General features: G+C 41.6%; 19 protein-coding genes across 43 annotated transcripts in view; 10 read left to right on the forward strand and 9 right to left on the reverse strand.

Moving 5' to 3' along the window:
- Positions 1-43640: 43640 nt before the first annotated feature.
- Positions 43641-46997, reverse strand: LOC113134893 (uncharacterized). The gene is made up of 10 exons (XM_026314468.1): positions 46951-46997; positions 46670-46834; positions 45950-46214; positions 45798-45862; positions 45548-45686; positions 44844-44947; positions 44565-44745; positions 44235-44318; positions 44054-44149; positions 43641-43971 (listed from the first exon to the last, which is right to left on the reverse strand). The coding sequence occupies exons 1-10, from the start codon at positions 46995-46997 to the stop codon at positions 43648-43650; spliced, it is 1470 nt and encodes a 489-aa protein (XP_026170253.1). The 3' UTR covers positions 43641-43647.
- Positions 46998-48045: 1048 nt separating this feature from the next.
- prdm10 (PR domain containing 10) lies at positions 48046-58839 on the reverse strand. Of its 4 annotated transcripts, none has more exons than XM_026299030.1 (23): positions 58811-58839; positions 57592-57736; positions 56518-56679; positions 56137-56196; positions 55946-56050; positions 55264-55438; positions 54711-54952; positions 54147-54347; positions 53839-53911; positions 53588-53705; positions 53371-53491; positions 52758-53030; positions 52066-52410; positions 51657-51812; positions 51399-51578; positions 51208-51318; positions 50833-51033; positions 50583-50726; positions 50267-50437; positions 49949-50086; positions 49665-49833; positions 49463-49560; positions 48829-49017 (listed from the first exon to the last, which is right to left on the reverse strand). In XM_026299030.1, exons 2-23 carry the CDS (start codon positions 57661-57663, stop codon positions 48829-48831), a joined length of 3504 nt encoding a protein of 1167 aa, XP_026154815.1. In that variant the 5' UTR covers positions 57664-57736; positions 58811-58839. The 4 variants fall into 4 exon arrangements, with proteins under 4 accessions (XP_026154818.1, XP_026154815.1, XP_026154816.1 ...); XM_026299031.1 differs by lacking the exon at positions 58811-58839 and adding an exon at positions 57834-58798; XM_026299032.1 differs by lacking the exon at positions 58811-58839 and adding an exon at positions 58581-58597.
- A 2629-nt stretch (positions 58840-61468) lies between these two features.
- Positions 61469-109293, forward strand: aplp2 (amyloid beta (A4) precursor-like protein 2). 3 transcript variants are annotated; one of them, XM_026316792.2, is made up of 17 exons: positions 61470-61771; positions 84976-85149; positions 86704-86833; positions 91840-91952; positions 93376-93596; positions 93842-94041; positions 94465-94632; positions 95959-96092; positions 96924-96998; positions 97317-97475; positions 98455-98583; positions 100788-100887; positions 101528-101701; positions 104113-104195; positions 105303-105380; positions 106837-106992; positions 107236-109293. In XM_026316792.2, the coding sequence occupies exons 1-17, from the start codon at positions 61700-61702 to the stop codon at positions 107335-107337; spliced, it is 2268 nt and encodes a 755-aa protein (XP_026172577.1). In that variant the 5' UTR covers positions 61470-61699; the 3' UTR covers positions 107338-109293. The 3 variants fall into 3 exon arrangements, with proteins under 3 accessions (XP_026172597.1, XP_026172577.1, XP_026172586.1); XM_026316812.2 differs by lacking the exon at positions 94465-94632 and having other exon boundaries at positions 61469-61771; XM_026316801.2 differs by lacking the exon at positions 105303-105380.
- Positions 109294-110429: 1136 nt separating this feature from the next.
- On the forward strand, positions 110430-121154 carry st14a (ST14 transmembrane serine protease matriptase a). The gene is made up of 19 exons (XM_026316778.1): positions 110430-110827; positions 112832-112991; positions 113586-113716; positions 113861-113931; positions 114657-114823; positions 114980-115015; positions 115538-115772; positions 116321-116454; positions 116559-116662; positions 116789-116895; positions 116978-117114; positions 117189-117293; positions 117418-117525; positions 117604-117720; positions 117969-118091; positions 118233-118413; positions 119147-119418; positions 119885-120021; positions 120412-121154. The coding sequence occupies exons 1-19, from the start codon at positions 110786-110788 to the stop codon at positions 120568-120570; spliced, it is 2526 nt and encodes an 841-aa protein (XP_026172563.1). The 5' UTR covers positions 110430-110785; the 3' UTR covers positions 120571-121154.
- Positions 121155-121586: 432 nt separating this feature from the next.
- Positions 121587-130875, forward strand: dhx34 (DEAH (Asp-Glu-Ala-His) box polypeptide 34). Its single transcript, XM_026299232.1, has 16 exons — positions 121587-122554; positions 122733-123044; positions 123279-123533; positions 123633-123735; positions 123870-124087; positions 124170-124344; positions 124555-124748; positions 124839-124940; positions 125028-125291; positions 125565-125738; positions 125891-125996; positions 128273-128379; positions 128792-129058; positions 129671-129856; positions 130295-130439; positions 130645-130875. Exons 1-16 carry the CDS (start codon positions 121850-121852, stop codon positions 130785-130787), a joined length of 3456 nt encoding a protein of 1151 aa, XP_026155017.1. The 5' UTR covers positions 121587-121849; the 3' UTR covers positions 130788-130875.
- A 3134-nt stretch (positions 130876-134009) lies between these two features.
- spred3 (sprouty related EVH1 domain containing 3) lies at positions 134010-135772 on the reverse strand. The gene is made up of 2 exons (XM_026297378.1): positions 135400-135772; positions 134010-135014 (listed from the first exon to the last, which is right to left on the reverse strand). Exons 1-2 carry the CDS (start codon positions 135577-135579, stop codon positions 134013-134015), a joined length of 1182 nt encoding a protein of 393 aa, XP_026153163.1. The 5' UTR covers positions 135580-135772; the 3' UTR covers positions 134010-134012.
- An 8192-nt stretch (positions 135773-143964) lies between these two features.
- Positions 143965-147744, reverse strand: psmd8 (proteasome 26S subunit, non-ATPase 8). Its single transcript, XM_026331687.1, has 7 exons — positions 147587-147744; positions 146993-147065; positions 146763-146865; positions 146519-146684; positions 146140-146240; positions 145429-145540; positions 143965-144839 (listed from the first exon to the last, which is right to left on the reverse strand). The coding sequence occupies exons 1-7, from the start codon at positions 147689-147691 to the stop codon at positions 144702-144704; spliced, it is 798 nt and encodes a 265-aa protein (XP_026187472.1). The 5' UTR covers positions 147692-147744; the 3' UTR covers positions 143965-144701.
- Positions 147745-150342, forward strand: nup88 (nucleoporin 88). The gene has a single exon (XM_026331674.1). The coding sequence runs from the start codon at positions 147798-147800 to the stop codon at positions 149949-149951; it is 2154 nt and encodes a 717-aa protein (XP_026187459.1). The 5' UTR covers positions 147745-147797; the 3' UTR covers positions 149952-150342.
- Positions 150343-152154: 1812 nt separating this feature from the next.
- LOC113133589 (EH domain-containing protein 2-like) lies at positions 152155-171659 on the reverse strand. 7 transcript variants are annotated; one of them, XM_026312509.1, is made up of 16 exons: positions 171578-171659; positions 169559-169604; positions 169416-169461; positions 166470-168548; positions 166103-166291; positions 164143-164769; positions 163537-163729; positions 163349-163446; positions 163095-163229; positions 162934-162983; positions 162698-162846; positions 162502-162596; positions 162298-162403; positions 158895-162191; positions 158262-158695; positions 156910-157123 (listed from the first exon to the last, which is right to left on the reverse strand). In XM_026312509.1, exons 2-14 carry the CDS (start codon positions 169597-169599, stop codon positions 160465-160467), a joined length of 5535 nt encoding a protein of 1844 aa, XP_026168294.1. In that variant the 5' UTR covers positions 169600-169604; positions 171578-171659; the 3' UTR covers positions 156910-157123; positions 158262-158695; positions 158895-160464. The 7 variants fall into 7 exon arrangements, with proteins under 7 accessions (XP_026168321.1, XP_026168329.1, XP_026168338.1 ...); XM_026312518.1 differs by having other exon boundaries at positions 158262-162191; positions 162298-162400; XM_026312501.1 differs by having other exon boundaries at positions 158262-162191.
- A 3493-nt stretch (positions 171660-175152) lies between these two features.
- On the forward strand, positions 175153-181264 carry napab (N-ethylmaleimide-sensitive factor attachment protein, alpha b). The gene is made up of 11 exons (XM_026299326.2): positions 175153-175368; positions 176247-176326; positions 176436-176552; positions 176973-177019; positions 177114-177191; positions 177311-177366; positions 177513-177597; positions 177692-177796; positions 177880-177948; positions 179959-180009; positions 180195-181264. The coding sequence occupies exons 1-11, from the start codon at positions 175271-175273 to the stop codon at positions 180294-180296; spliced, it is 888 nt and encodes a 295-aa protein (XP_026155111.1). The 5' UTR covers positions 175153-175270; the 3' UTR covers positions 180297-181264.
- Positions 181265-182093: 829 nt separating this feature from the next.
- Positions 182094-183502, forward strand: b3gnt2l (UDP-GlcNAc:betaGal beta-1,3-N-acetylglucosaminyltransferase 2, like). The gene has a single exon (XM_026298617.1). It carries the CDS (start codon positions 182216-182218, stop codon positions 183497-183499), a length of 1284 nt encoding a protein of 427 aa, XP_026154402.1. The 5' UTR covers positions 182094-182215; the 3' UTR covers positions 183500-183502.
- Positions 183503-183880: 378 nt separating this feature from the next.
- On the reverse strand, positions 183881-189223 carry bckdha (branched chain keto acid dehydrogenase E1 subunit alpha). Its single transcript, XM_026299283.2, has 8 exons — positions 188876-189223; positions 187785-187961; positions 187612-187698; positions 187429-187537; positions 186622-186783; positions 186320-186526; positions 186093-186234; positions 183881-184776 (listed from the first exon to the last, which is right to left on the reverse strand). Exons 1-8 carry the CDS (start codon positions 188987-188989, stop codon positions 184425-184427), a joined length of 1350 nt encoding a protein of 449 aa, XP_026155068.1. The 5' UTR covers positions 188990-189223; the 3' UTR covers positions 183881-184424.
- A 442-nt stretch (positions 189224-189665) lies between these two features.
- Positions 189666-193206, forward strand: exosc5 (exosome component 5). The gene is made up of 6 exons (XM_026315416.1): positions 189666-189791; positions 191141-191254; positions 191645-191766; positions 191893-192033; positions 192767-192856; positions 193024-193206. The coding sequence occupies exons 1-6, from the start codon at positions 189695-189697 to the stop codon at positions 193117-193119; spliced, it is 660 nt and encodes a 219-aa protein (XP_026171201.1). The 5' UTR covers positions 189666-189694; the 3' UTR covers positions 193120-193206.
- A 139-nt stretch (positions 193207-193345) lies between these two features.
- Positions 193346-198794, reverse strand: tmem91 (transmembrane protein 91). The gene is made up of 3 exons (XM_026315403.2): positions 197978-198794; positions 196096-196242; positions 193346-195350 (listed from the first exon to the last, which is right to left on the reverse strand). The coding sequence occupies exons 1-3, from the start codon at positions 198410-198412 to the stop codon at positions 195195-195197; spliced, it is 738 nt and encodes a 245-aa protein (XP_026171188.1). The 5' UTR covers positions 198413-198794; the 3' UTR covers positions 193346-195194.
- An 18688-nt stretch (positions 198795-217482) lies between these two features.
- Positions 217483-229576, reverse strand: ppp1r13l (protein phosphatase 1, regulatory subunit 13 like). Its single transcript, XM_026298760.2, has 13 exons — positions 229305-229576; positions 224482-224544; positions 224280-224395; positions 223258-223825; positions 222579-222671; positions 222361-222449; positions 221234-221606; positions 220674-221140; positions 220265-220402; positions 219747-219880; positions 219382-219548; positions 218645-218838; positions 217483-218539 (listed from the first exon to the last, which is right to left on the reverse strand). Exons 2-13 carry the CDS (start codon positions 224516-224518, stop codon positions 218504-218506), a joined length of 2412 nt encoding a protein of 803 aa, XP_026154545.1. The 5' UTR covers positions 224519-224544; positions 229305-229576; the 3' UTR covers positions 217483-218503.
- A 349-nt stretch (positions 229577-229925) lies between these two features.
- opa3 (outer mitochondrial membrane lipid metabolism regulator OPA3) lies at positions 229926-231943 on the forward strand. Its single transcript, XM_026295619.2, has 2 exons — positions 229926-230099; positions 231113-231943. Exons 1-2 carry the CDS (start codon positions 229958-229960, stop codon positions 231439-231441), a joined length of 471 nt encoding a protein of 156 aa, XP_026151404.1. The 5' UTR covers positions 229926-229957; the 3' UTR covers positions 231442-231943.
- Positions 231944-232423: 480 nt separating this feature from the next.
- Positions 232424-245582, forward strand: hnrnpul1 (heterogeneous nuclear ribonucleoprotein U-like 1). Its single transcript, XM_026298676.1, has 16 exons — positions 232424-232497; positions 232964-233220; positions 233959-234219; positions 235179-235392; positions 235558-235631; positions 236452-236591; positions 237734-237833; positions 237927-238039; positions 238267-238533; positions 238844-238966; positions 239058-239186; positions 241578-241746; positions 242532-242795; positions 243310-243458; positions 243560-243811; positions 244650-245582. The coding sequence occupies exons 2-16, from the start codon at positions 232998-233000 to the stop codon at positions 244764-244766; spliced, it is 2595 nt and encodes an 864-aa protein (XP_026154461.1). The 5' UTR covers positions 232424-232497; positions 232964-232997; the 3' UTR covers positions 244767-245582.
- A 2212-nt stretch (positions 245583-247794) lies between these two features.
- On the reverse strand, positions 247795-258609 carry rasgrp4 (RAS guanyl releasing protein 4). Of its 8 annotated transcripts, none has more exons than XM_026298678.2 (17): positions 258101-258609; positions 254165-254337; positions 252920-253031; positions 252657-252719; positions 252427-252558; positions 252185-252323; positions 251338-251511; positions 251086-251202; positions 250371-250646; positions 250196-250266; positions 249809-249950; positions 249584-249693; positions 249303-249453; positions 249184-249220; positions 248764-248895; positions 248457-248664; positions 247795-248241 (listed from the first exon to the last, which is right to left on the reverse strand). In XM_026298678.2, exons 1-17 carry the CDS (start codon positions 258115-258117, stop codon positions 248046-248048), a joined length of 2250 nt encoding a protein of 749 aa, XP_026154463.1. In that variant the 5' UTR covers positions 258118-258609; the 3' UTR covers positions 247795-248045. The 8 variants fall into 8 exon arrangements, with proteins under 8 accessions (XP_026154463.1, XP_026154462.1, XP_026154465.1 ...); XM_026298677.2 differs by having other exon boundaries at positions 252185-252326; XM_026298680.2 differs by having other exon boundaries at positions 248462-248664; positions 252185-252326; positions 258101-258608.
- A 3479-nt stretch (positions 258610-262088) lies between these two features.
- Positions 262089-283013, forward strand: part of ryr1b (ryanodine receptor 1b (skeletal)) — a 65136-nt gene continuing 44211 nt past the window's right edge. For 5 of the 7 annotated variants that reach the window (XM_026317693.2, XM_026317685.2, XM_026317710.2 and 2 more), the window contains exons 1-20: positions 262089-262396; positions 273694-273816; positions 273922-274023; positions 277196-277270; positions 277367-277445; positions 277639-277751; positions 277860-277959; positions 278215-278311; positions 278410-278484; positions 278752-278908; positions 278999-279163; positions 279356-279477; positions 280304-280490; positions 280754-280889; positions 280984-281079; positions 281409-281527; positions 281661-281794; positions 281946-282187; positions 282274-282466; positions 282886-283013. The exon at positions 282886-283013 is cut by the window's right edge and continues 89 nt beyond it. In XM_026317693.2, the coding sequence (XP_026173478.1) occupies positions 262349-262396; positions 273694-273816; positions 273922-274023; positions 277196-277270; positions 277367-277445; positions 277639-277751; positions 277860-277959; positions 278215-278311; positions 278410-278484; positions 278752-278908; positions 278999-279163; positions 279356-279477; positions 280304-280490; positions 280754-280889; positions 280984-281079; positions 281409-281527; positions 281661-281794; positions 281946-282187; positions 282274-282466; positions 282886-283013 (2491 nt within the window). In that variant the 5' untranslated portion in view covers positions 262089-262348. The remainder of the gene's footprint in view (positions 262397-273693; positions 273817-273921; positions 274024-277195; positions 277271-277366; positions 277446-277638; positions 277752-277859; positions 277960-278214; positions 278312-278409; positions 278485-278751; positions 278909-278998; positions 279164-279355; positions 279478-280303; positions 280491-280753; positions 280890-280983; positions 281080-281408; positions 281528-281660; positions 281795-281945; positions 282188-282273; positions 282467-282885) is intronic. The other 2 variants (XM_026317667.2, XM_026317719.2) reach the window with 1 other exon arrangement.

Below are 283013 nucleotides of genomic sequence, written 5' to 3' on the forward strand. Positions count from 1 at the left end.
AGCTCATTCCGAGTGGCGTGAAGTGATGTAGAAAATGAGCTAGATGAAGAGGATTAGGACCGGAGACTGTGAGTGCTTATCATCTCCCGCAGCACTGGAGTGTAGCCATGGAAACAGGAAGTGAGAGGCAAGCTTCCAAGATGGCCACCAGCTTGTGAATGGGTGCATTCCTCAACGGCAGGGTGTCTGCTAGAGGGAGGAGGGGCGAGCAAGTGTGTTTACTCCAAAAAGGGACTATATAAATAGTAAGTGCTGCTGTTTTAAGGACTTCCTGTCACTAGGTATTCCATAAAACAGTAGTTAAATAAGCAATCAGTTTCCCATTGGGCTGCCTTGTCTATATTGAAGTGAGGTCTGCTGTTGGTTCAATCCAGGACCTCAGTGTGTGGACTTTAAAGCCCCAGACTGGTTTCATAGAGCTGTTAAAGGTCACCACAATCTCTTTCACTCACACCCTGTCTGGTCATATAACCTCCACACACAAACTGAGCCTGAACTACACATTCAGTATGTTTTCTTTTCTCTGCCAAATACTTTCAATGCTGACTTTTCTATGAGCTGTCTTGTTTTGTGGTGTGGGCAGTGCATGTGGTGCTCTTCTTTTTACATCATCAGAGTGCAAGAATTCAAGGCAGTATTATCGTCTGAGTGCGGCATGAGTGTAATATTCAAGAAGAGACTAGGTAAATAAAGTATTTGACATTGACTCAGTATCAATTTTTATACATAGTTCCTTAAACCTCTGACTGCAGCACGGGAACAATGGGGTTACAACTGACACTTTAAGCAAAGTCGATGGTTCATTTCAAATCAATTGGCAGAAAAAACATAAAGAAAAGCAGAATTCAAGTGCTCAGTTTCAGATTCAGTATATCCAGTAAAGCTCAAGGTGTAAAAACTGTAGAAACATTCTGAAGTAGATCATGGGAGTAATTATATTTTTGAGGATAAAAAATCAATCATCTTCAACCTCAAAGGGCATTCAGTGTGGAGAAAATACCAACGTTTTTTTATGCCTGCTTCACTCTACAGAAACAGCACAAATCATTATTCCATCACAAAATGAAATGGCCAGAACAAAATCTATTTCCACTGTAAGCATGTGGAACTCCTCAGCTCTTGGGAATGCATCAGAAATTTGTCAAGAAGAGGTCAGATACACGGAGAGGGTAAACAAAAGGAATCTCTGGTAATCTTCCTCGTCTACACACAGACACATACACACACGGATGCCAATACGCAAATACTCAACCATCCACCAGCTGGCATTTTCAAGAAGGACACCATCCATCATGCCAGCTCTATTTTAGACAAGGTCATGAAGCTGTCAGCATGCATTCCTGAGTACAGCTTTTGCACAGCACATTTGTCCATATAGCACATGCCCAAAATTTTCAGGGATTTAAGCAAAGATTCAGAGATTGGAATTTGAATAGCTGCAAAGGACAGGATGTCAGGGTGTGATACAGCATCTACTGCCCTCATCATTTTTCTCTCTTTCTTATTTTATACTTTTTTTTTTTTTTTTTTAGCCTGTCTCTCAGATACAGACGGTGCCCTCATCTCGGGGAGAAGTATCACTTTTGTTTCTGCTTTGCACTGGTCAAACACACCGTCCAGGGAGATACCATCTATCTGTTTTCCGCTTTTTTAGATGTGGATCCTCACAGCCCCCAGCAGGGGCCAGGCACACAATCACTGCAGAATAACACCAGATAATCACTGTGGAGCCACAGGAAAATGTACCAAGTGTAAACAAAGAAAGTGTGGATTCATGTCTGTGTATGCTTCATTGCTGACATATTACACATGTTTCCCTGCATTTTCCTGCATTGCCTTTGTGTATGTTTTTGCATGCACACTGCCATAATGACTGCTGTCTAGTCTGTGACAAGACACAAGAGATTTGTTGGGTTCAATCAAACCCCAGAGGACTGAATTCTCCCAGAACCGGATGGGCTGTGAGGAAATCTTGGGCAGATGTGAAGACACTGATGTCTTCATAATGATCTCTGTTTTTTTTTTTTCTCCAACGTATGCTATCTCACCCAGGTCTGTTCATCTCCTCCTTTTACTCCCCCTCATGCCGTAGAGACAAGCTAGATCCGTGAACAATCTGCTCCATCCCTCAGGCTTCTCTCCCTTCTCTGATCCATAAATCGTAGCTCCCTGGGGACAGCTGGAAAGACAGTACCAGTGGGAGCCAGATAGAGCTGTCTGAAAGGGCTCCTGTTTCAAATTAGGCCTGCTGGACAAAATTCCCCTCAACGACAGAGTTGAATTCATACCTTCTTCCTGTATCCCATTTCATCCAGTGGACAAACACTGGAAGGTGAGAGTCAGTGTCTTAGGAGGGATGAAGCTGCTGTCACTGTGCCTGTGGTCTCCTGAGCAGAGCACTGAAAGGCGGTTTACAGCCCTGTAAAAGGTGAATAAAAGGTGCTCTCTAAAGAGGCATATATTTCATGGCCTGTGTGCTCCAACAGTTAATGTCCCAGCCCAGCATGCGTTCACTGGACTTCCTCCCTCATGCTGTCTCTGTGCCCTGATGGGCTGAGGTCACTGCAGGGTTGTACACTTCAAGTGAAACGGGGCATGGTGAAATGGAGAAATCTGGTGTATCTACACGTCATGGCCTGAAAATTCAGTATAAAACACATAAACTAAATAAAATACAGAATATTGTTTTTATTTCTTATTTCTTAACTTAAAAGCCCAATCTATGATCCAAACATAAACAAAGAGGTAGTTTCAAAACCAGTATTCAACCTGCAGCTTGTCCTTACAAGGCTCTCAAATTCAGTAGCAAAGTAAAGTAAAGTAATCATTCTATCTGGGGCTGTAGGTTTGTTAGCAACAATAACATTATCACTACATTTCTAAAAGAGGGAAATATTTTAAGATCATGCTTATGTTTTTCAGTAATGCAGGTTTTAAATGTGTGCAGGGCCCCCCTCCAAAAAAAACCAACCACATAATCAAGTAAGGGATAGCTGTGTGCAGATTTATAGACAGAATCAGAGAACATGAGAAAGAAGACAAGAGGGTATATTTTGTTTTATTTTGAGTGTCACATATGAAGGAAAACTGAGCAGGCGGGACAAATTGGTTGAAAGAGAGACAAGGCAGGTGGAAACTCAGCTCTAACGGAGAATTGATGACACAACAGAGAATGCTCAGGCAGCTCATGTTCACCTCTGGTGCTGTACTGCCTGAGGTCAGGGGGAGAAGAAGCCAGCAGAGCACCAACTGTTACAGCTACTGTGTTATACATAGAGCGTTTTGATAATGACCTCATGGGTAGATCTGCTCACAAGGTCAGGGCAGCAGAAGAGCATAGGTAATATGACCCTGACTCCTCAAAGAATCATCTTCTCATTTTCCTCATCATGACTGTCAAAACAAGCTTCAGGAGATGTCAGTGGCTGATCTGCCTCCCACATGCACCTCCAGTCACACTTATTATATTTAAATCTGATCTGGTATTACTGATGCTATTGTAAAGCAGCTTCCTAGGGCTCCAATTTCTTCTCATAGTTCCTAAGATTTGTACTAAACACAGTTAACACATGCCACTAAAATGACCTTAAATCTTTTAGATGCTATAATTTCTTATATATCTAAGAGCCACTCAAATGCATTGACACTCCTTACTGAATATTCCATGGTTGCACACATAATGAAATTCAGTTCAGTTCAATTCAGTTTTATTTGTATAGCGCCAAATCACAATTCAATCATCTCAAGGCACTTTACAAAAGAGAAAAAACCCAACAAATCCCTTATGAGCAGCACTTGGTGACAGTGGAGAGGAAAAACTCCCTTTAACGGAAGAAAAAACCTCCAGCAGAACCGGGCTCAGTTTGGGCGGCCATCTGCCTCGACCAGTTGGGGTGAGTGGATAGAGGAGAGAGAAAAGAACAGCAACAATAAACAACAAATAGACACTGCAGGTTGGTGGGACCAGTAACTGCACATCAGTGATATACAGCTCCAGGACCAGGGACACCTGCAGAAGGTACAGAGAGAGAGAGGACAAAGTTACATGCTACTGTATAGTGTGTTTGTTAGAACAGAGCTGTCAAATGAGAAGAATTTAGGATTTAATTATGTAGACTAACCTTTTAGACTGACTGTGCAATTATTTGACTGCAGAGGGCATTAATGCGTGATTAATGTGTATGCTTCACTTTTCATAAAGCTATTCTATTCAGAGTTTATTTTCATCCAGTTCTTATAATGGTTTTATTATGCTCACAGGCAGTGTAGAGGTGAACACAGAGAGGCTACTTGTCAACTCATCCCAGAATGAGCATTTTGACTTTGAGGAATTCTCTTGGACTGCACATAATCTCTCCTGTTTTAAGCTAGCTCATGGATATTAAACCCAGCTTCCAAGGCCCCAGTCCCATCGCCTCTGACCTCCTTTGTAAGCCGCGTCTCCTATCAGCTCATTACGCAAAGGGAGTTCACACCTCTCGTCATGCTGGGCCCAGCTGTGTCCCTCCAGTGTCCAGGCCCAGCCCAGGGTGTCAGGAAAGGCTGCCGGCTTCACAGACACGCAACAGGCTGGGGCCTCTGATCTCTGCTAAAAATGCTATAAATCACAGAGCAGAGGTGATGGGCCAAAGTGCTCATTAAAATAGGCAATAATAAATGTGATGTGGAGAGAATGAAAGGCTCTCTCTACCTGTCAGCCTGGACTGGTTAATGAGAGGAGCCTGTTGGGCTTCACTAATGATTGCTGATTAGAAAAAGGCTGGAAGGAGTGTTAACAAACGTTTAACTACACAGCAGCAGCCATAAATGTTTCACGGCTACAATAGGCACCACAATGTGTCCTCTGACTGCATAAAAAGCTCATAGTAAAAGGGTCTGATATATTTATGATAACAATTTCCTCTGTTCTAACTTCACTCAAACAGATTTTAGCATCATGTCTGATTCAGCAGAGTTTGTATAGTGCTTTTGAACGTCACATTGAACTATTGCAACTCTGTCGCTTTAATAGGATTTTGCCTTTGTTTTGTCAAATCACAAATAAGTTTTTTTATGTTCTTATCTTATGTAAAATGAACTATAGAGTGAAAAACTCTAATGCAACCAGCAAATCTGATATTGTATGCATGGTAATATATTTAATGCACTGGTTTTTCTTCTTGTTTTGTGGTTTATATTTAAATTGTCTACAGCAAAGGCTTTTGTCTATAAAATCACGTTCAAAATATTTTAGTTGAAGTTATCCTGAGAAGATAAATCAATTAAGTGACATGTTTATCAAGATAAAATGAACCCTACTAAAACCCATTTGAGTTTGACATTATAATAAAAAAGCAAAATATTTGCTTGTTCCAACTTCAGATTTGCTGTTTATCCCTGTTTTATGTCATTGTAAATTGTATATCTCTGGGTTTTGTGCTGTTGTTCAGACAAAACTAACAATTCACACACATTTGTGCTCTCAGAACTTATGTAGAGAAAAAAACATTTTCCACACTAAACTAAAAAATAAACATTTGTGTTAATAGGAAAGTTTCATGAGTGAAAATGATTATAGCCACAGCCTTTCAGAGGAACTCTACACATGCAATCAAACAAACACCTTTACATTCATTACCTGTGCTGGCCAGCTGCATGAAAGCTAATATTGGGCTGGGTGTGGATTAGGAAGCAGCATGGGCGTGAAAGAACTCTCTTCAGAGCCTTATCAGCCTGCAGACCAAACCCCCACTGCAGGACAAGTCTGTCCATACACTGTTGTCACCATGCAGCCAGGTGGGATGCAATCAAACAGCCAGTCTCTTAAATCTTTCTCTGTGTTGTCAAAGACACAGGATGTTTTCAGGACTACAAATCCCCTCTATTTCAATTGAATCCAATGCCCAGGAATCTGTATCATAAGATATGTCAAAACACAGAGATTGAAATGTAACTCATCAAAAATATTTATTAGAGATTTATGTTTTTACCATTAGAAAGGAGAAATATAATTAGTGTGAGTCTAGTCTGACAAAGAAATGTATAACATGAACAACAATTACACATACACTTACACTCTTTTGTGAAAACATCAACATAGTTTGAGAACTGCTGGATGTTCAAAATGAAATAGTAGGAGAGAAAGGGAAGGAGGGAAGCAGATGAGAAGTGCAGACCAGACTGGATTAGGAGAGGGCCTGTTTTTCTTCTCCATGTCAATGCTTTCATGCACTAGAATAGATAGATAGTGACGGCCTGCCAGTTGGTTTTCATTACGTCCTCTGCACTTAAGACCTACACAAAAAAGCATCCCTCCCTTCCTCCTGCCCCCACTCATCTGAACATACTTTCCCTCTAAAGGAAAGGTACAAAATTGTTCCTGAAAGTGAAAAAAAAAACTTGCCAGAGGGGACTTTTTTCAATGTATTTTTCTAATATCCTCTTCAGACTTCAAGTCTCCCCCTGCATGCCTTTTTTCTTTTAAGTAAAACCCTGTCATCTACCCCGGGGGGCTACACTGGAATGCTACTTCAATATAAGATCTGTACCTTTGCATTCTCTGTAATGCATGTGTCCAAATGGGTCTCCACATGGGGAGGTGGGGGTTCAGTTGAGTATATGGGAACAAGATGGAGCTGTGCTTTGTTTGTTACCCTCTGCGCACACCAACACAAAATTGAACAGTGCATTAAATAAGGTACAGATGTGCATTACTGGCTCAAACTTCAATTGTCCACAATCTAGGTGGAGGCCTGGTCACATGGTATTAAAAGGTGAATGGTCTGTCTCTTTTCCCCTGCTCTCCCTCCTACAGGCATGTTATCTCTCCAACATGCTGTGCTGCCTGGATGCCAGCATAGCGCACTGATAACCACAACCAGAACATCTCCCCACATTGGTCTCCTCACCCTGTTTGGCTCGAGTCACGCCATGCTATAGCTACGGGAGCGCCACACTTCAAAGAAAGCTAACTCACACATGCAACAGAGCCACAGCAGGCTGATTTTTGTGGATAAGACAACCCCAGTGTGTTCTTTGAAAAGCACTGCCCTTTGACCTTTTGGCTTTACGTTGACAAACTGAACTCTTCATTATTTCAATCAATCAGAAATTCCTTCCTATGTGCGCCTCCTGCTTTAAATCATTCAGCATTAGCTGCTTTTCTCTGCGTGGTTCAGAACTGCAGGAAAATTGAAAACATGCCACAGAAATGCAGTAGAAGCACACAGATATTTTGATCCAAGTAAGCAAGCAGCAAATATGCCATGCAATGCACAGAAATAACACGGAAACAAACAGAGTAATGTTAAATCAGCCTTAAACACATTGGCCCCAGCTCTCAGAGGCCTTAGGGTCATTGCTGTGTGGGTCTGATGAACACACCTACTGTACTTAGAAATGTTCTGCCAAACTGTGCTGCTGCTCTTCATTTTTAATGGCAGCTGTCCAGGCTCAGGCTGAAAGGTTTTCATCTCGCGGGGCCATATTGTCAATAAAACCACCATGATAGCACTACATCTGTTTTGTTTCTATATAAGAAAATGCAATGCACTAAAATCAGCCATAAATCTCTTGAGATGTTTATTTAAAAAGTCCCTGTTTGCTTTCCAAACACTTTAATTTCTGTTGTGTGATGTGGTGCACATTCACATATTCACTCTTATTTGTGACGCCTGCCAGAACTGTAAATGTAGATCCCAGCAAGATGAAACCAGAAACAAAATCTGTATATTCTTTCATTAAATTAGAAGTGTGTCTCGGATTGCTGAGGGGTTTCAGCATGTACAAATCGGTCGATGGTTTCAGTCCAGACCTTTATCACAGGTTTCTCCCTCTCTCTCTTACCCCAATTTTTTAGTCTGTTTCTAATGTACAATATCAAATACCAGTCAAAAATCCCAAATATAGCTTTTCGAAAAAAACTAGAAATGAACAGACATGCAGATTTTTTTAGACATGCACCGATTTAACCAACAAATGACTTGTTTCAGTTCATTGTATCACAAAAGAAATGGTTCCCTTTTAATTTCTTATTCAGCTTTACTCTTTTATTTTTGTTGCTCTATGTGTTTGTGTTTGTTCTTGTGTATAAAAACACATGTCAGGAAGAGAAAGGGAAAGCCAGAAGACAGTCCAAATGGTTATTTATTCTGCATCTTCATCCAAGCATAGGAGCGACAGTATGGGAACTGTTTTCAGCTCCAGAGCCTGCAGAGTTTTCCAGATAGCATATCTGCATCTTTAACTGCCAGAAAGGATTTGCATGGTACCCAGGCCCTTCAGCGAGCATCAGTGTGTTGATGCAAAGCAGAGCAATTACAATTCCTGCCCAAATTGCAGAACTCATTGCTTCTCAGAGCCGATGCTTCAGCAGGTTGAACACATCACAAGACTACTATTTACAAGATGTGGTGTTATCTGCTGTAGCAGAGAAGCTAAATATGGAGATAAAGAGCTACGAGAACAGGAAGCAGGATCACTTCAATAACACGCAGACAAGTAATCTCTACGCTAATACCGCTAATTAGTTCACTTGAGCGTAAGGGGGGGGGGACACTAGCAAGGCATTTTATTCCTTTTATCTTTAGTAGCAATACCCGAATGAAAAGACCATGAATGTACTGAGCATAGTTTTTATTCATTTAGTTTACATTACATTATGTAAGAATTCTATTGTGGTCGACTCTAGAAAGACATGTATCACATCCAGTTTTTTGGTTAAATATAGAATAACATGTGGAGGGTTAATGGCAGTGTAACAGAGCTTATCCTGCACAATACAGCATGCTATCCTTCATTTGTGTGGGAGTAAAGTAAAAGCTTTAGGGGGATCTCAGTTCATTTTTCATTGCACAATCTTAAAATGCTTGTTTATATTTTCAAAAATTTAGGATTAACAATGAGAAACCTAAAATAGATTAAACCTGATCCTGATGATTTCTGCAGGGTGTCTGCATTCTTCCAGTAGTACTAATAAAATAAACACATAAAACGCTGTGTATAGAATGTAACATAAATGATATGGATGTTTATGATTTTGATGAATGAAGTTTGTAATCTTGTCTAAGAGGAGGAAAGCTGTGACCCCACAACAAGATGTTTAGTTTGTCAATAGCATCAAGAAGTGGCTTTATACATGGCCACTTCACACTCATAGTAAATTTCAGAAGCAAACAGTTTGGGGTGAAGCATTTATGTCGAGGAAGCAAGCCTGAATAGTTGTAAGTATGCATCTGTCTTTCAGAGTCACCCAAGCAAGTGGTGTGTGTTGTGTGCCTGTGGGCCCCTGCTTCAGCAGGTTGTGTGTGAGAGCTGCTGGTGCTGTGCAACCATCCCGCAGTGTGAGAGTGAGGAGCTGGAATTATCCGAACCCCCTGCTGCAGTTCCAACATCTGCTTGTCCGCCGTAACCAATCATGGGCGAGAGCTTGGAACCGTGACAAATCAGCCTGATCGGTGATCTTTTCAGGGGATCCTGGTAGAGGGCTTGGAACAAAAGCCAGCCCCCACCACCCCAAAACCTGCCCGTTGCATCTCCCGTCTTCATCCTCCCCACTGTCTTCTGGCTTTGATATCTTAGACCCCTGCATGGAGGAATACTCTCCCCTGTTCAAACCCACACACACCCCACCTCCATACAAATAATCCCATGGATCATGACAGAAAAATGACCTGGGTTTCACTGGCATGGCTGACAAACATCCACACCGGCCTTTGAAAAGTTGTTTGTGTCCATGCTGGAATTCGAGGGCCCCGTCCAGTAATACAGGGCTCATCCACATCCTCAATGGCCAGAGTCTGTATCTCGTTACTCATCGCTTATCTAGACATTCTCACTCTAAGCTGCGATAAACACTGACAGCCTGAGGATACACAGGCATCATGTGAACAGACAAACATAGCAACAGCAGTTTTCCAGTATGAGATAATCAGAACACAGTAACAACAGTAACTCATGCATAATAAATTAGAGTCTTTAAGCTCCTGATCTGTTTTAGTGGCCAGTGTTACATTTATTATGTGAAAACAGACACATAGACTGTCTGAGTGAACCAGACAGCTCTGTAAGAAGCTGCCCAGACAGTCAATCCTCAGGCCAGCCCATCTCAGGAGGCTAATGACATGGGTCTCTCCGAATATCTGAGAAATTGGCAGAGAAGCAAAGGAAGGATTGGGTTCACTGAATAAAATGCAGAAGGTAATTATGGGATGGAGTAATGGAGACACGAACAGAAGAGACAGGGGGCACATTAAAGTATGTGGCCTGCTGACAAAATGGGTCCTCGCACAGGGAGGACTTCCACCTCATCCAAATGATAGGCCATGACCAGCTAGAGTTACAGCGTGCTGAAATATGTCCACACATTCCCATCTGGCTGTTGATGTTTCTCAGGAATCTTCAAACAATCAAAAGTTGACTTGACTTGACTGCCAAACGCTGCCACAATATAGCACATAAATTATGCTCAGTGGACACAAACGCCTCAATTTCTCTCATCCTGACTATCACAGATTAGTTAACAGAGCTGTGACGTTCCAGTTTCAGAGGGTTAGGTGTTGCTCTCTCATGGAGTAGAAGTCAAGTGTGATCTTATCTGACCTCTGTAAACTGAGACCAAATTAGAAATCCTCCACACTTCATCAGGTCATCGTGTAAGATAACCACATTTTTTGTATGCAGACCTATTGATACAGTAAATCATGATAAGAACAGCATGTAGTGACCAACAGTGTGCAGAATTTCTGGTGTACTTGGTTTGATCTTTAAAAACATCTCTCCAGGCTGTCCTAAAGAAGCCTGTATGGCTCTGGTTTCAGAGCATATGTGCCTGGGTATCAGCAATCACCTGGGGAAGCCTCAGCCTCCTGGTAGGACCAGCTGCCCTCCTCAAACAGGTGCCTAATGACTATAAAATCAGGTTCGGACATTTCATCGTTGCCACTTGAATTTGCACATTAGTCAATCCTCTCCCTTTCATCCTCTAAGCTGTCAGCTCTTATTTATCTAATTGGTGTTACTGGTGAAGAGGCACTGACCCGCTGCCCTTCACCTCTTCTACCAGGCTCCCTGGCTCCTCCTCCATGAGGCCCTGCCTTGGACCTCTCACCAGCCCTTAGACCTCATGTCTCCAGCTCCATACGTGCAAGCCCACTAGTTTTATGCACCTCTGCACATTGAACTCAATTTAACCCCTGGCGGTTATGAGCAGAATCTCATCACCACTGACTGGTCAGACCTGGCTGAAGGTAACAGTATACCTCTCTGACTTTTAGATCATAGTCAAAATAAAAAGACAACACGACATCAGAGAAATCAGGAAGCCCAGTTTAAGTCATATGGTAAGAGACTACTGCAATATGTTCTTCTTTGAGGGAACGCTGCACATCAGCATTTGCACAGAAAACAGAATAAACACAATGCTAAACAGTACAAGCTGTAACATGCTTCAGAACAATGTTTTAGTAACTTCACCATTTCTCTTTATTTCCATCACTGTACAACACTGCTCTGTACACCACTCACTGGCAGATGTTTCAATAGCTTTCTAATGAGGTTTGGTTTTCTGGAAAGTTATTATGTTGTATTTTGCTGAAAACTCCAGCGTGAATGAAACTTTCTCACAAACAAAGCAGAACAGGCCCTTTCCATTACAACTTCAGGGGTGTTTATTATGCTGAAGATCTAATCTCACAAATACACAAGCCCTCATGAGCAGGTGGTGTTCCACAAGAAAAAACTCAGCACAGTGAATGGTTGGGGTTGGGATAACTGAGTGAACAAATCAGTAACATATAAGTACTGAAGTCTCAAATGCGATTATGCCAGAATAAAGTTTTTGGGGTTTTTCTGCCAGTGGCATGAAATCAGTCGGTAAGCTGCACTATTATCAGCCTAAACAAAACCTTAATCTGCTATGTTTGCTGACGTGGGAGCCATAGTGCGCTGACTTGTGAGGGTGGAGAGGGAAATATCTAAATGTAATGACATTGACAAAGTTCAGAGTCCAGACAGGAAGTGTGGAAAGCTGACAGGAAGAAAGGCCTGATTTTACTGCACTGGTGCGAAGAGGGAGGGAGTTCAAAATGGAGAAAGCAGAGAGTACAAGAGCAGGCAGGAGGAGGGAGGAGGAGTTGAGTCAACTGCCTGAGAAACGAAAACTGGCTCACTGAAAGAGTTTCAGTCAGTGGGTAATTTATAGCACAGAAAGGCTTGTAGGGTGAAAAACATTATTTTAGCGGCCCCCACATCCTAATAGAAGCCAGATGTGCAGGGATTAACAAAGAGCTTCCCCCCCTTCTTTTTCTCCCTCACTCTGTTTCTCCCTCTCTCACCCTCCCTTTTTTCTCCCTCCCCCTCTAGGTTGAGTCCCTACTGTCTCATTTTCTTCCACTCTCTCCTTCAATCTCAGGCTTTCCTCCACTACTCCTGCATATTTTTCCTTGAGAGTGCAATGTGCACTGGGAATACAAGAGCAGTCAACACTCTGGTTTTTGAGGTGAGTCTTAAGAAAGCGTTGCTGATCCTTTCTAAACAGATCCCTTCTTTATACCCATTCCATACTTGAGCAAACAGGAGCTTTGTGGTCACTGATGTCACTTTAGTCCAGAGGTTGGATGGGGTTGCCAGGCCAAACGTCAGGCAGCAACAAACAGCCGAGCATCACTTTACCCAGTGAGCTATCAAAATGTAATTTGTTTCTCTTTCAAAGAGTTCTCCAGGCCACTAGAAAGGTCTGATTAAACAGTACAGAGATACTGTTGTAATGTGCCGCCAGTATCTTCAAAAGCTCTTTATAGTTGTGAGCTTGTGGCAGCATCACAAAAGCCAAAATGCCATTACCTAGGGTGGCTTTGAAGCAGCAGACAGGCCCGAAACCCATATCACATGGGTAAGCCAAGTGCAGCACCAAATGAAAGTTGGATGAGAAAGTAGGACAGATGTTTCAAGTCTGTTTAACTGCATTAATCACTAAAATGTGTTGCGCGAGAGAGCTGCCAATAAAAAGGTTCTGCGTTCCTTCCAACAGAGTCATATCAGTTCCAAAGTCAACACATTATGTAAATTAAATAAGATTATTTTCGCTCTTCCCTCAACACTTACATCATCACCTGGGAATAAAACTCAACATTGTAACCCACAATGCAGCCTCAGAAGACCTCTGGTGCTGTAATGAAGGACACCAGGTCAGAGCAGGTGCTTCTGGGAAAGTGCAGTGAACTTTTTGGCAGCTTTGAATTTTGCGTCACCTGAGCTGTTGACATGTTGCATGTTGATTCTTCAGGACATTTTGTATATGTGTTAACGTGAGTCTACCTGTTGCTTATATACCGTTGGACTTCTTTCTTTGTTTGCATTTGAATGTACACTGTGTGTGTGTGTGTGCCTGTGTGTGTGTGTGTGTGTGTGTGTGTGTGTGTGTGTGTGTGTGTGTGTGTGGGTGTGTGTGTGTGTGTGTGTGCGTGTGTCTGTGTGTGAAAGCAGCAGGGGAAGGAGCTCAGAGAATGACACTGTGTCTGTGGCGGTCAGAAACTCAAACTCTCTGATCTTGTCTCAGAGTCTCCTGCCTCCCAGCTGTCACTGTGCCTCTGGCATCCTACTCGGCCTCTCGCCCCCCTCCCGCTCTCTTTGAAGACAGCTACCCAGGAAATTGAAAGCTGTTTTCAAACAAAGACAAGAGAAGAAAGAAGAACACAGACACTGCAAAAAAAGCAGTGTGTGAAAAGAGAGTGATGGAGAGGTTTGAGATTAAAAAGAGTTAGAGATGATCTTCAGTGAAGAGAATCTTTACTGTCTGCACCATAGTTAAACTGATTAATCATCTTGTTAAGCAATACTGACAATACAGTGTTAGCTGTGATGACATTGCTCTACTGCACTACAGCAACTAAAAAGAGTACTTCACTAGTTTCTCGTCACACTGTTATGCCTCATTGAGAACACTTTTGTAAAAAGAAAGCTTTTAAAAACAGGTTAGCAGGCCCTCATTCGTAAAAAACTGGAGTTCGGTAAAGTCTTTAAAGTCCTATTGAATGAGAGGGAAATGAATTTCTTTGTAGACATGTAAGTGTCAGTGTGTACCTAGACAACATAAAGTAAATCTCATGCTTAAATAGGAAAACTTACAGGTAAAATGAATGTGCTGTCCATAAAAATCCTTAAAAGGGCTTAGGACTTGATTCAGAGGAAAGTGGGGATGAGGTTTGGCAATAAACAGCCAGTCTTAGAAACGACAAAACTACTACCATAAATTTACAACAGTACAGGAAATGTAATATTGAACATTTATTAAAAAAAAAGGTAAATTAGTAGTATAGTTACCAAATACAAGGTGAAAAAGAAGAAATAATAAGGCAAATAAGGCAATACAGCGAATAACTGTTATTCCAATGACTGAAAACACATTGAAGATAATGAAATTACAACAAAAATAGAAAAACATTTAACAAAGTACACCTTAAAGCCAAATTAGAAATAAAAATAAAAAGTATATGCCCATTAAAAAATCAGTGCCTAATTAAAAGCAGTATCCTAAAATAAAAAATATAAATCCGATTAAAATGACAGCTCCTAATGAATGCTACAGCTGCTTGAAGGGGTTATGATCCCCGACCAAATGTTCTCAGTGTTTCTACAAGCGATGAATCCTGGCCCTCTGACCTGACGTCCTGCACTCTCTGAAGCCTCTGGGACTCCCAGTGAGGAAAACTCTCTTACAGTGAGGTTTCCGTCAAACTTTCCCTCCTCACATCTCGGAGACAATACGGGAGTGTGCCAGAGCACCAGGGTTCCAGTAGTTCTGCTGAGGTTTACACTGGAATAACATTTTGATGATCCATGTCTCAGAAGACAGGAGCCAGGCAGAGGGCAGATGGTTGTGTGGTTTGGCCCAACAGCGGGCAGCCCAAAAGACAGGCAAACAAACAGTGATGGACAGGTGGGCGTCACACACGTGTGGAGCAGCCAGACTGGCAGTCAGATGGAAAGCAGCAGCAGAGGCTTCAGACTGGCATGTTGGCACAAAGAGATACACTGACACATGTGCATCAGAGCCAACAATAATGTGTGCCTCATTAGATCTAGACCACGAGACTGACCGGTTGTTCCAGGGGTAAAGAGCTTGTGGAGTGCTCCTGGTCAGCATGGTAAAGTTTATAAATGCAACACAAGGAGTAACACACTGTAAAGTAAGGAAGTACAGAACCTTGGTTGCTGTTTCTGCTGATGAAAAGCTAAATGTGGTATTATTTCAACCTCATATTTATGTATTACATATCTGTCAACTTTAAAAATAAAAAAATTACATTTTATTAAATTACATACAGAATCAATGACAGCAGAAAAATGTAATAAAACAAGAAAGAAGCTACAATAACCCAGGATGCAATGCAGCCAGAAAATATGCTGCATTTAGGGGCATGACTGTCAGATGGAAAGCTTGCTCTCTTGCTCTTACTATACTATTGCTCAGGCACAACAAAGTTTACGACTCCCTCCCTGGAAGATGGCAGACGCCACTGTGGAAAAAGGCAGAAAACTGGAGAAAGGAAACAAGAAAGGTGGACAAACCAAAATCTGAAATGCAGCAGTTGGTAAAAGAGTAATACTTCCATTGTGCTGGACTGAATCAAAGACAATAAGGTGAAAATATCTGAGGATTTTGTTTTGATTTTGTTTTAAAACTCAACACCTCAAAATTTCTTTTCCCTTTTTTCCTAAACGTGACAGGTTTTTCTCTCTGTTTCTGAAATGTTCTCTTTGTGACTTTTGTATGTCTGCCAGGATTTCTCAAATGTTACACAGTCCATTCATGGTAGACTACAAAGTGCCCCTGCACTCTTACACAATTACACCATAGCGCCAGCTGGACTGAAATATTTGCAGGGGTAAACCATTACATGGCTAAATATGAGTAAGGGAAAACGTGAAACCATGTAATTATAGCGTAATATAGCCTGAGGGGCTAAAGGGTTAATTCACCCAATTTTAAATGTTAACAGTTGCACGAGCACAGATCTGCTGTTCACACAGCAGACTTCCACAGCGCCTGTGAATGGGATCAGTTTTTTTCTTTATTAACAGTCAGACATATCATGGTTTCTGGAAACAGTAGTAGCATGAGTCAGACCTTAAGAAGTAAACGAAGCCCCTGCTGGGTGATTATTCCAGTGTTAAATAGAAGATAATGGGTGATAGCTTTACAGTTCCTGATTTTGTTAGCAGAGTAAACTTAAACATCAATCTGTAACTCTGCCTCCCACAGGAGGTCATGAGTTTACAGAAGCATCTTATCACCTTCTACTGTGTCTGTCTCTGTATCCATGGCAACGGGTCTACAATGTCAAACTGGAGACGAGCACGCACACAGATTTAGAAAATAGTACGAGAGAAAAGAGTATTGAGAAATATTCATTCACTGCAGAGGAACATGTACAAACACATTCAGGCTGGTGCACTGCAGTGAACTTGAAGTCAAGACCTCAGAGGAAAACAGCGACATGAAACAAAGATCCTTAGATATTTCAACATGCACAGTAAGCATTTAGATGGCAGCAACATGCTGAAGACAGCATGAAACTAGATTTTTTATCTCAATGTAGCTTTAGATTTGCTTTTAAAAGCACGTCAGGACTTTTTTAGGTTTAAAGCAATAGTTTGACAGTATGGGAAATGTGTTTATTTGCAGTCTTACCAAGAGTTAGATGGAAAGATCAAAACTAATGTCTTTATGTTAAATATGCTGCTGGGAACAGCTGATTATGTTAGTTTAGCATAAAAATTAGGGACAGAGGTAAACAGCTATCCTCTGTCCAAAGCTAATAAAATCTAAAGCTCAGTAATTGTTTGTTTCTTGTTCACAGAGGTTGCAGTTTTACAGCCTGGGGCAGGGTTCAGCTCCAGACTATTTCATTGCCATGAGAAATTGAAATCTCATCTCACTCTCAGCAAGAAAGTAACTAAATGTATTTCCAGGATGTCTGAGCAGTTCGCTTTTATAGAATGTTGTATTTTGAAGGGAAAACTGTCATTTTGGCTTTTGGGGGGGTTTCAATGCTGGAGCAGACAGTCACATGAACATCTGTTCTTTCTTTCTGTTACTTTTGCTGAAACTGTGCAGCATTATTATAACACAGAGGACAAATTGAAAATCTTGCAAATGAAATAGATCACTAATTGCTAAAATTGAAGCTATTGTGTTTTCACCTTTAAAGCCATATTTCATTAGAAGTTATCATATTATGTGAGATGAATCTTTCATTACACAGTTATTACACAGTTACTTCTCCTCCTCCACTTTCTAATCAGCAGCAATAAGTTCTGTGACCCCCCTCACTTCCCCAGGTGCAGAGGTGAGGGGTCAGGGCTTTATGGCGGAGCGGGTGGGGGTCGGGACCTGCACTCGGTGGAATTTGGGTGTCACCATGACAATCACAATGGAGCGGTGAGAATGACAGGTAGCCCCAGGGCAGTAAATAACAGATATGCTCTCATACTTATGGGAAAGTAGTGGGGGGCTAAAAGCCTGATGTAGCTGAAAACAGGAAATGAGTATAAGAGGGAAAGATGGGGAAAACAAAAACAGACAAATGGAAAAAGATAATTGCTTTTGAGGAGCAAAGGAACACCACCAGCTGAAGGGCAGAAGCTTATGTCTCACTCATAAAAAGCCATAAAACACAAGCATAACCTCAAAGGTCTACAGTGATCCAGTATAGTCTGTTTCTGAAGAAATTTTTAGATTATGCACACAGTAGATTTTTATAGGTTTATTTATGTATGAATAAATCACAAAACAGAGAATGGAGAAATTTTATTTATGAACTGGCACAGGTGACTTTAAATTAAAGCTGTGTTTTTTCAGTTATAAAATATGGGAGTGAAGTGGACAAAAAACATAAGAAATGGTTACAATCACAGAGACAAAGAACTGGTGCAGTTTAAACAAACACAGACAAGAATGGAAGAAAAATATAGAAGACAATGTTGCACTGATACATTTGAAATCTGATTAGAAAAACAGGTATTAAGTACACACATAGACAGACATTTTAGTTATTGCGACCAGAGCAAAAGATTGTAAAAATTGTCCCGATCGTGCACCGTGAGGCGTCACAAGCTTGAGACAGGGCCACACTTTGTTGGTCTGATTTATAAAAATGTGGACTGGGGCCTTCGGCCAGCAACGTTTTACTGTGGCCCAGGCCATCACAATACAGTGGCATGTAAAGCAACACATTACTCCTGCTGGGTTAAGAAAATTTCTCCAGACCAACTGACATGCAGGACCAGTGCCAAATAGAGGTCGAGGTATGGGAGGAAAGAGGGTGGCCACCATGGATGTGTTTGTCAAGAGAGCATATATCCTTTTAGATTCTGTCTGATTTTAGTTTTGAGGCCAGACCTAACTGGAAGTAATTTGTCTAAACCAGGTAATGATAATTGTTTTATTTCCAGCTGCATGATCCAAGCTCTCCAAAAGTTTCCAAGTTTTTTTGCTCTCTTTTGGATGCACAATGATTCTGAGCAACCAGCCGTGGAGCACTTATTGATCTGTGAACAATCCAAAATAGAGCTGGAAACTGGATACAGCAGCTCTTTCTGCACTCTGTCAGCTGATCCAAAAGAGAAGAACTGGCTCAGGTGTATACAAAATAAAGAGATGGAGACAGCCTATCGCTCAAGGAAGGGAGGGAAAGGGAGTACTTCACCCACCCCCAGGGTAGGTCACAGTCCCTGGCCTTTGACCTCTCCCTGAAAGAAGGGAATTTAGGGGAGGGAGAGAGAAGCATGTCTGAACAGAGTGAGTAGTAGAAGAACAGAAGGAACAAAGATTCAACACAAGCAGCACGAAACATGACACATCTACATTGAAGTAAGATCGTCAGTAAAGTGAGAAAAGACAAAGAGGAAAAAAACTTTAAAATATGCAGGACAATCTGAATTTGAAACTACATTCACAGTGTTATCACACATCCATCTAATAGAAGTGAGCTGTGAGCCTGGACAGTTTCTAGAGCCTCTATCCTATCTTTTTAATAATTTATCAACTGCCCAACAACACAAGCATACCCGAGCGATGCTGTTCAGTGTCTCTGTGCTGTTCAGCCCTGGAGCCACTACAGAGGTTTGTTCATTTCTGTTGTTCTTCCCTTTTCTTCTTTAATCTGCATTAAAGGGTCCAGGTGACCCCTGGCCCCTCATACATCTGTCTCAAAGCCATGTGCCTTCCAGATGTGGACATACCTGAGGCCCAGACCTCAACAACCCAAGCAATTCAATGAGGCATCAGTAGATGGCAGCACACCAAGTTTGACCAGTGTTTGAGAATGAACAATTGTTTCAAATCACTTTTTTACAAAATGAATATTCTAAACATTGTTATGAAACCTTTGGCCTTTAATTTGAAGTTCAACAGTAATAAACATTTAGTCTGGCAAATAATAAATGAATGGATCTGACTATTTTAAGATTCATCTTGTGCTTGTGACAGAATACCAAATTTTAGTGCAGGACCAAAGTCAATCATAAAACTTTTCTACAAAACAAATAATAGGATTCTTTACTCACAGAATGATAAGAATCCTTATTGAAGCCAAAATAATGACCTCATTTCTGTAACAGAAAGTCAGTGACAATATGTGACTCTTCTTTATCTTTCTTCCTCTTCTGCATCACTGCCTTTCCTGCTCCAGATGTTCAGTGTCTATAAAAACCTCATTGAGGCAAACTGGGGTATATTTGGGTGTGTGTGTTGGGTGTGTGTTGTGCATGTGTCGTCCTCAAAATCTGGCAGACACCCAGCCAGCAGCTGTGCAATGCACTATTACATTCATATTGTTTTTCTCTAAACAGTCTAAAATAAATCTGTTCCACATGGGAAATGAGGGAGAGTATTTCATGATAATTATTTCAGCGGATGTTGAGGAACGCTGCATTCGGTGGCTTGATGATGGGGTGGAGGGGCTTTGAAGCTTATGTCACAAAAATAAGATGCTGAGGCCTGACTACTCTGAAGGTGTGTTCATGCAGAATGCAAAGTGAAATTTAGAGGCGAAGTGAACTCAGTAGAAAATGATGATGATGATGATGATGATGATGATGCAGATGCTCAGGGCTGCACAAACTGAGGCAAAAAAAGACAAGAGAAAAAGACAAGTGAACAGTTTTTACTTGAGTTTTACTGTATGAATCTGCTTTATAGATTAAACAATATAGATGAGAAAAAGGAAATAGACTGGAGGGAAGAACCTGCTGGGGTTCATTGTATGTTTGGAGAAGCTACCACACACACACAGGTTCACCACTTTGAGGTCTATGTCTGCAGCAGTCAAACTGACAAGAATGACATGAGCCAATACCTTGTTTCCTGTCTGAAGATAAGCTGAGACTTGATGCTTAGTTCATTTAGTACTTCACATGAGATTTAAAAGCAATAAGTCACTAGTATTAAATTGTAAATTAAAATGTTTAAAAGTACAATCCACACACCTTTAAAAGGAAAATATTTAAATTTCATATCTTAATTGTTTTTTAGAGACTTGACGTTGTTCTATACATGCTCCAAAAGACTCAAAACCCACCCTGGTCCCCACTGACCATATCAGGTAGTTTGCCAGTTTATCAGGTAGTTTACTTCTTTCAAAAAAATAGGACAAACACAAGACCACCCTTTATTATTCTTTTTATGTCCTTAGCCCTGCTTGCCCTTCAGTTCTGTTGCAGCCCATAATTACCAAGGTAAGGAATTTATTCCTATTCCTATCTGTGCATTCACCATATACTGTATGTAGAACTAAATCCATCCATAACCACCTCTCCACCCGACCTCCTCTCACCTCCTCTTCATTAAGGAAGCTGCTGAACATTTTCACAGTCCCCAAAGCCTTCAGCTGTAGAACACACTTTTTCCCTGTCTGATTAAGCACACTAACAAGCTTTGCTGTTCTGTAAAAGCCAGATTTACCACTGTTCCTCTATGCTGGTAATTACTGGCAGACTGCACTATAACAATTCTGGTTATAAAACCACTTACTACTCTGTCACGCTCCACCACCCCACTGACCTCGCCTTCTGACTCCATCTCCCTATCCCTCTCTTCCAGTTTAACTCTGGCTCCTTCTTTCTCAGCAGAGCCAATGTACTAAGAGAGCCATAGAGAGACCCGCTCTTGATGGAGGGGGAAAATGCTGAGAACAAGTCAGAGTGAGAAAGAAGGCCATTGTAGGGGGCTGGCCTGGGGACAAGTCACCCATTCAGATGCGGCCAGCCGTGTACAATGGCTAAACTAACATCATTGACATTTGGAGTTGCCCAAGCTTTAGAGTGAGAGGAAAAAGGGAGGAGTGGGGGGGGGGGGGCATCAGGGGGGGGAGGCTGGCAGGAGGAGTGGTGTTGGAAAAGACCCTTCAGAGGCACCAGCCATTGATCAAAAATTCATGTCAGTGCATAGGATCAGACCAGCATGCCCCCTGATAGCTTTCATGTGCTGGAAAAAAAGGGTGATGGTGCAGGGTGGGGATGCAGAAGAATGGTATGTAGGAAGGGAGGACATCTGAGATAGCCACCTTTTCTAAATCCTGTCTCCATGGACCATTCCGGCCCACAACACGGGGCCACCCGAAGCCAGCAGGCTAGTAGAAAGGAAGCAGACACGTGATCAAAGCACTCAGATAGTGCTGCTTGTTATACTATAGGTGCCATTAAAGGACACAGAGATTTGAAAAATGGCTAAGTGATCTTTATGGAAGCGACGGAAGTCATTCAAATGTTTTTGAAAGATACAGATGTGGTCTGGCATCAGTGACAGAGGTGCACCGCAGTTAAAATTCCTCATTCCTCCACCATGACTAGACCATAGTGTCCATATCATATGGTCCAGCTGACTAGACTATTAGTGTGAAAAGACATACTATCACCTTCAGGCACCTTTAAAAAGTATTGGTCTTTATATCTATTGTTTGCTTTTTTAATTGTGTAATTATGGATTTGTTATTTTACTCCAATTTGTTGCCCATGAATCCTAAATCATAGTCTTACATATGTTTAATTAGATCTCTTCTTAATCAGAATCAGAATCAGAATCGGTTTTATTGCCAGGTACATCAAAGAACACTTTACAGTACTAGGAATTTGTCTTGGTGTCTGGAGCAAGCAGGTATGAAGTATGTACATAGTTTTATAATAAACTAGAAAGACGATTAAAGAATTAAAATAAAATAAAATAAATACATATACAGAAAAGTGAAGAGTGCATGAAGTGTAGTGCACTTTAAGAGTGTTAAAGTGAAAAGTGACTAACTGTAGTTTGGGGGGGGGTCACGTAGGGGTAACTGTTCGACAGGCTGACAGCAGTGGCGAAGAAACTGTTCTTGTGGTGTGAGGTCCTGGGCCTGATGGACCATAGTCTTTTTCCAGGAGGGGAGGGACTGGAAGAGTTCTTGTCTGGGATGAGGGGTTGGCTGCGATCTTGGCTGCGTGTCTCCAAGTCCTGGAGAGATGGGAGACTGCAGCCGATCACCTTCTCGGCAATGTGGATGACACGCTGCAGTTTGGCCTTGTCTTTCGCTGTGGCTGCAGCAAACCAGACCATGATGGAGAATGTCAGGATGGATTCGATGATGGCAGTGTAGAAGTTCACCAGCATCTTTTAAGGGAGGTGAAACTTCTTCAGCTGCCGCAGGAAGTAGATCCTCTGCTGAGCCTTCTTGGTGAGGGAGCTGATGTTTTTCTCCCGTTTGAGTTCCTGGGTAATGGTGGTGCCCAGGAAGCGTAAGGACTCGACAGAGGTCACCGGAGTATAATAGAGGATGAGGGGGTGGAGGGGAGCTGGGTCCTTACTGAAATCCACAATCATCTCCACTGTTTTGAGGGAGTTGAGCTCCATGTTTTTGGTGCTGCACCATGACACCAGACGGTCCATCTCACTCCTGTAGGCCGACTCATCTCCATCAGAGATGAGGCCGATGAGGGTGGGTAAGATCATTACATCTCTTGATTGTACAGCTGCTGTCATTCTCCTCTCTTCACTGATAATTCACCTCATCCCTCTGCAATCATCGGTCTAAAAACGCATAAAATATACTTAAACAGAAGCTTTGTTGAACCTGTCAATGCAGAGCTTTGTATGTCCTTGTGATTTTTCGTGATCTTTATCATTACTTCTATCAAAGTCCATTCCAATACCAACCTAAACAGAAAGAAAACACCTGTTCAGGTGTGCAGAGCCTTTAGGTTAGGGTTCAGAGAAGGACTAGGTTTAGTATTAATGGTTAGGGTTAACATTAACCATAGACATAACCCTACTTCTGGAAAAAGTTAGCAACTTCTGGAAGAGAAACCTGGCTGGAGATAAAATGGCAGGTTACAAATCTAAAGCCCAACCCTAACTCTGATCCTAACCCCTGAAACCTAACTCTGACCTTAAGTCTAACTATAAACCTTGACCATAATCCTAAACATTGGTCCTAACCATTCTTGTCTGCAACCAGACCTTCTTGCTTTGTTTTTTAATTTACATAGTATGTAAATAGCTAGCCAGCATGCCAGATTATTTGGCTCAGCCGAGCAATAAAAACCAGCTCTTTCAGCTCTGAAAATGTTCTCTATTTAGTGCCACTTCTGGCTTTTATAATTCAGCCAAAGTTAGCAATGTTTCGACTTATGATTGGTATGTGACAGGTTATTGATAGTCTATTGAAACCTGTAAATCTGTGTTTTGCTGTGAACACAGTCAATCTGGTTCTTATGATTGTGACTCATCTTCTGCTGTTCCTGGAGTCCTCTTGTCTCTGCACTCTACATCCCACTCGCCCCCGTTCACCCTGATGGTATGATTCCTGTCTGTCATCACTGGTCAGTCAGCACTGTTCCAGCAGTCTGGCAAAAAGATTATTCTATTATTCCATCTTGTATTAACAAATAAGAAAGAAAGAAATAGAGAAAGAAGGAAAAGATTTCAGATCTCAGAGGGGAGCTGGCTCCAATGCATGAAGGACAGTGTCACTAAGTTAATAAGAGTTTGCACACATCTTTTTTCTGGCAACACCTGTTTTGCCAAAGAGTGAAATTCGCAAAGAACATGATGAAGGATTAATTTTGGCTATGAACAAACCTCAGGTTTTAACAAACTTGGAACAGGAACCTAAATAGAATGGGTTATTGGAACCCATCCCTGCAGATGTAACCTAAAATCAATAGTATTGGAATTCTGTTTTTATTTTCTATCAAACATTTCTCTCATTAATACAATGACTGCAACTCTATGGAACTGATAAGGTTTTGTTCTTGTTTGTGTAATTTATTATGTTAGAACCACCAAAACATCAATCCCTTCCATATTTCTTATGTTATTTTTTAAGTTAACTATACTTTCAAGCATGCTTTCAGTCAGGATCACCTATAAGAAGCAGGCACCAGACCATGGAGTAAATATACAATGATCACAGAAAGAATATTGAATTGTTGGGTGGAGGATTCGACTTTGGGATCCAAATGTTAATCAGGGCTGACACAGCACCAAAGATGATGATGGCGTTCCTCTATCTGGCTCACAGCTATCTGGTCACACAACTCACATAAGAGAAGCTGTGGCATGTGTCCTGCACCTGGAAACATCTGTCTCTCTACTCCTGTCTCTTTCTGTAGTGCACAGTTCAAGGTGCACAAGGGGAAGGCCAAATCAACACACGCCTGTCTGATGACGTCCACAGGCTGAGGGGAAGCTTATGAAGGCACCCATTTTGTTTAAACAAGCCTGTGCATGTGGCAGAAGGGGTAAACAAGGCTGGACCACCTAGCCTGTGCTGCCCTGCCTGCCAGCATGGAGACAGCCCTGCATGAGCTGGGCCACAGTACTGTAAGATCATCATGATGGTCCCACCTCCTGCTCTGCCTGCTCTTCTAGGGCAAAGTCCTTCCCTTCTGCTCATGCCTATGATTCAGTAAAGGCAGCTCACTCTGCTGAATGCAATAACAGCTGCAAAAAGCAACAAACTGAGAACCTGATATACACTCTGAAGGATTGACCCTTGCTCATGAATCCAACCCCGGAGAGGAGGCACTTTAGCATGGGTCATAAAGAGAGTTCCCTGCACTGCCCTATATATCTCCTTACTCAACCACCAAGCTATTTTTGGGTCCATGTATCAAAAGGCCCCAAAATGTCTCTTCAGCAAAGACAGAATGTTTCTGGCTAAATTTAAAGCAGATGATGTTTTTGAGTTTTTTTTTTTTTCGGTTCTGAAATTATATTATTGTTTCATGTTGTTATGTTTATTTTTGAATCCAGTCATTTACTGTGGTTCGGCATTTGTTTAAAGATACATCACAACACTCAAAATGTCATGACACAATGTCCCAGACAGATGCTTTTCATAAGACACTTAAATTACAGAGGGTGAAGCTGTGGATGTGCTGCCATAGCTGTTGGTATGTTTGGACAAGAAATGAGGCGTCCACCCATATTACCCTAGCAGAGATGAGTAGACATAGGCATGCTGTGTGTATGGAGGTTAACACATACTGCAACCCATTCGCCAAGGGCCAGTGGTTCCTTCGTCATGCATTCCCAGGTTGCATTGCTTTTTGACAGCTGTGGGGGCCTGTTAACACCCCAATCACAGATGTGATTATGACTCTTTTAAGATATTGAACCACACACAACTCCTGTTGGACAAAGACGGGCCTGTCCCCACCGCCCAGGAGATCCTGACACAACCCCAGCTGGAACACACGGCACGTTTATTTGGGCCGGAGTCCAGCTCACCTTCTGTGTCTCGGGAGCTGAGGGGCGCAGGGAGTAATGTTACCCTTTCAGACAGAGAAGGGGGTGTTACAATTGATACTCACACTGTACACAATCAACACCATGCCATGTTGGGCCACCCCCTGAGCAAGGCCACCCAAAAGATTCAGCTTGTTGATGCAGAGATTCACGCTGCTGAATGTTTTTGCCATTTGTTTATGTTTTGAAAATGTTGCAATATCTGTGTGTCCCGGGATTTCAAGGTGCATTTTCAATTTAATATAAGTGAGTACACATGGGTGATGGGAAATGGGTAAAACATACCTGTCCTTCAAAAGGAGGGATGTCCTGCCAACACCTCAGTGCATCTGGCATAGACATTTCTGCAGTAGTGATTAAAAAGCAATTTACCAGCAATAGGAAATGAGAATGTGGCCACAAAGTCCAGAAAGCACACTGTAACATGCATTGTTTATGGCAGAAAATACAAGCTGCTTTCTCCACAACTGCATAGTTAAAAGTTTGCTGTACTGATTACAAGTCAACACTAACAGCACAATTTCACTGAGGAAGAGGAAATAGGGTATCCAAGAAACAACTTTATGCCAGGGATTTGAAGTGTTCTTTATATTTATCACCTATAAAAAGACGATTCTATAAAGACAGCAGCTTGGATTCACAGAAGTTGCAATCAATTCCAGTGGAGACCCACAATCACAACAAAGAAACATTCAAAAGTCTCATAGAAACTTTTCAAACCACGTTGCAAACAATCATTGCATCGCCAGTAAATCACTTGTCCCTGCTGACAGAACCTCTCAGGCATGAGGAGGGGACACTGCGGCATGTTGGAGAATATCAGACGCTTTGACTGCAAACATCGCTACTTTCTCTGTTTCTCATCGCACATAGAACTCATCAGAGAAACAGGAAAACACAGAGCAATCAAAACACAAATCACCTTCTAAGTGTTTTTCTCTTGTCTCTAAGTTCACACATATTGCCTATTCTACACTGATCTGGACCTGCTTTGACTGTTCCATCAAGATAATTTAATTGTCTTTCTATCCACAGGTGTTGAATAACTCTTGAATAGTAAATCAGCACCATGGTGTCTCATCTCTGGACTGGAGTGAAGCTTTCATGGGTCCATAGGGGCTTGGATGGGAGAGTCCAAGCAGGCTTCATTCCATCCCCTGCTGGTGCAAATCAAAATAAGACCCTTTCTGAAAGGCTCAGCATGTGCTCAAGCCATTTGAGGTCCTGTCGAGTAAAACTGAGAAGAAAATACATCTCCGATTCTCATCCACTTATGACAGACAGACAAATCAAAAGTGTCAACCCGTGTCAAACGCACACTCTCATTCACCTTGTGTAACTGTGACAGCTACACATCACAGTGTGATGAAATGCTATCGAGCAGTAGGATGAACATTTCTGTAAGTTGCAAAAATGAGCTGACAACATGCTTTTATTGTAGTTCAAAATAAATTGCCCGATTCCAATAGTTTACATACACATTTTAGTACATTTTTATTCATTACCAAAATCACCACCCATTTTTAGGGTCCCCTAGAAACTAAAGTGTTTCATTAAGCAGTGCCTTGAGGTCTTTTGGCCATTGCAGCCACATAAGCATGTATTTGCAATAGGAGCTAATAACAGAGTTGCCCTTCTATATGTAAATAACTGTGTTTGCATGGATGTGTGCATGTGTGTGTAATGGGGGGGGGTTGTCTTCCTGCAGCAGATGTTGGTGTCAGAATACTTTGGTGTGAGTTTTCAAGAGCTGTGCAAGATCCCAGCTGAGTTACAGGTGCAGAAAAGGGAGAGTGCAGGTTGGAGAGGGTGGAGTGAGGATAAAAAAAAAGGAGCCATAGAGAGCAATATACAGAAAGGTGACATTTAACAAACTCAGCAACTGACTCATCATATACTGTATGACCTGTATGTCTAATGACAATAAAGGCAATACAAGTCTGATTGCGCTTTTCTTCTATTTCCAGTCACTGACCATATCAGTGCTTTCACAGAAAAATGCTGGTTTTTTTCTGCAAGTATGAGCTCTAATCAACTCTTTTAAACTGTGAAGCAACAAAAGAGAAAACTAATTTTAAAAGTAAGACATACAGAGTGGCAATTACCTCAGCTCTTGGCAAAAACTCTAATTAAAACCAAATTTGTTTCCTTCAGTGAACAAACATGACAGGCGCTGAGCAGAAGAGCTTTTTTTTTTCCCCACTACTGCCAAAATATTAAGTGAGTGCAGGTGCTTCAGGAATGTCTATGAGGGTGGGGGCAAGGCAGAGCTGACCTTTTTCCTCTCTCTCTATTAATGTGTATGTGAGTTTCCTTATGTGTGTTTATGTATTTGTGCGTACGTTTCCTCCAAACCCTGATTGTTTTCATGCATGCTTTGGTTGCACAGCAGAGGAACACACCCAGCAGTTTGCCTTAGCGCCCCTCTGCTGTTTCACTGTGGTAGAAAACTGGAGCAAAAGCAAATTATTGTTACGTTATTTGGGAGAGGCTGGGGGCTGTCCTAAGCAGGACCAGATGCAAGAGTCCTGGCAGCTTCTGGATAGTGGAGTATTTGACAGGATCCAACAGAGACTTGGCAGACAGGACAATTTCCTCTCTTCACCTATTAATCTCTTACCTCTAGAAATGACGCTCTGAGAAAGATACCTGTAAAAAAGTAACACTAACACACTTCTAGTCCCACTCTGGAAGAATAAAAATCGCATTTTTTTGCTTACTTAACTGCCATGAGGCCATGAGGCCATGAGGCCATGAGGCCATGAAAGCACCATGTCAGCTATGGAAAGGGATCCAAAAGAGCTTACTGTCAGACAATACAGGGCTTTCTGCTCGAGAAACTGACTCTAATCACTATGCCACCCCACTGCCCTAATAACTGTTCAAAATGTATTATTCATCTTCATCCAAGATAATAACATTAGCATTAGCAAAGTTGCACATTTAAGCAGTTCCGTTCCTGGAAGTTTGCAGTCACTGTAACACAGCTTCCAGTCATTAGCAGTGGAGGGCATGGAGGAAGGAATTTCAGGCCTCCAGTGTAGGTGGGATGGGATATTTTGGCAACCTTCTGTAGGTCAGACATGCCTCACCAAATGGGTGATAAGTAGAAAGGGACACCTGGTCTAGATTGACACCCTGGGGCCAGGCAACCAGGTGAACTGCCTGAGGACAGCTGCCTAGAATGAGGTTTTGAGACGTTTGAATGTTTGTAGTAGAGCAAGACAAGTGCCCCACTGAATGCAGCAGACCAGGGACAACACATTACGTATATCTGCCACTAAAGGCACGGCATCGTCACTCCTGATAAGGTGCAGATCATTTTAATAGGCCTCGTCCTAACTATGTCACTATGTCAGACATTTACATGCATACTGAACCAAAGAATATTTTACAAAAAGTAAGGACAGAGTCATCTGGCACTTTGCATTTATGACGAAAAGACACAAATTGGAAAGTTAAGGGAGCAGTTTGAACAGTAGGCCCCTCAGCCCTTCATCAGTCTGATGTTTTCAGTTAAATTCTGCTCACAAACCAATGCCACTTCCCTCGGACATGGGTTCAAGTGGAAGATTGTAGAAGTTTTTACTTATGGATTGTCATTCCACAGAACTGGTGAACAGGTATATTGAATTATGATCCAGCATGACTGTTTCATTACACATGCACTGGTAATAAGCAATTAGCAGCTTTAGGAGGAAAAAAAAAACGAAAACTGTGAATTTTAATTGTCAAAGCCTTTAGGATGTGCCTCCTTTAGCCTCTCTGGACGTGGCTGAATGCTGGCACTCATGGTCACGTCTGCCTCTTACATTCCTCCTGAGTCCTGCCTTGCAGGGCCAGGCATCTTGGCACAGCACTGACAGGGAATTTTCCACAGGTTGTCAGTAGAAAGGGCACACAGGCCTACCTTTGTTTATGCCTCCTTCTCTGCAGGTCCTGCCCTCTCTCACAAGCACACACGCTGACTGTATCTACTGTCACGCCTACATACACAGACTCACAAATACACACACAGCAAACTTTGACATTAAGCCAGGTCCAGATGTTGCGATTTGAAGCCTGTACCTTATTTTCTCTCAACCATTGAGGCTCTATTGTGCATACATGGCACAAAAACACTATGTGTCAATCATTAGCAGATCAAACACATCTGCTCTGGACACTAGTGTAGATAGAGTAAACAAAGACATTGCCCTCTGTAGCAAAAAGCACCAAGTTAATCTTGTCAGGCAACAGGTAAACACAACACAAATACAAAAAATACATGGGTGTCATTTTGTTTTTCAGTTCAAACTGTTGGTGTAGTTAAAGTGTAAGGAGCCACACAGTCTCTAGGGGCCACAAGCTGGGCTTTTAGGCTCTGCAGTGCCTGCTGAATGCCAAATATGAAGCTTAGCTTAAAATGTGTGTTCATTATAACAGTAGATATGATTTGACCATAATTCATACAGGCAGCATGAAGGAAAAAATGTAAACCATTTAAGCATGTTTTACATTACAACTGTAAATACATTCAAAAAGATATGATGTAGTTGGTTTTCTCTGCAGCACAAGTTTACACAGCATAACCTCATATAAACTTTTTATTTAAAATATTTTTTACTTTTCAAGGTTTATGACATTAAACAATGCACTTGATTTAATAATGTTCCTTATAATGATTAAAAATATTTTGTATTATGTTAAATGTAACACAGTAACATGAAGTCAATGTTAAGGCCCAGCAGTCAGGGTTAAAATGGTGTCCTTAGTACAAGCTGACCTGATGAGAGCAGCTCAAGGATTATTCCCGTGTAAAGACAAAAGCTTCTCCCACACTCCCCGCTTGTTACCCGCCGGGCCCTTCTGGGGCCCCCTGGTGGCAGGGTAATTAAAGTACCATAGCCCAGTCAAGCTGCAGTAACACTCCCAAATCCACAGAGAATGACCGGAGCTGTGGGTGCTTCTAATCCTGTTTGCAGCCATCGGGAACTACTCCAGTCCCAGCCGGAAGACAGGGAGGTCGGGGGACAGTGGACAATAGCCCAGCAGACTAGAGGGAACAAGTGAGGGTGGGAAGAAATGAGAGGGACAGTGAACCTGTATTCACTCTCACACCATGTCTCCCTCTGTTTCACTGCTTTTGTTGGTGGGGAAAAAAAAATAAAAAATCTTCAGAACCTCCCTCTTCTCTTTAGCATGGTCATGGCATATCTGAGAGGTTCAAAATGCTTTTTTTTTTTTTTATTCACTCAGTTCATTGAACAGGAAAGGGCATGGTAGTAACCCATTCAGTTCAGTTAATGAACTAGCCAAGATTCATTTTCATCTGCAATGATCTTCAGTCAGACTCAAGTGTTTTATAAGTTGCATGTCATAAAAATCTAATTTACCAAATTTATGAGCCATCTTTCAGCGTACAAAGCATTTACCTTTGAGAAAAACTTTGCACAAGTTCATGAGCGTAATGGATGTTGTGGTTTGAATAGTTCCAGATGACCTAAACTAGATTATCCCTTAACATTCACATTTAAAACAGAATTTGTATAACCTCGCATGACCCGGCTTTTATCTTAACAAGCTGAACTCATGAAGTGCTCTCCCTCTCCAGCCTCGCTGCTCATACAGACAATAATCCCCTACCTTGGGAAGACAGAGTGAGAGAGTAAAGGGCACGGTGGTAATCCACCCTGCAGGTTTGTCTCCCTCATCTCCCCTCTCTTTAGGGGGTTTGAACAGCCCCACCCTTTTCTGAATGCCCCAGCACCAACCCAAAAAATCCAATTAGACTCCTTCATTAACAAACCCAGCATGAGAGGTACAAACAGGGCCGAGTGCACAGCCACAGGCTCAAACTAACTCATGTACACACATGAACTCTGATCTGCACCTGTGTGTTCTCCCACATTGTGTGGTGAGCACAGAACCAAGGGCACAACAACACTTTAGGAGTTTGTTGATTCATTTCCAACAAGGCTGCTGAGAACTTCACACAGTGTCCAGCTCTGCACTGGCTGCATTTGGTTTTCCATGATGTGATGTACCCAGTGGGCAGACACAATATGACACCCTATTACAGCATGTGCACGACCTCATTGTAAATACTTTCACCAGAGCCAGAATGACCAGCAGCATGTTGGTTAGAACAATTCCAGTTTAAAAAAAATCAACACAAAAGGAGCCAAAAATCTTGATTTTTTGTTTTTGCACGGGACCTGCAGAAAAAGAGACCAAGATGAGAAAAGTCATGTTACAAAGTGCTCTCACGCTTCACTCCTAACCTGAGCCTTTATGGTTCCTTTGGTCTGGACAACTCATTCTAAGCATTGTTTATTAAATTAGGAATAACTGCTCTTATTTGTGTTCACTGAACTGTAATGACCTATATCTATCATTTGGATTTTTTTGGATGTGTCCTTTTCATGCTGAAAAACAATAAGTACTCACTTCTAGGGCAAATAAACTTTGCTTTATACTTGCATTCTCATGAGGACTTCACTTGGCTGGAATCTCCACTGCTTGTCTGGCCCAAGAAATCCTGCTGTCACACGTTATAAGTGTTGGAAGGAGGACCCAAGCACAGACACACAAGCAGGCAGATGCAATGAAGTGACTTTATTAGAGGATTATGGGATATTAAAGGCTTACAGGAAAGCAGGCGGACAGCTACAGGTTATGGTTCAGGCAGGCAGTCAGGTCAGCAAGTATATGCGTCCAAACAAAAGAACAGGGAAGCATGACACCCTGAGAGCAAACGGATGGAATCGACTCGTATAAGTCATAACTGGGTTGATGAGGAAACTGGGAAAAGGTGTGTGAGTGGGTGGGGAAGGTCAGGTGACTGGTTTTGCAGGGAAAGTTCAATAGCATCTAGTGGCCAGATGGGAAATGGCAGAAGAAAGTTTGAGAGGCCTCAGGAAGTGGATGTGGCTCACAGGGACAGATGGACAGACTGGGCAGGACAGGGCAAGAATCAGGACATCATTCAGTGTGAGTCCAATCCAGCAGCAGGGTGAGAAGCTACTCATGGGATGGCAGGGTGGCGGCTGCTCACAGGTTGGTATCCACAACTGGTGTTAGCCAGAGTAAACAGCGCCTGTCAGCCCATCAGAGCACATACTCCCACCTTCAGCACCCTGCTCTCCCCTTGTGTCACACATTTTGCTGACACTTCAAACAGAAATGGAAAACATGTGCTCACATAAGGAGTCAAAAGGCAGAGGAGTGTACATAGGGCTCTGTTGTTCCCACAGTGAGGGATACATAAAGCTTTTCTTCTGGCTTTTCTTCAGACTCAGCCCTTTAATCCAAACTGACGCATCCCTGCAAAAACACCAGGAAATATTTATCTAACATTCCCTGATTAACTCTCGCATAATTGGACAAGTCCGTAGTGTGACCTCACCTCCCATGTCTGTCTGAGAATACAACTGCTTTGTCAGCAGGGTATTACAGCCTGTACATGTTTGCAAAAAGAAATTCATTATCATAATAATAATAATTATTATTATTATTGTCATTGTTGCAGAAGTATTCAAATATCACTGATAAAATATGTAATAAAACAGTACAGTACGTCTTGTAAGCCCTTCTGACAGACAAAACATTCAAGGAGATGAAAGTACAACTTTTTCATGTTCAACATGTTAAGTCCTTGTTTATGCCCTTTTCCTTCTCAACCTTTCATTCCTCCCTCTGTGTGTCAGAGCACAAAGATCTATGTTTGTCCTGCATCTGAGGATCTCTCTCTGCAGCAACCCCCACATTCCAGGAGAAATCACAGAATCAACAGGCATGAAATTCATTTCTCACATGGTCGCATCTGCGCCTCCTAATCATAACCTGGACTGACAATTCAATCCTGCACTCCATCGCCTGCTCCCTCCTCCCATTCTAGCTTCCCCACTCACCCCCTCTATCACCCAAAACTCCCTCACCTTCCAGTGCCTCCTCATTCCTCTGTAATTGCAATGTACCCCTCCACCCCCATCCCACCCCGCCACCTCATTAGACCCAAAGAAAAACAATTAACAACGTCAACTATAATTACAGTAATGGCCGTAAGGGAGCTAGTGACCTGGTTCCACACCACAACTCCATCCTGCCGACCTCCCAGCAGCACAGCCACCTTCTGGCCCATGAGCTGGGGAACAGGGTGGTAGCAGACATAGTGTCAGAGCGTCTGAACTGAGTGACTAATGGCAGGTTGTGATGATTATGCTATAAAAGACTAGAGGGGGCATCCAGTCGGGTACCCTGGTGAGACATGTTTTCTGGGCTTGCTGCAGGGCCCACTGCAATTCATCATCAGTGTGCCAAGAATTTTATGAAAGTGATGAATGTGTAAAGTCAGGTAAATTACTGAATTAGGGTAATGGCTGATTACAGCAATTTACTCTGTGCTGCCAGGAATATACTGTACATTCCCGGATGTAGACATGATGTTTGCTAATCCCAGATGCCTGGGGCTGCATGTGAGGTAGGAGGAGGGAAGGGAGTTGTGCTGGTCAATGTGATTCCATCATGGAGGCTAAGTGCACAGCCAACCTTAAAATCCCTGGCTTGATTTAAAGTACTAATGTCAAGTTTAAGGAAGAGGAAAAAAAACAGGTACAGATAGTGCACCTGCAAAGAAGGGACATTTCGATTGAAAAAAGGATGTAAAAATAGAGAAGTAAATACAGTATTCAATATATTAAGCCACTCTAAGATGCAGCAGACTTGGGACTTGATATATGGACAATTTGTAGTAATAATAATTACAGTTTAGTAAAGATCTGGTCTATTTTTTGTTATTTTGTCCATCATGTGTATCAATTATGTTAATATGACATCAGTGAGATCTGCAAAACAGCTAAGACAAATTATTTAAACTACATTATTTGGAGATAAACCATAAAGTGACCCCAGTGCACAGTGTATACTGATGATAAGTCAAACAGGAATTTGAGACATTACTTGGACTTGAGCTTACTCTAGAGTATAGACTATACAATAAGCAAAAACTGTGTGATTACTGTTGTCAGCATTCAGAAACTTGAAAGGCTTTCATCTCAGTTTGCATATTGCTGAAAACACTTTGACAAGGTGCTAATACACCTTGTCCTCATTCCAACTAAACCTGAATGTGGTAGCGCCTGGCTGACACATTTATGGACCTGTGTGCTGTGTGATGTTGCTCATGCTAAGTCGAAGTCTGTTTTACCATATTGCGCAATACAACACACTACTGAGCCTGATTAAAAACTGCACAAGTCTATTAGTGTGTGCATCTGTGTGAGTGCAGCGGGTGTAGTGTAGCGTGCGTCAGTACAGGCCAGGGCGAGGATGCTTTGGCAGTCTGGCAGCACTGTGCTCCAGGCCCCTCGTTCCCTGGATTAATGCCGATTGTTTGGGAATGACTATGAGGTCCAGACCACACAAGGAGAGTGAAGAACGCCGACCTGCATGGGGCTACAGGGGAGGAAGCAGAGGGGAGTGCACAGAGAGGTTTTAGCAAGCAGCTCCTTTTACTTCTTCTTGTTTCCTTCTCCCCTTGTTCCAGCTCCACACACACAAATACTCTTCCTGTCTTTGTCTATCACTCTCAGTCTTTATGGTTCATTTTTCATTCATCCTTTGACAACCAGTGAGCTGTACTCATGCCTTTGCTGTCCAAGGGCCAAGATGAAATGTCATTTCCCTGACTGTAGCCCCCACCTGCTCAGCTGAGCATGAGCGTATGAATCTGTGTATATGTGCCTGAAGGTGCAATTGCATGTAAATGTATGTTTGAAGTGTGCTGTGGGAGGTCTAAGGCAAAGTGTGGGAGGACATTTAAAGAGGAATAAGAAGAAAACAACAATTAATCAAAAACATAAATCCTGGCTTTAATTAGCTGAACTTTGAGTATGCACTTCACTGGTTTTTGGTATGAATCACTAGAGACGGACAGGGTTTTGCAGCAGTGTACGAGTACAGATTGCGCTGTAAACACGGGAACGCATCCCAAATATATTTCTTTGCTGTGTAATCAGTTCAGTTGTCAAGTAAGCAAGATTCTTCCACATCCTCCAACAAAGGAGGAGGATGCTGACAGGGAGCACTTTGCCTGATCAGCCCTAGAGCTCAAATTATGTGAAAGAGGAGAGAATAAAACACAGGAGCTGGCAATGACAGAGACACGAGACTGACAGCTGTGTTTACAGAGCACGGTGTGGGAGGCTGGAGCCCAGCGGATTCAGTCCATCCAGAAAATGGCTCCCATGACCTGCACAGATGCTCGCTGTGACACGATAGCGTTCATGTGGGAGCGTCTTATAAATCAAGTAGGAGCCTGATATCAAATGCTTTTTATTCACTGTCTGGAATGGGTGAACTCATGGTCTGGGATTTTTGGTTTTAAATTTCCAAAGGACAGACCAAGCACAGTATGTGTGTGCGTGGAGAGCACTGGGCGCATGTGTAATGGTGGCGCAGGGGTAATCTGGGGTTGAGCCACAGATCTTCTTTTAAGTGTGAGATTTATAAAACAGGAAACTCTCAAGAGTGTGAGACAGTGAAGTTTGGGAAGTGGGGTGGGAAGGCGCTTCCAGACGGGGATGTGTGTGTTTTTTGACTTGACCCTGTGGAGAGGATGAGACAGGCTGTGTTCACGCTGCAGTTCAGGGAGTACCAGTTATATTCCCCATAATATAGTTACATGTGGCAGAGATCAGGTGTTGCCCAAGTATGACCAGCAAAAGTCACATGACATTTTCTTTAAATTTCAGGCCAAAATACATAATGATGGCGTTAAGTATTACACCTGTGATTTTCTTCCTTTACTAATGATTCACAAAACTGAAAAAAAGCACATTCTTAAACATAAAATGTATTTGAAGCTCTCATGAGAACTGGAAGTGAACACCAGCTGCGATATCTTTTGTTGTGTCTTATCAACATACTGTCAATCCATGTTGTAATCTGGTACATCTCAAAATGCAAACCATTACTTCAGAAAATACCAGATATGAGCAGAAATTTGATATTTAGCTTGTGGTGTCAGGTGGCAGGAGGTTTGTTCATGGCTGACAGATTGACTGACATTGACAGGGAGAAGAAAGGGAGGAGAGGGAGGAGAAATTGCACCAACTCTTCTCGAAACTGCAAGAAAAACCAGCCAGCGACTCTCACTCATGAATTTTCTTCTGCTACTGGTCGTGATTTTCATCCCACAGCTGCACAGCAACAAACACCAGCCCACATCCCACTTTCCTTACTCCTTCCAACTTTCCCTTACATCCACCTTCCCCCTCCCCTTTTTGTGACTCCCCCTTGTACACTATCCCAAACACTCCCCATCTACTCACCCACCCCATAGGCTGCCTTTCTCCACTGCAGCTGCCAAGAATAAGACAAGCTGATGTGGGGGCCCCAAAGGGGAGGCCCTGTGTTGGTGAGGTAGTGCTTCTCCAGCCTGAGTGCTCACTGTGCTGTATTCAGCCACTTGGCTCTGTTTATTTAATATTCAGTCAGCTGTGGGGAGTGGGGTTAGCCACAGCTTATAAAACTCAGTCAGCATGACCAAGATATAACCCCCCCCCAACACACACACACTCTTTCATATACTGATATACTGATACTTTTCCTATAGGTTTTGTGTAGATGTGATGACACCTACAAAGACCTCTGTGGTTTTAAGGAGTTCATAAGTTCTCAACAGCAACAATAAATGTTGTCATCTGAGCATTAAGTTATCATACATTCAAAGAAAAAACAGCTTGCACTTTGAAGCAACAGTTTCATAAACTGATATTTTTTTTACATTAATATTTCACAAAAATACCACATAATACAGAAATACAGACTTTAAGTAAAGATTTAAACTAACCAACATCAAAAGACAAATTTCAAGAAGCTGCTTCATGTCTTTAGTGTTAAGATTGAAAACATACACATAAATGTAAACTCTGCAGTGGTTGGAACAAGCTGCAACAATAATAGTAATAATTATAATAATAATAAAAAATCTTTTCATTTCAAAGTTGATCTCAGGGATGTAATAAGCTTAATTAAAGCACAACTTTACATTCAGAAGAGAATGAAGTGGACAAATATGGGCTGGTGTGTGAGAGATGAGGTCGGGGAGTGTCTTAATATTTCTCACAGCAGTTCATATTCATTCTAGACCGCTGGGAGCAATCCCAGCATGCTGCATCCTTCGACTGGAAGGCTCCATGGCAACCTCTAGGGTCAGGGGTGATGGGGAAAGGTTGCTTTTATCTGCTAATGAGGTCGGTACCTGGGGCTCCATGTCTCTTGTCCTCTCTCTCCCTGCATCTCCCCTATGCAGTTGGAGGCAGGGGGGAGCAGTGGCTCTGAATGCCTGCCAAATGACACCAATGTCATCTTCACTCATCTCTGCCCCGGCCTCTGAGCTGCACTCTTTGAGTTTTCGATGGGGTGCGAGGTTGGAAGGGTTGGGAGGGGTTACTCCTATTAGGTGCTGCCCTGTAGGGAAGATAACAAACGGCTCCGAAATTGCTGTCCCCCAGTCTGGCTTCTCATTGTGAAATAGTGTTCACATGCAAATCGACAATTGCCCCACAAGCCCAGTGGATGGTGCTCCTCATACCTTCACTTCAGGAGTTTGATTGATTGCCTACACACCAACATGGTTTGTGTAGCATTGTACTTACTGTTAAAGTGACCTGTGATTGATGTTGTGTTATTTTGCTTCACATGAATTAGCTGTTCCAAAAGACTCATGACATAACAGTCAAACAGACCATATGATTAACACTCACCTTTTTTCACTAACACAAACAAGAGAAGCACCAAGTCTGTATATCTTCTGAATTATGGTGGCTTAAAGCAAATAGGTGTTGAATGAGACATGGGGCTTTCCATTGGGTGAGCTGTTAATGCCTCTGGAAAACACACCTCCCTTGCCAATCTTCTCTCACTATATCACACAAGGTTCATTGGCCCATGTGCCCCTTCAATGGGGCAAACAGGCACCCTCACCAGCCCCTGTCCCTCTCCCACACCCCCTTACTCTCACACACACGCCCCCTGTCATGTTCGCAGGACTGAGAAAGGAGTCCATTAAGTCTGATTTAGTGGCAGTGTCATGCAGTTCCTTTTGTGAGGTGGTGACATTCGGTGAATAGGATTCAGAATTTGCTCCCCCTCCTTCTCCATCTTTCCTTCTTCTGGCTCCACGTTCAGACTGTGTGGAAGGGTTAGGGTAGCTCCGGTGGGAGTGTGAGGGCTTCAGAGTTGCGGCTGGGGGGAGGACAAGGGGGTGGGAGACGTGGATTGAGAGGGTTTTGCTGCCACATGTCCCTGAGTGGCAGACTCTTTGTGCCTGGGCCAGCCTGTTTGTTTAGCCTTTCCTCAGAGAGCTGCCTCACACATCAGCGCCTCATACAGAGCACCGAAGAGACCCGCCCGTCCTCTGAGAGGTGAGAGGACAGAGCGATAAGCCCAAAACACAAGAATCATGGCCCTATTCTAAGATATTTTATTACAGGCCTTATGTTCATACTTATGGCCACTATCAGTAAGAAACTGTCTGTTGTAAACATCCATCACTGCTGACAGAAAGATACACCCTGGTGTATCTGCATGCACACGTCTTTTCTGTGCAAAGAGTGATTATTACCAAGATCTAGCTGTATTCACTTTAGATTTCAAAGCTCCAGTTAAAGTGTTTGAACTCGTTTGCATCCTTTCTTATTTCTTGGCCACTATTTATTTCTTAAATCAAACTTTAATATAGCCATGGTCACAATTTTCAGCAACTGCTTCAGTATAATGTAGAGAGGTCAGCAAGAAATCCATAATTCAGAGCCACAGCATCTGGTTGCAGATGCTTCAGAATTTTTCCAAAAATAATTGTTTCTTAGAAAGGAATCTGTCTGTCCCTTTGGCAATACAGATAAACCATAAATGAAAGATAAAAGACAGGTGACGCAATGGATACTGAGATTTTAAAGGCATCATTCCAAAAAGCTAAGAAAAATCATGGACTGAAAGATTTACAATATAATATTTCAGAGTTGCAGACAGCTACATCTGGAAAAATCCCACTGGTTTGTGAGTTTTTAACTGCAGCAGTAACTCATGGTAAGTTCTCTTCCTTCAAATACAGTATAACTTATTTTTCAAATATATTCCACAACTGTAGCTTATCAATATGGGGGATGATGGTTGTTTTTCAGAGATGCCACTAAGGTGACATTAGCACTTAAAATTGAATCTGAAAGAATGTAAAAAGTATTTTTGTCCTTGGAGTTTAACAGTTGACCAAGCTGAGTTTAAACTGGTCCCACAGCTGTTACCCTGTTGCTCATGACCTTTGAAAAATCCATCCATTCCTGACTAACCTTTCCCCCCTGGCCAGTGATGGGTCAGGCCAGGCTCCCACCTCTGCTCTCAGCAGTGTTGATGCAGAAGGTGAGTCTTGTCCATGTGGAAGGAAACAGGAGGCCAGAGAGGTCAGGCTTGATTATTCTAGCCTGCTCTCTCCAAAAACAAAATAAGAAAATATTTACACAAACAGGGAGCTTAGCATTTCCTAATGGCTGGAAACAGCCCCCACCCCGACCTGTTTGTGTCTAAGTCAGATTGCACTACATACAGATATATAGACATATAGTGAATGGGGGCAATGCTTAGGGTCAGAATAAAAATCTGACATTAATGGTTTAAGGAGAATCTTGGGAGCTAAACACATGTTGACAATAAATGATGGATGGTCAAATGTTTCAAACTAAACTAAAACTCCATTAATGCTGTTGAGTTCAGGCTTCCCTCCAGCCATGTTGGCTCTCTTAGATCAGCCATAATAAGTTGCGGGTTTATGGACCTTTGCTCCCCAAATGTCTACCATGTTGCTAATTGCGTACATCTGTGGTTGGTTTTTTGATGTTTTGTCTCAATGTGCAGCTGTCAGTTTCCAACAGCCTCTGGTTACAAGTGGCGTGGCCCACCGTTATCTGCGTCCAGTCCTTTAATAGCAGCCATGCATGTGATTTGTAATTCATCAAGAGAGTTTTGCTTTTTTTTTTCACAAAGTCTTACATTTGACTTATAGCCCAGCACAGTTAAGTTCTGAGTATAATGGAAAAAAAAGAGAAAACACACATTAAGCCTCCAGGCATCTGAAGCTTTCCTGCAGACTGTGGTGCAGAGCAGACACCTGTCAGTAGAAATCTTTGTTCAGATTTGGCACAAACATGTTTAATGAAGGGAACAGGTATTTAAAAAACAATCAAGTGTCTTATTTGTTGGTAAATTGTCTGGTGAACTTTTGTAACATATGTTGGAAATATGTTTTGTTTCTGTACATTGCCGACACACATGTACACATTACAAACACATTACAAATTATGCACAAGATAAACATGAGGCAGTATTTCATTAAAAACACATTTCTCCTGTTATTCAGGAAGCTGCTATGGCCACAGCTTGTGGCAGGAGATGTCCACACTCACACAAATCTCCATATTACCAAGTCATTTGATCCACTAGGCACAGACTACTGCCAATATTATAATGTTCCAACTCTGTATAATTTTGTTTCATGTAATCACTAAAATAAATAACAATACGTTGTCATAAGCCTTTGACAAGATACAATTTTATTCAATTGTCATATTTTTTTAAACTTGTTTTACAAAAATCTAATGTTTAAGCCTTTTGGGCAGCTGTGTTGCTATGAATGCTGCAGGGAGATGTCACTGTCACACTCAGATTACTGGGTAAAGACAAACAGCCTTTTCTAAAACCTTTTCTCAACCTTGGAAATGTCAATGCCATTAAGTTAAAATGTTAATCGGACTACGACCATCCACTCGCGCACACACTGCTGTGTGCCAGCTATTATTTTTCATAGCCGAGGTCTGCTAAGTCTTTTATACTGATATTTTGTGCTTTTGTCTGACATGTCTTTGTGCATCTCAGTTTTGAATTTTAATGGTTGTTTAAGGTGGACTTTAAACTGTGTATTTGTGTTCTTTATTTGTGAAGGTTTTTTTGATGAGGTCTTGAGTTTGTTATCAGATAGCAGCCATCCATTCCACTGTATGTCTCTCTCAGTGCCATCATAGGAGGGATCAGCACAAATGTGTGCTCCGTGTACGCCAGTGAAACCCGATCGTGAGTAATTGTCTGGATAAGGCAAGGGATTGACCTCTGCCATGAACCATATTTTGTGAAACAACACACAGAGCTGGCTTTGAAATAGCATCTCATTCAGGACTGAAGTAGCCCATGAGGAAGCTAGTCATCAACTTTTTAGTGTAACTAAACAAAGCTCATTGTAATTCGCTCACTGACATTCTCAGCAAGCTGATCGCTGGTGCCCTCTGCTCTCCCAGATGTCACCTCTCTGTGGCCATGACATCACGTGCCAGCAATGTGAGGCGTGAGGTCATCTGGACAGGCCAGGATGTTCCCCAGCAGCTCGTAAAGCAGAGTTGGGTTTTATTTGTGGATTTATCTGTGTTCATTTATTTACACATTTAATAAATCTATTCACAAGCTTTAGTTGTCTTTTCACTGTTGGACCTCAAAGCAAATGTGGTCAGTGATATTTCAGCAAACATCCAAGAGCATTTTGTTCTGTGTATTTATGACTGATTAATGGAAAATATTATATATTCAAGTACAATGTCATAACAGACTTGGCTTTATTCAAAGCTCTTGTCACTAACTTCAAATAATTAAACACACAACATCTCTCCTCCCTCAGTCTTTGCATCCCTCCTAGCAGCCAGACGGTGTGTGTTTGTGTCTTTCATGTTGTGACAGCTCGGATCCTGCAGGGTTCAGCTCACATTCCTTTCATCCCAGATCCCCCAGGGGTCGGCTCCACCTCTCCCCATCACTACCCCAGTGTGAGGGAATCAGACAGATGCAGGATCTGACAGATGGTAGGCACGTCCATGGTCAAATGACATCCACGTTGTGCATACTGTACAGGCTCCCAACAATTAGAACTTAATGGCAGCCAAGAATGAATTGATTCTTGTCAGAAGTCCTGTTTGGTCTGGCCAGAAAGACGTATACTTCAGTGTGGTGCTGCAGGGTCATTGAATTTGGATCAAAGACAATCATGCCTTTCAGAAATGTCTAGAGGGTTGCTTAGTTTTTACTAATAACAGAAACACTTCCGGCATTGACCTCCACTGCCTGCTTCTACCTTACTGTCCCCCCTGCCCTCAACCTGAAATCCCTGCTTTGAAGGTCTCAAGTCATCACTCAGGCTGATAGAGAGAGACAGCATGAAAAATTGTTTTGGATAAGAAAAAAGCCTGGCTTTCCTAGCCTATAGTTCATTCCTCCTGCACATTACAAACACACACTCATCATAGAATCATAGATAAAGCTACATTTTTTTTAACAATTCATTTTAAACAGCTGTAACAAACAACAAGTACGGTCTCAAAGCCTATGGCACAATAACAAAATATGATACATCATCAGATATCCAGTGTGTTTCATTCTCATTTATCAGAAACATTATGAGATTCAGGTTGTGGCTGACTGTTGTGATCATAAGGAAACATATTTACAGCTCATATATTAGAAGAGCCTGTCCACTACTTTTGTCCACTGAAGCAATGAAGTCTGGGCAGAGATCTCAGCTGAATATATATTTAAGGTGAGATTGTCTAATATGTGAGGTGGATGCTGTGGCTTCTGTTCATGCTCATAAAAACTGGTACTTGCGTGCCCTCTTGTGTTTGAAATATTAATGAATATTCTTTGAAATGAAAACAAAAAGAAAAATGAAGACAAGCCAAAGGAAACAGTCAATAAATACTCTGTGATGAGGCAACCAGCAAATGATCAACATTTGAAAATACTCTATTTACAAAAAAAAACAAACAAAAAAAAAAAACAGGCGTGAGTGCCAGGTGTACTGTGATAGAAAATCACTTCTTCCGTCCAGATTTACGCAGACGTCCGATAGTGGACGTGAAGTGCAGAGCGGACCTCTCACACAGAGAGAGAGTTTCTGTGTCTGTATTCACTGAGGGGGCAGAGGTCGTGTTATGGTGCTCCAGTGACACATCACCTCTGAGATCATGGAGTTGTGGGGAAAACTGAGGAAAGACTGGGTGGAAATGGGCCCCGTTAGCATGAGTGAGGGCCCTTCCATGTCCTTCGTGAGTCCCTTTTCCAAGTCCCTCCAGGTGGGCCTGGAACGTACAGGTCTGTTGTTCCAGGGAGAGGAAACTCTCTTGCACTTTGTCAAACTGAAAGGAGTGAGAAGACTTTACTTCTGGTGGATTTCTAAGCTAACAGACAACATTCAGCTACAGACAGAGTTTAATGTACCTGCTCAATGTTGGACTGAAGCAACAGTTCTGGCCAGACTGACTCACAGCTGCTGCTCACATTGTTGCTCATGTGAGTGTGACTCCAGGTTAACTCCTGTGAAACAGGACAGAGGGGATTTCTGCATGAAGACAACAGGAAATATCTAAAGTGGATTTTTATTGTATGTGGAGACCTTTACCTGCATAAGTTCTGTGCTGTCCCTCAAATAAGCCTGGCAGGACTGAAGTTTGTTCCGGTAGTGGCTCAAGACTGCAGACAAATTCTTTGCCAAAGACACCAGAGTTTTATGAACAAGTCTCACGGACAACGGCAAGGCAAATGTTAATGTAATCACCAAAATTCATGATGGAAATAAAACTAGGAAGACAGCTGTTGGCGTTGTAAACAAAACTTAAGAAACAGAAATCCTGTACATTTCTTAGTTTCAGTGAAAGCCTTTAAATTAAAAAAATCCAACACCATAACACCAGCACTAGAGATGTGCAGACAGATGTTCACAGCTGTTTACCTCTGTACCTGTCTGGGCCTCGGCCAGGTCCCTGTGGCCTCGACCCCCCTCTTTGGTTAGTGTGACCCCAGTATGTAGCTCCTCCAGCTGAGCCCAGAGGCCGTCCAGGACCTCCAGTATGTCCTTCACGCTGACCTCAAAATCCCCCTGCACCTTGACAAGAGTACGGAGCGATCTCATCCTATCACAAGCAAAGTATATGATGTCAATTCAACCAAACAATAGTTAAAGCTGTCAAAGTCAAAGCTGAAGGTATTTACATTAGATGTGGAAACTCACCTCTGCTTTAGGTAGATGCGGATAAGCTTCACTTTGTCTGTCAGTGTGGATTCTCGGTCCAGCTCCTCCAGTGTATCAGCCTTCCTAAGTGTGTGAGACACTGACTACAGAGAAAAGATAAGATTCAGACAGCAGGATTTTATTTCTGCAAATATACATATCATGTGTCTGTGTAACACTGGAGACATGCATCCACCAAATGTCAAATGATCATTTATTTGTACATGACATGTTCTTAACCCAGAATGTCAGCAGCATTAAGTTTACAGTAAGTTGTTTTTGGCCATTAGCTCTTAAGCTTTTTGTCATGAACTACAGCGTGGTACAGGTTGAAACCTTGACTGGTGGTGTTAGAAATTAGGTCAGAAATAAAGGGGAGTTCAGGAATCATTTTCTAGGAACATGCCGTGATTCAATCAATACATAAAATACTTCACAATGAAACACAGTGCTGGATCTAGATATGTGGCGCACACAGGTAAAAGAAAAAGACAAAACAATATTTCTCTCCTGTGCCAGGCTGGGTAATTCAGAGTGCAGACAACAGCAGATCTGGGATGGTGTGTGATGCCCTGGGGCTAGAATACCACCAAAAAAAAACTTTACACTGATCTACATGCAAAGAGCAACTAAAGACACAGGAGATGACAGATATTGCTTGAGGCTGCCGAATGTGTATGAGAGAGAGGGTTTCTGCCTCTTACCTCCAACCTGGAGAGGAGAGCCTGAATGTGGGGCACACTGGGGTCTGGCAGGGGCTCCTGGAGCACACACAGCAGCAGGCCATCGACCAGAACAAGGGCCAGAGGAGCAGAGAGTCTGGGGCTCTTTGACTGCGACAACCTGGTGAAATAAGGAGTCAACAATGAGTATGCATATCAATTTATTGGAAAAAGATTTTTTTTTTCTTTTATCTTCAATGTCTTTGGTGATTTTTAACTTGAAAAGTCTCACCATAAATCCTGGTCATTCCTGGTTTCAGCCACAATCTCCTCCTGTATCCTCTGTGGAGCACCCTCCTTAAAATGCAGCACAGTCAGTGAATAAACATACCACAATTAAATACTCCAACACTGTTGGGGATCGCGTCACATGACTGCACTCACCTGGTTCTGTTCTGACCGCAGGCAACACTTCAGGGCATGGACACAACCACCCAGAACCATCCACAGCAAACACACCAACAAGAAGCTCCAGCACACGTCCACCTCAAGGAGACAGGGGTGCAGCAGCACCTCTGCCTGGCAGATGGACCATATTACACCCACTGGAGCAAAACTGTACCAGCCTGTCCAGGGCCGCAGTGTCCTGAAAACCTGGGACCAGGATTTTTGATGTGACTTAACATCAGCTGATGTTTGATTTGAACTCCTGGAGCAATGACAGCAAACAGTTAAAAAGCAACAAGAAGAGTGAGATTTGTTTTGGTAAAAATCATAAAGCCCACCATAGGTTGATAAATAGAAAGGAAAAGAACATAAATTATAATGTAATATAAAGTTGAGACACTTAGGGCAATTTCACTCTGGTGTTACTTAGATAGACTTACACATTCATAGCAGTCAATTTATTCTCTTTAGAAATCCTAGGCTCCTGATGAAATTTTAATTTTAAATTTTAGTGATGAAGCAGCTTTTGGGTCCAGTAGACAAAAAGGTTCATCCTCAAAGCAGCACCGCACGCTACTATAAATCTGATATCTGCATATTGGATCAGAAAAACATTTGCCTTGGACAGTCTGAGCAGAGAAATGTATTCTACCCATCACTTCACCAATTCAAACTAAAAAAAAGACCTTTTGTTGAATGACGCACAGAGCTACCTACCACTGTGGCTCTCGGCTCCTCTTGGCAGATTCTCCCACCCCATCCTTTTTAATGTCCTCCATCCATTTACAGGGCCGGTCCCATCCCTGTGCTGTACACCCCTGACCTTGGGGGTAGGCAAATGTCAACTGTGGCATGGCAGCAACACAGACATGCTGCTTGAAACTGCAGGAGATGTTAAACCAGAAGTTAGTTGAGCATAAGTACACTTGCTAAATATGTGACTAGTTCTGTAACATGACAAGCATGTTAAACAGGCTCTACTGGAAGACTGGTTTTACCTAGGCAGTGGCGTTTTCCTTTTCCCACATGCCATCCATGCAGGCATGTCTTAAACATTCTGATTACAATTGTTTGGTGGACAAGCCTTGCTCCACCCAAATACACCAGGAGCCAAGAACAAGGCCTCCAACAGTCACTTCTTAACCTATCAATCTCCGTCAGATACCAACATTCAGCTATTATTGACTCACACCATGTCAACAACCTGTTTAAATCAGAATAGCATCAAATTCAACCTTATGAGAGATAGAAGAAAGCCCATTTTAATCATCAACTTTCAGATATAATTGAGGTTAACATATGTTTCAGTTGTGATGCTTAAATATCAGAGTTTTACAATGAAACTCGTTTGTTTTCTGAGGCCACGTTGCCATCTAGCAGTCAGAACCAGAATGACATCCAGTAAAATAAAACCTAAACAGGCACTATAAAATTATTTGGACACCATTTCCTCCAGAGTCTATTCCATCCATAATAAAGTAAACAGAAAAGCACCATGTGGAGATATAAAAAGAATTATAAATTATTAATTATTATTAAATTATTATTAATTATAGCAGCAATGAAAATCACTGTATTTCTTCTGTTGTCATAGACCAATATAAGTAATTTATTAATTTACAATGGCCTTATTTCACTACATTAATTTCTGCTCTCATCGTGGGGAAACTATTGTAATGAAAATATATACCTCATGTAGTCTGAACACATACCAAAAATATTTTATCACGTCAAAGAAAAATTCCAGCACCAGACACGCCTTGGTCATGGACACTTTAGTCAGACAGGTAACTCTCATAAGACTTGAACTGAGTCATGCACAGCTGTTATCCAGGGCAGGACATCACTGCTGGATGTGTTTACAAATATGTTTTCAACCCTCTTAAATGGGACCTAAAATCAGAGGTTAAACAGTTTGGACAGAACAGTGATTCACAGATTTTCAGACTAGAGCTGGGCTACTCTTCAGTATAGTTTCCTGTTGATCACATTTAGATAGTCCATAAGAATTCTGCATGTTCTGTATGAGACCAATTGCAATGTGGAAAAAAAACTGACACCCAAGTCAGCAAGTCTTGGAAGGCATGAACTGATTATTCTTGCATTTTTAAATTTTATTTTAAAAACACAAGTGTATTTGTGAAAAAAAAAAAAAGACCATAAAATAACGTAGGCCACCCAGCATGTAATAAAAACAGATGTCGGAGATATTTCAAAAGGAAAATTAATGGAGAAAAACCACAACAGATTATCTGCAACAATGTGGTAACATACAATAGGACAATGTGGCCATAGTGTACTCGCATTGGACAAAAATAATGAACTGTTTCACAGTATTGTTTATATAGTATTTTCCATAATTTTCAGTTCTGTATTTCTTTCTCAGCTTTCATTTACAAATACTGTACTTGAAAAAATGTCAAACTTTACAAATACATAAAATGGGCACTAAAATCTGCATAAGAACAAACAAGAAAAAACAAAACTTTCCACCTTGTCCAGACTTTAAACTGATAACTTTAATTTTCTCTACTTTACTAACTTACACAGGAACTCTGTTTTTGATGTACTATCCTTCAGTTTCAGCCACTCCATTGAAAATGTTTCTGAAAAACTGTACACTGTCCAATAGGTATTTAAAACAAACATTCACTTTTGTTTGTTTGTATATTCTGTTCAATATTTTTATCTCTGCTAAGCTGCAAACACATAAAACTGTGCTGGTCATCTATTCATCCCCATTTTAGCTCTGTATGTACACAAGTGTGAATCCATCTGCATATGTCAGTGTATTTGTTCATTCAAGCTTCTGAGGTCTACATGCATGATCAGTCTGTGGATCTGCACTGGGTTTGCACAGTTCATCACGTTACACTTCAGGGTTTTGTGATGTGAACTTCACTGGTGCCGCTGCCATTGGTGGTTGTGGTGATGATGTACTGTGTGGTGGCTTGCTGATTGGCCGGTTGCTGCTCCAGATGTTCAGTGTGGGACTGGGTCGTGCTCTGAGGAGCTGTCTGTTTTGTCTCCAGCTCAGTTTGACCCTCGGAGATAACGTAATGAGTCTGAAGAACACAAACACTTGGTTCATACTTGGTTCATACTATGTTCAATCCAGAGTTTTTGCTTGGTCATTAAATTAAATATTATATAAGTTAAACAGTTTAGCCAAATACACAAAATATAATAGGTTGAATTTATTATTTTTTTTAAATGCTGGTGCCCATCAAGCTCATTTCTCATTTATGGATATTTCAAATGTATTTGTTGCAAGTTGAACATAACAAACTCTAATGCATTTCCGAACAAGACCTGACCAAATATGGCATGCGTTATTTTATTCACATTTTAAAGAACGTTTAAGAAGCATTTGATGTGTGTGATACTTTCAGCTGCAGATTGCGCTTTGCCTGTAAGAATGAACCTGCTCCAGCATGGTAGGACATAGTTATTCTCTAAACTGCAATAACAAATAACACATCAAACTGGTCTCAGACAGCATTCACCCACCGTTTTCACCTGGTTGCTGTTGACTCCAGATACTGGTGTGCTGGCCTCAGCGATCACATACTGTGCATGAGGTAGAGCCATCATCTGGATCTCAGATGCTAAAACAGGAGTTAAGATATGAGCCTGCAATCGCAGCTTAGAGACAAAAAAAAAAAAAACATACAGTCTAACTGGACAATATGGGATCATGTGTAGGACTCACAGTAGCCTCTGTAGTTCCAGTTCCCAGGTATGTAAGTATGCTGCACAGTCCCCTGCTGCTGAGTGCTGCTGCTGGTCTGTAGGGTGTGGCTCTGAGTCAATGTGACAGGTGTGGGGCTCAGGTCCTGGCCAGCCTGCTGGGAAGAAGGGCTTAGAGGCTGACCAGTAACCTGAAAGAGTTAGGGGACATGGTGGAGTAAGAACTCCGTTAACATATTGTGGATCACATGCTTTCATCAATTTGCAAAGAAATCCCTGATCAGATTCAGCGTGATGAGGATTTACCTGTGTGACACCTTGTCCAGTGCCTGAGGGTTCAGTGACCTGAATGTGTTGTACCTGGATGGAGTGCTGGCTGTAGCCATGAGGGTCATGCAGCTGGCTCACATCTACTGTTGGATGCTGGGAATGTGGGGAGGAAGCCTGTGAAACACAAAGCAAATAAATACTTATGGTCACATTTACTTTGATTATTTTACCTTAAATTTTCAAACTACAGCAGGAAAACAGCTAGTTGATAGAGATGCTTGGCCATCTCTCACTCCCCATAGGTTTAAAAGAAAAGAAAGAGGTCTCTGTCCTACAGCAAACCTTGGGTCTTACCGGAGCCACCTGCACCACCTGTAGCTGGATATGCTGTGGCTGGGACAGGCTGCCCCCTGCCTGAGAAACAGGGATGTACTGGATCCTCTGGTAGTCTCCCTGTGCTGTTCGGTAGTCTGTGGTCAATGTTTGAGAAAGCTCTGTCATGGCCTGGGTCAGCAGATCTGTGGTCTGTGGGGGAAATAAATCATACAGTTATCTGGTGTGTATTAGTCAACCCTTTTTGTTTATGTAAATCTAATCTTATTGCAGGATGCATGGAGAGAACATGGACAGAAATCCACTGAACCTGTGTGTGTTTGTAACTCTTTCTTACCACCACGGCCTCGGCTGTGGTGCCGTCTGCACTGATGACTGCAGGAGCACTGCTGATCACAGCTGTTGTCAGAGGAGCCTGGATGGTGTTGGCAAGCTGGGCGAATTCTGGGTGCTTCTTCCTGATGTGCTGAACCATCTTAGTCTAACACACGATGACACAGAAAGTTCTCAGTTGCTGTCTGACACTGTCCATCTATGTGTTTACACAAACTTCCAGTGAGGCTCCTTTGACAAAGCTTCACACTAACCTTGCTGCTGTACTGTTTGGCACAGTGTGGGCAGCAGACCGGTGGCGTGGCAATGGTGCCAGTCAGCTGGGTGTGTGTGCTCAACATGGGGTCTGGTTCACCCGGGCCAGCCGGTCTCAACTTACGGATGCTCGGAGGCAATTCTGCTCCAGGGTGGTTCTTCAGTATATGGGCTTTCCTCTTGCTTGCACTCTTATACACCTGAACAGGGGGTTACCTCATTAGTACCATAATGGAAATCAGTAAAGTTTGATTCAAGGTATGAATTTTTACACAGATGGTGGAACGTACTATGTTTTTATTTATTTTATTTTTTCAATATATTAGTCGTGACCATAACTCACTGTAGAAACGACAGGATGGGGAAAAACAAACCTTGTCACAGTATTGGCAGAAGTAATCCCTGTTAGGCTTGATAATTGGCAGCGCTAGCTCAGGCACATCATCAATACGCATCTCTGGATGACGTTTGGACAAATGATTCACCTGAAATCGCAGGAATAGAGGTAAGAGCAGAGGACTTCAATATCAATCAATAAATAGTTCTTTTACGTATTGTTGCTCACCAGCATTCCTCTGCGTCTGAATCCCATCATGCACACTCTGCATTTGAACATAAAGCTTTCAAAGTCAGTGGTGGGGACCTTCAGTTTGAGGGATTTGGAGCGGTGGATCCGGTCAGTCTTCTTGGCCTCTCTGTCAGGGTTATGCATGCGCTGCATGTGTTCTCGCAGCTTATCTTTCCTCTTAATTTCAGGAAAAGAACTGTCACATAAGAACAAACACATCTATCATCCAGCACTCGAACTGTTGATTCACCTTACCTTGAACTGTTTGCCACATGTTGAGCACAGGAAATCCTTGCGGTCAGAGTGACGTAACATGTGCAAACGCAGCTTGTCTGGTCGGCAGAAGGCCTTTTCACAATCTGGGCACTGGAAGATCTTTTCTGAATGGAAGCAGCGGACATGCTTCTTGACCTAAGAAAAAGAACATTTAGTAGTCTGTAGTCTATTTACTATTTTAAACTAGATTTCCATTTGCTTCCTTCTATATAATATATAATTAGTAACCGCAGTTTTCTGAAAGAGAAGCCTGTCTGGTTTTTGCTTTGCAGTGATATCAGTGCTGCTTAATCCTCCAAGTCTGTTGTAATTCTGCTGTTCACTTCCTGTCACATGGAACAAAATCTGTCTTGTTTTAAAATCCGTCTAAGAACCATTTATTACTAACCTGGATGAAGTCCGTAAACGTCTTCTTGCAGGTGGGACAGGAGAAGCAGCCATCTACAGCATGAACGCCTACATGATCTTTGAGCAGCTCTAGCCTTTCAAAGGTTTCTGGACATAAGAGACACGAGTAGGAACGACCCTCCGTGTGCACCAGCAGATGGTCCTCCAGCGCTGAGTCGCTCAAGAAGCTCTTGCTGCAAATGTGGCAGGAAAAGGAGTATGCGTCCCGGCCGTGGACCCGCAGATGTTGATCCAGCTTGTCTTTGTCCCGGAAGGCCTTGCCACATTGGGTGCATTTAAAAGGACGGAAACTCTTCCTGATGAAAAGGTGCTGCAGAGCTGCATTCTGAGATGGAAACAATAGTGAGAAAAACTAGTACCTGGTCCGAGTCAGTGTTTTCTGACATGGATCTGCTGAGATGTAGAAATAGGCTGATGGATGCAATGTTTGCAGGAGGGGGGATATCCTGAGATGGCACATGAACATTAAGGCCATGGAAAATGACAAAAAGGAATCTTTGAACCTCATACTGTTCTGTCATTGTCTGGACCCTACCTACCTGCACATCCATCTTTTGGGGAGCACGCATTAAGGAAGAGAGACACACGGTTGTAAAGCACATTGCAGCCACTATGACACCAAACAACAAACTAAATCTAAAACTCATCGCATTTCACAGTCTCCATTCTCACCCGTATCCTCTTTGCTCGGCGCATGTCCTGAGATGTGATGTGTGCATCTGACTCGCAGCTTTGTGCCGGGTCTTCCTTTAGCGGAACAAGCAGGTCTGTGTTGGAGGGCTGGGTGACGGACTCTGGGACTGGCTCCCCTGCAGGTGGTATAAGCTGACCCTCCACCTCATCCCCGGTCTCCGCCTCCGGCTCTATCTCTACTACCTTCAGCCCGTTTTGAGCTGCCTCCATTCGCTCCTCCAGAGGCTGCTTCTCTGTCAGTTCCAGCATCTCCTGATTAAAAGGAGAGATGAGAAATTTGTAATTAAAAAAAAAGAATATTATTATAGGCTCAGTGTTCTCATTTGCATATTTAAAAACAAACACTTTTTATGTCATCTGTCTGCTTGCTCAACATAAAATGAATACAACATATATGTTCATGTGAAGTCTAATATTGTACGCACTGGGGCTGCGGTTAACATTTTATAACTAATTAACCCGTCAGTTAACATTTCAGTTAATCATTTAATCAATAAAATGTCAACACAATATACAAACACTATTTTGTGTGTAATCTGTGTGAAAACAGTACATAGCAGTAAAATGTCAGAAATCAGTAAATGGTACTTACTGTTGTCTTGTCCCCGTTGCCGTCTACTGTTGGATCCAAACGTATAAATTTAGGTGGCCGCCCTGGTCTTCTTCCCGTGCCAAATCTCTTCCTGCCTCTTCCTCGACCCCGACCCCTGGATCTGAAAGAATAAAGAGTGAACCGGTCATACAGGCTATAGTTTGGTAGGTATAAAGAAACCATTCATAATGAGATGTTTTTAAGTAAATGTTTTTACCTGGTAACAGAGCTTAACTTGTCGTCGTGCATGTTGAGATGTAGCTGCAGCTGTTCAGAGCTCACAAAGCGCCGGTTGCACTCATAGCAAGGCCAGTTCTTTTCTTGCTCGCGCAGCACTGAAGAAAGAGAAATTGAGGACTAGTTACAACCACTGCTAACACCAGCTACAGCTGTAATAGTTTGTAACAGGACGCTACAACACACATGGTGCTGATATTAAATAAAATAAGTCTGGGTTCAGAGATTCACCTTTTCTCTCTTCTTCTGTAACATCGTGGATCTTTTGATTTACAAAATCTGCATACGATGCTGCATACCAGACCTGCATCATTACAAACACAAACAGTTAATTCAGATATCCTGATATATTTACTGGAACTGATTCGCTCTCATTTTACCTTTGTTTGTTTCCACCAATTGCCTAAAAATATCAGGCTCTGAATTTGCTGCATGTTCAGTTTGGCACACACAGTGGAAAATGTGCAGGAACATATTTGAAGCAGGACAAATGAGCAGACTGTTTACACCACACACATACTGCCCTGCACAGGACTGACCTTGAGTTCTTGTTTAGGTTGGATGTTCTTGATGGTTGTGTAAAATATTTCTGAGCCGAACTGGTAGGCCACCAGGTTCTGCTCCAGGTGGTTCTGAGCAGGTCTCACAAACATCATCCAGTTACAGGTGTCCTCATCAGAAAGGTCCAGCCACATGTCGTCAGTCTTGTCTCCTTCTTTGTCTGCGTCCAGCATGCACAGCTACAGCAAGAGCCGCAACCCAGATCAGACAGTGACAGAGTGCAGTCTTAGACGGCCTCAGTTTCTCTTTTGGCTTCTGGCTGTTTGTAAGGCAATAATTTCCTTTCTCTGTGTTTACCGTTTGCCGATATTGAATATACAGCTTGTTATTTTGTGGCCAGGAAGTTTGCCCACACTTTTTATATGTAAGTAATGGGACAACGATGTAAAGATTCAGGTAAAATTAGATATACTTCTTAATGCAGAAGACATGTTGTTTGTTTTTTTTTAACATGAACACTGAAGTACCAAAATTAAACCCTCACAGCCAAAAGACCTCATCATCAACTCAGCAAAAACTATTGTTGTACAGTACTGACTTACTTTCAGATGGATGTAGTGGTCCTGCAGAGCACTCTGAGGGACCAGGGGTCCCTCCACAGGACCAAACTGTGTGCGCTTTGGAATGCGTCTCTTGGAGAACACCCCACCCTGGAAGCGGTCAATGTAGAGGACCAGAGGCAGACTGGCCCGTGCCTTGGACATCACTGGCCGGTTGGGGATGGGGTGCAGAGGGCCGTGCTTTAGACACACAGAGGGGTTCGCATTATTACACTCCTCGCACCCTAAGGGGCCAAAAGAAGGAGAAATCAGTAAAACAAAATCACAACTATAAATATAAAGAAAGATAATGTGGTGTAATTATTAGTCTACTATGGAAACTTGTTTTCTAAAAACATGAAAACACAAAAGGTAAATAGATTATGAAACTCTGTAACAAAGAAAACCCCTGTGCAGCTTTTCATCTTAAATTATTGTTGAGAAACATCACTGAATTGTTGATTTGATTTGCTCAGGGTCTGCTCTCTGCTGTGAACGACTGACAGAGTTCTGGCAGACCAGACGGCCGTGTGCAGCTGCGGACGATGTCACTTACAGAGGCTGTGAGGGTTGAATGCTTGAGGCTGGCGAGGCTCCCAGTCGTCCATCTCAGAGTCTTCATCCTCGTCTTCGTCAGAATTTTCTGTGGAGTCTGTGGCCCCAAGGGGACTGGTGGGAGGATCTGCAATGTCTGCCATTGAGGTGAGCGAATTGGACACAGACAGCTGCTCCTGTGTGAGTGATCATTTCACACAGTTAATACTTAACATTGACAAGTTCTAATCTTCAGGCCTGCTCATGTGCAACAATGTAATAGAAAACTATAAACAAAAAAAGATTTTATGCCTGGATAGAATTTATTTACAATTGTTTTTGCATGTAAAAACAGCTTTTGTGGAAGCATTCATTTACTCATTCATTTGTTTGTGAAGAACTGATCTTGACATCAACATCTTGTCCTGTGATATTTCTGAATGTTTGTTTTGTATATTAGGCATCATACTCCATACCTGCACTCTAAATATCTCAGTGTAAATCTAATCTGAACTCTACCCAGTTAGACCACCTACCTGCTGGAATACCACTCAATGTTTTTGCTTGAATGTGTCTACTGGAAAATGGGACCTTACGTTGTGTAAATATATACTAAGATAATTCAGTGCTTATGTTTCCCCACTTAATGCTAGATTGTGTGTTCTAAAAAGCTAGTGCGCTTCGTACAAACAGCGCATCCTCACCTGGGAGACTGGCTCCAGGATAGCCTGTGGAGCCTCTGCCACATTACTGAGAACGTGCAGATTAGCAGCATTCATGTTCTGTCCTCCAGGCAGCAAAACAGTGACCTACAAATGAGATTCAGTTGCTCTCTGGTTGTGCAAAACCAATGTGTACACTGTGGCAATAACATGACAGTATCTGACACACCTACCTGCTGAGTCGTCCCATCCTGCTGAATGTAGGCCACTTGTGGCTGATCAGAAAATACAGTCTGAAAGAAGTAAATATAAAACTTAATGACAACAACTTTGACAAGAGCAAATCCACATTTTACAATATATTCAGTGTTGGAAGACAGAGGATATTGTCTTGCTGTTTCATTGCCTCAGGTTTAGTGAAGAAATGAAGAATGCTACGAGTGTTGACAGAACACCAGGATGGGAAACTTCCTAAGCTAGCCCAAAACACCACCATGTATCCTGTCACAGTGTCCTTGAATGTCACCTGCCCGTCAGTGTAAGTCATGAATTTCATCCATATACTTAAAATGTCAGCTAAAAACATCTCTGCTCTAAATAAGACCCCTTCTTACCGGAGTTCCATCTGCAGGGTGTATGTAGACCAGTGTGTGTTCTGTAGACTCTACTGAAGTATAGGAGTTCCCGTCTGCTGTGTAAACCACCTGCTGCTGCCCTCGATCCGCCTGATCTCCATTGTACACTATCTGGGCCACTGTGCCGCCTTCGAAATGCACCTGCAACACATGGACACATTACAGAAAGGCCCTGAACCACCTGGAGCATTATTACAGCGTGAGTCACCCCACATTTATCATCCATTAACTCTATTTACTGTGCAGTACTGTGCAAATGTTCTGAGCTTAATAAGCAGATCCTTTTAACAACAGTGACATGAAGATTTGCTTTTTGCTGTGACCACCCTTTTATCTTTAATGCAGCACCAGTTCTTGGGTGTACATTTGCACAGTGTTTCAAGATACTTGGCAGGTAGGTTGCTCCTGGATCTTAGAGCAGTGGTTCCCAACCCTAGTCCTTAAAGAACCCTGCCCCGCTTGTTTTCCAGCTCTCCATGCACTTCCCTCTTCTGATTGGCTGAGCACACCTGATCCAGGTAATCAGCTAAGGTAGGCATAAGCTGGAAAACAAGCAAGGCAGGAGTCCTTGAGGACCAGGGTTGGGAACCACTGTCTTAGAAATCCCAGCTACAGTTTTCTTATCTGAGTATATTTTTTATTGTCATGTGTTCCCAAATAGACTCCCTGATATCACCACACTCTGGGGGCCACACCATCTGTTACTGGGCTCCTTGTTCTCTTCTCCACAGATAGCTCTTTGGTTGCACCAGTCAGACGCCTTCCTGATAGTATGGTGAGATAAGAACCTAAACATTTAAAGTGCCTAACCCTTTGAACAGTACTGTAGAGCACCGAACAAATGAACAGGAGCTTTTGTGTCCCCTTTTTTGAAGGGAAAGGAAGCAGTACTGATGAATTGTGGGACCCAGCAATGGACAGAAATTAAGTTTCCTCATCTGGTCTGTGTGTTCGAAAGAGAAACTGAGAAATCATTCTCCGAGTTATCAAATGCACTGCATCCCTTTTTACAGCTTATGGTTGTAACAGAGCAGTTCAAAGAGGATGGCAAACCTGTGTGGCGTCGGCTGAATCACTGTTATCAGTCTGACTCCACACAGCCGAGGGTTCCTGCTTGGTCTCCATGGCAGCACTTTGGTGCTAGGCCTGTCACCATCCACGTCACCTACCACTGTACTCCTGAAACAGCCAGGGACACCTGTAAGGCACACAGAGAAGGGGATTTGGGTGATTTATATAAAACAGTTCTAATGAAAAGTGGTGACAATAGTGAAGGTGAAATCTGCCTGACTGACTCTGGAATTTGACACTGGCAGGTCATAGATAGAGGTTCATCAGAAAATGTAAGGAGCAACATTATGACGTTTTTTGCAGAAACGTGCATGTAGACTGCAGAGTCCTTTGGCCGCAGCTTTATCAGCCACAACAGGCATGTCTGTGTAGTGAAAAGCTGTTTCGCTGCAGCAGCCACCTCAGAGCAGAGTGGCACTGGACTCTACCCATGAGCCGCCTGAAAAGAGATTCTGGGTCTCCACACCGGGTCTGGCTCGGCTGACACGCAGACAGAGCAGCATGTCAGTCCGCGCAGAGAGCGGACACACACGACTCTCAGCGGGGGTACGAGCCAAAACGCGGCCAGCGTTTGCTCGGGAGGCCGCCCGGGAAACGGCGTCTAAATACACCCGCATCCCGGCACAAAAGCCCCGGTGAAAAATCACAGCTGAGCAAACTCATTCAGAAATCTAGTTGGTATAATCAATAATAAATTCAATTCCCCCCTATTTTAACCCCGCAGGTTCTCAGTCCCAACCGGACCATACCACAAAAACCCGGGCATTTACTGCACCGCAACATTAGCATTACGGCCGTATAGTCGCGATGTAAGGCCGGGCTTAGAGACAAATATAACTTCTCAAGGCCCAGGACGTAGATCACATTCAGCGATTTATAGCAAAAGTGGATCTGAAGCGTTAAAGACCCGAAATATTTGGGTAGGTCCACCCGTCCCCCTATTCTAGTTGAGCCCAGCCCTTCAAGTCTACCGTGAACAAGGAAGAACGGGCTCCATTTTGGGTGGGACTAACAACAACAACCACATCCAAAGAGACCCAAAGAAAAAGATACATTTTCTACAGGTTCAGATGCGCTAAAACGATCCGCACATCTACTTTATATTAACAGAAAGAATACCGAACAACCGAGCTACAGAGCTGGCCGCAAAGCACTCCCTGGTTTTCTTATACTTTGTAGAAATCAGACAAGTAGTTCTTACCTCAGAATGGTAGCTGCAGAGATGGCTGCATTGCATATATTAACATAATCTGCCTAGCAACACGCAGGAGCGTGGTTTCTGATTGGTGGCTATTTACTTGGAGCAACATCAACGTAAGATATTTTAAAACAAGTAGTAATTTGCGATATGTTTAAACAGTTTTTGTTAATCATGGTAAAAACTTCGATTTTAGACCGTGCCGAAAAATAAACAAACATTACAACAACACTAAAGTTTCCAAAGATATTTTTGATTATTGCACCTTTCGGTAGTATTTCATACTTAGACTAATGTTAATTACACTGACAATATATAGATATTAACATTACTCGTCCAATCTGAGCTATAGTTGCCCCGAGTTTGTGTTTACCGCCCTCCAGTGGCCATAAAGAGAAACTGCAACATGTAATTCGTCAAACTAGGGTCAGTACAGCTATATTATAGAAACACTTCCGGTAAATACTTTCAAATTATAGGGACCCATCGATACATCCAGTACATCCGGCATAAACCGCTGTTGTCCATTATACAACGATACATAAACCTCTGCAATTTGTAGCTAACATTAATTCCGGATCGTATTACAGTGACCAAACTCAAACATATGTGGCACTTTAATTTTTTCCTGGTTTTTGGACTACAGTTCACTCATGAGTGACAGTAATACGGTAATTTGTGCTGCACTAGTTGAACGGTGTGATTACACAATGGGAGCAAATAAAAGCTGTGTATAATCATAAAATACTAAATCCTGTTATCTCATAAGTCAAAACTATTATCTGTTAGGGCAGACGAAATTCTGTGTTTGATATTCAGATGGGTCATTTCAAAATAAAATACAGCCATGTAGTTACGCGTTGTGGACACTACATGATTAGTCACTTATGACAACTAAAAACACACGGCACAACAATACCAATATGAAGAGAGTAGATAAAACACAAACACTGATATAAGGAAAATGTGGACAAGCATTTAAGAGTAGATCTGTTAAATGTTGCAGCCTGGGATTGACTTTATATTAGAAAATAAATGATGCCATGTCATGTTAGTAGGCCTACACAGCAGTTTAGTCCCTGTAATTTTATCTCCTTTCCCTCCAGTCTCTAATTGTTCCAGTGATTCAATTGTGAAAATTAAACACGAAGTGTTAACAAAAGACATTTTAGTCTTATTATCGGAAGTTTTCCCTTGAGGTACAACCAAAGAGGTTGGATTCAAAAGTCCACAGTAATTTCTTATATTTTCATACCTGGCAAGGCACAGGAAAGGTTTCACTTGCAGTTTTATGATAAAATCTAACCAATAACCTGATTTTGTATGTCAGTAATGCCACCAATTGGCTAGATACAACTCTTAAGAAAATGCATAAAGTGTTCTTGACTGCATGATTATGGGAAGTTTCTATAATACCCTGTTACACTGAATACTGGGGACACCACTGCTCTAGTTTTCTGCACTTATCACAATATGTTTGTGTAGAATCCGTTGGTGCTGTTCCAATAAAAATGCTGGATACCTTCAGATAAATGAAGTAAATAAAAAGAGCAGTACATTGCAGTCGACATGTTTCATACAGCCGAAGGAAAGGAGTAGAAACACTCAAATAGAGTTTGACCTATTCTCACTGGACTACTGTAACCTGGGGTGCTAAAATGGAAAATTAATTCCATGTTCTGTTTTTTTCCAGAGGCTTTTTTTACTGACGTATCTGGGGATCAAATTGACACGTCTCAAGATTAGTCTTCAGATGTGCAGCTTGTTCTCACATGTTTTAATGGATGATGCTTCAAAAATTAATAACCACTCAGATTGCTGATGCCTGGAGCAAAGATGGAATTTACATTAAGTTTGTTTCAATAGACCATCAGAGAGAAATATATACTGCAATCTAGAAAGAAAAAAGTTGTTGTGGAGAAAATAATCAAATCACTAAAATCCACCAAGTTTCTCTTTTGCTGCTTTTCAGTCTTCACTTGGGTTCTGGACTTCAAAATTCACAGCCTCAGATCCTCCAAGCAGTCCTCTAACACCCTGAGCTTTTGGGCTAAAGGCTGGATCTTTTTTTGAATGTTTACCTTGAATGTTGAAGTTCACTGCCGTTTGAAGCGAAGCCCTCAGACTCCCTGAGATACTGAACATTTGAGTCCAATTTCTTAGACATGTTGACGCTTTCCTTGACATTCAGCACACGTCACAGGGATCAAACCCAAACCTTACAGCTACCAAACTGTCCTCGTACTCCCAAAACCTCCATAGGGCCAAAATTTTCCTTTGAACGATGCCGACAGGAAAGAGTCAAAACTCTAAGAAGCACTGAAGGTGCTCCAGTTCCACCGTCTGTAGGCACAAGCTTACAAAACCACATTTGCACATGAAATGAACATTTTGCGTTTATTTTTTTTGTAATTGTACATTATAAAGTTTGTATTAGATTGGAAAGATTACATTACACATGTTGTGTAAGTAATAGTACAGCAATGTTACCTGTATTGTATTTGATCTGAAAGCACACAGAATAAAACTACTCGTGGACCTGTTTGAGCGCTGCTGTTAATTATTGCCCTTTGTGTCAGCGCCGGCCGACTGGCGGCGCAGTGTGCCGCTCTGTGATGGACCTCGGGAGGGAGGAGGCAGCAGAGGCTGAGCAGCCGCGCCACAGACGCAGTCCACATTTCCAGAGCACAGCGACGCTCAGCCCCCTCCAACATTTTCTGTGGAGCTCGGGTGACAAAACAAACGGAGCAGGACTCGTCCCGCTCTCCGGGATAGATTCTCAGATTATTCCAAGGACTTTCACGCCGCTCTATATTCTCCAGGACGTATCATTACGCACATAGCTCACAGGATATAAGTTAGGTGTAGTAGTATACCCGGAGATCCTGGAAGATGGGTTCAGTCCCAGCGTTATCTGTCCTTATTTTGGGCATCGTGGTTCCAGCTCTGGCCGGCTATATTGAGGTTAGTAATCTGAAATGTTTTCTGGTTTATTATGCGCCAGGTTGGTCTGACTTGGATCCAAACCCCAGCGGGCTTTGCTTGTAAAAAATCCAATCTTTTCGGCCTGTATTTGTCCTCTGTACATATGAGGCATTTGTGGCTAAGCCCTGGTGTATCCCAGTACACTATTTCATTTCGCTTGACGTGATTGTAAAATATATTTGTTGGACTTTTGCTGCTTCTCCCATTCCCGCACAAGTTGCGGAATTGATCCTTTCAGTTTATAATGTCAGGATTTATGTAACGTTTGTTTTTGCTTTTTATCTAGTTTCAAGGCTTTAAATGGAGGCTGATATAATATCACTTGTAGTTAAATATTAATGAGCTTGGTCGTTCACTGATTGCACTTTGTTGGTGTGAGTTGGACAGTGTGGGGCCTGAAGGTGCTGTTAACAGGAATTATAGCAGGGTTTGCTGCAGAGATCAAATGAAAGAGCACTGGCGCTTTGTCAGGCCTGTGGGGACACGCAGGACCTCTGCAGCTGATCACAAACAATATGCTGCTGTACAGGTTCTCTATTATTCATCTGTATTTGGTTATAGAGGAGGAAGTCCTTTATCTATATATTTAAACTCCGGTTTTCCTGTGTCAACAGGATGACCCCCTCTCACAGCAGCCCTGTGAAGTGTTCTTACTCACTTCAGTCTTTTTAATCTTTTATTTTGTCAGGTCTGAAAATGCTGCACAGAGGTCTCGTAGTTAGATCCACCCACAGATGTGCACCCACACTTTCTTGCCTACCTGATGTCCTGTTTTTCCTGCTGCCTCACTAGTTAATGTCCCTGCAGTGTCAAACATATATAATCACATAACAATGCACCCATTTTCAGAGCAAACAGGCTCACCCCATCAGAGGGTAAACATAAGTGCTCCTGCTCAATGTTGGAAGCAACCATGACAAAACATTTTAACAAGACACCTCCTCCTGTTTCTGTGCAAAGTAGTTATCAGGGAATGTTTCTCTCTCTCCCGTGCTGGCGACAATAACCTCAGCCATTTTGAGGCGGTATTGGCTGGCATTGTGTGGGGGAAATAATGGTTATTATGTCCCCAACAAAATCCATGCTCTTGCACTCTACCAAAGACCAGTCTCCTTTGCGATGATTACCTACCCAGTCAGCCTTCCTAACCGCTGATCAATACACACTCTCCTGAGATGATTAATGGATGAAACCAATGAATTTTTCTGATCAGTCACCCAGATTAAATTGAGAAACGTATGGTGGCTGCTGTGCTCATGGACTGTAATGCTGAGGATTCCTGGGTTTAATTAATTAATGGCTGTTCTGCAGGACATGTTTTAGTTCTGTTTTATGTGGCACTGCTACAGGATTTTCACTAAAACATAGGACATGGATTAATTTACACCTCCAGACCCACACTGTCGAGAAGAAACTTAGTACTGTTATAAAGAATTACTGACAAATGTCTGAATAGATACCTGTGGTGTGAAAAACAAATATGAGCACATTTGTGCTGAAGAAAGAAGAGGACTGACTAACAGCCCAAAGGGATTATAAGATTTATGATGGGCAGCTGCTCAAAAATGGCATTGGGCTTAATTTAACTGAAGTAAATAAATACAGATTTACAGTCATCTTTTGGCAGCCAGGATAGTAACCAACTGGCTGCTGTTGCCTGTTGCTGTGTTTCGTCAGTGATGCTGCTGGTGTGTGCAGACTGGGCTCTGCTGAGGAGCTTGTGGGCACACAGCTGTAGCTCTGAAATGTTGGCTTCACATGCTCCCCTGTACCTTGAGGTTGAATTTACAAGCCTGATGAGAGCTCCTCAGACTGACATGCCCACTGCTGGTCACTGCTTTTTCCTCCTGACACACCACTAAACTTTATTTGTTTCTCTCCCCTGTGCGATTGTTGAGTTGTCACTGGACCAGAGCAGCCCCCCTCTTTCGCAGTTATTTCATTTGAAACGTTTGCAATTGGCCCTGTACCTCAGTTGTGTAAACGGTTTTGTTTTGTCAGATACCTGTGAGAGTGCCAGATTGTGGGCTTTGGTTTCTTCAGCTGTGTTTTCCCCCTTCTCGTCTGAGCGTCTCTGTGCAGGCTTCGCAGTAGCTTCAAAAGAGGTTTTGCCCTGGTGATTTCTAGCTCTTTGCTCTCTGTGTCTTCCCGTATCGTTACATACCCCTTTTTGGATCCCAAAAACAACGCACAGGGTTTTATTTCTCGCTTGTCAGAAATCCAGGGTGAGCAGCTGTATATTTTCTGACGCTATTTCAGGAATAGAGCACAGACTAGAACCACATAGCGGGTTTACCCAGAGAATTGCATCACATTGAGGCGCTGGCTCACATGGCTCATACTGGATTAATGGAATACAGAATATCTGGAACACTTAGTGCTTTCAGTACATTTTATTTTCTTCTGAGTTAGGCAAGCAGAGATTATTACAGCGTGTTACACAACACATTGTTTGTGCCTGTCATGTTATCAAACTAATGTTGGAGTTTTCTTTCCAGTTTACTTCTACCATCAACTTCATCAACATGTCTTAAAGTGAAAGCACAATTGAGCTCGTGTGTTGTTTAAAAATAGAAGCTTTAATTTGTGCTGGTGAAATGATTTTAGCTTTATAAGGGCTAAATGTGAACCTTTTACAAACATGTGCTGGTCAATGTGGCCATAGAGGAATGGAGAAGCAGATCTAATTCACATAAGTATAGAAATGCTGGATACTTGTGCACTGGAAGAAAGGAAGAAAGAAAAAATCTGTGCAGCATAACAAAAATGGCTGTGGTGCTGTGCGTCTTAATCTTTGGTTGCAGTCCTCTTGCCTCCTGCACATTTTACATCCAAAGTCACTATGCATGTTTGCCTAGTTTGTGCTTGTAGGTGAGCATTTGCTATTACACTGTGCTTCTGTATGCTTCCAAGTGTGTATTCTGGATAAGGGATGATAGTGAACAATACATGTGAATGAATGGCCTCAATTGGCTGTGATTGTTGGGGTGGGTGCAGTGAAGCTGTCTGTTAGCAGGGCTGAATGATTCCTTATGAGGGCCTTTTGTGTGGCCCTGAATGGCCGGGACAACCCAGGGAGTTATTACCATACAGAGGTGATCAAGATAACTAGCAGAGACGAGGGCAAAGACAGACTGATGGCGACATTTCATGCCTGAAAAACCCCAAAACAACAATCAGTAGCACTTGCATTTGATAATGATCTCTAAATACATTGTTGTGGTGGAGTGCAGCTAGAGGTTTCCATAGGCTGTTTTTCCTCTTTGCACTAAATAGTCAGTCAAGTTGAAGGCAGTAGGTGCTCCATCAGCCGACAATCTCCCTCAGTCAGCCTTGAATTCATGAATTAGTGTTTAAAACCTTGCTTTCAATTGTTGGGACAGTCACATATCCCTATGAATCCTCTTAGCAACAAGAAACACTGCACGCTTATGGATCTGCAAAGGGAAAGGTAGTAATCCCAGAGCCCTACCCTTCCCTGCTTGCTCATACACACACTCATGCTCCCTCAGTTCAGTCCCCAGTTCGCCCACTCTCTGTCAAACCTTTATTTCCACACCCTGCAGAGGCAGCCTGACTTCAGTGGCAGATAACCCAGTGAGTCACCTGTGTGTAGTACGTGTTCGCTCAAAATCCAAGTCTGATCTTTGATTCTCTGTCCTTTTATTTTGTTAAGACACCTTTCTGTCACTGGGTTCAGCTTTCTTGCAGCTGTCTGTCTTCATCTGTCACTCCATCTTCCCTTTCACTGCCTTGGTTTTTTCTTTCTTCAAGCCCGTGCATGTCTCCTGGAGTGATTCCATCGACAGACAGACTCTCAGCTCATCCCAGGATTTAAACAGAGAGGCCTCATCAGACGAGCCTTGTTCTCACGATGCTAGGGCTTTGTCTCCCCAGCTCTGCGTGCGCCCTAATTATCCCAAGTGAGCGGAGTTGCCGCCTTTTTGCAACTGGAAATGTGTGTTTGTGTGTGTGTGTGCCTTCAAAATGTATGTGTGTGTGCATGGCAGAATCCTCTTGCAGGTCAGCTCATCACATATTTAGTCTGTTTTTCTCTGTGAGAGATTCTGGATGGGGTGGGGTTGGGGGTGGGTGCAACACGGAGTGAGTGGGTTCAAACTGACACACTGATGGCTGCACATTGCTTAAGTTGCACTAGGCCTCCTGCCATATGTAAGCCAATTGGCACAGCCTAGACAATCCTCCTTGTGCATTTGCAGCTACGGTGAATGCCACCTGAGTGTTTTCCCTAACAGCCACACACTCCATGAGAATTCCTTTGTCCGTTTATATGCCAGAGTGCTCAGGAATGCGTAGCCTGAAGTGCAAACGGCTCACTGAATTGTGCTGTTGGTAGCTCTCCTCATGCAATATCTGAGACAAAAACATTCCCTTTAATCCCTCTGAACGCAGCCCTGGCTTTTCAGACTTTCTTTTTTAATGCGTTATATTAAACATACATAGCGTATTTGTTTGAAAATGAGAAGGCAATCAAGGAGGGTTAAACCCTCTCAACCTGCCGGCTCAGCCAATGTGTGTGTGTCCCTGTGGATCTGTGAGTCACTTTTGTTGCTTGGATTTATCTTCCCATGAATAAAATATCTGATGTGCTATCTGTGACTTATAGTGCACTTGTACCTCAGCATATGGCCCCTCCTGTCTCTTCCTCAGTATTGTAAGGAAAACTGCACCTGCTGTCCTATCCTTGTCTTGAAGCTCCTAATTTTGTAAGCTCAGTGAGCTCATATGCAGGCTCAGATAAGGACCTGCACACTGATTTGTCTCCTTTTTTGCCTGCACAAAGTGAAATAGAATGGAGACAGGCAGCACAGACGCAGAGAGCCAGTTTAACTCTATGCTAGGTATTGTTTTCCACTGTCTGAATGCTCAACGGCACAAGGAAATGTAAGACCATAAATTACTCAAGGGCTGTTCTTTACTCATGTTTGAACCAATCTTCAACTGAATTTTGCCTCTCATGTCAAACAAGAGCATATAAATCAGTCCCAGTTTTCCTAACTTAGTTATAATTGATGTGTTTTTTCTTAGTGTGAGCCATAGTGTGCATTATATGCCTCTATACTTATTTTCTCTGGGTGTGTGTTCAGAACCCAGGAGGACGATTTTTAATGTTTCTTGTATTGATGTATTCGAGACTGGTTTTCTTGTGTTTTTTTGGATTTGAGAGCCACAGGTCCTGTAGGATCAGGTTCGCTAAGTTAATCTCTTGCCTAGGTACAAACACAGTATGTTTTATAGCTAGAGGAGGATGGGGAGGGGTGCTCTTGTCCTGATAAGCTTGCTGAATGACTGGGACATTGCTTTGCTGCTCTGTTTTGCTGAGCAACGCTGCACAAATAGTCCGTCCGCTGCCAGGGAAAACAGAGCATGTTAGTTCCAGCTCCCTGTCTGTCCGTCTTCCTGCTTACTGAGCTTTCTTCATCACTGTCCTCTCTTTACCACATGCTTGTCGTGGGAATGGTATCATCAGACTCCAACCTAAAGGTGGCACGGACTCCATCTTCTTTCTTTTTTAAAAGTTTATCTTTTTTTTTCCCTTAGGAGAATGGGAGGAAATGAAAATGTCAGAACTGTAAGAGATAGGAGCAGTGCAGTGTAACTGTATACCCCCAGAGAGAGGCCTGTGCTGCTGCCGCTGCTGCTACTCAAGCTATGTGATGGCCCCGTTAGCAGCCTGTGTGATGCAGCACTTTCTCAAGGAGAAGGTGGCCAAGGACAAACAGCAGCCCTTTAGGATTGTCCACTTGGGACATAGAGGGAACCAGGGGGAGATTTCACTTATGAAGGAGTGAAAATGAGTAACTAGCATTTCACCTTGGACAGAAATTGGCTGAAAATTTTCCTTTGAGTTTCCCCCTCTACTTATCTTTAAGCTCCTACCTTCGCACACTGTAATTAATTCAATGAGAGGCGTTCATGCATGATGAAGAGCTACAGCTTGCAGATCCCAACCCTGCCTTCACAGAGGCAATAAAAGACGTTTGTGTTTTGTATAATTTAAGGAGAAGGCAAAACATAAATGAAAGTTAGAACCTGACTGGAGTTCATTGGACATAATTTCCTCTTCCTAAAATAGAAAACCCCAGAAGATGGAGTGGGGAAAATTAATGTAGCTTGCATGCTAGCTGAAGCCATGGGAAAAAAGGAGACTCAGACACACAAACAAAGTGAGACCTTCGGCCAAAAAAACATACAGAGATGATAAAACAGAAAGTTGTGGGACTGCAGGTAGTGATTTTTTTTTAAACTATTGACTACATTCTTTCTCTGAATTGAGAACTAACAACATTGATTACAAGTGCTTATCACAACACCAAATATCCTAAAGATGACTTCCTCAGGTCTCTTATTTTGTCTGATCACCAGTAAAAAATTTACAGCGTCATAAAACAGAGAAAAGAGCCAAATCCTCACATCTGAAGAACTAGAACCAGCAAATGTTTTGTATTATTACTTATTTTTATGCTAATCAGCTAATTGTTTCTGCTGTTCCCCAAGCACGTCACTGCACACTGTGTGCTGTGTGTTACTGCGTGCTCAGGCTTAACTGTAGATAGCATATTTAGCATTCTGCACCAGGCATCCCTCCACCCAGAACCAGCAGTGGCTGAGCTATTACTTTGATGTTATCCTTGTAGTACTTCTTATTAATTCTTTACCTGATGATCAGCAGAGGTTTCCATTATCCATCAGAAGTTATTATAAAGCCATTCTCACTGAAGCATCTATGGAAAAAGAACTTTTATAGTAATAATGACAATAATGACATGCATTAAACCATGAATTTTAAGTGCTTTCAAATCACAAGTTGAAGAAATAGCCCTTTTTACGTTTACACTTTTTTGCATACATAAGAGTGCCCCCAAAAGGCAGTTTTTTATTGAAAAACTGCAGCTCATGAATGCTGCAGCCACACACCTTTATCAGCCATTTTGATCTGAGATAAAACCAATCAAGCACTCTAGAGAATTCCATTAGTTTGATGAGATATGAATGTAGCTCCAAGCGTAAATCTGAAATAGTCCGCTGTTTTCAGACAAAACCATTAAAAGTCATTTGATCTTCTGCAGCTAATTATAGAGCTTTCTGAGCAGCTCGCTGCCTTCACCAGGCTCCACCTCCTCTATTCCCCACCTACCCTCCAACCTCTCCCTTTAACATTCATCACATCCCGGCCTTATGTTTCAGGAGCCTGTTAAGCATCCCTGTGCTATTATTGAGGTGCTGAGAGTTGTCAGGCAGACACTGGGCCAGGTTAAGGGATAGGGATTTTTCCGCCTCATAATCATTGTCATTGTGGTGGTTGGAAGGGGCAGCATTTCGTAGAGGGGTCTGTCTGACGTATACTGTGCACAGGAGGTGGGGGAGCGAGGTCAGGCGATTTACAAAAAGCGAATGCAATAGACAGGCCTAGAGAGAAATGCTCTTGCTGTGAAGTCTGTGTCTTCTCTATAGAGACATGAGTGATTAGCAGTTGGCCTCAGCATGTCTCACCAGAGTTGTATTCTCCATTAGTCTGATTGAAATCCCTCCACCCTCCCCCTGCAGAGAGCTGAGGGAGGGCAGAGTAGGGCTTAATGACAGATAAGCATATCTACATTACATCCATCATCTTCCCTAGTAAAGACCGCCTCCCTTGCCTTGCCTGGAGCATCACAGCTAATTCAGACATGTGGGTTGTGTCTCTGCTTTACTGCCCATTGTCTGCAGGGGAGACAAAGGAGAAAGGAGCTCTGCAATCAGAGCACAGATTCATTTAAAATCTACTTGGGTGGTCATGGGAGAGTGGCACTGCATTCAGAAACCAGCATCACACTCAGCTGTCAGCTCTTATTTCCAACTAGTAATCAGAGTCAGGTTGTGTATTGTCACTAAATTTGAATGCAACCTTGTACGTTGGTGATGAAAAATGATTTTAATATTACATTTTAATATAATTAGTGTGTGTGTATATTACATCTGATATTTATCTCAACATTTTGCTGTGCAAGCTGAAAATCCATCTTAGCGTTAACTCTTAGTCAAAATGTTCTTGTAAGATTCAGACTTGTTTTTTGCTATTGTTTTTTGTTTTTAACTGATGATGCAAAATGTGCTATAGACATGATAGAGTAAGATATGGAACATGGTGGTTGGTTATGGTTTCTTTGGTGAGGATTTGTAATACTGATTCCAAGGATGTTAAATTTAGTTGTGGTATGTAAGTCAACCCCTCCTATCATGCCACATTTGGAAGGTAAACAATTTTTGTTTTTCTTTCAGCCTTTATCGTTAGATAATCTGGAAAGATTGCTAGCTGTTCTTGTTTTTCCTGCCCCTGCTCCAGCATAGCACCTCCACAACACTTGGCTGTGTAGCAGCTAAATGTGATATTTCCATGTTGTCCTTGAAACTGCTTTTCCCTGCCTGCTCTCAATGTCAGCTCCCACTGAGTAGCATTCCCCCACAGTCCCTCTGATTTAGACATGGTGTTCTTCCTCCCCTCCTCTCTTACCACTCGCTGTACTTCAACTCACATTTTAGGACAAATTGGCTATTTTACATGTTACTTTATTCAGTGGAATGGTTTGTCCTTGTGCATTCCTTACCCGCATCTACTCTCACTCTACTATCTTCCTATTATACCTATCATCTACCTACTATATCTACTATTTTTCTGTCCTCGCTTCCCCAATTTCTCTTTTGCTTGCTCAACAATTACATGTTCATTAACTGAGGGAGTCCAGGCAGCTGAGAGAGACGTCAGTGACAGGGCTGGAGGCCTTGCTGAGGTGCCCTATTACTGTGGCTCCTTTATTGACAAGTCTGCCTCCCTGCCAGCCTGCCTGGTCCTGAGGAGCAGCTGTGTGGTGCTGCATGCTGATGAGTGTAGAGTCGTCCAGCAGAAAAATGAAAAGACAAGACTGCGAGTGGTGGAAGGAAGGAAGGAAGGAAGGATGCAACCGTGTGTTTTTAGTCAACTTGGAGGATATGAGAGGAAGAGAAACAAGAGAAGGTGAAGTGAGCACAGGTCATTTCTCCCAAATCCGCTCTTCTCAACACAAGAGATTAGGCAGTTGTGCTCTTCAGCAGACGAGAGAGAGGCACACTCCTGTGCCTAATCCTTCTCTTTTAAACTGCTGAGAGTGCAGTTTAAAGTGGGGAAAGAGTCAGCATACACATAAAGCAGCCCATGGAAACACAGGCCCATAGTTCAACACAAACAGAGCCCCGTCTAACAATCGTCTAAGCCCTAAATCTCTCATGTAGCCACCGACAGAGATGAGTTCACCACGACTTTCTCCCACCCAACTATCGCTTCTCAGCAGGCCCTCTCTCCATCGCATTGCTTGAAATCCCCACAAAATGCAAACACTGTGTCAGAAATATCCCCGCAGCCCTCATTAGCTTCTTTGCCTTGGTGATGTCAGGCTAAACTCACATGACAGCAATACTTACCATGTACACACATACAGCACATCCCTCTCCTTTTCCACTCACTAGCTAGATAGCCCTCCCACCCAGGAAGGACAGGCTTTTAATAAATGAACAGGCAATGGCCAGTTTAATCATGCTAATGTGTATGTTACAGTGGGCAGCTTATTGGCTATTTGATCTCTATACCGGCTCACTTAAGAGAGCCTGGACCAGGAGCTGCAGGAGGAAGAAAGCAATCAAGAAAAAACAAGGGAAAGCTAGTGAACATAGTCTCCTGAACAAGGTAATGAAAACAGCAGCTCTGATTCCAGCTGCAAAGAAAGAGAGGTTCACAACAAAGCATCAACAAACTGGAAATCATTCAGGAAAATAAATCGTTCTAATGAAAAAAGGGAAACCAGCTAAAGTGAAAATGGGGAAATAGGTTGTCAAGTTTAGACTAAATGCACTGCTGGACCTATTGGTCAGGTTAGTTGTTTTGATATTCTAGTCATAAACATCTGGCACAGTGATGTCAAGAATGTAATCCGCTCTAGGCCACGTGGACGGTAAGCTGGGATAGAGAGGCTGTGAGGGTCGCCAGCTCACATGGCTCTGAGGGAGAGAGAAGCAGGTGGTGAGGTAAGATAGTTGAAGCAAGAGGACATTAGTGCACAAAGAGTTATCCACAGTGCTCAGAGTGAATAGAGATGAAAGGAGGGTGATGGAAGATAGAAGGAGTTGCTCATGCAGAGAGCTTTTAGTGGGCAGAAAGGAAGAATGGGTGATTGTAGTGACAGGAGTTCTGTAACTGAGACAGGCATGCTCAGACCTATCACCAGGATACTGTGCAGCTGTGAGGCTGCTGCACAAAAATTCACCTGAAAATGGACCTCAATCATCAGAGTCTTTGAGTCATTAACACAAAATGAAAAGCAATTATCTGCTTCCTGCACAAAATTGTTTTTACACTCCAGCGCCTTATTTATGCAACCATGCACCTGCGTAACTTAGCAACTAAACAACAAGCTCTGGGTAAAATCCTCAGTGTAATTATCTATTTATCACCGCACCACACATTTATCACTTATTTCTCTGTTGACTGACTTAATATGTATACCAACCTTCTGTACAAACAACAGCACACACTTTGGACTCAGAATTTTTGGCTTGTCTTTTGGTATTTACACATATAAAATTTAGTCAGTCTTCTAATAAACGCCCCAATCAGACTTGCAGCCATTAAGCAACCAACAATTTATTATTATTTAAGGCCTTATGCTGTTTTTATTTCTTGTTTAAAACTGTTGGGATACCTGGTTGCCAGGTTCTGTATGACAGAAGTGGGTAATTTTTTAATGATGAATGATTACTGGGATAGTTACAGTAGATAGCAGAGTCTATGTTTTGTAGGGTAATGGTCACAATTTTTGGCCTGCCTCTCCCCGTCAGCCCGTCTTCGTTCCTGCCTTTTCCTCTTTCCCGACATGTCTTGACAGTGATTGGACTAACAAGGAAGCTGTATTCAAGCCCTTGCTATCGCTCGACATGTCTCTTCCAAATTCCAGCGCATATACTGTGAATAGTACACACTAAGTAAAAATCAAACAAATTTATTCCCTTGGTCCTCTTCCCCTTCATCCCCTGTCCTCTCATCCTCCTGCTCCTCAGCTAGCTTGAAACCAATCTGGTCTCTATCTACCTCGTCTAACCAAGTAGGCAGGGAAACCCAAATGCAATATTGTGATGGCTGTGGATGGCCCTCCAGGCTGTGTGTGATGGAGCTAGAAAGGTGGATGGGAAAGATTAATATTCTAGGGAGATGCATTCATCCTGAAATCTGTGTCAAGAGGGGCAGCAAGGTAAATGGCTCTGCAGCCTTCTCATGCTTCTGCTTTTCCCTGTTCTCCTCTTTCACTGGCAGCCCCTGCCCTCAGAAAAAAGAAAAATAAAGAAACACAACTTGCAGCAGGTATCCTCATGTTCACAGGCAGGCATCTGAACAGTTTTTTCTGTGTGTCTGTCTGACACACTGCAGATAACAGCTGAAAGAAAGATGGCATGACCACACAGTATTGACAACACTGGTCTGCGGAACACAGAGGGAAAAAGTATGAGAAGTAACAGAGGTGAACGGAATTAAAATGGAAAAGAGCGAGGCCCTTTGCCTTTGAGAGAGGCTTATCTATACCAGCAGATGTTTATTTTTCATATGACTGGCTACCCTTTGGTTACTCAGACCTACATTATAAATATGCAAGGTTCCATTTGCATGAATTAATGGAGTTCTTTGGTTTGCCTCTTTGTAAAAGCATGCATGCACTAAAACCTCATTTATGAAAATCCAATGAACATAACAAGATCTTCACTGATTGATCTGATTCTGCATTCACAGTGCAAAACAAGGAAAACAAGAACCCTGAAGTCTGTGTTTTTAGTCTGTCAGAGCTCAGTGACCAATTAAACTGGTTTGTGAAGAAGTCAACATGCTTGAACCTTTCTCAGCCATCAGCTTAACTCCCCAGCTCCCTTCCCAGTAGCATTTCCTCTGCCTTGGTCATGAATTCTAACAAATGTTCACAGGTGGCAAACTATGCAGCCATGCTGCATATTTGTAATATAGGCCTGATTTTGCTCTCAATGCCTGCTGAGTGTCGGTGTAGAAAAGGTCATCAGGGGTAGGTGAAAACTAGCAGCCAGGAAGTACAGTGGTGACAGACTGCATTGCCCTGTGGCCTCCATGAAAGATTATATATCATAATATCCCCAAAACCTTAACCAAACCAAACCACAACTTTGTATTTGCACATTGTTCATATTTATCATGTACTCTCATGAATGTGAACCTACTACAAATATACATCACTTTCATTCTCTACTTTGCTGCTGAAAATAAATTAAATGCCACACAAACATGTGATTACCTTCCTTCTAATAGACTCTATCATTAAAAATAATGGAGTATCATACCATTAGATCCCCCCTAATTTCTCATTTAAAAAATTAAATTTAAAACGTTGCACAATGAAATGCATGTATGGTTCTAATTAGCACAATATCAAAAGTGTTTGTGTTACCCCTCATGCATTTCGGTGTTCATGCCGTTCTCTCTCTGAACATTAGCTGGAGTAGGCCTAGAAGGCAAGACCTCACCAACTGGAGCTGCTTATAAATAGCGCAGACACACCTTCTCCCTTGTGAAAGGCAGCGTGGCACAAGAGGAAAAAAGTACTTTGCTCTAATTAACTGTGTTTTTCCCGTCTCTTGTCCTAGAATCTCTCAACTTCACTACATTTACATATACATGGCAGGTATTCAGTTGACACTGTTGTCCACAGCCACTTAAAATGAACACAGAATAATTAGTTGATAACAGTGGTTACAAAGAGCCTACAATAACTAGAGCAGGGTTGAGAGTGACAGTATTCTTGTGTTAATACTATGATCCTATAAGAGAGACATGCAAAGAATAGAAAAAATAAGAGGTGAGGAGAGATGTCAAAGGCTTCTTTTTTATGAGAGCACTTTATAGCAATCAGAAGAGAAAGATGAGGGAGAGAGAGAGGGGATATGACTGAGCAGTGAAAAGGTGACATGAGGTTCTTCTTGAAGTGATGATTTTTCAGGTGCTGACAGAAAATGGAGTGACTGTGCAGGCCTGCTAACTGGTTCCCTGCTACATAACAGCCTTACATTTACAAGTCACTGCAACTTTTGTGCAAGTTTGCTCGGGTGACGTCTTGTTCCAAGTGCGCTCTTGAAAATAGCTCGCAATACACAAACATTCCTCTGAAATGTTTTCTTTAGTCGAGTGGCACCTAAACCAGGACTTTAAAGTGCAAACATGAATCAGACAAACACCTACTTTGCTCTTTGTTAACATGCTCTACATGCTTGAAACTGATATAAAGGAGACTTAACAAAGTAGACTATGTTTTGCTACTTTCTCCCTGCTACACTTGAACGTTTTCTAGCTTCATACCAAACCTTTCATCTAAGATTTAAATAATACCAAGGCATGGTATTCATAATACTGTATGAATCAGTGTGAAGCAGCTTTTCTTTCTATTTCCCAACCAAAAGCAGGCTGCATTTAAATAAAATGTGATTTGAATTTCATCTCACTCTGACAGCTGAAGTGGTTTTGAGTTGATGGCTTCTGACCACACAAATCCAAAGGAACACTGCCCAGACCGACGGCACAGACACGACTAAGGACTCCAGTTTCACGAGTTTTCATCCACACTCTTTCAGTTCTGCCCCTGTCATGGAGTCAGAAAACTCTTTGTTTGCATTCATGAAAGTAGTATACAAACCAAAAAATGCACTTTTTTAGATAAATAGTAAGGAATTAAATAAATGACATCATACTTATTAGCGCATAAAAGCAACAAACCTGCATTGTCATTAGTTACTATTAAAATAAGATAAAAAAATATGTTCCACGTTTCCTTTTGCTCTTGAATTCTTCCCAATAATTTCTCTGGCAGCAATCCTGATGATTTCTTTCTGAAAACAACAGATTCATAAAAATGAAATGTATTATGAGTGCCTGACTCGATTACCATTTCACCTTAGATGATCATTCACCTCCATATCTGCTGTCATAAAGTGCTGCACAGTGTTGCACTCTGACGTCCACCCAGACCCGCAGTAACATATCCTGCTAGTTCTACCATCACAGAACTCAAGCTGTGACTTACTGTCTGCCAAATATTTTTGAAGAAACCAGCAGAGGTTGGTGCAGTGTCGGCTCATCGCAGGGAGCAACATTGCTGAACGCACTGACACACACCGCCATGGCAATGGGCACAGCTTTTTTTTGTTCAGGAGAGGACTTGAGCACAGACACAGCTTTGTGTGGTGTACAGTATATGTGCTATGTGTGTGTATGTCAGAGCAGATATGTGCGAACCTATGGAGCTGAGGGTCATCTTCATGTTTGTACACAAGGACACAGTGTTACTGAATGTGCCAAACAGGGCAGAGCAGCTGTTATTGTCTTCTGTGCCATTCACACAGCCTTAGTCACTACACCTCCCATCTCTTCTGCCTCTGCCACACTGTCGCATATATACCAGTCTCTCACAATTGTGGCCTCATTCCCTCTTTCTTTTATTCTTTTTCTCTCTCTACCCCCCCCCCTCCTCTTTTTTTTCTCCTATCTGTCCTCTTGCTGTGTTGCTGAGAGCTTTGATGATCCATCTCCCTACTTTTTTCTCCCTCCTTCCCTTGTTCTCCCCTGCTCCACTTCTTCACTCAGTTTCTCTCTTTTCCTTTGCTTTTTTCCTCCTCTCTCTCCCACTTCCCTCTTTCCCCCTTTCCCTCTCTCTTTCGCCCTGCCTTTCTTTCTTGCTTCTGCAGCCTCAGTGTTCCTCTGTGTGAATAGCTGGGATGCTTTTGTAGAAGGTTTCCATAGTGACGAGCCATTTGAACAAGTCGTCACTCACGTCTGTTTGCTGTAAGCTGGAGAGAGGCCATGTTATCTCCCCCTGACACACAGGCAGACCTGCGCCACTCAGTGACCACAACTGTTTACCTGCAACCAGCAAGCTGCCGTGCATCTTCTAGCTAGAGCATAATTATGACCACATCACACAACTGTTCATCTCCCTTCACTGAGCACAGTGTATGTTCAGTGAGATCGAGTTGCAGCCCAGTCACAGCTCACCTTGGAGGCTGTTAGTGGGGTTTATTTCAAGGTGGAACATGTACAATATTAGCAGCACTGAATAATTACCACACAACAGGAAGCAATTTAGTTTGTGGTTATTACATAACTGTGCTCCATTTTCTTTTACCATTCCTTAAAGGTTTCTTGGGATTTCATTTTTTTGAGAAGAAAACATGGATGCATTCATTTTCATTCTTTTTACCATTTTGATCATAGACACAGTATGTATAGATATAGATACTTACTTTGCATATTTAAACAGTCACCACCCCAATGCATTTTGTTATTTTAATAATATTATAATAGGAGTATTTTTAATCATTATTAATATTAGTTGTTACTATAGGAGTATTACTGCCGACAACACAACATATTCAACTCATTAAGTCCCAGTTGTCTTCAAGGGAGACCTGTTCAGGAATGCTGCCAACAAGGTGCAGTCAAATAAATTCATACTTCCATCCCACAGCAAAATACAGTAAAAATCAAATAAGATCAAACTCAAAATGGGATACTGAATAGGCAACAGGCTAATCTAATTGCAGACCAACGGTCTCAGGACTCAGGAACATATTTCCTCACTGAGTCTCCCTCACATCAGCTGTCACTTTGAACTCTCCTAGATAAGTTAACCCCTTTTCCCTTCTGAATAATTGTCTTGGCTTGAGACATGAAATGTCTGAAATGAGGAAATGTTGGACACGGCTGTGTCAATGGTATTTCCAGCATTTCGCATTTTGGAGCAGTTCCACACAGTGTTATTAACAAAGGCGTGTTCAATCAAACACCGGGGCTGCTATCATCATGTCATGGCTGTGACACTGTCTGCAAGGTGGGCGTTGGGGGTGTGCTGATGGTGTCTTTCCACTGTTCTTTGACAGTTCAGGGAAAAGGGAACAGCAGACTTTTCTGTCCAGTTCAGCCCCATGTGAGTATGAATGATGTGGGGTTAGTGAGCTAACTGCTGGTAAACAGTAACATATTACTCAGCATCTCCCTGGAACAGGGGACAGGAACAGGGTTAAACCTCTGAGAAACATTTGGATTATTTTGGTTTTTATTTGTGTCATTTTAATGATAGTCCTATATTTATGTTTTTTTGTTGTTGTTTAATTTAAGCTGTTATTTATCTTATTTAATCATTATTCAATCACAAAAATCATTTTGTTATTTTTGTCATTTATAATAGTAGTCATTTTAATATTAGTATTAGCTCTTGTAGATAGATAGTCCTGGCAGCAATAAGAACAAGTACATTCAATTCATTGTCAGGAGACCTGCTCAGTGGAGCCAACAAGGTCTAGTTCAGGAAACGTGTTTGGATTTTAAGGTTTTCTTTAACAAATATAGAAATTTGTTTTTGTGCAGTCATGTGTGTAGCAGCCGAATAAAAATATTAAACTTATTTCAGTTTCTATAGGTTTATTTTTCAAACTGTGAACAAGTTAAAAGATTATTTACAGGAAATGACTTTTTACACATGAACTTTCCTCTAGAATTTTCACTTGAGGCTGATTTCAAAGAGGAAGTAGAAAGTGAGACATATTTATTTTTTAAGAGGAAGATAAATACTTCGGAATTCATGAGGAACTGTAAATTTCACAACGTTAGGTTGTCTTTGTGGAAGAGGGGGGTTTAGCACTGCTAGGACCTGACTGTCCCCCACACCGTGGGAGTGTTTTTCTCGCTGTGTGTCTGAAGAGTTGACCCATAGGACATTTCCATAGTAGTCTTGGGACACTTCAGATGGTGAAGACAAAAGGCCATTTCACTCAGACAGAGGAGCTCATTTGCATTGCAGTGAGGCGTTGCCCTTTTGATTCAGAGTCTAAGAACATGACACCCCTTTTCCTTTTATTATTCTGTTTTTACTGTCTGCCCTTTTAAGGATGGTAGGTGGTGGAGGTGTTTGGTCGGCAGGAAAATGTCACTGTCCCCCCCCCCACTCGTCTGCTATCTGTTGCTGCTGAGCTGTTTGTGTAGTGATGGTGTCAGTGGCTCCAGCCTTCCCCCAGGCTTCACCACCAGCTGGAGTCACTACAATGTCACACAGCCTCATTTATTTGTTCTTGTGTGTTTGTGTATAGGAATAGATTGACAGATAGTTAAAGTAGCATAAATTATCTTAACTAGATTGACTTACATTAAGATCATAATGTGCATAAATAAAAGTTGATTGGAGCTTCAGTGCTCATTGATATTAGAAATCACTCTTGGCATTCATGATAATAAGCTCTGTGCTGTAATTGTAACAGATGCAGAGTGGCGTTTGGAAAAAAAGCAGCATGGATACTAGTGGCCGGAAACAGCTCAGTTTTTCATAGCTACAGCTTATCAACTTTCATGTCATGACTGTGTATGTAGCTTTAGTTAAGATGCTGTCTGAATTTCTTAACCCACCAAACAGTAAACACCCAAATCCAAGTGTTTCCGTCTCTTTACACTCACTTTTCTGCAGTGTTGTGTAACGATAGTAATGATGTTATGATGCTTTTAAAGAGTTATCAAATGTCTCCTTTTTACCATCCTTCCATTTTGAAAAGGTGAAAATATTAAACAATATTCATGGGAGTGTTTTCATAGAAACCTCTGTTTAAAGAAATTATTAATCAGTGATTTAAAGCCCTGCAGAAATGGAGCATTTTGTAGCATGCAGCGTTAGAAACTACACTGTATGCTATGCATTTTGAAACAATCCCACAGGGAAATTGAGTTGCTAAAGCAGCAACAATCTCAATATACAATAAAAAAGCACAGTGAAAGTGGTGATATAAAAGCTATAATAGAAGTTAACGATACAAAATAACTATAAAATGCTCTTCCAGGTATTTGTGCAATCCAGTAATTGCAGCGAATACTGCTCCCTCATACACATCAAGCCACATCAAATCCATATATTTTGTTCATAGAGATCATATTCCTGTACATGTGGCTTTCTCACCACTGCCATCTCTTGTTTAAGTATTAAGTTAACACAGAGAAGGATTAGGATTAACAATGCCAGGCATTTCTCCTCTATGTCACATGGACACTGAGCATTCTGGGATCCCACAAGCCCAGACCAGTGTCTCATTCTGGAGCTGCTTTTATGAGGGCTAGACTGTAAAGAAGGCTTCACCATGCCTCTGCCAAAATTAGACTGGTTGCCACAGCTCAGTGACGCCCAGAAGGTTTATAGACCAGTTGACACTGGAGCAGTTTTTGTATGCAACACAGGCAGTTTATCAGAAGATACGGTTGTCAGAAATGTCAGGCAAACACCAAGTCCTAACATGTTCATCAGACTGTTCATGGAGGAAACATTCTGTGTATGGTTTGTTTTGGACATTTCAGCATTACTATCTTATTGTTTGTCTTGGAGGATCAGCACTGAGGCTCCTACCCTGGTGTTTTATACGGTATGGCCCTCATTCATTCCTTTCACCTCTCCCACTACCCTCTTGGTGTGGATATAAAAACAGCAAGGAAGGTGTAGTGGCCTGAGGTTGCTCTGAATGGTTGACCTAAGACCACACACATACACAAAAGCTTACACATACACAAATACACACAGATTGGATTGGCTTCTTTGGCTACTGCCCAGATGTTGTGTGGTAGGTCAGATAATAAGTGACCCATAAAGGCCCAAGAGGGTTGTATACAACCCCATCAAAGAATACTACCTGTATGTTTTAGTTAGCTTTTTTTTTAGCTGTGTGTCACTGGTCTCAGTCAGACTTTCCCTTCTCTATTATTCCTGCTGGAAACAGAATACAATCAGCACTGTTGAAGCTCTCAAGCTTCATTTCCTGCCTCTCAGAATTTCTAGCAGAAACTGTTTCAGTCTTTTATTCTTGACCAATACAAAAAGCAGCTTCCACAGATTCTGAAATTGTCTCCACTAAATGGTCTATCATAGTAAATTTAAAACCATGATTTACTTTTGTCAGAGGTTTCTGTGATTTATCGTTTTTTTCATTGCAACTACTGTTCAGCATTTTCCTACAAATGCAGCTACTTTTTGACTAACTGTCAATCACCAACAGCAAGAAATCAAAGTCACTGAAAAATAATATAATATTTCTAATATAGTATTTATCAGTTATGAGGATGAGAAGAAGCGTTTGTCTATGTGTGTGTGTGTGTGTGTGTGTGTGTGTGTGTGATGTTCCTTGTGTTAATCCATGACAAGCATTGTCATGTCTGAGCTTGTTTTATGTGAAACCTGGCACTGCATCAGGCTAATGAAACATGCTTGTGTGCTGGAGGCAGACCGAGAAAGCAGCAACAGACTTGTGTGTGTTTGCAGTAAAGAGTGCAAACGAGCTAAATGATCCTCAGCCCACACAGCTTTTGACAAGCGTCTGTGGTGGTAGGCCTGTTTCTCCTGAGTACACGCTGCCTCACGCCGTTCTTTATTGCATTACCGTCTGCATTCTTTTCAAAATAATATGTCAAGTCAGGACATAAGCCAATCGGGATACGTTCCCTGCTGCCATTGTCTGTTTACCCTGTTTGCCTAAGCGTTCCTCCGTCACACTGCCTCTCCCTTTTCACAACTTCCACTCCCTTGTTCCTTCTTTTGTATGTCCCCCTGACTGACTAAACCTCCACACACCAGCAGGTGTTCACACTTACACATGATATAATATGTCACGGTGAGTCAGTAATGAGAGATGGATGCTCAATAACCTAGGCTTGTTAGGTGTGGCAGCATGTTTCTCCAATGTGTATTTGTGTGTTATTACTCCATTACATTACACCACTGCTTATTCAGTCTGAATCACAAGGAATAGTCAAAGTTAAATTTATCACTTAATGCAACAGTATTTTGAGTTTTTTCAAGGGTCTAAGGACAGAGGGGACTGGATGCTGTACAGATTATAAAGTCCCCTGAAGCACATTTGATTTGTTATAATGGGTCGTATAAATAAAATCTGACTTGGCAACATAAGAGTGGGTGATGCATGCCTAGGAGGTCACATAAAATGGGAAAAGAAATTAAAATGTGTTGTCACTGCCTTGTGTCTGTGGAAAATAATATACAATGATTGAATCTCAAAACATTGTTTTGCATGTTTTCATCCACATTCCACCCTTTTCTCTTGCCCATCCTTTTGATTGTAGTTAATAAAATATCATAGAGCATGAGCCTCTCTTTATTTAAAGATTACTTCTTGGAATTTTGCCTTTATTTGACTGTAGTATTAGATTTACAGACAGGAACGTGGGGAGAGAGAGTGAGATATGAAATGCAACAAAATTCCCTAAGGCCAGTAGTTGAACTGTGGATGATGTTGTAGTTATGTAGTATATATCAACCAGTCGGCCACTTGGGCGCCTCAACTCCATCCATCTTGTAAAAACTTCCTTGTCTTCTAGTTAAATACGTTCTATGGTGTGTGTTTTGGATGAAAACAGTTATCAGAAGAAGTACATCAGCTAAGTAAACTAGGGGACATGTGGTCTTCAGGGGTACTGAGTGGCACTTTGGCAGACTTGGTTTCACCTACTTCTGAACTTTAAGATGAGCCACTCTTGGCATGAAATCCTCACCCAAACCTCTGTTACACGTGAAAACATGATCAAGTGCAAGAGCAAACTACTGTCAAGTTGTTACATGTGATCAATTCAGTTCCATCAAATCACAGTAAAAAGAAAAACAAGGCTAAAACTGGTGTGATCCAATGCTAACTGCAGCCTGCAGTTTCTGTTTCCTCATGAGTTCACAAGTTGCTTCTGTTCTTCTCATTTGGCCTCTTCTGATTCCATTTCTGCAGCTTGTTGTCCAATGGAATAAATTCAGATGATGCAAAAAATTGTGAGACCGTGACACTCCAGTTTTGTGCTCCACTGCTCAGAAATAAATTGCACAACCTACTTATAAAGTCTGTCAGTTTCAAAATGTGACCAGAAATGTTTTTCAAAGAACAAAGTTGACTATGTCTCTTACAGTAGTGTGTCTCAGTGTTTGAGGATGCAGAACTAACTGTCCAGCAGTTTTAATGCCAGCATGGTTAATTGGCGATGAGGCAGGGACAACAGACCAGATACATTTTTGCTTCTTCCCTATAGCTATAACGTCTCCATGCTCCTTTCAGAGCCACAGTTGCATTAAAGAATTAAAGACACACTGATACTATGTCACTTCAGTGGAGTCAAAGGGATGTTGGGACATCCTCAACATTTATTTTTCCACAGCTACGGTTTTTAGTTGCGACCAGGCTGTCAGTGCCTCCCTTGTCTTCCCCCTTAACATGCTTCTCTGCACCCCTCATTTCCTCCCCACCGCTTTACTTCTCACACTGTACACTCTGTCACAAAGAAATGAGAGGGAGGAGAGCAAACAAGCCTGTGGTGGTGGAGAGGAGGAGGAGTGGAGCAGGACAAAGACATGAAGATGGAGGAAGGTGGAGAAAATAGGTTGAATCTGAGGCTGTTGTGCCTCTAGGAACAAATCAAGACAGTTGAGTGTGTGTTTGCTTGTCTCAGTGGATGAACGTGTGCTTGTGTGACTGTGTGCATGTTTTTCTTAATGGGCTTCATGATTGTGTGTTTGTGTGGGCAACAGCGGGTTTTTGTGGCTAAATGCGTGTGTGTGTGTGTGTGTGTGTGTGCAGACTCAGCTCTGGTTGGCTCTGCAGCTCATCATACACTACAGCCAACTACTGATTACACAGCACTTGTTTTGTCCTCGCTCTACTCTGTTCTGCACCCATTATCAGCCTGGGAGCCTGCACAGAATTAGACAGAGAGCTTTGTCTAACACACTGTTACTCAAGTCTCTCTCTTCAGCTGTTTTGCCCTTGGGTTTCTGCTACAGAGGACACCTCTGTGTCTCCTCAAGGCTAAGAACCAAGCAAACTGTCAGACATTTGAGTCCAGCAGTCCTCACTCGTTCCCTCTCTCTGGGGCTGAAGCCTGTTTACTCATTCTGATGATATTATGACAATCAAAAGGGGATCAGTTCCATTCCACTTCCTATGTGGGTGCTCTCTGGTGTGTGTTTTGGGATAGTTTGGCATGCAGAGCTACATCGCCTTGCTGATTCATTAGTCTCCCATGCTGTGACACCCCAAAGATCAGGGGAGTGTTAGCAGGCCGTGAATTATTATCTCAATGAGCTGATGAGTTGACTGATGCAGTACACTAAGTCACTTCAAAGGCAATCATGTAAATGCAGATTACCCAGGAGGGTTGGACAGTTGTTTTTTTATAGTGAGTGGCATTTAGTTATTTTGAGCAGGAAGGCAAACTGGGTGTTCCTATTTCCTGTTTGTTAAAGGAGGAACGGCATAGCTAAGTTGATGATAGTACGAAGGACAACAGTGAGAGAAAGATAACAGATTTCCTCTCCTGTTCAAATGGCTAAGAGATAAACAGAGATAGGAAAAGTTTAGCAAATTTTAGCAAAATCCTGTGGTACCTAAGCATGCTAATTTTCAAATTGTATATTTTTTTTGTTCATATGTGCCAATACAGCTGACCTGATCCTGGATAAGAACTGTTAGTGTTTACCCTGAAGAGTAAATCATCCACCCTTTGTAAAACGATTTTAATCCCAGGAGGTCTAGATGAGCAAAGCTCTGCCCTTAACGAGGAATATCCTGGCTGGTGAGGCATGACAGACTGCATTTTTTTCCATTCTCTCCAGCTCTCTGTGTGCTGCTTCTTAGTCACTCAAAGGCCATCAGAGCAAAAAAAAAAAAAAAAATCTTCTGCACAAACCCAATCAAAGTCCTACTCGTTTAACAATCAACCCAGTCAAACTGTCCCGAGCTGCATTTAATTTGTGTCCTGTCTGAGCCCCCTTTGCTCTCTCAGCACTGCAGCAGTGATTTGCAGCAGCAGCCAAGCGTTGACAGGCAGTACTAAGGTTCCTGCATCACATCTTGTATAGTTATCCATTGTGGAACAGAGTTGAACCTGCTGTGTGTGTTCTGACTTCACAGTACCGAACTACCTTATTTGTCTCATAACATTATTTATGAGAAAGTGAAGTGGAACAGACTGTGGCTCAAGTCAGACAGAATACTCCCCAGCTTTTATGGGCTGTATGATGATTGAGTGCATTAACCCCCAGCTCACTATCCCTCTCTTTGTCTTTCTGCAGGCACTAGCAGCCAATGCAGGCACAGGGTTTGCTGTAGCCGAGCCACAGGTGGCGATGTTTTGTGGAAAGCTCAACATGCATGTCAACATACAGACCGGCCGCTGGGAACCCGATCCATCTGGAACCAAGAGTTGCATAGGAACGAAAGAGGGTGTGCTGCAGTACTGCCAGGAGGTGAGTCACTAATCTACATCCTCCCAGTCTCAGTGATGAAATTCAAGCACCAAAGTCAGTTGAGAAGGGCATAGACAAAGTGGGTTGTCAGCATTTGTACAGTCAGTGAAATTACTTTAGGAACTGAGGGTGGAGGTGTAGAGGTGCCATCTGTGTGGGACTGTATTTTGGAAGGATCTCATTATTTTTCTTTTACAGTTTTTCACTCAGCTTAATGTGTCATGAGTCTGGTCATCTAAAATGTTAGACTTGATTTAAATGTAGTTTTTATTGTGTTTTATGGTATTTTTTTAGATGTTCAGACTGGGGTGTTTGCTGTGATTGGGCTTGTTGTTTGTTGCTGCTTTTCAGCAGCAGTTCCCTTTGGTTTGACCTGCGCACAGTTTCTCCTGGTTCTTTGGAGCACCTTGGAGAAGCTGCTGCAGTTCTTCCATAGATTCAGGCTGTCCCAGTGTTTCTGTCTCTTCCTGTCATCCCAGACTGACTCCACACTGCTGAGATCAGGGCTCTATGGGGGTCAGACCTTCTGCTGCAAGACTCTTGTTTCGTCCTCTGAAAATAGTTCTTCATGGACTCTAGTGGGTTCTTTATGGGCTTGTTGTCCTGCACAATGGGTTGCACTATAAACCTGGGATCAATCAAACACCTGATGGTGTTATATGATATTAATCTACAAGATCTGTCTAAAAACCTCTGCACAGTACTGTAATTCATAGAGAATTAACATTTTGTTTATAGTTAATAAAAATACTTTGTTTTTCATAGGGTAGCATATTAATTATTGAGCATTAGAGGTGAAGCCAGACATTTTTTGTTTTAAAGGTGACCACTGTTTATTAAGGATATTTTAGTTCAGTTGAGTAGCTTTACATTACATCAGGCACAACTTGGATGCAAGATGTTTGCATAGAAATATAATATATATAAATACCGGGAATGGTATGATAACAGAAGCTAAAAAACTAAATATGTGAACATTTATTATCCAATAGGTTGCGTGTGATGTTAAGGGGAGGTGGGAAAAGTCAGTTTTCATTTGTCATTCGAGAAGCAAGATTCATTCATGAAAGACTGGCATTATTTTCAATATACTGGGTGGCATTTCAATTATAGTCTCTAGTACTGTCATTTTCTTGAGCTGTCCCTGTAGTCATGGACATGTTTTCCCTAAGCATGGATATCCTCGCTCATATTTTCTTGTTCCTCCTACTGTATCTTCTAGCCCAGGAAGCTGCTCATATTACTGTCATGGTTTATTATGCAGCTGTCCAGGAAAAAAAGCAGGACTGTACATTTTCAAGCAGCCTTCCTCACAAGCTTCAATTGCTTTTATTGATGACATTTTGATGGCATTTGGGGAAAGTGTAAATTGCGTGCTCTTTCACGGTAGAGCAGATGGCATCTAGAGAGCATAAAGTGTGGATTAAAGGATCCCATTGAAGCTCCACTTATCACATCGCCTCACTCTCGCACAGGCTCATGTGCACATCCACACACATTACAAAGATCCTCTGTCACTATTGAATATACACTCTCTACTGCTTCTTCCAACAGATGTATCCTGAGCTCCAAATCACAAACGTTGTGGAAGCCAACCAGCCAATTCGTATCGAGAACTGGTGCAAGAAGGAGAAGAAGGTGTGCAAAGGGCATGCCCACATTGTGGTGCCTTACAAATGCTTAGGTAAGGTGTACACTACTAATTAGTTCAAGGGCTATCTGAGAACACGTAGAAGGCTGTTATTTGCTCTTCATATCAGAAGTTCTCTATTGCCCCCCTTTAATGCTGAATGAAGCATTAAAGAGGGCAATAAGAGACAGAACATATTATGATACATCTTAGCCATACGCAGAAGTGACATAAGGCAATATTGGAGTCCGATTCAGTTCACTAATCCTGGCCTTGAGCTGCAGATTGAGCAGATCCAGGCTGGATGGAAGCTAATGTCTCTCAGAATGGAGGGCTAAAGCCGAAAAGCTATTATTGCTGGGGAGGCTTGTTGAGCAATAAAGCACAATCTTATTTCCCCCCTCAGACAGTGGCCATAAAATCACACAGACACACAGGGTCAGTGAGAGGGAGGTCTGTGAAGAGGCCTTCTTTATTACTCCCCATTTCTCCATTTGCCTGTGCCATCATATACAACTCTCTCCCTCCTGTCTCTTGCAGCATCACTGTAATCAACAATGGCAACATGGCTATATTCTAGTGTATTAAATGTCAGATAGGGCCTCAGACTTTGCATGCCACCTCTGTGCCCCCTGACTTACAAAAATACGGCACAGCCCAGTTGCCTCTGAGGATTTCAGTAACAGAGAAATAGTCCTGAAACAAGGCTTCTCCCTGTATTTGTTCAGCTATGTCAGGAAGGAAAAACATTTTCCTCCATACTGCAAACATTTCCCAGCACCCTTACCCTGCCCAAAAGCCTCTTGCTGATTGAGTTGTGCTGCTTTCTGAGATGAAAAAGCCATTAGCAGTTGCACTGGACTGTGAAATGGGCTACCATTCAAGAGCATTTTTGGCAAACACAGAGAGGAGGCTTTTGGGAAATTCATGGGACAGCAAACACCACAACTGGAGTGACCACAGGGAGGCTGAGACAGAAATGCAAATGAGAGAGATTCATACACAGAATCACTCTCCAAAATTCCCCTGCTTTGCTCTCATCTTACATTCTGAACCTGTTTATCTCTGTGGTCCTGTCCTAACTGATAGCTTCTGTCCACCTGTTTTCAGTGTAGCCGCCTGTGACGTCAGTCTACAACCAAAAGCCTCTCATCATGATTCAGCAACATTTAATTGAAACAATTCATTACCTCTTCTGGCACAATGAAATAGTGTCATGGCTTGCTCTTGCACAATTTTTGTCACGGTTGTTAAAGGTCTGCAAACTTATGCCCCATCAAATTACAAAGGCCTTCTCTGCTGTTCTGATGGGCTGCAAATGAGAAGCCTGAACAGAGAACAGAGGAGACGGATGGAGAAGGAGATAAACATGAGGTGTTGGCAAGAAGAAGGCTATTGAAAGGGTTTCTGCTTAATTATGTAATGGAGCATGTTAGGGGTTTAATTGGGGGGCTCTGATCATATGCTACAAGCCACAGCACGCCTCTGCCATCTCACCACCCCTCACTTCTCAAGTCCATAATTTATCAGGCCTCTCTATCATATCAAGTGCTGTTGAATTATTCATTATTTGTGATGTTCACAAAGTTTTGCAGAGAAATGGACATCAGAGGTTTTGTATTATAATCACCAGTGTATATTCATGATAGTAAAATTAAAAAGAAAATTGAATAGACCAAAGGAAGGCAGGGTATAGCTTGAAGGATATGATTAAAATAGTAAGATCAGCACCCATGCCAAGTTAATAGGTTCAAATGAATAATGCAAATTCTAAGGAGGGAGCCCAGTGTAAAAAGGAAGAAATGGGTTATGCTGGATTCCATCTCTCTGTGCAAAGCCTCAGCCACAATCCCTCTGTGTTTCCTGTCCCCAAACAATGGCTCTGCAAATGAATGTGATTTTTGTTCCTTGGCACTCTAATCCCTACAGCATGATGTCTATGTCAAGCCACAGAGGATTATTTAAGAGACTTTTTATTATTATGTCTGGAATGGTGAGAACAGTCAGTGGCAGATGTGTGACTGGGGTGTTGGTTAGTATGTGTCGCAGGCTGTCTTTTACACAGCCATTAAACTGTGGGGAATCAGTTTGCTGGGACAACAATCTGCAGCAGCTGTTGGTAACGCTTAAAAGAACATGTGAGCTAGTAAGTATTTTCTGACAAAGCACAGATTTATAAGATCCTTAAAAAGGCAAACCTACATTTCATTTTTAATTTTCTTTTGTACAGAGAGCTTCATAAAGTTAACCATCAGTCATATTCCTTAATAATCACATTCTTTGCTCTGATCTTGACTTTTGAGCGACTTTCTACTTCCTGGGCAGGTATAAAGTATTTACAAAAAATGAATTTAGTAAGTAACATTTACAGACATGGCACAAATTTTGCTTTTCCTGTTGACTAAGCCTCTGGACAAAGGGTAGAGCACACAATGACAACTTCTGATATCATCGTCATGTGATTGTGAATATGTTGAAATTAACAAACCCAGGCTTGTTTCTGAGCACCACACCTCTGGCTGTTTGCACTGCTTCACCCCAAGTGTTTTGAAATGAGCCTGAACTTTGGAACATAGTTTTGTAGACAAAATGTGTCTACATTCTTTACAAGCTTAAGATTACATGACATGCCACATATTTACTGTATGTGAAACGTAAGCTAAAGGTAGGGGTATTACATTAGCTAAGACGTAGGTGTTGTCTGTGGTTAAAAATATTGAATTAGTACTGTAGGGTTTAACTGCAAATATTATTTCTAGATCCTGGTCTTAGCCAAATATCCTCCTTGTGTTCCTTTCATCATAATTCTTCCATTTCAAAGGCACAATCTGTGATGCAAATGTAAGCAACAGATTAGCGACACTCCCAAAAATCAAAGCAAAAGCCTGGAACATGATACTATTTTCAAAGTGATTGTTAAAACCAAACTCAAGAGAACAACTACATCTAAGTTATTAAAGATTAATAATGCTGTCAGAAAATTTGACTACAGCATGCTTCCTTTAGAAAACTCTTAAAACACAATAGCAATGCTGTTAACGAAGCATATCTTGGTTGCTGCTCAACTGAATTCACCCCCTCCTGGCACTGAAGGTGTCATTGGCGTATTCTTACCATCACACTCCCTAAACGTCTGTAGTGCAGACAAGGTAGGGACTTGACAGTGTTAGAGAGGGTGTCTGATAGATGGAAGGTTAAAGGAAAGATGGATGAATAGAGGAGGTCACAGAGAAAAGGGGGCACACACACGCACACACACGCATACACACACAGAGCAGGATGCTTGTGAGGCACAGCTGCTCTCCAAACACCATCATCCATCATCCACTGCGGTGTGACTGCATTCGGCATCTGCCTGAAACCCACTCCACCTCACAACCAAAGCAACCTGTGAGTGTGAGAGAAAGAGGCAGCGAGAGAGAGGGAGATGAAATTAAGAGGGAGTGTGTGAGTGAACGAATTGGTTAGCATCCGGTGTGCCGGACACTGGGACTCATGATGCTTTTACCTGAGGTCGCTCTCTCTGTCTATTTCAGTGGATGTTAAGAGAAGATAAAGGAAGAGAAGATACATATTCAGATGATTTTAAGCAAACAAAGTGGGTAAAAGTCATTCATAATTTGACTTGGTAACAATGCATCACACATAAAAGCGCTCATTATGCAGAATGACCATTTTCAGAGTTTTATTTTATGTCTGTTGCACTGGATTATTCTATTATTCTATTTAAATGCTACAGCTAGTCAAGACAGAGCTGTTGTGAACTACTTAATATACTTTGGGTAGTTTAGGCAAACCATGACAATATATCATAGTTTATAAGCTGATCATATCCTAGACCTAGTTCAAACCCTTAAAGTAACCATAGCTTTCAAAAAATGGAACGAAAATTGAATGTTATCCTTTAAAATTGTTGTGATTAACAATCAATTCAGTGTTTAGTCTTTCAAATGTCAGAAAAACAGCATCATAATTTTCCAGAACCCAAGGTGACAACTGTATCACAATACAGGACTTCAGTATAAAACAGAGACAGGAGAATGAGGGTCTGCAGGGCTGAGGGGTGGATAGCTTTTTTTTGAGAGGGTGTTACTGTATCTCCTGGGTGGAGATGAGAAGCAGCTGCTGAGTTCTCTGCTATTTCCAGCTCTCTCCTCTTTCTATCTTACCCTCTCATTTTCCAAAACACTGCTTTTTCACCCTGTGCCTGCCTCGCATGGCTCCAGTGAAGCAGCTCTGCCTCAGGCCTAGGTCGTGGCGAACCACTAAATGAGCAGTTATAGAACAGCTCCCAGCCTTCGTCATGAAACCTCCAGACCCTCATTTGTGTGTTTTCAGTCCGCCCATTTCTCAGCCAGTCTGATCTCATCCTGGACTTTGCTGTAACTTTGCTTCTGTTCTTCTCTCCCTCTCTCTTCGCCTGTCTCCACCTGGTTTTCCATCTGCTTTGGATGGCAGCATTTCTACCTGAGAACGTCGTCACACTGCCAGCCTTTTGGCAGACACTGTCCTTTTTAATCTTTCCTTTGACCCCTGCACCATATGCTAACCCCCACATGGTTTTCAACCTGAAGCTATTCATAGAAATTCAAAAGATGCTTTTCAAGTCTTTTATTTCCCACAGATGTGCTTTCTGTCAGCTCGTGCTATGAATAAAACATTTCTGAATTGAATTCATCAAGCAAATGATATCATTGACTCACAGGAAGAGTCTGGACTACTTTAAAAGAGTCACAGTGTGAAATCAGATTTTCTCCACTGCCATTTTGATTTCAGATTTACAGGCGCAACTGTATAAGAGGGTTGAATCCCTCTCGGCCTCAGGTGCACAGACAGATGTTCAAATGTCAAATGCCCTTTCTGTTATAACACTGTAATGCAATTTAACGGACCGGGCAGCTATAAATTATTGAATCATTCCTTTTTTTCACTCATCTCATCTGCTATTCCTTTTTTAGATCCTAACAGTGTTGCTGAGCAGCAATCAGAATAGTGATTGTTTTGGACAGATTGGTGGTTTGACTAACAGGCACATTGGTCTGTGTCATTCATTGTTACAGTGGGAGAGTTCGTGAGCGATGTGCTTCTGGTTCCAGAGAAGTGCAAGTTCTTCCACAAGGAGCGAATGGACATGTGCGTCAGCCATCAGCAGTGGCACAGTGTGGCCAAAGAGGTAAGGAAGGAATTACTTCATAGGAAACAGTGGGAGATTGTATCATAGAGATAGCGGAGCAATGAAAAGATTCCTGTGGGAAGTCTTAAGCATCAACTTCACTTCACAAGAAATTTATCTACCCAAACTGGTCACATTTTTAATTCTTTCCAGTCTTTCCTCTTTCCTTCTTAACATCTTTCCACCTGTCTCTGAGAGTCTCTGAGGTCATCTGATCACAGGCTGACTGGGAGCCCTCAGATTTCAGCTCATAATCAGATTAGTGTTGTGGCTGTAATGCAACTAATCCCTCCCGGGCAGCTTCAGAGCTGGCCCTCTGGGACTACTCTGACCACCACAGTAAGAGCAGCAGCTTACCAAGCCCATTGAGCTACTGCTGTCCAACACGTATTACAACTTTTAGAACCTGGATATCATCTGCAGCCTTAGATGATGTGTGAGACCCAGAGCCACAAACAACCTGCAGTCAATATCAAATTGGTTACAACCAAGCAGTAATCTTAGCATTGAGAACATCTGAGCAAGAAAAATGATTCAAAACAATCTCCCTCCTGCACCAGCTGCCACCGAGATGTTCTTAAGCAGGGCGGCTAATCCTGGACCGCTCCACTGGAGTTTCCCAGCACCGAAGTTGTACTTGGTACCTTCTGCTCTATGGAGCATAGCCTTGCTGAAAACTAGCATATCATTTAAAGGACTACATGACACGGCCCATGAATCTTTCTAGTCTGGAAATGACAAGAAAATTAGCCATAAAATCAATATGTCTACATTCTGTGTGTGTATAGATCTCTAAGGTAAGTGTAAGGAACTGGCCAAAAATAATGCCTGGTGGCATCTCTCAGGCCAGGAAGGTAGTATAAACCTGCCAGGATTGGTAAAAGGATAAAGAATGCTCTTTTCAATAATATCATACAATTTCAAGCACATCCAATAACGCAGTACTGTTTAGCTCTTACAAAAATTCTTTTGAAAGTTATGTACACATCTAGGCCAAGGAATAGAGAATACAGAGATTAGATTGCAAACAGATTTCTGCTGACGTCATAGCTTTCTTTTCATTTAAGACTGCCTGTGTACATATAGCGTTCATTGCTTTATGTGGACTCAAACACAAAATGGTAACTTTCACCTAAAACTAAGGTCAACATTTGTTAACAGCTGTAGCTACATGGGATTTTAAAGGCAACAATTTAACAAGGCAATGTGTCATGTTTCAAATACTTAGAATCAGGTCTTCTTGCAGGGTAATAGAGAAAATGTAGATTTAGAAAGACATAAACTTGGTTATGGCATGTCAATAACATTATTATTGAAGTTATGCTCCATAGTTTCTTCTGACCACAATTCACATGCTGCTTTATCTGGCATGATGTAGTCCTTTTGACGTAGTTTAACGCTCCTTCTCTTCTGTCCCTGTAAGGCCTGCAGCAAGAGCTCTATGGTGCTGCACAGTTATGGCATGCTGCTGCCCTGTGGCATTGACAAGTTCCACGGCACCGAGTATGTGTGCTGCCCCTCCTCTCGCACTGGGGAGTCCGCCCCACCTTCCCTGCCTTCCCAGGAGGACGATGAAGAGGAGGAGGTAGAGGATGAGGAGATTGACGAGACCAACCTGGATGAGGAGGAGGCTGTAGAGGACAGGTGAGCAGCTGCAAAGGGTGAAGTCGGTAGTTGTCTGCAACTGTGTTCATGCTCATGGCATGTCTTTGAAATATCACAAGTGTAAAACCCACCCTCTTACAAAGGGCAGGTATTACTGGCCATCTGGATGTATTAAAGTGTTGTGACATTGAACTATGGCAGCTGCTCTGCCTGGTTTGATAAATCACCTCTCTTCCTGGCCTCTACCCCTTCACTCAATCACCTCGGCCTTCTCTCCTCCTCAGTGAAACACCATCTGACGAGGAGCCCACACAAAAAGAGGAGCCAGTGGAGGAGGACGAAGACGAGGAGGAAGAAGATGAGGAGGAGTACCACTATGTGTATGAGGATGAGGAAGCAGATAAGGAGGACGAGGATGAGAAAAAAGAGATCAGCAAAATGTCAGAGAGCCTAGATGAGGACAAAACCTTGCAGGAAGTGAAAGGTTTGTAATGATTTCTTTTAGATTAAAATGCCCAATAGTCCACCCTCTCTTCTCTCTCTCTCCCTTATTGGCACTTTGCCTACCACTTAAATATGATCTAATCTTTTTAATTTTTACATTTCAGTCAGACTGTGATTGTATAAATGCATGCATCAGCATTTACCCTTTTCTTCAGCTCAAATCTTGTGATGTACTTTTCTGCTTCATCAGAGTGCAAGGACAAATCATCCTGCCAAACTGTTGCTAAATCCTGCTCATCACATGTTTTAAGTTGACAAAAACAAGTTGCTCCTGCATTCTTGATGTACTGTATGGTTTAGTCATATTCGTAGATGTAGCATAGATGACCATAGTTTCCAGTGTTAGTAATTGAGACTGGAACAAGTGCTGCCCCTTGTGGTCTAACAAGCTGTCCCCTGGCAGCGGTGTGCACCCTGGAGGCTGAGACCGGCCCCTGTCGTGCCTCTATGCCTCGCTGGCACTTCGACATGAGCCAGAGGAAGTGTGTGCGCTTCATATACGGGGGCTGTGCCGGCAACCGCAACAATTTCGACTCAGAGGAGTACTGCATGGCCGTGTGCAAGCGCCTGAGTAAGTCTCATGTGACAGAGGCCAGGTTGACAACATCCCTCTCTCTCTCTGCTTGTGTTCTTGCTGCAGACTCTCTGCTGAAACCACTTTAGGATAATACAGGTTTAGTCTGTCACCGACAGACTGTCTCTGCAGTCTTCAGCTCTCACCCATCAAAACGCTACAGTTACCATGATACCTCTAGCACTAAAGTCACTTCACTGTGTTTTTATTTTTCCACTCAAACTGCATATCAAGTCCTGCAAATAATGATTGTAGCCCATAATTCATTATCATCATGTGCAAATTATTTTTAATAAATAAAAAACAATTAAAAAAAAATTATCACAATATCCTTAGTGTAATACTTCACAATCCAACCATATTTAATATGATTAAAACCAAGAAAGAAACCAAAAACTACATTTAATAAGCTGTAAACTGTTCACTTTTTTATTGCTGAAAATTCTGTCAGTAAATTAAATTAAACATTGTAATACATCAATAAAATAAAAAATTGAATTTAAATAATAAAAATTCAAGACATAAAATAGGAAATATTTTTTTTCTTGACTGCATATGTGCATATATGAATGAATGCTTTCTTGAGTTGTTTTCTTTGTTTGCTTGACAGTTTTCACTTGTGCAATTTGTCCATGTTTCTGTCTGTGTCTGTCTGTCAGCAACCTGTCACAGAGCACTGCCACTACTTTTGCTAGAACCCCACCAGCATGTCAGCAAACACCTTTTTTTCATCAGTTCAAACACAGTTCATTGCCATAACCAATTGGGTTTTTCTTTGCATTTCAAAAATATAATGATGTTAGAGCTGAAGCGGTGCAGGAATCGGAGCTCTAAGCTTATCCTGTTTTTGATGTGGGGGTGAGATGATAAGGTCTTTTCCTGTTTGCGAGCCTGGAGCATTATTGTTTTTGCGAGTTGCAGCGATGCAGGGAGTGAGTCCTGCGTGACTGTATAGGCAGGAACCCAGAACAGAGCCTCTGGCCTCCCCCGACATGACCCAGCCATCAAACACAGAGATATTTTCTTTAGGATTGGAGACGCGACCTGTCAGCAGAAAGCCGATGGGAAGATGAAAGGAATTCAAAAGGAAAGACTGTCAGATTCCCTCAAATTTATCAGAGTTACTAAGGGTGGAATAACACCAATGAGAGGAGTGCTTCTGTGAGGATTTTTGTCCAACTTCAGTGTGCACAGCACTTTCAACTCTCCCTCCCTCGGTCCAGTGTGTTTCTCTTTGTCTTTCTGCCTACCTGTGTCTGCCTGTCTGTCTTTTCCTGTGCACATCTGTCTCCCTGTCACAACAATCTGTTTCTAAATTTGCAGCCATGCCCCCGACCCCTCAGCCCACAGATGATGTGGACATCTACTTTGAAACTCCGGCTGATGACAAAGAGCACAGCCGCTTCCAGAGGGCTAAAGAGCAGCTGGAGATCAGGCACCGCAACCGCATGGAGAGGGTGAGTTACCAGGCTGACTCTGGATACAGCTTCAATTATTAAAAAGGAAATAAGTAGGACTTTTACTGCTCCAGTGCATAATGTTACCATAATACATTATCTGTTGTGTTGATCAATACCACTAAGTCCAAGAACATTTTGCATTGTGCTGATCTTACAGTAAACGTTAAATAATGTGCGTTTGATCCAAAAACTACAAAAGAAAGCATTATTTTTTATTGTGCCATAATCACAGTTACTCTTTTCATAGAGCTGTTGTCCTTTATTGTTTTCTTCTTTGGAAGGAATTGCAGATAAAGACATGCGGATGAGATCTGTTTGCATCAGTTGTCCTCAGTAACTCTGATGCTGGTTGTGACAGATTTTGTCATTATTTAGCAATAAAGATGGAACGATGTTGAGATATTAAACAACCAGACTATTTTAAAACCTCAAATGGTAAAACCTTTTGTCGTTTAAATAAGAGTAAAAAGTCTTTTAAGCTTGTTGCAGCGCAGCAGCCATTAGAGAATTCGGGGCCAGAAAATGTAAATATTGACTCACTGAATTCTGTATCCTTAAAATTAAAAATCTGAATGCAGGAACATGTCAACCACCAAGTTCATACTTTAAGAGCCTCTTACCTTTATGCAATGGCACCTTTTCTCCTACTTACATTCACAAAAATTGCTGTGGGCAATTTTGTCACACACTGTGATTATACTTTAATGTATTTCTGCAGGAGTCTTTTTTAGCACATCTCAGTTATTTCTGGGGTCAAATCTGTGAACGTCTTGTTTTAATAACAACCATTTTATTTCCTTCCCTTCCTGTGTTTCTCTCTTGCTCCAGGTAAGAAAGGAATGGGAAGAGGCTGATCGCCAGGCAAAGAACCTGCCCAAAGCTGAGAGGCAGACATTGATCCAGGTAAGACACTGATCCATCCCCATGGGAGCCCCCCTTTGTCTTTTTGTTTGGGTGAGATATGACAGCTTACATGCCCTGGGTCCCTTACTCCCTGTGTCATTAAAGCTCTCTTTCCCTTGGCTGCTCTATCTTTATCACTCTGAAGCTAAATTAGGGCACCAACCGAGTGGGGACACTTCTAAATGAGTCCCTAACGCTTGAGAGGCGACATAAGTGAAACTGAGAACTGTTTTTCTATTTTTTTTTTTAAGTAGAAGTTGAAGAAGCCCTGTTGCTTCATACTGTTTAATGTGCATATACACATTTATATGATTATAGCACTTCCAAGCCATGGTGGAGTCACTGGAGGAGGAGGCAGCCAGTGAGAAGCAGCAGCTAGTGGAGACTCACCTTGCCCGAGTGGAAGCCATGCTGAATGATCGGCGCCGTCTGGCCCTGGAGAACTACCTGCTTGCCCTGCAGGCCGACCCCCCCAGGGTAAGCAGCTCTGAGAGCACCTTTTCTCTTCTCCTCACCTGTCACCATCTTTTCTGCTTTTTCCACCCCTCGGCCTATGTGCAAACACATTTACATCCTGTCAGAAGACACTCTGCCAAGGTGCAATTCAGCATGAGGAGATGTATTACTGTAGCCAGATAAACACACATACCAAAATCCTCCAGGCCAATCACATTTGAACCTTTAGCTATAATCACAGTGTTTTTTTCATTTCTGTTATCTAATTGTCTTGTGATCCTTTTGCCAGCACACAGTTTGGCATGCCTTACAAGGTGCTGTTTGTCTCTCTAACTAACTGTATTGAGCTCGCTACCAGAAGATGAATAAATATTTTCATTTTTTACTAATTTCAAATCTAATAAAATTGCGTGACATGGGTGTAGTAATTTCTTATCCAGTTGCCGTTACACCTCCAAAACTGGCAATTGCATCATCTGTGAAGTGACACTATTTCAGTAGGTGCTGCAGAAGCTTTTATGTCATGTTTAATTCAATGAGTAAGTGCACCCTACGTTTGACAACAGTAGTCTTGTCATCCTTCAGCTTAGTTATATCCAGATGGAGGAAAGATAGTAATTTCATGTTATTTTTCATCTTTAATGGCACATAGTGTGTTCATGTCTAATGAGAGGCAAACAACTACTGGGTTTGATCATGTTGTTTCATGATCTGACATTAACAATGTAAAAAAACTAACCTGAATCTGATGAAATCTGAATCTTCTGAATGAAAAAAATAAAAATGATTGGGAATAACAAACATCACTTTCAAAATGATGTGACTAGATGTAAAAGATTCATGATAAAGTTTAAATGAGAGGTGATTGCTTGTTATATACACGCGAGACAGGAACATTGCATCATACTAATCCATGTAAGTCCAAGTCAGTATTACAGAGTAATGTTTTACCTGCCATCACTACTAACCAGCCTCTTCTTCCTACTGTATGCCCCCTCAGCCCCACCGCATCCTGCAAGCTCTGAGACGCTACGTCCGCGCTGAAAACAAAGACCGCCAGCACACCATCCGCCACTACCAGCATGTCCTGGCTGTGGATCCAGAGAAGGCTGCTCAGATGAAGTCACAGGTGAGTGTTTTCATCCTGATGATGCCCAGGCCTCTTCAGAGTGACTCTTTTGACCAACTCCACTGTAAAAACATAGAAAAGCATCAGATCCACACATTTGAGAAGCTGGTACCAAAAAATGATGGCATTTTGTTAGAATTACTTATCTTAGATTTATACAATTAATTAATCATTTCAGTCATTGGACGATGTAGTATACTTCAGTTAGGTTAATTAGTACCATTGACACTGGAGGTATCTTGTACTAGAGGCCTTTACAGTTAATCTGAAAACTCATGCTGAGCCAATCCAAGATCTTACCCTCCTTCTATTCCTGCTCAGACAGGAGAAGGATAATGATGCCTCAGCGTGCTCCTCTCTGGCCTGTTTCTAAGTGTGTGGGAGGTAGAAAGAGTGTGTGTTTCTTGGAGTTGAAGCCCAGGAGAAGTAAGCTGGCTTGTCTGACAGAAGCAGGGCTGGTGTTTCATTTACTTAAGCCTCAGCTGAAGATTAACATTTTGCATGTCTTGTGTAATTCTAGACTCTGAGCTGCTGTACAGAGTTTGGCTGAGAGCTCCTCTGTTAGATGGACTCATATGTGTGTATGTCAGTCCCCTGCATCTTGTGTAGTTACTGATAACAAAAACGGACAATAGTCTTAGCATTCAGGTGATCTGTGGGATCTGTAGTGTTGTGCCCTCACAGTGTTTATTTGTCAAGCCTGGTCCACGTAAATTTCTGAGCGACTTCAACTTTTTGTCGTTTTAACACGTGACTTAGAAGTGAATTACAAAAGAAACATTTGTTTATGAATAGCAAGCTTTCTGTGCTTTAGATACCTGCGTTAGGTGACTTTCTGGGATCATCTTGGCATAACAGTCTCACTTCTGTAGCTTAGGCGAGGTTGCTTGATGCTTCAAAATCACTTTTCCAGCACTGGGACATATAATCTTCATAATGAGGATTGTTTGTCAAATGTCAACAGGAAAGTGCCACAGGGGCTGCAGCATGTCTTTATTGGGAAAGGTGCATTATTGCCATCTGTTGCTGGCACTGGTGCACTGCAGCCTTGTGTCGGAAGATTAAAACAGTCAATCACCATACTGGGAAATAAACACCAGTTACCTGCCAAGAGTTGGTCAGCTTTGTCAGTTGCTGGTAGCGTTTCATTTTCTGCCAACCAATTTGGCAGCAGAAGTTTGGAAATATTTCTCTTTTCTAAAAATGATACTGCAGTGAAAGCAACTGGAGATTTTTTTGGAATACTCAAAATTTTCTCTCTGTTCAATCAGAGGAGTTTGTTTTTACCCAGTGCGTAATATTTATGATCATTGGGACTGATCACGTCAAGTCAGTTCAGAGCTTCAGGACTGATTTGAATATTACATGTAGCGAGTTGGCTGGTTCATCTTAAGAAAGTATTTTCTCTAGCAGAAAGCACATTTCTGTGACAGTTCTGTGTCAATGTGTGAACTCTCTCTACTGAGTATGTTTAGACTGTTGGCAGAATTTATTTACCACTCATTTCATTTATTGCTGGTGTGGTGTGGCCTAGGAATTTGTTGCTGTTTCCAGTTTGCATGCCAAGATAAAACAAGAAAGAGCTTCCTCATTCGCTTCTTCATCATTTTCTGTTCTGCTGTCTTTTCTTGCTGACAAGTGTTTCTGGGGATGATTGTAATCGTCTCATACACACCACCATGTTTTTCCTCATCGTCTCCATGATTTGCACAGCCTCCCGGTGCAAATCCTACAAATTATGTGGGGATTTTCTGGAATAAGGTGTTTTTCTGGTTTGTTAGTGTCAGCTTTTAAATAAATATTGCTGGGCTGATGATTTTATACTAATATTTGGCAATTCACTCTGTAATTAGTTGTCAATATATTCATGTTGATAAAATAATTGAATTAGTGGATTTGCTAAATGCCATAAAATAAATCAACAACTGTTTTAATGAGTGATTTATAATTATTAGTAATTTATCAGAAAAAAATTTGTTTCTCCAGTGTATTTCTTTTCTTGATTTTATGCCTTAGATAAATTGTATTATTAACTTTTTAACTTTAACAATTAAAAGTTTGACAATAATAATCAAAGCTACAGGGCTACATTGCTTGTAAATGGTAACACTGTAAGAGGAAATTTTTTCTTTCCATTCAGGGGAGCAGTTTCACTTTGATCCCATCATAAAATCACAGCGCTGTTTGTTTTTTTCCAACAACAGGTGATGACCCACCTGCGTGTAATTGAGGAGAGGATGAACCAGAGTCTGTCTCTCCTCTACAATGTCCCTCATGTGGCCGAGGAAATTCAGGATGAAATTGGTGAGTCATGACTTGTGTGGTGTAAGAAGAATTAGGTGAAATGAAGACGGTGATGGAAGTCGCACATTTGTCAGCGATGAAGCCAATACATCACATTTCCTGTGGCCTTTATTTTTTCTTATTTTATATGTGTGTGTTTTCTCAGTATGAATTTATCGAGGGAAATGAATAAAGCTACTACTCTGTTTTTAGGGCCCTCAATCACCAGTTCTCATTTTAACGATTAGATCTGAAACTGTAAACTGTGCAGAGGATTTATTTATTTCCCGTGACAACCGAAGACTGCCAATGTCCGCCGTGTTTTATTATTTTCTTTTGTTTCCTTTGGTTCATTAAAGGAACCAAACATGGTGTTGCAGTACAGATTAAAGTAGAGCGGGTGCAGTGACAGAAGTAGGTCACAGCTTTCTCCATGCAGCATCCTGTGGGGAGATGTGGAGATTTACACAGAAAACAACACTCTGAAAAATACTAATTGGTAGTTAACAGAAATGAGAGCGGATATCTCCAACACCAGTAGCTCTCTTACTGGTGGAAAAACAATGCTAACAGTGACTGATGAAACTCTGGTTTTGCACATTATTGCCATGTGCCAGGTTTTCTCATGTGCCTCACACTCTGTCATTTGTCTTTGCACTAGACGAACTACTCCAGGAGCAGAAAGCTGACATGGACCAGTTCCTGTCGTCTATTTCTGAATCACAGCCCGATGTCACCGTGTCATCAGAGGAGAGCGTGGAAGTCCCCGTGTCTGAGGGCAAACCCTACCGGCCCTTCCAGGTCACATCTTTGGGGTCCCGTTCAGAGCCAGAGGGTGAGCAGCTCCAGTCTCAGACACAGTCACAAGTAGCATCATGAACAACACTGTGGCTACAAGAAAAGCTATAGACCATTCATTTTGTCTTTCTGAACAACAACGGTGACAAAGCAAGCTAGAACTCTTGCACAGTGAGGGAGAAAGGTTTTATACTGTGTTCTATGTTGATGCACATGTGCTGTGGAGCCATGGGTTTGGATTTATCTATGCCTGCACAGTTCCCTGTGGCCTAGCCTCAACACAGCACTACGAAGTTCTGATAAATGCACAAAGCCTCAGGCTTTGGTGCTGAGCTGGAGCCAAAAGCTAAGGGAAAAAATGAGCAGTTATGGTTGTCTCTTTGTCACATTTGTGCCAAGCAAAAGATTGAATCCTCACAGAGAGAAAAAAGTGATGGATGGAACACTTCCAGCAAGTTGGAAGGCAAATTACAAGTAAATCCCCAAGGAGCATTTAATATACATGCCAACACCCCATAGGGCTCAGATAGAGCTAGCCAGTTCTGAAATGGCTCCCTTTTTTTGAGTGTGGTTATCTCTCAATTTTATTTTTTGACTCTTCCCTGCTGGACTCTTTTCCTAATCAATTAACACAGCTTGATAATCCTGCCTTTTCTCTTCTCACTTAAGTTTTCTCTCTTCTCTCCCTCCCCTTTTCCGTTCTTTTTTTCTGTTGCTCATTTCTAATGCCAAGGCGATCTATCAGACTCCCCACGTGCCTTCAAGAAAGGTTGGTGCCTCTGTTGCGTCTTGTTTTTCTGGTCCCCCTCCCTTTCCTCATCCCTCAAGCCATTCCCACCTACTGTTTTGCTCCACTGTCCTCCCTTTTTTTGGGATCCTCTCTCTCCCACCATTTCTGTTCTATCAGAAGCCATGTGGTGGTTCATTTTCTACCTTTTATGATGACTCACATGAACAGTGTTGCTTTTTGTCATACTAGGATTATCACCTCATGCTGAATAACAAAGTCAGTGGCTTCTGAGTCTGGCAGTGATAGGTCCGAGCCACCTCCCCTGTCAGGGAGGCTCTTGAGTCGTGGCATTCGCTGTCATCTTGTCCTCAGTACATTTGTCAAGCACGTTGCTTAATGATTCCCCCTCTCACACACTCCTCCTCTCATTAGTCGCCCTCTTCCTGATATGAGCTGTGTGATTTAGCGGCCGTCTTTGAGACTAAGTGTTTGGACTGCTGACCCACAACCCAATCTAAATTGGCCCAATTTGTCCTTCAGGACCTGAAACAGGGATGTGATTACATCACATGTTTTCTCAGATCCGGGCTTAACCTTGTGTTTTTACTAAGTGGACACAGAGACATTTTACACTAATTGTAAATCTAAATAATGTATTGATTCTTTGCAAAATGAATGAATGCCCTTCCCTGCTGTTTTTTCACAGAATTTGTCCGTCTGTGTTTTCTGTTTTCCTATTCCACCCTCTGTGACTGATTATCAGTTCATTTTGTTTCGATTGACGAATCAATTAATGACCTAATTGTTTCAGCACTTTTTCCAATTGACGCAGATGAGAGCTCACATTGATCCCTTAGAGGTCACTCCCATTGCACTGTGTGTTACTGCGGCTGCTTCTGCAGTATCAGCTGCCAGAGTTTTAATGTCACTTTGGCTGAATGAGCCTCGTAAACACACATCATTGTTCTTTGCTTAATCCAAAGGCAATTGTACTCATCTTAAGCGTTAGGCATTGGCTGAAAAGCAGCAACAGCAGACAATAAGCAGACGCCAGTGCTGCTGTACATTGTTCGGGTCCCTGTCCTCACTGCATCGCTCATGCTCTCTCCTCTTGGTTCCTGATTTATTCATGCTATATCTGGTGTATGTGTATTAATAGATCCTATGCCTATTTCAAAACCATCAGTATAACATGCATATTTGACACTGTGGCCTAGTTTTTGGCTTAGTCACTTACTGAAACCCACGGGGTTTTTTAAAAATGATCATCTGTGAAAATCTCAGGGGACTGTAAAAGGTTTGTAAATGTGGAGCTGCAGCAATAAATAGCTTTGACCATGAAATTGGAGATTAGCGAGGGATATAAATTGCTGGGATGACTCATAATAGTTTAGAAGACTTTCCTTTGGTTGGTCTGTGCATGTAAGTGGATGTTTACAGAGAAATCTCAGCTATATGCAAAACACCACATTGAGAGGGCCTTTGTAGACAATGTAAGTTCAGTGTCACGTTGGCTTCACAGTGCTCACAATGTCCTGAATGGAAGAAAGGGCTTTGTTGTCACCACTGCACTAAGGAGACTGAGGCAACAACTGTGAGGAAAAGAGCTCGATATCTATGTGCAGCTGTCTGCCATCAATAGCACTGTTACCCTGTTTGTTTGTTTGTTTGTTTATGCTGCTCTGCTGTTATTTACTGAGCTCCGTCACCTCCTGCAGGCTCCGCCATGTCTGGTTTAGATGGTCTGATCGGTGCTGAGGAGAGAATCATCAACAGCAAACCTAAGATCAGCGACAATGTGGTAAGAGCTTACTTCTCGGTTCATCTTTTTGTTTGGGGCTCAAAGCATTTTTAACTTTTCTAATTTCCTCAGCACATGAACTGAGAGCAGCAATGTTAAAGCAAAAACACAGGAGAAACTGTGCAGGGATAAAAACTGTGTTCCTGACATTAAATCCTGTATTCTACAACAAACAACTGCCATGACAGGTTAATGATATTAGTATGACCCGAGGCTGATGCAGTTGTGTGGATGATTGAAATTAAGAAGTACATACTGTGCTTTCACATAGCTCTCTTAAGTTCATCTTTTAATAAATTAGATTATTCGAAGTAACTATGTTGTCATAGTTACAGCTATTTCATACCGGGCTATTTGCGTGTCTGTATTTGGCCTCCGCCAACCGACCCTCACTAAGATCAGCTGCATGCTTGGTTAGACAGTCATCGCATGCTACTTTTCTTTGCCAGAAACACCATTCCTGCTCACGTGTTTTCAAACGATGCTTGGCTGATGAATGTGTGCTGTGTTTCGCATGCTAATCCGGCACCAATTGTAAAGCTGTGTATTTGTGTGTGTGAATATGAGTCATGCATGTTTCTTTTTGAAAGTACTATTTTTTTAAAAAACGGAGCAATCTGGGGTTAAAAATAACACACGGTGGTGCCACCCTAAATATCTGCCCTGATTATTATTTTTTGGGAGAAAAAGACTCTGGACTGCTCTGTGTCTACAAACAGCAGGTTTTGGCTCTGCTTCCTGAACACACACGCTTCCACTCACAGTGCTTCTTCTTCAGATTTGAGTTCTCAGTAATGGTAGTTGGAGAAAGACATGCTTGCTGTGTGCCTAAAAGAGAGTCTGTTGTTGATGCTTGCAAACCACCTCCCTCTCTCCTTCCAGTTTGTACAAGGCAGCTCCAAGTGTATCATCATCCAAACACAGATAAACCTTACAGTATACTTCACTGCACATTCTCGCTCTCTCTGCTTGCCTCTCTCTGTCTATCTTTCTCTCACACACTCTCACTCATAAACACACACACACACACACACGCACACACACACACACACACACACACACACACTATGGTGAGTGTAACCTGGGCTCCCCTGTCTGTGTTGACAGGTGATTGATGAGTCTCTGGATGTTAAAGAAGTGGTTTACAGTGCAGAGAGAGTCAGCGTTATGCATGATGATGAGCTGGTGAGTATAGCGGTGCCCTCCACAGGACTCTCTGGGGAACTGTAGATATTAGTAGTGGGGAAAAGACGAAAAAAGAAGGGAGTGTGGGAGTGTGCAAAGACACCAGTTCCGCAGCTCAAACGATGAAAAAATAAAGTACAAACAGCTGAGAGACCCCTAATCCCCTCTTTTGTGTTTTTTTTCTGTTCAGGCTAATATGCTTTGGTTATTTCTGCATGGGTGCATGTTTGTTATGTGAATGTATCTGAATGTACACATCAAAAGTTCAGTTGATATGATGAATGTGAATCCACACAAACTGAGCGTGCTCAGTTTATGTGTGAGAATGAGCAGTAAAAGAATCCCACAGTGGCTGTCTACATATGATCAGGTTGTGTCATATGTATTAGATTACATTGTGAAGATGAGTGCAGCTGACTATGGATATGTGTATAAACGGATTTGGCCGAGATATTACACAGTCTCCACAAAGACACATTTCATGCATGTGTACACAGTGTTCACCAGTCAAACATCTCTTACGGAGCCTCTGGTGTCCCTGCTTCACTGTGGGTTTATTACTTAACATTAGAATTAAGACAAAACTCCTTCTGTTAATTTATCACCTAATTTACAAACAACTTCAAGGCAGGTACATCTCCAAATATGCTAATTTTCATTTTCCCTGCTTGACAAATTTGAAATAAAAGTATATGTTGCCTGCAGAGCAAACAAATTCAATTTCACAAATGAGTTGCTACTCTCATATTTCCTTTTAAAGAAGTGAGTGGCTTGTTTTTTAAAGGGAAATTTTGATATGAGCAATCCTGGGTGTTAATATACTATCATTTAGTTATGACCATGATCATGCTAACAACATGCTCCTCTGATGGAGATATTTAAAAACACAAAGGACAGAGCTCTGGTGCAAGCCAACTAAACCTTATAAAAAAACTCAAATTAACTATTTGAATCAAAGAAAATAAACACAGAAATCCCTCTACGGCACAGCAGAGCCTCTTCAGGTGAACTTTACAGCTACGACTTTCACATGTAGATGGCCATGTGATGCTCACTTTTTATTCTGTTTGCATACATGCCAGAGAGTAGCAGCAAAAACAAGACAGTCTGTGTCAGCAAATTTCTAAAATAGCCAAAGTAAATGTTAAAAATAGTTCTTAATGTTATCATGATCACTGGACTGGACTGAATATGGGAAGAACACCCAGGTTGAGAAATTACTGACAGTTCCTTTAGAAGGGTTTCTTGTTTCACACAGCTGCACAGGGGCTTGATTAAAAATACTCATAAAACTATTTAAATGTCAATTCAGCATAAATATTTATATATAGTTCATGTAACTGTAACTGTTTTTGTGCAATTAAAGCAAAACAGCTTTATTTTGTCTGTTGTTAGCTTGATGTATTACCACCTCACTGTCTCTCTCCGTCTTTCTCCGACCATCTCTACCTGTTAGGAGTCCTACCGGCCCCTGGGAGAGGACTTCAGCTTTGGTAGCAGTGCACTGATTGGCTTGCTGGTGATTGCGGTGGCCATAGCAACTGTGATTGTGATCAGCCTGGTGCTTTTGAGGAAGAGGCAATATGGCACTATCAGTCATGGCATTGTGGAGGTAAGCCATCTGTTGTCTGTGGCACAGTGTGGGCAGAAGCTGTAAACCACACACAGCAGGGTACACAATGAACTGTCCATCTTATTCTAAGTGTCAGATTTAGACAAAATTATCTCTGTCATGGTTGAGTGGAAGGAAAATTAGATAACTGTCCCTTCAGCATTTGCCTATGACGTGTCTTCATGGGAATAGTTGTGAACGTGTCCTTTCAGCCATTTTGAGTGCTATTTGTCTGTCTCATAGGTTGACCCCATGCTGACACCAGAGGAACGCCACCTCAGTAAGATGCAGAACCATGGCTATGAAAACCCCACTTACAAATACCTGGAGCAGATGCAGATATAAACAGAGCTTAAAGGGGGCGCTGTGGAGTCTAATCAAGGACGGCAACTGAGGGGGAACATACTACTGACCAATAACACAAGATGCTATTGTTAAAATCATTTGCATACATCCAAACTCCATTTACTGGTTTGTTCAAAACAATCCTTAAATAATGCTACTACTTCTACTACTGCTACTATTGTACTATAGAGCTCCTTTTGATCATGTTTCTTTTGAAAAGGTGATGTATCTGCCATTCTGCATTATGGAAAATGTGATTTTGCAGATTTCTCTGTAATTACCAATACAGCTATCTCAGATCAAGGTGTACAACATTTCTTTGCACATTTTCTTTATTTTTGAAAGAGAAAGGCAAATCAAGCAGATTTTTAAAAAAAGTTTTTGAGTAGCCATCATCAAACTGGGGGAGCAGACACTACGCTTTAGTTTTCCATAATGCAAGTGTCACCGATGCAGTTTCTGGTGGTTTTCTCCAAAAGAATTGGTGTTTTATTTTGTTCTTTTTCCTCTCAATAGATTGCTTGTATATGAAGGTTCTTTGTACCAATTAAAATGTATAGTGAAACAACAAATGAGAAAAAAAATCAAATCATGTTATTTACTTTCTGTTCTTTGTTAAGATACCAGACTAAATATACATATACAGTTTAAATATATATAAGAGTAGATGTTTTTATTCCACCTTTTTTCCAGGGAAGATGCTATGAGTCAGTTTAGGGTTCTTGGTGGACATAAGTTGTGTTTGTTAGCACACTGTTAGAAAGTGTCGGGGAAGGTGAAGGTGCGCACAGGCCCCCAGCTCAAACACATCACACAGAACCTACTCTGAACCTTTACTGAGTGAATGTGACACACACAAAAACAAACTTTTATCAGTATGTAAACTGTATAAATTGATAAATTGATAGATTAAGTATTAACAATTGAGATGTGTTACATAGTTGAATGTACTGTGGAAGCTTTTTTCCATACTGTGTATCCGACCGGTTTCCTAATGGCTCCTAATGCAGTGTCACATATGTTGTGACAGTAGGCGAAGATATGCCACAGTGACAAACAAGTATTTTTTTGTTTGTTTGTTTTGTTGTTGTTTTTGTTTTGGGGGAAGAGCTTTTAAATAAATTAGTTGAAGCAAAAATAAAAGTACCAGAAAAGCTTCTCAGAACATATTTTGGGATGTTGTGCACACATGTGATTAAAGCAGCTGTTGACTTTGCTGGTCATAAGTAGGCTGACAGATCAAAACAGGGCCAGCCAGATGCACAAACAGAACAGAATAAACTGCTTAGAGCCCATTAGGCACTGGGGGCCAACAATAAGCAAACTATGCACTAACTGCACTAAATCTGGGGTCTGTAACAACTAATTTTCTTTGGGTGTTAAAATTAATTTTGCAATCTGGATTTTGGATCTTGAGTACCTTAAATCGATTGGGCTGGCCCTGGATCAAAGCCATGTGAAGAGAAGTTGGAGCTGGAGGGCTGTGCAGGCAGACAGAGACACAGAGAAAGACACGGCTTGGAAAAGTGGTTTCTGAAAGGACAAAGACGGCTTGTGTATTTTTACAGGTAGAAAATGACAAAACAAGTAAGAATCTTCTTTTCTTTCTCTCTCTCTTAGTATTGTCTTTGTATGCCTGTATAGTTGATGTTGCAATCATGGCTTTTTTCTGGAGGATTACTTGTGGTGTGCATTGTTCTTATATGAAATGATATATATTTTTAAGTTTGTTTTCTTGTTTTCTAGTTTCTTCTCTTCCTGTGACAGTATCTCTGTATGTGACTGTCTCACTATGCACCCAAACGGCTTCAATCGTGTAACTGCCTGCTTGATTGTGGGAGGGGACTGGGAACTAATATAGTATGCATATTAGTGATTTAAAAACCTGATTGACACCAATGAAAACAGATTTATGGTTACAGGGGGATACACATCAATAAAATCACAACTTCCATATGGATGTGTCATCTTTCATGAATGATAGAGAGGTGTGTGTGTGTGTGTGTGCTCACCTGGTATTACTCGTGTGGGGACCAAAATCTGCACAGGCTCACACTGTGGGGTTGGCTTTTCTCATGGGAACTTGTAAATCAGTGAATTTTTAAGGTAAGAACTTGATTTGTTAAGGTTATAGTTAGGTATTAGCCAAGTAGTGTTATGACTATGGTTAGGACAGGCCTCCAGGGAATAAACACTCAAAAGTTTTCTCAGTTTTTATTGACATTTTTAAGCAGCTCAGGTCCAGTAATTAACTGCCCAGAGGCAAAAAATAAATCAGAAAAAAACTGAAGATGGATGTGAATTTCAGAGAACCTGTAATGTGCTCCGTCTTCTGCCGCAGTGGAAGCAAATACTTTGAAAACCTTCAAATGGAAATGTCCCCATTTTTGTTGAGTACCTACAACAAATGGTATAAAGGTAATGCTGGAAATATACTACACCCGCCACAGCTTTATAATATAGCACAGTACTGTATAGTACTATTCTATTATTATAATGGTGAGGAAAGGGGAAGTTATTAAAGGCAGTCAGGATAATGGCAATAAAATATGTCCAGGGTGTTTGATTGAGGTGTAAATTTAGTTAAACCAAAGGATTCCACTATTTTTCTTCCGTGTCATGTTTGGGTAGCAGAGCACACTGAGCCTGCTCTCCCACAGAAACCAATGGCTCATCCCTGATGTTAAAAAATGAGGTGAGTCAGCAGACATGAGTCATAGTTGTATTTCAGAAACAAGGCAGACTGAAACAGTGAGAAGATCAAATGACTGGTGCTAGAAATAGGCAGCATGAAACCTTTTTACTACATCAATATATGACTAAATGAAAACAGATATTTTACCTAATTTACTCACAAATGGATGAAACTGTGGCGAAACTATAATAAACTCCACAGCTGCTACAACCACGTTTAAACCTCTCACCTTTAGGTGTTCAAACCAAGCTAATGGCCTTTACTTGTTCCTTTATTGGAACTGCTCAAGTTGGTTTCCATGAAGAGACATTGGAAAACACAGTTCTCGACTCACCTGAGACATGTCAACAGGAAGTCCTCGCAGGTGTATGCCGAGAGAGACACGCCCGCAGAAACCCGAAGCTCCCGGAAAAGGTTTTTTCTCCCCCGTTTCATCTTGTTCCCGTCGTGGCACAGACAGGCGACATATTCTTGTCAGATGTCCGCCTGAGAGCACCTGGACCCGAGAGGAGCCTGCTTTTACACCCACTAGGAGACATTTATTTCCTTCACCTGTTCACCTATTTGTTTTTCTCACCGGTGGAGTCGTTGACAAACAGGGCCTGCAGGTTCACCTCGTAAAACTAACAACCTGTAGGAGTCAGCAAAAAAAAAAACCCAGCGGTGAAGGAGAAGCGCGACCAGAGCAGGGGAGAGGCAGGGGAGGCCTTTTATTTCAGCAGGTGTTTTTATTAGTGCAGGTGTTGCCCCCTGATGGACTACATGGACAGTGGACTGAAATACACTCCCGGCAAGGTAAGACAGCTGCCTGTCTTTGTTTACTGTCGTGGATCTATACGGGACAGACCACACAGGAAGTGGCCAAAGTAATGACATTATTGTGGCCATTTAGGTTAATGAGGCTGCTTATGGCAAATTTGTCGCACTTGCAGTACATAGGTCACTTTTACACACTTGACACGATGCCATACAAATGTTTTTTATTAACCCAAACAGTAAAAAAGAAATCCAGCACCGAGGGGCAGGAATAAACCGCTTGTTTCCCAGCCTCTCGTTGTGAACTGATCAAGGCTGTGGCAGCAGTTTGATATGTATATTGTAACTTCCATGTTAAAAAGCCCCAAACTGTCACCTTTTGACTCTTGAAAGCAAACACCTCTTCTGAAGCTGCACAGTCCTAACATTTCATTCAAAGATGAGTGAACAACAGTAATGAGAAAGTCTTTAAAGTCTTGGCTTTAATGTTTATTGGCGTGGGTAGGCTCTCACTGCCATTGTACCTGTAACAGGTTTTTGAGATATCCTGCTAACAAACCAATACCTGAAATCCTGTACTGTACAAGCCCTAAGCCTCTGCACACGCCTTGCTGCTTTTCTGTGAACGCTCAATTCCAAGAAGTTGCCACACTGAGAAAATACACCGAGGCATTTACGTGCCTGCAGAATGTGTTAAGCAGTACTCTGAAGCCCTTCAACTATCAAACCTACTCAATACATTGGATTAAACCTGTTCATCTAATGAGTTTTAAGCTGTGTCTGTCTGGGACACATTAGGGAACATTATCAGAAACAATGGCTGCTGCCTGAATTCCTGCAGGCTCCTCCACCCTGTTGCAACTTGCCCACTATAGTTCCCTGTTATGTACATTAACACACATTTCAGATTACACCACAGCATCATAGTGTGTGATAAGTACAAGGCATTATGTCATAGTATTTGGTCTCAGAGTATTCGTCCTGTAGCACAAATGGAGATCTGAAGTAAAAATGCCTGTATTAATCAGGTTTTGGTCCTAAGTATGTATGTACAGTATGTATGCCTCATTGACAGTGAGGTAGAGTAATAATCCAACACCATTTTAAACAAATCATGACCACATGATGTATATTAAGATTCCTCTTGTTCACAAAGGTAATAAGCAAAATAGGCAAAAGTAGCCATTAGACATTTTAAGGAATTTGAATGTTTATTAAGAGTGTGTGCTTGGCATATTAGGACAGATACACCTAAATCTGAGCCATCAATAACAGTTAGCATTTATATATCTGGTTCATCTGCAGTGTGAGTTTATTATTCTGGTTACTTTGAAATTGTGTCATAGGTAAGAAAACACAATGACAAGATCTATTTCCCTTTCACGTAAAGCTCATAAAGTGAAATAATGATGCATCTAGTATTTAATTAATAAACAAGACCCACAGGCAGGAAAACTGGACATGGTATCCCTGTCATTTTATGCTAGAGTAGACAGAGCGTTTGCAGAAACCTGTTCCACATCAGCTCTGAGTAGTTCACTCCCAGCAGGTTTGACAGGATTTTACATGGTGAAACATTTGTTCTCCCTCCCCCTCGTCTCATCTCTTAAAGGTAACCACAAAACTGTGACTCATGCTTGAAATTCCCTGATAAAGCATTGCATAGACTGAAACTGCCCTTACTGCTGTTTGATTTTCTTTTATGAGCAGATTTTGAATGAGGTTTTGGTGATAGAGATTTTAAAATGAGATCGTAAAATGTTTTGTCAGTACTGCTGCACAGTTTTGGTGTTTGGAAACTTTATGCTGCAGTTGACCACGAGCTGGAACGATCCTAGAATACACAAGTGTCTACTTGCTGTCAGTTGCTGTTAATTACTTTCAGGATATTATCTGCTACTCATTTGCAGAAAGCTGACTTTAATTAAAAAATCATCAGGAAAAACTATGTGGAGCACAGCTTTGTCTTCCTGTGAAATAGCTGAAAGTTGTTAATATGTGTCTCCAGTTTTGTATTGATCATTGTATTTGTCTGTCTTCCAGGACAAAGACTGGGAAACTGGTGTCCAGTTTCTGCAAGCTTCTGATAACAGAAAGCTTGAGAAGAAAAAGGGCCCAGGGAAAATTGGAATTCTGATCGGTGTGCTGATCTTGGCAGCTGTTATTGCACTTATCACTGGACTGCTGGTCTGGCATTTCCACTGTGAGTACCCCTTCCTTTAGTTGTAAATGGACATACAGATTTGGGCAAAAGAAAAAGAGAGAAGCTTAAAACAGTCTACTCTCAAAGATAATCACTGCAAGTTGGAAGGGATGGTGCAGATGATGGCACTATGAAATGCAACTGATGCAGCTTTCTTTTATAATTTTCACCTTAGTGTTGGTAATTGGTAAACGTTGGTACCAATAAATTGCCACTTAAATAAAAAATGCCCCAAAATGTCTTTAAAGTTAAAAGTTTCCTTTGATAACCAAAAACACATAAGTTCACATGGTTGTGGCTAAATTCTGAAATGCTTATAGACTAGCTAGAGCTCATACACCTTATTCTGTTTGCTCATTCTGTTTGTTTCATTGAAACCCAGATCTGGTGATTAGTTGAAACAAGTAGTTGAGGGACTTAAAACATCACAGCAGAAGGAAAACCTCTGTGACAAAAGATAATCAGAAGCCACAGTTGTTGACTGTTAGACTGCAGTACTAACATTTAGAAAAACTGAGGCAGATAAAGTTAACTGGACTCTGGTGCTGTAAGGTTGTGGATCACATCTTCTGACTTGTCTGTGTGATCCTGCAGTCCGTAAAAATGCATGGGTCAAGAGGATGTACGCCGGCACCATGCAGATCACCAACCAGCAGTTTATAAAGGCCTACGAGAACTCCGACAGCTCTGAGTTTAAGGCTCTGGCCAAGCAGGTGAAGTCACAGGTAAGAATACTCCTGAGGCCTCTATACCACCGCTCAGAAATGAAACTCATGTCAGCTCAAGTCTGAAGTTGTTTTTGGTCTTTTCAAACAGCCTTCATTCATGCTCTGTTGTTGTTTTGTTCCTGTTTTTTTTTTTTCTTTCAGCTTAAAGTCATCTATTCCAGAAGTCCAGAGCTGTCCAAATACTATGTTGATTCTACAGTTCAGGATTTCAGGTATTGAATCAGGAAGTTGAATCAATAAGGCGTTGATAATCAGCTTTAACCTACTCATATGTTATTACCAAGAGGCTCATGTTTCCATTACTGTTTGTCTGTCTGTGTTGGTTAGGAGACTATGTCAAACACAAACTGAAATTTGAAAGTAAACTAGGTCACAGGTCTGGTGGCACCCTCCTTTATACATGCATTACAAATCGCAAGTTCAGAGGATTATGTATATATATGGATTATGTATATATATGGATTGTGTGTGTGTATGTATATGTATATATATATATATATATATATTTTTTTTTTTTTTTTTTTTTTTAAATTTCTTATTTATCTCACATCTTGCTACTTCTGGCACTCTGCTGTGTACTGTACTTACTGTTGCAACAATGCAATTTCCCCATTGTGGGACAAATAAAGGTTTTCTTATCTTATCTTATCTTATGCAATCCAATTACATACTAAATGTTTCATATATAAAGTCATGCTATATAAAAAAAATACCATTAAACAAAGAGAGATAATCATCTGCTACCTAAAATACAGCACTAAAACACTCCGCTGAGACACAGACATGTAACCATGGCTGAGACTACTCTTGGAACACAGAAAAATTATTTTTCAGGAGCTATTATTTATATCACTGACCAATTGTCCAGTGTCTCATATGTCAGCACACTGACATTTTGTCTTTTACTTTGCTCCACCCCTGGACTGTTAAATCCCAGTGAAGGCAGCGTGATTGCCTACTACCTGTCTGAGTTCAGAGTCCCTCCAGGCAAAGAGGCGGCTATAGACAACGCCATGGCTTCAGTGGGCACGCTGGTGGACAAAGGACAGCGCTTTATGCAAATGCCGAGCAGCTCTCTGATCCTTAAAGATGTGGTGTCATCAGGTAGAGTCAAACAGCTGAAGGGAAATCTACTTTGGGATTTAGTCCATTTCCATTGTGCTTGTGGTTTGTTGTCAGGTTCTGTCTGGTTGTTTATGGGCTGTGGATGTTTTGCTGTCATCTTAATACACCTGTGTTTGTTTTTGCTTTATCTCACAGTACTTGATTCCCGCATGCTTTCGAGATCATTCAGCAGTAAGTGCTAAGCTTTTTGTTATCACTTATTTTACCGTGGGTGTTTTTCAGTTTGTTTATATACAATAAAACAATAATGTGCTAATAATAATGTCAAACACTTAGTTCATGGAGGTCTGGAGCATGCAACCATGGCTAGGACTATTCTTGATTCTTGTCTGTTGCATCAGTATTTTGTTCAACATGTTTGAACATTTTGTTTCGTCATGTTTGGCCATGCAGTTTGTTGTTCTCCATGAAAACCACAGTTCTGTAGGAGTGTACAGACGACTGAAATGGTATATGAAAATGAAAATGTCTGCATATTATTTCTGTGCATTTTATCGACAGCATTATTGACTGCATTACATAAATAATGCATGTAATTAAATATGGTTATGTACAAACCTTAGACAGCAACTACAGTTGTTAGTAGGATTTAAATCTAATTTCCATTGAGGGATGTGGCCACTGAAAGTGATTTACTTTCCAAATTACAAAGTTGAATGTGAACACTAATGAATGTCATTGTCTCTGTCTCAGATTATTACAGGTTTTCAGAACATACAAAGACAAACTACAATGGGCAGATCCAGTCTCCGGGTTTCCCCAATAGCCCATATCCCCCCAACACCTTCATGCAGTGGCAACTGAGAGCAGACCCCAACAACAACATCAAGCTTGAGTTTGATACAATGGATCTGGAGGGAAATTGCAAGAATGACTTTGTCAAAGTCTATGACTCTCTGGTGGCCCTTGAGAGCCGTGTTATGAAAGAGTGAGTTTTTTTTATTTCCAGCCTTAAATTGCCTGCCTTCTCCACTTTTATTTTATACTGTACATGTTTTTAGCTGTGGATGGAAAGACTTTATGTTGTATGTAGGGCCCCCTGCTGGTCAGATGCTGTGTGTCTTATGGACACTTCCTGAACATAAAGGTGCCTAACATTGACTGGGTTAAGTCCTCTGCTGAAATAATGGCACTTGTAAAATGACAGGTTGGCCTAAATCTGAGAGCAGTTCAACTAAAAATGTGACAGTATGATTTCTGTCTTCAAACCAGAAAAATAATAATAAAGGATCTCTATACTAAGACATGATAAAATCATTAGAGATAGTGGGGGGGAAACCTCCATTGGTATTTGATCTAATAAAAATTTGTTGTTCTGGGATAAATTTAAGGTGTTTCCACTATCTGAATGTGGGTCGTCAATTAGCTCACTGACATTAAATATCAGGAATATGACATTAAGTCCTAACTCTGTATGAATCAATGAACGAACACTGCATATAAGAAATTCATGTTGTTCTCCCCCCTGCCGCATAGGATGTGTGGACAGTATTCACCCATTGACCCACCGACCTTTGTGTCTTCTGGAAATGTCATGCTGGTGACCATGGCCACAGATGATGAGAATAACTACCCGGGCTTTAGAGCAAAAGTCACACAAGTCCAACATGGTAGTAAAGAAAGTAGTAACATTCAGTGTGTGGTTGTTAGCATGTCACACAATAGATGTGTGATATATGTGGAGACACTAACACTTGGGATTTTTTTGTAACAGCTACAACATGTGGTGGTCAGCTGAAAGGCGAAAGAGGAACCTTCACCTCACCCAATTTCCCAAATTACTATCCTCCTCAAACGTCATGTCATTGGTCAATCGAGGTGAGATGTCTGCCTTTAACGTAAATAATATCCAGCCCTAACATATAAATATAACACTGGTTTCTGCTCCTCATAAGGTCACATGTCACCATCTCATTTAGTTTTTCCTGTGTGTCAAATATTAAGGTCCCTACTGGTAAGGCAGTGAAGGTAACATTCACAAAGTTCCTCATGTCTGAACCTGGGCAGACCAAAGACTGTCGCAAAGACTATGTGGAGATCAATAACAAAAAGTGAGTCTATGCTAGCATGTATGAGTAAACAGGAATTACATAACAGAGCAGTCACATCAGTGATTGTGTGTCTCGTCCTCAGAGTGTGTGGAGAACAGCCAGACCAGACAGTAGTGGAAACCAGCAACACCAACAAAATGAGTGTGACGTTTTTCTCTGATGCGTCCTATGTGAACAGAGGTTTTAGTGCAGAGTTTGAAGCCATTGACCTCAAAGATCGTAAGTGACTCCCAGAAAATGACTATTTCTTGACATCAGGCAAGTGTATCTCACAACAACCCTATCATCCACAGCATGCCCAAATCAGTTTCAGTGCAGAAATATGCACTGTATTAATTCAGCGCTCAAGTGTGATGGCTGGAATGACTGTGGAGATATGAGTGATGAGATCAACTGCAGTAAGTGTTATTAAGGCAAATTATACTAACTGTTGCTTTTTCTAATAGCTCTCTACATTGTTAGCAGACAATATTTGTTATATGTGTGCTGATTCACGTTGTTTTTAATTGTGTTGTCCTCCAGATTGCAAAGCAGATGATATTAGTTGTAAAAATGGACTGTGTAAGCCTATGTTCTGGAGATGTGATGGCATAAATGACTGCGGAGATGGAACAGATGAGCTAAACTGTGGTAAGACCTTTTGGTTGAGGAAATGTTTTACGGAGGCCTTCAGTCTGTTCTTATACTTGTTTTGTTTCATTTCTTAAGGTGGGTGTAAATCCGGAGAACTAACATGTCAGAATGGCAAATGTGTTTCTGATAAGACTCACTGTGATGGAAGAGATGACTGCGGGGACGGATCAGATGAGCTCAACTGTCCGAAGTGTAAGACTGGTTTTGGCCCTAGACAAAAGACAGACTTTAATATTTCATGTTTTTTAAGTTATATTTTCTCAAAACACGCTTCAAACAATCACAGTGCAGATTAAATGTTCCCTTTAGATCAAACTGAAGAACACGTTTCAGTGACCACATCAATTGTGTTCAAATGAATAGTTTTTCTTGTACACTGGAGAGTTTCATAGGTGTTTTCCATAGCTTTGGGTTTGATTGTTCTTCCCTTCTCTCTGTAGCCTCTGGTGTGAGCTGCACTGACCTCACATTTAGATGTAAAAACAACAAGTGCATCAGTAAAGTGAACCCAGAATGTGATGAGATATCAGACTGTGACGATGGATCTGACGAGGAGAACTGCGGTATGTCGAAAGCACAATCTCAGTTTTAGATTAAAAAACAAGTCATTATTTATTTCTGCATTGTATAGCCTGCAGCACAAAACTTCAGACAGAGCCCAAGCTGCAACATGCCAGCCCCGTGACTGAGTGTTTACTTTGCAGACTGTGGGAAAACTGTCAAATCGGCACGCATCGTGGGAGGTCAGGATGCAGAGGTAGGGGACTTTCCCTGGCAGGTCAGCCTCCATGCTAAGAACTTTGGTCACGTGTGTGGAGCATCACTCATCAGTCCACAGTGGCTGGTCACTGCTGCCCACTGTGTGCAGGACGACAGCAAGACAAGGTAGTATCTTGCATAATGTCTCACATTCACATTTTTAGACATTATCTGTTCCATCAACATTCCTGTGACTGAAAATGCTACTTAGAAAACACTCTAATCCAGAGGTAATCAAAATGAATGCGGTGGAATGACATAAAAGTTTGTTTATCCTGGAAGCGTTATGTTAGTAACATTATGTTAATATCTTTAAGATAAAAGTTGTCTTCAAATTCTGCAAAAATTCTAATGTTACTTCACTTATTTTACACTTATTTGGTGCAGGTTTAAGTACGGTTAATATTTTGTTGTAACAAACACAACAAAAAATATAACAAACATTTAAAAGGGTTGAAGTACCTCTGTAATTCTTTAAATCATTAGTACAAAACAGCAAAGACAGTTCAGTTGTTTGACTTTAAAGCTTCTGTAAGCAATTTGTCAACTGCAAAGTGAAATATTAGACCTTTGTGTTTTTACAAACACAATATTTGGATGTGTGCTTGAATAATTAAACATACATGGACCCTTCCAGACATGTAGTACACATGAACTTGGTGATGTGGTGCAAAAATGTGGTGTGAAAACATTCAGATATTTTAAAACTTTTTACAGCAAATATTCATGTTCAGTTTACTTAGGAAATGTAAGCTTTATGTATATTTTCTAATGTGATGTTATTGCCATATGATGTCTTATTAGTGTTAATGTTGAGTTTGAGAATTAACTATGATGTGGGTTTTTTTCGCATTCTTAGATACTCCCAGCCCGGCGCTTGGGAAGTTTACCTCGGCCTTCACACACAGCGGAAGATTGATGGTCATGTGGTGAAGAGGAACCTGAAGCAGATTATATGCCACCCTAATTACAACGAACACACCTATGACAATGACATTGCCCTGATGGAGCTGGACAGCCCCGTCACCTATTCTAATTTCATCAAACCCATATGTCTGCCATCTGCTCAGCATGATTTTCCAGTTGGTAACTCTGTGTGGATCACTGGGTGGGGTGCCACCCGAGAAGGAGGTGAGTTCTCATTAAAACTGTATTTCTTCTTTTGTTGAATGCTTGTAAAACTCGGATGCTAAAACTCAAATGTTATTCATAAATGCAAATGTCCAAACTTGAGCTGGAACTATGTAGCAATTGTAGGGCAACTGTTTTTCACTTACAGTTTCTTGTTTGTGATATTTTTGATTCAACAGAAATGGAAATAGTTCTGTAGTAGTCACTGTCATTGCTGATTTTACTGGTGCAATTGCAACCCCTGGAGGTCAGAGGGAATCATTTAAATGGCAGTAGCTAAATAAATCAAACTGTCAAATCACCTATAACAAAATACATGTAATGCTTTGTATTTATTTGCTCTGTATTTATTTTAGTCTTTCTCATGATGACCTGCCATAATTGGTAGTTTAATAACAGTTAGAGCCCCAACCTGATGACATCTGATATATGGAGAATATGTCATGTGTGAGTGTTTGTGTTTCAGGATTTGCTGCTACAGTGCTCCAAAAGGCCGAGGTCCGAATCATAAATGGCACAGTGTGTAACAGTCTGATGGGAGGGCAGATCACCTCTCGCATGTTGTGTGCTGGAGTACTGAGTGGAGGAGTCGACGCCTGTCAGGTAATGAAAAAATGAAAAGTACTTGTCTCCCCCAGGCTATACCGCTCTCTTTTTTTTTCTGTTTTTCTCTGAAGAATATTTTACAAAACAAAGGGTATAATTATTTCATAAATAGACAAATTTGGCAAGTTTCTAGAAATTTAACACAACTATTGTCAGTTACAGAGCAGCTCCCTTGATTTTTTTTTTTTTTTTTTTAACTTTTTGTTTTTACCCAGCGATAAGGTGGAAAAAAAACATTTGTCATTCTAAAAATGAAGAAATGCAGGAGCTTTAATGGAAAAGCGAAAAAAAGATGTAAAGTCAGTTGAAAATAGAAATTGCCCACCACACTATTTTTAGTACTTCTATGCTGTAACAAGTGTCTTTTGTATATTTCTCTTCTTTTAGGGAGACTCTGGCGGTCCTCTGTCCAGTCCGGCTGGCAGTCGTATGTTCTTGGCAGGAGTAGTTAGTTGGGGAGATGGCTGTGCTCGCAGAAACAAACCTGGCATCTACACAACTGTCACCAAATTCCGTGCCTGGATCAAAGAAAAGACAGGGGTCTAGACCAAATACATCATGAACACGATTACAAATACACAGTATGAATTGTTGGTTCACTATGACTTTCTAGTTGATGCAGTGGCCTCCACAGTTGTATCTACTGGAACATGCACTGTTTGATAAAAGAACAATTTGATGAGGATGATATTTTTAAATGTAAATAAAATTGTTATTTTTGTGGGGTTTTTCAGTTGACTTTTAGTGTGTTTGATGGAGTGTAGTTAATCTTGCACAAGAAATAGATTACAAGCGTGATTGTTACACTGTTGTTTTATGAGAAGCTTTCATAAACGTTTCCCACCATCTTGTCTTTGTTCCAATTTTAGATTTGGAAACAAAATGGTAGCAAGCTCATTGCATTTTACCTCCTATGGCTTGGTATCTCATGCATTTTTTTTTAATGATCAGTAATAAAGCACAGAAAAGTGGTAGGTTTTGCTTGAGTTTAATGTTTCATATGATAATGTGACCTTTCCTCCACTCACCACAATATAAGTGCTATGTGTTATGTTTAATTTGTCTTGTGTCTGTGTAAATGTGTATATTATATCAGATATTTTTAAATAAAATATTTCCAATTCTTTACATTGCTACAGTTTTTGAATGACTTTGTTTAAATTCAGTTGCATATAATTTAAGATGAATCCATACAAATAGCAAATCATTTAAGTCTCCTGGCTAGCAGGAGTACAGAACAACAAACAAAATAAACTCCTTCACTTGTTTGGTAGGTCTTTGAAATGTAAACATTGTGTGCCGTTTGCTTCCATTGCAAATTTGTTTATACAAAATTCCTGCTTTTCTAAAATTTAAGGTGTGTGAATAAAACTGTTTGTAACGTTTAATGTTTAATTTGTATTTATTTTTCTTTAATGTGTGTATGATTTAGAAAAATAAACAAAAATATTAATCAAATTTAAAGTTTTTTTTGTTTGTTTGTTTTGTTTAGGGCAGCCCGGAACACATAAGATCGTAAAACTTTTCCGGAAGATTTAATGATCGCAGCGGAAACGGTCCGCTCCTGTTTTTGTTCCCCTTCGCAGTAGTTGAGCCTGTGTTTTTTCTTATAGTCGTGATTTATTAATGTTGTTATTGTCCAGCAGCTGTTGCGCTCTTTTTGTTTCAGACACATAAATACAAACTCCGTGTTCAATGGACGGGACGTGTTTATTCCGCAGCTCCGTGTTAGTAAATCCATAAACATGTGAGTCTCGTATATTAACTGAGTGACCCTGACTCTACTTTGCTGTTCTGGACTCGACTAACGCGTCTTAAAGAAAATATGGACTCGGACAGGAGGAGAGACAGTCGGAGCTGGGACTGGGACAGCCCGCGGTGCCGAGCCCAGATGGACGAGGTCTTTTTCCGCCAGCACGACTACATCCAAGCGGGTGGCCCGGAGCACAAAGAGTTCTGGGCTTTCTTTGACCGCTTTCAGAGTTTTAAGACAAAGAGGGACATGTCTGGGTCAGGAGGACCCTGCCGTAAAGAGGGCAGCGGAGAAGGGAAGGACAGTAAGAAGTCTGGAAAGGTGGATCTTGGCCTTCCTAAGGAGTATGATGCTCGCTACCGGATTAATGTGTCTGTATGCACCAGGGATGTCGAGGAGCGCCTGGGGAAGGCAGAGCACAGAAGCAGGGAGAGATCTTCAGGTCCAGGCCCTCAGGAGATCTCAGACTGTAGACTGGCTCTGTTGCACTTCCTGGACTTCAGCCAGAGACAGAGTTTTGGAAAACTGGCCAAGCTTCGCAGGGAGCAGAAAAACCTGCCCATCTTCCAGTACCGGGACAGAATAGTGGGTCTGGTGCGAAACCACCCGGTTGTGGTAGTGGCAGGGGACACAGGCTGTGGGAAATCCACCCAAGTACCTCAGTATCTTCTTTCAGCTGGCTTCAGCTACATAGCCTGCACCCAGCCTCGACGCATTGCCTGTATATCCCTCGCAAAGAGGGTCAGCTTTGAGAGTCTCAATCAATATGGCTCAAAGGTTTGTCGCAAACCACCAAATATGGTTTTCAGTCAATTGTGAAGTGAAAATGCCAATCATTGTGTAGTACAGCATCACCAATGTAAACAACATGCATACTTTTTTGGGTAGCACTGCACTGAGAATATGTTTGAACAACATCGCACTAGAGCTCACAAAATGCAGTCCTAATTTTCAGGTGGGGTACCAGATTCGCTTTGAAACCTCCCGAACCCCAGCCACCAAGCTCCTGTTCCTGACTGAGGGGCTACTGCTCCGGCAGATCCAGCAGGACAAGACACTAGCTCAGTACCAGGTGGTGATTGTGGACGAGGTCCATGAGCGACATCTCCACTGTGACTTCCTCCTTGGGGTTCTGCGTTCTCTGCTGGCTGACCGTCCGGACCTGCGTCTCATCCTCATGTCGGCCACCATCAACATCAAACTTTTCTCAGACTATTTCAGTAGTGCTCCTGTGCTCCAGGTACCAGGCAGGCTGTTTCCTATACAGGTGAGCAGAAGACAACCGCACGTGTCTCACTAGATTAAATTAGTTTTCTGGTCATTTAGCCTGGCACGCTCAAAGACAAATCCAGAAGTGTCAAGACCATAGCTCAGCTCCAAACTTGGTTTGATTTTTGATGCATCCACAAAGGACTGAAGAAATATCTATTCGTTCATAAATGTAATAGCAAAATAATTTCCCTTGAAGTTGCATTCAACACTTTCTATTTCTTGTCCTAAGGTGATATACCAGCCCATTCCACCCGAGGAGCAGTCCTCACGTTCTGAGAAACTGGATCCCAGGCCATACCTGCGCATCCTGCAGGGCATAGATCAGCGATACCCTCCAGAGGAGCGTGGTGACCTCCTCCTCTTCCTTAGTGGTGTCGCGGAGATCTCAACTATCCAGGAGGCCTGTCAGATTTATGCCACACACACACGTCGCTGGATAGTCTTGCCGCTGCACAGCACCCTCTCACTGACCCAGCAGGATAAGGCACAGTCAGCTTTCTTTGGATTAAAATTGACCTGTAACTGAGTCTGTTTGTTGTTTATGAGCTGTCATTTCTAATTCTGTTATCATGTTGTTCCCCAGGTGTTTGACATTGCTCCTCCTGGGGTGAGAAAGTGCATCATATCTACCAATATTGCTGAGACTTCAGTTACAATAGATGGTGTGCGCTTTGTTGTCGATTCAGGTATGGAACTAGTACTATGTATGTTTTATTAGTGTTTTTGTCTAAACTGTAAATAAACTAGGCTACAAATAATATATGAACCATAAGTAGAACAAAGGAATAGAAATTCAGTTTGGTTATTTCATCTTTTTTAGGAAAGGTAAAGGAAATGAGTTTTGATCCTAAGACCAAGATGCAACGTCTGCAGGAGTTCTGGATCAGCCGAGCCAGTTCTGAGCAAAGGAAAGGTCGAGCTGGTCGTACAGGACCAGGAGTGTGTTATCGTCTGTACTCTGAGTCTGACTACGATGCCTTCGCACCTTACCCTGTGCCTGAAATCCACAGAGTGGCTCTGGACTCCCTCATTCTACAGGTCTCTAGGATATCAGTTCTTCTTTTTAATTCTTCAGTTCCCTCACTAAATTGTTAACTGTCATGTTGTTTTAATCCTGCAGATGAAGAGCATGTGTCTTGGTGATCCACTTTCTTTTGTCTTCATTGATCCACCTCCAGCAGCTAGTATTCAAACTGCAGTCACTTATCTGAAAGAGCAGGGGGCTCTAGACAGTAGTGGTGAACTGACCTCTATTGGGAGTTTGTTGGCACAACTGCCTGTGGATGTTGTCATAGGTAAGATTGCCTACACCAAAACCATATCAAAGTTTATTTTTTCATTTCTTCTCTGCTTTTTATGAAGCTGACAACAGAACACAACACAGTTAAAATACAGAAGAAATATGATACAGAAGTTGAAATAAGATCATTTAAGGCTTGGTCTCTTTCACTTAAGTGCTCTGCTTACAGTAGAAGCTTTGAGTAGTTATATTTGTGTTCACTCAGGGAAGATGCTGGTCCTGGGCTCTTTGTTTAACCTTGTGGAGCCAGTACTGACAGTAGCAGCAGCTCTCAGCGTCCAGTCACCTTTCCTGCGCAGCTCGCAACAGAACCCAGACTGTGCTACTGCACGCCAGCCCCTGCACAGCAACCAGGGTGACGCTTTCACCCTGCTCAACACTTTCAACGCCTGGGTGGAGGTCAGTAAAGAAACACTATATGACCATGGCAAGGTGGGCTATATGAAGGTCTTCGTTGTACATAACATGGTTCCTATTTGAGTTCAACAGGTGAAGGGAGAGAGGGGGGGTGGCTCTCGGAAATGGTGCAGGAGGAGAGGTTTAGAGGAACAACGACTGTATGAAATGGTCAACCTACGCAGACAGTTTAAGGTAATCTATTGACACAATAGTTCACACAAATGAAAAGTTTTCTGAGTGAATGTTTTTCTCAATATGAGCGTCCTCTCTGGGCAACAGGACTTGCTGAGGGGCCACGGCCTGCTGGAGTCAAAGGACAGTTCTTCCTCTGCTGGTGACCGCAGGCAACGCAGGGAGAGGCTAACAGAGAGGAGGAAGCTGCATCAGCTGAAGAGAGATCATGAGCAGCAGGAAGGCACCAGGCGTAAAGTACTGAGGCTGAACGAGGACCAGGATGGAGACTTTTCCTCAGGATCAGATGCAGAGGGAGCAGGCAAAGGCAAGAATCACAAAGAGGAATCAGGACAGAACACGGACATCCAGGTGAACTCATGGAAGAAAATTTCCAAAGAGCAGCCCTAAACCTCATCTTACTCACAAATAAATGACTATATTTAAGCTCTGCATATTATTAAAACTGCAGTAACTGCTAGAGCCACAAATGCTGTTTGCACAAGTGCATCTACTCAGTTATTATAGTTTTTGGATTCACCGAGTAGAGTTGATGCTTGATTTGACCTGACTGTGTCTGTGTCTTTGTGTATGTTGGAAGCATCTACACCTTAGTGATCTGTCTGTGTTCCTGTTCAAACACAGGAGGTGAAGTTTAAGTTGCGTCACAACGTTTCAGAGCTGCAGGAGGCGGTCAGCGGCAGTCACAACTTGTCCTCCAGTCAGCAGGCTTTGCTTAAGCTGCTGCTTTGCCGGGGCCTCTACCCTCAGTTGGCCCTGCCCGATGAGCACAACTCTACCCGCAAGGACTCCGAGCAGGTGAGGCTTCCTGTTCCATCCACACCCTTTCCAGTGTTTATACATTACTATAAAGATGAAAATCTCAAGTCACTAAAACAGTTGTTTAGGTAACTGAAATAATGATGCAGGATAAAAATGGTTCATGTTCTTCCACTTTTTACATGGTGTAGGTGTTTCACACAAAGAATAAGCAGGGAGTGGTGATCCATCCCACCAGTGTGTTTGCCAGTGACCCGGAGGTGTTACATGTGCCTGAAGATGACAACAGAGAAATGGGTAAAACTCTGAAAAACCTCTAAAAAGTTTCACACTTTCAGTTTTTAAATATAATTTAGGAATGAATTACATTAAAATGGGCTCCTTATCAAGATGAATTGTAGCATCTGTTTCACTTTAATTTGAGAGAAGAAAAAGAAAATGGACTGCAGTAACAACAGACTGAGCAACATGCAATAAGCAGAACTGCTGTTATGCTGTTCATAAAAATGAAATACATTTTCAAATTACAGTGGGAGAGAAACGTGGGCAACCAAATAAAATAACTTTAAATTTCAATTTAGTTAAATTCAGTTTATTTGTATAGCGCCAAATCACAGTACAAATCATCTCAAGGCACTTTACAAAAACAAAGAAAACCCAACAAATCCCTTATGAGCAGCACTTGGTGACAGTGGAGAGGAAAAACTCCCTTTAACGGAAGAAAAAACCTCCAGCAGAACCAGGCTCAGTTTGGGCGGCCATCTGCCTCGACCAGTTGGGGTGAGTGGATAGAGGAGAGAGAAAAGAACAGCAACAATAAACAACAAATAGACACTGCAGGTTGGTGGGACCAGTAACTGCACATCAGCGATATACAGGACCAGGACCAGGGACACCTGCAGAAGGTACAGAGAGAGAGGGAGAGAGAGGGAGAGAGCACAAACTAGGGGAGAGAGAGAGCACAAGGTTAGTGACATTCAATGGTGGAATATACATGTGAGGGGGGAGGAGAGGAAGAGAGGGGAGGGGAGGGGAGGGTTAGGGTAGGGGAGCTCAGTGCACTGATGGTCCTTGGGCAGTCTAGACCCATAGCAGCATAACTAAGGGATGGTTCAGGGTTACCTGAAGCCAGCCCTAACTATACGCTTGTCAAAAAGGAAGGTCTAGGCTTAAAAGTACAGAGAGTGTCTGCCTCCTGAACCCAGACTGGGAGCTGGTTCCACAGGAGAGGAGCTTGATAGCTAAAGGCTCTGCCTCCCATTCTGCTTTTGGAAACTCTGGGAACCACAAGTACACCTGCACTCTGAGAGCGAAGTGGTCTATTGGGATACTATGGTACTATGAGGTCTTTGTATGTGAGAAGAAGAATTTTAAATTCTATTCTGTATTTTACAGGGAGCCAATAAAGAGAAGCTAATATAGGAGAAATATGATCTTTCTTGCTAGTTCCTGTCAGGACTCTGGCTGCAGCATTCTGGATTAATTGGAGGCTTTTTATGGAGATACTGGGACATCCAGATAGTAATGAGTTACACAAATCTAGCCTTGAGGTAACAAATGCATGGTCTAGTTTTCTGCATCATTTTGAGAGAGGATGTTCCTAATTTTGGCAAGAAGGCAGTTCTAGAGATTTGTTTTACGTGTAAGTTAAAGTACATGTCCTGGTCAAAAATAACTCCAAGGTTTTTCACAGTAGTGCTGGAGGCCAGGGCTATGCCATCTAAAGTAATAAAGTAAAGTAATTTTAGAAAAGCTATTTCTGAGGTTTTTAGGCCCAAATACAATAACTTCTGTTTTCTCTGAATTTAAAAGTAGAAAGTTCCTGGTCATCCATGTCCATTAGACACGCTTGAAATCTGGTTAACTGGTTTGTGTTAACAGGTTTCACAGATAGATACAGCTGAGTGTCATCTGCATAGCAGTGGTAATTAATAGAATGCTTCCTAATAACATTGCCTAAAGGAAGCATGTACGAGGTGAACAGAATTGGTCCTAGCACAGAGCCTTGTGGAACTCCATAACTAACTTTTGTTTGTGTGGAAGGTTCATCTTGGACATGAACGAACTGAAATCTGTCCGATAAATAGGATTGGAACCATTTTAACGCTGTTCCTCTGATACCAGTCACATGCTCCAGTCTCTGTAATAAGATGTTGTGGTCAATAGTGTTGAATGCAGCGCTAAGGTCTAGGAGGACAAGTATAGAAACAAGTCCATTAACTGAGGCTAAGAGAAGATCGTTGGTGACTTTTAACAGTGCTGTTTCTGTACTATGATGTGCTCTAAATCCTGATTGAAAATCTTCAAACAGTTAATTCCTGTGTAAGTGGTCTGATAGCTGCTTAGCAACAGCTTTTTCAAGGATTTTAGAAATAAATGGTAGGTTGGAAATATTACCTTAATTATCAGTTAGCCACTAAGCAAAACATGTCTTTCTAGAAATCCAGAGAAAACCAGATCTTTTGCACTGACCTTATTTATTTGTGATTTCGTTCCCTAAAATTCAGGCCAGTTTCCCCAGTCTGCCATATCTGATTTGTCTCTTTCGCCTTGTTCCTGCTATCTGCCTGCAGGGCCTGATAGGAAGGACAGCAACAGACACCAGCTGCTCGCCTTCGTCACACTGTTGGAAACCAACAGACCTTATTTGTCCAACTGCATGCGGGTTCCAGCGCTGCAAGTTAGTACCAGATGTGGGATGTCCCTGCTCTCATCAGAAATGTTTGGTCAAGGCTGATGTTAAAGTGATGGTCAACCCATATGACCCAGTTTATGGGTTGATGTGATTATTGAAGATACTAATAATCAATAAAGAAACATTCCCTTGTGATCCATTAACAATACAGTGTTGCCAGTATTGTAGTATTATTAAAACAGTTTGCAGATATTGTTATTCACCAAACCAAAAAATACAGCAGCCCCTTTAAACACCGCAATACTGCTCGCTTTTTGAAATGATTTCTGTGATTATTTTATTTACTTATTTATTGTACACTTTTCACCAGTAGTTCTAAATAATGTGAAAATGTGTCTTGTGGCAAACACATGATGCAGTAATATTAATCCTCTGTGTGTCTCCATTTGCTCACCAGGCTCTGCTGCTGGTAGCAAACTCTGTGGACACTAACGCTGACTGTACACGTCTGGTAGTGGACGGCTGGCTGGAGCTGGAGCTCAGGGAGCCAGAGGAGGCACTGAAGGTTCTGTCCACAGCTCTAACCCTCAGGGCTGAGTGGGAGCGTCTCTTGCTGGCCCAGCTGGGGCAGAGCAGGGTGGGAGGACCAGCAGGCCAGGGCATGTCCCACAGAGTCACAGAGAAGCTGATGGATGGCCTTGTCCGCTTTCTACTCTACAGTGAGGTACAAATGATGGTGCATCCCAAAAACAATAGTAGCTCACACACCTACTTTTCAACTAAATAATAACACTGTTAAATAATTTAAAATTATTTTTAACAGTTTTTTAACCTTCTGTGCACATAGAAGTGGAATGACAAAATACAAAAAAAAAACAACAAAGGAGTTACTATTGGTCATTTGTTGCAGGTGAGATTTAACAAATGATTGTGGGTTTTTAAGACTATAAAACCAGAGAATAAATAAAGCAAATAAACATCTGAAACAAATAACGTCAATAACCCTAAACAAGAGAAGCAGCTTCAGTGGATAAGAAATTAACTACAGAAAAACAATGAAAGACAGAGAACAAAACTGCATATTGTTATAATTGTTTCCTATTTCCTTCTGTTTCTAAAATATTGAAAATAAAAAGACTGGATTACAAAAGAAAGGTAAAGGTCAATAAAGTCTAAAATGTTGAATATATATTGTTTGCTGTGAGCTGTGTCTGAATTTCTGTTCATTTCTGCTTTCCAAGTATTTTCAATGGCTTTGATGTTCATTTATCTTTGTAATGCCTCATTATTTATACTCATTCTGGACTTTCTGTGTATTTCTTCCTTTCCCTCCCAGGTGACTTACAGCCTGCAGAGACTCACAGCTTTCCAGACCCAGAACCTGTACATTGGCCCTCAGTCTGAGCTGTCTCACACCAAAGCTCCAGATCTGAACCCGCTGTTTCCAGGAGCCGAGGCCAAGCCGGACCCTATTAAAGGAGGCCTGCGTGTCACCAGCTTCTTCACCTACAACTGTCTGGCTGTGAGTCTGTCTGTACCTGTGAAAAGAAAAATACTCTAAAGATGGAAAATGAATGTTTGAACTGTTAGAAAATTGAATAGCCTGTATTTAACTTAGGTTAGGGCTTGGAACTATTTATTATCTCAACAGGTGAATCTAGCTGCTCCAAAAGCTGCTAGGTATGAGAAGATGAGTTGAATAGAAAATAATGTAATAAAGTGGGTGACTTCCTACTAGGATATCTGTCTTTAAACAAGACTGGGATTAATGAAGTTTGTCATCTGATCAGTTTATGGATTCTGTGTCTTATTCAGATAACCATTTACCCCATAAATTAGTATATATTATTTTATAATTAAATCCTTCACTTTGCTTCGTTAAATATACCAAACCAAAACTGATCATCACACCTAATAAAACATAGAGTGTAATGGATCCTTTCTACTCCATGATATGCAGGACTCAAGGGACCTGTACAGCGAGTGTCTGCGCACTTTCTGGAGCTGTCCTAACTGTGACCTCTACATGCCGCTGACTCCACTGGAACGCATGCAGCACGAGGTCTCCTGCAGGCCAGCAGGAGAACAGCAGCAGCTGGAAGAAGGTCAGGAATGTTTCATGTTTTTTTTTTTTTTTTGTTGTTGTTTTCTTTTGTGCGTGTTTGTTTGCTTGTTTTGTTTTTAGGTATCTTTGAGTATTAGACTAATACATACAGCAGCTAATACACTCAGCAGCTCATTAGATACTCACCCATTTTAAAAGAGATGAATAATTCAACAATGATTGTGGGTGTGTGTTGTGGTTTTCAGAGACAAAAGAGGGGAAGGCAGGCTCCTCCTCTGTGTCCAGTCTTACCAGAGTTTATCACTGTGATGTCTGCAATGAGGACCTAACCCTCACCTCCACTGAGATCCTCAAGCATAAAAGGCAGCACATGTATTCTGCCAAGTAACTGGCTACAACACCTAAAGGAATGCAACTAACCACAACTCTTATCTCATATGTCAGTCTTGAGGTTATGGAATAAAGTGTTTTATGTATTTTTTGTGTCATTGTTCTTTTTCCCCTGACTACTTGAGGAACTTGAAATTGCAATGCTATTTCTTCTCTCTTATCGCCACTGGGTTACATTTGCTTTATTTGGACACACATCAAACACAACCTTTGTATGGATAGGAGATATAAATGTTGGTACTACTCTCCTAAAATAGTTTTTCTAAAATGTAACCATATTATGGAGCCTTTCAGAGATCAGATATAACCTAAATGTTTGTATAAAAAAGAACATAATTGGAAGTTGAACATTTCTTCAGTTCTTTGCAGAGATATATGAAATCATTTTATAATAAAACAATAAATACCATATGGGAAGAAAGCAGTAGGTTAATGGTATATACACATGAGAGAGAAGAAGACACTGATTTAAAATATAGAGTGAGGGTTTAATAATGATACAAACCCACGATATGTAACACCTCAAAGCAGCACATTGGCACAAAGTCAGAAGTAAGACAGCACGGAAGATAAAAACCTGTCTCAAAAAAATAAAGAATCAGAATAAATATCTCAATAAATAAATAAACAGGTAATATCTCAATTACTTTGAAACTAATAAATACGTACATTTGAAAATATGCAAATTGGCAGAAACCAATAACCAAAAAAGTAAATAATACTTAATACAGAGTTACATAGAAATCATAAATTATTGATTACTCAAATCAAAAGGCACATTTATTAAGATGATATTAAGAATGGGGCCTGCAATTGTGGTCGCATGACTGTCAGTACTGTACTTGAACACCATTTCTGAACCAGAAGTAGCAAACTGTGCAATGGCTTTACTAGTTCTGTATATCTGCACCATCGAGTGAACGTGAGTGTGTATCTGTGTGTGCAGTTCTGTGGGGATTGTGTGTGTGTGTGTGTGAGTATAGTGTATAGGAGAGTTGGTGTTGATTGTTGATTTAAGATCAGCGAGTGTCAGTCTACTGATAGACTGAGTTTGTGTTTCCTGCCTTTGTGGCAGGATCTTTTTTTTTTTTTTTAATTCTAAATAGTCCAACATTGTTGGCTTAGGCTGGCCTAGTGGTCAAGGGTTATGTTCATCAGCAGTCATGTGTCTTAACTCTGAACCCCACTGCCTGTTCACTCACTTTAAGTCACTTTGGATAAAAGTTCTTGGCTAAACCTAAAATATAAATAATTTGATGAAGCTTCTGAAAGGTTCATTCTGCCATAATTCAGCACTGCTATCCTATTACAAAGCATACTCTATGTAGTCCTTTCTGTCATTTTAAAGGAGAATGCCCCATAGATTCTCTTAAGCATTGAAGATACCATCACTGTGTGATGCTGCATGCATTTCATGAGTCATTTTGTAACAACTTTTATTTTGAAGTGTTCCCACCTAGCATCTACCTTGCGTTATGATTTCATTTCAGAAAATCTTTGAAGAACTCAGAGAAAACCTTTAAATCTACCCTTGGCCAGTTTCATCTCTTTAAGTAGAAAAATATATCACCAATCTGCAAACCAGACACCAGAATGGAAGGTACATCACCAAATGCATTTTTACAATGTCCTGGAGAGAATTTATCTTTAAGCCCAGCTGTAAACTTACAAAAACCTTCTTGACACAATACTTAGAATCCTCAGCACCTTGGGTAGGATAAGAACTTGAAAGATTGTTTCTGACTCTGCCATACCACCTCATTGATTGCTAAGAAGCAGTGGGAACGACTGAATAGGGTTAGGGCAGGACTTAAAATAGCAGCTTTTCTGACTTCATACTTAAAGCAACATTGAGCAAACACATCTGCCACTGTGCCCAAACAAAGACCTACCTCCATTCATCTTTTTCAAGTTAACGCATCTCTTTTCTTATCACAGGGTCAACAGGCAATAGCGCGCACATTTAAATGTCACACCTGTGAGCTATGTGCTGCTGCTCAAAGACGAGTGTTCCTTTTTATCTTTTCTGCTTCATATCAAACACAGTAATACATTACAGTATTCAGTTCCAACACCATTTCTGCTTATTTTCCCCTAATGTGACTGACTGGTACAAAAATACTCTTTCAATAAATTTTTCATTGCACTTAATTTTTTGGTGGCATCCATTTCCAAGGCCGAGACACATCTACAGATTGATAAGCATGGGGTCCTGTGTTGTTTTTCTTTGGGGACTGTAGGTAGAATAGACTCACTCAGAGGCCTCAGTTATAAGCACCTTGACTGATTCAACAAGTACAGTGGTGGGATGTGATGTTTTCTATGATTAATATTGAAAATACATGGAAAGATGAAAAAAGGTGTTTAATGTTCAACACACATTCTTGATTTTTTTTCTTTTTCAGGAAACAAAAATAACCTTGTGTTTGGTTACAAAGGACCATAATGAATCACATTATGATTTTTAAGTCTTTGTGGTTGTCATTGCAACTTCCCTTAATAATTGTCCCTGTGCATTTCCACTGTGGTCTACAACTTATACAACAACACTAGTGGTCTCAGATGATCATACTTGTCCAAACTTTACTCCTCTTCCTCATTTTCATTTTTTAACCAAGGTTTAAGGAACATCTGAGGTAAAATTAGAGGTAAAGGGTGACATCTGTTCATCTGACTGATAAACAGGCTGACATGAAACGAATAAGTTCCCCCAACATCTCATGTTTGTGAATATATGATCGTGTGTGCCATTAGGGGAATCTTTCATGTTTTACATTTAATAAAATATACCAATTAAAATTATAACAATCATATATATAAACATATTTAGTTTTTGTGTTTTTCTTTCTAAATAAAAAAAAACAGACATTTGAAACAGTGTACACATCATCGTTGCCTCTGCCATTCTCTTCCTGCAATAAAGTCTCGTCTACTAACTCTAGGTCAGCCAACCCTCAGTAAACCCACTTTGAAGGCTCCAGATGACTCCCACAGAACCTGGTCTGAGCGCAGTGCACCTTCAGCAGGTATGGACCAGTGAGGAAGGCCCCAGGTTGAAAAGACACAGAGCGGAATGCAGTGGAAGGCTGTGGGGCTGTGGAGGGCCACATCAGAGGTCTGGGTGTACTGAGAGCTCCACCTCCTGCATCTCTACAGGTGCTCTCTCCCCTCCACACCCAAACCCCCTTGGTCCAGAGAACGCCTCCCACCCCTTTGCCTGGCCTCATCGGACCGCCTTGTGCTTTCCCCCACAGCAGCCACACCTCTCTCCACACCGCAGGCAGGCGCGCAAAGGCAGGTAGCAGCACATGCAGGGCACGAAGAGCGACAGGGCCAGGAGGGCCAACCAGCGGGCACAGCAAAGGGGATGTGGGTGGCCCCCCATCGAGTCATCACACGAACAAGGCTCCCAGAACTCTCCCTCAGAGTCTGACATGCAGTGATAGAGCAGACTCTCTGCGCACCACACACAGGTCCACTGGCGTAGGCAGTGCAGGGCTGGGTCTGGGGCATCTCTGCAGCGGCCCCGCCCGTTCTCTGAAGCGCTGAAAACAGAGCGGCAGTACACACAGCGAGACGAGCACGACGACGAAGCCTGAGGACATGGGCTGTCATCATCGGGGGAGATTACCCCCGGGTCTCCACTGCTGCTGGCCCCTCCTCTCTTACGAGTCCGTGACCGGGGTGTGGCCAGTGAGGTGTGGATGCAGCAGGGAGAGGGCGAGCCTTTGCCTGTCTCCTGGGGTGAGCCAGCACCTGAGGACACACCTGACACAGCATTGGGCATGGACATACAGGTGGGCGATGATGAGGACAGACGCTGCGAAGCTTTACTGTCCAGGCTCACGGTCACATCACAGCCTGCTGTCCCCACTCCTGTCAGCTCCTTCTCGAAGCGAACCACACACAGCTCAGACTTGTCCTGTAGACTCCCTCCACCACCGACAACCACACCCCCGGTCAGCCCCCCAACCATAGTCCTGGTTGCCCCTGCCCGTCGGTAGTCCTCATAGCCTCGAGAACCCCACAGGTCTTTGCAAGGATCCACACTATGCAGGTCGCCTTCCTCCAGCAGAGAAATGGTTGGTGAAAGTGGGGACAGAGGAGTTGAGGCTGGGGGACCCACAGGAGGAGTAGGTGGAGCAGGCGGCGGTGGTGGGGGTGCTGGGGGATTCAAGATAGCCGTCATTTGTGAGAGCTGGTGCTGTCCTGGCCTGGTGTGGATCTGTGGACAGGGTATAGGATTACAAAGTGAGGCAGGAACACTGTGTACTGTGGCAGGGATTACAGAAGGTTTTCATCTCCGATAGATGCACAAATGATCCAAAACCTCAAAACTGATAAGATTTCCTTCTGTGTTTTCTTGTGATGTTCGCACTTTGTTTTGCTGTGTTTCTGCATTGTTCTAATGACTGATAATGAATTTAAAACACAGCTAATTTTGCTGTGAGCCACGTAACAGGTCCAAGAAACTTTCAAGAACACAGAAATGTGACAGGAACACATGAGAAAAATCAGCTGAAAATGAAATCAACATCTCTCAGTTCCTTGCAGCATCTTGTGACAGTGAAGTACCAGTGATAGGTCTGGTGCAGAAGCTGCTGTGCTACCTGAGCAGGTGTCTGTGTGGTGACAGCATGGCTGGATCCAAAACTGAACTCTTCTGAACGCACGAAGCAGGTAGACGACGACTCGCTCGTCACTATGGTGATGGGTTTGGGAAGCATCTCCTTTCTGCTGTTGGATGAGGACTCACTTCCTGTATGGGACTGGCAAAGTCTGCATGTCATCCCTCAAGTCAAAAACACCAATACCTGCACTGGGCACCAGCTGCAATGTAAACAAGCCCTTTTCAGAGAATAAATACTTAAGAGACATGCTGCTCCCATACTCACAGCTTGTCCATCATCCTCAGTGTCGGCCTCTTCTGGGGTGGAGGATGAGGGTGAATCGGAGCCTTGATAACATGAAAGGAGAGGTTTCAGACATCCCTGATTATCTTCTAAAGTTTCTATAACTAATGACATCAGGTCAGTATCTCTACCTCTGTCAAGCTTGTCTATGACAGTCTGCAGCCCTTTCTCAAAGGAGATGGCATCAGCAGGTGTCTGGAAAGTAAGGCCAAACTTTCGATCCTCTACTCGCCAGTGATGGAAGATGGGATTCACCTTGTTGTACACTAACCCCCTTTGCACTGCACACTCCAACACCGGCTGTAGACAGCAATATCAGTACCAGTAGCAGAAAAAGTTAGTTTACCAACCAATATACATCTCTTCCTAAAATCATGCCCCCACATAGCATTAACCTAGTCTGTGGTGGCACCAAAGACAGCCATAACACACACGCACACACTCACTGCTCGGTCTCGTAGCCGTTCTCCACGTATGATGTATTCTCTCCGCCCTCTGCCGTCGTGACTCCGCCCCTTACATATGACCACGTGGCTGAGGCCGCCACCACCAAGGGGCACCCAACCGCCACTGGAGTCATCACGTGTCATCACCACTGCACGAACACGCACACTGTGGGGAGGCCAGGGCTGATTAAACAACAACAGTAAGCTACACTGACGCACACAGACATGCACGGACTGATACATGCATGCAGCTGAAAACAGAGCCCTTGATCAACTTCCATAAGAGATAAACGCAAAACACTTGTCAGTGCAAACATCCGCATGTGATCTGGGGAAGCTCTGCGTGGACCGGGAATGGCTGTGGGGTTTGCGTGGGACCAGACGTGACATTAGCAATGGCAACCAGTTGTTTGACAACATAGAGAATGAAGCACAAACTGAGACTTGTGCATCTGTATGAGTTTGATTTGGAGTGCAGGGTCTTCTTCGCCTCCAGCTGGTGCGCCACGCAGTGCGGTGGGCTCAGTGCTGGCCCCTGCCGCTGGACTGAGGGCCACGAACCTAATATGCAGCGGGATTTTTGCGTTTTACCACCCTAAAGGAGCACTGAAGGGTGAGGTTTATTCTTTGGCCTGTAAGATGCAGTGTTATATAAAATAGAACACTGTAAAGATGAGCTTTACTAATTGCCCCCAACACTTGTTAAAGAGCGGCCCTATTTTTTCCAGGGGGGCTGTGGGACTATCTCCCCCACGGTGGATCAGACCGTCTTCAGCTTTGTTGAACTAAGATGTGATGAGGTTCATACAGTGAAGACAGGAATGACAGCTTGGACTACATGAGTAGCTACTGGTTGCAACATGACATCTTAAATATCACGCAGTAATATGACTGTTTTAATAATCCGTGCTTTACGTCAGTCAGATTTTTCCTAGCACGTCATGACGGTAAGAAATTTGGAAAACAACAAATTTTTGGACCGGTCTGGGTTAAGCATCAAATAAACATTTCTGACTGTATGTGGGAATAAAACGGGAACCAGCGTGTATGCGTTGATATTAAAGAAACTAGGGGCCAAATGGGAAAAAAGAAAGCCGGTGCTGTCCGGCGTTGAGGAGGAGATAGATGGTCAAATGGGAGGAGGGAGAAAGAATGAGTGTTTCCCAGATAGATGTATCAATGAACGCACCCATTCGCCATCCGAGGCCCCGGCATTCTTGCAGAAATAAGCTCTGCCCTCGCCAGTCGGCTGACTGCATCCATGTAACGCATCCAGAGCCGCATCTTTTTGTCATTTTCAAATCACACTGAATTTTAATTGTTGCAATTTTTCCCAGACGCTCATTTTCTCCATTCCGCCCCTGCTGCACGCACTCATTAACACACCCCGATATTATATTTTTTATGAATGGGATCGCGCAGTACTGGCTTCGACACCGCACTGTGCGCTGTATATTTTGCCGGAAAATCTATCAGGCCTAAATACAATGCAATCGCGTGTGAAAAAGGGAAGGAAAAAGGAACGAGTGGGTGAGAGGATGGAGAGGAAACGAGAGATTGGGGGAGGGGGCCGATTAGAAAAGGGAAGGAGGAGAGGAGGGGTGAGGATGAGGGAGAGCGAGAGAAAAAAAAATCACATTTCATTCATAAAGTTTGGCTTTAAAAATCATAATGAAACCCCGAGACACGTTGATAAAAATCACAACGCCTCCATCCCTCCTTCGTTTTACTGTAGCCATGTCTTGAATGACGCGATGCTGGCCCCAAACTCGCCATATTTCGCCTTTTTCCCATACATTTTACACATTGACTGATTTCGTGACTGTTTTTACCAATCGCTAACCACGCATTTAGTTTTGAATTGTTACATAGCCCGTGTTTGTTTATTGTGTTTTTATTATTTTACAATTTTGTGCGTGGAGATTGTGTGCCAGTCGTCTCCAAGCAGAGGTCCACATTTAGATGGCTTAACATTTATCACATAATGGCATAGATATTGTCGGAAATGGGGTGTATGCTGTTGATTCAAGACTACGTAATGGTGTTTTTATTCTCGGCAGCCTGCTAAATTGTAGAGCATCGACTAAGGTAATAGTGCATGGTGCTGGGTTGGTGTAACACTGATGGCGGTGGCGTTCTTTCTATCCGTTTTGGTGGATGGCTGAATATATGTGCAATGTTAAAAATGAAAATGTAAGGACTTACTCGCCCTCCATGGCTCGGTGTTGCCCGCCGCTTGCAGCAGCCCACCCCAGGGTCTCCTCTCTCTCTCTCTCTCTCTCTCTCTCTTTTTATCCTCCTTTCAGGAAACACTCACAGACTCGCTCACATTCTCTCTCTATCTGCTCTCATTTTCCTAATCTTCCTCTCTTTTCCTCTCTCTCTTGCTTTCACTCGCTCTCTCCACCTTGATGTCGTTTCGGTGTATCAGGATAGGCTTGAGGTTGCAGCAGCCATTTTCCGCTGGCAGCATCCTCCCTCTCTCTCTCTCTCTCTCCCTCCCTCTCTCCTCTCTCTCTCTCCAAATCACTCCCTCGCTTATTCCCTTCCTCACTCACTCTACCTGCTCTGTGCCAACACATCCGCACTAATCATTGACAGCACCGTGGCTTTGAGTCTGCTATAGGGTTTGCCGTGTGATATTGTATTACTGAAGCCGAGTATTGAGTTGTTGATGCATGCAGTGACGTGGGTGTAAATGAAAATCTAGGTAAACCATCAATGACCTCCAGTTGATCCTCCAAATATCACGGGACAAATATATATATTTATATATATATATAATAGAGCCGAAGTAAGGTAAAAGTATTCTAGATGCATTTGTCCTTCATTGCATCTTTGTCTTTAAATTACACAAGCCTGGCTCATTCTTATTTTCCTTACTTTCATTTCCATCTGTATATATTATTTAGTTTCCGATAAGACCACAGCACTCTGGACAGCAACACCTCCCTATTTTAAAGAGAAGGCTTTTTCGTATTTCACGAAACGTCTAATTTGGGCTTTAAATCATATTCACTAATGTATACCCTCTTTGGATAAGCCTGGGTCTGTGGTAGTCTGGACTAAGTATAGATTTATTCTATGTTGCTTTGTAGTTAGTTTTTATCCATACACAAACTGTAAATATTGTAAATATACGATAATCATCCTGAAGCACTTCTAAACTTAATTATCTCTATTTATTTCTATTTTTTTAAATTTTCTACTACAAGCACATTGAGAGAAACTGTTCTGGAGTCAAATTCCTTGTGTCCAACAATAAAACTGATTCTGATTTTTTGTTTCGTATCCGAATCATTGCCGCCATGTGCAATGATTAAATGTCAGACGAGAGGTCCCGGGTTCAAATCCAGGACGAGTCAAATTTTGTCCGTCTTTGAGGCGTTTAATTCTGACGCACAAATCATACATTATAAACTACCTGGTAATTTTGTCAGGGCAACAGTGATTAATGTCTATTTCTGTGTTGAAAATGTTGTGAAACAATGTGCAAATGTGCACCTGTGCAGCCTTCACGCAGTTTAATTTAAGTTAGATTAGAAAAGCACCTGTAGAAGAGCCACAGAGATAAATCCCATAGCTGGAATATTTACTGGCCTGGAGACGGCACCTAGTAGCTACTTGTTCCATCAGCCCGAGGACCTAATGACCACTTACATTTCAGGACCGAGGACAGCGCCTTACACGATTAGTAAACTGCCAGGGTTTAGAGGCTATAATTAGGCCCGAGCACCCAGCGAACATGAAGGCGCAGGGACTACTATAATTGCTCAATGTGCAAGGGACGAATAAGAAATCGCGCGAATCAGAATCGCGTGAAAATTAATAAATCTTCAGCGCCCCCGACAAAAGTCATCGCACTCACCAAACCTGGCACGTTTATTCTTCATGATAAGCTTTTTTTTTTTTTTTTTTTTTTTTTTTGCATTTGTAATTGCAGATATTTTGTGGTACAAACGTTTATATTACAATTTGACTAGCTGTTAATATGCCTACAATTACGGAAATGTTGATGTAAGAGCTGTTTTATTACGTTTTTAAGGCAATAAGTTATTCTATAATAACTTTTCACACAAGTCTCCCAAGAAGAGGATTTTCCCGTAACCTGGCAACGCAAAAGTAAAACAAAAACAGTCCCTGAAGACCGTCTGGCCCAGCACATAGGTTAGTTTGCTTAGCGTTAACTATATAACACACATAATAAGCAACTAACTGTGTAACTGCAGGTTAAGTTACCCAATTCCGTTAAGTTGATGTAGTTTAAGTGTCAAGTTTTTTGAGAAGCTCAGCAAACCGCTACAACGCTATCTAGCTAACTTTAGCTAGCGAGCTAACGTTACCTTTTCATGTTAGCTAACATTTCTAAACGTTAATAAACACATGATCTTACGTGGATCATATCTTGGATCAGCTTCATGTAAAATGAAATGTACTTAACGCTAACTATCTGTTGGGACAGCATTTAACTAAGGATTAATTATTATTGTTATTATTTCAACGAGCAACGGAGCGCAACAGATATCTAAGAGTTAGCTAGCTAATGTTAGTGGATGGGAATGGGAAAACGAGCTTAAGTGGTCAACAGTATTTACATTTACCCAAATACTAACTACAGGTACTTGCATTATTTTATTTTTGTACATTTTTATACTTTAATTCCACATGTGAGAATGAGATGTTTACTCTTAATATAATTAATGATTTAAAACTTTCAAACTTAGTGAGGATTCCCTTTTCTTTCATTTTTAGGTTTAAGCTAGCATGATATTACTGACCCCTTGGACAATGTTTCATTGTGATGCACTTTTATTGGCATCTTTGGAATTTTTCGAACCAAAACTATGAATCTGTTTAACAAAACAATTTTTTCCTAAATATTAATTTTGAATAAATAACTGCAGAGTTATAATCACCTAACTAAAATACTCACATTTTTTAAAACTCTTGGTAAAACACGTTTTATAGGCTAGTTTACTTTCTCAGATCTCTAAACACACTTATTCTGGGAAACAATCTGTTGCATTCCCAAACCTGCTGCCAAACCTCTGCAGATTTGTCCAGACATCATCATCTTTTCAGAGGTAGATGGAGGCAAATGCAGCAAATGTGTTTTATGATGTTAGTTTTTGGATTACATGGTAGCTCTATGGCATGGCAGAATATATCAGGTCTTGGATCCACATGTTTCATTGGTGGTTTTGGGCTTTTCATGCTAACTGTTGACATTAGGAAAAGACAGAATATTCCAGGACAGATGCCTTAACTCTTCAAATAAAATCACATATTTCTTGCAGGACAGCTGAATAAAAACAATGGGTATTCATCAGTCAAAAAACCAGCAACAAAATCAAAAGTATCCATTCAATATAGGTATTAAAAATGGGACCACAAAAGAAGGAACAGCTAAAAATGAGAATGATTTTAACCATGGCAAAAAACATGTTTTCACTGAAAACCAAAATAACATTGCCAATGACAGTCGAGAACTATGTCCTTCTCATTTTATTAATATTCAAATGGAGCCCAGCAATGATAAAGCAGCAAAGCTCCCAAGAAGCCACCAAGATCCAACTGTTCATGCCCCTGAAAACAGTGAACACAGTATACCTAAGACTATTAACATCTCACAGGAGGCTGACACGTTAAAACATGTCCCATACCTCACCTCATCTTTGAAAGTGACTGAAAAGCACACATACCTTGCAAAACCTAAGAATGAAGAAACCAGTACTCTGGCTACCCGTGGAAGGCCAGCTGCTGGACACGCTCATGATGCGAAAAGAACTCCAGGAAAATCTGATGTTCTGTCAGACACCACACTGCAACTTCAGGATGTGCCTGAAAAATTAAGTTATCAACAGTCAAGGCCTCCAGCACAATGGCCAAGAAAGACTAATCCCACAGCACCAGTGCAGCAGACAAAAACTCTGCAACCCCAGAAAAAAAAGACATCACCAGTACAGCAACAGGCAAACATAGAGGTGACACATGGACACACTCAACCTGCAGAAACAGATAAATCTTCACAAATGAAGCCTGTAGCTAAGGAAACCACACTACAGACAGAAAGGGCTACTGCACCCTGTGACAAAACCTTAAGGGCGACTGCACAACCTGCCCATAACTCAGAGGTATTTGATTCAGTCCAAGTACTCTGCAAAGACACTTTGACTCAGGTAGAATTCAGGTGAGTTGACCTGTATGCAAACATACATTTTAAAAGATATTGCACACAATAATTTTATATATTTTACCATATAATGAAATGATCATATATTATTCCTGTGTAAAGTCGATTACGCTATAAGTGTCTATGTAATTGTTACCTTATGAATTTGAATCAGCCAATTTCAAAAGCTTACTAAGCAACAAGAGATGATAATTCAACTTCCTGCCTGTAAAATGCAAGCATGTGTATATTGTATATGCAGAGAGGAGGTCAGAAGAGTACCCACAGAAGACCTACACACTGAAGAACCAGAGGCACACGCAAAAGCAAAGATCACTAAATTGCCAAGTCAAAAATCTAGTTGCGGTCGGTGTAAAGTGAATAAAACTAGCACAGACGTGACCTGCTATGCAAAAGACAAGGCTCACAACATGGCTAAGCACAGTATAACTACAAAGCCAGGTTTTACTGAAGTGCCTGTCACAAAACTTACAGAGCAACCTGACAATTCAGCACAAATTTCAAATCAGCAAAAAACTCAGGTCAACAATGGGGAAAATCCACTACACAAACATTTTAACTACAGTTATGTCAACAAAGTTTTAGCAGTGGACTATCAATATTGCCTCAGCTCCAAATCAGGGAGAAGATGCAAAAATGCTGCTAAACTGAGGCTAAGACAGAAAATAGCAAATAAATTAAAGGTTCAGCCAGGAGATGGCAGTAAGCACTCCCAGCAAACACCTGAAGAAACTGTTACCAATGTACCAGAGTTTTCACAGCAAAAACATTGTACTGCCATGGAAGAAAACAAAGTCAAGAAACACAGTGAGCCACAGCTAACATCTCAGCTCAATAAAGCCGAATATGGAAACACTTCATCTTGCATTCAAAAAGTCAAGGTGAAAGCAGGAGTAATACAGGGCCCAGTAGTGGAAGGGAGGCCTACAGCTGCAGACACAAATGCCAAATTAAGACTCAAGTGTGAAGCTAAGATTCCTTCACTTGTAGATACTGCTGTTAAACCAAAGAAAAGATGCACACCCAAATCATTAACTAAAAACAGACCTAAGGAGAACACAAGAAATGCAATTTTGAAAGAAGAGATTAATGGGAAGAATGGCCAGGCTGAAAAAGAAAGACAAGAACCAGCCATGATTCTTCCAGGGCAGAAAGTCTACACTGAGGGACGCTGGCACCCGTTTACCGTGAATCAGTTCTGTCCCCGCAAACTGCACTATAAACATAACCCACGAACAGGGTTACCACTGAACATCAAAATGTGGTGAGCAGCACAACACACTTCAAACTCTCTACAATTTTAAATTACTGAACTGCATTTTTAATGAGTACACAGAAATAAGTGCAAAATGTTGTCTCTTCCATGTACTTTCCATGATTTTCTCAAAGTATTGATTTAATCGGTCAATGACATCTTTGCTCACCACTTCCATAGGTTGGATGAAGACACAAACCACAAGTGTGAGCCTGCTTGGGTCACCACCGCAAGACTTGCAGGGTGCTTAGTACTGAGAGAGCTGCAGGTTGATGGAGAAGATTCTCAATAATAAGAAAAACATTGACAGTATAAATGAATTGTATCAGTAAGAGGTGTGGTGTATTAAAAAGAAACAGAAACACATGGTCATTCAGCAGTGTATTCTCTGAAACATTTATTGCAGACAAAGATTTGGACTGTATGATCAACTGGATTACAAACCATTTAGGGAGGAAGAGGCATTACCATTTAGAAAACACTCAAAGGCAATTCTGTTAGTTGCTAGGATACAAGGCAAGGGCAATACATTTCTGTGAACTCTGCTGAGGAGAAAATTAACTTTATATCAAAAAAGAGTTTGTGGAAAAATGTTGCTTTTGTGTTGATAGTGACACTGAAATGCAATGCAATGTTACAAGGGTGATAGTAATAAACATTCTTGGAGTTGTAAAAGACCTGGGGGGTATTAAATGCAGTATCAGGACTTGATGTTCTACTGTTTGGTCACTAATTTGGTGCTTATAATGTTGGACAGATGGCATCTCAGAGAAAATAATATTTAAACCATTGAATGTCTTCAGTAAAGGTAGATATGCAGCAGCTGCTAAATACACTGGTCACCTGTTCTGTACTTTTAGTTTTGTTCCCATCTTTTAAAAATGACAGCACACTGCCAGACAGGAAGACCTGTAGATAGGTATGAATACAAGAAAACAGATGCAGATTTTTTTTTTTTGACATATGGTCAACAAATCAACCACCCTGGCAGTAAATGAAGTCCTATTCCTCAGGGAAACTGCATATGTGCTGACTGGATGTATGCTGATCAGCAGTGTGTGTCTGACTGCGTCTGTACATGGTTGAGTGTGGTCTTGGGGGTGGATTACACAATCATTTCCAGCTGTCGCGCATATTCAATGACCTGTTGTGCCAGCTCTGTAGAAGGGATGGTCACCTCTTCTGTCCGCTGCTGCTGACTAATGAAAGAGTAATAACCATCTGGGCTCAAACTCCATCCTCTCTGAAATAAATAAAAACAAAAACAAGCTTTAGTTATTTGGCAGTTTTATTCTATGAAGGCTTTACGAAGAAACTGTGCTTCAGCTCTAAATTTCAAGAACAATTTGGTAAGGAACAGCTGGACCTTAAAAAAAAAAAGAATGATTTGAGTGGATTGCTGCCTTTTTCTACAACCTATACCTGCTACTTACATCTGCACAAATATTTTTTTTCTATCTCAAGACAAACAATGAGCAAACATCTAGCATTGTAATGATGAAATGTTGCTAATACGCACTAATTTGTAGTTCACATGAAGTTCTTTCTGACATGTTTAAGGTGCCAACTCAATGATATCTGTCTTTTCTTCAGATAAATAACATACATAAAAGCCAGCTGTCATCAACTGAGAATATGAGTTAATATTTTATTTCTCCTCCCATTATATTTAAATTAAACTTTGAATGCAAAAAAAAAAAAAAACACAATACAGTAATAAACAGTAACGAAGTATTTCTGAATGCAAAAATCAAATGTCAAATTGTCTTGTAATCTCTGAATAATACTTTACGTGTAATCCAAATGATATCCCCAAATAAAAATGTACTTACCTTCTTGGCATAGTCAGTCATCTTTTTAGGTGAACTGAAGAAAAGCACCCGGGTGGCTTCGCTGAACTGGATCTGCTCATATGCTTTCTCTATGCAACCCGCAATCTCATCACTGCAGTTAAAAATGTCATTTTAGTTTAAGTTATCTTAAGTTAGTTATTGTATAATTTTCCCTTTTGCACATTCAAGATCAAATAAATAATGATTGTTTTTAGTTGACATATGAAAATATCTATGAGAAGCAGAACATGTTTCTGTCAGTTTCTATCAAGGCACCCGAACACTTGGATGTGAGGGTGTTTTTAAATAATCAGTCATTCTGTATTTCTTTTGGTTAACGTGTTAACTAGTAGAATAGCATAAACTTTCACTTTTGTTGCTGTGGTAACCTTCACCTTTATATACCTTTTCACCAATTTAGAAAGGCGTTTAAACTGCAGACTAACTATGCTGACCATGACAATATATATATGGTGCTCATAACTTTGGGCCCAACAATCATACATCAGTATTTTCCATGGCCTTGGTGTCACATAAGATTTAAAAACCACAACAGCCAATAGGACCTCTAACAAAATATGAAATGAACATACTGGTCTTACTTTCACTAGGAAAACACACTACTCCATGGGTTATAAAGACGTTTTAAAGGACTGGAACAATGAAAAAAGTGCTGGAATGTTATCAGGTGGTTACCATTTCAATCCTTACCGAATTGTGTCAAGCAGAATGTCTATAAAAAAGGTGTAGCTCTCAGCAGGGATGTTGCCTTTGGCAAGAAATACCTTGTTGTAGCTTCCCTCCATCAAGTACTGAAACACAAAAGACAGGATATAAAACATTAATGTGGTATTTGCATGTTATGTTGCATACATATGTTAATATTACATGTAAATAGGGAATTTCATAGAGCCTTGTGTGTATGTAGGGGAAATGTTTGATAATATGTGATGATGGAAAAAATATAAGTAATTTAGTAGTACAAATTTCTAAAAGAACTGACAAACATTAATATTCCTGCCTTGATGACTGCTGACTGTAAAATAATGTTCAAAACTCAAATCTTAAATATATGCATAAACTGCAGCACCTGCTCTAAGGACACTGGGTGTCTGATGTATACGTTGGTCTGAATATCCCGTGCACTCAGTCTCTCAAGTTCTGTGTGAAACTCAGATACACGGTTCTGCGAGAGCAGGAAGAGCAGGTTTAGTCCAAGAAGCTGGTGCATGTAGGCAGCTTCAGGCAGTTCATCCCTTAATGACAAATGAAAAGAGCAGTGTTAGAGAAAGTAAGAACTATATAACAAGAATCAAATACACAAGTGACATTACTTGTAGTCGAAGTAGTAACATTTTAACTGGGCCATGTATCGCTCAAAGGATGGGATGTCCTTCTTGAGGATACTCCACAAGGCTCCAATTTCAAGAACATCACCTAAAAAAAACAAGCAGAAATAATATCTTAAGTTGAGGCATCTTCATGGTACCTGTTCTACTACTTTGCCAAGACTAATTCATGATTAAAATGAACACCGTATGTCATCTTGATTTACCATACTTACGAGCTAAAATGAGCTGTTGCTTCGTGAGCGCAGAGCCACTGGTGGGTAAAAAGTTCAGCTCCAGTAACGAAATCTGCAAAAACAAGTTTAGTGTCATTTTCAAGCTTAATATCTGGCCTCTGTCATCGAAATGTTTTGTCAAGATCTAAGATATGGGCCGATTCTTAATTATTCTTAATTCTGTCACTTTCATTGTGATGAGTTGAGGTAAATAAAACAACTGTTAGGCTCCTACATCGTGACAATAACCTTCTGTTCAAAGGTTTGTTTTGTTTCTCAGTTCCAGGTTGAAACCAGCGAATTATCAAAGCTGCCCTAACTGACTGCAACGCTTAGTTTCCTCACTATCAGAACATCAATCCTAGAAAACACTGGTGTGTACTTAGCAACAATTTAACGTTATTGTCGAGAAACTACATGTGTATAAAGCGTGTTGATAAAAACAAAACTACACATTAACGTTAGCTAATCTGGCTAGGCTAAATTAGCAAGCTTAGCTATATATGCTAACAGAGCTAGCGATTGTAACTAAGCACTGTTCCCGTTGTGACACAAAAACAGACAGCTCGATCAAAACCAATGGAGCCACTCTACCTTAAGTTTGCTCAGAAGGTCTCCGCATTTGTTCAGATTTGGGTTCTTTTTATTCCACTCTGCCTTGAGCGTTTCATACAGCCCCGCGGTCTCTTTCAACGCCATAGTGATTCTGCAAAATGTACGACACCGGTCGCCGCGGTACGTTAAGCAACTGTCGTAAAATACTCGGGGTTGCTATGGTGTGTTTTCCGTCTGAGACAGGATCAAGATGGCGGCATTTAGTGGCGACCGTTGGCTCAGTGACTTACCAAACCATGCTATTTTTGAAAAAATACGCGAGAAGTTGGGATTGGAGCCCTGTTCAAATGAAAAGGGGGTCGCTAAAAACCTCACGTTTTGTTTGGGAGGGGATTTTTTCGTGTGGGACGACGTAGACCGCGTGTTTTACACGACCAACCTACGACAGTTGGACTCAGACGAGACTCGCGGGAACTGCCAGACCTTGCTGTGCATCAACCCGCCTCTGTTCGAGGTGTGCCGGCTGCTGCTGAGCCCAACTCAGCACCATGTTGCGCTCATCGGACAGCGGGGCGTCTCGGTGCTGGAGCTTCCTCAGCGGTGGGGCAAGAGGTCCGAGTTCGAGGGCGGACGCAGCGAAATCAACTGCAAGACCATTCCGGTGGCAGAGCGCTTCTTCACCAGCTCACCGTCGGTGAATCTTCGGCAGGCGGCTTGGTATCCCAGCGAGACGGATGAGCCCCACCTGGTTCTGCTCACATCCGACAACACAATCAGGTTTTACGGTTTGAAGTCGCCCCAGACGCCGGCTAAAGTCCTACCAGTGTCACAGTCGGAAGATGACAGCAGCGTCCACCATCCTGTCCGGTCCTATGCAGCATCTTTAGGCGAGATAGCGGTGGCGTTTGACTTCGGCCCGATTTCGTCCCCCCCTCGGAAGCTGGCGGCCAGGTACAACAAAGAGCGGCTGGTCTACCCGCTGTACATCCTCTACGAAAACGGAGAGACCTATGTCAGCTACACGAGCCAGGCAAGCGGTGTCAACCTCAGCAAACCTGCTGGACCCCTCCCCATGTATCCTGCAGCAGAAGACAACTATGGATATGATGCTTGTGCCATTCTGTGCCTGCCGTGCGTGCCCAGTATCCTGGTCATCGCTACAGAAACGGGCACACTGTATCACTGTGTTGTACTGGAGTCCGAAGAAGAGGACGAGGCTGGGGCGGTGGAAAAATGGATCCGGGGCACAGAGACAGTGCCAGCTCTCTATGTATTTGAGTGCGTTGAGTTAGAGCTTACCCTCAAAGTAGCCACAGGAGACGATGAGGAGCCACAGGAGTTTGATTTCACTTGCCCAATCCAGCTACACAGAGACCCGCTGTGCCAGCACAGGTACCATTGCACCCACGAAGCAGGAGTGCACAGTGTGGGGCTAATCTGGGTCAACAAGATGCAGAAGTTCCTCCAGTCAGATGAGGAGGATAAGGACAGTCTGCAGGAGCTGGCTGCTGAGAAGCGCTGTATTGTAGAGCACATTCTTTGCACCAGACCGCTTCCAACCAGTCAGTCAGCTCCGGTTCGTGGGTTTTTGATTGTGTCTGACCTTTCCTTGGGTGCTACCATGATCTGCATCACCAGCACCTACGAGTGCATCCTGTTGCCCCTGTTGAGCTCCATTCGCCCTCCCTCCCCTCCGTTGCTCTGTTCCTATCCAGGCCCAGACTCTGTTAGCTCCCCTCTGCGTGGCCTGGCTGATGACTCCTTCGAGCAGCACATCCGCAACATTCTGGCACGCAGCTCCACCAATCCTCTCGTACTTAAGGCCGGGGACAAGGACAAGTCGCCACCCCCTCCGGAGTGTCTGCAGCTCCTCAGCAGAGCCACGCAGGTGTTCCGTGAGGAGTACATTCTCAAGCAGGATATGGCCCGTGAAGAGATGCAGAGAAGGGTAAAACTCCTGATGGGCCAGAAGAACAAACAGCTGGAGGAGCTGTCTCTGTGCAGGGAGGAGAGGAAGAGTCTGAGAGAAGCAGCAGAGAGGTTGGCTGATAAGTATGAAGATGCAAAGTATCGCCAGGAAACCATCATAAACAGGGTCAAAAAAGTGCTGAGCAGCCTGCAAAGCCAGCTGCCCATATTGTCTAACAGTGAAAAGGATATGAAGAAGGAGCTTCAAACAATCGGCGATCAGCTGAAACACCTGGACAACTGCATCAAACAGGTGAACATGAAGATGGACTATCAGAAGACACAAGTGGACAAGGATGTACCTGCAGCCAGGACAACTGTTTCGCTCAATGCTCACCAGAAGAAGGTTGTTCAGGATGTCCTTAAAGAGCAGGGACAGCAAATCGGTGACATGATGAAGCAGATCAAAGACATCAAAAACTATTTCAGTTTCTAGGACTGCAGAAATCTCTAAAATATGTTGTGAACAACTGGGAAAATATTTCATATGTCCTTTTGGGTACAGTTAGTTATTAAATCTGTTTTTTGTGACCTGATGGGAAGCCCGAATGAGTGCTGTAGTTCAGACAGTGCCATATGTGAAATGGGTATTTGAATTGAGATATATTTTTTATGTACACTATCACTTTGCCTGTGTGTCTTACATATATTACATTAGTGTTTCCAAACATTATGGTATGAGTCATATAGCCAGAGCAGAATACTCCATATTTGGGCAGATAAAATGTAAAGTATTTAGAGCTAAACTAAGCTGACCAACATATTTTCAACATGGTATGCTCACACTTTGGTGGATAATAAATAAACTTAAGTTTATCTCTAGCTCACTGTTAATGTCTGACAAAGTACAACTGGTTATCATTGTACAAAATCTTTTACAAGTGAAATTACATCTGAGTTCAAAAACAGATAGTTGTGAACACATTAGGGATACTAAGAATACTGATACCTAAAAGGAAGTTAAAGTATATGTTCAGAATTTTTCTAACCTGTCTTAAACCAATAACTATGTATATGTGACTGTAGTGATTCTTTGTATCCGTACTGGCTATGAAGAGAGTCATTCCTCCAAAAAAGATGCAGGGTCAAGATTCACAATCCTTGATTCACCCAGTCATGAATTAATAAAGGCTCTCTGAAGCTACTAGGAAGCCTTAACAGTCTGTCAGATACCGACTTGATTTGCTAACTGATTTTGAAGCCTCCTATCAGTTTAAGTTGAACATTAAAATGCTGTTTTCCCTAAGAAGAGGTCTTTGAATTTTGACCCACATCAGGGTTCATTTCAGGGTAGGAGGAACAATCCCAGCATCCAGCAACATACATGTGCAGTGACTTGGAAAAAACATCTCCACTGTGCCCCCTACAGCTGGACACTGATGTACAGTTTCAGTATTAGGGAGCCAGGATTCCAGCATCCACTAGATGTCACTCCTCTCCACAATTGATGTCTTCAGTTTTGCTTCCACCACAGGTTTGCTAGAAAGGAATTCCCCATGTAAACACAGTGACGTATACGGAGACCCAGGTTTCGTTAAGTAAGCTTTATTGTTGGGGATGTCGGACATTGGTCATCTGCTTGATTTTGAACATGTCTGAAAGTTTCAACCCACTAATGCAGCAGCATTATGTATGCTGATTTGAGGTATGAATATTTGAGATGGGTTATATCTCAGCACACCCTAATTATGTAACAGATGGGCATTGTTCAAACTGCTATGAGGATTTTTTACTCTACTTTCTAAAATGACATTGATAGCAATGACTTGAAAATGTACCAGATGCCAGAATAAGACTTGTCTTTTTCACATATCTTCGTGATTCTGTTTCCCTCTTTCTGTACCAACACACACACAAACAGGGTGTGGTGCACTGCAGGTTCAACACAGAAGCACTCCAAATAGAGGAATGTTGTTAAAGTCTTTCATAAAGGTACAGTGTCTAAATCCCGTGTATAAGCCTGAGGAAACTTAGCGGACCCTAGGAAAGGAGATATTAATAACTCTTGGGCCAGCCCACCACATTCTTCACATGTGAGTCACTGTAAGCCAGAGAGCAGGGAGGAACGGGCTGGATTGCCTCTGTTTCTCATTTGTGTTTCTTTCCATGGAGGAGTGGAACAGGGAGGCGAGGGGCCACCCCTTCTTTTGCAAACTTTGAAAGCCTTACTGTATGTGTAACACACACGCAGCACTCATGGGCCACATGTTAGTGCAAATAGTTTACACAGAATAAAACCATAAAGACGCAGACAGGCAGGTGAGAGTGTGAGTGCAGGACTTGCCAGGGATAAGCATGAATGTGTTGTACTTAAATGTGTGTTAGAGAGAAAGAAAGAAAAGCTGGGAAAAGGTTTCAGATGGTGGGAATGAGAAGGGAGAGAGCCTTGGAAAATGGTGGTATGGGGCCTTGGCAGGAGACTGTGTGAGTCACTGTTTATCTGGTTTGTCACTGAGAGACCAAACAAGCTTGATTGAAAAGAAAATCTTGTTAAAAAAGAGTGCAATGCCAAAAGAAATACACTCCGCTATTAGTTTTGTATTGTATGGAATGTAGCCATTTTTAACAAAAGTGTTTACCAACTCATTCTAGTTTGTTGAGAGAGTTTTACTCACAAAATGGTTGCAAAAGACACAAGACACAGTCAGGACATTTTATTTAGTTGCAATAACTGTTAACATAAGAACAATTGGTGGAGCTGTGTACAGTAGTTAGTAATATATCAATCATTCAGTCTAGTTGAAAAGCTCATCTCAGCATGTAATGATGTTTTTTATACAACTGAGTCCTTGCTCCTGCACATACAAAACAGCAACAATTACAAAAAAATAATATATGAAGTAGGCACAAAACCGTGGCATGTAAAGCATCAAGTGATATGCATTCTGGTTATTAGATGTGCACTGCCAGTTTGAGGTGAAAACAAGTAATCTAAGCAAAATAAAGAAATTTGTAGGTGATATCCTTTACTGGAATGGCCAAATTGAAAATGGCATAATCCTCTAAATTATCACCACAACGATACTCCGCCAATCCAGTCTGGTCACTGAAGAAATGTTGAATTGAAAGATTTTATATTCTGTCAAAAATATTCTGAATACTGCTCACTTAGAGAAATACATTTTTAAAAACTCATCAGAAAAGCAAACTTTGAATTTGAGGGAAGAAAGATCCAGACCCATGTGATTTCTTAATACACAATCTTTTGCATTAAGCCCTTTCTATAGTCTCAAAGGTATGACCTATATTTAAATACAGTATGGTCCACTGTGCAAGACCAAATTCAGTCTTACAGGAAACATTAAACATATTACATACAACATTTTGACCCGGGTCTGGGGAAAATAAGAGCAAATACAAACAGTAGCATAAGTGTGACAGCCAGTAGAGTATCTCTCAGCTCTTAGGACTCTGACATGTCTACGCATCTGAACCCTTCTGCCTGCGTTTGGAGGGTGGGATCAGACGGGTGGGGAGCTCAGGGGGTAGACCGTGGCCCTCCAGTTTGACCTCAATCAGGTGGCTGGCCAGGGCAAATTCTTCATCATCCAGCATGCCATCACGGTCCACATCTGACAGCTTCCAGATGCGACCCAACACTGAGTTGGGCAGGCGGGAGCTCACCATCCAGTCCTTAGCCTTGGTGCCGCTCAGTTTCCCCTCATTCGGAGCAAGGTTATAGAAGATTTCGTCATATTTAGGCTTGTCTTTGGTTACCACCCAATCCTCCTCCTCCTCACATCTCTCTCCGTTCTCCTCAGCAAAGGGGTCACCTTCAGTGAACGGTCCAGCACGGGTCCCCAGGAATGCACCACCCTGTACGCCTAGTTGCTCGCCTGCTTCCAGCTCCTCCTGTCGCAGGAGGGGCATCAGTTTGGCGATGTCACCAGCAAGCAACTCATCCAAAGCTGCCATCAGGTTTGGCTTCAAGGTTTTGAACTTGGTGAAATCATGAACCATCAGTTGCTCCTTTAAAAGTGATTAAAAAAATGTATTGGTAAGAGGAGTGAACGTTTTATTTAAACTTAATTTAAATGTTGCTAATAAAATTTCATCGAGCAGTTAAAGATGAGTGCTTGCATAACGGTCTACATATGTGCTTAAAAGTGAAAACCAATAGTCTCAGACTAACCTGCATCTTGGTACAATCTGGGAAGTCTCCAGCTGAAATGTTGTGCTGCAGCTGGATCTTAGAGAAAATAACTGGAAGCTGGTAGATCAGATTCTTCTTTTTATTGTCCTTCCTAAAGACAGAAGGCATCTCCTGCTTCAGATAGCTGATGATGTGTGCGTGGACCTGGAATTAAATGATTCATTTCAATGATTAACACTACTTCTAAGACTACTAACATGATAAGATACATAATGTCCACATGTTAGTAATTCAATGTTGACATGCCAAAAAACACATACATACTCAGTCACTCACCCTAACCAGACGTGCCCTCTTGACCAGATCATTGAGCTTGCGTAAAGCTGCATTGCGAGGAAGATTTTGGATGTCAGTGAACAGATCCTCCTCCTCCAGCTCAAATAGCTTCCGGTTGTCTGTAACCATCAGTGGCTCTGACCAGAAGGACCCAATGTAGACACGCAGAACCTCCGGGGTACCAAACACCTTTCCCAAAGACCACATGAGTGCACCATACACCCGCATCAGCTGCTGGGTGCCCACCATGTCTGCCTTGTTGAGCACCACACGCAGCTTGTCCTCATTGCCCTTTAGTGCACCAATGGCCTCAGAGAACTCATCTGATATCTCCAGTTTATGGGCATCAAACAGCAGGATGATGCGGTCCACACGTTCTGCAAACCAGCGCAGTACAGCTGGGAAGTCATAGCCTGTTATAATAATAAAAAAAAAAAAATGGTTGGCTCACTAATTCATCCATAAGTTTAATTGTGCAGCATGTGCTGAAATAAAAAGGTCGGGGGGAGGCAACAGGAGAGGGTAGAAGGTCAACACAGACACAGACCCTTCCACCTTTTATCTGGATGTTTATCCCACTGTACCTGAATATTCAGATATCAAGGCTTCACTTTTTGCGAGACGCTACATATTAAAAAACATTTGAGTGTGCAAAACACCAATCCAAATGTCTAACAAACCCAGTATTCATATTTGGAGTGATTTAATCATCTGTATTTAACATGATCATACGAAAAAGGTCCATTTTACACAAATTACAAAAAGCATATTTTCTCACTTACTGCCTGCAGTGTAGCTCTATCAACAGTTTGATTTTTCTAACTCCAGGTTTTCAGATGTTGATCTCCTCAGAGCCCTAAAAACCATCAGCACTGTCTTTGCAAAAGGTACATCCCATTTTCTCTGGATAAGTCAACAACTTCACCCTGAGCAGTTTGCAATGCAGCTGCTTCTTACCAGTCTGCATTATCCAGAGAAAATGGGACATGAGATTTTTACCAGCGGTAAGTGAGGAAATATGATTTTTTATGTGGATCCACTGAGCCTTTAAAATGTTAGTTGCTCAGGCAGATGAGTTACTTGAAGCATGGATGAATAGAAATGTGAAAAACTATTGTGAGTAGATGATGATTTCTAAACACCACATTCTTCCAGACATATCAACAGATTTTTGGTTCTGTGCCTGATCACTTTTTTATGGCTCTTCAGTGTACTGGCGTGATGTTTTCTTGTCCTTCTGCCAAGTGTTACTGTGACAGAGCGGCTGGTCCCATGGGTTAGCCACGCATGCCGAGGAGATGAGCTTATGAGATGACTTTAAGGGATGTGTGTCTCTGCAGGACCCCCATGAACCCTCTCCTCACCTTTTCCACTTCCCTCACCTCGGCTCACTCTCTGCTTGGCTCCAGACAGGATCCCCGGTGTGTCAATGATGCTGATACTCTCCAGGACCTGGTTGGGCATCTGGGCACACTGAAACCTGATGTTGTCATTATACCATACAGGGGAAAAGTCACATAAATATGATAAAATACAAGTTCAGAGAGGTCACGTTTATTTTGTCAGTGCAGTGGAAAAAATCTGAATCATGTGAAAAATGGCTGACTCTTATCAAAGAAGCCAATGTGATCTGAAGAGCAGATTGGAAGCTGCACACCCCACACCCCTCCCTAGCAGGCCATTGTGTGCAAGCAGGACTCTCGTTGCTCTGTGCTTCCTGAAGGAAAATGACCACTACTGCCAGAATCAAACAATAAGTCCTGCTAATGATGTGTGCCTTAGAACAACAACACCACTTCCTGTGGCTTATGAGCTTAACGAGCCCACTGGCTCCCAGAACAGGAAGTCAAAGCAAAAGGAGAGACACAAATACGTTCACAAACATACCCTGCAGAGGGACAGAGGGACAGTGGGACTCTGCTGGAAAACTGGCATCTGAACTTCATGTTGGAACTCCATTCATAAGAGCATGTTCCTGTCACTTCTGGCCTTAACCTCCATGTTTCTAGTAGCTAACAGCACTTCAGTGTAAAACGTGAGTTTTTTGGTTGTGGAAAAACATACAGAAAAATCTCTCAGTGTTAAAAGTTCTCTTAGAGCCTCACAGTCTGTGACTCCATTTATTTGTCTATGCCCTGAGGGGTTGTGGAGCCCTTTGACCTCATCCAGGAACTTGTGTACATTGCAGATCCTGTCTGAGTATATTAGCTTTCATCACCCGCTCATGCGATATCTCTCCCTTTCTCTGTTTTTCCACAAATAAGGCAAGTCCCACCCCACTCTGAAATTTGGCACAAAGACTTGGAATTCCAAAGCACTAAAAAAGGTTGTTATCTCTCATCCCGGTTTTCTCTCCTTGAGTCTGTTTCATGCTGATGTATCTGGCTTCCTGAGCGGAATAATTATGTAACATACTGTGAATAAACTCCAAGCTCTCACCTGTTGAGAAAGGTGTTTCCAAATGGGTTAAGTTTGCGGAACGGTTTGTTGGGGTCTACAATAAGGGCGTTCCCAGGGATGACGCTCTCCACCTCCCCATGCATGATAGCAGTAAAGCAGTCAGTGGTGGGTTCAGGTCCGATCCTGCTACCAGGAATGTCCTGCTCCAGTAGATACCTGTCAGTCACACACATATAGTAGCTTATGATTTTTTTTCCATAGCAAAATGTATCAGTGAGCATGTTTGATGCAAAGCTACAATGTCTTACTTGATGAATGTTGTTTTTCCTGTGGAGTACTGTCCCACCACCAGCACCATAGGCTTATTATCGAAGTCTGCATCCTCCAGACTGGGAGAGTGGAAGTCATGGAAACCATAGTACTGCTCCAGGGGGAGCAGCTTCTTTCGATACAGGGACTTGAGCCCTTCTGTCACAGTGCGGATCACCTCAGGTGCTTTCTTCACATTCTTTCGCCCCCAGCGTGACATGTTGATTGACTAATGAGACAAGGAACCCCTTACAAAAATCAGTGTCAGAGTTATGTCAGTTGTTGGGAGTTGTATTTCCTGTATCTGAACCTTGGAAAACCTTCAGATGTTTCCTGTATTTATATGAATGCTGCTCACTTGTCCTTGAAACCTCCTCTGCACACACCAAGAGAAACGATAGGGCTGAAGTTTTGTTTGAAGTCTGGATCTTCCCCTTTGAAAAGCGTCACTGAACTGATAAATAATAACCCTGTGCACAAAAAGAGAAAACAGTAGGCATTAACCCAAAGAGCATAAACAGATTAATGGATGGCAAAAACATCTTTGTGTTTGCACCTGGTGATAAGAGTCTACTGCAACCTAGAGTAAGGATGTGGAATCTGGAGTAAGATTCAGCTCAACAAGAGTATGCCAAGCACTGTCAGTGCATGCCTGGAAAAAGTTGGTGCTCCTACTGGAAAATTTGCAAACCCAACCCTGAGTCAGAATGGCTCATTTCTTTAGAGTGAAATGAGTAAGATATTCCTTTCATCGCCTGCAGTTTGTCTTTGTGAAACATGAAATATTGGCATGGCTCAATATTTCATGAGAGGAAAATATTTCATACTGGGTACTCTATACATGGACAGACTAATTTAACTCTTAAGTAACCATCTTTCACTGCAGTCTACATAAACAGAAACACTGGATTAGGAACTGAAAGCACAACTCATTATCAGAAGTAGGCTGACACAAAGGCACTAAAGTGAGACACACGTCAGCGCACATTAACTCATCTGTGGAGAGCTTCTCTCTTTCAAACCTCGCTTGAACTAGGCCAAAAATAAAATCTGCCCAAAGAACAAGGAGAAAAGGCAACACAGTCCTGAGTTGTCACAAGATCAGCGTGGAGTGTGTTCTTGTCAAAATGGCGAACCCTGAAGATCTACAGGAGAGACATTAAAAGTCATTTGACTGCCACTCTGTACAAACTTACAGTTATGCTGTATGAGTAAAAGTTGTGCTCCCATGAGAATTAAAGGTTTGGCTAATGCTCTGAAATGAATTTCTAAAGTTAGAGAACAACGGAAAATGCCTTGTGGGTTTGCACACCACAATTGCAACACAGTTTTGGACTGGAAAAAGAAATTTAGCCTGCAGGAACAACTGTTCGGAAAGCCACACTATAACACCCAGAAAAGGAAGGAAAAATGTTCAAAAAGACTACTGAGGTTTTAACAAAGGTTTCCAAGTGCATTCATTTTTCAGTTAAACTCTGTTATTTACACATTAAGTATCATCAAGGCTCATTTTCCTCTACTGCATAACATTCGGGTAATTTTTGAGTAAAAGTTAAAGTAATAATTGATCATCATAGCTATAAACATTTTTTAAAAACAAATATTTACCAAGTTATTATGGAGAAAGCACCGATTTCTTGAAGCACCTTGATCTCTCTTTCTATCTCTCTCCAGCCGTTCCCTCTGGAGCTTGGAAAATATTTTGACTTGAGGAGAAAAAAAGTCAGTCTGTTGGAGGAGCTGCTGCTACATGTATGGGTGTAACTCTGACAGCAAATAGGAGCCTTCAGTGAAGCACCACTGCAGCAAGATTACAAATCGCTCTTCTCCAGGGTTTAATGTACTTCAGATGAGCTCCAGATCTGGCAGGGATCCTCACTGCTTGCTGAAGGAGCACAAGGCAAACACATAGGCACACTACAGCACTTCACTCCTTTTGCTTGCTTCTCCTTTTCCAGAGATGCCTGGCAACACTGTGGGTAGCACTAACACTCCACTCGGGTCAGGGATGAGCTGCTGCACTGTGGCCAGAGGGCGTGGACCTGTAGGAGGGGGTTGTGAATAAATACTCACCAAAAATTTGGGTGGAGTTATATTTCTCTTTTTTAATGACATAACTCCAGTGTCTTTATGCATATTTTTGAGCGATCACCTCATGCCACAACCCTCCAGCTGTGGCTGGAAACTCCTTCATGTTTTCTAAAGTCAACGGACACTTGTTTTATGTTTTACTCAACTTACTGTAACATGTGATACGTTTACAGATGTGACGGCTTTTCTCTTCATCATTCTTAACTCTCTTGCTCCTCCCAAACTCTGAACCTTCCAGGGCAAAAAGCACAGAAATCAGTTCTACTTTTCCACTTTCATGCTCCACCTGCTGGTTGTCTGAATATACCACACTGCTGCCACCATCCATTATCACACAGTAGCGTTCAGTCATCAGCAGTCATCATAAGGAGTGGATGGCTTCAAGTTCAGGATTCACTTGTCTAATCTGCTGGAGAAATGACTAAAAGACCTGCAGTGTTTCATAAAAGAAGCAAGGTTTAATTTACAGTTTTACTAAATGTACATTTCTTTTTAAAAAGTGTCATTATACACAATAAATACAATACAAAATTAATCTGTAATACTATACTTCAAATTCTCTTACGGTCTTTTTGTACATTATTATTGTTCCTTTTTTTCCATTTCAATGCTTGTGCTGTGTTTGTGTTTGAATTGTCAACCAGGGTTAAAAAAGACAAAAACACACATGGGAGGCGAGGATACAGTGGTAAAGATGAAACAGACTGTGAACACAGAAACCCAACAGTTAAAACTGGCCTGCCCCATGCTGACTAAAATGCATATAGTCCTAACCTGGCATCATAAGCAGCAGTGGGGCAGGTGTGTGGAGCCATGGTCTAAAAACAAGAACTTGGAAAATGATCTGGCTTTCCAAACAGAATTTTCTAATAACATATTCATTTACATCTTGTGACAGTATGGTACTACAGTACCCAAGAGCTATGAAAACAACTTCACAAATTTTGATTTACCTGAAAATGCACCTGATGCTGAGATGACATGCAGGAATAATGGAGGATATCTGAGTTTGCCAATTGATGACAGAGTTGGTGCAGTGAGCCTCTGGGTTGATTTCCTGTCTAAGAAAAATATTCGTGACATGGATGTGAACTGCACTACTTTAGCATGTGCTCTTTGCAACTGTATGACAACCTTATCTTTGTGATAAGAAAAAATTTGGTTGGTAAAGACACCGTATGAATTCTGACCTTTTACAGTTATCAACCTGGTTGTACTCTCTCTTGCCTCTCAGCTGCAGGTAGCCAAGTTAAAGAAGGTTGTTATCTTCTAAATTGTTTGAACGAGCTGTCCGATGCTTTCTGTTCACTGAACCGCTGTGGACCGAGACCGGTGCTCAGGCCACATGAAAGGAATGATCAAACTACAAGAATAGATCAAGAATGAAAAAGGAAGAAATAGGAAAACAGCGACCTTTGCCAATCTCATCTTGTTACTTGAGCTTGGCTGACAGAATACATACAAAATACCAGGCATCTTCAAGTCTGCAATTCATAGAGACAGTTTTACCTTTGACCACACTATCACTTATTCCACCATGTGGTCTCCCTCAGGCTGTTTATGACAAAGAAATGTCTGGACAATTCAAAAGGACAAACAAAGCCAACACAGCTTGGCAGAGTTGTACAGTGATACTGTTTTCACAGTGCCCCTCTTCCCATGCCAGCAAGTCTGTCTCTTGCCCCCTCCCCCAAAAGTCTGGTCTGGGGCTGAGGGGCTGTTATCTGCTTTGAGTCTGGGGCACCAGGCTGCCATTGTGGCCACGGCCACCAACCTGAGGGTGCTGGGCCAAAGAGGATGACGAAGAAGCAGGGGAGTGGGGTGGGACTGAGGTTCTGTGGGATGAGGCTGCCGAGCCCCCTGGACGCTGGCTTTGGTGTTGGTGAGGCCTGCTGCTGCCCCCTTTAATGTGGTGCCCATGGGTAGAGGGCTCCTGCTGCAGGTTTAGGATGCTGTCAATGGCACACTGCAGGTGCTCATTCAGAGAGTCGTCCGGAGGGCTGCCACTGGAGAAGCTGGCGTTATCCATGTCAGGGGAGTCGGACTTGCAGCGTTTGGCAGGCAGCAAAGAATCTCGTGTGAAGGAGGACTCTGGAGAGGGAGGCCCAGGAGCATGCTGGTCCATTCTGAATGTCCCACCTGCCCTATGTTTATTTTTTCCACTTGCTCTCTTGTATCTACTAACATCTGTCTCTTGGTCCGTGTGTTCCTCCCCTCTCTCTTTCACCCCTTCCCTGTCCAGGAGTTGTGGAAGATGGTGTGTGGTTTTGATACCGCGATTAAACACCTCGTCTACTTCGTCCAGCCGCTGCATTGCACTCCCTAAACGTCCAGTTTCGTGACTTGACTCTGTGTGAGTGTGTGAGGTCTCCCTGCCTCTTTTCTCCACCTTCACACTGGCTATGACTGTCCGCTCTATGGGAGGAGATGAGGCTTCGTGCCTAGGCGGTGATGGCATGGGTCTGGGGTATGATAAACTCTCGTCTCCTCCGCCTGGGACGCCGGGTCTGACCCGGGGACTCACGTTTTCCCGATAGGTTTTTCGAAGGGGGAGGCGGCAGGTTGTCTGTGGGGCAGCGGCAGTGGAGGCAGGATTGTGCTTGACCCCACCAATGTCATGGTGATCCAACGTCCCATTCATTTGAGTGGAGGATAATGAGCTGGATGACGACCAGGTATGAGAGGAAGAGGTAGAGGAAGATGGGGCTATAGTGACTGATGAGGCAGAAGAAGCAGTGTATATGGGGGACTGAGTTCTAATGACTGTAGAGGAAGTAGGAAGCGTTGATAAAGGGTGGGACTTTGGATGTGGTATAGCAGCTTCAGCCTGAGGCTGAATCTGGGATATAGACTGGGTGCTCTGCTGAGGTTGAGGTGTGTGCACTGGGTCTAAGGCAGTGTTGTGGACCACCTTACTAAACCCTGTTTGATCCTGCTTGATTTTCAGTTTCAAGCCAATTCTCCTGCGAGCCTCATAGGTCTTCATGGGTGGTTTGCTGGTTCTCTGTGGAAGAGCGTCGTCATCATCAACACCTACTTGAGAGTTGAATGATGAAGAGGAGAAAGAGGAAGATGCTGGAGCACGACTAAAGGAGGTTGTCTGGCTGGTGGGTTCAGCCACCGCCTTGCCTGCTGCAGCTGGAGGTGGAGGACAGCTGCTGGACCAGGATACAGAAGCTCCACCTCCACCATGCTTTATTACCAGTTTGGTAGGGGGGAAAGGGGTGACAGAAGGGGTGACAGGGGGAGCTGGAGACGGAGCAGCAGGGGGTGCAGGAGGAGGATTTGAGGCAATATTCGGAAGAGGGACTGGCTCAGGTGCAGCGGGTGCTGGAGCAGGGGCAACAGCAGCTACACCTCCACTCACTGAAGTGGGCTCAGGAGGAGACAGTTTTTCTTCGGATGAAACTACATTCTCCAACATGCGCACATTTGCCACAAACTCCTCTGTAATAAGATAAACAGAATTATACAATTGGCATACACAGAATACAAATGCATATACACACAGCCCAAAACAATCTAAATAATGGTAAGGAACAGAATTAATTACCTGGCCTCTCCTTAGCCAAAATCCTGTCCTGACTCAGTGCAATCTTTTCCTCCTGAATGAACATCCGATCAATCATCACCATCTCTGCCGAGGGGCCGAGTCTCTGCTCATGTTCAAATGTCAAAAACCATTAGTTCAAAATCAATTCAGGACAAAGGAGAAAACAAGTAGGCCTATGCTGAGAATGCTGTTTTATAAACTTACTTTAGACTCTGCAAAAAGCAGGTAGCGATATTTGTCCAGCATGGCCTGGGTCCTTTTCAGCAGCTGACAGGAGACTCTCTCAAATTCATCATCCACTGTGCACCACAGAACCAAAATGTGGATGAATATGTTTAGTTTTGGAAAAAAACAATCACAAACTATAAATTGCAATCACAAGAACCTGTAGAGTTTATACCTCTTTGATAGTCTTGAGAAGAGTTGGCAGTTCCCTGGTAGAGATGGTAAGGCAGCAGTCTGTGCAGTGTGTCCTCAAAAGAGTGGAAAGGAACACTGTAGTTTGGATGAAGCACTGAACCCTGCTGTTTCCTCAGCTGTTCTAGCATCCTGAAGTGAGGTGTATGAAAAGAAAGCTGTTCACATACATGTTATTAAAAGAAAGGTAAAATAACCTAGTAAAATGCCGCCACACACCTGGCCTCTTTGCTGGGCTCTGCAGTGAAAGGCATCTTCATTGTTGTCGTCTGTAATTCAAGCAAACAGATGAAACCCAGGGATTAAAACCATCAGGCTGAAGATCAAATACAAGAGACAGTTTTACAGGAATAGGCACCTTACTAAGATGCAGCTTTTACCTGAGTTTGTACTGGAGCTGGGGGCTGTGGTGCAGGCATTTGGGGCAGACTAGCCCCTAACACCTGTATCTGCATCCCACTTTTCCCCAGAGTCATCCCTCCAATCGAGCTGATCACTCCTGGCTTTGGCTGAACCTGTGAGGAAAATGAGAGACATTTAGAAATGAATGAAATACATGTAGGGAACACATTAAAAACTGATAACACACAATAACCACAATTTATAGAGTAATTAGCTTTGTAATGTTACCTACCTGTGTAGGCTGGGTAAGGCTGACAGGAGTGACAGTCTGATTTACTGTGGCTCCACCTGGCCCTTGGGCTCCTGAGAATACCTGTAAGTCACTTGATGCTGAAACAAGAGAAACAAATTACAAACGGAAATATTCTGAGGTGTGTTCAGGGTCCTTCTGCTTTAGATCATTAATATACTGTGTCTAACCTGTAGCAGGTGTTTTCACTAATACAGATGTCGGCTGCAGCACAGACAGAAGTTGAGCAGGTGCACCAGTGCCGGCTGATGAGGTTATCACCACTTTATCAACAGGCATGTCTTGCTGGGAGTTAAACTGACTGGAGGCTTGAGGCTGAGGCTGAGCAGGCTGCTTGGCCTGCAGCAGGATGTTCTGCTGGATCTGAAAACACATCAGGACACTGTGTTTGTAGATGAACCAATCTGATTTCCCCCCGACCTACTCAGACTCCTGATTTGTACTGATATGTTCGTCAATACAATCACAAACTGGAAAGGTCCAGACTTCCTACTGTAGTGTAAAAGATGTCTCACTTGCCTTTTCCAAATGTTAACATATGGGATGTTTGGCCATTATTTCATTATACTGAATTTAATTGTTGGGAAACATTCACAACCACATATATGCATCACATATTCTATAGCAGTAAAAACTGTATCACATGAAAAACACATGCTGCAAACCATCTCATTTTCACAACACCCATTAACAGATTACATCAACTTATCAACCGCTCAACTTTAGGAGGTTGCAAGTTTCATTAGAAAGAGATTTGAGGTGATCTAGGACAATACCTGGTGAAGCTTTTCCAGCAGCTGTTTCTGCTGTGGTGAGGGCTGGGTGATGCCTGACAGGGTCTGAATTTGTGCTGCTACTAATTGCAGGTGCTGTTGCTGCTCTGTGGTCAAGCTCTGGATTGGAACCTGGGATTTCACTACAGCAGTAGCAGAAGTGCTGACAGGAGGTGCAGTAAACTGGTGCTGTGCAGGTGGTGCAATAGGTGGCTTGGGTGACTGAGAAACAGGAGGCATATCTTGTTGATATGGGGCAGGTTGAGAGGCTGGCTGTGCCTGGGACTGAAGCTGAACTTGAATGTGTGCCTGCTGGAGCTGTGTTGGCTGCTGCTGGCCTTGAGGAGCTGGTTGGGGGGACTCTGCAATTTGGTTATGGACAATAAAAAGTGCAGGATGAGAGGAGGGTGTGCAGGAGCGAGATGGTGTTTGAGATTGAGATTGTGGCTGAGGTTGGGAGGGAGGACGTGACTGTTGGTGTGGTGACTGGATCTGCTGGCTCAGAGTGAGAGGAGACTGTGAAGGCTGAGGGCTGTCTGACACTGGGGGCGCTGTGGCATGAGTGGTCAACACCGGTGACGAGGACAGGCCCTGGATCTTCAGGGGCTGCTGATGTCCACTGGAGGGTACCTGCAGAAGCGGAATCACAATATAGTAACAAAAGAATGCAAACAGCATTTTTCACACAAGGAAACAGCATCAGGAAATGCAAAAATCACACACATTTAAAGTTCTGCATGCACACAGTCTACAATAAATATGAATCTAGCTGGTTCATGATTTAACACTAGATACAAAATAGGGCTGGGCGATATGGCTATATCACTTAATTCTTAATTAGAATATCTTCTGGACATTTCTATTTATTATGATGTATCAACTATTGTTATGACAATTTTCCAGTGTTATGAATTGCATTAGACATAACTTCACACACCTGTAAAATTATCCCTCAATATCTTAATTTGTTGGTGTTAATTACAGTGGGATTAAAAAGAAGAGTAAAATGATAACTAATTACCATATTAGTACGATACAATCCCAATGAAAATCAGTTCACAAAAAGTATCACCCAACCCCAATAAAAAATTACACAAATGTGGGTAAAACAACACAGAAAAATACAAAAGCAATGTGTTAGATTTTAAAATATAGTAGTTGCTGAGTAGTACAAGCCCACTGATTTTTTTTCTAGCATTTGAGGAGAATTACACATAAAAGCTATGATCATTTGGAGAGCAAAAAAGAAAAACAGTTGACAAAAGCAGGAAGTCAAGATCTGCGGGCCTGTGATGGTAAAGTATAAGGTGATCTGAATACTTCAGGGGACGTAATCAGGGGAGCATGTCAATTTTATTTGGGAGTCATTACAAGACTCAGACTAGGGCACACAAATGGTGGTATTGTAAGCACATAAGAGTCTAAATGAGAAGTGCAGGGTTGAGAGATATGAATCAACTGATCAGTCATTGGTCAGTAATGCAGCAGATGATGAGTTAAACTGACTGAGCAGTGTTAGTAAAGAGGTGAAGATGGTGCACTTACTACCCTAGTAGTTTTTTAACTCTTACAAATACACAGAATGGATGAAAAACATACAAAACTAGCAAAAGACTTAGGTTTAGTTTTAAAAAATTGCACTTGATTATCAGTCCCAAATTTTATAGAGGCGCATAAAGCTATATATTAATGTAGCACAGAGACTGACACACAATACATACAGACAACTGGAATGATCATGCTTTTACATATAATGAAGAAATGCTGGAAATACACAGAAGCTGCAAGCAAAAGTAATTTTTGCACTTGGGAATTACATAGCAACAGTGAGAGCAGTGGAAGCAATGACTAATGCAGAAGAAAAGTACAGACCAGTGACGGGGAAAAGTTAAGATTCCCTAATGTTTGTAGCAGCAGCAGCAGCAACAAGTGGGTGGGGCTTAACATAAAGGGGCATTTCTACCTGCTTTACCACTGCTGTCATGTGGGAGGGGCCAGGGGAAGGGCTGTTGCTCTGACCCACCCAAGAGTCAGTTAATTGGCTGTCATGGACAGCGGGGGCTGGAGCAGTGATGCTGTTGCTGCTGACGATTACAGATGCTGGTATGCCCACAGAGGGGGTTGACTCATTCTCTGTTTCATGGTGCTGTTCCTGATAGGAATACATTTACCATTTCAGGATGAGGGAGGGAAAGAGGTAGAGGATTGAAGGGAAGGGGGAATAAAATAGTTAACCAAAGAGGTCAGATCAAGATATCACTCCGTGCAAGTTATTTTATACATGTTAACTGTACAACACAAAGCAAACATGCCAAGAGTTAAACACTGACCTGTTGCAGAAACATTTGCAGAGACTCCTGACTCAGGATCATGCTGGAGCCTTGGTTGGTGAGCAGTAACCTCCCTGGGCTGTGCTGAGCCTGTGGGGGGATCAGCCCTACTGCTGTGACAGAGGAGGAGGTGGACACGGATATGGACGGAGAAGAGGAGGGTACTGTGGTAGCCAGAGACACAGAGGAAGCCGGTTGCATGGTAAGCATTGAGGACTGTGGCACTTGCTGCTGAGTGGGATGAGCAGCCTGGTCTGTTGAGCTACCCAGCACAGTAACACACTCTCCAGACTGGCCTTGAGCCATGGTGGCTGCTCCTGTGGTGCTGCTGCTGGGGACACCACCTGGCTGAGGCTGAAGGGCTGGCTGAAGGCTGACTGCGGGGCTCAGCCCCTCTACCTGACTCAGCATGGTCAGGGAGTTCTGGATAGGCATGCCCTGTATAACTGTCTGGGCATGACCTGAGACAGTGTGGGTTGGTGTCTGGCTTTGACTCTGAGCCAGTGAAACAGGCATCTGAAAGAGGGTGGGTGTGCCCATCTGGCCAGGCTGGAGCTGAATCGGCCCAGAAAGGATGTGGGCAGCCCCACTGTGAGCCTGTGAAGTCAATACCTGTCCCAAGTTGATGTTCTGATTTGTAGTTAAAATCTGGTTTGCAATGAGCTGTCCACCAGGGCCTTGGCTAGTTATGATGTGGCCCCCAGGGTGCTGTGTCAGGATCTGCCCACCTGCTTGTAGCTGTGGCAGGAGAAACTGGTGGTTCTGACCTTGCAGAACTGCTTGAGAGGGAATAACGATGCTGCCTGTTTGATTTAACAAGTGTACACTGAGTGGCTTGCCAGAAGGTTGTGCTGCCTGTTGCTTGAATAGGGTCTGTTGGAACTGAGGGCCTTGTGTTGTGGCTTGAGTACTCAGGACAACATTAGAGTTTGACTTTCCTGACAGAAAGGCTACACTCTGAGCAGCTGAAACTGGAAGTTGCTGCAACCCCAGAGCCTTGTGAGCATCATTTTGCAAAGGTTGGGGTGCCGGCTGTGCCTGCTGTTGCTGTTTGAAGAGTTTTGGTTGGATGGCTCCCCCCTGAGGGGGTTTAGGCTGAATGGGTGTTGGTGTGCGCTGGATGATCACGTTCTGCATGATTTGGCCTTGAGTTTGTGTCTGGGGTCCAATTCCTGAACTCAGAGGGGTACTGCCAAAGCCCACAAGCCCACCGGGAGCAGTCATTGTACCACCACTACTGCTGTTTGTGCTGCTGACACAAACAGCCGGTCCATTTAAAGCTGGAGATCCCAAAGTGGCTTTGTTACCTTGGATCAGAAGTCCACCTCCCGTGCCTCCAAGCCCTGCCTGAGAACCAGCACCTGAAATCTCTGGCCCAGACTGTTGTAGCTGGTAACCACCCATGGCTTTAGTTAGGATTGGCTGCCCAGACTGATTGATAGTCATGACTGTAGGCTGACCCACAACCTGAATCTGTCCAATACCCAAATGTCCAGACTGGCTGCCATTAGGAAGAGCTTGGAGACTTGAAATGGGTTGAAGTGTCACATTTCCCAGGCCCACAGGCTGCATAAATGGCTGAACACTAATGGTCTTGTTCATGACCTGGGGTTGAAGCTGAAGGCCCTGCTGAGCAAGCACTGACCCCAGCATGTCAGCTGTAGCATTGGGAGGAGTAGCAGTGGTGCTTGGGGCTGACCCAGGGAAAATTGCTGTTGCTCCCCCAACACCAACACCTATGCCTACACCAACAGCAGTGCCTCCAGCCCCAGAGAGGCTGGCATCAGGCAGTGTCTGAACCACCTGTGTAAGGCCTGGAATTCCAAAGGACCCCAGGTCCAGCTCAGCCTCTGCCTCCTGTAAGCTTTGTTCTGTAATGTTGGCTTCAGCCAAACTCTGCTGCAGAATGTCACATGGCTCATGGTTTGTCCCGATGCCATTACTCCCACCTTCGCCACCTGGGGACCCTCCCAAGATGTCTTCATCTTCCAGGAAGTCCAGGTCAACACTAACTCTGGGCAGGCCTGCCGACTCATTGGCTGACAGTTGGACTGCAGGCTGGACTTCTGGAACATGGCCCTTAAGAGATCGGAGGAAAGGAAAGAGGAAAGAAGTGAAACCCAGTGATGAATGATTTTGATGGCTAGGTTTGATCGCCTTTAACAAAGTTAACACAGATTTGTACAATGAAGTACAAATACACATACAATGCAGCAAATCAAAGCTTGTAGAGCGTAGTTATGTTAGTGGAAAGGGAAGGTATTTGGAAATGCATGCTACATAGATGGATAGGAAACAGAAAGAGGAGGATTGGGGGATTTTACTCACCCCAGTGGTAGAGAAGAACGAGCTGGAGGGATCACTCGAACCATCCAAAAGGTCGTCAGTGTCCAACTACAGACACACCCACCCAGGATAGGACAGACAGAAACCAAAGGCACCCAAATCAGCAGGCAAAAGCCACCAAGACAAAGAAACATAGGGACCATCAAACAGAGAAGGAGGGCAAGAAAAGGACACACAGTCCAGAGAACCCACATTGTAAAGAACCAGCAACAAAGATAAGTGTCTGGGGTGGGGGGGGGCTGAATGATAGAAATTAACACAGAATTGGGAAGAGTTAGTGTCAGCATTTCTTATATTGTGAATTAGCTGGAAAAAAAGGGAAGGCAGACTGAAACCATAAATAGTGCATTCAAAAAGTAAAGACAACCATTAAGCAGAGAGGCATTAAAAAGAAAAAAGTAATAAGTGGATGAAAGCTGGGGTTGGGGACTGGGGTTAGAGGTGCACAATCTTAAAGTGCAAGTAGAGTCATGCAAGCTCCACATATAATATGCACAATTAAATATCCAAATCACATCAGCTATGAACACATTTTCTCTAACTGGAAATCACAACGCTAATAGATGTGAATTCTGTAATATTTTTTTTACTTTTACTCACATGGGTCTCAGATCCATGAAGAAAGTCATTGAGAGCTTCTGGGTCACTGCAGGAGAAAACAACATAATTCATAACAGTACAAGACCAAACAAAAAAAGAAAACCAAACAGACCAATCTCGCACTTTTTCCATCACTGACTTACCAAATTACATCTAGAAGGCACCTGCCGTCTTCATCATCCATGACAACTGTTAAAAATGAAAAACACAAGTCCAGCGATGATTTATCACCAATGTAGTCGTCTTAAAAGACAATACTTTTAGCTATCTTTACTGAGTTCAATTACTATTATGCTGTTAGTGTTACTCTATACTTTGCAATAGCTTAGGTCCATATTTATTGCTTTAGTGGTTTGATTGATGAGGATTGAACACTGATTAATAGCTGTATTTTGACAGCAGTTAGCCACATCTGATAATCAAGAACTACAAAAGTACCAGACCTTTTATCCCCCCAAAAATTCCTCTGCATCAGTCTGACACAGTAATGTTATGTGGTTACACATTATTAATAACCATGTTTATTTTCAAAGCTTTAAGGGATTTGTTTTTGTTTTGTTTGTTGGATTTATTTTTAGCTAAATTCTGCACAGTATCATTTTCAGTGTAGATGAAAAAACCTCCAAGAACTTTATGATGCTGTTCTACATAACTACAAAAAAAAAAAAAAAAAAAAATCAAAAAAAAAATCTTGGCTTTATATTGTTAATCAAGGCTTATCATTTGATCAGAGGAAAAGAGGAAACTCAATTATGTTCAAAGGTACTTGTAATTACTTTTACATAGTATGGAACATATGATTTCTTAAATTTGACATTTCTGCTACCATTATAAAACCATAATTTTATTGACTTACAAATTTCACCTCAAGCCAAATATTGACATCCCTAGCTCTTTAAGATGGTCTGCAAGCACATGTTTTGTTAAAACTCAAGGTTAAGAGTAAATAGCTTTTTAAAAATCTCAGTCCTTGTGAGCACATTCAAAATTATGAGCAAACCATCACACCACCTACTGCTGTCAGACATCTCTGGAGTTTGTTGTGGGACTTGTGAGAATGAAACAGTGAGAGGTTGTTGGGCTTCAAACACCATATTAACAACTATAATTAAAACATATCGATACATTTTATTAAGAAAATCCAAATTGCATTTAACACATAGCCCATCTTTATCATCAGCTGCAACATGTTAGATTTTAATTTCTATACACTCATCAACAAGAAAACTGATGGACCCATAGAGATAAAGCAGCAGATGTGTTTCCTTCACAAACAGCAGATGGAAACACACAACAATCCGAAAACGCGCGGTTTTCACGCAACTTGGAAACATTTCGAGTGAGGGCTCTCGCTGAATTTGTCTCTACATAAGCGGACAACATTTCCACTCAGACAAACACAACAAGTCACCAGATATTCCACACGGACACATTACCGATGTTACGAAGGAAAGCTCCCCCCAGTTAGCGCTCTAAAAATGCAGCGGGTCGTAGCCATTACTCGGTCAGAGAGAGCCAGTGCACAGGATATGAATGGAGACACTGCAAGCGGCTTGCTACATGCTAGCTGGTGTTTTCAAAGAGCTCCCCATGCACATTTTGCTAAATCGTCAAAATACACGATTTAACAACAACACCAATAGCTTAGGATTCTAAATGAATAAAATCTTGGATTTCAAAGACCGTTTCGCTTTTATATTCAGCATTTTGGTGCAGCTGGGTTGAATTTCGTTAGCCTGGCTAGCTAGCCTGCTAAGCCAAGCAGCTATCAACAATATTCAGACGGACAGCTAGCTTGAGCCTTTGACATTCAAAACAAACCACCGTGTGACACAATTTTAACACCATTATTGTGACGCGCCACCTCGATTCAACCACGACCGGGCAGTATTGTTTGTTTAGCAGTGTGAACGCAATTGCGTAGCGAGCTATCTATCTCTCCTTGCAAGCAAAATATGAGTTAATGTTGGAATACTCTTGGATGAGGGGGGTATGCTTGGGAATTCGGTGGAAAATGACTATGTTTGCCGGCTCGTGCGGCAGTGGGGCGCTTGAATTGCGGTAGCGGCGCAGTTTGCGGGTTGTGTGCAGCGCGCGAACATTGCAGCGGAGTTAGAGTAATTCGGATTAATAGATAATTTGCTACATTGTAACAAACTCACCCGAGACGATGGAGGTGCAGGCAGCGCGGGGTCTCCAGGACAGCCTCGCACGGGCTGCTGTACAGGACCCAACTACGGGCAGGAAACAGGAGACTTCCGTTTTGCCTGATTGAAATCGTCTGTGTCTCTTCTCGACATACACTTTCCTGAAGGTTCAAGTTGATCTGGTACTTGTTGTTTAAAGGATTGACTTTGCGGGAAAAAAAGAAAGAAGATAGACATAAAGAAAGAAAGAACGATAGATTTGCGTTTGGACAATGTAATCAAGCATGCTGAACAGTTACAGTTACAAACTTTAAGAAACTGACCCCATGCCTTATTTGATGTGTACCTAGTCAAAAGAAAAATGTTGAAATTATTAGCAAAGAGTTTTTAGCCACGGATCCATGTTTTGACTATCAATCTAATCACTTTCTAAAAAAAAACTAATGAGACTTTTTTGTTGTCAGTACTAAATATTAGACTGCAGTTTGTCTCAGCAACATGGGCGGATCTACAGGAGGGAAAGGGGAGGCAACTGCCCCACCCCCACACCCCAGATCATCCCCCATACTGGTTTGTTCCTTTTGTCCAAGCGTTCACAAATATATGAATAAATATATTGTAAAAATATATTTGTTATGTTTATTTTGAATTGTATTTTTGGTGTATACGGACCTACATATATCACCCTCTTATGCCAACCTGCCAAAATTTGCCACCCCATGTAAGAATTTCTAGATCTGCCACTGCTCACCAAGACCACTACTAAAACCAAAACATGGTGATCCAAATCCTAAACTGTAATCTGTAACATAGACAGCCAGGGAGCTCTCAGAAAATGAAAATATAAAAATTAAATGTAAATGTTTTAAAGTGAATGAATGATTACTCAGATTTTGGAAACAATCGTGGTTTTCGTGTTTACATGCATGCATGTAAATGATTGCAAGTCATGCAGAGCTTAAGGAGTTTCACTAAGATAACAAATGTAGACTACTTTTTTTAACTGTTGGATTTATCTTTACATATTTTGTGCATTAAGCCTAACATTATCTAACTATACAGTACACGTATGATACACTGAATGATGGAGGATTTATCAAAATCACCCTAATTTATAGAAGAGTTAATAAGCATCAGAGAAAATAAAGACCACTTCTCGAACTACATTTAACTAAGTTACCTATTATTTTTTACTGTATATAAATTTCCATATATATGTCAGCTCAGTAGAACAACTTCAACAATACATATAGCCGCAAGCAGCGATGAACAGCCCTCGCCCTCCGTGAGCGACCCGTAGCCGGCGCCAAAGTCGAGCCGCGTAGCCGGCCGCTTCACCGGGAGCCCTTCAAATGACAGCAGGATTTGGAGCCGGGAAGCTGAGGTGGGGATTTTTTTCAGGTTAATGTGCGTTTAAGAGACAGACAGTGAAACACTTTACATTTCCGTGGTAACCACAGTAGCAGTAGTAAACACAGACGCACATTTCCAGATGTACTGAGACACAAAAACACACTGACACACATATTAAGACATTAAGAAATATATTCAGCCACACAAACCATTGCACACACCCGTGGACACATGCAGACCAGCAAACCTACACATTTATTGTCCTAAATTTTCATTTGGCAGGACTACCAAAGCTGAGGTGGGGGATTTTGTAAATCACTCCAGAGGCCAGATTTTGGAACCAAAGGACACATTTTTCACACCATCACAGTGAAAAGAGTCTTGTCTCTCATAAAACCGCAAGATTTATTCAATACCAAGGTCAAACCGTGGTTCCAGTCACCTCACTGCGAGCTCTCTAAATGACAGCAAAATTTGGACCCGGAAAGCTGAAGTGGGGGATTTTGTAAACGGCCGCAGAGGGCACATTTCTGAGGCCACAGTAATACAGGCACATACAGACACACAGAAATGAAAGACGGCAGCAGCAGCAGGCACTTCTACAGCAATTTCATCTTCCAGTACACATCTGTCATTGAAATAAAAAGGTGGCTATAGGTCATCGCCATGGCAACAGCGTGGAAAATAGAGCATGGGTCCAATTGGCTTTTTTGATCAGGATTTTTCTGCCAAATTTGGTACAGTTCTGACAAACCAAATGTTTGGCTATCCATGCAAATTTGCAAGTCATTACAGAGGGGGTGCCATTGCGCCTATTGCGACTTTGTTTGATCATGTGGGTTCAGGCTCGTGGGGAGTATAAGTGATTAAAATCTGACAACACAACAGCAGCAGATATTTCTTTAGAAATTGCATCTTTAAGTGTAAAACTCTCATTGGAAAACAATGGTGGATCTCAGTCATCGCCACAGCAACAGAATGAAAAATAAATCACGGGTCCAATTGACTCTTTTGATCGGGATGCCCAAAGGATTTTTAATCCATGTTTGGTACAGTTCTGACAAACTAAATTTTGGCTCTCCATGTAAATTCATCCTTCAGTACAGATCTCCCATTGGAAAACAATGGTGGCTTTCTGTCATCGTCAAGGCAACAGCGTGAAAAACACAGTATGGGACTAATTGGCTTTTTTGATCGGGACGCCCTAAAGGATTTTTGTGCCAAATTTGGTAGACCTGTGACAAACTAAATTTTGGCTCTCCATTCAAATTTTCAAGTATTTTTGCAAATTTTCAAATTGTTATACAGGGGGCGCTATTGTGCCTATTGTGATTTTGTTCAATCATCTGGATTCAGGCCCCCGGTGTCTAAAATTCATCAATTAGTCAGATTCATATCCGACAATGCGTGTGCGATTTATCACAACTTGAAGGTGCCAAAAACGTACGTCATCTTGCAGCGTCGCCAAAGGAAAACCGTAAAAATTAATTACGAAATTTGGATAACTTTTCACTTTTGTCGGTGGCGCTGAGCCACGCTTGAGCTTGAGACATTACTCAGATTTTAGAAACAATCATGTGAGAGCTGGTCGTTTATGAAACCTGTAAAATATAAAATTTTCACGCGATTCTGATTTCTGGGCAAATTTTGGTGAGTCACATGTTCAGGGGGTCAAATTTGAGGTCGTTACGGAACTTGAAGAAGAAACATAATATTCCTAACGATTTCCAGGCTCACGCCCACTTGGCAACCGCATCATATACATTTTTTTGAAAGGTCTCGCACATCCCCACGTCATGGTGGCCCCAAGAATAATAATAATGTGCTAAGATGCTTTCACAGTGGTGTCTGAGGTTAGGGTTATAGTGTTGCGCTTATACGTGGGTTAAGTGATACATATGATATAATGGAAAGATCTTTGTAGGGCATTGTATGAAAATAAGTGATTATATAAGTGATTGATGTAATAGTAATTTATGTCGTGGTGTGGTTGATATTTAGTATTTCACGTTAGTTGTGTGTTAGTAGTGAATTAACAAACGTGAACTCTCTAGCAATAACTTTCGACTATGATGCTCTAATTGGTCTTCGAGTCACCTCTACGTCCACAGCAGATGAACATCACCGAAACATCTGGTCATTGTGTGTTTTTGTTATGGACTTGAGGACACTTTTTGTGTTTATATGTTTGAGAATATAGAAGTCGGAGTTTATGATGAGCACCTGAACGCAGCAGCAGCGTTTCCGCTGTTCCCGTGTCACGTGATGTGACACGGCGAAGCGGCTGCTGGTTAGCGAGTTTGTTGACTTTAGCATTTCTTCGTTCTTCATCAAAATCAGAGCAGCGGCACGAAAATGGACAACAGCGGGAAAGAAAAGGAAGCGATGGCTTTAATGGCCGATGCCGAAAAGAAACTAAAGTCGTCGCAGTCGTTTTTCGGGGCGCTGTTTGGGTGAGAATCTCACATAGCTAATTTTGTTAAGCTAAGGGCCAAGTAAGCGGAAGGTGGTGACTGGTTCTACTGCTCCCAAGACGGGACCAAAACAGTATTAACACGATTGCAACACTGAGCTAACTACTTTATTTTATCAAATGTTAGATTGTTCTGGTGGGTATGTATTGCGACTGTGTTCAACACCTCAGTTTAGCTGCTTATGCTCTGTTGTCACGGGTCACCGCTGAACACACGAGTCTCAGACGAGTCTCAGGTAAAAACACCAGTAACAAGCAGAAAACAGCACTAGCTGCTGTAATGTCTTTTGAGGACGATTTTGTTAGGCTAATGTTGTATTGACAGATTGTGTAACATTTAAAGTGAACCGCAGTTCATGTAGCGACTCGGTGGTTGCGATTGCGCCACCCACTGGGGAGATTTTGCAAGTGCGCAAATCACATGTCATGTTTATACCATAGAGGAGCGGGTTTGTGAGTTTCACCAGATTTTGCAATAGGTTAGCAGGGTAACTCAGACTTGTTTTAATTTAACTCAGAAATTCCATGCAAGGCAGCCATATGAGTGTCAAATGTACAATTCAAAAAAATTCAACATTATTAAATTATTATTGTGTCAGGATATGTAAGAAGATTGCAAATAGGAGTGAAATTAGACAACTTTCTAAATTTATCTGGCTGTTTTAGCTGAGTGACATGAACAGTGAATGATGCATGCCCAGAATCACGTGTGCCTTGTATTACCAGTGTCTAGTTTTAGACTTCAAATGATTATGGTACTTGATATTTGTCACTATTACGCACCTGTGTGTATCTAGCTGAAGTCTGTGACCTTCAAAAGAAAATCTTATTAAACTAAACACATGTGCTGTCCCACAGGGGTTCCTCCAAGCTCGAAGAGGCCTGTGACATGTATGTGAGAGCAGCCAACATGTTCAAAATGGCCAAAAATTGGTGTGGTAAGAATCATGTTTCCAGATTTAATGAAGATGTGCAGTCATTGCATTTTTTTCTTATTTGTCTGTAAATACCTTCAGTCCTCTTAACATGCTAAGTTTTATTTTTCAGCTGCTGGAAATGCATTCTCCCAAGCCGCTTGCCTTCACCTGCAGATGCAGAGCAAACATGATGCAGCGACTAATTTCATAGATGCTGGAAACGCCTTTAAAAAAGCTGATCCACAAGGTAATCGTTTCTGATCATCTCCCTTGGGATATATGACTGCTGAAACTGACATAATGCCTTTAACCGCCAGCTCACAACCTGGTGCTTTTTCCAGTGGCCTATGCACATGAAGTCCATGTCTTCTGGTATCATTAAGATGTTCCAGATGAAGAGCTTCACTAGCATTATTCACATCTCATCCAACAGTGTAGTTAGCAAATATGGATGTGGACAAATTAAGTTTGCACAGGAGAAAAGTAAATTATATCACACCCTGTGGTTACTGTCTTTTCAACACAGAAATATTGTTAAATGGACTCTTGCACTGAACCCTGCATATCTCACAAGTTGATTTGTAGAGGTTTATTGACATGAATTCACTTAATATTTGCAGAGATCTGGTCTTAACATACTGTGTGTAAATATTATTTTTCTTAACAGAGGCCATAAATTGTCTAAATCGAGCTATTGAGATATATACTGATATGGTGAGTTTGTCTTCATTTTTAAATAAATTAGTTTTTTTTTTCTTTGCATATGATTTATTTTGGAACATGTAATGACTTTTCTTTTTAAATTTAGGGTCGTTTCACCATCGCAGCAAAACATCACATCACAATTGCTGAAATATATGAGACAGAGCTAGTGGACATAGATAAGGTAACGTTTTGTTGAATTAGGGCAGAGTCCTGATTCTAATTTATCTGCTGATTGAGCCTTTTGTTTTAATATTCAGTGGTAAAGCTCTGCTAATATCTCAGTGTTCCTTTCCCATCCAGGCCATTGCTCATTATGAACAGGCAGCAGATTATTACAAAGGGGAAGAATCCACCAGGTGACTATTTAAAATAAATAATATTTGCTCTTGTTTGCTTCTGGGATGTGCTTCACATTTTTTTAGTTCGTACAGTTATATTTTTCATTGGTCCCTACACTTTATGAGTTTGTTGGAGTGAGATGCCTTTTGATTTTCCTTTTCAGTTCAGCAAACAAGTGTCTTCTGAAAGTAGCAACCTACGCCGCTCAGCTGGAACAGTACCCAAAAGCTATTGAGATCTATGAACAGGTGAGATAATGCACAACCAGTAGCCTTTGTCCCAACATGTTCACCTCACATGCTGTTATTAATAAAAATCATCCATTGGATTTTCTGACCTCAGGTTGGAACCCATGCGATGGACAGTACACTCCTGAAGTACAGTGCAAAGGACCACTTCTTCAAGGCAGCGCTCTGTCACTTCTGTGTTGACATGCTCAATGCAAAAGTAAGTGCAACACTGAACCTCTATCCATATACAGGGACTGTAAGAGGAGCCTCCATTATGATCTTTATCTTCTTGTCATACAGCTTGCTGTGCAGAAGTATGAAGAAATGTTTCCGGCCTTTTCGGACTCCAGAGAATGCAAGCTGTTGAAGGTAGGCTTTGGTGTTACTTCGATACGGTGGCCGACAAGGGCAAACGCGCCGCAAAAGAGGAACGCCGCAAAAGAGAAACGCCGCAAAAGAGAAACGCCGCAAAAGAGAAACGCCGCAAAAGAGAAACGCCGCAAAAGAGAAACGCCGCAAAAGAGAAACGCCGCAAAAGAGAGAACACAACGGAAGTGCGCCAGGCCGATAGGGGGACCCCGAACTGAGGGGTGCAATGAACAAAGAACTTTTACAGAGGCGAGAGAGACACATGTAGTGACATAAGTCACGTCTCATTTTGGAGGCTGCGTAATGACGCAGGTTATAGTGTTGAATTGCAAAAGAATTGAATGAGCGACCTCTGATGATTGTTCTCATGTGCTAATATGTGCTAACAATGTTCTGTTACATTTGTTTACTTGATCAAAATGTCATACAACGTGGGGGGGTTGGGAGATCTGAAGGTGCGTTTTCCATTTGTTAATTAACACTTGGCCGTCATCTTTTACAACATTGTACTTTTATAATACTGTAAAACATGACGGCCAAGTGTTTAAAAAATAATAAATGTAAAACGTACTCTAATGCCCGCTAAATTCACAGCCAGCAGACGTTCTTTTGTCACTTTGCTTTATTAAGTTTTTAGTCAGAACAGGTAACAGGTAACAGGCTACTGTTTCAGCCGTAGCCACGCTAACTAGGGATGGGAATATCGACTCTCTGGAATCGATACTTCCATACTTTGGAGTCGATACTTTCTTAAGTATCGCTCGATACCACTCCTAATAAAAAACGTGCAATTAGTTTTCACTTCTGAGAGTTTTGGATGTGTGAAAACCAGCCCAAGCGTATTTTAAATAGTCTTCCGTATCACATGATGATGGCAGCCAATCAGATGTCAGAGCTTTCCAGAGCCAGTCATGCACTGCAGAAGGAAGTATTACTCTCTCCACTCTGCAGCGTGGAGGGACCTCCTCCGTCTCAGTGCTGACAGGCACGGCAGCATGAAGAGAGATAGAAAAAGAAGCATTGTGTGGTGCTATTTTTCACCCACTACGAAGGGAAATGCTATTTATTTATTATCATTTTATTATTAGCATTTAAACAAGTATTTATGTTCATGAGCATTATTCATGTTGCCATTGCAATAAAGATATTAATCAACACTGTGCAATAATGATTTTCCTTTAAGGTGCAGAAGGTATCGGTATCGTCGATACTGACCCTGTAGTTACTTGGTATCGGATCGATACCAAATTCTGTGGTATCGCCCATCAGTAACGCTAACTCCCCTCACCGAACAGCTCTCTCTCACCCTCCCTCTCTTCCCTCCACACACACTTCTTCCCTCCTCCCTGACCCATCTCCCTCTAGCTCACCCTACCGACTCCCCAAAGAACACCCTGAACAAGACAACAACCTATAGTCATTACAGCACCTTCAGATCTCCCACCCTGCAACACCCCCCCCCCCCCCCCCCCCCCGCCACGTCTCCCGACGTTGTATGACATTTTGATCAAGTAAACAAATGTAACAGAACATTGTTAGCACATATTAGCACATGAGAACAATCATCAGAGGTCGCTCATTCAATTCTTTTGCAATTCAACACTATAACCTGCGTCATTACGCAACCTCCAAAATGAGACGTGACTTATGTCACTACATGTGTCTCTCTCGCCTCTGTAAAAGTTCTTTGTTCATTGCACCCCTCAGTTCGGGGTCCCCCTATCGGCCTGGCGCACTTCCGTTGTGTTCTCTCTTTTGCAGCGTTTCTGTTTTGCAGCGTTTGTCTTTTGCAGCGTTTCTGTTTTGCAGCGTTTCTCTTTTGCAGCGTTTTTGTTTTGCAGCGCGTTTGCCCTTCTCGGCCACCGTACTTCGACCTTAAAATCACTAAACAAAAACACTGAAAATTCCTGAAATATAGAGAGGTGAGGCTGATGGACAGCATGATGTTTTTTGTTTCATTTCCTTCTCTAATGTACAGCATTATTGTAAATATGTTTTCTATCCAACCAGAAACTTCTAGATGCCTATGAAGAACAGAATGTGGAAGCCTATACTGACTCGGTGAGTCACAGTTTTCTTTCAGTAGAATAAAAGCATGTATCCACCATTTGTGGCAATTAGTAAAACAATATTAAAAACTGAAAGTTAATATCCAGTTTTGTGGTATTTATTTTATATTGGATAGTAAAAACAAGTCAAAAACCCAACTTTTAATTTTCCTTATTTGGGTAATGTTTTCTACTCAGGTGAAGGAATACGACACCATTTCACGGTTGGATCAGTGGCTCACTACAATGCTTCTGCGCATCAAGAAAACCATACAAGAGGATGAAAGCGACCTTCGCTGATTTTTCTCCCTGCTCATCCTAAATCTCTCAACGACCGACTTGCATCCTTCATGTTGCCTTGAACCTCTTCCTTCCACTCTAGCAGCCACCTTAGTTTTTTCACCATTAGTCCTTATTTCTTCACACATAACGGTGTTTCTTTCCTACAATTTGGAGTATCGTTTCCTTTGCATTTTTAATCTACTCAACACATTGCTACGAAAAGTATGGTCTTTATAGGTCTGAACACTATTTTCCTGAGTGCATACTGCACATGGTGTGTTATTTGTATATTGATATGATACAGGTATTGGCTCAACAATAGTTGAAATATCCATAACTGGGCTGCATTACCAAACCAGCAGACTTATATAATAATGGTTTTATTTAATAGTTGTAAAAAAAAAAAAAAAGATGGGAGGATGAAAAAGGACTATGCTGTGGCCCATATCAGGGGACATTTAAATAAACACTTCATCTCAGCCGCGGAGTTCCTCTTAGAGACACAGATGCCCACAGTTTATTCCCCTTTTACCTTCACTGTTCTCAGGATGTGAACTAATAGATTGGATGAAAAGTCGTGCTTTTAGAAGCATTGTCAGCTAATTTGCTTATTGCTGTTGTCACATTCATTAAAGTGCTTTTATTCCACAAAAGGAGGTGAAAGAAGCTCAGACCTTTGTAAACATTTGTTTTTTTATGGATGAGACCTAGAACAGCTTAACTGAGTTCATTCACAAATATTTCGTTTTTTTTTAAATTGTGTGGTTTATGTTTTTTTTTTTTCATGTCAAACCTAACCAGGCTGAAGAAAAACTACTTTTTTAAGTCCTACATCAGATGCAATACATTTAAGGAAAAATTAGCTTTACTGATCTGAACACTGTGCTAATGTATCCTGATGATTTTCTCCACAAACAATTGGTCCTAAATAATTTGTACATCGGTGATGTTTCCTGTTTAAATAAAGCTAATTGCAGCATCCGAGGCGTGGCCTCCACCTGCCTGCTCTCTCGTGTCCACTGATCACCTGAGGTGATGTACTGACCTACACGCGAGTGTGTTCGCCTCGCTTTCCCAGGTACCTTGAAGAAAATGCGGGTTTAAAGCGAAGTTAAGCGGTGCGGCCGGTCGCGTGGTGGTTGGACGTAAAGACGCATGCATAGTTATTTTCTTGAAGAATATGGTTCAGTTTTTTCTCGCTGTGAGTTCATCTTGGGTTTAGTAAGTAAAGCTCAATTATTAAATTGTCATGTGTCTGTCATCTTAAACACGAATCCGTAAAAACCTCTCACGTGTTTAAGCCCTGAAGATAAAATTGAACGTAAATTCGCGTCCCTGGGTTTAAATTCTGGTGTTTTCAGCTTGTTTAATGAGTGAAGTCCTCCGGGGCTTCGCTCCGTTGTTTTTTGTACAGTCTGTTGGTCTTTAATTAGACACAGGAGGGAAGGCTGCGTTCAGGTGCCTCCTTGCAGACCTGTGGTAAACTCAGATATTACACTAGGATTGAGCTTTTTCAGTGGCTTTACTGTAACTGTAACTTAACAGCTCAGCACCGAAACTCAGTTTTTATTCAGAAATGCTGCAGCATGTTCATGATAATGTTCATAATAATCTTGATAATATGTCAGTGTCAACTTGAAACTGTTGCTAAATGCAAATGCTTAACTAAAAGGTAATGTGCTCCATTATGTTGTCGTCATAATTCATTAATGAAACTGATTGACTTCGCTGAGGTTCAAGCTTATTCAGAGCTATAAAGTTTGATATGCTGATTGATGTGTCTGTCACCTCTCTGTTATCCCTTGGCAGGTACATCCAGTGTGTGGTGTGCAAGCTGAAGCTCATAACACAGAAGGTCTAACAGGATCATCTCTCTGAAATATGATCTGTTTCTAAAGGCAGCACTTCACACTGCTGGGTTTACCCCTCTGGAGCCAATGAGACGTATTCGCACCTACATCGCTATGGTTCTCTTTGCCACTTTATTTATGATCTTTTATTTGACCCTACACCTCGACAGGAACTATAGTGTCAGGGCTAGACCAGACCCACTGCAGCATTCCAGCCTCCGGGTCCGGGATAGTGATGTGGAAGCACAGTCCTCCAAGCAGGAAAGCTTCACCACCCCAGCCCCCTATGTGGATGATGTGGACAATGTTTCTGTTTCGGACAGCCTTAGACACACCATCCCTCAAAATGTAGCATACTGGAACCGTCTGCTGTACTTGGCCCTCAGGAGTCTGGACAAGGGGAAACATCCGTTCAGACATACCTCCCAATGGTCTCACTGCAGGGAGACCAATGACATGCGTCTGCGAGTCAATGTGCATGACTTCACCACATACCCTGTCTTATTCCAGGAATTTTTGCGGGTCATGAACTGCAGGACCCCTCCAGTTCTGATCAATCAACCCAATAAGTGCATCTGCAGTAAAGGGGATGTCAATGACCAGACCTTCCTGCTGTTCGCCATCAAGTCAGCTCCTGGAAACTTTGAGCGCAGGCAGGCAGTGAGAGAGACCTGGGGCCGAGAGGCGGTCTATCACAGTGGACTGAGAGTGCAAACAGTGTTCTTCTTGGGTATCTCCCCGGAAAATGACCCTGACCTCAGGCCACTGCTGTCATTTGAGGCAAAACATTTTCGGGACCTTTTGCAGTGGGATTTCCATGAATCCCTCTTGAACCTCACATTAAAAATGCACATGTTCATCCAGTGGACACTGAAACACTGTCCTAATGTCACCTTCATCTTTAGTGGGGATGATGATGTATTTGTCAACACACCAGCATTGCTCAGCTACTTACAGTCTCTGGATGCTTCTAAGGCATCTCAGCTGTATGTTGGGCATGTCATTAGCACAGCAACTCCTCTCAGGGATCCTACAAGCAAGTACTACATTCCTCTGAGCTTCTATGATGGCCCATACCCTGCTTATGCTGGTGGAGGAGGCTTTCTTTTGTCTAGAGCATTGCTGCAACCCCTATATTCAGTTTCACGTGTCATTCCTTTCTTTCCCATCGATGATGTCTACATGGCATTGTGTTTTATGGCTCTGGGAGTTTCTCCTGAGGCACATGCAGGCTTTCAGACATTTGATGTCAGCGAACAGGATCGTGAAAACCTGTGCGTACATAAAGCTCTTATTCTGATTCATCAGCGCTCCCCCTGGGAAATAAAGAGACTATGGAAAGGCATTCACAGCCCCTTTTTGACCTGTTGATATGGATGGCAAAAATGCAATACCCATAAACATTGGCTGGAAATGACCAGCAATTGTTTCAGGATTATGCAACAGGATTCTATCTCTAGTTTACATCTTGCAAGGAGTCAAACTTGCATGAAAAAACCCATGGTCTTTTTAGCAGGTCTGTATCTCATGACCACAAAATGTTTTCAAACCTCATTCTTTACTTTTCTTCAGGCCATTTAGGCAGTCAGTTTATTTAATGGTCAAGTTTGACATTGTTTAGCTGTACCAGTAACCTTGTTTCCCCTTTCCTACAAAAAGAAAAGGAAAAAAAAAAAGTCTGGACAACTGAAATGTTTAAACTTTATTTAAACACTAAAACATGTACATAGGTTATATGGGTGTACAGTTCAGGGATTTTGAATAGTGTGTAACAGCATACAAACCCATCTAGAGTTTAGGTGTGTACTGTATACGAAAAAAGTTTTTTTTTTTTTTTTTAAACACGTTAAATCGGTCACCTCAATGAAACACAAAGAAACCAGTTAAATACTATAGTCACTAACAGTTTCAAGAGAAGGTACATACACAATAGGGGTAAACTTCCACCATTTATTGCTCGAGTTGTTTCTTTTTTGTGCATTAAGCATTCAATTCCACCAGCTGTTTTCTGCACTTTATCTCTGCATTACCACAAATAACCATGGTGACCCTGGAGTTAATGTGAAACAATATATTGTATAATGTTTTTAGCAGGGCTTTACTACTGACAGTAAATCTATTAAGGCACCAAACCCAGAGGCGTGAAATGCAGTTTTTTGAAAGAGCAATCTTTCTGCTGTGCTTCAGACCTCACACCAAAACTACACTGTGATGAATACAGTAAGATTGTGCGATATTTTATCCCAGTAAATCCTCATCCACTCATATTAACCAAATCACAACTCATTCCATCAGGTCAATGAATATACTTCTCATACAGGTCAAGAGGGTAGTGCTCTTTGTACTGCTGTACATGCCTCAACAGGGCTTCTCTCTGCTTGTTCAAGGTAGGCGTCATCTCCTCATACACGTCAGTGAACAACAGTTCAGGATTGGGCTTCAGACGCCTCTCAGCCCTCTCAAATGCTTCCATAACTGTTTTGCGAGATTGCTTCCTCCAGCTCCTCTCATCATCCTCGCTCCACCAGCCACGGGCTGTCATGTAGTGTCTCAGCCTGGAGATGGGATGATCCTGCTTGTCCCAGTAATTCACCTCGTCCACTGAGCGGTAAGCTGAGCTGTCATCGCTGGTGCTGTGGTGGCCAATTCTGAAGAATGGAGAAAGAACAATAAAATAACATCTTCCATCAAGTCAACGCCTGCAACCCGTTTATATTTTCTTCATATGTTTTTAACAGTGTGAATGTTATATATTATTGTAGGCAGAGCTATTATACCCTTTTGGACTTTTCCTCTCCCAACACATTTCTTTCCGTTGTTTTGTGTGTCTTTTGATCATAACCTGCGCAAATTATTACAAGGCAAAAGTCACTCCTATTAAAGTTCATTTAGTGATGGGCAAATGATACCGAGGCTTCGGAGCTTGTGTCACTCTTCCTGAAGTGGAGTGATTCGAAACACTGTGTCGGCGCTTGTATCAAAACACCAGTGTCATGTGACTTCGAACGTCATCACTGGTTCGCTTCGTGCTTCATTGCTTCAAAGTGTTTCAAAGCTTTTCATTGGCTCATAGTCTTTCAGTGTGTGTCATTGGCTCATGGCGTTTCAATGCATTCTGGGGCAATGACAGCTTGACAGGTTTGACAGATTTGAGTGGTTTGGTGTCATACCAGCTATATAACATGCATCATTCTGCTTCAGGATTTGGAGAGTGAGAGAGAGTATTTTGGCAAGTTTCACGGCGAGTCCCACCAATAAGTGACGTTCTAAAGTTTGGGATCATTTTGACCTCAAGAGGTCTGAAGTTTTATTGCTGTCATGGGATTGAAACAGTGCCAGTGCTTCAGTCGTGCTCTTTAGAGGTTGCTATGGCTTCAGTTGTCCACCAGATGTCACCGTCAGTGAAGTCTCGAAGCTTTGAATCTTTTTCGGCACAATTGTCAGGAAAGCCTCAGTGCTTCATGAGGCTTCACTTGCCCATCACTAAGTTCATTGCTTCAGGTGGGATTGTGCAGAAAGCCTGTATTTTACTCAGATGCATTTTGATCTTTGTCACCTCTATTGAAACTTTTGTCTTGAGTTTTTCTTTTTTTGCTCAGGCCTCTAATGGAGGATTTGTGGTTCAGTTCCCATTTATCATGATTTCGAACACAAAGAACGGCACCTGCAATGTCTGTGTTGTAATAACTGAGCTACCTTCTAGAAAGGATTGGTTAAAAAGGAACTACACTGATTTAACAAATCAAAATCTGTTTACAAGTCTTAAAAACTATTCAATATGTGGAAAAAAACATTTTGTCAGTTATCAATCAGATATTTTGCAAGGCTGTTGGTTAGGAGATGACTATTCTGTACTGATCAAGATTTCTGTCAAAATAATTGTATATTTCTGCAACAGTGCTCAGTTTTCATTTGAGAATTCCCCAGTGTGAACATTCAGAATGGTCACAAAACACTCACTAACCTGTAGGTCATTGCCTCAATGAGGAAGGGCTGGTTCTCAGCCACAGCCCTGCGACGCGCTTCCTTTGTTGCATTGTAAACAGCAAACACATCATTACCGTCAACACGAATGGACAGCATGCCATAGCCCGGACCACGGGCGGCTATTAAATCAGAGATAGAATGAAAGATATTTTCAGAAAAATTGCTACAAGTCTCAAATCAGAAATCCACACCAATATTTCCTACCGATGCCATCCCCTCTGTACTGCTCATTGGTCGGAGTAGAGATGGCGTAGCCATTGTTGCGACAGAAGAATATCAGTGGGCACTCAAGAGTGGCAGAGAAGTTGAAGCCAGCATGTGCGTCCCCTTCGCTGGCTGCTCCCTCTCCAAAATAACAGATTACAGCACGATTGGTATTTTGTCTCTTCACTGCATAGGCAGCTCCAGCCGCTGAAACGGACACATCAGGCATGAATACATATTTACATCTGTGCTGTATGTATTTATGTTCTAACAGACTGCAAACATTAACATGTACAGCTCACCCTGAGGAATCTGAGTGGCCAGAGGAGAGGAGATGGACACAAAGTTCAGATCTTTGGAGCCATAGTGGACAGGCATCTGCCGGCCCTTACCAAGGTCGTCGGCATTACCGTAACACTGAGCCATAAACAAATCCAGAGGAAAACCACGGTACATAAGCACTCCTGCAGGGTGGCACATAGGAATTATAACACCATAAGTCAAGACTTGGGCAACTGATGATTACTACACTCGGTGGATATGTATATAGCATATATGATTGGTTTTCCAGAAGGCTACAGAGTCAACATACTGAAGATGTTATATGGCCAATGAAAAATGCTGTGGGAAATGTGAAGCAGTGCTTAAGAGAGGGTAGAGCAGGAGAAAGAGAAGGGTTAGATGCAGCATTTCAGAAGGTGTAAAGTGTCAAGACGGCACACAAGGAGTGTAACTGATTGGGAGGGTTGAGGTTGATAGTTTAGCTCGACTGACTGTATTTTCCATCCCCTGGCCTTAAACACGTTTCTCTCACAAACAACAAAACAATAATTATTCTTCGGAAAGCTTTTATCTACATGTGTTTTGTTCCTTTCAATGCAAATCACTTTAGGATGCAATAAATGTCTGATTTATATGAAACCCTAATGTGTTTCCTATATAGTGTTTCCAGAGAAATACCTAAAAAAAAGATGCAAAAATTAGAAGTTCAATCAAGTAAAGTGCTGTAATCACTGTAAAAAGTATATTTAAAAATATAACTTTGTAAGCAAAAACAAATGCTTACAGAAATTGTGGTTTATGTAAACCACATACGGGCAGATTCTTACCAGCTTCTCTGTATTGACCGAAGACGAGGTCATCTGGCTCAAGAGCAGCAGCGCTACCAATATGTGTCCCTTCCTCACCATAATTAGTCATGTAGAAAGAAATCCGACCCTGTAACAGAAACATATTAACATTCTTCCACCTATACAATTGTTAATGTGCAAAATGTAAGCAGAAAATCATACCTGTCTCTGAGATTCATAAAGAATACGGTCCATTGTGTTCAACAAAGTCATCTTCTGATAAAAATTCAAAACTGTCTCTTTGGAGAGCTAAGGACGGAAGAAACAAAGTGTCAGTAGTAGAGGTCATAGCGCCACTTTCAGTGACCACAGGCCTATGCAGACTCATATTGTACCTGAGGGTCTTGAGAGGGGTTCATGATCTTGCCCTGCCTGTCCATCACTCGGTACACTGGGATCCCAGAGATGACATTGGGCTGGATAAACTCAAGATGATCCACAAACTCAGCTGAAGCTCCAGGGAACTGTGGCTTTTCCAGTGATGAATCAAAGGGCTGCTGCCAGTGCACGGCCTAAAATAACGAATACAAGTATTATTTATTAATATCCTCACTGTGAAGGTGGCAAAGGAAGGCCCTCTAAATACAGACATGGGAGGGGGTGTATTTATTATTTCTACCGTTATTAATGTTTAAAGGATTAAACAAGGTAGTCCTAATTTCTTATATGTCCTTGGATTTGTCACAGTTTTAGCCATCTTTCTAGCTCCATTTGCATTCAGTACAACACACTGAACTTTCTATTTATATTCAGTAGAAAAAAGGAACGTAGATTTGACTGTATCTTGACTTCTCTGACTTAGATTGAAATGTACTGAATTGTCGCACGGTCTTTATTTATGACTGAAATCCCGAATGTGATTATGGATTGAAAAAAGTACCAGATGTTTTATTTTTAAACTCATAATTTGCTACAGAAATAACCTTGGATGATGTTCCTGCATTCACGCCCCTTTCCTCAACCAATGGTAAAGGAGCTAGCTAATGTTCGGGAACCATAACATCAAACACGGGTCTGGTGCACCCTGGCAGGACTTTAAACACATATAACCTTATTCACAAACATGTGGCTGCTTCATTTTGACTTCAGCATGGTTTGTTTTTAACAATAATTAACGCCTTGTGGGTTTCTGTAAGGTTGTCAGCTACGCTAATGTTAGCTAGCTAACTCATCGCGATAACTGAAGTAGTTCTCGATGGAAGTCCAAACACCTCTGGTCCAGAAGCCCAGCAAAAACAACTTCGTAATAAACACACAGTTAAACACCTCTTTCCACGATAACGCGACACCACAAGTTTTCATATCAAACATAAATCAACGTTTTGGTTCGCCAGGCCAAACCCAGACCACAGCGACCTCTCTTGTTTTTGCAGCTAAGCTAACGCTGTATCGTAACAGAACAAAATAGCGGTGTTGTGGAACTTACACCGACTCTGAAGGTTCTGTGTTGGAGCAGCCTCAGTGCCTTCAGTCCTGCCGTTCGACGAGCAGCGCGGAAACACTGTCCAAACATTTTGTTCGTCCAGCTCACAGCCGCCATCTGGACCGTCGTTTGATTTAAGCTAACTAAAATCAGCTAGCTAACGTTAGCTCGTCTGAAATGTTACACTCTGCAGTAAATATGTTAGAAAAGAGAGACTGGCTTTGCCAACGTCAACAGTTTGGTCGCTTTTCAATCTGTAACGCTGTTTCCATCCACAATTACTCTTTGTCAGGTCGAACATGCGACAGATAGCGGTGGGTAATCATGACGTCCGGTCAAACTTTCATAATAAACCTCAATGTGACCTAAAATACCAACACACAGAATAAGTGAGCCAAGGGAACAGATTTGTGTTAGGCATTATCGACTAACAAAAAAACGACGCATTTTATCTGTAAAACATATAGATGTTTTTCTGTCTTATTTGCTATGTGGGTCATGTTTTGCCTGATAATGCTGAAGCTACAACATTAATGTTAGTCTTAACTAATTGTGTGGCTTTTACAGTGGTCGCTACACTCACAGGGCTGCTATAACTACCTTAAACTGCATGTTAAGACTTAAATACGACACATTTGACCAGTTAAGTTGAAAAAGCTGGAGTGCATGCTTTAGTAGGTTTCATTTCAAAAGATACAATATACTAGATAATCTTTATTGTTATTATTATTTTGAAGGCTGTTTTAACACAACGCATCGCGACCAAAATAGATGACGTCATCCGACCGCGACAGGCAAATTTCCCACCGTGGCAGTAGCGTGATGGAAGAGTGCGGTTCTTCAAATGCTTTTTTGCGGGAGTTTGGTTGTGAACAGAGTTTACTGTCTCGACCTGACGGTTCAGCGTCCTTCATCCAAGGTAACGGCACAGACACGGCGTCGTTATATATCGCATCGTGTGTAGTTTAGCACTTTAGTGTTTCCATTATTTCTTATTGAAATGTCATCATTCTCAAAGCATTAACTCACATATCATCACTAGTTGCTGGACAATAAAACAGCGGGTCAGTTAGTACATGTACAGCATTATATGCTTTGTGATTTAAATGCCAGAATAAATTGTTGGTGGACCTTTTTAAAGAAGTGGTTACCAGCATCACATCTGGAAGTCATCTGCTTTCTCATGTTTGCTCATGTGGATGTATGTGAATTCATCCCATCACTGCACCACCTCACATAAAACTAAACCTTGGTTTTTAGTGTTTTGATCATTTCTCTACAGAGGATACAGGACAAAGCTGTATTAATTTGCCTCTATAGATATTTCCATCCATCCATTATCTGTACCTGCTTATTCCTAACCAGGGTCCCAGGGATCTGCTGGAGCCTATCCCAGCTCTCTTTGGGTGAAAGGCAGGGGTCCACCCTGGACAGGTCACCAGTCCATCACAGGGCCACATAGAGACAAACAACCTCACACACTCACACTCACTCCTATGGGCAATTTAGAGTCACCAATCAACCTGACATACATGTTTTTGGACTGTGGGAGGAAACCAGAGTACCTGGAGAAAACCCACACAAGCACAGGGAGAACATGCAAACTCCACACAGAAAGGCCCCTGATGGGTTTCAAACCAGGAACCTTCTTGCTGTGAGGCAACAGTGCTAACTATGTTGATATTTTGCTGTTGGATATACAATGTACCACCATTTCCACTAGAAGAATATAAGAAGAGCCTGTTTCTGAGTTCTTCTTCTAAATATCACACTCTTTGGGTGTTTCTGTTTATTTATTGTTACACATAAGCTACTGATGATTACAACATCCTGTAATGATAACTTAATCATATTAGTAATCCTAACCTATTGATGATAGGTATTTCCACTTTAACAGCTCTCTTTGACACCATCATCCACACATTATCTCTGAATGCAAGTGATTAGTTAACGTTTGGATTTGTGTAACAGGCTCTTTCTAAGCCTAAAGTGTAATTATTGGTGCATTTTAACTGCTCTTTCAGTGCAAGTACAAGAACAAGTGAAATGTTTCCTTCAACATTAGTATTGAGTTTCACACCTGTGCAGTGTACTAGTTGCTGTCTGTCTCATTTTGTTTAAATTGATTTAATGCTTTGATGATCACAGCTTTGTTATTGTCTTTATTCAATTATTTAGTTAGTTGTGCTCAGGGCAAAACATAATTTCCTCTCCTGGATCAATAATGTATTTCTTACAACTAATGCCCTTTCTTGGTCATATTTAAAGGTGATACAAGTGTGTTGGCTGGAGTGTATGGACCAGCTGAGGTCAAAGTCAGCAAGGAGATTTATGACCGGGCAACGCTGGAGGTGCTGATCCAGCCCAAAGTGGGACTGCCAAGTAGGTCTTTTGTCATTATGCAGTGTTACTGAATTTGTTTATTGTTGGTCTAATGTTGCTCTAATGCTTTGTGGGCAGTTTACCTCTTATTGTATGTGTGATATCCTGTTCTTCATGTTTCTAGTACTTCATAGTAATTTATATGAGAGATGAATTATTATGCAACTGTCAAGACATTTGATGTATTAGTGGAACTGAAAATGTATTATGTTATGTTATGTATTATATTATGTCTAATGTAAAACTATTAGATATTGAGTTTAAATATGAAATTTAAATCAAAGCTTTACGGCCTTGTCCACTTCTGTATTGCAAATCTGCCATACCACCACGCTCCTCCAGGTGGAATAAGTGAGCCAGTTTTTTTCCTGTCCTGTTTGTATTTCCTAGCTGTAAAGGAGCGTTCACAAGAGCAGTGTGTGCGAGAAACGTGTGAGGCATCTCTGCTCTTGTCACTTCATCCCCGCTCCTCCCTCACTCTTATTCTTCAGGTGTTGCATGATGATGGTTCTGTATCCTTCAATAAAACATCTCTGCTGTGTTGTGCTGTAAAAGTGTTGTCAAGTCTGCATGTAGGGCACTGAAATTATGTCCTAATGTTGTTTCATGGTGAGTGTGCTTCCTTACCTGCTCCTCAGCTGTTGTCCTGCTTTCTGAATGCAGCCTGTATGGCTCTCATGGATGCAGGCTTGCCGATGAGTTGCCTGTTCTGTGGAGTGACTTGTGCCATTGACGCGAATGGTGAAATTATCACAGATCCCACTGCAGCTCAGGAAAAGGTAAATCTGAGGCGATTGTGTTCTGTTATGTAAAAAACACACCGGCAAAGTGCCTTGATATTGACAGGGAAAAATATTTCCTAAAGAAATCCTCTCAGATGGCAAAAAAAAAATCACACTCAAAACTGTTAATAAATCAGCTGAGAGGACTCAGGTTTCATATGTATGCACTCACTGTGACAGTGTTGTCAGTGTTTAGAAATAAAAAGGACTTTTAAAGGACTTGGATTCGTAGAAAAATCACTTTGATCACAAATATACTTTAGACCTGAAGAGTCTTAAAACAGCAGTCTTATATGTTAAAGTAAATTATGAAGCCATTCTACAGTCCAGTTATTGAAATGGGCTTTACATCTCTGCCTCATTTCTGTGCACTTTGTGTATGTAATGCACAACAATTCATTTCCCAAAATTATCAGATGAGCTAGAAAACTGTGGATGTGACAGCCACCTCTGTAGTTCAGGCTTGGTATTTGGGCAGATGTTGAAGGACATTTTTGGAATGTAGAAATCTAACTGAAATGGAGTGAGATGGACCAGATTCTGGGAAAGTTGGGCCCAGAAAGAAAGTAACTTTAATATAACAAAATAACTTAAGGAATATAGTGAGCTTAAAGAGCTTATGATATGCAATGGAATTTTCTTATATTTCTTTTATTATCTTGAAAATTTCTGTGATAGATCCCCTGGAATATTTGCATGTTTCCTGTACTTTTCTTTCCAATCTTCCCAGGAAAGTCGAGCTTTGATGACTTTTGCTATTGACAGCAAAGAGCACAAAGTAATGATGTCATCAACGAAAGGATCATTTTCAGTTCATGAGGTCAGAAAATGCATTAGTTTTTCTTTTTCAGAAACTTTACAACACACATCCATCATGTTTGTGTTTACGGTGCAGGCTACTTTCAAGTCTGACGATGATGATATGTTTTTCTGTCTCCACCTGTATATACTATCTGTAATACTACTGTCTTTGTTGTTTTCCTACAGCTGCAGCAGTGTATAGCAGTCAGCCAGAAAGCATCAGAGAAGATCTTCCAGTTCTACAGAGATTCTATCAGGCGGCGATACTCCAAAACCCTCTGACGAAGATGAAGATGCAACTTTCTTTATCTAGTGTTTTTTAAGTGATGAATACAATTGCTGTTGTAATAAAAAATCTTTATGACCCACTTTCAGTCAAACAGTGCATTTATTGGGATTCATTGATTTTCCTTCATTTTTATATTTACATGTAAAACAAGATTGTGAAGTGGAAAGAACTGAACATCTATTGTACTGTTAAATCTCATTGGCCACAACCGTTGACCTTTATTGACTCACCGTCTCATGACTGTGTGATCAGTCAAAGCGATCTGCATTAAATGCTCTGATATTAATCATTGTATGCGGTAACTCAGCTGTAACCACACAGAAATGTCCAGTGGAGACCGAGGATGGTTCAGGATTGTGCAACACTGTGTGTGGACCGTACAGCTGGAACACAGCACAGTGAAAACTCACAAGGGTTAGATACTGACATTGCAGGTGTGACTACATAAATGTTACCACTTACAGTCACCTAGTATCTAGTATCAGTTCTGTCTTGATGCAATACTGGGTTTGTGGAAAAAGAAGTTTGTGATTTTTGTTGTTCAGCTGTGCACTCTATAAAAACTATACATTTAAATAGAAAATTTCAGCCTTTACATTACAGGCAATTTTTAAAATATTTATTACTTTGAGTTTCCTTGTTCACTGTTTTGTTAATGGCACATTTAGGCTCAAACCAATATGGCCGGAGGCTTTTTTTTCATTTATCAAAGCTGCAGTGACTCAGGACCAAGTGAAGGAAGTGACCAAAGCTTGGAGCATGGTTGTATGTGGCAAACTGCACACTTGTCATGCAGGTATCTGTAGTGACCAAAATGGCGATTTTACTGACTCATGCATTGTATGACTGAGAACTGTATCTTGTATCAGACTGGCTTTTTTCTCTTTGCTAATCTGAACAGAGTTTCAAGGTTCTCATAGTGCAAGAAGCAAGTTCCTGAAAGATTTCAGTCCTTTTGGAGGAGAAAATAGCAGAATCTTTATGTGGGGAGCGCAGAGTAGCATGGTTACTTCTATTAATGGAATAGTTCATAAAAAGAATCCTCCATATTTTTGGCACTTTCACTTGTAGGTCTGCACCTGTCTGTATAACTCATCATTTTTTAGCACTGTATGTAGAAGCACTTGCTTTATTTTTGTATCTGGAGCCAATGTTGCACATCACACTCTTACATCTGAAAACTCTTGAACCTGTCATATATATATATATTTAGCTCCTTACACAATGGCACTGGATATATTTCTCATTTAGGTTTTTATGTATTTTGATTTACACATTCAGCAAAACACAACAGAATCAGTTCTTTCTGTAGGTGCAATACGTGATGTTGACTGTGCAGTGTTTCCCTGTGGGTCCCTCATCCCAGCTAGAGGTGTTGCAAGAAATTTTGGATTCTCTGAGAGTATATTGCTTCTGCTCTGTCATATGTTTTAAAAATAAAGCTCTAGGGCTCTAAAATTGTCCCACAGTGAGGTCTGTCAGAATTTAGCCCCTGCCACGTCCTTGGTACGACCTTCTCATAAATCTGCAGACAATTTCCTGTTTGCTGCCCTACATGTGGCTCCTCCCTCCCTTCTCCCTTGGCCTCTGATTATTCATCGGCTTTTTTGTGACAGTCAGATCTACAATGTGATGATAACATCTGCAATTGCTGTTGTTTCTTTTTCTTCTGCAATGCTTCAGAAAATGTGTGATTATGACCACGGCACATTTAAAAGGAGTCAGGTAACTTAACTCCACAGGTGACAAAATGAATAAAACACTTGAATCCTCTATATGGTGTGATTCTGAATAACTTCTCAATTAATGATTTTTCTTCATGTGCAATGGCTGCCCTCTGAGATGAATGATGTCCCAGTTCAGTTAGATCTTAAGTGATTATGATTTATGCACCAGCTCTCCTGCTGTTTTCACTGTCCAGTCTCTATGTTTTCATCTTCGTGTTGTGACATGGCTGCAGACAGGGTTGACACACAAAGACTGTGATTATTGTACATTTACAGGTGATATGTTGGCCTGTGTTGATTGGGTCTTTTTTTCTATGCCTATCCTTGTACAAGGGTTGCTTTTATGGTGGTTTTGCAGACAGGTAGGAAATCAGCACAGCGATGGCACAGATGTACGTTATGATTCCAAACACAATGGAGAGCACTGAGAGCCACAGAGCCTGGCGAGATGCTGTATTGGCCCCCTGAAAATCCCCCTGAGCCGATGCCTTGTTGGTCTGAGAGATAGAGGAGAGGGGAGTGAGATAAGGATTAGAGAGGGGGATAGAGGAGTGAAGGGCATTCATCATCATTTTGTCAGTGTTTGTCCTGGCCTCCACTGTCCTCTTTCACTCATTCCAATCACATGCTAAGCCCATATTATGTTCCATCTCCGAATCACACCCAGTTTCTCATTCATTTCTTTCTCCTTCTTTCTTCTCTCCCTTTAGTCCTTGTCTTTGACTCTGACCCCTGCTTTAGGTAGCACTCAACAATATTGGAAATCTATCACCTTGGAGCTTCTTGTTATGACTCTAATTAAACCTTAATGAAGGCCATTGATCTGATCAAAAGGCCTTTCCAGCTTGCTGCCAGTTAGCTTTGCAAAAGCGATAATGGGATTTTTTGCTGGAAGGATGCCTATATAAAGGTGTTGCTGGCAACCGGAGATATGGGTGGTAGTCGCTATGCAAGTGGTAACAGAAACTGATGAGATAGTGTGTGGTGATGTATTGCCATTTTTTCCCTTTGACCTGCCTCATATTTCCACTGTTTTATAGAAAAAGACTTGCATGTACTATAGATACTCACTCAAGTATATTTATGTACACTTTTTAGCACAGAGACATGCATGCATTTTTTGTTATTGTTTTATATATATATATATATATATATATATATATATATATATATATAAATAGTGGTTCACACCTGGTGGATAAAATGTTTATAATGCAGGAGTGTATCTGTGTATATGTGTACCTTCTGTGAAAGGTAAAAAGCGGCGATGCCCAGGGGCCAGAAGCAGCAGAGCATGGAGAAAAAAGCTAGACCCAGGTAGTCCTGTGGGATCATCAGGGGGAAGTTGCTCTCGCTGTCTGTATCACTGAAGTCATCAATTGAGGAGTCCTGGGATTCAAAAACAGTGCAGAGGGTTTGGTATCACAAATAGCTATTACAAATACAAACATAACACAATCTCCCTCTCACTCACTGTTTTATGGAAAGCATTACACATTTTCTTTTATGTATGTTCTCAACAAAAATAAAAACTTTGGTAGTGCCTGCAAGATAATGTGACTGAATGGGGTTAGTCTGGATATGCACCAGTTCTGCTGACCGCAGGCGATTCATGACTCATGCATCTTTTTGAAACAGCTGCATATTCAGTGTGGCTTGTTCTCTCACTCCAACCCTGTCATATTACTTTCCTCATTTTATTTTGTTCGAGAAATGATTGTACATTTTCTAAAGATACTGTATTAACATTTGACTGACTGTTCCTACCCCCAGCAACTTTCAGCAATCTTTCTCTGTTTTTTTAAAAAAGCAATGCAAACATAACTGCATTATTGCACATTTTTTGAAAGTTAGTTCACCTAGTTATTTTCATCTAAATGTATAATTTACTGCATATGTCTCTAAAAAAAAATCTAATTTGAAGTCACTCTTGACATAATCTCTGCTGGCATCATCCACTATTGATCATCTCCGCAGTGAAAATACATCATGAAGTAATAGAGGAGTTTTAGGGGCCAGTTTGAGTCTTTGAATACATATTCAAAGTAAAAAAAAAAAGGAGGAGGAGATGTTGTCTGTTTGAGGTCACTGCAATGTCGTATTCCCACAGGACCACTCTTTTACATCACTGCACTTCTGCCAGCATTCAGAGTGAGCTTGATAAAATGTTGTGTAGTGAGCCGATCATTTGTCCTTGTCGAGTGAACTTTACCTTTACAGCAGCCAACATCTCTTGGTTTTAGTGGTGTGTGATACTGTGTTTGTCCAGTTGGTTGCATTTTTAATCAAAGTAATAATCGTAAAACCTTCAGCCTTTTAGTTCAGAGTGAAACCTTCAGTTTAACCTTTCTCTGAGACTTTTTATGATAACTTAAACAACCAGCAGCTATTTATTTGTGACAGCTATAGCACATACCTTTTGTTGTTGACTCTCAAAACATCACATGAGTTTTAAAACTAATTTACATTTCACTTCAGGGTGGGCTTTGCTCAGTGATCTATGAAATAGAACTGGCATCCTCCATCACTACTGTAGTGTCATTACCTGCACCACAGCAGGAGAGGAGCTTTATGTAATCTGGCTCTATGACAGTAAGCAGTTGATTGCTGCCTACCCTGAAATGCACTGCGCATATATCTATTTTAAGTTCCTCTTGTGTGACTATGATCTGTCCTGGGAATATGTATAATATTCTCAGCAATATAATATGTTTAATGTGAAACTTGTCCAAACCGCAAAGAGAATGTGTTACAATAAGACATGATGATTATTTATGAACAGAAATATAGCAATTAATCATATAAGGGATTGGTCAATCCACAGAAAACGAATTTGCAATTATTTAATAACTGATTAATTGTTCATTGTTTCAGTAATTCATTAGGTAATTGTGTTTTAACTTGTTTATGTGCACCATAATTTTCTAGCACTGAAAAATCAATTAATGATTCAATGAGAATTTATTACTTTGTAGCCATTTTCTATGAGTATATGCAGAAGACGAGCTGCACTTCTTTCCTATAAATGTCATATTGTTTAAAATAAATGCTTCACCTTACAGTTGGAAATTCAAATACTGATAAGCAGGGACTTTCTCAGTATCATGTCAGTGGGATGTCTTACGTCAGAGTCAGGAAGCAGGTCATCCTCATCATCCATGCTGTAGGACACACTATGGAAATCCTGGGTCTCGGCCAGCAGCTTCCTCTCCAGGGTGGAGCCGGGCCGAATGTCCACAAACGTGGTCTCCAGGTAGTCTTTGCTGAGCAGTGAGTCTGTGTGGCCCCAGATGGTGGCTGATGGGTAAAAGGACTCCACTGTGTGAGGTAAGGAGCAAGGGTCCAGTAGCTGCTGCTGCTGAAGCTCAGACGGATGTCCACAATAGCCTGTCCACGCTAAGGGAGGGTAGGCCCGGTTCTGCTCACACTTAACCAAGACACCCTTGAACAGCCCACCTCGGGCTTGTCCGGTCCCAGGCACCAGCACTGGGCCTGATGCCTGGCTGTTATTGGGGTTTTCTTCCACAAGAGGGTGCTTGAGCTCATCGAGATCTTCCATCCCTCTGTTTTAATGCCAACCACACATGGGCCCACCACATCAACAACCAAATGTAATTTACAATTTGATCTGTTGAGTGCTTCCCCGAGGAGTGTCCAAAGAGTTAATGCAAAAGCAGCTGTTTTGGCTTTAGTGTTTTAGTGATAGTCCATCTTTATCTTATTCTTTGATTTTTCTCTTCCAGGGCTTAGTCTGGAGGCCAACAACACACAGGGTCAATCACAGAGTGAAATATCCTTCATAAGCCAGTTGTAGCTTTCTTTTCTGTGCTGTGAGATGTGATGTGAATTTGCATTTGCAGATTCAAGATTCTCTTTTCCTCACATGTCATAAGCAATTTGTTTCAGGGTTTGATGGCTCAAGTTCTGCCTCATGTCTTCCATTTCACATGACTGAGTGTGTCACTGTTCATGAATATGAAAATGTCGCTATTTTCTCCCTCATACAATATGAAAATGTCAATTCTGATGATGGAGGACTGTGATTAGCCACAGACAAGCTAATGAAAACACTGGGTGATGGAATTCAATGTGACTGCACTCATGGGAAATATCTCTTGTGATAAAATATGAAATGTCACAGTATTAGTATGAAAGCTTTGGACATTGATCTTTTTCTTCACGAACTGTGGATAGAGTTGAGAAATGATTGTAATGAAAGTAACCAAAAGAGTTTCAAACTATTACTATGTCCTGTTCGTGTTTGTTCCTCTGCAGGAGTCTGAAAAAAGTGCACTGATGCCGCTTCCAACAACAGACCAAAGGCAGCGGCCCTTCAAAAGACTGGACTGAGGCGCAGTGGGGTGTTTTGAAGTTGAATATGCACAACCTCCAGCATCAGTTAAACTAGTGGTGCAATGAATAGGCTGGGGCCATTTCTGAGGGCAGTTAATCTGTAAAAGCAACAAGGCTCCAGAAATAGAATCCCGTGGTGCACATCCGCAGGTCAGCAGGCCTGCCAACACGGCTGTTCCTCTGTTGTTGCTGCAGGAAGTGACAATGAAGAAAGGAAAGTCCACTGATGCTGATCTGTGGCTCTGGGTTTACTGCCTGCTACAGCAGCACCCTGTAGGGACGTGTAATTTTAATGCGCCCTGTCCGCCTTAAGAGGGTTGCATTCAGGACAGATGAGGAGTGGAGCCGCTCTCTATCCAGTTCTTTGACCAGGACGATGAGGGCTGTTAAAAGAAGAAAAGGTCACACAAAATATTTATACGTTAATTATAACTCTGCAGATAATGTCCTTTTTCTTTTACATTGATTAACTAACACGAATGCTACCCTCAATAAAGAGATCAAAATCCCATGAGCTGATTAACTGCAAGAAAACCTTTTGAAATAAAATGAGAGAAACATTTACACTAATTATAAATATATTGCAGTAGCTAATTTGTTAAGCTTAATTTATTCAGGCACATTGAGATCAAGATCTGTTTTGCAAGAGAAATCTGGGAAGAAATTACATATAAACATCACAAGACAGTTCAGTCAAACAAAGGAATTACTTATTGAAATAGAAAATAAAAATATATATCTTTAATCCTTAATCTTTAATCCATCAGAGGAATAAAGTTCTCTAACTTCTGTTTGTTTTGTCATGTATTCCAGCAGTAAGGATCACTGTACAACCCCAGGTGTAGCAGCTGGTGGGTACACAACTCAGTAGGTTTCAGAGGAAGGTCTGTCCCTGGGTATTTAAATAAAAACTACTAAATCAGCAGTATATCTCAGACTGATACACATGGATTCAAGTCAAGGCAGACAGGCTGTGGTTCTGCACATTCTGCACAGTTACTGCAGTGCTGCAAAATGCCCTGAATGTTAATGATGCACAACTTTGTACCAGTGAGGATCAGTTTTGAGATAGCTGATGTCAACATGAAAAAATACCTTGAGCACGCATCATTGTATTTGTTCTGAATTCTAGTTACTAGAAATCCTCTCAGTAGCAGCCATATATGTATTTTGTCTTTTAAAATGTACCATTAAAAAGGGCTCGAGGTCAGTGTGCTTGCATTTGCTGATGTCAGTGAAATAGTGAGAGCCCACATTAAGCGCACTAAAGCTGAAAATGCATCTTTTCTTTACGTTTGGCCAACCCTGCCCACCAAGCTGGTGATTTTCTTACTAGAGAGGTTTACTTTTACATTAATGTTGTGTGTAGTAAGGACAAGGAAAATGGAGTCCTAACATTCACAGAAGAAACCTGTTTAGCAGCTTGTGTGGCAGTAATCTCTGACTTTCTCTGGGGTAATTCATTTTAAATGTCAGCACAGCTCTTCTTGTTAATCTGTATTTATGTATTTTATGATTATCTCACAACCATAACATAATGATTTGATCAGTGTTTCAAGTAATGCAGCAGGATATGAATTACTACATGTAATATTACAGGTAGTATTTATGAGACAGAATCAAATTCATTCTTGTTTATTTTACAGGGATGGTGCTTATTGAGCTACAGTGAAAAGCTGTAAATGAGCCAGAGTTAGCTGTAAATAACTTTAATCCAAAACATAAAACAAAACAGCAATTTACTGTTTTCTCCATAGAGACAAAAAATATGTGATCAAGTGAGTTTGGCTGTATTAAAACAGATAATCAGAGCAAACCAAAAGAAGGTGTAATCACTACCATAATCAGTGAATATGTTATATGTCCATCTTAATTACATTTTCAGATTTAACCTGTTAATTTAGTGTTAGCAGTTATGGAGGATGTATTCCCTGTGATGCATGCTGGGATACCCTCCACGTATCAGGTGAGCCTGCACAAATAAAGCCCTTAGGAAATGATGAATGGCTTGACATCTGCATCTGATGGCTCCTCACATGTCTGTGATGAATGTCTTCAACCAGTGGTGTTAAACAATGAATTAAACTCATATGTGGTTTACTTCACACATTTCAAAATAGAATATCTAAAACTGCACACACACACTCACTGAGTGGTGGTGAAATGCTACTGTGGACTGAGAAATGATAAGAGGTGAAAAAATATGGCTGTATTGTGTGTTAAGGGCCTTTCATTCCTGGTAGAATAAGAAAGTGTCATTTCAACAAACTACATAATAGCTCATCAGTATGTATTCATTCTGCATGGCAGAATGCGTTACAGGCTCTACATCAATTCAGTGGCTTGTTACTGCACACTTCACTGCACAGCACAGAAAAATACTGGAATAATTGGTCTTAGGGCTGCTTTCTGCTCTGTGCACTGATACGGTTTGCTGTACAAACCTCAGGTCCCTTTGTGGAGGGTTAGTACCTCTCAAACACACACATATCGGGACATATGGTGCACACTGCACATGTGCACTTCCTCACTCACATTCCAATATTTGTAGCACTTCACCAGCCGTCCATCTCTCTTCTGCCCCCTCCCAGTCTCTGCAGCTTCATTCCAGGAGAGATGCACTCAGCTTTATTACACCCCCTCCCTGCTGCACCTCTGCCCAACCACCATAAAAAGACTTCTGTCAGCTGTATTATAACTCTGCTTCCCTTTCTGATTCTGCAACGCACATAAAACATCCAGTCAGGTAGAGGGAAGGTTGCAAGGACGCCGCCGCAAATCACCACTGACACTTTTACAAGAGCTTCTGTTCTCTCCCTCTCTATCTCTCTCCATTTTAGTCTGCTGCTCTGTCATGCACATACACAACCACACATCTATTCAGCACCCTCCATTACTTCTACCCCCTCTTCTTTTGCTCCCTGAACTCCTTTCTTCATAATCCAGCAAATACTTACAGCATTGGAAAATGTAAAACTTGTCTTTGTTGGTACAGGTTCCACTTGCAGCATGAAAAATAACACTTTTTATTAAGACATGGACATGTTTAGCCAAAGTGACTATAGCTTTAAAGCCTTGTCACAAACACAGTGAACTGTTGTTGCTGACTATTCTAATTCGCAGCAACTCCACAGACCTTTGGCTGAAACTGATTCTCACTGACCACAGTCACACTGACGCACAGAGCTGGAAGTAATTGCTGTATTTTTTCAGCTGATACAGATTGAGGATATTCAGACTCACCACTGATAGAAAAGACATGGCATGGTGACTGTAGAGAACTGGAGCTGTAAAGGTATGTAGACTTCAATAAAAAGACATCTTGAAGAACGGCACATCAGGCTGATAAAACCAGAGATATAGCAAATAAAAGTCCAAAAACTCAACTTGAGGTCAAACGACCTCATTGATTTAATTTCCAAACCACTTTCTCTTGCTCCCTCGCTTTGTGTTCCTTCAACTGCCAGAGCACAATGGAAACTGAACAGAAAAGCTAAGCAAAAATTAGGTGGTAACATAGAATGGGTTGCACACCTCATGAAGCTCAAAGTAACATCATGTTCCTATGGAAACACATTCACCACAAGCTGGAGTGTTCACTGCAGGATAAATGAAGCGGAGGCTAATTTGCCATTTCAGTGCTGTTCCTCTGCTCGGCTTGATAATAACAGGATGGGATAATTCCAGCCTTGCTGTGCCTTCCAGTAAGGATGTGTTACTGTCACATTAGACTGCAAAGGACGGATAATTTCCACAGAATTACTCTATAATAACAAATGAGAGCAGTCACGCCAGGCGCTGGGTTTGCTTCAACCCCCTGTGCAGTATGTGTGTATGACAGCGTGAACTCATTAATCAGTTCACAGTGTGTCCCACTCTAACCCCAGAGACACACACACACACACACACATATGTACACTCATTTTATTTCCTTCACATAACTACACCTCCTTTGCAGCCTTGCATCATCTTACCCTTTCAAAAACAAACCCACTGAAACCCTCTACACCTCCTACATGCTTGCATACATAACTACACATTATACACAAACTCTCTCTCACACACATGCACACATACACAGTGCTTGCGCAGCTGGTGCTTGAGTGCAATGAGGGCTGAGGAATGCGAAGTTACCCATCTGTAATATGTTGCAAATGGCTTCAGCATCACTGCAGTGGGTTGTATGTTGTGCGCAGTGCAATATTATGCGTATCTGTGAGCATCGTGGGAGACACTATCTCTCATAATGTTGTATCAGTTGTGTAGTTGTATGTGTGTGTTTCTACATATGTGCACTTGTGCCTCAGTGGCTTCTACAGCTGCTGCAGTTCCGTTTGTTATATTCTTCCTGGCTCGGGAACGGATGTGTATTGCTTTTATGTAGATATACATTTTATGTAAAATACATTTGATCATGTAAGATAATGCTACTTGAATGCTTGTTGTAAATACTTAAACATTCCCAGTAATATACAGCACACTGTATATCAATACACATGCTTAGATCTGATGACACTGAGGTGGAGTGTTGAGGTTGAGTGTTGAGTTTCAAGCTCACATATAAACTATGTATTTTTAAATGGAAAACAAATCAGTTTAAGTAATATGTTAGAGAATTAATTTTTATTGTTGCTTTCAACATGCTGTTTTAAATCCACAACATGTTTGAGTACCTGATGACATACAGAGTAGATGTTTTTCTACAGTTATCATAAATTAATATGAACATTTCTCCATGTACACCAAAGGCGCTTTAAATTTTAAAGGGATTCACGTTTAACCTCCCAAATAGCATTTTTGACTTGGTCGGAAATGACTGTTAACCCATAACCCTTTCATAAAAACCACTAAAAAAAACAACAGCAACACCGACAGCCTGCGACTATTTGTATCAATTTCAGTAACTTGTTAAAACTTATGCAAAAATACCACAATCTTTTACAGACTGTACACAGGCTGCACAGATCTCATCTGGACTGTGTTCACATCAGCCGTATTGCGGTGCAGCGAACTGTACGTGCCTGCATGCGTTTATCAGTGTGAGATGGTCTGTGTACCAATATTAATCTCTGTGGGATGACAAAAATCTGTTCTCCCACATTGTGGGATTCATCTTCAATCTGGGGACAAACAACAAACTGATGCACACAAGATAAACGTCTGACATTTTAGGATTACCTGAAGCAGCTTAAGGTCAAACCTTTTGGGAACAAGCATGAATCAATGCAGTTTCCTCACATGTAGCTAAAACAATGTTGGTGCACAGCAAAGAGGTGAAAGGTAGTTAGTCTCTCACAAATCTTTACATGCGCGATGATGCATCACATGTTTTTATCGTCATCATCATAGCTGGAGGGCACAATTATTGGCCTCTAATTGACAATGACCTAAGCACACTGACACTAAACACACACACACATGTAGACAGAGCACCGCCAGGTTAAGAACAGAGGAAAGATTTTCTGCTGTCAAAAAAAAAAAAACCTCTGCCCTTTGAAAACACTCACGGTCTTTGCTCATTATATACTCTGATACATAACATATTCTATATACTCTCTTATAGCTTCTGATACAAGATAAAAGATTTCCTACCTAAAAGCTAAAAATGTTTTCCAGGCAAGCTGCTTGGCCATTTGTGATTTTACTGCACACCTAGGTTGTACAGCAGTAGCTATAGATATGCAAACATAAACAATAGACAGCTTTGTGTGTTTGTAATCTGTGCGCTGCTTTTGGGGTAACATGTCCTTTATTAAATGTCTTAGAAATTTACACAGAAAAAACAGCCGTGACATTAATTTCCAGTTTACTGGGATTTCCAGTCCTGTAGTGGAGGTGATATTAGCCTGGTCTTTCTTTTTATAATGTTACGCTAATACAAATACACTGCTATCTAGCATTATAATCATAACTTATACATCAGCTTGTATTAGCCTTGAATCAATAATTGAAAATGCAAGATTTACTCTGATAAATTACCGCTGACATAAAAGTCAAAGTTGAATATTAATACCTTATTATTAATGCTCTAAATCTCTGATTTGTAAAGCAGTAATACAGGTGAGTCAGATTTGTAGTTTGGTATAGACACCAACCTTCATAAAGGTTTGCAAAAGCTGTTTCATTAAAAGAGAAGTGGGTGTACATGTGATAAGGAGGAAAGGGGGAGAAACATTATTTGTGTAGAGCAAAAAAAATTATATAAACGTTGTAATTTATGATTATATTGATATCTCTCTCTTAAAAACAGCAACAAAGCCCTCTCCCAAAGACCCACAACACAAGGTTCCCACTGGTTTCCTTATAGTATTTGAGTATTTTCTCACCTTTAAGTTGGAATTTGGGCTCCGTCCTGTTCTGTCCTGTCCTCAGGGTGAGTCCTGTGAGAATAAACAGAGAAATCCAGTGTCCCAGTTTTGACCCTGGGTATGTGCAGAATATGTGTATGTTGTGTATATCTAGAAATGAACAGATCAGTCTGTATCCTACATGTGTTTATGTGAGAGAAGGGATGTGAGTATTGAGTTATAGAGCAGAGAATCCCTCTGTTGAGCTGAGCAGATGCACCTATTACACCTGTGCAGCCTGGCAGCAGTAATGTGCATGTTGTCAAAGACTCCCTTTCCTTCTGCACATCACCCCTCGCATCCTCCTCCGTTTTGCTCTCTCCTCCTCACAGAAAGGAGGTCTTACATTAATCCTTGCTGTGGTGGCAGTGCATCATCAGCATCGTCAACTTTCTTTATCCACTCTGAGCATTTCTCTGACTTCCCATACACAGATCTCTTTAGCCTCTCTTTCTCCTCCTCCACCTCTCTGTCTCTCCCTCTCCCCTTTGCCTTTCCTCAGCTCTGCTACCTTATTACTGCCAAAATGCTGGGTCCTAAAGCCTGTTGGTGCAGTCCCTGACTGTGTGTGTGCTGTGGTACGCTGAGGTCCTCAAACACACACATACAAAGTGACGACATTTTGCCTTTTCTTACTTCTTTAAGAGGATTAGTGGGGTCAGGGCTTGATTTTGGGTCGGAATTAGGATTGCGGTTAAGACTAGTGATGTAGCAGGGAGGTTTAAGGTTAGCCTTAGCAACACAAATGTGTGTGCTTATTGGGAAGCCAGTGGATCTTAAGATTTTGGACAAGCTGAAAATGCAATATCAAGTATGAGAATATCCTCAGTGCTGCTTCATGGAGCAGATACAGAAATGGACAGGGGAAGCAACACAACAGAAGTTTTTGTGTGTGTGCAAATGATGAGGAAGGTGGAGAAATGGGTGGGTGGGGGGGGGGGGGTTGGTGTTACAAAGTGGCTTTTTGTGTGTATCTGTAGGCAGTAAAATGCCCTCCCCCCAGCAAGGATGACTCCACTTTGTGTCAGCCCTTTCATGTCCGCTTCACCCTATGACCCACTTTTAGTTGCCGGGCCAGCCCACATCTCCAATCAGAAATAGACTCAAGATGCAAAAACAATTGTCCCTGCTTCAGGCTCATTTTGCCTCTTTCAGGGAGAGGCAGGATAAAGCTGGACACCAGCAATCAATGAAATCCACAGGGCTTATGCTCAGTTTTTAATGAGGTGCACTGCTCTTAGCCAGAATCCCCCTCCCACAGAAACGGTTTAACCTCTGGGCTGTTTTTTGTTTTTGTTGTTGTTTGGTTCTTTCCAGCCTGTCAGCACAGCCACAAAGCTGCCATTTGTCTTTGGCTGTCAGAGTGACAAGTGGCTTCTCAGTCCATCATCAAGCAGGGATCAATACACTCTCCTCAGTCTGAGCACATCCTTCCCCCACTACTTTCTCTTTTTCTGCCTTCCTCCAGTCTGACTCCATCTCTTCCCCTCACCATGCCTCTTGCTGTCTCTTCATCCTTCTCCATCTTCATCCCTCTGCATTAGCTGTAGCACAGGGCAGGAGGCAGGAGAATTGATTGGGTGGGGGGATTGAAATGAGGGCACTAATGATATTGGGTGAGACAGATGTGCTGCATACTTCATGTCAGACTGATATTAACCTCACTGTAAAAGCAGCACTGTCAGCCTATGATCTGATGGACTACATGACAGTAAAATATTATTTTCATGGTTTCAGTGTTTTTTTTTTACGTTCGGAAGAAATTATTTTAAAATACTTTGACATTCAAATGGAAAGGTTTGCACACTGACTTCTGCCTGAAGATAGCTGTATGATCCTTACATGCACTCAGTCCATATTGCAAAACATGTTTTACATGAGCACTGTTGTTGTTAAGACAAAACAGAAATTGTGTGAGCCGATGGTTGGACATACAGGATAACAAACATGTATCTGCGCTTGGAGGTTCAGCTGCTGCAAAACACTCTGGAGTCAGTCAGGAATAATGGACAATAACTTTTTTTTGAATTCTGAAAGATCATTCACACCTTCTACAAATTCCTCCACTCTCTATTTTTAAAATGTGAAATGAGAATATGTTTCCTTCTAATGTCAAAGTAATCTGCAGTGTTTAGCTCTGGCTGGATCATTCGAAGATGCTCATTTCATTTTTTAATGTGCACGTTTCTCATTTCACAAATGCTATTGGAATCTTTATATTCTTCAGGTGTTGGTCTCTCTGTACTTCAGGTGTTCAATCAAATATTAAATTTGCACCTCTGTGTGTGTGTGTATCTGATGTTGAGGGATGTATCACAAGCTGAGTCTTATCTCCTTACCTGCCAGTCAGGTTCCAGAAGCCTATTTGAGAATAATGAGCTAACTGGAGATCTGCGACTTCTGGGGTAAAAAGCTCAGCAGTCTGTCTGCTCGTACAGTAGAGCAGGTTTTCAGCAAAAAGTTGAACTACAGCTCGATGAGATGAGAAAAGCTGCAGGCAAAAAGAATAAGCCTTGATATTTTAAGTAAGCGTGTGTTGCTAAGTAACTCAATAGGAAAAAAACACAGCTAGGTTAATCCAATACTCACTAATGGAGGCTGTGTGTGTGTGTGTGTGTGTGTGTGTGTGTGTGTGTGTGTGTGTGATGAGGGGAATCACTTTGCTGTTCTAAAATCTAATTATTGCTTGAAAGTGTTCAATCGGTGTGACTGGCTTATAACATGGGATTTCATTTATTCTATTCAGTTGTTAAAAATATGCGGAAGTGTCCAGGATGCTGGTTCCTCAAGCCTGTTGTTGTTTTTGTTGTAAAACAGCTCTGGGGGATTTATCGATATTTTTGCAAGATGTAATCTGTTATCCTTGTTTCAGAGAAGGGCTAACAAGAGATCCTGTTTGTGTGCCAAGCACTTTGGGCAAAATGCAAATGCAGCATCTTAGTCTCCTGTCTGGGCTGTACACAGCTGATGAAGGCTGATTTCTGTGTGTGCCCTGCAGTACGACTGGGTTTTTACATGCCACCACAGAGGAAATGCAGTCTTTGCTCTGTCCCTCCCTGAAAAGACAATACATGGAGAAAGTCTGGAGTCATGTCTCTTTTATTTTTTCCTGTGAACGTTCTCACCCCACCTTTAGCCGTTGGAGGCATGAATTATTTATTTCTCATAAAAAAAAGAAATGCTAAGGGATACAAGGACAATCACACACACCCACACACATTCAGATGTTCGGTTCAACCCACACACGTGCATGTTTATATAAATACACCCAAACGCACACACACATACACACACACGCACACACAGCTTAAATATTCAGTAAACATTTGTGTCTAAAAATGTGTAATCATTTACATGCTCAGAGGTACTGTAGCTTAGGTTTTCTATATTTGGAGAGCTGGTGTGCCTGAACTAACAAGTGAGAGAGACCTAAGTGAAGACAGAGAGCTGAAGAGAGCGAGGCAGGTGGAGAAAGAGAGAGGTTTTCTCAGGAGAGAGATTAATGTACCTGTAAATGGCATATACTGTGATGCAGTGTTGACAAGGAGAGTTTGGGGAGCAACAATCAAAATAGCAGCTTGCTGTGATGTAAACACTTCTAACAGGATTGCAGTTTTATTGCCATGACACCTTTGAGACACCTGTGATTAAGCTGCAAGACAAAGAGTGTCCAGCAAATGATGTTTTATGTTTTACATGAGGAAAAAGAACAGACTGATTTTAAGGCTGTTACACTTTACATTTGTCCTCCAATCACAGCAACAGGATTGGCAGGGACATGATGATATACGAAGCGATTTTTAACAATCGATATTTGAATATCAAACTGTCAGCTGTCAAAAAGTTTTAAGTTGGCAAGTTATTTGTGAAAGTATACAGCTTGACAGTACAGGGATTCTTGACAGACTTTAAGCTACAATTAAAGGAACCACAAACTGCAAACACACAGTCCTCAGTGTGGGTTATGTGTTATTGTTTTTGTCTTATGTCAGTTTTTATGCAGCAGCTCTTTTAAATGGATTATACAGAAAGTTAAAATACATGCTAATGCATTTTGTCTTTTCTACAGAATAAAAACAAACATGCTACCTATTACTGGGGCAGCCTGGTTAGCACTGTTGCCTCACAGCAAGAAGGTTCCTGGTTTGAAACCCATCAGGGGCCTTTCTGTGTGGAGTCTGCATGTTCTCCCTGTGCTTGTGTGGGTTTTCTCCAGGTACTCTGGTTTCCTCCCACAGTCCAAAAACATGTATGTCAGGTTGATTGGTGACTCTAAATTGCCCATAGGAGTGAGTGTGAGTGTGTGAGGTTGTTTGTCTCTATGTGGCCCTGTGATGGACTGGTGACCTGTCCAGGGTGGACCCCTGCCTTTCACCCAGAGAGAGCTGGGATAGGCTCCAGCAGATCCCTGTGACCTATTACTTATTTAGCTTTAGAAATGCAGGTAGGCCCATTTTGTTACCTTTGGTCAGGGCCAGGCGAGCTGTCTCCTCATGTCCAGTCTCATGGGCTAAGCAAGGCTAATTGGGTGAATGCATTTGTACTGCAGACATGAGAATAGAATCCATCTTTGCATCAAACTATCTGCAGAAAAGTAAATAACTCTATTTCCCAAACTATTTTTGAACTCAGGAAAATATTCTCTTGCAGCAGACAATGTAAGGCATCTTGACCATGAAACAACATCAGCGCAAACGACTACAATGTGACTGCTGCCGTCAGAAACCAAACTGTTACAGCTGCAGTGTAGCTGGAAACTTCTGGAGTCTGTGGAGCTCAGGGGGCATCACAGGACTGCAAAACCAGGTCTCATTACCATGAAATGCAGATTTTTATATTTTTCATGGTATATTTGCTGAAACAGTGACCACTGAAATATAGAATGTGGATGAAGAGCTGAGAGGTTATTGATGTTGTCTGAGAAGTTTGGACCTTTGGAAAAAGTTTCACATTGAAGACTTGAATTTATTGTAGGTCTCACTGAAATGATTCAGGCTGACCACAGCTGCAGCTGCTTGTGAAGGCCAAACCTACAAACTTTTAACAGCCACATTTTCAAGCCTACAAGGGAACATTTCATACTAAAAAGATGGATTTTATGCGGCGAATCACTGTAATGGACTGTGTGAGTGATGGAAAGTGAGACAGAGATATGAAGAGTGTTCAGGAAAGTGACCACCCAAAGAGTAACAGCCCTGTCCACTTTATTGATGAGACACCGCCCCTGGCTTGGCTAACTGGGATTGCTTCAGCAGCTCGATCTTGCTGAAATAGGATTCAGTTTCCAGAGGATTACTCATCTGTCCTCCGTCTCTTCGGCATAGTCACAATCAGTTTCGCTCCTCTCTAACATCCATCCTCATGAAGAATGTGAGAGCTGGACAAAAACACTCAACCAGATAGTACGTGTAAGATGGTGGGTATAAAAAGTAGGCTTATAGGGATAAGGCAAACATGTAAATTTAATTCTAAACTTAATTGAACAGCACTGGCTAGTTTTTTTAGAGGAACAAGTTGCCAAACAAGTGCTGTATTTAAACATTAGCATAAGTCTAGTTGTCTGTAGGACACCTTACACCCTGTTCATGCTGTGTGGTTGGTTTGTAAGTCTCAATAAATAGATCATGTAGATGTAGATCACAAACAGGATAGCCTATACTGTCTGTGACAGACGATGATTTGTTTCTGCTATTCTGAATAAGACACTTGTGATGAAAGCAGGCTATGTGCCAATATACAGCTACTTTAAGAAGGCAAATATTTAACCAAGTTTAAAGTGCATTATTAATATAAATTCAGGGGAAGCCAGGACATGAAAAGGTATGTCACACTTCACATTTGGATTGTATTTTGTTTCTCTACTTAGAAATGTTAATGCTAAACAACAAGCAAGCACAACTTTATATTTCCTGGTAAGGCCTGTGTTTGAAGAAAAGTAATCTTACAATTGTATGGATAAAACATAATATAAGTCAAAGCACCACATTTTATGCACTGCAGCTTTTTCTTTATCAGAGTCCCAAAGGTTTGGACTGATATGACACAATAATAACATATGCATCAGCCTCAGCTTTGCTTGTGTTTTGTGCTACTTAGCATATGCTAGCATGCTAACATAACAGATAACATGCGGAGCTGCTAGCGTGGCTGCAGACTGTCTATTTGATGCTGCATTGCCCTCCCTCACCCTCATTTTGTTTGGTGCCCTATTATATTTGTAACAAATGCAGAAGTTTTTTGCAATTTTGCCCAGGTCTATTCATTGACCTTGCACTGAACTGAAACAGCAGCTTGTTATAAACCTTTAGCACACATACCAGAGCATTTTCAGCAAACACACCCAAGTAGTGTTTATGTGTATATATGTGTTTGTACATAAGACTTTTCACTGAATTTTGATGATTGTAATGAAATTGTGCAAATAAATGCTTAAGTGACCATAGGGTTTAAGGGGATTAGATATGCACAGTGAGAAGGGAACCTTCATGATGAAAAGCAGGAGTTGAGTCATTTGTATATTGAAGTAGGAAGAAAGAGAGTAATGAAGAGAGAGATGAAAGGGAGAGAGAAAGAAAAAAGAGAGACAGAGAGGGGAACATCCAAAGAGAGGCTAGGATGTGAGCGTCAGGCAGTTTTTGGCAGTTAAAATGATTAATACGCTCCTGGGAGTGGGTGCACAGGGTGGAGGGTGAACGGAGGGGACTTTGGCTAATGTAGCCAGATTAAGAATAATTGCAGCCTGGGCAGTTTGTCTGTAAAAGACCCACAGAAGATGAGAACACACAGAACACAGAGGAACAGAGCCAGAGTGAGATGCAGAGGTTGTTCACACAAAGTGATGACACTCAGAGAGGATCCTGAAGCAGTGAAGCAGGAGGAGAGGAGGATGGGGAGGAAAAGGAAAGTGTGGATGGAGAGAAAACAGGAGAATGGTGAACAACGTAGAGTGATGAAGCAAACAAAGCTCCCCCCCCCCACATGTCCATTCTGGCATTTATCTTTAACTGCAGCGTTACGAAAGACTTGATCGATAATCTGAGTGTCATTCCTTGTTAAACAAAAGAATCCCTGCACTTGTTTTTCTCTATATTTTCACTGACTGACTCTTGGATGTATTGTGACTTACTTTCTACTGGTGTGTTTCTATATTACAGAAGTCCATGTATTTTTCCTTATCCAGGGGTTCAGTGTCCTTGGGCAAGACACTAAAACCAAAGTTGTCCCTGGTGGCTGTTCCAAAAGTGTATGAGTGTGTGAATGATTGTGCGCGTGAATGGGTGAATGGACAAATAGTGTAAAAGCACTTTGAATGCACTTGAGTGTAGAAAAGCGCTCAACAAAAGAATTTACCATTTACCATCCAGTTACCAGTGTTATCCTTTTTTCTTCATTCTTTGTCACTGATTTCTCTACAGATAATAGCCTCAGTAGACCAGAATACAATTCTGTCACAGACATTTTTAGTCACAGGTGATTACATTTATTCTTACTACACATATGAATTGCTGTCATAACATACAATGTGCAGCTCTCAAAACAGGGAGGCACTGTCTCTTTCTGGGAAATATAGGAACTGCCTTTATACACTACTTAACACAAACGTTGGTGGACCAGTCTGAAACAGAGATACACAAAAAAGCCTAAATCAAATCCCAACACCTTGACAGGGTATATTCAACTTTACAGGTAAGACATTAACATCTGAGAGAATCTGCAGGTGGAAGTTTCCTCACACGCCTTGCTCAGAGGCACCTTATCTATCTGATAAAGGCATATCTACATTCCTCCACAGCCAAGGAGTCAAACTTTCAACTTTCTACATCCATTTCTTCTCAAGCCTTGAGCAGGCAAATGGTTCAGCAACTGTGGTTATGACTAGATGTAAAATTTGCAGGGGAACTAGTCTCTCTCAGCCCATCTGTGTTTTTTGTATACATTCATTGTATGACCCCCTCTGCATCAGCATACCTCGGGGACTTGTTTGTGTGACATCATCCCTGACAGGCGTTTCTGCTCAGACAGGAAGGACAGAGACAGAGTGGAGGCGTAGAGATGAGGAATGAGAACATTATGCAATGGGTTGAACCCTAGCAGAGTGAGAGCTTAAGTGAAATGGTTTCCCATGGGGCAGAGCCAGAGAAGCAAACAGGGGGAGAGAAATGGAGTGGGAATCCTCAGTGGTATGACTTCTCTTTGTAAGGAGAAAAATGAGTGAAAGAGGGCAGAAGAGATGGGGCAACTAAAAAAGTCAAGGACAGACAGGGGAAGAGGAGATGATTGTGAGAAAATGTTGTTCCTGCATTTCGGTTAAAGGAGGAGGAGGTTGTATTGAGAAAAGATGGCAGGGTTTTAACCTGCTTGGCCCTTGCTTAGCCTGCACTGACGGTCCTGTCGTCCTGAAGGCCTGAATGATTTATTAAAGTGAGGAGTGGCAGAGTAGAGGGCAGCCAGGCAAGCTCTGATTAACTAGGGGAGTGAGGGAGGACAAGCACTCCTCTATTATTTATTACTCCACAGGAGCACAGAGCAGGAGCATGGCTGGCTGAGGTAAGGAAAGAAAGAAACAGCAGTGAGGTGAACATTTTTGCAGCTTTTTTTTTTCTTTTTGTGTATTTCAGATGGTTTGCTTCTCTCTTGGTGCAGGGCACTGACTACAAGCTTCACAGGCTCAGTGGAACTCCATGTTTCCACAAGGGTCTGCTCACCTCAGCGTCTGAGTGAAAGTGACGAGTGCATGCAAAAATGCAAACACACACACACACACACACACACGCATATGCACACGCATGCACGCATGCACACTGAGTCTCCCTCCAAGGCAGTTTGTTGGCTGTCGTATACGCACAAATACAGGAAGACATCAGTACAGTTGTGTTCTGGACTGTTAGAAAGCAGACATGACATATGTTTTGACTGCAACCATCATACAACTACTGTCACAGCCATGTTGTTCCACAAAGACACGCACATACACATGTTTGTTGTCCCTAAATAATGAAGAATATGCTGGTTGCTATATTAAGGGACATACACCCATCACATCAGCAGCCTGTATATGAACTGTTAATTCCTGTTAATTTGAACGCCACATTTATAAATAAAGCTATGGAATGATTTCCTTCTTTTGCATATTTTTCTCTTACTTTTTCTGTTGGTCACCATCAGAACAGATTTCAGACTGTAATATTCTCCTTGCTGTCAGGTTTAATGCGGCACGTTTGACATGGTTGAGTGGTTCTTAGATTATCGTCTTGCAGGAATCCCATCACACACAAAACTGTGTGTGCTCAGAAAGATATTGGGCTCTTTAGTTCTCTTCATTCAATTTTCCCATCAGGCTATATCAATGTCTTAACCATATTTCTCCACTGAGCCTCTATAGCTCTTCAGCACTTGAAACCAGTAAAGCCAATCTGCTCTTAGTGCTCTTATGTGTTTATTTGACCACAGCAGTTCAGGGAGTGTCAAGTGTGGCTGTCAGACCCCGATGGGCCAAAGCATGTCTGAAATCACAGTGTGTATGTGTGTGGGTGGGGGATGCAGTGTGGAGAATGTGATAGCAATAAAAATGGGCAGCCACAATGTAGACTGGGAAAGTAACAGCATTCCTCCACCACTCTGAACCAGCTGGTTGCAAACCATGTCAATAACAATTCATTTTGCTCCATTATGGTTATAATGGGGTTTCAATGAAGCATCAAATGAGTTCTGCTTGAACAGAATCACTGTTCAGCACAAAACTGCTGCAGATACAATTATTTCTCCAGGGCAGCACTGTCAAAGAGCAACAGGGAGAAAGCCTTGAGCATGACTGAATGTGTGCAGCTTGTGGTGCCATATGGGCCTGAGCAAAATATGAATTTGTGGTGTCTTAGACAAGAAGATCAGAAAAACAGAAACCCCCGGACACAATACAATCCATTTTGATCCAGCAGCTCCGCAATATATACATCTTAGAGAGAGACAATATTTAATTTGCAAATGTAGTAGTTTGTGATCCAGCTTGAATTGTACTCATAAAGACAACAAGTATTATCTGCAACACATATTCAAGTAGGTGTCATTTGTTACATACTGTGGCTCCATGGCTCGTGCTCACACAAAAGAACAAAAGTTAAAGATTAAACCAAAAAAAAAAAATCCCTTCTCAAAATCTGTTTGAAGTTGTTAGACATTATAAGTTCTTCACAATAAAAAAAAGATTACAGAAAAGCCAGACAAAGTGAACAAAATTTATAAAGCAGAAATAATTTATTTTTTTTCACTCTTTTATCCTTTGAATCATCGTGTGACCCATTCAGTTTTATCTCGTGACCTCCATATTAGAAACCATGGACTAATCTTTTTCAGGATCTAAACCAAAGACCTTCTCTACAGGAAACGTGACACAGTTCTGATGACAGAAGTTTTATTTTCTCTATGAAAATAATCATCTTCAATCTGCTGAAGTGACTCTTCTTACTCATCCTTAGCCACATTGTCTCACCTCTTTGGTGGCATAGTTGACTTGGGTCAAGAAATATAATAAAAAATTTATGCATAAAGATTAGACTTAACATGGAATTTTGGCTGTGTGTGCTCCTGTTCCTTGTCAGGGCCTTTTAGATGCGGCTAAGAGGAGACCTGTTTCAGGAGAACATTAAGTATACTGCTACCTGCCAGCATACACTTGAGTCCACTTATATCACCTGAACTATGCACCAGAAAATGTGAAACAACAGGTCTATATTAATCCACCATGGATATATACTAAACACACATCTAGAAAAGTAGTTATAACATTTATACGCACAGTCCCAAAACAAAAAATAATAATACTAATTCTGGGACATCGAAGACAAATAAGATATGGCTCTGACAATGTACGAATCCTGGCACAAGTGTGTCAGATTACAGAAGGAAAGATTTCTGAGAAATACAGAAGTTGTAACTAATACTCTTGGTGGATTTAATGACAAAAATAATTACCTGGTGTTGTGTCAGGCAATACAAGCCACACATTTTTTATTTAATTAAGATGCTTAAACAGGACAAAATTAGGATTGTGACATCACATAAGTTCACACACTTTGCATAGAAATTACATATATGTCAGCATAAAACTTTTAAATATCTTTAAAATGAAAGCCATTCGCCTCTTGTAAAAACCATATTTGAATCCAGCACCTCAAATTCCATAAAAAATATTGGAAACAGAAAACCTTTTCAAATATTTTCAGAATTTAGACCAGTGTAATTTTACCCAAGGACTGTTTGATTTTTCCAAAATGCCCATCCAAACCATGTGGAGGACAGTGCCCTTGTCTTGTTTACAAAGCCAGCAGAGGTCAGTACTGAGATGGCTCATCTCATGCATTTTAATAGGAGTGAGGTAGATTCTTTGAATGGTTCTATTAATAATTCCCTGACTCCCCCTCTGGCCCTGTCAGCCTCTCTTAGTTCCCTTGGGGACCTGAACAGCCCTTCTCCAGTCACCAGATGCTCCTGTACGTTTTCTGCAGTTCCACTCACCTGCCCATTCACACACCTGTTCCCAGTTTCTCCACCAGTCCGCTCAGTATTTTATACCTGCCTGATGTTTCTGTTCAGCCTATCTGCTGGTGAGCCTGGTCTTCAGTTTCTTCAAATAAACTTACCTGCCTGCTCCCATGGGTGTAAGTTCTCCCTGCCAGGAACATAAGAATGAATGTGTAATCAAAGGAGAAGTAGCAAGATAACACAATGCTACTGAGTGCACAACACAGATGACTGAAACTGCACAAAGCAGTCTTGATAAATTGTATCTTACTGCGTGTTAGTTTACATTAGCTGCTAGTACGTTCCTTATTGGTTTATACTTGACTATACAGTGTCATCTGCTGGCTAGTAAAGGACATTTCATGTACATGCAAGGACGTTTTATGCCACAAACATATGAGCATAACAAACATTTATGATGGATCCCAAAAACATGTGAGTCATTTATTTATTTAAAAATCAATATTTAAACACTTCAAGGTGCCCCTTGGAAGAAATTACAAGGTAAGTGTACAGCAGGCCTTAACAACAAAAGCGGTGATGATCAATATAGAATATACACATACTAATACCAAATACTCATTTTACCATTTACCATCCTCTGATCAAGATTCATTTCTATAGGCAGCATAAAAATAAGAGTCAACATGGGGTATAAGAAGTGGAAACCAATCAGCCTCATAAGTCTTGCTGTAGTTGATTGAAAAATACTGTGTAAAGTCTACAACATAGCCACATTGGTAGGTAAACATTAAACAACACTCTTAATATCCTATTTGGCTAGTAAACACAGAAATGTGTCTGTTATTAGCCATTGAAAATATTGGCCATGAAAAGTAAATCTGACAAACTATATGCAACCTGATCACTCTCTTTAACAGAGCCACAATGCTTATTCGATAGAGCAGCAGACAACTGTGTTCCTGTAATGAGATTGTTGATTTTGCTGTCATTGAAGCCACAATCATGAGTCATGTTTGTTGCAGCTACATTCACGTCATTGATCGGTGGAGTGAACACCGACAGCCAATGTTTGATGAGTAACCAGACAAAAACGTCAGAAATATCAACTTCAGACTGAAACACTACTGAGCAAAACAGCAGGGAAAGTGGTCCATGTGTAACATTTGGACAGAGAGGTATAGTTTAACAACTGTTGCAGCACTGCTGGAAAATAAATCTTATAGCAGAGTAAGTACAAATTATGTTTTTGATGAGAAATTATCCTTGTCAGCAATTGCAAAATCAATACTGAGACTTCTCCTTCAACTCTACTAGACTGACAGATCAAAAACATTTTTATGCCCTGCAGCAAAACAGCCTTCTCGAAATCAGTCCTCAGTCCTTTCACAACACAGCGTGAAGCTGTAAAACAGAGAGATTGACACAGTCCTCTGCACCAGTTAGACCAGGGCTGATCATCCAGAGACCACTTAGCAGAGAGATTTTGGTCGAACCTTTGGGAAAAGCTGGAAAAAAAGAGACTTTATTCATGTTTTTCTGCATTATGAATCACATTAAAGTAAGAAAATGAGAAGGTGGAGTCTAAATATTTTTAGGAATTGGTGTTTTACCCCAAAGTAGTTGTTGGGAACAAATCCCTCCTTGCCACAGAGTGAGGCCCACCACCAGTCTGATCCTTCAGGTTTCTGCAGGATTGTGACCATGTCTCCCTCTTTGAAGCTCAGCTCATCAGCTGCCTGAGCTGGGTAACTCCACAGAGAGTACAGCACCCCGCTGTTCTCCACCCCCATGGCCTCCTCTACACCTATTACAGAGAAAACAGGTCATATATGCTCATACTGGACCTGAAAGTTGTAGTATGGACTAGTGGGCAAACGACACTATATCAGTGTCCCTGAGTAAGAGGCCAAACCCTACTATTGCTAAACTTGAATTTTTAAGTGTTCGCTTTAACTATGGGGCAGCTCTGCCTCAGCAGGTAGAGCAGGTCGGCCATTAACTGATGGGTTGAGGGTTCAATAGCTGTCTACTCTAATTCACATGTTAAAGTGTCCTTGGGCAAGATACTGTGTGTGCAAACGAGTGAATGGCCATATAGTGTAAAAGTGCTTTGTGCTTTGATTGAAGAAAAGCACAATACAAGCACAAGACCATTTACCTATATCAGGATATATGCAAATGACTGATGGGAGACTAAAATTAAACATGTGACATTTAACCAGAGATTAAAAATGCAACAGACACAGCAACTGTTAAATGGAGTCATCTTATGATTCACTCTGTTACAACTGACTTTTAGCATTTGAAAGAGTCACAGGGTGTGCATGTATGGGTGTAGCTGCCTCACCCCTCAGGAAGCTCTCACATTCCTCAAACCCAGGAGCGTAGGGATCACACTTTTGGGAAGCAGTAGCTCCATCACTCTCTGTCACAGCCATGACAGCAGCTCCATTCCTCACCAAAAACTCACACAGAGGACGGTCGTTACAAGACGCTGCACAATGCAGAGGCGTCCTGTGGACCAACACAACAGCAGCTATTAAAAGCATCCAGGGAACAGAGGAAAAAGACTTAATGTGACCTCCACTGTGCCATGTGTGAAACCTCCACCTTGGTGACCTTAAAACCTGTTATGTGTTGGGTTACACAAATTCTTCACGGCAGGCCAAAGTTATCTGGGATCTAAGTGTAACATCAGAAGCAAATATTTACCAGCCATGGCTGTCTGGTGCACTGACATTAGCCCCGCAGCGGACCAGGAAGTCCACCACATTGTAATGCCCCCCACAGATTGCATTGTGAAGGGCAGTGATGCCTTCATCGTTTGGCTGGCTAGGGTCATTCATCTGTGGAAGATAATTAACACAGAAACTAAAATTAAATTAAGTACATTGTGGGAATTCTGACACAGCTTTTTACATATCAAAAGATGTTTTTTTTTTCAGCATGTGTCTGTCTCAACTGGCTTTGTGCACTTTAACTAACTCCTAACTCGCAACTCCTGAAATAGAGGTAGGGGTTTCCAAATTAATGAATCAATTTTACCTTTGTTGTTTAAATTTTTTCACGTTTCTTATTTCATATTTATAACTGTGTGTAAGTACTGGTGCTATGGGTTTAGTTTTTTAGGTTATACTGTACTATCAATTGAAGTAGTGCTAGTAATAGTGGTTTTAGTAGTGATATACAATATATTTTTTGCGGGGACACACACACACACACACACACACCTCCTGCACAGCTCTCTGCACTGTATCCAGTTCGCCAACCAACGATCCGTCCAGCAGCAGGACCAGCGGGCTGAGCCGAGCTCGATTCCCAGAACGTTTGCGCTCTCGACTGGACCGCCGCAGAATTGAATGGTAGCTCTGAAGGAACAAACAGGAAGCTTCATTTTAGATAAAACAATAAATGTAATTATTGCCACATAATGTACATACAAAAGGTCTCTAGAATTTATTTACCACAATTTCATGTATAAATTCACCATTGTTTGATCACATTATTTAATCCTGGGGTGATTTACTGTATGTTTCATTTGAGATGTGGCCTTACACATTTTTACAAATTGTAGCTTTTCTCAATAAACTCTATTTTCTGATTACAATAATGATTTGTGACTGAGAGCCCATTTCTTACTCTGAAGTCCAGGGGAATCAGTGTGGATGTCTGTGGTAGAGGGGCAGGAGGTGTAGCGCTGTCCTCTCCGTCCGAAGAGCTACTGTTCTCGCTACCTTGCTCCCCTTTTAGGCGGTGATCGTTCTTGCGAAATAGCTTGTTGATGAGAAACTTGTACTGGTTTGGCTGGTACTGTGAAGCCTTCTTCAGGGGTTGCGACTGTTCCACAGATCCCCGTCTCTTCAAAGCCCGGGGGATTTCTGCCCGGATGCGAAGCAGCTCCTCCAGGTCAGGTATCTGCTGTGCCTGGGCCTCAGGGGCCACCACCGGCTGCAGCCTGGTGGGGCTCAGGGGCCGGGGAGCAGGCGGCACAGCCTGCTCACCCTCCTTACCCCCCTCTGGCATGCTGGGATTCTCCGAAATCACAGGCAGTTGTTGAACATAGTCCAACCGCTCTAACTCTGCATCAATATCCTCTGGGTTCAGTGCTGCAAAACAAACACCACAGCACATTTGTATCACTGAGTTAGTTGAACTGAGATCCTGTGATTAGTATGTGTGCAGATGTTAAATGTGTTTACCGTCACTGTATAAGGCTGGCTGTCTCAGCTCAGGGGGCTGTTGCTGAGGCTTGAGAACAGGCTGATGAAAGAATTCCCTTGGGATGGGTACAGCTGGTTGGTAAGGTGCCATGTCCCCTTCTCCTCCCAGGACTCTGGGGGGGTAGGCTGACATTGCTCCCCAGTGGGGGTTTTGGAGGCGCATGATGACGGAGAGAGGGATGGGTCTGCGCTGATGTGACTGAGTAGAGGTTGGGGGAATTGAAATACGGGAGATGATGGGCTGAGGGTAATAATGGGAGTGGTCTGAAGATGAAACATCTGGAGGCATTGATACACGGGTGTTGCGGGGAAGAGAAGCATGTGAATACTGGAGCGATGAGGAGCGAAGATCCTGAAAAGTTAAAAAAAATTGATCTAGTCTTGCAAATACCAAACTGCATCAGATTTTATGCCCGACCTTGAAGACTGATTGGTAGTTATGCAGCTCTGTGCAGATCTTAAATATCTTAACTAATGTTTTTTTGTTTTTATAGCTGCAAATGCATTGTATGGTTCAGTCTCATCAACAACCAGGCAGCCACTTTTACTACTGCAAAATGTTCTGATAAACTTGTTGAGCACTAAATAGTAGGAAAGAAAACGAATGGTTGATTTATATTCAGCAGGTGAATGAACTATACAGGACTCTCATGGGATAATAATGATTTGTATCAGCTGTGTGAGAATGTCAGCAACTATTTCCTCACACAGCTTAAATTCACAAAGCAGTACACGGTGCTGGCTGGAACCTGCACAGCTTTTGATTTTTTTTTTTTTTGTTTCATATATGCCAAAAATGGACTAGTAAATAAAAAGAAAAGCCAATGTTATGATTCTTGAGTTAAAAAAATCTAATGAGGTGTGTCATCTCTAAACAAACAGTCCTGCCCTCACCTACAGTTTCTTCACCCTATTTTTATCTGTAAAAAAAAACAATAGCAGGTGACAGGTGGTAACTCCCATTGGGTGTACTGAATACCTGTGGCAATCAAGAACTACAGGGAATTGCTTGGAATTGAGAAAGAGGATTAGTTGTAATTAAAAAACTGAGCCACACAAAAGTCATGCGGTAGCTATTTGAATACCTCTGTGTTAACACCACCAACCTTTTTGGGGCTTGGGGCTGGAGGGGGGCCATCGAGGTTGGATTCTCTCCAGCTGGTGTTTGGCACAGACGGCCGCAGCCATTCTGTCTCTGCAGCAGAAAGAGTTAAGAAACCACCACATAGAGTTCAGGCTAACATTGTTTGTCTTAGACTAATTCCACAACTTCACATACAAAAGATAAAAAAAAAAGATCAAAAAGTAGTAGAAATCAACCAACTGTCATAGGTGTGGTGAGGTTTCCTCTCATAGGACACGTCCAGATCTGTCTCATTCCACTTGGCAGGGCTCTTTTGCCACTGCACACTCTCATCTGAGAGAGAAACAGGGAAAAGGAAAGCAAAATAAACACAAAAAGTAAACATACTGGAGAGAGTAAAATATAAATTTAAGTTTGAAACCACTTTTCTGAGACTTTCTTATGTGTAAAGTTGAATGTCTGAAAGCACAGTGACATTAAACCCAAAGTAATTAAACTCTTTGGGTGGTTTGGCAGTGTGATACTTTTTCAGTGACAGGCTGCAGTGGATTTTCATAGCTTTTTTTTTTCACTGTTTAATTGTAGTATCAGCCTCATGCTTAACTACCATTTAAGAGTTTGCATAATTGAAACATCTACCGTAAGATTAGACTGTTTTCATAATTAGCCCTTCTCTACAGAGCATAACAATGCTGGTCTTATTGTAAATATTAAAGCACTAATCCCTTAATTAAAAGTTGACATCATATCTCTCCTTTATATAGTATGTAAAGCTTTCAAACAGCTTCCCACCTAGCATGTGATGTTAACTCTAAATGACTACAATAGGAACATACTTAATAGTAATGATAATGATGTAAGTTAAGTTTAGTTGGGCTAGAACTGGAATCAGTTTGTCTTACTGACTACAGACACTTACCAGGCTGCCTAAAACCAAAATTTCGTGGGAGAGTACTGGACATCGGATGATTGAAAGATAAAGGAGAGGGACTTCTGTCTGGCCGAGGTGACCTGCGGCCCATCTGGATGCTGTCGTACGGGCTCAGCAGTTTGATGGAGGTGTAGAGTGAAGTGGAGCGAGAGGGCTGGTCAAAAGGGACAGCTGTGGGGTTGGCAGAGGGGCTTTTATCTGTGTAACCAACTGAACCTCGTGGGTTCATTTCATACAGAGAGGGGGGATTACGCCTTGGACTGTGAGGCGACTGTCTGGGGCTCTGCTGGCCATATGAGTAGCTGTCAGATCCTGCCCGAGGAAGTGGAGAGTGTGCCTCCGTGATGATATTAGGGGATGGGAGTGGGCTGGTGAGGATGGCAGAAGAGGATGGTAAAGTTATATTGCTGGAGCTGACCGACTCCACGGGACGGAAAGATGTGGTGCTCGGGGAGAAAGGTGAAGAGATGGAACTACCTCCTGACTCTCCTGTAAGGATGGAGGTGTTGGACAGCTGCTGGGACTGAGGCTTCTCTCTGGTTATTGTATTGCTGGTCTGTACAGAAAATGTCAGAAATCTGTTAAATATCTGAAGAAATTGCTACAGTAAACTACTGTTTATAGTAAAAAAATGGGTAATTTCACCAAAGATAAAACATTAATTATTATATTAGCATTCAACCATTATTGCATAAATTTTTATTGTGGTAAGTTTGATTAATATAAGAAGGTGTAAATTTGAATGGCCCAGCACAGTAGCAGATATCCATTTAGCTAAGAATATGGACACAAACTCCCCTGGAGAACATTATGCCTTTTAAGATAGAGTGATGAAGAAACCCTGTAAGTGAAAAGCCAGAGGCTAGTTGTAAACCAGAGCGTAGCTATGAGACAGTGCTGCTGCAAACTAACAGCTCAAAGGATCCCACCACTAATCAATGTGTATGTGTGTGTGTGTGTGTGTGTGTGTGTGTGTGTGTGTGTGTGACTGTGCTTGTATCTGCGAGTACCTCAGAATTTGTATTGTTGTTGCAGGAGGAGACCTCCCTCAGCATGGAGTTAAACTCTCTGGATAACTCATCTGCTGTAGCCAGTGATGCATTCAGGTCATCATTTATGGACTGGACTGAATATACACCACAGACAATTAGCACAGGATATTACTCCCATGTGAACAAATAGCACACAAATCATGGGTTTGTGGACACTCACACAGCATGCTGCTGCCAAAGCTTGTCTGAGAACTCATGGCTGTGAGGAAGCAGCGCTCTGCTCCTGAAAAAGAAAACCACCAACGCTGTTAGGAGAAAAGTCTCATGCCTCCTTTAACTACCAGTATCTTTACAAGCTTGTGAGATGGATGTGGATTAAACACAGCCACTTTACGGGACTTGCCATGGTCCAGGAAATGACAACAAAAAAAAAAAAAGGATTTGTATGAACAAGCTCTGTCCTCTGCCCCCTGGGTTCCTCATCATATTACTCATTCCATTCCCTTTAGGTTTTTGCACAGTAAAATTGAGTCTTAAAGTGTCTTGAAATTGAAGGTACTTCTTAAAACTCTGGGCTGTCTCAGTTCTCTTATCATTTCAAGGGCAAGTCTGTGAACAGAACCTGAACGTCCCTCATGTCTAAACAAGCCAGACTTTCCTCATACTTAAGTAACTGCAAAAACATTTAGAGATGCTTGAAATAACTTAGAACATACTAAATAACAAACATTGCATCAGGCTCCTTTTGTGTTTGTATGACTGTCCTACTTTCTGACTTCACAGTGATACCAGGTGTTCCAGCAAACATCATTTATGACAGTCTGTATGAAGGCCAGTCCAGACACACAGACAAGTGCAGTAAATAAAGCAGATGACACATTATACTAATTCACCAGACAGCTGAAAAAAAAAATAAATCACTGAATCACTGCCCAATAATCTTAAAATATTTGCATCTTCATCTTTATTTTTGATTTCTGCTCTGACTCTTAAATGGATTAGTAGGTCTGGTATTGTTTTCATGTGCAGTATACCTGGTTAAAGTAATGGCATATCAGTCTGAATGAAAAAATGTTGGACCCATTGTATAGTAAATCTGTGCATGTGCAAATTAAACTATTAAATATCCCAAAATTACACACTTGAGGCCCATTTATAATCCTACTTAACTAATCTTAACTAATGATGCAATGTACATATAGTTACACAGACAGGCAGAGGGTGAGGTCAGTCTTCCCATCTGTGGAAATCAAAGGCAAATAAGGACTTGTCATGTCTCAGTCAAGCCTGTCACAGACTCACATTCCAGACTCACAACCTGTCACAGACTCACTCACCACTCCTCCCAGTGAGGCATTCACCTCACACATCGCCTGGGAAGCTTATCTCTGTCAAGAGCAGCTTACTTTAAAAGCAAGATTACAGTCTGCCTGACTCACAAAGGTCAGGCCAAGCTTTCACCCACTGAACTCTCCCCTTCCTGCCCAGCAATTCATGCACTCCACCCTTTCCCTCTTGGTAAAGCACTCCTGTGCGCTGTATGGCACTTTGGCTTATGCTGTGCTATCATTTCACCACCAAACCTTCTATTCTATTTATAGATAATTTTGTATTTGTTTATGAGGTTTTACTTTTCTTCTTCTTGCTCAGGTTTTCTTGCAAAACAGCTCTATGTAAAAATGAAGAAAAGACATACAGATTCAAAATATAATTGAAAGTATATTTTTCATACGGAGCTATAAGATTTATTGTCAACTTATAAAGTATTTTAAATGTTAAATTCACAGGTTTTTATATGAACCAAGGATACCGCCTTATTTCTTCTACCTCACCTTATGACTTTGACTTTATGTTCTATTATCTTCCACTGACGCTATTTACATTCTGGACTTTGCTTGCATGTTTTTTGTTGTCATTTGGTAGTTTCCTTGGCTCCTTGCATTGGCAATTTGCATCTCGCCTTCCATTGCTTTTCTTATCAGCATATTTTATTACCATGCAAATAAACTAAGGTAAAATACTTACAGACTACACTAGAGTTGATGAATGTATGTTTCAAAAGAAAAGGACGCATGGAGGCATATAGTGAATAAATGTAAATAAATTATTAAGTGAAGCAACTGTTGCACCTTAAAGAAATAAAAACGTGGTATGGTGCACTCATATTAAAGCATTAAATAAAAAATTATTATAAAGTGGCCAGAGAACTTGTGGACACTACAGTGGTGCTGTCTTTTATTCCAGGCTTTCTGACCTGCTGCTACACTTTGGTTACTTTCTCAAGAAAGGTTTCTTGGAAAACATCATATTCATTTTCTTTTCCATCCCTTTCCCATGCTTAGATCACAATGTCAGCTGGCTTCACCAACTTAACATACAACAATTAGCTCTCTCGAGTGGTAAGGCCAAGCTTAAAGCCACAAAATACTGGTTACCTCTGCATATTGGAATTTAAAAAACTTGTAAGTCAAAAACTTTGTTAATATACACAGGACACAGGAGGAAAAAACCTGTGGGAAGCAGAAGGAAGATTTACTGAAGACAGTAATTATTAGCTCTGATGCCAGGGTGTGTCTGACCAGGGCTACAGGCGGTCCCTCCCTGTTTCTCATTCCTTTCATGTCCCTCACAAACAATTTATGATTGTGCTCCTAACGGATTCTCTAGTTTCTGCTGAACTTCTTTTTTCATCCAGGGATCCATTTGTTTCCCCTCTATCCTGTTGCACAGTTGTTGGTCCCGCCTTCATATCCTCTCTCTACATCTTTTTTTGACATTGTTGAATGCTGGCAGGGAACTAAATGATAAAAGAATTCCTGTGTTATGATTAAACACTTCCCTTTGTGTCTTGCTTCTCATTCTTCTCAGTCATGCAGCTCTGACATCTGAACTGGCTATACATAATCATGCAGACAATGCAAACTAAGTGATGTCCCACCAGTAAATAAAGCTCCTGTCAATTACCACTGTGGTGATTTTACTGGGCTGTGGTGACACAATTTCATAGATCCCAGTGAAAAATTCTCTAATGTCCTCAAGCTTCTTAATTAGACTTGGACATCTTGATTTAAAATATCCAGAATATCACTGGTGTGAAATCAAATAAAGGTATTTTGATGCCAGGAGTGAAACTTGGTCAACTTATGTTGTTGTAAGGTGCTGTATAAATAAAGGCTGATTGATTGATTGACTGATTGAAAGGTCAACAGTAACATCCAATGTAAAGTTTACATTGGCTCACTACTTGCTCATGTGATGGGAATCATGTGAAATGAACTGTTGACATTTCTGGTTTCTGATGGGAGCTAAAGGCCAAGGCTAAATGTGGAAAATTAGGTGGGTTGAAAATCTGCGTTTAATATCTGTGCAGAGAGCTCTAAGAAAGAGATCATCTGGTATCTGCTGCAATAACAGAAATAGTGTTAAAAGAGAATATTATCTCATGTATTATAGATTATAAAACTATGCCCAAACTACCATTAGGTAATAAGCTGTACTAGCCTTTTTATGTGTCTATGTGATGAATTCATTGCTGACATTTGACCTGCCCCAAAGTGATTTATTGTCCACTTTTAGGCTTAACAACTGTAAGCTTCTCAGATATAAAAACTAGCCAAAAAAAAAAAAAGCCATTTCCCCACCTGCCATTGTGACCTAGTTAGTCATTTAAGTGCTTAACCCTTCTACCAGCATGAATGCACAACACACATAGTACATGGTATTCATGACAGCAAGTGGAGGAGCGAAAGACAACAGCTTTCACAGTGTGGCTCTTATCCTCAAGCTGAGGATAACGATCAGTCTCTGCACACACTAAGAGTACATAAACTATGTATGAACCACAGGATATCAACTAATCTCTATGTACAGTAGAACTTGCCTTCATACCTCTTTTAGAATGAAGACTTATGATGCTGCAGGCTCCTCTTTGGCACAGTGGATTTTAGTGCCATTACAATGATCCTCTTCACTTACGCAGCAGTACTGTTCTCCACAGCGTGCGACTCAGGAATCTCTCAGTGCCACACAACATAACAGACATTTCTGGCAAGTTACAAGCTTCTTCAAAAGCTGCAGTGTGTGTCATGCTCATACTGTGGTGCAAAAAGCACAAAGCAGGACCAATTTCAAGAGGTGACAAATACTGTTATATCTATCTGCCTGCGTGCATGTGTGTGTGTGCATGAATGTTATTACTTTAATTGAAATGTACAGGTGTTCTGGCGACACTGTGAACACAGGATAAACACCTTGTTAGGAAACAAGTTACAGCAAGAGCAAGTGTATCATACAATGCAGTCCAGCTGGTTTTGGTTGTGACCCAGTTCAGAGCGTACAGGCTGGATAAATACCATTCTTGCACTGACAGGAAGGTTTGGTTGACTTGCAGATTGTAATTGTGCAGTGATCAGCCCTGCTAATAAGGTCAGCAAGTCGCTAACCCATTTGGAGTCATAATAAAAGGTGCATAACAAACTTAAAATGTCATTGTGGATTTTTGGATTACCACAGGAACACCTAAAAACATATATAATTCAAACCTCCTGGGACACACCTAGCAAAAAAAAAACATACAGAAAAACAATACAAACTCTATTCACTTGGATAAGATTACTATTAATACAATCACAAAGTCCCATATGTACTTCATCGTTTGCGTTGGTTTTCTTATGTTGTGAATGCACTCTGTAGCATATGTTTAAAGTTCTATCAGTCTATCACTGCCCAGTAGCTGTTTGCTGTGTGCTGCTGTAAGCTTTCCTCTGTGGTTGGAGACTGCAGCCATGGTAAGCAGGACTGGTAACATCTGATTTTCATTAGTTTGAGAGCAATCCCCTCCTCGCATGCAAGACCACTAAACTAGAAATCCATGGGAAGAACTATCCAGCAAAAAGTACGACTGGAGCGATATCTATACAAAGAACAGCCTACACTAACCTTACAACACAGACACGATGCAAGAAAACAGGATTCATCGTGAAACTTCGCTTCGCAGCCACATAGAGTTGCGCAGTCTACGCCACGGATTAAAACGTTTCTTACCTCAAAAACGAGAGCCCTTTATAAAATTTAGTCCCAAACTCGATAGGCGATCGGAGCCCAGTTCAAAGTTTCTTGTCTTCTTGAAGTCTGGTTTTTCAATCTGTGTTTTTCTCTTGTGGCAGTGGCTCCAGACATTTAGTCATAGCTGCTTACTGTGTGAGTTATTTTGGCTCAGCCCAGCCCCTCTTGTAACCCGAGCCAGGTATTTCTGCAGCTGGCCCAGGTGAAGTTTGTCATCACGTTTGAGGTGACACTTTTATTTTTTTCTGAGTATACAATTTGTTTGGACTTGTATATTCGGTGTTTGCTAGAACTGATTTATGAGAAATGTAAATCCTACAACTCCTACAGCAGATCAGGGCAATTTAGGACATGAGCAATACGCTCTTTTCACTCTCATCCATGCTGGTGTTGTCAAAATCAGACCAATATCATAAAATCAGAGTTCAAAGTCATTATCCACTATTTAAGAAGACTATCACTGATTATTACCTAATTACCGATAATTACGTTATTATTACAGTGAGTTATTAAACTACTGGACGATTTACTTCAGCGCTTACGATGATTCGTGACTGACTCTGTCAATCATCTAACGTCATCACGTAACCTTTCCATGCCCACCCTCACGCTGCTGAAGTATTTCCGCCAAGATGGTTGTCGGTGCTTTCCCCATCGCCAAGCTCCTCTACCTGGGAGTGAGGCAGATGAGTAAGCCTGTAGCAAACCGGATAAAAGCGGGAGCCAGGAGAAGCGAGTTCTTCAAAAATTACGTCTGTCTGCCGCCGGCCCAGCGTGAGTAAGCGAGCTAACGACTGCTAATGACCGTTAGATTTCAGTGTCAGACAACCGGGCGAGGGGAGAAAGCGAGGAAGGCTGCAGCAGCCAATCAGATTGTGCCTCTCAAGAGGTTTATCCAATCATTTTCAAGGATATGTTTTGTCGACCAATAACAACCACGCAAGATGAAAGAGGGCGGGTCTTGCCTGTCATTGATCGGTGGTATGAAACCTTTGCTAACAGCACAGTTTGAGTTCATTTATTCCCACATCTTGTCCAGAATATGATATTAATTTTTAACTGTTCTGCTCTTTGAACACATTAGATAGCTCTCTGTGTGTAGTTGTTCAAGAGAAATGGCAGGTAAAGCAGGTAATTCTTTTCCCTGTTAATTTTATTGCCTGCACTGCCGGAAAACCTTACGTTGCTTCTATCTAAATAATTCTTATTCATTGCCAAAACATTTACACTATTCACATAAAATTAATGATACACAGAGCACCTAAATATGATATTACACTATGGCAAATTAAAAAGAATTAAAGGTGAGTGCAAGGACAAAAGAAAATCTTTATTCAGAAAAAAAGGCAGAAACACTGTGGTATTTCAAAGAATACAATAACACTGATTATTAAGGATTCATAGTATTTTAATATATTCATATTGTGTCGCTTCCGGCTGAAAAAGATTGCAGTTCACAGCTGGTTGCGGTTGTTTAAGGCTTGGCTTCAGACACACACCATGTATGCTTGCATGTATGTTCTGATTCACTTGCATCAACAAACTCGAGATTCACTGTGCTATAATGTTGTCACAAATTTGTCTTGGCAATCCTACGGTGCAGGTCGTAGTGCATTCACATTCCTATAAACACATACATCTTTGACCATAAATGCATCTTCACACGTATTCTCACTTACCACATCTTTTAACACATCAGTGTAACTATGAGAAAGACACATTATTATTATTATACTGAAAGCCTAACTCCCAAATGCTTGTGTATTGTATGCTTTATGTCCTCACAGTTTACCACTGGATTGAGATGAGAACAAAGATGCGGATCATGGGCTTTCGGGGTTCTACCATTAAGCCACTCAATGAAGAGGCAGCTGCAGAGCTGGGTGCAGAGTTGCTGGGAGAGGCAATCATTTTCCTCATCGGTGGCGGATGTATGGTGCTGGAGTACAGCAGGCAGGCTGCTAACTCTCGCCGCAAAGAGGAGGAGCTGAATGCGACTATTACAAACCTACAGACTCAACTAGCAGAACTTACCCTAACCATAGAGACTCTAGATGCTCAGCTCAGAGAGGTGAACAGGCAACTGCTGTATATTCCTGTTACCCCCCAAAAGTGATTAAATTTGTTGTTTGCTACATGCTGTGGCACTTTATGGTGGTCTGTGTGTGAAGGTGTACTATTATAGTACAGCCATATCTACAGCTTGATAATGATACTGCTTCACACGCTGTCCTCTATCCATAAAGTTGGGTGGAAAATGTGGACATAAGCATATCAATGCACTATAGGATTGGGTGTGATCATTAGCTCAGGTTTGAGCAACTTGTTGTAAATGGGGGTTGCTATGATATTCATAGTAAATTTCTATGTTTGATCTTGCATGTTCATAATTTGTATATATAACTTTACAGTACAAAGTTGACCATTTAAACCTAATATATTTTATAACACCTTCAGACATCAAAAATAAGTGTTAGGTTATATCCATGAATTATTTTGGCAGTCTCTGTCCCTACAGTTTCATGGACATGTCATGTTGTATTTAAGCCATGAATTTCTTCGCTGGTTCATGTACACTGGATGTGATGACATCTGTGAAAGATACTGTCAGAAAATGACATGCTGTTTGTTAATGACGTTTGTGTCTCATTAAACACAAAATAATACAAACTTCATTGACAGAGAAAAAAAGTCAACCAAAGTTATCAGAATTCTAATCTGATTTACTGTAGGTTTCAAAGATTATTCCTGTAAACTCCTGTAAACCATTTAAACAAACTGCGATTTTAAGGCTGACATTAAGCCTGAGCTCCAGGCAGACGCGATTACGCGGGTATGTTTATATCACTACACTACCCAACATGCCTTCAATGTAAACACCATACTACGTCCTACTTTGGAATGTTCCATATACGTATCTGTCAAAACAAACTAGTTAGTCTTTCCCTCGTATTCTTTTGTCACAACATAATTTAGCAATCCAACTAACGCTTACTTTAATAGATACAACACGCCAACAATCAATTTAAAGTAAAATCATAGTAGAAGCGGCTAATAAAATGTGTGGAATGGTCCGGTTCATTTCCGGTTGAGGGCGTAGTTTCCGACGCTAGAGGGCAGTAGCGACTCAATCTTCTACGACGGCTGACCCGCGCATTTAGCGTGAGACGAGGTAGGCCTCAACTTATTTTTTACATCTTATTTTATATCCTATACCTTAAACTGAGTGAACCCCGCGTTGACTTTAGGGTTTGCATGCAAAAGCGGATTGTAGCTTGCAATTTGGATATTCTCAGAGTGAACGTTGTTACTTGCTGTGCATCGGTTTTTGCTACCGTAGCTACCTGTAGCCTAAGACGGCTGTCAGCGTTAGCCACGTAGCAATAACTCGAGGGAAATGACGATCATAATAAGTAGTTTAACGATTCCTCGACATTGTACACATTTTAATCGTAGTTATAAATCGTGGTTTACTAACATGCTGCAAAATTAGGATAAAATGTAGAGTGTCTATCCAGAGCTGCTAGCCTAGCTAACCAGCTAATGTAGCCTTTATGGCTCAACAGATATCGATTTGAAAGTTAGACGCAGCGCAGGAAGTTGTGTTTGACCATTTCCTATCTACCATGTTTTGTTAGAAAACAGATAAACACAGCAAACTCCTGAAACACAATGAGTGTTGACGTGAAGAAACTGAAAGTCAATGAGTTAAAAGAGGAGCTCCAGCGCCGTGGCCTGGACACCAGAGGCCTGAAGGCAGACCTGGTGGAGAGGCTGAAAGCCGCCCTGGAAAGCGAGGCTCAGGCCGATGCCTCAGACCAAGGGGAGCAGGAAGATGACTATTACGAGGACAAGGAAGACAACGAAGAGGGAGAGGATGCACAAGCCGAACAAGGTAAGCCCTGATGAGGAAAAGGTAAAAGATTAAAGTTGTCTACATGTGGTAAACACTCTAGATAGGCCTTTTGCTCTCCGATCGGACATAAATTTTGATACATGTGTGGCGTTTAAGTTTAAAAGTCCACTGTCTTCATCCCTGTATGTGATTTCTCTATTGACACATTGACCTGAAATGGAGTCACATATTAGGCTTAAATTCTTGCTGACAGAGGCTATGGGGCAATTCATTTGACAGTTTATTTATTTGATCTTTTTTTAACACATTGCATACTTTTGTTTTAACAAAATTGAAAGTGAGTGAAAGTGACTTATATGGCCAATCAGTGAACACACACTCACACCGTGCACACACACCCGGAGCAGTGGGCAGCCAATGCTGCGGCGCCCGGGGATCAGGTGGGGGTCCGGTGCCTTGCTCAAGGGTCTCACCTCAGTCGTGGTATTGAGGGTGGACAGGGCAGTGGCTATTCATTGTGCCACCGACAATTCCTGCCGGACCTGAGACTCGAACCTGCAATTTCCAGGTTACAGGTCCGACTCCCTAGTCATTAGTCCACGACTGCCAAATTAAACAAATGTCCTTGACAGGTATGGATAGGATTTCCACTTGTGTGTATTTAATTAGTGCACTAATTGAAGAAAATCTTGCGTTTCACAGGAATCCATTGAGTTTCTATTTTTCTCTTATGAACTTGAGCAAGAACTAAAAGCTTTGGGTCTTTTTCTCATGCAGAAATAGCTGCGGACTATGGCAATGATGATGGGGATGGAGAAGGCGATGTCCCTGAAGAGGAAGATGAAGGTAGAGATTCAGGTGGTTACTTTGAGGAAGAGGAAGCAGAAGGCGAGTCTTATGAAACTCAACCAACTTCCGACTCAGATCAGGGCATTCCTGACTTCACAGCAGATGTCGATATAGACAAATCTGAAATGGAATCAGAGGTAAAGACCGACCCTGTGCTGGAGTCAGAGGAGAAATCTGAGAAGAAACCAGGTGATTTTCATCAGTTTTTCAGCTAAACATACCCTATCAAACATACACCTTTTTGTTGACTTAAGTGTGAGTATCAAATGTTACTCAAAATTATTACTTTATATGATTTCCTATAATAACAATAATAATAATATGCCTTAATTTGAAGCTTACCTAATGAAAAGTTACTACCTGTATAGTGACATTTAAAAGAAAGTTTAGAGAGATAAGCTTGTCAGACAAAAGCCAATTCAAAGGTGGCACAGTGACTCTGCTTAGTACTGTCATGTCACAGGTTGGAGTTGGTGTGCACATTGTTATTCACTGTGGCTGCCCACTTCTTCTAAGCTGCTAAGATGGGTCAAATATGTCAAGTTTTCTCCCAGGCAATAATTAAGTATTTCAACAGTCTCAGACTTAGCCGACGCCTTAGAAATTCAGACTAAACCAAGCACGATAGTCCAATTTAAAAAAAGTAAACCTTACCAAATCATGTGCTACTGCAAGGAAATGTTGGCTTTTCACCTGATAATTTAAACTACACATGACCTACCTGCAGCCATTTCACTCATTTAAAAAATTATCATGCTTATAGTGGCGTGTTCACATCTCCTGTAATTGCCAGCATCTGACTGTAGCCTGAGCAGAGGTCTAATATAAAAACACCTGTGAGGTTCTTTGGCACTTGAATGATGCATCACATTAGAAATAGCTCAAATTTCCTGAATTACTAGATAAACCAGTGCAGTTCACTACAGTAGATTTTTGATTAATAGATTGAGAGGTAATTACACATTTTTAGGGTTTGGTCAGAGAGGTCTATGCTAAACTGTAGTTAGTGGTGGTGTTTATATTTTATCAACAGAATAACAAATGAACATCAAAGTTGCATTTATTGCACATTTGGTCTTTTTGATTACATTTGATTGCACTGTTGTAAGCCTGAAGATTTAGCTCACAGCTGTTGTTTACCATTTCAGATGTAAAGGTGGAGATCAAAAGGGAAGATGACTCTGACACTGCTGCAGACGGACAACAGGATAGTCATGGGACAGAGCAGGAGCATGGGCAAGATGGCGCAGGTCATGCTGAGCAAATCAAAGTGGAAGCAGATAGGGGTGGACACTACAGTCGTAAGAGACCATATGAGGAGAACAGGGGCTATAGCTACTATGAGCACCGTGAGGACAAGAGGTATGCTTGTCATAGACTGATGTTCTGAATTTAGGCTTCTAGCTGCTTCTAAATAAACAAGAGAATACAATACAACAAAAGCAGAACAAATGAAATGTACACTTATAGATGTAACAATGAAAGTAGCAGTAAAAGCTGTTTCCGTCATTCTCTGTTATTGTACAGATCCCGTACACCACAACCCCCTGCTGAAGATGAGGAAGAGAACATAGATGACACTCTTGTTACAATTGATACATGTAAGTATAAAACAAACTTGATCTCCAGATAATCTAAGAGAAATGTAGTCAAGATAAGTCTGCCTCCCAGAACAAACCTGATGGCTGTGAGCCATACATTCATCATTTTTTCAGTTCAGAATGAACGTTGATTCCAGTTCAGTCAATAATATATGATACAATATTAACACTGCTTTATAGATTAGGTCTATAATTGTTAAATATTTTCAGCTACAACTATAACTTTGCCACCAGTATATGGTGGAACGTGTGCAGTGTTTGATGGAGAAAGATCATGAGTTGGCAGTATAGCACACACACAGTCAGTCACCACCAGAGGACTCTGTTTAGTTGGTGAATAAGCTTACAGCAGTGTTATAGTAAGCACTCTGTTTACATTATGGATCAGAAGAAAAGTGAATTCAGGAGTAAACTCGGTCTCATATGTTTCTTAACAATAGTGACAGATTACTAGATGCTTTTACTGCAGCATGCTCCAAAACCTCCAGTGCCATAGCCTCAAGTACTTTGTCAGATGTTTCTCCTTAAGATATCCCAGCCAAATGGTATATTTTACAATGTCACGGTGGTATGTGGAAAGCATCATTCAAGGGTGTGTGGCTAAGACTGCAGTTTCCAGAAAAAAGGAGACTGAGAGTTGGCCCGTGTAAAAGCAAAGTAATAGAAAAGCTGGTCCAAATTACACTTTATCTACTAGCCTTCTACTGTTGTACAGACTATAGCAAGGAATTGTCATGTCATGTTTTCTATTTAAAATGCTGTCTCTACAGATTTTTCAATTAACAAACATGTTTTAAAATTTGTTTTGGCCTCTTTTTAGACAACTGTGATCTGCATTTCAAAGTGTCTCGGGATCGCTACAGCGGTTATCCATTGACCATCGAAGGCTTTGCGTACCTGTGGGCTGGTGCACGAGCTACACATGGTGTCACTCAGGGCCGTGTGTGTTATGAGATGAAGGTAATACACGCAGAATGCATATCTTCCTTCTATACAAAGATGGATTTAAAAGTAGGCATGTCTGTGCTTAGAGGTTGGGTACTGAAACCCGGTGCCAATATATATATAACCGGTATGTACAGCACCGAATCAGAACGCGAAATTCGGTGCCTGAACTGTCGATTGAAATATTTGTCCTCTGGTGCTATGAAATGGACGTAAGAAGCATCCGATTCATCAACATGAATGATCGCTAGTTAAATTTAAATACTGCATTCATGGGGTGTCAGAATGATCAGAAAAATTATTTCCTGAATGAGAAAAACTCAAGTGAATGTTGGAAAGCAAATCCAAGACATCTTTGTGTCTGGAGTGTCTGTGTTGTGACGTGCAGCAAATGTTTCACAACAGTTGCGTGTAAAGGGGGAAACATGAAATTTGAAGCTGTTAAGTTATTGTTGTTGGGTTAGGTAGCTTAGGTATTATTGTTGTTGTTTTGTATTTACTTATATATTCATGTATACTTTAAACTTTTAATATATCGTTCAATTTAAGAACTTTTTTGTTCAATAAAATGGTATTTTTGAGTCATCTACCATCATTTAGTTGCTTTTTTTTTTTTTTTTTTTTTTTTTTTTTTTTTTAAAAACAAGTATCAGTTCAGGCACCGGTACTGAAAAAAAACAAAAAACAAACCCCAAACAATACCCAACCCTATCTGTGCTTCATGTGAACAGCCATTAGCTGTATTGACTTTTCTGACAAAGCTAATAATTTCTTATGGTAAAGCATCAAGCTACTGTAAATAAAATATTTCCATGGTTACCTGAAATAAATTATGTATTAACTTTTTGAAATAGTGGATGAGCAGCCCTTCTTTTTCTTATCAACATGCCATGTCTTTACATTGAAGTATTATGTTACTGTTTAAACTGATATCTGTACAAACACCATATTACAGGACCTGTAGTAGGCCAGACGTCCTTATTCATCAGCATCAATAAAGGAAATATGAAAACACAATAACATGAACTCAACCTGAGCTCCCTGCTGTTTTATACAATGGAATTTTAACTGCTTTGTTTGCCAGCTACCTTTGAGTGAAACAGCTTATTGCTTTTGAGAGCATTAAATATTTTTTGTTCTTGTCTCCTTTTCTTCAGATCAATGAGGAAATTCCTGTTAAGCACCTGCCCAGTAGTGAGCCAGATCCCCATGTGGTCAGAATCGGGTGGTCCCTCAACCACTGCAGCACTCAGCTTGGTGAGAGAAACAATTGTAATGTTTGAATGAGTTTTTTCTGTAACAGTTATGTTTTTAAAGAGAAGTGATGTATTTCATTCTGTTCTGCTTTAGGCGAGGAGCCATTTTCCTTTGGATATGGAGGAACAGGAAAGAAATCCTCTGACTGTAAGTTTGCAGATTTTGGAGAGAAGTTTGGTGAGAACGATGTCATCGGCTGTTACATTGTAAGTAATGCAGCAGTAACTGAGTTTATCTTTCAATAGCATAATACAAGTGTAATTTAGATGTAATGACATTTTATTGTTTTTAATAAATTAGAATTTCAGAATTATAGTAAAATATTATATAATTAATGTTTTGTCTAGACAGTTGATAGTCAAGTTTTAAACTTATGCTTACAATGTTTTTTTTTTTTTTTTTTTTAATACATTTTCTTCTGACTTTAATTCAGGACTTTGACAGTGGCGATGAAGTGGAGATGGGCTTTTCTAAGAATGGAGTGTGGTTGGGCGTAGCCTTCCGCACAACCAAGGAAGCGCTGGCAGGTCGTGCCCTGTTCCCTCATGTGCTGGTGAAGAATTGTGCTGTTGAATTTAACTTTGGACAGAAGCGGGAGCCTTATTTCCCCCCTCCGGAGGGATACACCTACATCCACAATCTTGACATGGAGGACAAGATCAGAGGCACAAAGGGACCTGCCAGCAAATCTGAATGTGAGGTAGGGCTGCACTGATGTTACAGAACCGTAGGTGGCATTTTTGTCAACAAAAAAATTGAGATTGGCTCTGGTACAATACATTTGCAGCCAAAACTACAAAACACACGTAATGTGTGTGTTAAACATATTACTCTCTTAGACCTTCTGTTTCATTTTTATTTTTTACAATATTAGTCATAAGGAATGTTTTTTTTTTTTGGCACAGGTTAACAGACAATAAACCTAAATGAAAATGGAGATTACATCTTATTAAATAAATCTCAATAAAAACAAATACTCCCCCCCCCCGCACTTAAATTTGTTTTTTCAGATCTTGATGATGGTTGGCCTGCCTGCCTGTGGAAAGACGACTTGGGCCATAAAGCATGCAGAGGGTAACCCTGAGAAGAAGTACAACATCCTGGGCACAAATGCCATCATGGACAAAATGAAGGTTGGTTTGAGCCACCATCCCCAGACAAAACAACTCTCCACCATCCCATCTTACAGTCTATCATTTTGTCATTTGACTATTTGTTCTGCAGGTGATGGGTCTGCGCCGCCAGAAGAACTACGCTGGGCGCTGGGATGTTCTGATACAGCAGGCCACCCAGTGTCTCAACAGGCTAATTGAGATCGCTGCCCGAAAGAGACGCAACTACATCCTGGATCAGGTACTGCCCTCCCAGCCACACTCACCACAGTCAGTCGATGTGCCCTGATGATCACTCTCTCTAATGTACTATTTATTTATCTTTCAGGGGGGCTCTGTGTATTATAGAGTAGAAGAAGCATTGATCACCCTCTTGTCACTTGCTTGTCATGCTTTGTAAAAGAAAATGATTTATGGCTCTCATAAGTGACAGAATATTTCATGTTTTCATCCCTCAGTATATTTGCACTTTGCTATTTCTTGTCATACTAAGTATTGTTTGTCTTGTGAATTTCAACAATGTACAAGTAAACCATGACTATGTAAAGATGTTGAGAAACAAGTAAGCTCTGACTGGTGAGTAAGAAAAACACCTTCTGTTGCTAATTTAATAAGACAGAGTTGATAGCTTTTTAAAAGCTATTTTTAAGTGAGATACATGGAACTATTGAGTGTGTGTTTTAATAAATTGACCCTGAAGGTAAGTAATGACTAACAGTTTTAAGATTTTCAGGTCCTTGCAAATGTGAAAAAAAGGTAGGTGGGTTAGGTGGCAAATGGTGGCCTTTCCATGGACACTGTGAGTATGTGCAGGTAGGTTATATCTGTCTGTTGTTGTCTTGAATGGGACTAGAGCCCGTATGAAGAAGAGGTAAGTTTAGGTAAGTGTGGGGGGACCCCTCAAAATAGCTAGCTGTTTTTGGTGTAGCATGCTTTTGTAGATGATGAATGAATGAAATTTACTGCAAACAGGGCAGGTCATAAAGAGTGTGTTCCTTTTAAAATGGAAAATTATTGGATTCATAGTGATGTTGATGTTAGTAATGTTAGTGTATTAAATTGAGCAGTAGGATTTAGTGGTTAAGTATGACAGTTGCAGTCTAATCATTTAAGGTGTTAAACAAGTGACCTTTAAAAGCATTGCCTAGGCCAAAGTGGTAAATCTCTATGCTATTAAACCATCACATACTATTAGTAAAACTGCTTTTACTGGCATCGCATACAAGCTAAAAAATGTCCCTGATAACCTCTAAAACCATATCCTTTCACTGATGATATTAGTCTGAGGTTTACAGTATATGTTGTGTGGAGCTGCTTGCTTGGACATGTAATTAAAATAGAGTTGTAGTGTTGGTCTGTGTAGAAACCACTCAATGCTGGCAGTGAGATTTTTTTTTAAAAAAAATTTTATTCCCCGCAGCATGTGCTTTGCGTTTCGTGCCAATTTAGAAGCTTCTCTGTAAAGTGGTAAAGAACGTGTGTACACCTGATGGTGGAAGCACATCAGTAATTTAATTATCATGCTGCGTGTCTGTAGTTTTAGTTTGAATTCTAAATAAAACCTGTAAATTAGCTTTATGAATGTTTTATTGCCATTTCAGTTGAAAATTTTAAAGCAAACAATTTGATTCCATTTAATGATTCCTTAGAGTAAAATGTGGACGTGCTGCATGTCAATACGCAAGAGTCACTGAGCATTTAGAGTTTTTACATTTTGGTGGACTAGGGTTAGTTTTTTAAAGTGTGGATTAGTTTCACAAATGACGGTAGTGATACCACATGTCATCACAAATTGTTTATGCGTGCAATTTATGGAAGAGTGCCTAACATGGAGTATCTCCTGCATACAAAGACAAGATTTTTAATGTTGCTGTTACTCCGCAACTTTTAATTCTCAGTAAGTCAAATATGGCATGTCAATATTAAGAATATTTATGTTAATTGCACAATTTACTGATATCTTAAAAGTTAATCGCATCTTTAGTTTGTGTGTGGTGGTTTGTCCTTTCACTGTACGTTTTTTTTTTTTTTTTTTTTTTTCATTTAAAAAATGTGCCAAAAACGTTGACAAAATAGTAGTAATAGTAGAAACTAAAAGGCATGCAGTGGCATTGACACATAAGGCATATCATCCTGCCTTGCCTGTGCAGCTCATTAATAGGTAAAAGTTTAGATAGGAGGTGTGCATTGATGCAGTCTATGTTGGCAGATACTCTCAGAAGAAACCATCAATAACTCCACAAACAGTTTAAAACCTGTTTACATGCATATAACAGACAATGTCTCTACACAAAGAGATACTATTTATGTATTTTCGTTATTGGTTGATGTGAAACTCCTCTCTTACTGTTGTAACTGAGCACACAAAGTATAGTCAGTTTATATATTCGTGGGGTCCCTCTTTGGCCGTAATTAACATTTATCAGCAGTCTCTGGTATCTGGATGCACAGACAGAGGTAAGTCTGTGGAGTGATGAGAGGCCATTAGTACCTGAGTAAAAGCGTAGACTGACATCCAAGCCAAACCTCTCTCACTTCATTATTGCAGGGTTCCAGCTTCCTTCCAGTGGAAAGCCATTACAAGTAAACAATAACAAACAAGCTTCTACTTCTTTCTTGTCACCATTGCTAGACAAATGTATATGGATCAGCAAGGAGACGAAAAATGCGTCCTTTTGAAGGTTTTCAACGCAAGGCTATTGTAATTTGTCCCACGGACGAGGATTTAAAAGAACGAACATTAAAGCAAACCAATGAGCAGGGGAAGGATGTGCCCGATCATGCTGTTTTAGAAATGAAAGGTAGGAATGCTGTGGAAATAACAAATAAACAAAAAGATCTACTTTTTACTTTTTCTGTGTTGTCTCTAAAATCAAAGTTGGAAGATGCCCCCTACCCCCTTTCCCCATCATAGCCTTTGGCCAGATATCAGACCTGGACATTTTTTTTTAAACAGTCCACATGAATTTGATTCTTCCTTATGTTTGCCCTCTATTTGCCACTTGACGTTCAGCTTACTTCTGATGCACTGCAAACTGAGACTTGAGCTTTGCTGAGGTCATGTAATAGTAGAGTTAATGTTATACAATTGGCTTCCCTGAAAGGGATGTTTCCAAATGACAAAGGTACAAGCAGTCACATGCAGAAGTTGTTGAAAGTTAATTTGTAACAGCATTACATCGGCTGTCCTTGGTTTGCAGTGCTGTTTCCTCTTTTCACCAACCTTCTAGTTGTCCTTTTTGTCCCCCTCCCCACCTCTACTGAAGTCTCCTCCCTCTTCTGTGTCTGCTCAAACAAATGTTTCCTCCATGTTTCTCTGGAGGTAATGTTTGTTCCTTTTACCCTGCCATCTGCTTTCATCTGCTCTTAGTTTCTCTATGACTTACAGTGCCTCTGTATGGTGGTAATTATTTTTCGTTTTGTTTTCCGGTGGTGTGACTGCTCTGGTCTTCACTACAACCCCCTACCCCTCTTTCTCTCTCTCTCTCTCTCTTTCTCTCTCTCTCTCCCCCCCACACCATCCGTATCTTGCTGGATGGACTGTTTCTCTCTTCTCCTCCTGTGGTCACCTCTGTCACTCTCCAAGCCAACTTTACTCTCCCTGAGGTTTGCGACTTCCTGGAGGCAGTGACGTTCATTGAGCTGCAGCATGAAGAGGCTGAAAAGCTGTTAAAGCAGTACAATGAGGAGGGTCGCAAGGCTGGCCCGCCCCCTGAGAAACGCTTTGACAACAGGCAGGGTGGGTTCCGTGGTCGCGGTGGTGGTAGCTACCAGCGGTACGACAACCGTGATGGGTCCCGCAGTGGCTACCAGAACCGGAGTGGAGATGGAGGCAGTGGATACAGAGGTGGTGAGTGGAGAAGTTGCTATACATCATACATGGTATTCATCTCAGATTGTTTAAAGCTATAACGTGCTGTGTAAGGCCAAGTTACGTGACCGTTGTAGTCAGAGGGAATTACTGCATTACTGCTCAATTACTCAGCAAAGCAGTGCATTGCATTACTCAGTACTATTTTGTTACTTGGAGTCAGCATTGCCAAAGATGCTTTTTAATAACTCCACAGTCTGTTATCGGTAACTGCACACAGCTTTCCCTTAAAACTGCAGGTACTCTACTGAAAAGGTTATTTCTGGATCTACACAATTATATTACATGCTACTGTAATATGTTACCGGTCAATGCTCATAGTATGCTGGTTGCATGTTGTTCAAAATGGTCCTGTACAGTAAGTCAGTGATAAGCTTGAAAAGATGGCCACATGCTTTGCTCTGTGTTCTGACTGGAATAATGAAGAGGCACAACGTGGGGCCTGTAAGTTATCTATATTGCTGTTGTAACATGAACTTTGTTTATTTGTCAGGCTACAATCGTGGCAGCTATAACCAGAATCGTTGGGGCAACAGCTACCGTGACGGCGGCTCTGATGTGCGTGGTGGATATAACCGAAATCAGCATTCAGCAGGAAGCTACAATCGCCCGGCACCTTACAACAAAGGAGGATACAGCCAGGTATTTAGTGTGTATAAAAAGTGAAATAAATTTTTAAAAAAAGCAAAGTAAATTTATTAGGAAATTAATCTGTTCTCTTGAACGTCTCGCTTTCTCACCAGGGCTACAGCCAGAGCTACAATCAAGGCTACAACCAGGGCAACTACAACCAGAATTATTACAGCAACTACAGTCAGTATCCTGGATACAGCCAGAGCTACAGCCAGACACCTACCACTGGACAGACATACAACCACCACCAGCAACAGCCGCAGCAACAACAGCAGCAGCAGCAGCAGCAGCAGCAGCAGCAGCAACAACAGCAGCAGCAACAGCAACAACAGCAACAGAGCTACAACCAGCAATATCAGCAGGTAGGTGAAGAGTAATGAAATATAATTGAAAATGTGGGGTGACTGTCAGGGTGGATCTGTGCCTCTCCCGGTCACCAGCTCCCAGTTGGTGTGATACACTATAAACATTTACACAAACCTGCTTGTCTGTGTTATACAAAAAGACAGACAATGGCAAATGCATTCAGAGACCACAGGGGCTGTGAGTACTACAAAGATGAATCAAATTGTCCTTACCTGTTTAACAAAAAAAAACGCTACAGCCTTCCACTTTATATCCTGAATGACCAGTACAGTCCATTACAGCTAGTCTTTCATCATGTGGAAGTTGGCCTTAAATGTAAATGCAATAGATGTGACATTGGTATGCACAGCGCGCAATTATTCCTTGATGTTGCAGGACCTTTTCCATTGGAATAAGATGTGCCTTTTCTTCAGTGTAAACATCTTTGCTGATGTATCTTCACATAAAGAGAAAATGCAAATGCAGTTTTCTTCTGGAAGCCATGCTTGCAGTCATTTTTTGTACTGTCAACTTCTTGAGGTTCCAGCTGTCTGACCCATATCTAAACCAAGGACACAGATGTACTGCTTAAGTGTAGACTCACCATGTAGCCTGTTTTGAGTATTTCACAAACACCCTGAGTCCCACCTTGTCTTGTCAACGAAGAAAAAATATACATTTCACCATAGTTTCTATCATCAGATGTTAGTCTTAGCTCGTCAGCATCTAGTCCTAATCATCAACCAGTAGAGTAGCACAGGTGACTTTCTGAAGTCATGATAAATGTGCTGTGGGTCTAAGGGCAAAAAATGGGTGGGTGCTCTCATTGCTGTGCTTTCTTTTTATCTGCTACAGTATGCTCAACAATGGCAGCAGTACTATCAGAACCAAAACCAGTGGAACCAGTACTACAGCCAGTATGGCAGCTACCCTGGACAGGGCAGCCAAGGCTCATCTTCCGGATCTCAGTAGCTTCACCCTGCATCTGTACCTGTATCCCACCTGCGTCCAAAACACCTCTGACCTCTGCAGTTAATCAATTTTGTACAGTCTCACATTAAGTCACTGAGCATAACTGTGTCTGTCTGGTTTGTTAACACAGTAGCCTTCATTCCTCACCAGTCAACGTTCACATAAACTGTGTACAGTTTGATGTCTTTTCAATTTTTTTACTGAACGAAGTCTTACTCTAAGCAGTAATTGTGAGGTGGTAGATCATAGGTATCAAAACATTTAAATGAATGTTATCTATTATGCATTGAAGGTGGATGTCTGTTGAATTGCAAAGTCCACATTTCCTACAGGTTAAAGAGGTAATTGAGCATTTCTAGACTGCATAGTGTGAAAAAGTGACAGGACAGGAAAAATACAGTATAGTCAGAATAATTTTGCTTGTTTTGAAAAGCTTAACAAAGAACAAACTGCATGCTTTTACCCTCATGACCCTTTCCCCTGTCTTGCTCTTTATTTTTCAGTAACTGAGTGAGCACATTTTATTTACTGCAATAGATTTCAAACATGGAGCTTTTTTTTTTTTTCTTTTTTTTTTTAATAGATGTTGATACTATAGTATTTAAGCGTTCATCAGTCTTTGGGAAAAATATTTTGCCACTCGTTGAGTAGTTGTATGTGCAGTTTTTTTATTCCTTTGATTGCGTTCAGTCTCGTAGTTAAATTCTTTTGTCAGGCCCATTTTTTTTCTACCTGAAAATGAAAATCTGATTATGACGAGTTTACCCAAGCTGTCATCTTGTCTTTATACAATAAATGCAATTGTATATGCCCATAGATGTTATTTCTTTCTTTCTTCCTTTTTTTTTTTTAAAGAGTTAAAATTGAAATTTGGACAAAGGACAAAACAAAGAAGCCTTTAGCTAAAAACAATATGCCAGTTTTTTTGTAGCATACATATATTTCCAGTGCATTCCTGCTGAACTTTGATGAACCTTTGGAGAAATCTGAAAGTCAAAAAAAGTTGTCAGGGCAGGAAATAAACTTTTCAGTACGTGTGTGTCATTTTACAGTTTGTGATAGCAATAGAAATTTTGAACAATTTCTAGAGAAAATTGAAATGACAGTGTAGTAAAGGTAGTTAACCTTATGCAAAGATCTAATATGCAAAATTGACCTGATACCTTTGATATGAAATGTATAGACAGCAACAAAAAAAATTCTTATGGTGCATATATGTATGTACAGTGGGTACGGAAAGTATTCAGACCCCTTTAAATTTTTCACTCTTTGTGTCATTGCAGCCATTTGCCAAAATCAAAACAGTTCATTTTATTTCTCATTAATGTACACTCAGCACCCCATCTTGACAGAAAAAAACAGAAATGTAGAAATTTTTGCAAATTTATTAAAAAAGAAAAACTGAAATATCACATGGTCATAAGTATTCAGACCCTTTGCAGTGACTCATATTTAACTCACATGCTGTCCATTTCTTCTGATCCTCCTTGAGATGGTTCTGCTCCTTCATTGGAGTCCAGCTGTGTTTAATTAAACTGATTGGACTTGATTAGGAAAGGCACACACCTGTCTATATAAGACCTTACAGCTCACAGTGCATGTCAGAGCAAATGAGAATCATGAGGTTGAAGGAACTGCCCAAGGAGCTCAGAGACAGAATTGTGGCAAGGCACAGATCTGGCCAAGGTTACAAAAGAATTTCTGCAGCACTCAAGGTTCCTAAGAGCACAGTGGCCTCCATAATCCTCAAATGGAAAAAGTTTGGGACGACCAGAACTCTTCCTAGACCTGGCCGTCCAGCCAAACTGAGCAATCGTGGGAGAAGAGCCTTGGTGAGAGAGGTAAAGAAGAACCCAAAGATCACTGTGGCTGAGCTCCAGAGATGCAGTAGGGAGATGGGAGAAAGTTCCACAAAGTCAACTATCACTGCAGCCCTCCACCAGTCGGGGCTTTATGGCAGAGTGGCCCAACGGAAGCCTCTCCTCAGTGCAAGACACATGAAAGCCTGCATAGAGTTTGCCAAAAAACACATGAAGGACTCCCAGACTATGAGAAATAAGATTCTCTGGTCTGATGAGACCAAGATTGAACTTTTTGGCGTTAATTCTAAGCGGTATGTGTGGAGAAAACCAGGCACTGCTCATCACCTGCCCAATACAATCCCTACAGTGAAACATGGTGGTGGGAGCATCATGTTGTGGGGGTGTTTTTCAGCTGCAGGGACAGGACGACTGGTTGTAATTGAAGGAAAGATGAATGCGGCCAAGTACAGAGATATCCTGGAAGAAAACCTCTTCCAGAGTGCTCAGGACCTCAGACTGGGCCGAAGGTTCACCTTTCAACAGGACAATGACCCTAAGCACACAGCTAAAATAACAAAGGAGTGGCTTCGGAACAACTCTGTGACCGTTCTTGACTGGCCCAGCCAGAGCCCTGACCTAAACCCAATTGAGCATCTCTGGAGGGATCTGAAAATGGCTGTCCACCAACGTTCACCATCCAACCTGACAGAACTGGAGAGGATCTGCAAGGAAGGATGGCAGAGGATCCCCAAATCCAGGTGTGAAAAACTTGTTGCATCATTCCCAAGAAGACTCATGGCTGTACTAGCTCAAAAGGGTGCTTCTACTCAATACTGAGCACAGGGTCTGAATACTTATGACCATGTGATATTTCAGTTTTTCTTTTTTAATAAATTTGCAAAAATTTCTACATTTCTGTTTTTTTTCTGTCAAGATGGGGTGCTGAGTGTACATTGAGAAATAAAATGAACTTTTTTGATTTTGGCAAATGGCTGCAATGACACGAAGAGTGAAAAATTTAAAGGGGTCTGAATACTTTCCGTACCCACTGTATACCAACCAACTCAAAGACAAACAGCAGTGCTGTTGTTTTGTTGGCTCACTTGCCGTGAGCAAAGCTGTCATACACTGTAGCTGCCACAGCTAAAAGTAACCAGAAGTTTGAGGTTAGTGTTAATTTCCTACCCTGCAATTTCTAAAATTCAGAAAACTGGGAAACTGGCATATCTGTTGGTTGCCAAAAATGTAACTATGAACTGAGGTTGTGTAGCAGTTTAGCACCAGAGAACCAAGGCACATCTTCTAACAATAAAATGACATGTTCATAAATTACAGTAGGAAAATTGATGCTCGGAGCCTAAACTATCACAGACCAATACAAATAACATTAAAAACATGGCAGAACAATATCTGAAAACATGGAGTCCATTTGTGATAAATGGCATTCTAAAGTGAATAGCCAGTAAATGTCATCAGTTCAACACCAGTCAGACGGCTTTGTCACAACGCGGTGGTGTCGTCTGGATTTTTGTCCTTGAAGGTGAAATGTGAGAAGAGAGTGCTCAGTCTGGCTCCCTGCTCTTGTCCTTGTAGAGATGCAGCTCCTCCATCTTCTCCTGCAAAAAGGAAACAGGCATGGAGCAGCCTCGGGCTCTCTGTGGCAGCGTCTTGACCTGGAAGACAAATGTATCATCAATAGTTTATTCTGACTCATGGTTGAGAGACATGCAATGCTCTTTAAATGAAAATAACAGCAATCTGTGTGGGTGAACATGGGTAAAAAGGGCACTGTTTTTGGATAGATGGAGAATAATGGTCTAAACAAGGTAGTTTAAATGAAAACAGTGCAGGAATTTTAAAATGTGGAAAACAATGGCTTGCTGCCCACCTCACCTTTCTGTCCGGAGACACACGTACAAGAGAGTTGTGGTTGTTTACCCTCTTGTCCTTTTTCTCAGGTGTCCACACTCCAGGATCAGTCTGTGTGGAACGGTCTGACAGCGTCGAATCACTGGAGTTGTTTTTTCGAACAGAAGTGCCCTTGTTGTGTTCTGTGTCATTACTATGTGGGAAAACAAAGGCTTCCTCCTCTGAACCTAACAGTGAACATAAGACACCAGTGCACTGGGTTCAGGATCATTTATAGGGAGGGAGGTTTGTGTTTGTGTTTTGTATATGATGGTGAAAGGACGTACTCCAGCTGTTGCCCTTGGTTCTTGAGTCGGGGCCAGGGGTGCATGGGCAGGACCCACTTGTGTTTTTGTGTTTCTTCAAGCACTCCTTTCCCACTAGATCTCTGCAGTGTCTGTGACAGTTTATCCCACAGTCTGAGACCGAAAACAGATTAGGACTTTAACGGAAGCATAAGCAGTAGTTCATTCAAATCACAACAGCTCTGTGGAAACCAGATTTCACATGGCAGCAGAAATCTGAGACAAATATCTCAAACCCTAAAATTATCTGAATGCGATAAGAAAGTATCGTTTTTGTAATGGAGCGAATTGAACCTTTCACTTATTTTTTATCTTATATTATGAAAAATCTTGTTTCTGATGAAGCTGCCGACTACCAGATGTTGACATGACATGAATTAATTGTTGTCTTCATGATCTTACCTTTACAGTGATACCCCTGTTTGATGACACCCCACAGCTACAAGAGATCAGACATCATATATTACATATTACAATCTGATGGGGCAAGCAACAAACCAAAAGTGTAAAGAGACACTCACAAAGCCTCCACATATGTCACAGAAGGTCGGCCGTTTGTACGTGGTTTCATGGAAGTTATGTGCGTCATTGAAGTTGTAGCCCAACTTGGCACATATAGACATTCCCCTCATGAAGTAAGAGGTGATTTCTTCACGGCTGATTTGTCCTTCCCTGTGCAGAAAATTTTCCAAAGTGCAACACAACGTGAGTAAGTCAGTTGAGGTTTCTATGTTGTTTCATGATATCTCTTTTGCAGCCACGTCATGGTGAGAGGCCTCTGTGTGTGTTGCAGCTTCCTCACCTGTCAGTTTCATGAGTGCAGAAGGAGAAGGGGAAGTTGGCTGCTATTTTCTCAAAGTCCTCCAGTGAAATGTAGCCATCCTGGTTCTGGTCGTAGTTTTTCATTATGGACTGCAGGGGGCAACAGCAATCAGATCAGTCAAGGAGCATTTGGTTAGTTCTGCTTTAGCCTGCCAAGTTATAAGGAAGTGAAAGGCAGGAGGTTGCTGCAGAGTTACATACTCACATCCACCATTTGCTTGACGTGTTTAGATATGGTGTCGGGGTCGAGCCTGGGGGTGACCCCTGAGCCCCACTCTGCAACTACCGGCGCTTTAACTGGAGCTACAGGCTGTGGACCGACAGATGCAGTGATGACACACGAAGGACTGCATATGTGAGAAACAAGAAAAAAAGAGCACACCCACCACATAACACGCTTCCCTAACGTACAGCGCTTTGATGTGGCTGACTTTGATGTATTTCTGCAGGGAGTCTATGCTTTTGTTTTGAAGATGTTACACCCACAGAAGTACACAAATGGCCTTCCTCTTCAGAAAAGAAGTTTAAATAATCGAGCCTGATGGCATTAGATAGAGCTCAGCTTCAGAAAGAACTATGTTGCTCTACTGACCTGGATCTTGGGGTTCTTGGGTTCCTTGGTGTATGAAAGTTCATATATCTCATCCTCAGTGTAGTATAAATCTAGAGAAAGCTGAAGCATTAAAACATCATCATTTAAGATGGTCTTTCTGGATGTTTTAAAATCTGAATTCCTTAAAAACCATCTCCTTGTTTCTGTCTGGTACCGTGAGCAGATGCAGAAGGTCTTTGTTGGCCTCGAAGGGCGGCGTGCAGCTGTGAATGGCCAGCAGGTCACTGATGTTGCTGTACAGGTGCTGCAGCTTGCTCAGGTTGATCTTCTCCTCGTCAATGTAGTTGGGCAGGGCTTCATTCAGCGAGATCAGATCCTTCAGGTGGACACCCAGGATGGGCACCTTGAAGCCTCTGCAGTCGTTGTAAACTCGCCGGTAGTTGCTGTAGTTGCTGCGTGAGGAGAGTAGCTCTGTCATCTCACTCAGAGCCTGGAGAGGTTAAAGGTCAAGAAAGTAATGATAACTCAGACTTATAAACCATGAAAAACGTAACATACAAATGATTAATTATTACAAATGATTAAACAAGGACATTAGCTGCAAAAATTAATGTAGTCTATCACATTTCATTTTCAGGCTAATGTCCTTCCTAAATTTGGACAATTTTAAGCTATGATCAAATTTTACACAACACTCATGAATTTGAAAACAACTGTACGTCATGCCTACCATTCGGTTTGTACAGTAAATGCAGTTACACAGCTGATGGCCTTACATTAAACTATGTTAAGTAAGTTTTTAACAGAAAGAACGACTAAGGAGAATGAAATAATATGAGGATGAGACAACGAAAACCTCAAGAGGGGAGTTAAATATGATAATATGACTTGCTGTTTCACCCAAAGCCATCAGTGCTTATAGAACATACCTTAGTGATGTCAGGAGGCAGCAGGTTAGAGGTGTCTTTGAGGCGAGAGATTGAGCTGTGACAAAGGCCTCCGGTTACTGCCATTAGAGTGTTAAAGTTCTGCAAGGCACGAAGTTTCTACAGAGGAAAGAACAAATGACTGAATGATTGTGGAGAACAAAACACCATGTAAACCTGACAAGTACAGGCAGCCAAACAAAAATCCACCTGAGCCTCTTAGCTGTGTTTATGATGTTTGCTCCTTCAGTTTACCTGAGCCACGTGAATGAACTTGGTGAAGACCTGGGCTCTCTGCTGGGCCGTGTGTCTGCTGAGGATCATCAACTGGACCCACTGCGAGACTCCATTACACATCATGACCGACCGCTCCAGAGCAGGGTTGTCCCTCACCGAGCCTCGGACCACGTAGCTGCGGTAGTCTAGGAACTGGCCAATCAGATTGTAGGAAGTCAGGCAGGAAATTACTCAGGTGTGTAAGATAGTTTGAAAAAACTTAACTAAACATCTAACTCAACAACTTTCAGCAGTTTCACTAAACAGATAGTTGTATTATCATTCTTTATAAAGGGTTTGAGATGTGGATATTAATAAGTAAATGGATTTTAGTTTGGATGTCCTGCAGCTTTCATCCAGAGAGTGAGTGGTCACTTGAAATGCTTGAACATCCTGAAAATACAAAGCGATGCTGCCGAAGATATTACACCACTGCCAAAGGGAGTTCTTACATTCTGGCAACGCAAACGTTTTCTTACAAATGTCTTGTTACTGATAATAAACATGAATAAAAAGACTGAAGGACATGGAGAACGAAACTCTCACCAACATTTTATTCACAGCTCTCTCTGTACTGTATAAAACCCTGTGATATACAAAAGTGCCGACAAGTTTCTGCTGTCAGGTAAAATTATGTTTCAACTATAAATATTTGCTACAGCATCATGTCTTCCAGTATCGGGTCAGTTTAAGTGTGTTTTTGAATGTTTATGGGATGCACTTTCACCTATTAAAGGGTGTTTGTTTTGGAAGCACCCACATAATGCAGCCTCCCCCATTAAGCCAAGTAAGAACAGCAAATAGTGAGAGGTTTCACTGAACTTACTGAAACATTACAAAAGTTCTTGAATTCCAGGTAGCTGAGATGTTCAGCCATTTCATCTGGCTCCATGTGGTCGAAGATCAAAGACACTTTCCTCTTCTTCACAGAGGGTGAGGGTGCCTGGGATACGTTACCATGAGGGCTTCTGGGAAGGAAAAGTAAGTCAAGCAACAGGACAAAAATAGCTGTTTTTTTTCTATTTATATAAAATGCATGACGGTGAATCAAAACAAAACATGGCTCACAAGCAGGAAGTGTCAATGAGCTGCGCGTGTGTCTCCTCTCCGTCTGAGCGGACCAGTGCCCAGAGGTCCCCCATGGTCTGCTCCAGGAGAGGGTCTGCCTCGAATACAGCCGGGAACTGGCTGATCCACTGCCTTGCCATGAAGCAAGACCAAAAATATGTTTACTACCCACAAATAGAGCAGGAAAACCAGTTCTGTCACACTGTCATATGCCTGGTGTCCTTATTCACCTGACAAGGTGGCAGATCTGGGTCCGTCTCAGTCCTCTCTTGTCCAATGGACAATCCTTATAAGTGAGAGAAAAAGTCAAGGACCCTCACGCTGTGTGCAGTCATGGCCCAACATTACAGTAAAAGCAGCAGGGATATGTACTTTGCAGAAAAACAGTGCAAAACAAAGCTATGCCTGTTTCCTAATCTGATTAATGAAAGTGGACGTGACTGGAAGCAGTGCACTGGTGGGACCAGTGTAACTGAGCAACAGTGGAGGATATAGGGTGAGAAGTTTCTGGGCAAATGTCTGAGATGACACAACCCAACTGTGCATCATCAGGGTCATGTGGACCAGCTGGGGCCCTCCTCGGCTGGAAATCTTTCCCTCTGAATCTGCAGCAGAAACACAGTAGCTCATTTCACAAAAGGAGGATTAATATGGTTAAAAACAATAAAACAGTGGACTGCACAGTGCTCAAGCTTCATTTCAGTCAGTTGGTTAGTTCTACTTGAGTGGTTCAGGTCCCCTAAGTGTGACTGATTTGTCAGCATTAACCTTGTGACAGAATGTCAACCTGTCCAAGGAATTTTTCTGCCTTTCACCTGCTCTATAACATGCAGCCATCTGTAACCTTCAATTCAAAGAAACATTAAGAATGCAACTTAATGTTACTGTCTCTCACTGGGTTGTGGAAGGTTGTGGTAGAAAGGGGGCAAAGGCCTAAAACAAGACTGCCTTGGCACCTTTAAAGAGTCAACTCAAAGCAAGTAGCACTGGAACTTTTGATCCTTTTCATATCCACAAACTGCAACCACTCTCTCACTATTTAATGAAACATTTGCATGCATGCACTCACAAATAATCATGTGTTAACACCCAATAGTCACAGCCATTCACTGTACACATTTAATATTTAGTGTGTGAATCTAAGTAAATCATACAAGATTCCACTTCGTACTAGTGGTGTCTGGGCAGATATGTACTTATTTCCCTGTGATCGCATGTGATACTCAAATCATAAAATTAAACAGCACCATTTCCTGTCCTGTTACTAATCTTGGATTAAAAAGGTTTCAGAGAAAAACTGTATTAGCCAGGACATTATTTCTGTATGTTGCTGTTGAGTTGTTCCAGTGTTAATTTGCAGTTTTTGAGGCCAACAAAAAGAAGACTTGCAGCATTGCAGTGCAATGCAGCAGTAAATTACAAACTATCTGTATGCTAGATGCCATTAGGGGTATCTAATATGTATTTGTAATTTTGAGAAGAGTAAGACTACAGAAAGAAAGGCAGAGAGAAGCAAGTGATATAGTTTTACAGTGCATGGGAATGGCTAGTTGGCAGCCCAACAGAACAAAGCTTGATTGTATGAGACTGCTCTTTGTGTCATCACGCCCTCCCTCTCTGTCTACCTCTCACCCTGGATTCCCTCTTACTCTCCCTCATTTATATAACCTGGTTGTGATAGAGAGTACAGACACATGACAAAGTGTAGGAATGAAAGCACATGGAGACAGCAACTGACCAAAGCAGTTTAGGCAGCGCTGTATGAGCTCATCCAGGCTGGCAGCACTGGCACTGGGAGCAGAGCTGGGGCTCTGTAGGGCCCGGCTGATGTCCTGAGGACTGGGACATGTGTTCCTCCTCCGCTGGACCAGCTTCTTGCTCTTAGGCACAGCAGGGCTCTCATTGGGTTTCCTGAGAGAGAGAGAGACAGAGTCAAAGTACAAATAAATAGAGCAGAGTGTGGTGATCTAGTGTAGGTCAGCACCTGAGGAAATGCAGCTACCAGCATCTGATAAGCTGTGCTGCAGCTGTCTGAGCCATCTTGCACAGGCAAACTGCAAACCACTGCACAGTTTTCTGTGTCACTCTCTATCTGCAAGCAGATAGACCACATAATCTTCATCGTTTGCCAAATATGTCACAGATTTAGATTAGTGGGGTGCTGTGTGTGACTGGGGGCTGGACTTCAAAATTTGTTGACGGATGTTACTCATAGTTAGACACAAGACCACACCTTTGGCCACTCCCTACACTGAAGCTGGATTGATGTTGAGTGTGGTCAAGTGCAAAAGAACTGTTAACCAATGTAGGTTAAAGAGCAATGCTCATTTTCTGCAAATGAGCGGACGAGTTAGCATTTAACATCTATGGTCCTTTCAAATGCTCTTAAAGGCAAACACTTCTTTATTTCATGATACTATTAATGCTTCCTCTTCAGATCAGGAGCACAGTTTAGCAATGTCTCTCTGGATTTCACAATAACTGATGCTTCATATGTTATGATTGATATCTTTGCTGTGTTTTGTTAGAAATTTGAGGGAAATGGTTTGATTCACAGTCCTGATGCTACAGTTGAATTGAAATCAGTTAAAATGAAACCAGATTAGTTTGTATGCTGGTTGGTCTTTTTTTAAAAGGTGATGACACTTTCAGTCTTTTGTGTGACAGTTTCAGATTGTGTCCTCATGAAGCTGTACAAACAGTATGTACCATGTAACGCTGCAAAACTGTGTCAGTCTCTAGACTGCCACTAATGTGATAACACTACCAGGAAACACTGCGAGTTCACAGAATTTGTGACAAGTTCCTTGAATGACCAGGCCTACATCCCCTTCTCTTAACCTGTGTTTGTGTGTGTGGCTCATTTCCCCAGCCCACTCGCATTCTCACACACACACACACACACACACACACACACACACACACACACACACACACACACACACACACAATGCATAACTTAACATACACATCCATCCACACTCAAGCTGCACAAAAACATTAGGTTTGCTTTTATGTACAACACATGAATGGACACTCCTGGTTGCACAATCGCATACAGGCTAACAGGGTGACATTCACTGATCTATTTATACCACAAGCTGCTCTCCTGCCTTTATGTACTTTTCCAACTAGACATCACAGGTATCAAATGAGCCTAATGAGGAGGGAAGAGGGTGTTGGTGACCACCTCATATCTGGCTAGGATACCTGTTGGGCAACAAAATCCCACCTCCCCTTCTCCTCCTCCTCAACTTTGCCTCATTACATCTGATGGCTACTGAACTCAACACAAAACACCACAGCATGTACCACTGTGAAGTATTCTATGTTAAGGATAGGTAAGCCCCACAACACATGGAGACTGTAGTGGGTTATCTATACCAGTGTATATCAGTGTTCTACAATGATGATAAATCAACAAATGATCTTATTTAAGCATCTGGGGCAAATGGATGCCTATCATTTTTATTTTTTAATGCGTCATTTGTATTTTATAATGTCTAAACTAATGATTAATTCAGTTCTGGCTAAATGATCATCTAACTTCTAGGCGATGCTCTTCTTATCTTGGTGCCCTTTACAACTTGTCATCTCTTTGACTCAGAGTGAATCCAGCTCTGTATATGAGGAGACACGATTGCTACTACAAACAGAAGTGCTGATGGGGAAATGTTACTGATGTCATGATGTTTGTCAGGGAATTTCCCCAAGAGTGTTGAGCAGGTAACTCACAGCAGAGCAGTCAGTAATGAGCCTGGGCAGCTGAAGAGATCAAGCGCCGTTGGTAAATAGTCAGGCTGTGGTGGACACCAATGCAAATGTGAACATAACTGGAGTTACTGTTTGGGCAGTCGCACTCACCTAAAAGTCTGAAACTCAATATGGCTAAACATAGTGATTTCCTTGCTATATTTAACAGGACATCAACTGAAACACAACTGATAAAAGCCAATAAAGTCAATTAGAAAAAAAATGTAATTGTTACTTTAAAAAAAATCTGAACTTGAGTTCAGTTTGAGGTCTAGTTTTCTTGGAAGACACTCCACACCTCCTTTTCCTTCAAGATGCCTCCTTCACCCACTTTTTTCCACTTCCTTCATCCTTGCTTTATTCTTTTCTTAGGAAATCCCCCTCTCACTCCCATTTCCATCCGTGTCAGGACTCCTGGCTACAGATCCAGTTCACCCCCCCCCTTTTCTCCCTCTCTCACACTAGCAGGGGGATATGCAAATTCCTCTCTTTCTTTCCTTAATTGATTAATTGAACCCAGGGCCCTTTGAAGGCCTTGTTTGTGAGCTGCTCTTTTTCTCCCACTCTTCTCTCTCACAACCTGCGTTCTTGTTCCTTCCCCATCAAGGGGTGCATCAGCTGCAATGAGCCATTCGTCCGTTCGGTCCAACATGAAGCCACTGTAGCAGCGAATTTAGTTAGGATCAGAAAATTCATAGCAGACATTCATAAACCTCTTTAGTGTGGAAGATGAGGTATAATGTGTTAAGGACAGCAGCCATGAATCAGTTAATGAAATCATACCTCTTCAGATACACACACCTCTAGTACCTGTGCATACACTCTTTCACTCTCTCATTCACACACACACACACACACAGGCATACATCCCCATAACCCTAACTCTTAACTGATTCTAACCTGAACCCAAAAAACTAAATCTTAACCCTTCAAACAGCTATTTGAAGAACCAACCAAAACCTCCTCACTTCTATGGTATAAAAATATAATATATATACAAATACACATACACAAAAATGTTTTCATTCCTTGTTGGAATTTACATTGAGTTACATTCATTTCCTGGAGGTTTACTCTAATTCTAACTCTACTCTTAATGTTTTTTTCTTCATTGAAGATTTATTATCTTGTGTTTTTCCATCACAGTTTTTAATCACTTCTGCACTTTAGCAAAACTTAATCTTGGAGATCACCTTACGACTGCAGGGAACAGACTAATAAGACCACTTCATCAGTCCACCTTAAACTCAGCCTAGTTAGCTTATATCACACATCTGGCTCCCTTAGCATTCAACACATAACCCTTTCATTCCAGGCAATCTGATAAGAGCTGTGGTCACAACTACAGCAGTAACTCAACAAGCTACTAAACCTGTAGTTTCTTAGAAATATCCAAGGTCAAATGCAAAATACATCACCATATGTAAATGGGGAATAGCTGGCCCAAATAGAAAAGCAGAACACATTTCCGTTGAACAGTGAGCAGGCAGCACTCAACAGGCACGCACAATGTCAGGACTTGTTTGTGTGCAGTACACACAATAATTTGAGAAGTTGATAGCCTTCACTGATATGCAGGTCAAAGACATTAGCACTGTGAGTATGAATGTTTATGTGTCAACAACCTCCTTTTTTAAACAGTCTTATTCTTTCTCGTCTGCAACCCAGCTAAATTCAAATACACACACCCAAGCATGAAATAAAAAACGAAATGCCATTGTTTCTCTTTACCTTCTCAAGAGCTTTTGCTCAAACCACACTACATCTCAGTTATAACCTCAAGGTTCACACACCTCTGCTGCACAAAACGTTTGCTGCTGACACACTCAGACTGACACTTGCTTAGAAACTGAGCTGCAAGTAGGTCTGAGTGCACCCAACTTTCAGTTCTGATGTACTCTCTTCTTTTCTTTTTAGTTACCTCTTGGTTTTGTTCATGGCAGAGCTCTTGTCCTCGGCGGCACTCCTCCTCCACTGGTGATCCACACGGGCATCTGAGCGTGTCCCTACAGCTCCATGGTTGACCCTGTTCCTCCTCCTCCTCCTCCTCCTCCTCTGTGTCCTCTGTGTGTTGTGTGCTCAGGACAGCAAGAGCGGGCACAGGACGGAGAGCTGCTGGGGGTGAGGGCTACCCACGAACCAGGCATCAACCAAACCAAACTCCACGCCTATACTCTGCTTATCAGACCACTCTGTGTTTCAGTCAGCCTCTCTCTCCCTCTTCTACCTCTGCTAAGATATATATCAAATTAGCAACAAAACAGACCTCATGCCCCCTCTGCCTGTAACGCAGACATGTTAAGAGAAAATGCCTCAAATAAGCTTCAAATTAGAGTGCAAGAGCTAACAAAAGCTATTCACTTTGCCTTGAACATAAACAAGTCAGCATCTTAAATGGAGGAACTGGCTCTGACAGATAGGGGAACTCATCAGTTTCTGTGTGTGTGTGTGTGTGTGTGCGCGAGGGGGAGGGGAGAGAAGCAAGAGAGAGAGAAAGAGAGAGAGAGAATAGTGAATACAACGGCATTACCAGTGGAGGAGGAGTAAAGTTAGAGAGAGAGTGATGAGCAGTCATCTGAGCACCATCAGTGTACTCCAGGAAGCAACGTCTGTGGTTCGTTTTTAGGGTATCAACATAGAAAAACAAAACAGACATTAGATGTCTGATAACATTGCTGAAGTGTGACATGTATCTCACTAATAGATTTGCTCATCCAGGGTCTCCAGGGTCCCCGAAATCATGTCTATCATCCTGATTTCTTCCTTTTCTTCTTTTTTTCAGCCTCCTCTGTTATTTCTCAGGGTAGCGAGTGATTACACAGGGAGGTAGTGTTTATGCCTGTGAATGTGGCTGTGCAGCTGGACAGGGATGCTCAAAGGCATCCTTGTTTTAACACACCAAGAGGAAGAGTCAAGCAAACAGGGGACATTACAGAGGTGGGCTCTTTGCTGCAGGAAGCTGAGTGTCTGGCAAAGAGAGTGGGTGATATGGCATTCAAAAGCAAGAAAAGATGCACAGAGCAAGCAAGGCTCCTGCTGTCCCTGCATGCCAAGTACAAAACACCTAAAAATGCATCTGGCTTCGCATTACAAAGGAAAGCATTAAAGGGCTTAAACAGAGTGCATGAAAATGTCAGGGATAGAGTAAAATGTAATGTTCTTTCTTGGAAATGTAGCAATCTTACTGTAACCTTAAGCAATGGCTTTTTTTAAACAGGAAGCAGTGCAATCAACTCAGCTGTTAAATAAGACATTTGACACATGCTGAGAAATAGAACAGCTAACATTTGTTTTTTTATTCAACACCAGAATAAATTAAATTTACTGTTGCACTGGTTTAAAAAGGCCCCCATGTGTAACCTGAGTTTGGTTTGTGGCTAATGTGCTTAGTTGCTGTTGTTTGAGGTTTTGTTTTGATATAGAAACGGAAGTATTTTCAATTAATATGAACTAATATGAAGTAGTTAGCTGGATTGACCTTTGTTCGATCAGGTTCGATCGTTACTGTTAGGTTCTAGCTGCTGATCACTGTGGGAGATGCTTGTTCAGTGATTTGACTTTAATTCTCGGTACAATGTCACCACCACCAGGCGCAGCGTCTAAAGTGCATGCAATGGATTTATGAGATGGCGAAAAAAAAATCAGCAGCAGGTGAATTCACAATCAGGACTCAAACTCCCAGAATTCATGTTAGTTCAGCTTCAACTGCGTATCACCTCCTCCGCGTCCCCCTGTCCCTCTGCGTTTTAGCCGCTGGACGGAGTTGCATCCCGGCGAGCAGCTGCTGCTGCAGCGGGAGATGAGCGCGACACAGAGCATGCTGAAGGATGCCAGATGGAGACTGAGCAGGTAAGGATGTGTGGACTGTATGTGCACACGGTCTGGAGGCTGGTTTCTGTGTGATGCGCTTTTCTGTCTGGTGCATTCCCGCTGCCTGATATGATGAGGAGGGGAGTGCCACTGACACTCATGCAGATTTACTGTTTCCTCCAGGAATGCATCAGGCTGTGCAGACAGAGCTGCTGATACTGTGAGAAAATAGCACTGTTGGCCTTGTAGTGTCAAGGTATGTCTTTTCAGAGCTACACAAGAGGATTTCATTCACGCTGTATGGAGACTGGCAGGGAAGCTGGATGGACACCTTTAAATAGGATGTTTTAACTATGGATGCAAATTGTTATTTAATGAATTCTTTGCTGGCTAAAAATTGCTACTAAAAGAGATCATCATATTTCCCTGAGCCCAGCGTGGTGTCTTCAGATTGATTTTATCCTACCAACAGTCCAGCACTTAATGATATTTGATGCACAGTTTTATACAACACAGAATATTGCTAATTCTTACATTTGCAAACTGAAACCAGCAATTTTTTTGTTGCATTGTTTTGATGAATTTTTTACACAATCAGCTCTTAAGAGAGAAACAGATTTTCTGTTGATTAATCACTGTTCATATCTCCCCTCGTAAAAAAAAGGAAAGAAGGCAGAATCCCACTGCTGACAAAGACTAAAATGGACAGGTGGATGTCCTTTTAGGATTCATGCCTGATCATTACAACACATGTCAGGTTCATCATGACAAAGGGTTTTCATGCGTGACTGCAGTGATACCACATGTATGTCTGGTGGCTGGTCACAGTGATATTGCTATGGTTAAGAAATCAAAATGTAAATAATGATAAGGTAAAATTTTATTACTGGTCTTTTAGTGCAATTAAGAGGTTCATAGTTTTAACAGTCAAGCATAAAATCAGAAAATTTATGGGAAAGTGTGAGAGAGCACTGAGCTAGTTAAAAGCCTGACATAATGTCTGTGTGAGGCGTCTCATCCTGTTATTGATTGGACAGTAACAAAGCATCAGTACACCAAATGTGTCAGGCTGTAGGCTGAGCTCTGCTGTGATCCAACAGATTTTAAGTACATAGGAAGGTTTAAGTAAAAATGACATGATCGATTAGTGAAGAATAGGAGTTATATCTGCAAACTGAGGTGAAATTATTATTCATTTAGTTGCTTATAACCAACAGGAAATTAATAATTATAATATGCAGTTTGCCTACGTCAAGCAAAAATGCAACATTCACTGATTTGTGCTTCTGCAGCTTTTCTCTGCAAAACTTTACAATGGTGTGTAAATGTGGATTTTAAGTGGTTCAGACAACATACACAGTGTGAAAGCAAAACATATGGACCTGACAGCATGAGCTATGTCCCAGTCATTTTTTCTTAATTTGCTGCTTACTAAACACAATGCAGTCATGAACACATAGTGTTACTTGACAGAGTAAGAGATTCCTGTATTTGTATTAGTAGTTTAAAGTGACTTTACCGTAAAATGCAAAAATTAGTTAGTCAAGTGTTTTTGTGTCCTGGCCAGTTCAAATAGAACAGTATAACAATCTGTTGTTTACAATGTCACATTTATTGAATTGTTTTGAGCTACTTTTTCAGGATTTCTTAGACTTTAAATCAACTTTATCTTAGTCCGTATATCAGTTAATAATAAAATAAGTATGTTCTTTTGCTGAGTCTCTGTTATGGTGCAACCTTATCAGCTGACTGTCAGGTGATACACACAAGGATACCTCTTTGGGTATATCCATCTGATTCTGAAAGTTTTTTGTGTGTGTGTGTGTGTGTGTACGTGTGTGTGCTCTGTTCTTTTCACACACTCCCCAAAAGCTGGTCCTCACCCTCATTCCTTTTATAGACTCAGACGTGGAAGGAGGGGAGAGAGGTGTGTGCGCTGGAGGGGGGCAGCCTGTGTGAAGGAGTGGCCCACTTCTACAAACATGGCGGCATGGTGGGATGGGAGTGGTATAACAAGGTGCCTGCCTCTCCTTCAACCACCCACCACCCCTCCTTCAGCTGGTTGGGGGATGCAAGGCGAGAGGAGAGAAGAGCCGGGGAGAGGATTACCTCCTGTCACTCTCTCTCACAGTGTGAGAGCCACGGGACTCATGCAGTCCTCCTGCACACCCACACACACTGGCACTGAGAGCGAGAGACACAGAGAGTGAGAGAGAGAGAGAGAGAGAGAGAGAGAGAAGGGTACAGCAGAGAGAAAGGGTCGTGTAGCAAAGAAGATAAAAAATTAAAATCCTGAAGAGAGAAAACCGAAGGATTTTCTCTTCTTTCCCAAGGAGCTGCGAATAACCCTTGGCGAAGGATGGCAGAAGGGGGAGAGGGAGAGGAGGAGATTCAGTTCCTGCGAACGGTGAGTCCTGCTTACTTTCCTTTTTGGGAGGGTCTAACCTACATTGGCTGCTGGAGAGAAGAACGAGGGTTTTGGGGCTAGAGAGGGAGATGAGGAGTTGTTACTATACTGCTTAGAAAGGAAAAGAGATTGATTCATGATCATCCAGCATCAACTTTAATGGTCCTTCAGTGTCCACTGGTCCTAGTTTCTTCACTTCGTTCGCACTTGCTTCTCTGGCATTGGACATTTAAGTCCAGTCTGAAGTTGCAGTTCCCAGAGCCAAGCCCCGCTTCTGTATATAGTTGACTATTTTTGCAGTGCCCTGAATGAGCCATGACCTGCTTATTGCTCTCTTTAAACTTGGTAATTGATTTCTTTAATCTCTTGTGAGCTCAGAAATCTTGGTGTGTTAACCTCCATTACATGATCATATTTTGATCTTTTCAGGATGCACCACATATTGTCTTGCCTAATCTCTTTCATATTACTTCCAGAACGTTCTGGTCTTAAGAATAGGTGGGTAACAGTGCGTGTGCATATGTGTGCGTGTGTGTGTGTGTGTGTGTGTGTGTGTGTGTGTGTGTGAGCACAGATAGACAGGGGCTGGTGCATCTGTTACCATCGTTATCTATTTATATCTGAGCAAAGTAGAGCCTGTCAGTGAGGGGTTAGGAGGCAGAGCAACAAGCTACCCAGGGCCTTCAGGGACAGCTGGCCAAAGGCTGCATGTCTTTCTTGGAGAAGCTAACACAGTGTCATAGTTAAGAGATATCCACTTCACAGACTCAAACTCAGTGGGGCAAGTCCCCAAAATGAACACTGCAATACCTGTTTCAGTGTGGAGTAACACAACATGACTCAAAGCTATTTCTGAAGAATCTTTTACAAATATAGATATTAAATCAATATTAGTATATTAATACATTTTCTTTCTGATTTCTTAAATACATTGAGGTGTTAATCTACTGTTAATTACATGTGACATTGAAATCCATGACATCCATGGAAAAAAAACACATTAATGACTAATTGTGTTGGTTTTTACTCTTCAGAATTACACCAGAAATGTTGTTGATGTTGCATTAACATAATACAGTAATAGTCAAAGTCAATGAAGAATAATACAGAATTACTGCTGACAGACTGTTTCCATCAACAGTTCCTTGCTCACTTTGTCTTTGAGAAGAGCATCATCACAATGTCCACAGTGAAATGTCCTTCTGTTAACACAGAGCTCTACTTTACTGCTACGGCTGCTGTGACATTTACTGATGTTTAATTGGCATTTGAGCCTAGTTAGCTGTGAAATAATAGTTCAGGAACAAAAGAACTACTTTGATGGACAGGATTCCTTACAGGCTTGTAGAGTCAGCTCGTAATAACCAGAAGACGGTAGAGCAACCTAGCTGTTGCTTCTATTACAAAACTATGAAGTGTTTTTTTAAAACACAAACTACACAAAGGCTAAACACTTTGAATGTCTTCAGTGAGTTTGTCCTTTGGAGGCTCTGTTAAGATGAAACACACACTTCAAAAGGAAAAACAATGCAGCTCTATGTGAATTATGAATGTGTACTTCAATAGGATTATCTTTGATATGCTGTAAGGGGTCAGGGGTTCAATCCTGACTGGGGAAACTGGACTAAAAATGTTAGGGTTCATGATGCTGTAAGGCTCTTTGGATTAAAGCATCTACCGAACAGTTTTTGTTATTAGACGTCTAATTAGAAGCCAAGGATGGGAAACATTTTGTGTGTCAGCTGGTTCTTTCTGCTGGGGCTTTCCCTGAGCTATACTGGGGACATGAGGTGTGATGAAAGTGCAGTCAGAGCACAGATGGGTTCTTACCTCACCTGGACCAGCTAGCTCAGCAGACATTTCAGAGTTACATAACCTGTGATACAGGTTAACAGCCTAAGGTGGATTAATAATAGCTCTGTGATCATGGTGCATACATGTTTCTTGTTTGAGAAGCATCCAAATGAGAAGAAAGTCTGTGGGGGTGTGAGCTTGGCAGTGCTGTGCTACTGCGTTTAGGGTTTTATTCCCATGAGGGGTTGTTTAATAGTAAAAGAACAACGGAAGAGGGGATTAGAGTCCTTAAATGCTGAATCCAGCTCAGTGGGACCAATAGTGAGAGCCTGAAAGTGTTATGTATTTTGAGCATCTTCAGCACATCTGTAGTGATCGCTTTCACATCACAAAAGGCCACACATCCATTACTCAGCAGTGCTGCACTATTCTATTCTGGGTTATTATTGTGTTATTCTAATATAGCCCAGGCCTGTGACTCATACACTTGAATAGTTGTACAGTGTACACTCACTGGTGGGACTTGCCACCTGCCGTACTGTAGGCAGTTACTTAAATTCTTTCTCCACTCAGATAAAGTGGATACCCTCTGTTGAACTACAGGTGTCTAGTATTCAGCCTCCTTCCTATAAAACACCCTGCAACACTTCAGCCCCCACATTTACTGTCAGAGACTGGCTTAGCTTGCAGTAGCTAGCAGCCTTTCTTTTTCTATTTTTGCGAAAAGTTTTTAACAACAACTTCAGCTTGCTAAAATATCTCACAGTGCTATAAACACATAAAAGCCTGTATCAGCTAACACAGAGCTGTTTTCTTCTGGTGATGACAAAAGTTGTGTCACTGTTTCACAATGCCACATTTGCGGTGTGAATCACACAGGCGACTGAGTTTGACGGGATATTGGAGTTCCAGTAACAGCAGTTTCTTTTTATAGTGTGCCATTATAAGTGCGTACAGTCTGGAGGGAGAAACCAGAGGAGCTGGCGTCCTACTTGTCAGCATCCTTTGGGAGACAGCGTGTGTGAGTGTGTGTGTGTGTGTGTGTGTGTGTGTGTGTGTGTGTCGATGCAGGTGTGCATCTGCGTGGGTCAGGTTAACAGAAATCTTAATTGTTGTCAACTGTGACATTTGTGGCCTTGACTACCCAGTCACTTCTGGCAGAAATCTCAACTCAATGATGCAGAAAGCACTAAGTTTGCTATTTATATGTTAAATGTGGCTACGCTTAAAACCAGACTAAATACAACATTTAAACAACTAAGGCCAAACAAGTTCTACTACATATTGAAATAGTCTTTGAAATGCAGTGAAAGCAAAGGTTGTTGTCTTGTTTCTGAGTTGTGATATTGATATAGTTTGACCTGCAAGTGAACAATTCAGTGCTTACTGGCAGGATAATTGTTGTTGGGTGAGCTTCCAAATTAGGGGGTTTACACTGTGTCTGTTTTTAAACTTGATTCTGCCAGTGACTTACTTTTTTGCCCTTTTTTGTGTTCATTTTAATGACACTATACTTCTGTATCTTTCTTTGTTCATTAATCAGTTGTTGCTGTTCCCCTTTAGAGTGTAATGTGTCTGAATTGCTTAGTGTTTTTGTGAGATCAGGCATTTCTGCAGCTCAGATTATCACTAACCTAGTAAGCTCAAATACAGTATGTATTTTATGTGGTTGCATTGTTATACAATGTTGTTGTTTCTCTCCGTTTTTTTAGCCCAGTTGTCTCAGCCCCTTCTCTGTCTCTGTCTTTTACACACACTGTGACATAATCTGTGTATCAGTGAGCCACAGCAGCTTGGGGATGGTGGTAGATGATGAATGATGGGGAGGGAGGGGAGGATGGTGTGAGCAAAGCAGGGCTTTAGAAGTGCTGATACCAAGAGATGAACACATCAGCAGCAGGACAACAGCATCACACACACACAGGCTTATAAGCTACAGCAACTGTTAGTCTGTCTGCTTTGGTCACAGCAATTTACACAACAAAGAGGTGGTCAGGTCTGGTGTCAGGCACGAGACACAAACACAAAGAGTGGAAGCCTCCATAAGCAAAGTGTTATAAAGTCACACTAATGTTTGGCAAACTACTGTGGGTGTGCGTGTGTGTGTGTGTGTGTGTGTGTGTGTGTGTGTGTGTGTGTGTGTGCACAAACAATTAATGATTAGATCTGTCACTGTACCATTGGTGCTAGGTTCTTTTTTACTTCTCCCAAATAAGCAGACTGAGACCTCACGAAAATTAATCAAACAAAGGACCATGGCAGTGTGTCTGGAAGTATACTGTCCTCTAATAATAAATAAGTATAGACTGAGGATTTTAGTTGTGATTTTAAAATGCTTCCTGTATTGTTTTAGATTTTTAGATGTTTTAATCTGTTTCAGACTTTGGGTTTCATTGATATGTTAGTAATAATATATATTATATATATAATATTATTAGTAAGAGGACTATTGGTATTAGGACATTGATAACAGCATGAAATCTGCATAAATGTGTGTCATTGGTACATTATTGCTGCCTTTGCCTTGTCCTGACAATGATTTGTTCCAAGATGTAAGAATCTCCCAGAATGTGTTTGTCAGGCAGGTAAATATTAGACTGTTTTGTATGACAGTTGTTTGTCTTGAGGCAGAAAAAGGTCTCTGGGGAAATTGGATGGTATGTTTGTAGAGCTGTAGGATCATAGTCTCACTACTAAAATATGTTTGCATGAAAGTTGATTGAGATGAAACTATAAAAATTAACTTGCAAATTAGTTTGCACCGTGAACACAAAGGGAGGGAGATATTTGTAGTTTAATGTTTAAGCTGAACTCCTCCTTTAACTGTCACAGGTAAGAATATAGTTTTTTGCCGTTCTTTGCATTTGGGCCAATGTATGCTGGAATATTTGATATTTGAGTTTTTTCCTCAGGCTTCTAGGTTGTATTTTCATTTGGCCTATTTAGTGTTGCTTCTCTTGCACAGTAAATCTCCCCCTCCAATATTACATTTTTGGAATAGACCTTTGTTTTATACAGGCCTGTTGGTCAGAAAGGTTCTTTGCTTTCTCTTTATCTGTGGCCGTGTTTTATGTTGGAATTGCAACTGTTTGCCAGACTTAACATATTTCAAAGGGCAGCAGCTGCTTTATGTTCGATGTCTGGTAGATGTAGGAGTTGGAGGTGAATGAAGGGAGTTTGTCAAAGCACTGTGTGTGAAAGACAACACTTCCTGTCAAAAGTGCACACATTCCCACTGCATTTGACTGGTACTCAGAAGTTACACCCAACTATCCAATCAAAGGACCACAGATAAAAACCGGGTGTCCAGAACCACCTTGAGTGTACATATCCAACATCCCATTCAATATCACATGCATTTAAATATTACACAAAAAGCACAAATAATTAAAAACCCTAAGTAAGTAAATAAGGGCAGTATTGCCAGTTCCTTATATTACAATATTAACAACCATTAGTTATGACAACAGCAAATGCTTTAATTTGTGGCATCTGTCAGATTTTTTTGAGGACTTTTGTTAGAGGTAGAAGTTATCGGCTTGTTTTCGTGTGCTCAGTGCCTGCTCTGTAAGTCTCTGCTGGCTCTGCCCCAAGTGAGACCTCCAAGTATCTGCTGGTCAGCAGAAGGAGGGAATGTGATAGTGACAGGTGCAGCTACCTAAAATAGGAGAGGACGGGAGGGGCAGGCCCAGAGCAAAGTGACAGTGGTAATGGAAAAAGGAAGAGAAAAGAGGATGGCAATAAAATAATAAGACCACGGAGAAAAAAAAGAAACACTGAGCAATGAGCACACCAAATGAAAGAGAAAGCAGCAACAGCAGAATGTGAGAAAGACAAAGCTCTAAATGTTCTTGACACTGTTCTCATCTGTGTGCAGTTAAAAGATTTATCAGCACAACTCTTTTGTCTCTAGAACGTTTGTATTTCATAGCTTATCTCCAAAACCCAGTCATCCACACCACATTAGGGATATACAGTGGTGTGAAAAAGTGTTGGCCCCCTTCCTGATTTCTTATTTTTTTGCATGTTTGTCACACTTTAATGTTTCAGATCCTCAAACAAATTTAAATGTTAGTCAAAGATAACACAAGTAAACACATCATACAGTTTTTAAATGGTTTTTATTATTAAGGGAAAACAAAATCCCAAACTACATGGCCCTGTGTGAAAAAGTGTTTGCCCCCCCTCTGTTAAAAGATAACATAACTGTGGTTTATCACACCTGAGTTCAATTCCTCTAGCCTCACCCAGGCCTGATTACTGCCACACCTGTTAGCAATCAAGAAATCACTTAAATAGGACCTGCCTGACAAAGTGAAGTAGACCAAAAGATCCTCAAAAGCTAGACATCATGCCAAGATCCAAAGAAATTCAAAAACAAATGAGAAAGAAAGTAATTGAGATCTATCAGTCTGGAAAAGGTTATAAAGCCATTTCTACACTACATAAAATTATAATGACTGGACTGCTTTATTCTATTTTTATTTTCTCATTTTGCATATGATTTTTTTTCTGAAGAGTGTAGTCTATGTTGTTTAAACTTATATTTATTTCTAGAGGAATAATAAATAAATATATGTATGTAAGAAGTTATTGTTGCTTTTGTTGTCCCCTTGTCAGCCAGTCTGCAGGGACTTTTTCTCTCATACTGCAGCTACACAGCTCAGCAGCCTGAAGTTGGGAGTAGGATACATTTTATTGACACTTTTAAGGAAGGTGGAAACACAAAGTTTGCCATTTACAAAATAAAGAAACTTTACCATTCAAGTTTTTAAGCTGAAGATTTGGCCCAGGTTAGTTTAAAAGATTTTTTAAATTTCTATTCGGTTGTTCATGATTTAAAAGATTATAGGATTGTCACACTATGTCAGGATATATGTATGTACAGGTTCCTTATTGAACAATGGGAATACTACCAGCATAATATTATGATTCACTGAAAGGGGTTTGGAAAGTTCTGTGTAGTGATGAACAGCAGGAGAGACAGAAAGTGAAAAGTGAAAATAATACTTAATTCTTTGTTTGAGTGGTTTATCTCTAAACCCAATGCTGAGAAGCAGCCTGCAATACAAGGTAATACTTGTCCAGTGCTAAATCTCTATCTGTGAACATGACTTAAGGAAATGACTTGGGCTTTTTAGAGGTGTGTAGACCTGGTGTGTAGGGAGAGCCTCAGATACACGAAGCTTCAGAGACTCTTTTCTAATCCTCATATAGCACAGACCCAAAGCCCTCAGTCTACAGTGTGAGGTGATTGGGGGTGGGGGGGTATTATACCAGGACAATAAAAAGAGTCTAATTGTGAAATGTATTAGAGGCGTTGCTTCTGAAAAGAGAACAACTTCAGAGAAAAAAGTAAAAAATAGCCCTTTCAGTTTTTGGAAATAATGATACATGACAGACGTGTTTGGAATATATATGGGTCAGTGACTAACGAGGACGGCAGGGTAGGAATTTTTTTTTCTCTGAGATATTTGAGCATCAGACTAGAAAACATGAGCAATATCAGATTATTTCACAAGTGAGGATGCCAGAGGCTCTCTTCAGACTGCAGCCTGTCAGGGAGCATATATCTCTGCTCTTTTCTAGTTTTCAAAGGGAAACCCCATCACCATTCATCCCTCTACCTTATCGAACTCTTCTTACCTCCACCCACATACTGTCCAATGAGCTGTCACTCTTTTTATGTCTGCAGAAATATACTCAGTGTCCTGTGGTGGCTGGCATCAGCACACTGATCAGAGACTCTGGAACCATAAAGAAAGAATGGCTGTTACTCATTTGATGAGAGTGGTTTGATTACTGGGCAGGTTTTCAGTGGCACAGTTGTGGTGATTTGTCAATTTAGAATTTGAGACTGTGGCAGCAGTGGCTAAATAGTAAACAATACTGAGATAAACATAAATACTAAACAGTCAAGAATGAACACTAGGATTAAAGATGTTAAATATTGAAATAGTTTGAACTACAATAATTAACCTTTTAACTTCAGATTATTGTAAATAAACACAAAATATTCATGAATCATGGATTCTACTGTGGTAGCTTAGTGGTTAGCACTGTTGCCTCACAGCAAGAAGGTTCCTGGTTTGAAACCCAGCAGGGGCCTTTCTATATGTCAGGTTGATTGGTGACTCTAAATTGCCCATAGGAGTGAGTGTGAGTGTGTGAGGTTGTTTGTCTCTATGTGGCCCTGTGATGGACTGGGGACCTGTCCAGGGTCCAGATAAGGAAATATATAAATACGTCAGCAAAACACACTAAAATAAAAAGCAGCAAGTGGTTTTATATTTGTCATGTACCATCTTCTTTGAGTTTTCTTCATGTGATAACATCGTTGATATGTCCTAAAGATTTCAACTTTTTTGTTGTACTAACCCTGTTGGTGCGTTACTGGTCAAGCTAGTGACTAATGGATTATAAAGACACCAGTCAGTTTCACACATACACTAAACCAGCTGATTAGTGAAAAAGATGAACACCCACCTGCAGTTATCAATTTATCGACTTAGCCAGATGCTGGTGTTAATTTATATCATAGCATCAGATGAGACTAAAAATCACACATCAGGCTACCAGAGAAAATGATATGTTATCACCTCTGGGCTATCACTTAGGGATATTGTGCACAAACACACTAAACTCTAACTCACTCTCTGCCAACACCATTGTACTGTACCAGCTATGGTCATAGTCATAGCATTACCTTTCATTTCCCACTCTGTCTTGCTTCCTTGTCTAGCAGAGCATGATAGGAGGAATCAAATATCTTTAACTACTGTTTGTTTGCTTGTTTGCCTCCTGTGTCAGGTTGGCAGTGGGTCTGCTTGTCTGGGGGACTCTACCTACACCCCCTCTGCATGGGCACCATAAAACAGATTATACAAAGGTGTCTGCTTTCAGATGAATTCTACCTCTGGCTGTAAATATATGCTGCATTACCCAAGTCTCACTAGGGTGTGTCTGTTAGTTTACATACAATTGTGTCTGTCTCCCCCTATGACCCCAAGCAAACACATAGCCCAGATGCTTCAGCTGCCAAGGCTGAACATTGTTTGGCTGTGACCCCATAGTCACTGTGCTGACGGCACTTCATGTGTTTCATGAACACGTCTTTACATGCAGCCCAGGTAAAAGTTCAGTGGGTCAGGTAGGTGATAACCACCATATCCTGGCTTTCAGCACGACTTTCATGTCTTGGCTCCATCATATACGGTCGTGTGAGATTAACAAATAATCAGGACTTGTAGCTGGCTTACAATAAAGCATCAGGAGCACATCCGTCACATCCTGAAAGCTGCTTCTATTAATAAAAAGCAGAGTTAAGCTTCAGGGTTTGTGTGGGCTCCATGTCGGCTTTTCACATGGTCAGACTGGAAGCGATTCAGTGGATTGAGCAACACTCTTGGAAGGACACAGGTCTGTAGTTGCTGATGCACTTGACAGAAGACTGTATAAGTCTGAGGTGGTGTTATAAGTCATTCAAAACAGCCACACAATCAAAAAATACCCTAATTTGTTAGATTTATGGTTTGTCACAGATGTCACATAAATAAGAGTTTGCTTTGGATTTTGCCTCTATTGGTGATGTGGTTGAAGCAGAGTAAATCTGCCAATTGACACTCAGGATGTAGAAATAGATGGAAGCCACTGGCTAGGACTGCTGTGTGACACTGGGGCATATGCCATCTACCCTTGTCATCCGATCACACATCTTGTCTAAGAGCAGTGAGTCCCTAAGTTACTTCAGTCTGCTTTTAGACACCCACTAGCTCAGTCTTATCTCCTTAACGGGGACTGTAGTCTGAGTCTGAATGCAATGTCCTCAAAACACAACCAGTTTAGCCCATTTTTTACTGTTCTCAGCCCAGTTCAGCTGAACTTTCTCAGCTTCTCTGTGGTGATGCCTGGTTTCAGAACAGCTGTGCTCTGTAGTCAGTCCTGATAAACCAAGATCCATGTCATTGTAGGGCATATCCTGCAGCTACTGCTGTGAAAAAGGAGCGGGTTGATGCTAAGGTTGTACGTGGGAGATGGGCACCATATCCTACAACTTCATTTGTGATGCCTTTGAGGTTCATCAATTTTACTAAAGTGTCATGTTTGTATGGTACATATACTGATTTAGTAATTTTTCACTTTCCCATTGAGGGGTGTTGTTCGTGTCTGCAGTGATAGATAGAGGGCACATTGCTCCACTTTCTGCAGTGTAAAGCAGGAAACGCGAGGACAGGACGAGGCAGACATTTCTAGGCTGAGGAGAGATAGATGATACCCCAGCCAAAGAAAGAGGGGAGAATCTTCAGCCAAAGAAACACTAGAGGCCTCTGGGTATAAGAGCGGAGTAGATGTTACAAGGTCACTGATCTGCAACACTTTCCATTTTCCTACTATGCGCCATAAACATAACCATACAAACTCTAGTGCTGCCCTCAGCCTTGCTTTGAAGTTGCTGCCTATTTTCCTAAATGACACATTGTGGTGCATAATCACCATGAAAAGATGGTGAGCTGTTCAAGAATGAGAAGACAGAGTGATTCATTAATTGTTAGGTGAGAGGGGAGAAAAGCCAGGTATCTGTGCAGAACTGCAGAGAGGAATCATAGTCAGAATGACTGAGGAGCAGGAACAGCTGAGAATGGAGAGTGTCAGGTGTGGGTTTCACAGGGGAGGGGTGTTTATCGCTGTATTTACACCCGGCCATGGAAGGCCCAGGCATTGACAAGGAGCAGCAAATTACTGTCTGTTAGCATTCTGTGTAATTGAGCTGCATCTATTGTACTGCCCCTGCATTCAGTCAAATTATTGCGTTTCCACATTTTTTATGCATTTTTTTCACTCTGCAGGCAGTCATTTAGCTATGACATAAACATCAGTGAGGAGGCTCTTGGTTCAGTTGTGTCATCCATCACAGTGAACATCTGATCTACATTATTTTTCAGAGTGCTTTTATTGCTGCAGTTTAAGTTCAAATCAATTTAAACATGATCACCTGCATAAATTTAACAGAAATTAATGCAGCCGTCTATTTTTATGATTCAAAACATTTCAAGAGTTTGCTAATGTGCATACACTAAGGAATACAGTGGTAAAAAGGATAAGAGATATAATAATGAGTGTTGTTCTTCAGGTCTGATCATTCCTGTTTGCACATACAGTAAACAGCACTTTTAGTCACTCTACAGCAAGTGCCTTTTTAAAATGTGCTGCAGGCGACTTTTCTCCCTTTGCACTCCTCACAAAGCATGTCTGTTTAGTCAATAAAAGGTCAGTATGTATATAACAATGCATTTGCCAAATGTCAAGTCAAGCCAGTTTTATTTGGTGCTTTTAAGTGGTGTACTAAAATATGAAAAAGCCTCCCTAGCAGAGACAAGCAGCAGGAAAAAATTTTCAAATGTAAGAATAGTCAAGAATAGTGTGGTTATAAGCCTAATTTGGAACATGAGCTCCAAATAATGTCTCAGAAAGTAAAAGGCTGTTTGTTTATATACTGGTTGCAGGATGACCAGGTTGTTCTACAGTGCACTGCCTCCGTCCTGAAGGAGCAGCAGATTAAGCTATGTCTGTCCTGCGAGGGCTTTGGGAACCGTCTCTGCTTCCTGGAAACCACATCCAACGCTCAGGTAGGATGCTGGTACCCTTCCTCCTCCTTGTTCGTCCTCTACTGTTTGTTACCTTGTTTTTTCAGCTTCATTTCACCAGTGTGCTGTGTTTAAATGTTCAAACAGAATGTACCCCCAGACCTGGCCATATGTACCTTCATTCTGGAGCAGTCCCTGTCGGTCCGTGCTCTGCAGGAGATGCTGGCCAACACGGTGGAGATGACCGAGGTAGGCTCAGAGACAGAGACAGATAAAACAAGTAATAGGAGTGGCACAGGATGGAGACTTTACAGTTTTTGCAGAGCTGTGAGAGATGAGTAGGCACTTTAGAAGAACATGGCTTATTAATGGCACATGATAGAGACAGACTTTGTTACAACAGTTTTGGAAATGTTTGCTGTCTTGCTCAGTGTTACATAAGAAAATACGTAGCAATTTAATTTCTATTTCCAAAATCTTAACAACACATTATACCTACAGTCTGGAGCCATGTCATAACAACAGCAGCTGAATGTCAGAAGTTTCATTTAGAAGGTGGCAGCTTTGCTCTGTTGTCTGTCTAACAAACATTTTTAATTGTAGACTTGTTTGTAGACATATTCTTTTGGATACATTCTAGGCTAAACAGGTCCACAGGCTCTCTTTCTGTTTTGGCCTGGATATATAAAGTTGCTATTGAAGGAAACTGAGAATATTTCCTAAAGGATTATTATTTTTAGTCAGGTCAAGTCTATGAGCTATGAAGGTCATATATGTAACACATTTTTAGTCCTTCATTATTATATTTTATATAACATAATTATGTGTTATGATATAAAGCTGATGTATGTGTATGTACTCTTGAAATACAGTGTCTGGATTTGTGATTATATTTAGTTACAATACTAAAACACCAGTGTAACATGAATTGGCTGTGTAATATTAAAAGATCTGACTATTCATTTGGTTTGATAACATGGTTCAGCTCTTGACTTTTTTTGTGGGGCTGCTTTTTCGTTTACTTATGGATCACACATATTGCACGGACAATAAGTATATAACGATTTGAGGTTTCATATTATAGCATTAATGTGCATCATGATCCTTCAGTCTATGTGAGCACCATAGATTGAGTTAGTTTTTGCTTTTATTTTATTTTGAATAGATCTTTTTACTTGCTCTCTGACCTAGCTCCCCTCCCCTTCCCTTCTTGCTTTCTGCCAAGCAGGCAGTCGATTTGGACAAATGGGTATGTCTGCTAACATGTCGTATTTCATGTGTCCTAACTGACCTGCCAGCTGTCCTCAAGTCGCTCCTGTCCTGTTGCCCACTGGATGTCCTGTTCAATAAAATGTGTTCGATCGATCACATACATTTAGCTCTCACCCCAAGGTGGTGATTGCTCTGTACACCTCTTGGCAACAAGGGGTTCAAGGAATCATAGTTTCATTCTGCATAACTTTTTGTACTGCACTGCTCTTTATCTACAGAAAACTTAAACATTAATAGTGAGAAAATATTTGAATAATTTGACTTAAATTGGCTGAATCTGCACTGTAAAATATTATGTCCAGGCTGTAGTATTTCAATTATTCTTTTTTCCTAATAGTTCCACCTGTGTCGGTGTATCAGTGCATCATTCATTTGCAGTTCTTGCAGAAATATCACTAGCACATTTCTCCTAATGCCCTTGTCATAAGCGTTACCATGCCTTGCTTGATGTTGTTTCTTTTGCTTCAACATCGTGTTTTTTGTTAGTCTCTGGTGATGTTCATTTATGTCCTCCTTTTCCATACTGAATTCATGCTTCTGCAAAAACTGGCTATAATCAGATGCTTGATCTGACGTGGCTAACTAAGACATGGAAGTCCACACTATATATAAAAGTTTAAAGTAGCTCAAACGTAGCTGTTTGATGGTGCAGTTGTTCTTTCTCTGGTGGATAATTAGCCAAACGTAGGTGATTTTGTATCACTGTATGATGTATTTGCAGCAAGCAGGAAGTCGTAGGCTTTAACATTCAGCAGTCATACTGTGACAAATCCATCCAGGATTGGTGTTGTTAGCTGGCACTCTGGGGTATGGGGGAAAACCCAATTTGAAAACTTTCTAAAATGTATTTGAAATATGTAACATTAAAATTTGTGAGAGTACATTTTAATGAATTTAGGTGCCTTATAAAAACAACATTTTAGAATGTAAAGAAATAAAGAGTTTTGCAAAGAACATGAACAGAAAACCCAGTATCATAATTATCTCACCTTTTTAAAAACACAGATGAATGAAACCTTATCTGGCCGAGGTTAGTGGAATTTCAGCCTCCTTTATGCTGCGTTATCGTGTCTAGTTTGGGCAGTTTCTGGCCTCACAGGAGCTGGAAGATTTGGGTGAGCCAGACCTTTCTAATGGTGAGCGGGAAGATCAGAATAGCATGGCATGAAGCCCAGTTGAGAGTCTTACCCACTGGATGGATGGAGAAACTGGACACCCCCAGAGCTTTGGACAGGCCTATCTCCTCTTTAATACAAACACACACAATAGGGAAAACATACACACCACCAACACCTGTTTTAACTGAGCCCAGTGCTGATGTGGACCAGGGTTAATAGTATTGTGCTAGCACTTGACAAACCTGCCCCTGATTTATCTCAGTGGATTATGGGTGCTTAACCCTACATCAAGGCTTAGCATTGTAGACTGAACTGAATGGTTGTTTTGGCTAATCTGTCTTCAACTGCCACAGTAATTGTGTTTTCTTGTTTCATCATTGCTGGATTTTGAGAAAAGGTAGGCTAGTTTAATGTTGTGTTTGCCTTTTTGTGGGATTGTAAAAATCTGTTTTGCGTAGTGTCAAAATTCATCACATTAATGGGATGCCATCACTGTAAATTATAATTCATAGCATTGTGTCATCCTAGTTTCAGTAGTATGGCCAGACTGCTGTTTTAATGATGTGTTTTCTGTATTTTTGTAAGAATTAATTCAAAATGTTGTGTAGTGTGTATGTTTTGGGAAATAAATGAGTGATCACTGTTTGTCCATGTACAATATGACTCATTAAAACATTTCAAAAACTTTTGAGAACAACACACATTCAAGTTAAACACTTTGCATTTTGCCCATTGAAGACAACAGTGATTACTTTTAAGTATACTTGCTCATCATATGCAGTATATATTGATATATTAACATATAGCAATGTTAAATTCAGCATACAGTGCTACATACAGCAGAGAATTGTAAAATAATCTGTCTTGAAAAACAAAAAAAGAATCAGGTTGGTGAATATTTGTTGTGCACCAGTCATTTGCACTAACTGACAATCTGAACCTTCAAAAATATATTCTTGTGTCCCTCCCTGTGGGAGGTCAGTCATTTCAGGGTGGTCTCTTAAATATTTCTCTGTCTTCTTCCTCTGCAGTCGTCCCAAGGTGGAGGTCATCGTACTTTACTGTACGGTCATGCCATCCTTCTGAGACACCACCACTCAGGCATGGTAGGTTTATCTCTAAGGCCAGTTTGGTCACTGTAGTTTAAGCCCAAAGGTGTACCTGTATTTGTGTCATGTACTGAATAAAAACTTTCTCCCCAGTACCTGAGCTGTCTGACTACATCACGGTCACTGACAGACAAGCTCGCCTTTGACGTGGGTCTGCAAGAAGATTCCACTGGTAAAAACCAAACTTGAAAAACTTTTTTACAACAGAATGCATGTTTTTCTAAGCTTGAATTTAGCTAATTACTGAAACTCATTCTCATCTTGTAATGTTGTTAAAAAGTTCTTGTGTGCCTAATAGTGCTGGAATTTAAACAAAGTTGTTGACATGACTGGAGTTAGCAGTGTATTTCTGTTTGATCTTGCAGGTGAGGCATGTTGGTGGACCATTCATCCAGCCTCTAAACAAAGGTCAGAAGGTGAAAAGGTCAGGGTGGGTGATGACCTCATCCTCGTCAGTGTGTCCTCTGAGCGATACCTGGTAAGAGTCCTTATATTCCCTCTACTTAGCTGTTTCACAGTGGAGGATTTAGACATGTATAAGTTCTGCTTATTCCTTTCGCCTCTTTTTTTTGTCCTCTGTCGTCAGCACCTGTCCTACGCCAGTGGAGATCTGATGGTGGACGCCTCCTTCATGCAGACTCTATGGAACATGAACCCAATTAGTTCTGGATGTGAACTAGCTGAGGGTAATAACCTGCTTTACACCACCAATGCTGTGCAGCTGTGGATACTTTGAAACACACAGATGTGATATTGATGTATTTCAAATTGTCAGCTGTGATCACGGAGAACATTTGATGATTTGTGCGGGAGATGATTGATGCTATTAGAGAATAGGGAGTGTATGCTTAACATATTCTGGACTATGCTTAACGAAAAATATACATATACACTAATGTCCACACATTATACACACTGACCGTGTGTGTTCTTCCTCTCAGGGTTTCTGACAGGAGGCCACGTTCTCAGGCTGTTCCACGGCCACATGGACGAATGTCTGGCCATCGCGACACCAGAGGAAGGAGAAGAAAAGCGCAGGTGAGAAGAAACATAAACACAACAGCTGTGAGCTGCAGAATGTCCTGCTAATCTGATACCACATGACTGTACATGCATCTGCCCCGACTCTGCTATAGGATGGCTCACTATGAAGGTGGTACTGTGTGCAGTCAGGCTCGATCCCTGTGGAGGTTGGAGCCTCTCAGAATCAGGTAAATGTCCCCTCAAGGCATAAATTTATTATTTATTCAAGGGATGAAATTTATTCCAGGTGTGTTTGTTGTTGCGTCTAAAATGTGCATCATTTCCTTATGTAATTATGCACATTTAGGAATCTCTGCGTAAATGCAAGCAATGACCAGTTACCTTACTTTGGTTTTGTGTCATTTGTTTTTTTCATAGAATGACGTTTACAGAATAGTAATAGTTAAAAGGCTTTTTGATTTTTAATATGTTTTTTTTCCACTTTCTATCTGCAGCTGGAGTGGTAGCCACATGAAGTGGGGGCAGTCTTTTCGTATTCGCCACATCACCACAGGCCGGTACCTGTGTCTGGATGAGGAAAAGGGCCTGTTGGTGGTCGACCCAGAGAGGGCCAACACCAAACTGTCCGCTTTCTGTTTCCGTGCTTCAAAGGTCAGAATTGTCTTTCGATTCTCCGTCTGTCATTATATTATGATTTCTTCTCTCACTGACCTCTAATTTTCTTCTCGTTACCCTGAGCAGGAAAAGGTAGAGGTGGCTCAGAAGCGTGATGTCGAGGGGATGGGCATTCCAGAGATAAAGTATGGCGAGTCCATGTGCTTCGTCCAACATGCGTCCACAGGTCTGTGGCTCACATACGCTGCCCTGGATGCCAAAGCAGCTCGTTTGGGAATGATGAAGAGAAAGGTAAGAAAAAAGAGGTGTTGCAGTAATCTTTTCCACACTGTAAAATTTTCTTAAACATTTTTCTGGCATCTTAAATACAAAGGTAAACATACTTTTATTTCTTTTTCATAACACAGTGACCAGAAATGGGCCTTGCAGGACAGAGAGAATCGGGCCATTTCATCTGTGACATAATTATGTTGTTTTATCCAGGCCATTCTGCACCAGGAGGGTCATATGGATGATGCCCTTACTGTGTCCCGCTCCCAAACAGAAGAGTCTCAGGCTGCTCGGATGATTTACAGCACTATAGGCCTCTTCAGACAGTTCATCAAGTATGTATACACTAGGGCTGTCAATCGATTAAAATATTTAATTACAATTAATCGCATGATTGTCATGAATTAACTGGTGATTAATTGCACATTATCTGTTCTAAATGTACCTTGATTTAATACTTCTCAAGTTTCTAATACTCTAATCAACATGGGCATGGACAAACATAGATGCTTTATGCTAATGTATGTTTACTATTAGTGAAACCACCCTAAACATACAGCATAAAGAACATAGACATGTTTCAAAGGTGGTAGATATGTTTTTCAAAGAAAAACACATGGAAAAAAAGAACATAGAAAAAACACAAGTTTCCATTATTTCTTTCTTTGCACTGAGCCAGTTGCTCAAACAGACAAACCAATTTAGTTCACATTGACAATAAATGCAGACAACTTTTGTCTTGTCGACAGAACCATCGGACATCGTTTTGTAAATGAATTTACCGTTGAGACCTTTTTCTTTCTCCATTTCTGTTTGCTGCTGCACTCTTTACTGTCCATGGCTGCATTTTCAATTTCTCCTACTATGGGCCAGGCCACGGGTCAGACAGGAAATATGCACTGCGTTAATAAAATCATTAACGCGTTAACTTTGACAGCCCTAGTACACACATTTTCAAATGTGAGCGAATGGCTTGAAATTTTGTCTTTGTGACAGGATACAGGGATATTTATATTAATGTATTGTTCATAAACATTATTTTTTGGAAATTGCATGTAATGTACAGTATTCATATCATAATGTGGCCATTTTTTGATCTGTAAAATGCAAACTAAAAAAAACTAAAAATGTAGATTAATGATTGATCTGTTTGTTTTTCAGGGGATTGGACTCTCTCAGTGGAAAGAACAAGTCACCAGTGACTGTGTCACTACCGTTGGAGGGGGTCATCCTCTCTCTCCAGGATCTCATCTTCTACTTCCGTCCACCTGAGGAGGAATTGGAGCACGAGGAGAAACAGACAAAGCTGCGCTCCCTCCGCAACCGGCAGAACCTCTTCCAAGAGGAGGTAATCTATAAGCATGTCCTCGGACTTTCTCTGTACAGGTCATGAGTTTTATTATCTATTCCAGTAACTTAATAAATTACTTAGCACAAAGTGGATCTGGCACTTTTGACACCACTGAGGAATTTTTTTATGTAGTGAAAGAAAACTTTTGATTTGGGTGTGCAGACACACACCACACACACAGCTCAATATTCTTTACCTTTACCTTTTTGTTGCTTTCTCTTTTTGCTTTCTGGTCCCTGACTTTCTGTTTTCATTGTCAGGGAATGATCACCATCGTGCTGGAGTGCATCGACCGCCTGAATGTTTACAACACTGCTGCCCACTTTTCCGAATTTGCTGGGGAGGAAGCTGCAGAGTCCTGGAAGGAGATTGTCAACCTCCTTTATGAGCTGCTGGGTAGTAGAATAACTATGAACTCTACAAATACAACACTAAAGTTAAATGACGCATTTAAAGTAACATTATTTTTCTCTTTGCTTCCACTAAACAGCTTCTCTAATCAGGGGGAACCGCTCTAATTGTGCGTTATTCTGTGACAACCTGGACTGGCTGGTCAGCAAGCTGGACCGTCTAGAGGCCTCTTCAGGTATCATTTACTGATGCAGCCACTTTCCACAAATTAGAGCTGATCTACAGGACTGGCTAATTATTTATAAGAGTTGGCTGGATCTACTGTAGGTGTTAGACACAGTTTACAAATACACAAGGAAAGTACAAATTATTTACAAAATTAGTAATGCATGGATGATTTGCAGTGATTTATTGGGACTGTTTTATGTATTTAATTTATCTATCAATCTATTTAGTTTTTTAGATAATGATCTTATTAATGACATGTCTGAAGTTGCTACATTTTCTCCTGTTCATGCATTGGTTTTGAAGAAAATGTCATATTCCTCCTCTCGATACATTTAGGTATTCTTGAGGTGCTGTACTGCGTGCTAATTGAAAGCCCAGAGGTTCTGAACATTATCCAAGAGAACCACATTAAATCCATCATCTCTCTTCTGGACAAGCATGGACGGAACCATAAGGTTTGTCTTTTTCCATTGTGAGGTGACACTGGCAGGTCTCCCTGCTTCACCAAACACTTCTTCTTCTTAGGTGATTTGAAATGCTGTCCCACATTGAAACATAAAGATGATCTCTGTCTCTGTCCCACCGTAGGTCCTGGATGTTTTGCGCTCTCTTTGTGTGTGTAATGGTGTAGCTGTGAGGTCCAACCAGAACCTCATCACTGAAAACCTGCTTCCGGGTCGTGACCTCTTATTGCAGACCAACATTGTTAATTATGCCACCAGGTATTTAAATTTCTGTTGTTTAATAGTACAAAGGGTATAGATTGTTAATTATTAGGGTTTGTTTTTAACACGTTTGTGGTTTTTTCTAATTCATCAGTCACTCTGACTGTTGTGTCAAGTTTATCGCTGTTCTTGTCTCATCTCTTTTCAGTATGAGGCCCAACATCTTCCTGGGTACATGTGAGGGGTCCACGCAATATAAGAAGTGGTACTATGAGATGATGGTAGACTATGTGGAACCCTTTGTGACAGCGCAGTCTTCACACCTGCGTGTGGGCTGGGCTATGACAGAGGGCTACAGCCCCTACCCTGGTGGAGGAGAAGGCTGGGGAGGCAATGGTGTGGGAGATGACCTCTACTCGTACGGCTTTGATGGACTGTATCTATGGTCAGGTAGGATAAGCCACCTAATTTATTTACTATGCTATTTTCCATGATGTTGTATGGTATATGACTTCCTTACTCTGCTCTGTGTTCAGGTACTGTACCCCGCCAGGTGGCTTCTCCCAATGCACACATTCTGGCTGCTGATGATGTTGTCAGCTGCTGTCTGGATCTGAGTGTGCCCAGTATCTCCTTCCGTATTAATGGCCACCCAGTTCAGGGCATGTTTGAAAACTTCAATGTGGATGGCCTCTTCTTCCCTGTCATCAGCTTCTCTGCTGGAGTCAAGTAAGTTTATTCCACTATTCTATTTTTTTCTTGTTCTTTAGTTTCATTTTATCAAAAAACATTATAATCAACAGAATATTTTACTGTAAATGATTCATCTTCAAGCAGTCATGTATTTTACATGACTTAAAATTCTTTTTTATTTTAATTCAACAAATGCATTGAAATATTTTAAATGATCTCTAGAGCTCTCAAAGAATCTCAAAGAATCTCAGAGAAATCTGCAGATTTCTGCATGTAATGATCCCTCACTGTGCTCACAGTGGTGGACTTGTAGTGAAGTGACGGATGAGAGCCCGGAGGGAAACACACTCTAAGACAAACACTAAGGCATTGTTTCCATAAAGGACTTTAGTACTATCTAACGCTCTCTGTCAAATAGATAAAGACCAGGGCCGACTCTGTTTGTCTCACCTCAGGGCTCGTTTCCTCCTTGGTGGTCGTCATGGAGACTTTAAGTTCATGCCCCCGCCTGGCTATGCCCCATGCTACGAGGCTCTGCTGCCAAGGGAGAGGATGCGTATTGAACCCATCAAGGAGTACAAAC

This window comes from Mastacembelus armatus, chromosome 13, assembly GCF_900324485.2.
Source record: "Mastacembelus armatus chromosome 13, fMasArm1.2, whole genome shotgun sequence".
Classification (NCBI taxonomy): Eukaryota; Metazoa; Chordata; class Actinopteri; order Synbranchiformes; family Mastacembelidae; genus Mastacembelus; species Mastacembelus armatus.

What these genes read in the sequence shown, in the direction of transcription:
- prdm10 (XM_026299033.1), bottom strand. Translation starts at nt 57,663, where the DNA reads ATGGAGACCAAGCAGGAACCCTCGGCTGTGTGGAGTCAGACTGATAAC. An exon ending in AACCTAAACAAGAACTCAAG is followed by an intron (nt 53,912 to 54,146) that starts GTCAGTCCTGTG and finishes GTAATGATGCAG; the next exon opens with GTCTGGTATGCAGCATCGTA. An exon ending in CATGTGGCAAACAGTTCAAG is followed by an intron (nt 51,579 to 51,656) that starts GTAAGGTGAATC and finishes CCTGAAATTAAG; the next exon opens with AGGAAAGATAAGCTGCGAGA.
- tmem91 (XM_026315403.2), bottom strand. Translation starts at nt 198,412, where the DNA reads ATGGAAGATCTCGATGAGCTCAAGCACCCTCTTGTGGAAGAAAACCCC. An exon ending in ACCTGCTTCCTGACTCTGAC is followed by an intron (nt 196,243 to 197,977) that starts GTAAGACATCCC and finishes TTTGAATCCCAG; the next exon opens with GACTCCTCAATTGATGACTT. An exon ending in CTTTTTACCTTTCACAGAAG is followed by an intron (nt 195,351 to 196,095) that starts GTACACATATAC and finishes TCTATCTCTCAG; the next exon opens with ACCAACAAGGCATCGGCTCA.
- spred3 (XM_026297378.1), bottom strand. Translation starts at nt 135,579, where the DNA reads ATGACATGCAGACTTTGCCAGTCCCATACAGGAAGTGAGTCCTCATCC. An exon ending in CCACACAGACACCTGCTCAG is followed by an intron (nt 135,015 to 135,399) that starts GTAGCACAGCAG and finishes CCCTGTCCACAG; the next exon opens with ATCCACACCAGGCCAGGACA.
- napab (XM_026299326.2), top strand. Translation starts at nt 175,271, where the DNA reads ATGGACAACAGCGGGAAAGAAAAGGAAGCGATGGCTTTAATGGCCGAT. An exon ending in TTTTTCGGGGCGCTGTTTGG is followed by an intron (nt 175,369 to 176,246) that starts GTGAGAATCTCA and finishes GCTGTCCCACAG; the next exon opens with GGGTTCCTCCAAGCTCGAAG. An exon ending in GAGAATGCAAGCTGTTGAAG is followed by an intron (nt 177,949 to 179,958) that starts GTAGGCTTTGGT and finishes CTATCCAACCAG; the next exon opens with AAACTTCTAGATGCCTATGA.
- opa3 (XM_026295619.2), top strand. Translation starts at nt 229,958, where the DNA reads ATGGTTGTCGGTGCTTTCCCCATCGCCAAGCTCCTCTACCTGGGAGTG. An exon ending in CTGTCTGCCGCCGGCCCAGC is followed by an intron (nt 230,100 to 231,112) that starts GTGAGTAAGCGA and finishes ATGTCCTCACAG; the next exon opens with TTTACCACTGGATTGAGATG.
- hnrnpul1 (XM_026298676.1), top strand. Translation starts at nt 232,998, where the DNA reads ATGAGTGTTGACGTGAAGAAACTGAAAGTCAATGAGTTAAAAGAGGAG. An exon ending in GAGCACCGTGAGGACAAGAG is followed by an intron (nt 235,393 to 235,557) that starts GTATGCTTGTCA and finishes GTTATTGTACAG; the next exon opens with ATCCCGTACACCACAACCCC. An exon ending in GTGTGTGTTATGAGATGAAG is followed by an intron (nt 236,592 to 237,733) that starts GTAATACACGCA and finishes CCTTTTCTTCAG; the next exon opens with ATCAATGAGGAAATTCCTGT.
- nup88 (XM_026331674.1), top strand. Translation starts at nt 147,798, where the DNA reads ATGGCGGCATTTAGTGGCGACCGTTGGCTCAGTGACTTACCAAACCAT.
- ppp1r13l (XM_026298760.2), bottom strand. Translation starts at nt 224,518, where the DNA reads ATGAGTTCTCAGACAAGCTTTGGCAGCAGCATGCTGT. An exon ending in CTTTGGCAGCAGCATGCTGT is followed by an intron (nt 224,396 to 224,481) that starts GTGAGTGTCCAC and finishes GTGTATATTCAG; the next exon opens with TCCAGTCCATAAATGATGAC. An exon ending in ATGTGAGAGCTTCCTGAGGG is followed by an intron (nt 218,839 to 219,381) that starts GTGAGGCAGCTA and finishes TCTCTGTAATAG; the next exon opens with GTGTAGAGGAGGCCATGGGG.
- bckdha (XM_026299283.2), bottom strand. Translation starts at nt 188,989, where the DNA reads ATGGCGGCTGTGAGCTGGACGAACAAAATGTTTGGACAGTGTTTCCGC. An exon ending in ACAGAACCTTCAGAGTCGGT is followed by an intron (nt 187,962 to 188,875) that starts GTAAGTTCCACA and finishes TCGTTATTTTAG; the next exon opens with GCCGTGCACTGGCAGCAGCC. An exon ending in GTACAGAGGGGATGGCATCG is followed by an intron (nt 186,235 to 186,319) that starts GTAGGAAATATT and finishes CTGATTTAATAG; the next exon opens with CCGCCCGTGGTCCGGGCTAT.
- rasgrp4 (XM_026298677.2), bottom strand. An exon ending in CAGATCTGCCACCTTGTCAG is followed by an intron (nt 252,559 to 252,656) that starts GTGAATAAGGAC and finishes CTTCATGGCAAG; the next exon opens with GCAGTGGATCAGCCAGTTCC. An exon ending in TCTCCGGACAGAAAGGTGAG is followed by an intron (nt 248,242 to 248,456) that starts GTGGGCAGCAAG and finishes TTTGTCTTCCAG; the next exon opens with GTCAAGACGCTGCCACAGAG.
- LOC113134893 (XM_026314468.1), bottom strand. Translation starts at nt 46,997, where the DNA reads ATGCCTGCATGGATGGCATGTGGGAAAAGGAAAACGCCACTGCCTAG. An exon ending in TGCGGTCAGAACAGAACCAG is followed by an intron (nt 45,863 to 45,949) that starts GTGAGTGCAGTC and finishes CTGCATTTTAAG; the next exon opens with GAGGGTGCTCCACAGAGGAT. An exon ending in CTCTCCTCTCCAGGTTGGAG is followed by an intron (nt 44,948 to 45,547) that starts GTAAGAGGCAGA and finishes TTTTCTCTGTAG; the next exon opens with TCAGTGTCTCACACACTTAG.
- st14a (XM_026316778.1), top strand. Translation starts at nt 110,786, where the DNA reads ATGGACTACATGGACAGTGGACTGAAATACACTCCCGGCAAG. An exon ending in CCAAGCAGGTGAAGTCACAG is followed by an intron (nt 113,717 to 113,860) that starts GTAAGAATACTC and finishes TTTTTCTTTCAG; the next exon opens with CTTAAAGTCATCTATTCCAG. An exon ending in ATCTGACGAGGAGAACTGCG is followed by an intron (nt 118,092 to 118,232) that starts GTATGTCGAAAG and finishes TTTACTTTGCAG; the next exon opens with ACTGTGGGAAAACTGTCAAA.
- psmd8 (XM_026331687.1), bottom strand. Translation starts at nt 147,691, where the DNA reads ATGGCGTTGAAAGAGACCGCGGGGCTGTATGAAACGCTCAAGGCAGAG. An exon ending in GCAACAGCTCATTTTAGCTC is followed by an intron (nt 146,866 to 146,992) that starts GTAAGTATGGTA and finishes TGTTTTTTTTAG; the next exon opens with GTGATGTTCTTGAAATTGGA. An exon ending in ATTCTGCTTGACACAATTCG is followed by an intron (nt 145,541 to 146,139) that starts GTAAGGATTGAA and finishes TTTTAACTGCAG; the next exon opens with TGATGAGATTGCGGGTTGCA.
- b3gnt2l (XM_026298617.1), top strand. Translation starts at nt 182,216, where the DNA reads ATGAGACGTATTCGCACCTACATCGCTATGGTTCTCTTTGCCACTTTA.
- LOC113133589 (XM_026312509.1), bottom strand. Translation starts at nt 169,599, where the DNA reads ATGGATGATGAAGACGGCAGGTGCCTTCTAGATGTAATTTG. An exon ending in GCCTTACCCAGCCTACACAG is followed by an intron (nt 163,230 to 163,348) that starts GTAGGTAACATT and finishes TTTTCCTCACAG; the next exon opens with GTTCAGCCAAAGCCAGGAGT. An exon ending in TGCTTTTTGCAGAGTCTAAA is followed by an intron (nt 162,404 to 162,501) that starts GTAAGTTTATAA and finishes TTTGAACATGAG; the next exon opens with CAGAGACTCGGCCCCTCGGC.
- exosc5 (XM_026315416.1), top strand. Translation starts at nt 189,695, where the DNA reads ATGGAAGAGTGCGGTTCTTCAAATGCTTTTTTGCGGGAGTTTGGTTGT. An exon ending in CCACTGCAGCTCAGGAAAAG is followed by an intron (nt 192,034 to 192,766) that starts GTAAATCTGAGG and finishes CAATCTTCCCAG; the next exon opens with GAAAGTCGAGCTTTGATGAC. An exon ending in GATCATTTTCAGTTCATGAG is followed by an intron (nt 192,857 to 193,023) that starts GTCAGAAAATGC and finishes GTTTTCCTACAG; the next exon opens with CTGCAGCAGTGTATAGCAGT.
- dhx34 (XM_026299232.1), top strand. Translation starts at nt 121,850, where the DNA reads ATGGACTCGGACAGGAGGAGAGACAGTCGGAGCTGGGACTGGGACAGC. An exon ending in GACAGAACACGGACATCCAG is followed by an intron (nt 125,292 to 125,564) that starts GTGAACTCATGG and finishes GTTCAAACACAG; the next exon opens with GAGGTGAAGTTTAAGTTGCG. An exon ending in TCACCTACAACTGTCTGGCT is followed by an intron (nt 129,857 to 130,294) that starts GTGAGTCTGTCT and finishes CATGATATGCAG; the next exon opens with GACTCAAGGGACCTGTACAG.
- aplp2 (XM_026316792.2), top strand. Translation starts at nt 61,700, where the DNA reads ATGGGTTCAGTCCCAGCGTTATCTGTCCTTATTTTGGGCATCGTGGTT. An exon ending in GGCACAGTGTGGCCAAAGAG is followed by an intron (nt 91,953 to 93,375) that starts GTAAGGAAGGAA and finishes TGTCCCTGTAAG; the next exon opens with GCCTGCAGCAAGAGCTCTAT. An exon ending in GTCCCGTTCAGAGCCAGAGG is followed by an intron (nt 101,702 to 104,112) that starts GTGAGCAGCTCC and finishes CACCTCCTGCAG; the next exon opens with GCTCCGCCATGTCTGGTTTA.